The sequence below is a fragment of the Mixophyes fleayi genome, chromosome 3 (assembly GCF_038048845.1).
Source record: "Mixophyes fleayi isolate aMixFle1 chromosome 3, aMixFle1.hap1, whole genome shotgun sequence".
In the NCBI taxonomy this organism is placed as follows: domain Eukaryota; kingdom Metazoa; phylum Chordata; class Amphibia; order Anura; family Limnodynastidae; genus Mixophyes; species Mixophyes fleayi.
This window is the reverse complement of record NC_134404.1, coordinates 121,536,208-121,824,565: the sequence shown is the minus strand read 5'-3', so window position 1 is coordinate 121,824,565 and position 288,358 is coordinate 121,536,208. Positions and strand designations below refer to the sequence as shown.

General features: G+C 39.1%; 1 protein-coding gene across 1 annotated transcript; it reads right to left on the bottom strand.

The window, feature by feature from the left end:
- Positions 1-85,765: 85,765 nt before the first annotated feature.
- Positions 85,766-234,895, bottom strand: LOC142143180 (putative cation-transporting ATPase 13A4). Its single transcript, XM_075200889.1, has 31 exons — positions 234,877-234,895; positions 234,750-234,760; positions 228,277-228,450; positions 224,588-224,722; positions 223,507-223,577; positions 223,338-223,418; positions 222,864-222,933; positions 217,467-217,601; positions 217,136-217,208; positions 211,117-211,248; positions 209,399-209,569; positions 208,423-208,580; positions 206,254-206,442; positions 205,443-205,504; positions 204,270-204,420; positions 191,662-191,748; positions 184,462-184,618; positions 167,456-167,573; positions 166,383-166,507; positions 165,466-165,635; positions 164,913-165,038; positions 162,250-162,329; positions 161,934-161,976; positions 129,903-130,012; positions 128,050-128,146; positions 127,641-127,713; positions 127,311-127,485; positions 113,731-113,897; positions 97,554-97,642; positions 94,751-94,831; positions 85,766-86,006 (listed from the first exon to the last, which is right to left on the bottom strand). The coding sequence occupies exons 1-31, from the start codon at positions 234,893-234,895 to the stop codon at positions 85,782-85,784; spliced, it is 3,555 nt and encodes a 1,184-aa protein (XP_075056990.1). The 3' UTR covers positions 85,766-85,781.
- Positions 234,896-288,358: the final 53,463 nt, after the last annotated feature.

Here is a 288,358-nt window from a genome sequence, read left to right as displayed (position 1 = left end):
GTCAGAGACGCCAACTGTTTCTACAACAGACACAACGTCAGGGAAAATGACTGGTTCTACATTTGAAACAGCAACTGCTCCTACTTCAATGAAAACAGTGACCACAGTGACCACAACTGTCATCACCCCAGAACATACAACTAGTTTGACATCTGGCTCTACATCTGCTACTACTTCCAGAAAATCAACTGAAACTACATCAGGTTCTACAATTGATTCCACATCTGAAACCACAAGAGCTGCTACTTCAGGGGCAACTGCTGCTACAGCTTCAGAAACTTCATTTGTTTCTACTTCTAGTATCACTTCAAGGAAAACAACTGGTTCTACATCAGAAATCACAAATACTCTTACTTCAGGTGAAACAGATACTACAAGAACCACAACAGTCATCCCTTCAACTAATTTTACACCTGGCACTACACCTACAACTAGTTCAAGACCATCAACTATTACCACTTCCGGTTCAACAACTAGTTCAACATCTGGAACAACATCTACAGCTACTACATCAGAAGCGTCATCTGTTTCTACAGCCCACACAACTACAGGGAAAACTATTGGATCTACATCTGAAACAGCTACTACTCCTACTGCAATGAAAACAGAGACTGCACCCACAACTGTTATCACCCCAGAACACACAACTAGTTTGACATCTGGCTCTACATCTGCTACTACATCCAGAAAATCAACTGAAACTACACCAGGGTCTACAATTGATTCCACAACTGAAACCACAAGAACTATTACTTCAGGGGCAACTGCTGCCACTACTTCTGTTGTGTCAGAGGCTTTAACATATTCTACAAGCCACACCACATCAAGATTTACAATTGGTTCCACTTCTGGAACCCTAGCAACCCCTATTTCAGGGTTAACTACTTCTACTACATCAGAAGCTTCAACTGTTTCTACAACCCACACAACTTCAGGTCAAACAGCTGCTTCTATATCTGAAACAGCAACTACTCCTACTTCAGTGAATACAGGGACTACTGTGACCACAACTGCCATCACTTCAAGACCTACAACTGTTTCAACATCTAGTTCCACATCTTCTACTACTTCAGGAAAAACAACTGATACTACTTCAGGATCTACAGTTGGTTCCACTTCTGAAACACCAATAACTATTTTAGGGACAACTACTTCTACTTCTGCTACTGTGTCAGAAGATTCAACAGTTTCTACAACCCAAGCCATATCAGGATCTACATTTTTATCCTCTTCCAAAACCCCTACAACTATTATTTCAGGGACCAATACCACTACCATTTCAGAGACATTTTCAGGGTCTACAACTGATTCTACAACATCAACCAAAAGGACAACCATCTCGCAGACCACAAGTATCCCTACAGCTGGAGAAACAACCGACTCTACATCTGAGCCAACAACTATCACTTCTTCAAGACATACAAGTGAAGACTCACTAATCACAACTGGCATCACTTTCAGATCTACAGCTTTTCCTACTACTCTGCCTACGACTACAGGTATGATTGTACATCCAGAGGTACAATGCTAGGTTAATAAAGATGCTTTTTTGTGTTGGTTAATTGTCAATATAGATATAGATTAGCATTGAACAGTTTGAGAGCAATTATATGACTACAACTGCGGTAAGTCTTATTCTACAACTACATGCACAACTTCAGGTAAATAAATCTACATTTGTATTTCTAATAAACTGTCAATATATAGAAGCATTAGAGTTACCATTTATATTTTACTACAAAACATTTGTAATTCCGAGTGGGTTTTTATTCTAAACATATACAATACCGCATGAGTTGGTTTATATGTTTTGTGTAATACTGAGTATTGGTTCTCTTCCAATACATATTTATAGATGCATAGTACCCTGTGCTCTGTATCTTGAGTGCAATGTATGCTGAATGTATTTTATGTTGAGTGTAAGTTTTGGCCCATATTCTGTGTATATTGATAGTTGCCCAATATCACTACTCTATCTGTGTATCTATCTAAAGATATATCTTTATATATACTTTTTACAGATTTTCCCTTATGCACTTCTTGCTTTCCTCACAATAAAATATAAAACACCTCATGGTATTAAGGGGACATAATGCTCTCTTTGCCTTGTGTGTCATATATACTGAAAGAAATGGAACTGTTTTGTGTAAGAAGGATCCTTTTTAAATGCGCAATGGGGGTGTAGGAAAAGCCACCACCATAGTGAGCAGGAGTTTTAAGTATACAGCAGAAGGTATTTGTTCTTTACTGAGGTTGCAGCACTGTGTGACTATTAGAAACACTGTTTAAGTTCTAGGTTAGTACTGATTCCCAAGGACCTTAATGAAGCAGTTTCTGGATTAGTGCTGGGTTTTCATGTATATGTTTGCACAGGAGATTCTAATTTCACAACTGTTTTACAAAAAATGCCATAATATTCTCTTAATGTAGCACAATAAAGTGTTTAAATGAGGTGCCCAAACTGTTGGTTATGACTCCAAATGGAGTCATTGAATATGATTTTGGGTCCTACCAATTGTCACATATGCAATACATGCTATTTAGAACTGCCTTTTTTGAGATACTGTAAAATAGCATACTGACATCTGGGGGTAAATGTATGAAGCAGAGAGTTTTCCGGCGGGTTTGAAAAACCAATCAGATTCTAGCTGTCATTTATATAGTACATTCTACAAAATTATATCTAGAATCTGATTGGTTGCTATAGGCAACATCTCCACTTTTCAAACCCGCCGGGAAACTTTTAGCTTGATACATTTCCCCCTGGTGTATCAGTTAAAAAACAGCATATATCATATATATATATATATATATATATATATATATATATATATATACATACAGAGAGAGAGAGAGAGAGAGATAGATAGATATATAGATATATCCATAGATATAAACATATATAGATATATATATATATATAGATAGATAGATAGATAGATATGTCTATATATATATATATATATATATATATATATATATATATATATATATATATATATTAGCAGCACTGGTATATGTAATGTAAGGAAAAAACACTGGATGAAAATATATGTCTAAAATTCTGGAAATTGAATCTACAATTTCCACAGTTGATATTTTTTTTCAAAGGAATTACAACCTTTTACAGCTCTATAATAATATAATTTTATGCTTTAAATAAATTCCACCTTTGCTCTGGAATTTCACAATTTCCTCACATCTACTTGCTTAAAAGACAACTGAATCCAACATTGAAATCTGTAAAACTATTGTGTTTTATCCTTAACATAAAGGATATTGTCTACTGTAATATCATATATTAAATATTTTTTTATCTCTGCTGCCATTTTACCAATATTTCTTTTCCAGTTACTTTTTTTTTTATAAAGTGGAGACTTACATATTTCTTATCTTTTAAAAGGTTCCACGCTTACATCAACTTCAATAAAACCACCACCTTTTGTTCCGCCTGATTCAGGTATGTTTCCAGGGAACCTTTTCACATTTCCTGTTTTTAGTTTTACTACATATATGGCCTAATGTCTAATTAAAGCTAAGCTGGTACATAAACAGTAAGCAGAAAGCTACATTTATTCTGGAGTTTACTCAAAGGAGGGCCAGTGATACAAAAATTTTCACTATAAAGCTTATCACAAATATACCTCATTTGTAAAAAATTGCAAGTGTGTGACTCTTGTGTTTTACTCATTGTTATACTCAGAAAATTTTGCCAGCTGGGTGGCATTAAGAAGTAGCCAGATGGGGCAGTGTAATACTTTGCAATAAGATGGAAAAATGTTGGAGGTTATTGCCCACAGCTGCCAGGACTGGTCAACACACACTGCTCGTTATAGTGCTCACATAGTTGGTCTTAAAATAGAAGAAACAATGGCTTATTATATTATAATAGGACTCTTTAGGGCTCCAAGAGGTGGGTAGCAAGTAAAAATAGCCGGGTGGAGCACCTGGGAAATAAGTGCTGGGTAGAACACTATTACTGTTTCCCATAATCCCATAAGTAGACTGTTAACTGTTTGGGCTGGAAACACTTCTTTTTGTGTCTTAATGGCTGTCAATAAACTTTTATTTATTTCCATGTATTGTATATTTCTCACTGTACTGTAGTCTTTTATATATTTAAACACTAAAGAAACACTTTAGTGTTATATAAATAAACTTATACATACATAAATACATACATACTGTACATATGTGCGGGCACCAAATTGCTCACCTTAAACCATCAAAATCCAATCAGAAAATTCAGGAAATTTCTGTTGTCTATCTAAATTAATTTGCCTATCTAGTAGACAAGTCAAGTTTTGTAGCAGTATAACCAGAATAAAGTACTAGATTTTACATGGTCTAATGTTATCTAGCATCCAATACAATTCATTATCACAACCTAGAGCACCTTGAAGTTGATACTTTCAGTATTGCACACTTTGTGTGGGTGGATGTAAGTTCAATTAACTAAAATAACATTATACTACATCGTCTGTGGTTATAGTCTTTGAAGACTGTTGCCATAGTGAAGCCAATGACACACCTATTGTGCAGCCCTTATGTTATTTGTTTTAAACATAGAAAACAGAATAACATTCCATGACAATGAAACAATGTTACCACAGGCAATTGTAATTGAAGCAGGACATTGATGAAACTTGCACTGGGCAGTAGCCAGATTAACACAAATATTATAATTGCAGGCATATTTTGCTACAAGTGTTTGCAAACTTAGGGCTCTATGTACTAAGCTCCAATGCTCCATTTTTGATGTTACATATAATGCTGTTTTGCTCAGAAATGAGGCACACCTGACATCCGCTATTTCAGAGAGAGTGGCCCTCCAAGGGCATATAAAAAGGAAAGAGTTCTTTCTTCCTAATTCTCCTTAATACATAGACCCCTTAGGACTTGTTTTATTATTTGTCATAAATCAATATATGAACAGAAACCTTGCCTCCTTTGAAACTTTACTGCTGGTGGTGGAGGTTCAGCTTCTTGGGTAATTTTGCCAGGGATTATTTGTGAGAACTATTGGAGGACTAATATTCCATTGCTTGTTTTTAATTTAAGCCAGGTCTGTCAACTATGTTTCTGTATTTTTCCCTTTACATTAAGGTATTTGTGAAGTACAAGGAGACCCCCATTACTACACCTTTGATAAGCAAGTTCATCACTTTATGGGCACCTGCACCTACACTTTATCTAAACTCTGTGAAGATGACGGAAATCTGACAGATTTCAATGTAGAAGCAGCCAATGAGCACAGGGGAAGCAACACCAAGGTGTCCTATGTAAAGTATGTCAACGTGGATGTGTACGGACACAGAATCACACTGGAGAAGAACAAAGTTGTCAAGGTCAGTCCTTAGGAAGAATTTTTGTCATGGCACAGTATATTAGGTATATTAGGTGGAAGAAGTAAAATGTGTAGTAAAAAAATATTTTTTGTTAGAGTGTGTGTTTCTCTTTTAGGAGAATTGTGCCTGGGTATGAGTCTCTAATATATATATATATATATATATATATATATATATATATATATATATATATATATATATATATAAAATGTGTGTGTATATATATATGTATATATAAATATATACAAATATAAGTATAAACATACATATACATATGTATATATATATATATATATTTATACACACACACACACTGGTCAAAACCACCTGCAATACACCTAAACGACCTAAATGCCACCACACCTGCAACACCAATTATAATACACAACTGTGCATATCCCCTTACTGCCTCCAAAAAAGCTCTGACCCAATGAGGCATGGCCTCTGCAAGTCCTCTGGAGGTGTCCTATGTTATCTGACACCAAGATGTTAGCAGCAGATCCTTTCAGTTCTGTAAGATGTGAGGTGGGGCCTTCATGGCTTAGACTTGTTTCTCCAGCACATCCCACAGATGCTCGATCGATTTGAGATCTGAGGAATTTGGAGGCCATGTCAGCACCTTTGAATGCTTTGTCATGTTCCTCAAATGATTTCCGGACTATTTTTGCAGTATGGCATGGTGCATTATCCTGCTGAAATAAGCCACTGCCATCAGGGAAAAACCATGAAGGGGTGCACTTGGTCTGCAACAATGTTTAGGTAGGTGGTAGTTGTCAAAATAACATCCACATGAATGCCAGGATTCAAGGTTTCCCAGCAGAACATTGCCGAATGCATAATACTGCCTTCGTTGGCTTGCCATAGTGCATTCTGGTGCAATCTCTTCCCCAAGTAAATGACTTACACACACCCGGTCATCCACATGATGATAAAGAAATCGTGATTCATCAGACCAGGGAACCTTCTTTCTTTGCTCCATTATCCAGTTCTGTCACTCACGTGCCCATTGAAGGAGCTTTTGGCGGTGGACAAGGTTCAGCATGGGCGCTATTAAAGGTAAATAAGTGATTGTCTGACTCGATCACTGTGGTCTCAAAGCACAAAAGCTATAAATTAAGATGCAAGGTGATCACACATTCAAAACAAAAAGATTTTACAAGACTGACCAGGAGAAATGAACAGAACAAAATATCACCAAGACTAGCATGCATGGCTAATCTAGCACAGGAGTTTCTCTGAGATTCTCTGCCATCTAAAGGGTCAGAGTAGTACAATATATTCACAGGGATAAATTACATTATTGCCAACATAAGGTTTCAGGTACACAAGTCATACAAGAACAATGGTCATTGCTACAATGTTGAATATAGGAAAATAAATTGTGAATTTAGCACAGACATGGACATTGAGAATTGTTTGCTAGCCAGAGCAATGTTGAATTTAGAATAGTGAGAGGCAATAAACATTCTAAGTTACTGCTGAATCTGGACAAAAACTCTGTAAATGAATATTGGTACAGCTAAATTATATCTAATATATAAAGTTAGTACTACATTGGTATTGATTGCTATTGAGTAAAACCCCCTTTAATAGAAGAGCAACTCTCATCCATCACTTTGATGAATGAAAGTCCCACCATTCATCACAATGGCAACGCATATCCTATTGCACATTGAGGGCCTGATTCATTAAGGAATGTAAGGCAAAAAAATGAGTACGTGTTCTCCTGGACAAAACTTTGTTACAATGCAAGGGGTGCAAATGAGTTTATTATTTTGCACACAAGATAAATACTGGCTGTTTTTTCATTTAGCACACAAATACATGATAGCTTTATTTGTACACTGAAATGTAAAGTTGATCTAGGACGTGCCTTACCCCAACTATAAATCTGCCATCACATTTTAAATGTACCTCCCCCTCCAATGCAACATGATTTTGCCAAGGGACAAAGTTACAATTTTTTTATTTTATTTACCTTCTTTGATGAATCAGGCCCTGAGTCTCTATGAGAAGATGATGGAACAGTGATATTAATACAATATTAATACAACAAGCGATGGGGTTACATCTCGCCGCTATGATGCAACTACACGTGGGCACTGTTGCGGTGACATGCAATCGCTAGTGTCGTTGAATTGCAATCGCATCATACAAAGGGAAAAAAACTTATAAGTAATTCAGATTACTTGATTTGAATGATATTTTAATTTATGTTTAACAGCAAACCACAAGACCTGCTGTTTTGGAGATGCTGTGACCCACTCATCTAGCAATCACAATTTGGCCCTTGTCAAAGTTGCTCAGATCCTTACACTTGCCCATTCACTTCACCTGTCAGTCATTTTAAGGTTGTGGCTGATCTGTGTATAGATTAACAATGACCATGTTTACACATGTTTAACTTTGAAGTGGGAAGGCTGAACTAACCTGTAAACAATCACAATACATTCACAGGTTTACCAAAACACGTAGCCGATCAGATTATTATCACATTCATAGGGCTAGACCAATCTGAAGGTAATCAGATGATTACATTATTTATAGGGCTAGACCAGCCTTTAACCAATGAAAGCATCAAAATGTTCAGAAAACTAAACCAACATGTAGCCAGTCAGCATCATTACATTTTCAGTTGCTTGCTTAGCTTTTGAATAATGTAATACTGAAAATAGATAATTAAGTAAATGTTACCAGGTCTTTCTAAATCTAAACAATAGCGTTTTATAGAGGACATTAAATTTGTCATCCATAACTCATAAAAGTTTACTATTTCCTATAAGGGATAACATTTGTAAATCTTTTTAATATGTTATTTTATTTGGGGAAGTTCAATCACTGAAACCACGCCTGTCATTCAGATTCCACTCACATTAAATGCAAGCTGCAGTTAATACAGTAATGGGGTGCCCTCTATTGGAAGATTGGCAAGATCCAGACAATAAAAAGCAGCTGTCAATAGAAAGCTCCTCTCATGTAACATTAAAAACACATGTAGATTACCAGGGATTTTGGTTAGAGTCCTACAGACTATTTATAATACTAGAGCAAATATCATATTGGTCAGCTTCCACATTATTTTGCAAGATACAAGTGTATATCATATGTCTTGAGAGAGCATTGCATCACTAAAATATACTATTTGCATTGAACTGGTTAAAAATGTGCTTTAAAGTGGTTTCTTACAACTGCACACTTTGTATTACACTTGGGAATATATCATAAGTTGCATGTTCCAAGGGCCGTAGACCAGTATCAAACTTTTCCTTAAACTGACACCCATTTTTTCCTTAAACAGACACCCATTGAAATGGATGAGGCAGTAGGAGGAGGCTATTCCTTTGCGTTAGCCTTTTATAGCAAACTACAGTATTATCATCTAATTAAATACCCAAATAACTACAGTGGGCTACTGTACAAACAAATATGCATAAATAGTTGTGTATGACAATTTAGTCAAATTCAGATTTTTGTTTAGTTGGAAAGATACTGACTCACTCATCTCTAGGCATAATAAAAACAATAACATTATACTGAACATGGCCAACACTTTTCCTCATAGTTTTTCTAACTTGTTACATTCAGTAATTCTATAGATATTTATATATTGTATCTGATATTTATAATTTACAGGTCGATGGACAGTTAGTGACTCTGCCATATAATCTAATCCCTGATGTTGACATTTTCATAAGCGGATCCAATGTCTTGGTGACAACAGGATTTGGCCTCAAAGTGAAGTTTGATGGAAACCATAAAGTGCAGGTGACACTTCCAGGCAATTACTCTGGTAAAGTTTGTGGCCTTTGTGGAAATTTCAATGGAAATGCTGCTGATGATTTCTTAAATCCAGATGGTAAATTAGAACCCAATTCAAACAGTCTGGGTAACAGCTGGCAAGTTGACAATGACACAAGGTGAGACATTTTTATGTCAATTCCATTTTTATTATGTTTATAAATCAATAAATTGCTTTATTATGCATTGTGAATGAAGTCTTGTATATGTCAAAGGCCCTCAGGGTAAAGCATAACCAGTCATCAATTTATATTAAAGATGCACTCCGGGAGTTGATCATCCTCCAGTTTGCACAGATGATGAGAAAGACACCATTGTCAGCAACAGCTTCTGTGGAATGATCACTGACAAGAACGGTCCTTTTAAAGATTGCCACAATGTCATTGATCCACTGGTATACTTCAATAACTGTGTGTATGACCTCTGTGAGCTGAACCTGGACACAGAAATTCTGTGTGATAGTCTCTTAGCATATGCTGAGTCCTGTCAGTCTAATGGAGTTACAATTGATCCATGGAGAAATACCAGTTTCTGTGGTAAGTAGGCCAAATCTCTTCTCAATATTTAAAAATATGCTTGTTGTAAACCATTACATATAAATTCTATAAATGATTTTGTACTTATCATTAGTCTGTACATTGTTCAAAATTTAGAAGAGTAGATTAAGAAAAATGTTTATAGTATTTGTGTACAGTTAAAAAGAAGGTATTATAATAAGTTTGCCATCATAAATTTTAAGAAAATTACGTTTTCCAGTGATTAGAACCAAGAACACCACTCACCTACACACAGTGGAGGCAGTTGTTAAATGCTTGGAAACAATATTCATGAGAATGAACAAGGAACCAGAGACATCAGTGACCAGTGCTCTTGTGGAACTGATTATTTTTAGTATTATTAATCCAGAAAATGGCTGCCTCCACCATATATGGTAAAGATGCACGTTAAACACTTAGGACAACCAAGTCACATCAAGTGTGCAGAAAGTTGCTTGGTGTTTTCAATTAGGGTCATCTACACAAGTGCCCAGGCAACAAACATGTCATTTTGTGATGGCATAATTGTGCCCGTTTATTTGGCAGGTGCATGAATCCACATGTTAAGATCACAGAATTTGTGGAGAGAACTGGGCAATAAAGGACTCCCCTAGCTAAAGTCTTGCTCCTACATGCAAAAACAAGATTTACTTTTGAGAGCTAAAATAATTAAATGAGGTTCAAGGAGCGGAGAGTATGAATTAACAAGGTGTTTGCAGGTGAACAGGGTGGCCTCTGAACCTCTTTCTAGTTCCAAGAGGACTATTTATAATATAAAAATATTCAGTGACACAAATAGTAAAGCCATAATTTTTAGGATGTAGTTATAATATAAATTAAGTAGTGAGATTTCATTTTGATAAGATATTGAAGGGACATATACTGCCAAGCAATATTTGTATTTCTCTATAAATGATAACATTCTCTTTAGTGTGCCAATTATAGAGTCCAAACACTCATAGTTTTTTAGTCAAACAAATATTTTCTAGATGAAAGGATGAGCCATAGAAAAGTTTATATCATCAGGTTTAGACCAGCTTTCACTATCAATGAAATGTGCCATTATAAGTAACTGCGAAATGTATGCTATATTATATGCTCACATATAAAAATAGTGCAAAATAAAAAAAAATATAGGCATTGCTACTCCTTATAGGCATACAAACTATCATATAAAGGTACACAACATGGGAGGCATACTTAGCATAGGTAATATTGAAACATGTTAACCTACATTCTCCAAAATTCTTTAAAAAAAACATCAAAAGCACACTATGGGCTAGATTTACTAAACTGCTGGTTTGAAGAAGTGGAGATGTTGCCTATAGCAACCAATCAGGTTCTAGCTTTCATTTTGTAGAATGCACTAAATAAATGATAGCTAGAATATGATTGGTTGCTATATGCAACATCTCCACTTTTTCAAACCCGCCGTTTAGTAAATATACCCCCAGGTTTCTTGATTACAGATGTAGCAATCTTTATTGAAGCATGTTGCTTCCACCAAATACATCTAGATATCATAGCTATCTGTTTAATTAAATATTTAAATGTATAAAACAATAAATATATTATGTATTTTTTTGCAGAACCGAAGTGTCCTCCGAATAGTCACTATGAGCATTGTGGAACAGCCTGTCCGGCTACTTGTGTCAATCCAGGATTTCCAAACACCTGCAATCTCAACTGTACAGAATCCTGTATCTGTGACCAAGGATACATCCTCTATGACACGAAGTGTGTTCCAGATGACAAGTGTGGTTGTTGGGATGATGATAAACATTATCCTGTAGGCTCTGAGTTCTGGACAGATGATACTTGCTCTAAAAAATGTAGATGCCCCTCACCAGGAAGCGGTTTAGTCTGTAGCAGTGAATCATGTCCCAGTAACCAGTACTGTGGAATATCAAATGGAGTTCCTGGCTGTCAATACTTCACATATGGTATTTGTAGAGTACATAATGATCCTCATTATGACACTTTTGACAGAGTAAACCATGATTTCATGGGTCTATGTACATACACCCTTGCCAAGCTCTGCAACAGTTCTTCTTCTCCATATTATTTCAACATTGAAGCAAAGAATGAACATCGTGGAGATCCCAGAGTGTCTTACGTGAAGTACGTTCTTGTTGAAGTTTATGGCCATAAAATCCAAATTATGAAAAATGAGAAGGATCGTGTTTTGGTGAGTAGAAGCATGTTTTGCTTTTCTACAAGATACCTTAAAAAACATTAATATTGATTTTAAATTTCATTTCTTGCTATTTATCACAGGCCAATGAGAAATGGACCACACTCCCAGTAACCTTAGCTGAAGGAGCAGTGACGGTGAGCTGGACTGGAAAATATGTTAGACTGGAGACGGATTTCAAACTGACTGTGTCTTATGATGTAGATACCTCTGTAGAGGTGAAACTTCCCAGTAATTTCTCCAAACTGACCTGTGGAATGTGTGGTAACTTTAATGGCCGCAAACCAGATGATTACATGATGCCAAATGGAGAGCAAGCAAAGACCTCTGAAGAACTGGGACAGAGCTGGATGGTGGAAGATGATGATCCATATTGTAGTCCAGGGGATACTCCATCACCTCCTCTATCTTGCCCACCAGAGATAGAGGATCTTTATAAAAGCAATGCATTCTGTGGTCTGCTGATAAGTAAGGATGGTCCTTTCCATACATGCAACTCTGTCATTAGTCCTGGAGGATTCTTTGACAGCTGTATCTTTGACATGTGCGCACTTAATGGAGATCCAGGAGCTTTGTGCAGCTTGTTATCAGCTTATGCCGATGCATGTCAGAAAGAAGGTATATCTATCAGCTGGAGAAACAACACCTTTTGCAGTGAGTATCTCTATTGGAGTTTTTTTTCTATTAGTAACATATAGGTTTCTAATATAAAATATTTTGGATCATTTGTTTTATGTTGTTGCGTTACTTTTGAATTATATCACATTTTTATTTACAACCTGAGTATCTTGTTTTACTATCACAAGTATCAACTTACCCAAATATGAAATGTTTTACTAATTGTAGGTAAGTGGGATACAGTCTGTGTGTATGATTAATCAAATTCTCTGCTCTTAGCTCCTAACTGCCCGATCAACAGTCACTTTAACACATGTGCGTCTGCCTGTCCTGCGACATGTGTAGAGCCACAATCCCCAGAGAACTGCAGTATACCCTGTTCAGAAGGCTGCGACTGTGATGAAGGTTATGTCATCAGTGGAGGATCTTGTGTTGCCAAGTCACACTGTGGTTGTTTGTCCAATGACATTTATTATAAAGTAAGTGGGAAAGAAATAATTTTCTTATTAACAATCTAAAACCGGAACCAGTATTTATTTTAATGAATGTTGTCTATTTACAGGAAGGAGAGGAATTCATGCAAGATAACTGTGAGAGTAAATGTATATGTCTGGATAACTCGGTGTCCTGTACTCCAGTGTCTTGTGCAGCGGATGAAATATGCAAAGTTCAAGACGGGTTACTTGGCTGCTATCCACCAAGCACAGCAATCTGCCACATTTATGGAGACCCCCATTACACAACATTTGATGGCACAGTCCATCACTTCCAGGGTGCTTGTACCTACACTGTGACTGAGACATGTGCTAACACATCACACAGCTTTAGTGTCATCACACGTAATGAACACAGAGGTAACCCCAGCTGGACCGCCATTAATTCTGTCAACGTCACTGTGGATGGAATAGAGATCTTCATTGAAAAGAACAACATTGTACATGTACGTTATGGGTAAAAACAAATAGTGGGGAAAATCTTTTTTCTATCTGTGCAGTGTCATTTATAGCATATTTGATTGTTATGTTCATGTACATTAATAGGAGATATCATTTCATGACCTGTTTTTGAGACTAGGAAATGTATATATAGTATCTGTTGATTGATAAAGCAAGTATTTAGTAGATTTTTTAAGACCATTGAATGCTATTTTAACAATATTCAAATTCATGTTTATATACACACACATAATAGCAGTTATAATCCAGCATATTATTATGCCCTTGACATGTAAGTTGGAATCATTGTAAGAGTGTATTTTTTATGCAGATTGCCTCTTTCATATTTTCTGTTGTGTTATTTTGTATGAAGCACTAATATAATGTTCTTATTTTTTATTTTTTAGGTTAACAATGGTCTTGTTACTCTTCCTGTTAATGTGTCTGGAATAATTATTACTCATAGTGGCCAGTATGTTATCATTAGTACAAGCTTTGGCCTTGAGATTCAATTTAATGGTGATCATGAGCTGTTTGTTAGAGTGAAGGAGACTTACAAAGATGCATTATGTGGTTTGTGTGGCACCTACAATGATAACCGCCATGATGACTTCATGACACCTGATGGCAGTATTGTAAATAATGTGAATGACTTTGGAAACAGTTGGAGAGTCCCAGATGATGGATGGCAGTGAGTATTAGGATAATTATGTTAAGAAATTAATATCTCAATATGTCTGCCTAATATTAAGAGAAATTCACTTTTATTTGTAGCTACTTCATCTTCTTTTTAACTTGAAATACCAGTAACCAAAACTAAATATTCAATGTGCTATAATTTGTCAACTGAAGGAATGTCTTCATTGAGTGTACTTAAGCTGTATGTTCTGTGCACATACCAGGACATATAGTCGATATGTTCTGTGATTACCATCACAGAAACACATTTGTAAGGAATGGATGTGCTTAAGATTAAGTCGATATACTACCTACTTTAGGAACAAAAGCAGTATGTTTAATTTCTCTATTGAAAGGGTGCACACATATGTCCAACTGGTATAGCAAAAACTAAATTATTCCAGCATGTGCCACTTGCTTTATTATCATTTCTTTTTTGCTAATAATTATTTCTATTTGTTCTTTAGGTGTAATTCTACTCCACCTCCTCCACCAATTTGCTCTCCTTCTATACAACAAGAGGCTGAACAGAAATGCTGGATTATTAAACAACAAGAAGGACCGTTTAGACCTTGCCATGCTTTTATCCGTCCTCACCAGTATTTTGAGAGTTGTGTGTTTGACCAATGTGTCACAGGTGGAAATGATGATCTGATCTGCAATGTCCTGGAGTCCTATGCTGCAGCTTGTGAAGCTTTAGGTGTTTCTTTGGGAGACTGGATAAATAATACCATTTGTGGTAAGAAATAGGTGTTTTCAGATGTTTTTTTTTTGGGGGGAGGGGGGTGAGGTTAGTATTGTCAGTATTAGATTTGATAAATGCTTTTCACATTCTTTAGATCCAAATAGACCATCAACAACTCCAGCTAAGACATCTACTTCTTCATCTTTTACAACTCCTCCTACACTTCCACCAATAACTTCTACCAGAGTTCCTACAGCTCCAGTTGTTACAGGTAAGTGAGCTGTGGTTGTTAGATATGGAGTAATTATTACTGTATTCATGATAAGTAGAAAATATGTGTGACCTTCATAATTTGATATTGTATTTCATAAAACAAAGCATGAGTAGGCTTAAATTAAAATTCCCACTGATTTGATTTTGGGATACAGCATGTACAAAGCTTTTCTTAGAATATAACTAGAGATGTTCAGGCTTGGTTTTCTGAAAACCGGGCCTACCCGAACTTAGGTGATCTGAGTAGGCTCGCGAGCTGGATTAGTAACTCCGTGCGTCCTCGGATCTGAATCGAGGCTACACGTCATAGTTGCATTGTCGGATCTTGCAGGTTTTTGGATTTCATAAGTACCTGACTCCCCAGGAGATCCAGCGCCATTGCTCACTAAGAAACATGGGTAGCAGTGTTCTTGTCACTCTCCATTCTCCAGTGCCATTGCACAGTGCCATTGCTCACACAGAAACAGGAGGGGTAGCAGTGTTCTTGTCACTTGACAAAAATTGACTGGAAATGATTGGAAATGAATGTTATTGCGGTTAATTATAATGTAGGGATAAAAAAGAGCCAAATTATGTTATTTTAGCAGAAAAAAAATCTGGATCTTAGTAAAAAAAAAAATCGGGGTCCAAAGCCAAAACCAAAACACGCGAGGGCAGTTTTGCCAAAACCAAAACACGAAGTTAATCCAGATCGAAAACCAAAACACGGGATTCGGTGAACATCTCTAAATATAACTGGCAGTTTAAGTGCTCTAAGAAAACAAGTTGTTTTCACAAGGAGAAAATGCTTAAAGGGTCAGACTGGGATGGTTCTCATAAATTGTGTAAAACCCACATGTGTCAGCACAAACATAGTATTTTGCTATCAAAAGTAAATTTAGATGTATGTACTTCCATTTATCCAGTACTTATACTAACTTAATATTGCGTAGTACTAGTCATTTTAGGCTCAGATTGCCTTCCTCTTTGTGCCTGGAAGCCTGCTAGAATGTATCTAATGAATGATTAGACATATAGATGTAGCACATTTATTTGAGACAATCGGATTGTTTATTTTAGCTCTACCAAGCTTTGTGTTGTGGCATTTGTTTCAGATAAAAATCTCAATATTTAGGACGGTGAGTATATTTGTAAAATAAACCGTGAAGTTTATGTTGGAAATGTAATTGGAAAAAAAGTTACTTGGGTATGCAAAACAAAAAGTTATTATACTTTTAAAGGTTTATGCATTACTGTTGCACTGGATGCATAAAAATGTAGGAAAATGGTTATTGGGGAATAAAACATACAGTTCTAACATGATAATGTAATCCGTAGCCCTTAGCAGTAATATGCTCAAAGTTTCCATTTGTTTGTTTCATGTTTATGTTTTCAATATAAATGCAGTATTCACCCACGTGATAGTAGATGCATTACATACATTATATTAAACATGTGCTGAAGTAGCAAAAACACACCAGCGATTTAAAACATAAAAGCTGAGAATATAATTTGTACAAAATATGTGCAGGCAGCCTGCGTTGTAGCTATTGATTTTTATTGTTATATAAAAATAGATCTCAATTCTGTTGCACTTTATTGACTCTGTCTTTGGAATTTGTATCGCTTAACGTTTTTCAGTTAAGTTTAGTTTTGAGCTCCTACTAACTGTTCACTTTAAGAAATGTCATAATTTCTTTATTCACGATTTTAGGCACTACAACTTCAACTATATCAGGGGGCACAGCAGGTCCTCCATCAGAACCTACAACTTCTTCTGCAACCACTACTAGAAGTATAGGAACAACAACTACCGGTACTACTACATCAGGGGGCACAACAGTTTCTCCACCAGAACCTACTTCATCTTTGGCAACCACTACTACTTTTGGATCCACAACTATCACCAATACCGGTTCCACATCATCTAAAACCACTTCACGTTCAACTTTAGGTAAGTAAAAGGTCTTCTTTATTTTGTTGTTTAATATATCAATCTATTCTGACATGATATTTGTTGGCAATTTTCTTCAGCATCATATAAAATTTGCTTGGTAATGTTAAAAGACATACGTAAAATAGATCATAAATATGCATCAGTAAAATCAACAAGTTAGTCATAGCTTGTTTATACTTAATTATTTAAAGCAGCAATCCCACATAGAAGATGTTGTTCCTTTCTCTAAATAGCAAGTTAAAAACCCTTTAACCATGCTTATGATAGTCATGCATCTTAGCTATCCTCCTACAAATTATTATCTCTTTTTTAAAGCTCTCTTATTGTCAAACAAAAATGATTGCCAGACACAGACACAGGCAGTCTGCTGCACAGACACAGGGTCAGAGCTCTGTAATTTTATGGCAGGCGAGGGAGAAGGTCGATGTTACCATGCAGACAGAGCTCAGAGGTTTGTTCCAAAGTCTCTCTGCTCGGTATGTCATGTGCTCATAGCTCATTAATAGCCTGAAGGAATACAAACAAAGGAAAATGGTAAATCCAACAGTCTTCTCATAAAGTATCACAGTGGTTTATGTTAAAAAAAAACACGCCTGTTTTCTACATGGAATTGCTGCATTAAATGAGAAAGCCTTAGATGAAGGTGAAAAATATTGGTGGTATTAACTACAAGATACCTTATATTACATAATGCTTTATTTTCCCATCACCATATTTCTGATAAATTGGTGTTTTTGTGTACATTCCACTGATATACAAACAATTACAACCATGGCAAGATTGATGAATGAGTTGGTTTGTTTGAAATATTAAATTACTTTTCAATCCTTAAAAATAGTACACAGATCAGTAATATATAACAAAACTATATAAGCAAATATGTTCAAAACTCTAATGTTTCTTTGGAGATCATAAATGGGCTCAAGTGTCTCTTAACAAAACATACAACCCGTAAGCATTTATAGAAGAATTCTATATATTATTTGGCATGCTTTACACATTAGAATCAAACTATTTCTCAATACATTTTTGAGTTACGATACTCCAATTCCTAAAATAGGAGACAATGCAGCTAAAATAATGTTTTACTAAAAGAGGGTTCAATTTCTGTTAAGCAATTTATATTCCATGTACCTTGCAAAGAGCACCAGATAGACAAAGCATATCTAAAGAAATGTTGGATTGCTTTATTTGGGAAGGTAGGAGAAAAACCTCTTGGTGCATTGTTGTGGATCCACTTCACATCTGAAGGCACCATTGACCATACTGCGTTGGACGGGGATGTTATTGTGCTTCAGCTGTGACGTGTATAGCCTACTGCACAAAACACGGACTGTCCTTTATTCCAGCAGAATAAATCTTAATATGTAAAGACAGGGTTACTTAAAACTGGCAGAGACAACTTTGGTTTTTGTTAGTTGTGCTAAGACACAGAAATATTGTATGGGTGATGGGCACTACACTGTGATGTGTGGCATTAGCTATTCAACTCTTGACACTTCACAGCTATATGAATTGTCAGCACTACCTGATATGGTCATTTCCACCTGGGTTCGAGGAGGAATTCTTCTGATGCACCTTCAAATATACCCAAACACCTGATTGCATATTTGCATTATATTTTTGACAAACATACAAAAAGTATAGTCTGATAACAAAGTGCAGAAAAATAAAAAAAAGTATCCTTAAGTAAATTACTATGTAAACTTGTATGTAAGCAGAAATCTGAGACAGACTAATAGCTGGGTTATAAGTAATATAAAACTTGGGGATCACACAAGAAGTAACAACTCTCAGGTTCTGAGTTCTGCTGTATTTCTTTAATTCTAATGTTATCTCTTCTACAGCAATTGTCAGGATTCATCAGACCCTCTTGTAGCATTATTATCTGCTTTTTAATGGCTTCCATACTTTGAAGTTTCCAATGTCCTTCTCTAAGTCCACCACGTTTCCCCAACATTACCACCTGACTTTGACTCTTTGTGGGCTAATTGCACAAGTTGGTTTATACTCTGGCAGAGGCAATCAATACCTATCTTGCTTGCAAAATTTTCTCTGTTGTCCGAACAGCATGAGGAGGAGAAGAGCCACCACCTTGAGCACTAGCCACTCCTTCCTTTCTTTTTAAGAAGTCAGTTATATTGGCCTTAACACTGTTTTTTTATTATTTATCCCTAACAGGAAAGATAAGCAGGTGTCAGCTAATGCTATGAGGATGGATGAACTCTTTAAATCTTTGTTAAGTAATTTGGGCAGAGCTCTAGCTAGAGCTAAGCAAAAATATGTGACTCACCACCTGGGCCACAACACGAATAATAATAATAATTATAATACAAATTTTGAATTATACCCCCAGCATTCCCACTTCAGAACTTCACATGATCTAGTAGTAGAGGTGTTAATATCTAAAGGGAGTGAAGAGACCTATTGTCAGTAAAAAGTCTATGTTATTTTTATCTGGGTCTTTGTCAAATACAGGAAACATGAATCTAGTGGAAGCAAAAGATATATATATTTTTTTTTAATCTTACTGCTCCATTAGAAGTATTTCTGCATATTGAAAGTATGATACAAACCAACCATTCACTATCCCAAAAGAGTTCAGCTTTCTTGATAGATCGTAATATAATTAACACCTAGTGCCACAGTTTAGCAAATTTTACAAAATATGACTACATATAGAGTGGGATATTATTTGGGGAAAATTAGTTCTCTATCTCTATATATGATATATATGAAAATGTGAGATCATTTTGGTTATCAATCATTCCATTTATTATTTGCAATTTAACCAAAACAACTCTAACACTTTCAATGTTTCCTCCATATTGTTATACTGTATGATATTAAAGATTGTCAGATGATTATTGTTTTTATGATCAAATTAAGACATATCCACAGACTGCTACATAAATGTCATATTTTTCCATAGGTACATCAACTTTAATTACAACCACACCTTTCTTGCCACCAGATTCCGGTATGTTGTACCATTTCCTATTCAATTTCAGTGTGGTCTTGTTGATTTGCCATAATATCCAGCTGTGAGCTCTAAAAAATACAATAATTATTACATTTATATAAACCAATTTATGGTTCATTACGGGAGACAATAATTTTATTAATATATACTGTATATATACACTGTTCTGCTCCATCTGTAAATTGTATTATTATTTGCTTCACTCTCTACAATTAATCTGTGTATCAACATAAACCATTTGAAACTAAACTACTAAGAACATAATATAACTATTTCACTTTAGACAGGTCCATCAATTATATGTCTATATATTTCCCTTTACATTCAGGTATATGTGAAGTACAAGGAGACCCCCATTATTACACCTTTGATAAGCAAGTCCATCACTTTATGGGCACCTGCACATACACTCTATCTAAACTCTGTGAAGTTGATGGACACCTGACATACTTCAATGTGGAAGCAGCCAATGAGCACAGGGGAAGCAACACCAGGGTGTCCTATGTAAAGTATGTCGATGTGGATGTACACGGATACAGGATCACACTGGAGAAGAACAAAGTAGTTAAGGTCAGTCCTTAGCAGGAGTTTATGGTATGATATATGATAATGAATATATTTTTTGTTTTTGTACAGTCATGGCCAAAAATTTTTAAAATGGTACAAGTATTGGTTTTCACAAAGTTTGCTGCTTCAGTGTTTTTAGACCTTTTTATCAGGTGTTGCTATGGTATACTGAAGTAAAATTACAAGCATTTTATAAGTGTCAATCGCTTTTATTGACAATTACCTTAAATTTATGCAAAGAGTCAATATTTGTAGTTTTGACCCTTCTTTTTAAAGACTTCTGTGATTTGCCCTGGCATGGTGTCAATCAACTTCTGGGCCACATACTGACTGATGGTCGCCTATTCTTGCCTAATCGATGCTTGGAGTTTGTTAGAATTTGTGGGTTTTTGTTTGTCCAACCCTCTCTTGAGAATTGACCACAAGTTCTCCATGGGATTAAGGTGTGAGGATTTTCCTGGCCATGGACCCATATTTTCTATGTTTTGATCCCCAAGCCACGTAAATATCAATTTTGTCTTATGGCAAGGTGCTTCATCATGCTGGAAAAGGCAGTGTTCATCACCAAACTGTTCTTGGATGGTTGGAAGAAGTTCTCTTGGAGGATGTTTTGGTACCATTCTTTATGCATGGCTGTGTTCTTAGGCAAAATTGTAATCTGAAAGAGGATTCATCAGATAAAATTACTTTACCCCAGTCCTCAGCAGTCCAATCCCTGTACCCTTTGCAGAATAGTAGTCTGTCCCTGATGTAATTCCTGGAGAGAAGTGGCTTCTTTGCTGGCCTTCTTGACACCAGGCCATCCTCCAAAAGTCTTTGCCTCACTGTTCACTCACACCTGCCTGCTGCCATTGCTGAGTAAGCTCTGCACTATTGGTGCCCCAATCCTGCAGCTGAATCAACTTTAGGAGATGGTCCTGGTGCTTGCTGGAGGTTTTTGGGCACCCTGGAGCTTTCTTCACAACTATTGAACCTCTCTCCTTAAAGTTCTTGATGATCCAATAAATGGTTGAGTTAGTTGCAATCTTACTAGCATTAATATGCTTGCCTGTGAAGCACTTTTCTGAAAGCAATGATTACTGCACGTGTTTCCTTGTAGGTACCCATGGCTAACAGAGGAAGAACAATGATTTCAAGCACTACCCTCCTTTTAAAGCTTCCAGTCTGTTATTTTAACTCATTCAGCATGACAAATTGATCTCCAGCCTTGTCGTCGTCAACACTCTCACCTGTGTTAGCGAGAGACTCACTGACCTGATGTCAGCTGGTCCTTTTGTGGCAGGGCTGAAATGCACTGAAAATGTTGTTTTTGGGATAGAGCTCATTTTCATGGCAAAGAGGGACTTTAAAATTAAGTGCAATTCATCTGATCACTCTTAATGACATTCTGGAGTATATGCAAATTGCCATCATAATAACTGAGGCAGCAGACTTTGTGAAAAATAATATTTGTGTCATTCTCAAAACTTTTGTATTTCATGCCTATGATTTACTTTTATGTTTGTATACAACAAGTTATTTTTGGTATGTATATATGTATATCTATAATAGCTCAGATTTATTGAATTAATTCTATTTTTCAATTAGATAGCATGTAAATAAGTTAGCAGCCCTCGCACAGTACAATTAAGAAGCATAATACTCAAAAGTGTTAACATTCAGTTAAGCTTTCCTAAACCATAACTTCAAGGGCATTTGTACATTTTTGTACCTTGGTTTTAACAGGTGGATGGACTGGTAGTGACTCTGCCATATCATCTAGTCCCTGATGTTGACATTTTCATAAGTGGAACCAATGTCCTGGTGACCACAGGATTTGGCCTCAAAGTGAAGTTTGATGGAAACCATAAAGTGCAGGTGACACTTCCAGGCAATTACTCCGGTAAAGTTTGTGGCCTTTGTGGAAATTTCAATGGAAATGCAGCTGATGATTTCTTAAATCCAGATGGTGAATTAGAACCGGATTCAAACAGTCTTGGTAACAGCTGGCAAATTGACAATGACACAAGGTGAAACATTTTTATCTTGATTTCATATCTATAATGTTCATATATGTATTATAAGCGTTGTTGTACAATGTCAAAGATATACATCAAAACATAACCAGTCATCAATTTATCTTAAAGATGCACTCCAGGAGTTGATCATCCTCCAGTTTGCACAGATGATGAGAAAGACACCATTGTCAGCAACAGCTTCTGTGGAATGATCACTGACAAGAACGGTCCATTTAAAGATTGCCACAATGTAATTGATCCACTAGTATACTTCAGTAACTGTGTGTATGACCTCTGTGAGCTGAACTTGGATACGGAAATACTGTGTGATAGTCTTCAAGCATATGCTGAGTCCTGTCAGTCTAATGGAGTTACAATCAATCCATGGAGGAATGACACTTTCTGCCGTAAGTGGGTCACATCAATCCTTACTGTTAAAGCTTTTCAGAATAAAGCATTATATGAAACATAAATAATGTAAATAAATAATTTGTTTAAATTTTAGCAAGTTTACAAGTTAAGATTATGGAATAAAGGTACAAATTAGAATTAAAGATGAATAGCTGTTGTTAAGAACTGACACATTAATTATTATTTACATCTAAACTCTAGTAAATTGCATTGTGAGTTGCATAATCGACTATGTAGACTAAGAGCAACTTTCAATGTCAAGGAATTTTACAAAGTAATATATTTTTGTAAGCGTTATAAAAGTGGTATAATATTCTATTACTTACAACTAGAAACATTGTAGTTTAGCATAACAGAAATTTACAGATGTAAAACATTGGAGTCATTCTTAAGTAAATACCACACTGCAGTTTCTTAAACTGTATTCCTGACAATTCTTAAAATAAACATTTATAATCTAGTCATAGGTATCAATTATTTGCATCAATCAGTAAAAGCAAAGTTAAAGAGATAAAGTGATTCATGTATGCAAGGCTAAAAAAAAATGTTTTCATTTTTTGCAGAATTGAAGTGTCCTCTGAACAGTCACTATGAGCATTGTGGAACAGCCTGTCCGGCTACTTGTGTCAATCCAGGATCTCCATCCACTTGCGATCTTAACTGTACTGAATCCTGTATCTGTGACCAAGGATACATCCTCTATGACAAAAAGTGTGTTCCAGATGACAAATGTGGATGTTGGGATGATGATAAACATTATTCTGTAGGCTCTGAGTTCTGGACAGATGATACTTGCTCTAAAAAATGTAGATGCCCCTCACCAGGAAGCGGTTTAGTCTGTAGCAGTGAATCATGTCCCAGTAACCAGTACTGTGGAATATCAAACGGAGTTCCTGGCTGTCAATACTTCACATATGGTATTTGTAGAGTTCATAATGATCCTCATTATGACACTTTTGACAGAGTAAACCATGATTTCATGGGTCTATGTACATACACCCTTGCCAAGCTCTGTAACAGTTCTTCTTCTCCATATTATTTCAACATTGAAGCAAAGAATGAACATCGTGGAGATCCCACAGTGTCTTACGTGAAGTACGTTCTTGTTGAAGTTTATGGCCATAAAATCCAAATTATGAAAAATGAGAAGGATCGTGTTTTGGTGAGTAGAAGCATGTTTTGCTTTTCTACAAGATACCTGAAAAAACATTTATATTGATTTTCATTTACATTTCTTGTTATTTATTACAGGTCAATGAGATATGGACCACACTCCCAGTAACCTTAGCTGAAGGAGCAGTGAAGGTGAGCTGGACTGGAAAATATGTCAGACTGGAGACTGATTTCAAACTGACTGTGTCTTATGACGTAGATACGTCTGTCGAGGTGAAACTTCCCAGTAACTTCTCCAAACTGACCTGTGGAATGTGTGGCAACTTTAATGGCCGCAAACCAGATGATTACATGAAGCCAAATGGAGAGCAAGCAAAGACCGCTGAAGAATTGGGACAGAGCTGGATGGTGGAAGATGATGATCCACTTTGTAATCCAACGGATCCTGAGCCATCACCCCCTCCATCTTGCTCACCAGAGATACAGGATCTTTATAAAAGCAATGCATTCTGTGGTCTGCTGACAAGTAAAGATGGTCCTTTCCACACATGCAACTCTGTCATTAGTCCTGGAGGATTCTTTGACAGCTGTATCTTTGACATGTGCGCACTTAATGGAGATCCAGGAGCTTTGTGCAGCTTGTTATCAGCTTATGCCGATGCATGTCAGAAAGAAGGTATATCTATCAGCTGGAGAAACAACACCTTTTGCAGTGAGTATCACTATTGGAGTTTTATTTCTATTAGTAACATATGGGTTTCTAATATAAGATATTTTGAATCGTTTGTTTTAAGTTGTTGTGTTACTTTTGAATTATATCAAATTTTTGTTTACAATCTGAACATCTTATTTTACTATCACAAGTATCAAATTACCCAAATATGAAATGTTTTACTAATTGTAGGTAAGTGGGATACAGTCTGTGTCTATGATTAATTAAATTCTCTGCTCTTAGCTCCTAACTGTCCGATCAACAGTCACTTTAACACATGTGCATCTGCCTGTCCTGCGACATGTGTAGAGCCACAATCCCCAGAGAACTGCAGCATACCCTGTTCAGAAGGCTGCGACTGTGATGAAGGTTATGTCATCAGTGGAGGATCTTGTGTCGCCAAGTCACACTGTGGTTGTTTGTCCAATGATATTTACTATAAAGTAAGTGGGAAAGAAATACATTTCTTATTAATCTAAAACCATAAACAGTATTTATTTTAATGAATGTTGTCTATTTACAGGAAGGAGAGGAATTCATGCAAGGTAACTGTGAGAGCAAATGTATATGTCTGGATAACTCGGTGTCCTGTACTCCAGTGTCTTGTGCAGCGGATGAAATATGCAAAGTTCAAGACGGGTTACTTGGCTGCTATCCACCAAGCACAGCAATCTGCCACATTTATGGAGACCCCCATTACACAACATTTGATGGCACAGTCCATCACTTCCAGGGTGCTTGTACCTACACTGTGACTGAGACATGTGCTAACACATCACACAGCTTTAGTGTCATCACACGTAATGAACACAGAGGTAACCCCAGCTGGACCGCCATTAATTCTGTCAACGTCACTGTGGATGGAATAGAGATCTTCATTGAAAAGAACAACATTGTACACGTACGTTATGGGCAAAAGCAAATAGTGGGAAAAATATTGCTTCTATCTGTGCAGTATCATTTATAGTATATATGATTGTTATGTTCATGTATATTAATATTAATCATTTCATGACCTGTCTTTGAGACTAGGAAAATTAAAATATAGTATATATTGGTAATAAACCAAGTATTTAGTAGATTTTTTACGACTGTTGAACCCTATAATAACAGTATTCAAGTTCATATTTATACACACACCTAATAGCAGTATTGTTGTTATCCAGAATATTATTATGCCAATGACATGTAAGTTGTAAATCATTGCAAGAGTGTACGTTTTATGCAGATTGCCTCTTTGATTGTTCTTCTGATTGTTATTGTGTATAAAGCACTAATTTTATGTTCTCATATTTTATTTTTTAGGTTAACAATGGTCTTGTTACTCTTCCTGTTAATGTGTCTGGAATAATTATTACTCATAGTGGCCAGTATGTTATCATTAGTACAAGCTTTGGCCTTGAGATTCAATTTAACGGTGATCATGAGCTGTTTGTTAGAGTGAAGGAGACTTACAAAGATGCATTATGTGGTTTGTGTGGCACCTACAATGATAACCGCCATGATGACTTCATGACACCTGATGGCAGTATTGTAAATAATGTGAATGACTTTGGAAACAGTTGGAGAGTTCCAGATGATGGATGGCCGTGAGTATTAGGATATTTATCTTAAGAAGTTAAGGCCTCAAAATTTCTGCCTAATATTAAGAAAAATTCACTTTTATTTGTAGCTACTTCATCCTCCTTTAGCTTGAAATACCAGTGTAACCCAAACCAATTAACCAATGTGCTATAATTTGTCAACTGAAGGAATGTCATTGCTGAGTGTACTTGTGCTGTATGTTGTGTGCGCATACCAGGACATAGGGTCGCTAACGCTTATAGTTGTTTCAATGCAGAGATGAACTAGGTGATCACACTTAGAACCAGTATTAAGAACTTAAAGTTACCAAGCAAATGTTTTTACTTGCACAAACAGACTGGAGTATAGTGTCTTCCTACAATACAATTATTGGACCAGATATAAGCTAAACTATTTAACAATTGCAAATATGACAATTCCTTTCAATCAAGCAACTTCAGGGATCTTTACATTTTTCTAAAGGCAAATACAATGGTAATTATTGTTTTGGACATGCAGATTAATCAGGCCATAATTCAGCGGCAACCACTCTCAATTTTCTGCAGACCTAGAACCTAAGTTTTTAGAATCCTTAGTATATGATAAGTAGTTAATATGTGCTTCAAGTACCATCACAGAAACACAATTTGTAAGAAATAGATGGGCTTCGGTTTATTTCGATATACTACCTACTTTATCAACAGAAACAAGATGTGGAAATTCTTTATGGAAAGAGTGCATACATATGCCCAACTGGTATAGTAACAACCAAACTATTTCAGCAGGTGCCACTTGCTTTATTAATATTTCATTTTTGTTAATCGTTCTTTGTATTTGTTCTTTAGGTGTAATTCTACTCCACCTCCTCCACCAATCTGCCCTCCTTCTGTACAACAAGAGGCTGAACAGAAATGCTGGATTATTAAACAACAAGAAGGACCATTTAGACCTTGTCATGCTTACATCCGTCCCCACCAGTATTTTGAGAGTTGTGTGTTTGACCAATGTGTCACTGGTGGAAATGATGATCTCATCTGCAATGTCCTGGAGTCCTATGCTGCAGCTTGTGAAGCTTTGGGTGTTTCTTTGGGAGACTGGATAAATAATACCATTTGTGGTAAGAAACAAGTGTTTTTGGATTTTATTTTAAGTGGGGTGGCAGGGGTTTAGTATTGTCAGTATTATATTGTCAGTATTATATTTGATAATTGCTCTTCACATTCTTCAGATCCAAATAGACCATCAACAACTCCAGCTAAGACATTTACTTCTCCATCTCTTACAACTCATACTACACTTCCACCAATAACTTCTACCAGAGTTCCTACAACACCAGTTATTACAGGTATGTGAGCTGTGGCAGTTAGATAAGGAGTAATCATTATTACTCTATTCGCGATAAATAGATTATGTGAGTGGACATCATAATTTGATATCGTAATGCATAAAACATAGCGTAAGTAAGCTTATACTAATATTCCCACTGATTTCATTTGGGGATACAACATGTACTATGCTTTTTAAGAATATAACTAGCAGTTAAACTTCTGGATGAAAATCACAATAACAATTAAAGGGTCAGATTGGAATGGTTCTCATAAATTGTATAAAACTTACACGTGTCAGTAGAAATACAGTTTTTTGCTATGAAAAGTAAATTTACATTTATGTACTTACTATTGTGTAATATCAGTCATTTTAAGCTCTGAAAGCCTTTCTTCTTATGCCTGGAAACCTACTAGAATATATCTAATGAATGATTAGATGTACAGATGTAGCAGATTTTATTGAGACAATCGAATTACTTATTATAGCTTCACCCACTCAATTTAGTGTGTTTGTGGTGTCCCTCAGTGGGTTTGGCCTGACATGTGCATGATGCAACAAGCATTGTGTTGTGGCATTTGTTACAAATAAAAATATATTTGCAAAATAAAACCTGAGGTCTATTTTTGAAATGTTGTCAGAAAAAAAGTTAATTGGGTATGCAAAAAAGGTTATTATATCTTCAAAGCTTTTTATATTACTGTTGTATTAGATGCATAAAAATGTAAGAAAATGGTTATTGAGGAGTAAAACATGACAATGTCATTCATAGCCCTTAGCAGTAATATGCTTGAAGTTTCCATTTTTTTGTTTCATGTTTATGTTTTCAATTTAAGAGGAGTATTCTCCCAGTTGACGGTGGGTGCATTACACACATATTATTAAACATGTGTTGAAGTAGCAAAAAGACACTCGCTACTTAAAGAATAAATGCTGAGAATATTAGCTTACATAATTTTTACAAAATATGCGCAAGGGTGTCCATCCATAGCAAGGCCGACTGCACAGTAGATATTGATTTCATTGTTATGCAAAACTAGACCTCACTTCTGTAGCACTCTATTGACCCTGTCTTTTCAATGTGTCTTGCTTAATGTTTTGAGTCAAGTTTAGTTTTGAGCTACTACTAAGTGTTCACTTTAATTGAGAACAGTCATAATTTCTTTATTCGCAATTTTAGGGTCAGCAGTTCCTCCATCAGACCCTACAACTTCATCTGCAATCACTACTAACAGTATAGGGACCACAATTACTACTACATCAGAGGGCTCAGGGTTTTCTCCATCAGAACCTGCAACTTTATCTGCAATCACTACTAGCAGTATAGGAACCACAATTACTACTACATCAGAGGGCTCAGGGTTTTCTCCATCAGAACCTGCAACTTTATCTGCAATCACTACTAGCAGTATAGGGACCACAATTACTACTACATCAGAGGGCTCAGGATTTCCTCCATCAGAACCTACAACTTTATCTGCAATTACTACTAGCAGTATAGGGACCACAACTACAACTACATCAGGGGGCACAACAGTTTCTCCACCAGAACCAACATCATCTTCGGCAACCACTACTACTTTTGGATCAACAAGTACCACCAATACCGGGTCCACATCATCTAAAATCACTTCACGGTCAACTTTAGGTAAGTAAAAGGACTTCTTTGTTTTGTTGCTTAATATATCACTCTATTTTGTCATGCTCTTTGTTTGCATTTTTTTCAGCAACATATAACATTTATTTTGCAATGTTAAATGCTATACATCAAATAGATCATAACTATGCACCAATAAATTCAACAGGTTAGTCATAGTTTGTTTTACTTAATTTTTTAAAGCAACAGTCCCACATAGATTTTTTTCCCTTCTTTTAATATCAAGTTACGAACCATTTTACCATGCTTCTGATAGTCATTTATCTAAGCTATCCTCCTATAAATTATTATCTTCATTTTAAAAGTTCTCTTTATCAGAAAACAAAAATGATTGCCAGACACAGACACAGACTCAGTCAATCTGCTACACAAACACAGGGTCAGAGCTCTCAACATGTCTTTTTATGGCAGACAGTGAAGGAGGTGAATGTTACAGTGCAGAAAAAGCTCAAAGGTTTGTTCCAAACTGTCTCTTGCTTGTGTCACATGACTGTGGTTGCCATGGTAGTCCAGACTCATAACTTATTAATAGTCTGAGGGACAAAAAAACAAGGTAAAATGGTAAAATCCATCCTTTTTCTCATAACGTGTCACAGTGATTGATGTTAAAAAAAAACACCTGTTTTTTACATAGACTACAAGATATATTATTTAGTGCTTCATTTTCAATCCATCACCATATTTCTGAGAGATTGGTATTTTTGTGTACATTGCACTGATATACAAATAAATCACAACCATAGCAAGACTGATGAATGAGTTTGAAATATGAATTTACTTTTCAACTCTTAAAAATAGTACACAGGGTAGTAATATATAACAAAACTATATAAACAAATAAGTTCAAGACTCCAACGTTTCTTTGGAGATCATAAATGTGCTCAGTTGTCTCTAAACAAAACATGCATCCTGTAAGTATCTTTATATAAATTCTATATATGATTTGGCATGCTTTACACATTAGAACCAAACTTTTTCTCAATACATTTTTGAGCCAACTATCCCAATCTCCACTCTGAGACACATTTACTCCTCTTGTTTCAGCTGTGCCCTCTTCCACTTAGAATGTAAGCTCTCTAATGCGCAGGGTTCTTCACACCCTTTGTTTTCATATCTGCATTTGTTTTGTCTGCCTTTTATGTCCCGGTTTGATGTATGTACTTTTTTTCCTATTGTACGACCCTGCAGAGCACTGTGACGCCTTACAAATCTACGATAATAATAATAATAATAACATGGACTGTCCTTTTTTACAGCAGAATAAATCCTAATAAGAAAATACAATGTTCCCTAAAACTGGCAGAGGGATATTTGTTTTTTTGTTAGCTATGCTAAGACACAGGATTCTTCTATGGGTGATGGGCACTACACTGTGATATGTGGCATTAGTTATTCAACACCTCATATGAATTTTCAGCACTACCTGATATGGTCCTTTCCACCTCGGTTCCAAGAAGGAAATCTTCTGGTGCACCTTTAAAAATATCCAAACACCTGACTGCATATTTGCATTATATTCTTGACTAACTAAACAAATTTTTTATAATCAGAGTACAAAGTACAGAAGGATCGAAAAAAGTGTCCTCAAGTAAATTCCTATGTAAACTTGCATATCAGCAGGAATCTGAGGAAAACTAACAGCTGGGTTATGAGTAATATAAAACTTAGGGATCACACAAGAATTAGCAACTCTCAGGTTCTGAGTTCTGCTGTATTTCCCCAATTATAATGTTATCTCTTCTACAGCAATTGCCGGTTTTCATCAGACCCTCTTGTAGCATAATTATCTGGTTTTTATTCACTTCCATAATTTGAGGTTTCCAATGTCCTTCTCCAGGTAAACCACGTTTCCCCAGCATTGCCACCTGACTTTGACACTTTATGGGCTAATTGCACAAGTTTGTTTAAACTCTGGCAGAGGCGATAAATATCTGTTTTTCTTGCTGATTGTTCTCTCCTGTCTCAAGAGCATGGGGAGGACAGAAGCCACCACCTTAGGCACTAGCCACTCCTTCCTTTCTTTTTAAGGAGTCAGTTATATTAGTCTTAACACTGTTTTTTTACTTGTAGCCCTGCGGGGAGATAAGCAGGTGCTGTCACTGATGCTTTGAGGATGGATGACCTCTTTAAGCCTTATTAAGTAATTTGGGCCAGAGGTCTAAGCTAGAGCTAAGCAAACATATGTCACTCACCTCATGGACCAAAATACGGAAATAATAATAATAATAATAGTAATAATAATAATTTTGTATTATACCCCAGCATTCCCAGTTCTGAATTTCATATGTTCTATTTGTAGAGAAGTTAAATATCTAAAGGGAGTGAATAGATCTATTGTCAGTAAAAAGTCTCTGTTATTTTTATCTGTGTCTTTGTCATCTGCAGGAAACCCCAGATGAATGTAGGGAAAGCTAACTACAATTTTTTATTTTAATCTCACTAATCCATTAGGAGTACTACTGCATATTGAAAGTATGTTACAGACCAAGAATTCACTATCCCAAAAGATTTCAGCTTGTCTTTAGACATCTTAATATAGTTAACACCTAGTGCCATAGTTTAGCAAATGTTACTAAAAATAACTACATAGGATAAAGTGGGACATCATTTTGGGATAACTAGTGCTTTATCTCTATATAAGATGTACATGAAAATGTGAGATCGTTTTAGTTATAAATCATTTCATTTATAACTTGGAATTCAACCAAAACCATTCCAATACTCTTAATGTTACTTCCATATTGTTTTAATGAATGTTAATGATACGATTGTGAGATGATTATTATTTTTATGATCAAATTAAGACTTATATTCACAGGCTGCTTCATAAATGTCATATCTTTCCATAGGTACATCAACTTTAATTACAACCACACCTTTCTTGCCACCAGATTCCGGTATGTTCTACTATATCCTATTCAATTTCAGTGTGGTCTTGTTGATTTGCCATAATATCCAGCTGTGAGCTCTAAAAAATACAATAATTATTACATTTATATAAACCAATTTATGGTTCATTGTGGTAGACAATAATTTTAGTAATATATACTGTATATATACACTGTTCTGCTCCATCTTTAAATTGTATATTGTGTGTTAGCCCAAATATTATTTGCTTCACTCTCTACAATTAATCTGTGTTTCAACAGAAACCATTTGAAACTAAACTACTAAGAACATAATATAACTATTTCATTTTAGACAGGTCCATCAATTACATGTCTATATATTTCCCTTTGTATTCAGGTATTTGTGAAGTACAAGGAGACCCCCATTACTACACCTTTGATAAGCAAATCCATCACTTTATGGGCACCTGCACATACACTCTATCTAAACTCTGCGAAGCTGATGGACACCTGACAGACTTCAATGTGGAAGCAGCCAATGAGCACAGGGGAAGCAACACCAGGGTGTCCTATGTAAAGTATGTCAACGTAGATGTGCACGGATACAGGATCACACTGGAGAAAAACAGAGTAGTTAAGGTCAGTCCTTAGCAGGAGTTATAGTATGATATGATGATAATAAATATATTTTTTGTTTTTGTACTCACTATATATGCTTCCACAAAAAGAACAATTATTGAATGTAACTAACTTGTGTCGTCTTTTCACATTTTTTTCTTTTAGTTAATAAAAGGTAGTTTAATGTTCCAATTCATATACTCCTTAGAAAATAAGAAGTTGAGGGCTTTTAAAGGGCATAAGTAAGCATTGTTAACTATTCTATTGGTCAGGTAACAAGATGCAGCAAATACAAAGCTGCTGGCAATGTCATCTGATCATGGGTGAGCTACAGTAAGAGCGAATGACTATGGCACTAGGTTTTTTGATTAGTAGTTCATAAGTAAAAAAAAATAGGAAACCTGGGGCAATTGAATATTAATTAAATTTAAAATAGATATTTTACAGGGAGAGACATTTTATGTAAACTTTTAAGCTTATAAAATATTTAAACAGTGATTTACTCCAGATCTGACCTTGTTCACACATCAAACAGCATCAAGTTGGGTGAATTTTTTGGGTTTAAAATTCTTCAATTCATTAAATATTGTCCAAAAGATGCTTAAAACGAAATGTTGAAGTTAAGCTGCTTTACCACTTAAAACAGTGTATAATTAGCAGGTCAGGAGATTCATTTCCATTTTTCTTACCTTCCCCCTTGTCCTGTTCCTTTTCCGTCTGCCCTCTCCTTTTATCAACACCTTGGACAAATGGCTAGGGTGTTTCATTTTATGTAAGAGGTTTTCCACTTTTGGATATACACCTCTCTTTAACATTCCAACTCCCATAGCAGGTTCCCCATCATGAGTCTCCCATCATTATTTTTGCTGAACTGATCCCGCCATTATCCGTACTGAACTGATCCAACTATTATCTGTACTGAACTGATCCCGCCATTGTCTGTATTGAACTGATCCCATCATAATCTGTACTAAACGGATCCCGCCATTATCCATACTGAACTGATCCCACCATTATCTGTACTGAACTGCTGGTGTGACAACATGAAATGAGATCACTGTTAGCTTTTCTAGGGTGTGTGTAATGATTTGGAAACCTGAATGGACAGGAGTCACAGCCAATCCTTTCAGGTCCAACATGCACTCTGTGTTATAGCTGATTTAATAGTTTGGAAGGGTTCAGTCTGCTAGCATTGACATTTCTCCATGCTGCCAGGCTGAGTGAGTCAGTGATTCAGTAAAGGTAATGGTAGGGTAATGATTGAGAATGAAGGGTTACATGGTGGGAGACTTAACTAAAGAGAGTTGATCAAATGTTAACAGTCTTCTAAATGGCCAAAGGCTTCCCTGGTACTATTGTACCCTAGGATGGTGAATAGTGCTTTGAGGTTTTATATACTGAGATACTGTAATTTGAGCCCATGTGATGATTCGATAGTGATATTTTGGAATTAGAGGCTGAAATTGGTGGCATGTTGTGGCATATTATTGGTATGGGGATATTAAACTGAACACCTTACTTTTATGCTGACTATTATGGATATATATTTGGCGAAAGGAATGTAATGTATGTATTGAGAAATTAGGCCTTTTATGATGGACATGTGTTTTGACTATGCACTCTATTTACATTTTGCTATACAGTGCAATCTAATTATTTACTTTTTTGATGTACCTTGTGTTATGCCAAGTACCATGCTATGCAGACTAAGGGCTAGATTTACTAAGCTGCGGGTTTGAAAAAGTGGGGATGTTGCCTATAGCAACCAATCAGATTCTAGCTTTCATTTATTCAGTACCTTCTGCAAAATGACAGCTAGAATCTGATTGGTTGCTATAGGCAACATCGCCACTTTTTCAAACCCGCAGCTTAGTAAATCTAGCCCTAAGAATATATTTCTTATCGCAATATGCATGTCTATGATTTACTTTTATGGTAGAATACAAAAAGTTATACTTGGTATGTATATATGTATAGCTGTAGTTCGTATATATGTATATCTATAATAGTTTCGACTTAATCTACTTATTTACTTTTCATTTAGTTAGCATGTAATGAAGTAAGCAGCCCTTGTACAATATAGAAGCATAATACTCAACAGTGTCAACATTCAGCTAAGCTTTTTCTAGACCATAACTTTAAGCGAATTTGTACATTTGTGTATCTTGTAACAGGTGGATGGACTGGTAGTGACTCTACCATATCATCTAGTCCCTGATGTTGACATATTCATAAGTGGATCCAATGTCCTGGTAACCACAGGATTTGGTCTAAAGGTGAAGTTTGACGGAAACCATAAAGTGCAGGTGACACTTCCAGGCAATTACTCCGGTAAAGTTTGTGGTCTTTGTGGAAATTTCAATGGAAATGCAGCTGATGATTTCTTAAATCCAGATGGTAAATTAGAACCGGATTCAAACAGTCTTGGTAACAGCTGGCAAGTTGACAATGACACAAGGTGAGACATTTTTATCTTGATTCCAATTCTATTATGTTCAGATAGTATTTTACTTGTTGCTATAAATAAACAAAGATATACATCAAAGTAAGCATAATCATTCACCTATTTATTTTAAAGATGCACTCCAGGAGTTGATCATCCTCCAGTTTGCACAGATGATGAGAAAGACACCATTGTCAGCAACAGCTTCTGTGGAATGATCACTGACAAGAACGGTCCATTTAAAGATTGCCACAATGTAATTGATCCACTAGTATACTTCAGTAACTGTGTGTATGACCTCTGTGAGCTGAACTTGGATACGGAAATACTGTGTGATAGTCTTCAAGCATATGCTGAGTCCTGTCAGTCTAATGGAGTTACAATCAATCCATGGAGGAATGACACTTTCTGCCGTAAGTGGGCCACATCAATCCTTACTGTTAAAGCTTTTCAGAATAAAGCATTATATGAAACATAAATAATGTAAATAAATAATTTGTTTAAATTTTAGCAAGTTTACAAGTTAAGATTATGGAATAAAGGTACAAATTAGAATTAAAGATGAATAGCTGTTGTTAAGAACTGACACATTAATTATTATTTACATCTAAACTCTAGTAAATTGCATTGTGAGTTGCATAATCGACTATGTAGACTAAGAGCAACTTTCAATGTCAAGGAATTTTACAAAGTAATATATTTTTGTAAGCGTTATAAAAGTGGTATAATATTCTATTACTTACAACTAGAAACATTGTAGTTTAGCATAACAGAAATTTACAGATGTAAAACATTGGAGTCATTCTTAAGTAAATACCACACTGCAGTTTCTTAAACTGTATTCCTGACAATTCTTAAAATAAACATTTATAATCTAGTCATAGGTATCAATTATTTGCATCAATCAGTAAAAGCAAAGTTAAAGAGATAAAGTGATTCATGTATGCAAGGCTAAAAAAAAATGTTTTCATTTTTTGCAGAATTGAAGTGTCCTCTGAACAGTCACTATGAGCATTGTGGAACAGCCTGTCCGGCTACTTGTGTCAATCCAGGATCTCCATCCACTTGCGATCTTAACTGTACTGAATCCTGTATCTGTGACCAAGGATACATCCTCTATGACAAAAAGTGTGTTCCAGATGACAAATGTGGATGTTGGGATGATGATAAACATTATTCTGTAGGCTCTGAGTTCTGGACAGATGATACTTGCTCTAAAAAATGTAGATGCCCCTCACCAGGAAGCGGTTTAGTCTGTAGCAGTGAATCATGTCCCAGTAACCAGTACTGTGGAATATCAAATGGAGTTCCTGGCTGTCAATACTTCACATATGGTATTTGTAGAGTACATAATGATCCTCATTATGACACTTTTGACAGAGTAAACCATGATTTCATGGGTCTATGTACATACACCCTTGCCAAGCTCTGTAACAGTTCTTCTTCTCCATATTATTTCAACATTGAAGCAAAAAATGAACATCGTGGAGATCCCACAGTGTCTTACGTGAAGTACGTTCTTGTTGAAGTTTATGGCCATAAAATCCAAATAATGAAAAATGAGAAGGATCGTGTTTTGGTGAGTAGAAGCATGTTTTGCTTTTCTACAAGATACCTGAAAAAACATTTATATTGATTTTCATTTACATTTCTTGTTATTTATTACAGGTCAATGAGATATGGACCACACTCCCAGTAACCTTAGCTGAAGGAGCAGTGAAGGTGAGCTGGACTGGAAAATATGTCAGACTGGAGACTGATTTCAAACTGACTGTGTCTTATGACGTAGATACGTCTGTCGAGGTGAAACTTCCCAGTAACTTCTCCAAACTGACCTGTGGAATGTGTGGCAACTTTAATGGCCGCAAACCAGATGATTACATGAAGCCAAATGGAGAGCAAGCAAAGACCGCTGAAGAATTGGGACAGAGCTGGATGGTGGAAGATGATGATCCACTTTGTAATCCAACGGATCCTGAGCCATCACCCCCTCCATCTTGCTCACCAGAGATACAGGATCTTTATAAAAGCAATGCATTCTGTGGTCTGCTGACAAGTAAAGATGGTCCTTTCCACACATGCAACTCTGTCATTAGTCCTGGAGGATTCTTTGACAGCTGTATCTTTGACATGTGCGCACTTAATGGAGATCCAGGAGCTTTGTGCAGCTTGTTATCAGCTTATGCCGATGCATGTCAGAAAGAAGGTATATCTATCAGCTGGAGAAACAACACCTTTTGCAGTGAGTATCTCTATTGGAGTAATATTTCTATCAGTAACATATGGGTTTCTCATACAAGCTATTTTGGATCGTTTGATGTTGTTGCATTACTTTTGAATTATATCACATTTTTATTTACAATCTGAACATCTTGTTTTACTATCACAGGTATCAAAATACCCAAATATGAAATGTTTTACTAATTGTAGGTAAGTGGGATACAGTCTGTGTCTATGATTAATCAAATTCTCTGCTCTTAGCTCCTAACTGCCCGATCAACAGTCACTTTAACACATGTGCATCTGCCTGTCCTGCGACATGTGTAGAGCCACAATCCCCAGAGAACTGCAGCATACCATGTTCAGAAGGCTGCGACTGTGATGAGGGCTATGTCATCAGTGGAGGATCTTGTGTCGCCAAGTCACACTGTGGTTGTTTGTCCAATGACATTTATTATAAAGTAAGTAGGAAAGAAATACATTTCTTATTAATCTAAAACCGTAAACAGTATTTATTTTAATGAATGTTGTCTATTTACAGGAAGGAGAGGAATTCATGCAAGGTAACTGTGAGAGTAAATGTATATGTCTGGATAACTCGGTGTCCTGTACTCCAGTGTCTTGTGCAGCGGATGAAATATGCAAAGTTCAAGATGGGTTACTTGGCTGCTATCCACCAAGCACAGCAATTTGCCACATTTATGGAGACCCCCATTACACAACATTTGATGGCACAGTCCATCACTTCCAGGGGGCTTGTACCTACACTGTGACTGAGACATGTGCTAACACATCACACAGCTTTAGTGTCATCACACGTAATGAACACAGAGGTAACCCCAGCTGGACCGCCATTAATTCTGTCAACATTACTGTGGATGGAATAGAGATCTTCATTGAAAAGAACCACATTGTACATGTACGTTATGGGTAAAATCTTGTTGCTATCTGTGCAGTGTAATTTATAGCTTGTTTGACTGCTAGGTATATATACATTAATAGGACATATGTACCATTTCATAACCTGTCTTTGAAAGTAGGATAGTAATAAATAGTATTTGTTGCTTAATAAACCAAGTATTTAGTAGATTTTTTAAGACCTTTGAACTCTATATTAACGATTTTCAAATTCACAGTTCTACACTCACATACTAGCAATATTGTTATTACCCAGCATAATATTATGCCAATGATATCTAAGTTGGAAATGATTGACACCATTGTAAGAGTATATTTTTTATGCAGATTGCCTCTTTGAACATTCTTATTATTAGTTATTCTGTATTAAGTATTAATATTATGTTCTCATATTCTATTTTTTAGGTTAACAATGGTCTTGTTACTCTTCCGGTTAATGTGTCTGGAATAATTATTACTCGTAGTGGCCAGTATGTTATCGTTAGTACAAACTTTGGCCTTGAGATTCAATTTAATGGAGATCATGAGCTGTTTGTTAGAGTGAAGGAGACTTACAAAGATGCATTATGTGGTTTGTGTGGCACCTACAATGATAACCGCCATGATGACCTAATGAAACCTGATGGCAATGTTGTAAATAATGTGAATGACTTTGGAAACAGTTGGAGAGTCCCAGATGATGGATGGCCGTGAGTATTCAAATAGTTATCTTTGGAAGCTATAGCTAATCATTGCTGTATAAAATGAACCCAAAATCACTATAATTATTAAATACATTCACCTGGATATTTGATCCAGAGAATATGTCCATGTGGCACTATAATGTCAGTAATATTTTTTTATATTAGGAAGATAAATTGGCAACTAGCCCACTTGGGTTTCTTTTTTGCCTTGCTCTGGCTCAACACAACTAGAAATTAGAATACATTGAACTTTTGCCTTCTGGTAACATTACTAAATATGTACTATAATTATGGTATAAAAATAATTGTCCCAATGAACTGGGCCCTACTAATTTACTTCATTATGAAGAACTATTTTCTTACCATTCTTTGTATTTGTTCTTTAGGTGTGATTCTACTCCTCCAACTCCACCAGTCTGTACTCCCTCTATACAACAAGAGGCTGAACAAAAGTGTTGGATCATTAGACAAAATAATGGACCATTCAGCCCTTGCCATGCTTATATCCGTCCCCACCAGTATTTTGAGAGTTGCGTGTTTGACCAATGTGTCACTGGTGGAAATGATGATCTGATCTGCAATGTCCTGGAGTCCTATGCTGCAGCTTGTGAAGCTTTAGGTGTTTCTTTGGGAGACTGGATCAATAATACCATTTGTGGTAAGAAACAAATGTTTTCAGATGTTTTATTTTTGGTGGGGGGGGAAGGTTAGTAGTGTCAGTATTAGATTTTTTAAATTCTTTTCACATTCTTCAGATCCAAATAAACCACCAACAACTCCAGCTAGGACATCTACTTCTCCATCTTTTACAACTCCTGCTACTAGTTCACCCACTTCTACCAGAGATCATACAGTTCCAGTTATTACAGGTAAATGAACAGAAGTTGTTGAATAAGTGTTGTGTTACTAAGGATTAATTATTATTAGTATAATTAAGATGAACAGAACATGCATGTGATCATCATAATGTGAGAGAGTAATCCATAGAACATAGTGTAAATGTTTATTGCTAAGCTTTGGGTATTAATTTAGGCAGCTGTAAGCATAATACTATTTGTTGTAAGATCCAAATGTTTTCTGCTATTTTTGTAATGTTGGTTCTATTTTTTGTATTGTCAGATAAAAATGATCAGTTTTAATTTTGGCAATTGGCCTTTACATTTCTCACAAGAACAAACAGACCATTACAACTCCATCTATAACATAAATTTCTCCCCTACGCAGACACAACAAGTAATGCTTACTCTCAGAGCAAATGACAATACAGTAAATACAGTATGTTGTTCTTTTGAAATGTAACCATGACGTATAATTGTAGAGTGAAAGCTGGTTGTATTTATCCAAGGAGGTAAAAATAATTAACTAATCTAGTTACTTTAGCTTTGAAAAAATACAAATAATTATTCTTGGAACCATACATGTTATTTATATCATGATCTGAGAAGGGAGGAACAGCCTTACATTACTTGAATAAATTATGCAATTTTGACAAGGTACTGTAACTTGTGGTGGTGATTAAATCTAGCCATCTATGTGTGGCTTTCGAAGCAATGGTCATAAATGGTCAATATCTACTTATATAATAGAAAAGGAAACTCTTCCTAATGTCGGGTGACTACTGTGTATTTTCATTTCACTACAGGAAACATGGGAAAGTTGTAAGTTCTTTTTACGGGTACACCAAATAACTAGGTCTGTCCCATTTAGCGATCCACATGTGCAGAGAAATTTGCCACTTATCTAGTCATTCACTGATCGAGATTACATTGTGCTGCTCTATGTGTGACAAGCTTCTTCAAAACGAGACATTAAGCAATCTGATTTTATTTATTCTTTCATTTAGATACAACTTTTACAACTATAACCACAACTTCAACTAGAACCACTCCATCTACCATAAAAACGACAACTTCTCCTACAAGCACTGCCGGAAGTACTACCAAAACAACACCAGAGGTCCTAAGTAAGTAAAAGCATCTACAAAATAATGTACTTGTTCAATTGCACATTATGTCTTAGGCAATTTTAATTAAGCTCTGAGGGCCTAATTCATTAAGGAAACTAGGGCAAAAAAGAGTAAGTTTTCTGCTGAACAAACCATATTAGAATGCAAGGGGTGCAAATAAGTATATTATTTTGCACATAAATACTGACTGTCTTTTCATGTAGCACACAAATATTAGATAGCTTTATTTTTACACTGAACTTTAAAGTTGATCTAGAACATACTCTACCCCAATTATAAATCTGCCATCATATTTAAAATTTGCATACCCCTCCAATGCAACATGGTTTGGCAAGGTCCAAAGTTACCCCTTTTTTTTTTGCTTTACTTTGCTTCATGAATCAGGCCCTGAATGTGTGTGATACAATCATCTTGTATAGTCAGTGATATACATGTGATCAATACAGAAGATAATTTAAAGAAAGTGTTTGATATTTTCAGGAAACAATATAGACCACACTGACATTAGTAGTTCACAATGTAGTGGTCAAACAAAGGTGAAAGTTTTTTCAGCCTCAGCATTAATTTAACTGTGTGTGTGTGTGTGTGTATGTGTTTTCATACATATATATATATATATATATATATATATATATATATATATATATATATATATATTGATATATAATATATATACACACGCACACATACTATATGGACAAAAGTATTTGGGCGCTTGACCATTTCACCTACAGGGACCGTGATGACATTGTGTTCAGATTCATATACTTTAATATAGTTGGTGCCCTTTTGGAAGCGATAACAGCCTCCACTCTTTTTGGAAGGCTTTCCACAAGATGTTGGAGTGTTTCTGTGGGAATTTGTGCCCATTCATTCTGTAAAGCATTTATGAGGTCAGGCACTGATGTTGGACGAGAAGGCCTGGCTTGCAATCTCAGTTAAAGTTCATCCCAAAGGTATTCGATTGGGGTTGAGGTTAGGACTCTGTGCGAGCCAGTTAAGTTCATCTACACTGAACTCATCAAACTATGTCTTTGTAGTCCTTTCTTTGTGGACTGGGGCATAGTCATGTTGGAATAGAAAAGAGCCTTCCCCAAACTGCTGCCACAAAGTTGGAAGCATAGCATTGTCCAAAATGAATTGGTATGCTGAAGTATTAAGATTGCCCTTCATTGGAGATCAGGGGCCTAGCCCAAACCCTGAAAAACAGCCACATACCATAATCCCTCCTCCATCAATCTTCCCAGTTGGCATAATGCAGTCAGACAGGTAATGTTCTCCTGGCATCAGCCAAACCCAGACTAACCCATCTAACTGCCAAACAGAGAAGCGTGATTTGTCATACCACAGAACACATTTCCACTGCTTCATAGTCTAGTGTTGGTGTGCTGTACACCACTCCATCAGACGCTTGGCATTGATCTTGGTGATGTGAAGCTTGCATGCAGCTTCTCGGCCATGGAAACCCATTCCATTAAGCTCCCGCCACACAGTTTTTGTGCTTACATTAATGCCAGTGCAAGTTCAGCTATTGAATCAGCAGAGCGTTGCCAACTTTTATGCACCATGCGTCTTAGCAGTCGTTGATCCCGCTCTGTGATTTTATGTGGTTCTTCCACTTCAGGACTAATTTTCTGTTGTTCCTAAACACTTCTACTTTCTCATAATATCATTTACAGTTAACCATTGAATATCCAGCAGGGATGTAATTTCACAAACCGTCTTATTGCGAAGGTGGCGTCCTATTACAATACCATGCTTGAAGTCACTGAGTTCTTCAGAATGACCCATTATGTATCGCAAATGTTTGCAAATAGAGACTGCATGGCTAGGTGCTTGATTTTATACACTTCTGGCAATGGGTCAGAAACACCTTAATTCAATAATGAATTAACAGGTATGGCCAAATACTTTTGTCCATATAGTGTAAGCCCTTTCTTCTCACACAAACAATACAGATTATAGCATTTAGAGATTTACAGTTGATATTACAAAGGTGTAAGATATACAGTAGAGATGTATGCTGACTCCCACCTTTCAGTTTTGGATGTGGCTTTGGCTCAAAAACTTGTTTGCATTTTGGTTTTTTGACATGTATTGCCCAAAAATTGCGAAAGGTTTTGGTTTTGGTTTTGGGTGTGGATTTAATTAAAAATTGTTAAAAACAGGTAAAATAATGTAATTTTGAGCTGTTTTTTTCCTTACGTTACTATTTATAGTATTAACATTATTTTCCAATCATTTCCAGTCTATTTTCTAATCATTCTTTCACAACGGTCACAATTTTCACCAATTTTGGTGAAAGTCTGCAGCGAGCTGTAATAATGAAGGATTTTGTAACTTTGCCATCAGTACATTTGCTTTCTCCGATAAATAATTAAACTGCATAGTGTTGATATTTCCCCTTCATTGCACCCAAACCTCCTTTGCATGTTCAAACTTAATATTACTGTAATTGGATAAATAAATAATCATATGGACCAATGTAAATTTGGCAACAAAGTCACTGTTTTTATTTAAATAAAAATGTTGGCGGAGAGAGCAATGCAAGTCAGCTAACAGCTAATAGCAAAACAAAACAGTGGAGGTCAAATTGACATTTCACCACTGGTCCCAGGATATAATCTTTTACACTTGGCAACTGCTACATCTGGCGTCAGAGTGACTACACTCCTTCTGGACTCACAATGATGTCAATTGCATTGTCAAGACATGTCTTTGGCAACCAAATCTGCATCAATTTGATTATTAAACATACTTACTTGTATGGGAAGAGCAACCATTGGTCTATATGACTGTCTGTTTTACATATTTCCTAGATTTCACTAATAGAACATATATATATTATTTATTTTCCTTCCATAGTTATATAAAGGGATCTTGGGAACCACCTCTGCTACTGTCCCCTTTACCCCGGTTTGGACAAATCTTCCCCCCCAGAACTATTCTTCAGCCCCCCCCCCCATAAATATATATAAGTCCCTTGGTTTGATTCAGAAGAGCAACATTACGGCACAGAGCATATAAGTAAAACAAGGTATGAAGCTCTTCTCTTGGAAACCAATGAATGCTCTCTCTGCCCACAGAGGAGTGCATAGTACTAGTCTTTGAAGTTTTGAAATATGAAGGCCACCTGAAGTTTTGAAGGATACAGTCCACCATTGTCTTTTCACTTTTATAAATGTCTAACTCTATTCATTCATTCCACTGTCCATCCAATAATCTGTGTCTGTTACTATAGCTTCATTGTGTATGATGCATGCTCTGTCACATTTAAAATATAGTGTGTGTGTGTGTGTGTGTGTGTGTGTGTGTGTATGTGTAATCTTTGAAGTTTTGTAGTATGGGTGCAGGCCATCTTCATCTACCAGCATTATTTATTTATGTACAGCAAATTATGTAGCAGTTTATAATTGGGTATCTATTTGTCTAAATATCTACTGATGCCTCGGTCCATCTAATGTCATCTGATTGTTACAGACTATTCACTCTACATGATGCATGCTGTCTAACATTCCAAATTTAATGTGTATAGCATTTTTATTTTTGCACCTTACATTAATTTGTTTGTTGTTGTTTAATTTATTTAATGGGCTTGCTTCAGTTGGTGGCATGGTAGATTACATTTTTTGAAGCTGCTGCAATGTTCTACATGTGAGTGCTGAATATCGAAAATGCCCTCAAAAAAACCTCAAATGCAAAAACACAATTTTAAATATAGATGCCCCTGATTGACCCTTTAAAAATTTGCAAGTATTGAAAAATGGAAAAAAGTTTAGAATATATTGCTTTTTTAGGGGTGTGCTGCTGCATTGACACACACACACAAACACCCTTTTTTCTAGTCCATCTAAACTATCTGAAAGATTGAAATGAAAAGTAATTGATCAGCAAACTATTCTAGCTAACCGATCTCTACAAAACCGCTTTACAATAATCATACAATTCTATTACTTTCTATGTCCCTTGTTCACCCTGTATTCTATTTTCAGAGTAGAGTAGAGCAGTTAACCTCCTACCTACATGCTGTCTGTTCTAAAATGGCAGGGCATTATAAATATATACTGCGTACTTTTCATGTAAATTTTCCCGGAAACAACTATTTGCATCACTTTGAGATCCAAAATTGACGCGCGAAACCGAGTCATGACTCAGTAAAACTCGGATCCCCAACATCGAACCACTCATCTCTAATATACAGGATTCCTTCTAAAAAAACGTTTGACAAGGAAATGCATTAGGCAAGATTTCATAAAATGCTCTATAATTTCCTAAGGTGAGTGGCATTGCTAGAAATATAAACTAAATTGAATTAAACAAGTTTATTTGTGAACTTTGCTTCATATAGAGGTGACAGTAGCCTCACTTTACCACTCTGTGCTGTTGGAGATTATGCTCCTTCCATTATCTAACCATGAGCCTGTGGGTTCCTGTTTGTCTCCAATACCCTTTACCCTTTGTTACAATTATAAATAAACCTGTGTCAATCCCAATTGGCACTAGCAGACCAGAGGCGTGGAGTCTAACGAGTTCCTCGGTATTCACCAAGAACCGCCGTAAGGCAGGATGGGCTTTGCTGCCGAGAACTCACAGGCTGCGGCCCCTTGGACTGCCTGAGAATGTAACAACAGAGTAAAAATAAGAGAGAGCTACCCTGGAGATACTGCGCACACAGGAACACCATAGTCATAGTAAAAGGTGAACGAGCTAGGATTTGGTACACATAGGATCAGGCGGAGGATCATCAGACAGGGTTTGGTACACAGGGGATTAGGCAGCACTTGGTCAGACAGGCAACGTTCAGCACACAGGAGATCAAACACTCAGGGAGCACTTCAGGAGTCAGTAGCATGGCAAACAAGTTGCACTGACACTTGCACAGTGTCAGTGCAAGCCTTAAATAGAGGAGCAAGTTTGAAAAACCTGCCTCTAGAAACGAGTCATGTGACCCACCACCCAGAAGTGCCACGCGCGGCATAGAAAGACAGAGCTGGAGTGAGGAGAGGTAAGTTTCGTTACACCCTTGTCCATTCATTACACTGCCCCAGCATGAAACTCTTTCCTTCATTACACAATCACATAAATGGCCATTGTTTCATTTATTCAGCACACTTTTCTCCTGAATTAATCTACATTGATGTGAACATTCCAGTGAGCTGGTTGGCTACAGTTTCTCTATTTAAATGTAATTCAAAACTGAGAGCCTCCCAGATGAGTAGGAGATGATGATTAAATATAATTAGATGTTCTGACCCCAGTAAGTAAGTTAAAAGTATCAATTATTCCTAAAGAGGAGCTATAAAAGCTTGTGTACCTTGATCCACAAGAAATATTTATGCATATTGGGCCTCATACAGAAACAGACGTGAGCCGTCTTTTCAAACTTCACATGCATAGCAGTCAAACAAATGTCTGTCTGCTCTCAGACTGCCTTAACACAACAAGGACCTTGTTGTGTTAAGTAAAAGGAGAGATTAAGACATTAGCCAGCCCTAGAGCTACTAGCTAGTGGTACTAGCAAAATCAGGGGGAACAAAAGCATGGGGCCCCCTGAATTTGTTAGTAGCAAAGCCAAGGCTGTTGGCACTATAGCAGGGAAGACTGCAGCGTGGGGTCCCCTGCCATAATACCAAGCCAGCACAGGGTCATGAGTTTTGTAGAAAGAGGATAGGTACAGTAGAAGGGAATGTAATTTATTTAAACATAGTTGTGAGTCAACAAGGAAGAGAGAGCTTGCAAACTTTTTTTTGTAAGATATAACAACCTTACAATATTTATTGTATTTATGTCATATAAATAATATTGGTGCTGATACCCACTTTAAGTGACCAGGTTTGACAGTTGCTACTTTGTGTTGTAACATTGGAACCATGTTTCTCATCTTTACAAAAGCAATACAGATTTCATAATGAAATATTCGCTCAAAATGACTAAACAAGATACCAAAAGGTCTATCCTCCAATGAAAAATGCCCCAAAAAATGTACGCCTGTAATATTAATTAAGATATTACAAAATCACCCATTATATAACTCTTTTCCAGGTAATGCAATCTGCAGTGCTTCAGGAGATCCTCACTACAACACATTTGATGGTAGAGTACATCATTATATGGGAAATTGCAGCTATACTCTAACAACAACACTCTGCAATGATCTGTCCAGCGGATTTCCAGATTTCCATGTCTATGCCACCAATGAGCACAGAGGATCAAACACCAAAGTGTCATATATCCAGTCAGTTCATGTAGAAGTGTACAGCACTAATTTCACACTGCTAAAGAATAAAAAGCTGAATGTAAGTAACTGATTCAGGTAATTTCTGATATTCTGTAATTTGTTAGACTATACGCATAGTTTGTTTTAGGTATATATATATATATATATATATATATATATATATACCATATATACACACTATGTATGTTGCTGAATGCCCTATTCCAAGTGTTCCATGTGGTAATTGTAATGCATTTATTGTCCTTGTCCCTCTTCTCACTTTCTCCACCTTTGTGTGCACTTTATATAGTTTAAGTAAATAACTAGACAGGGGAATTAATTCTTCGAATCCACTTAGCATATTGTGATATAAAGTCTGCAAATGGTGAGCTTATACCTAATGTAATCCTGGAATTCTTGATTACTGATGTGGGACTTCCCAGGGTCTTGGTAACTGCTATGAAAGGGATGGATATCACATACCAATATTCAAAGTCTATATCTTTATGTCTTAGTATATCTAGGATTATCTCTTGGGGCTATATTTTTTCTCTCAATCAAATTTTGTCTCACAAGGAAAATAGGATTAAAGCTAGAGGGGGAAATCTGCTTCCTTAGCTTGAATTTTTCTAAAGCTGAGCACAAAGCCCTTCTTCAGTAGTAAGAGCTACTCAATCTATTCCACTGAGGTGGTCCATCTTCCTGTATATCTAAACTGTGCCTTCTAGCTTATGTCCACAGAATATCTCATCTTTTAGTCTCTTGTATCAAAAAGTTTTCACAACTTGTAATTTCAGGTTAATGGCAGGAGAACAAATGTACCAACTGCTCCTAATAGCGGATTCAGAGTCCACATCAGCGGCAATTACCTAATTTTGCAAACAGACTTTGGATTACAAGTGAAATTTGATGGTAACCACTATGTTGACATCACATTGCCGTCAACCTTCAAGAACACCGTGTGTGGGTTGTGTGGTAAGACCTTCATTTTTATCCCTGTATACTTAATTTTGTTCTTACAATTATAAAACCCTGAGATCCCGAACAATAACTCCATCATTGGATCATCTTTCAGGCAATTATAATGGCTTACCGGGAGATGACATTATGAAGCCAGATGGAAGCTCGGCATCAGATTCTAGAGAATTTGGGGACAGCTGGGTAGTGTTGAAAGATAGTACAATGTAAGTTTCAGAAATTATAGGCCATGCAGTGAGTTAAATGTTTTTGCTTGTACTACTGAACTTTATTTCATGAAAAAAAAGTTTCCATTACATGTATTATGCAATTTCTTATTACATATCTTATTTAAACACATTAATATATACTATTTCTATTGCTGTGTGTGCAGCGGTGTTGAATTTATGAAATTAAATAATGCACATAAAAGACAAGTCATATAGCACCATCATATGGTTAGTATATTGCATATGCATCATTAAAATTTGCAATACGTTCTGAAAGGGCTTTAGACAATCCAGATACTTGTATGAATGTTCAGAACTCTTTGCATCCTGTATTCTCATCCCAACTTCACAATTAACACAAAAATTATTAAAAAAAAAATGTCGTTTTAGGGATACAATAATATTGGCAATCAAATTTACATTATGTAAAAAGGCATGACAATTTTAAATGGGCCTTTGGTTTTGTAATTGGTATATTGCTTTTTTAGATGTGGAAGTCAAGACCTGGATGTTTGCGATCCAATTCACCAACAAGAGTACAGCCAGAATACAGTTTGTGGCATTATAACTGACCAGTCAGGTAACACATATGGTTTGGCTGTTAATTGTACAAATATGCTTATTTGTATCACAAAGTCATAGCTACCTTTTGTTAATGACATTAGACAAAGATGCCATTAAAATGTGGTGTTACTACTGTATGGACTGTATAGGTATTAAAACCATCCAAGATGCTTCAGATTTGGCTAAAAAACACTATATACTAAGCACAACATAACAAAACAAAGGTAGTGTAATATGAATAAACTACTAACTATATGACATGAAGGAAAAGATTCTTTAGTAAAGCTTAATAGCTAAAATTTTAAGTTTTAAAAATCCGATGTTTTTCATCCTAAATTTGAATCATATTTAAATGAAATACATGTATTAATTTCTAAGTCTAGCATGACCTTGCAGTGCAACTGTACTACAAGTAAACAATTTACTCCAAAATCACTAACTTCACAGATCTCCGCCTGTTTACCTGCTTATAAAGTATGTATAGAGTACATACATGAAACATTGTTCTTGTTAATCTAAGTAACAGATATTTATATCTTTGCTTTAATTAGGAATATTCAAGGACTGCCATGCTCTTGTAAACCCTATTAATTTCTTTGACAACTGCATACTGGACATGTGTTTTACTAAGGGCGAGTCAATCTCCTTGTGCTATGCTGTGCAGGCATATGCTCAGCAATGCTCAGATGCTGGAGTCTGTATAGAATGGAGATCAGACACCTTCTGTCGTAAGTATTCCCCCAACTCTTCTTATTTGTTTTATTGCATAACATACAGAACTTATATGCAGTAATTTATGTTCATGCAGCGTGATGAGTATATGTTAATTAAGCTGTATATTTTACTTGTCACTTGGGGTAAATATTTCTTCTATTATCTTTCATGTCATCCAGCAATGTCATGTCCTGCAACAAGCTCTTATAAGAGCTGTGGTACGACATGTTCTGCCGCTTGCTCCAACTCAGCTTCGCTAGCACCATGCAAATCAGTAGAAGGCTGCTTCTGTAATGACCCCTATGTTCTGAGTGGAGACAAATGTGTTCTACAAAGTGACTGTGGTTGCACTGATGAGCACAACAACTCTTATCAGGTAAGAAATTCTTGAGCAGTTGATAACTTTAGGATAGTTTCCATATTGCCTTTTCAAAAGATGAGTGCGGATAGTAAAATAGATGTTCCAAAAATGTATTACAAAAGGCATGATGCTTGTTACTAATTTTGAGAATTAAGTTTGAGCTATGCAACACCATGTGAAAAATTACAAAAAAATATGACTCCATCACAGAGAGTTTTCCCATATGGTGAGGAAGATCTCAAGTTTACCATGATTCTTGTATACTCCATTCAAATTGCTGCTTATTTGTTGAACTACCATAGGCTTAAATGACACTACGAATAAATAAATTGAACTGAAAATAATTCCAGTGCAACTAGGTAAAAATTCTCTTAAAATGTAAAATTCTTTTTCAGCTCGGAGAGAGTTGGTTCACCTATGAAAACTGCACACAGCGTTGTACATGCAATAGCAATAACGGCATAACGTGTGAAAATTGGCAGTGTGGAGTTCTAGAGAAATGTCAGCTGGTCAGCGGAGTACTAGGGTGTCATTCCTCTGGTTTGTAATCCATTATCCTTTTTTACTATATCCATGTTATTGCTGTAAGTTATTTTAAAGCAAATCATCATTTATGCAAGCTAATCATATGGTGTACTGTAATATAATTAGAACAGGATTAAGACCCCATGGGACACTAGACAACATACTGTTTTGGGCCTTTTTTCCACCCCCCACTCCCACCCCCATTTGTCAAGAAAAGCAAAACATAAAAATGGGCTAGGGTAATCCAGGCCCCTCCGAGACCACAGAATACGTTGACAAATGAATTATTTGAATATGAGAACAAGTAATCTCCATAGATGATACAGATCTCATTTTGGAGCTTTCAGAATATTATCATCACAATATGATAAATAACTATAATCTCATAAAATGTATTAGTTATTAACTAAACCAGTGGTCAAAGTGGGGGTGTATATGGTGATATGCCTTACCGCCACTTCTCCTACTGCCTTCATTGTAAAACTATCAAATTCACTTACATTCCCATTACATTTTTCATAGTGCCACTTCTAAATTTCCACTTCGACCACTGAACTAAACGAAACTTAGCTATCTACTTCTATGTCTGTTCAAATCACTGATGTTCATAAGTTGGTAGTCCAGTTCTATAATAGGTGGCTTGGTCCAGCCTGGAATTACCACCGGATGTAACTCTTGTCCAAAGTTTGCACTGGAAATTGATTTAATTTAAACTGATTGCTTATAAGGATTCCCCTCAAAATCACTATATTGTGCATTCATGTTTACTTTGGATACAAAAGGTGTAAACTAATATAGTTAATGAAAGTTGACACAGTTTTTATACTTGCATCCGACACTGGCTTCTTATGTTTTGAATATATTCCTTTTAGAGGACCAGTGTGCTTCAGTGTTATAATATTATTTACACTCGACATTGCATTTAATAAAGAATTAGATGTACCATGTAAGGCAGGAATAGCATATAAATATAAGGCATATAAATATGATGTGTCTGTGTCTTTAAAGGAATTGTAGCTTGCCATGTGTCTGGAGATCCTCATTTCTACACCTTTGATAAAGTGATGCACAGTTTCATGGGTACATGCACTTATATTCTGGTGGATGTTTGTGACAAGAGAAGTATCATCCCAGTGACCATCAAAGGGAAAACAGAAGACCGGGGGCAAAAAGCAGCTACATACCTCAAAGAAGTGTATATAGATGTTTATGGCATACGCATTACACTGCAGAAAGACAGAAAAACTCTGGTAAGGATCTCCATTTATAAATGGAAAATTTGCTGAAAGTTCAAGTTGATCCTCTATGCTTTGTGACATGTGCAAGTTTATATGTAAACTTTTCCATACATTGATATAATTTACATTTATTTTTTATCTTTTTCTGTCAGTTGTGAGTTCCTACCTGAAGTGTTTTGTTTATTCTGCTTTTTAACAACAGGTGGGTGATACACGCATCCAAACTCCATGGGCTGGGCATATGGCAGGGGTTTCCATCGCTACTGCAGGTCTTTACACTGTTGTGAGCACTGACTTCGGAGTGATTGTGAAATTTGATGGAAATCATCACCTGGAGGTCATCCTCCCTGATTCGTATTATGAAAAGGTCAGTTTTTTATACATTTTCTTTTAGGGTCAGGAAAGACAGAGAATCGATAGATAAAAGCAAATATTATATAGTTCCTACAGGTTTCCATGCTTGCTAAAACCAATTCTAGAGCAAATGACAAAAAAATTATTTTATAAAGTGATGTAGTACAAGGTCCCCTACAATCACATACAAAAGCACTTTTACATTGCCTTAATAAGGTAGTAATTTGTGAAGCCTTATTATCTACTGTTGTAAATGTGATATACTGTGGTAGTTTTATATGTCAATATTCTGCTGATCACAACAAACAATATTATGTTCACAGTGTGTAATCTATTCTTGCTCATTTATACAGGTGTGTGGATTGTGTGGTAATTTCAACGGTGAGCAGAATGACGAATACCTCATGCCAAATCTACTTCAAGCATCTAATGTAACACAATTTGGAAACAGCTGGAAGTCAGAAGCAGACAGTGACAAAAAGTAATTTCCAAAACTGAATAATTTGTTGTCATGTTTATACAAATGTAGCCACAATTATTCCACAGTAATAACTTATTCCAGTTAGGTATCGACCTAATACCATTGGTGTCAAATTTATGTGTGTTTACTAGCACTTTAAACAACAGTACAATGCATTAAAACAGGTCGGAAAGTGGAACACATTAGAATCAACAACCCATGCTCACTCTTAATATTACTTGCTTTTCACCAAACTCTGCTTGCTCTTGTTATGCTCAAGTGACCTCCATCAACATTGCAGATTGTAGTAAAAACACAAGTTAACAACTACATATCAAATGCGTTCACATTTGACATATGGATTCACTCAGTAGTTGAATTGGTGGTATGGAAATGTAGAAGTGGATGTATGAAAAATGTAATGGGAAAGAAAGAGATTATAATTAAATAGCTTTAAAATAAGGGCAGCAAGCAAGGTGGCGGTATGGCATACCACCGTATACACCCCCACTTCGACCACAGGTTTTACTGATGTTTGAACTTGCGCCTTTTAAACGCCAGTGGGAACCCAGCTGCAGTTTAATTAGGGTAAGATGATTTAAGACAGTCTGATTTCCTTTGGGATAACAAAGGTTGCATTAGGAATTGAGAAGTAGATATGACTGCATTTTATCGTAAAATTAATTTGCTACATGTATTAATAATTGTTTCCAAAAGTTAATGATTCACTAGGGTTTACTATAAGCAAGCTGCTTACTATGTACTAATACTATTTTATTTTCAAAATAAAAAAAAAATCTCTGTTATCCCTATGAGAATGTTAAATTTACAAAGTGCTGAGAAACCATGGGTCATAATAAATTTTTACTAATTGGCTATATACCATTTCCAAGGATGTAGGGGGCACAGTGGGCTAACAAATTGCTATGACTAGCTCTGCCCCTTTTGTAAACATGAACTCTTCTCCAATGTATTGTAGTGAGCCTATCACCACTACTAGCAGAAAGTATTCATAGAGGCATTCCATGTCACAAATGAAATCATGTGTGCATGTCTTGGAGGAATTCCACTCATTTCTTTGGCAATACATTATAATGTAATCTTTCTTAATGTTTTCATCATTATTATTATTATTTATTTATAAAGCGCCAAACATATTTCCAATAACTGTTACATTGTGGGGATTACAAATAGTGACAAACAAATATATAGTAGCTTAGATCTGCAAACTGGCACAAAGGGTAAAAGGGTCTTTCTGCTAGAAAAGGTTACGCAAAACATGTGACGAAGTACTTTGGGAAGCTGGTTTAGAAGTGGAGCGAACAGGTAGATAAGGAACCAGGACCTGAGGGAATAGATCTCCCTAAAGAGTTGGGCCTTGATGAAGTGCTCAAAGGATGCAGAGTTGGGAAATTGGCATGGTGCAAGGCATGGAATTCCACAGAAGATGTGCAGCTCCGTGCCAATTTTGGAGGTATTAACGAAAGATGTTTTGAGTGAGCATGAAATCACTAGTGTAAACAAATCATTAGCAAACAGCCAATCACAAGTCACCCACCCGCAAATAATATAGTCTATCAGCTCTAGTTCCGGTCTGCATGTGTCCACAGTTGTGCTAACAAGTCTTTGCTTACTGTTATAATGCCCCCATCCCGCTTATCCAGGCACATGCAGACATGAGTGGCAGAATCAGTCAAATCTACATGGGCGCATATGTGTGCACCCACTTTTCTGGGCATACACAGAGTGTTATCACACAAGATACACTATGTAAACTGGTGTAGTATTCACTTCAGCCTCTAACTTAACAGCAAATGTGTTTATTTCTTTTTTTCACAATTTATTTAGTAATTTAACAAAATGTCTTTATTTTGCACAGTTTACTAATTTTCACATGTTCATAATAATTTATTTTTAAATTGTAATACTGTATATAATGCTTATATCTGTAATAACAATTTGGAACAATTTATTTTTCTTTTCAGCTGCGTGGATGATACAAGGGTGGACCTAGGCCCACAATGCAGTGTTGCCCAACGGCCAGGCATAGAAAATCAGTGCAATGTACTTCTCTCAGACACATTCAGACCTTGCCATCATTTAGTTGATCCAGAGCAGTTTGTCCAGTCCTGTCTATATGATATGTGCAAATACAATGGCATGCTGTCAACTCTGTGTGCTGTATTCCAAGCCTATGTTGACGCGTGTAGAACACAAGGAGTAAAGATTACATGGAGAAATAAAAATTTCTGTCGTAAGTACCCAACTGCATTTGGTGACAAGACAGAATACAATAATTATCTCAAATAAAACTATAAGCACAGTGAGGAGCAGATTATTTGTCTTTGTAAGTAGTTGAGTGCATTCAACCTGTAAAAAAGTATACGAGTTTAGTGCCAATATTATTCAAAAGCTGTAGGTTCTTGTACCCATTAGTCAAATGCTTTAAAATCTGCAACAGATGATACATTACATTATTACTGTATTGATTTTGTTCACTTGCCTATGTCACTGGTCTTTTAACATTAAATGGAAATACATTTTAGGATGCAATGCTTTAACAAACACATTTTAATTTTAGAATACTATATGTTACAGAAGTATGTACATATCGAAATATGTTCCTTATAAAATCATAGAGGGGTGTATTATAACATTAACAAAGGTTGAAATCTGCACGAATTCCACAGCAACCAATTTGTTTTAATTACCTAAAATGCACTAGACAAAAAAAAGCTAACTGCTGATTGACTGCCAGGGTTTTAGCCTAAATTTCCACTTTTCAGCAACATTAGTAACTACCTCTAACTGATGTCAGTTCTTATTCTTGTGTCTTCCGTTTCGGGGATTTTTGTCTATTTAGTTTTTTATTTCTACAATGTTTTTTGTTGCAGCCTTGACCTGTCCAAAACACAGCCACTACACAGACTGTACGTCTCTCTGTCCATCTACCTGCACTAACATCTATGCCCCAGATGTATGTGACAAACCAACTGCCTGTATGGAAGGCTGTGCCTGTAATGATGGGTATGTGCTTAGTGGGGACGAATGTGTGCCACTCAAATCATGTGGCTGCAGGGATTCCAATGATAACTACTACAGTGTAAGTAAAGACATAAATACTAATATCAATGGATTGTTGCAGAAAGGCAGACTTTATTATTAGATTATTTAGGTATATGACAGTAATGTAGTTCAGTTAATAAAATAAACTACTAAATATAAAAAGTTTGCATCTTTAAGAGTATGGTGAAGAAATAACTTGTCTGTTCGCTGTGCCAAATGTTTATAATGCATCTACATAAGGACACTTAAAAATAAATTGACAGATATATCTAGATACTTATTAAATATATATATATATATATATATATATATATATATATATATATATATATATATATATGACTAGTCAAATATTATTATGCACAAAAGGGCCAATTAATATGTAAATATCTGAAAGCTGCTGGACTTCAGTTATGCAGGTCAACTCCAACACTAGATTTAAATATTATAGATAATTAAGTGTTCCTGCTGCTCCATCTATTTTGTTCATAGCTATCCATAATCCAATTTCAAGTTTTTTTATATTATATTAACATGGTTATTTAGAGTTTAGTCAGAACAACTTATTAAAGTAATTTAATCGTTTTCCAATAATTATTGTCTATGCGATTTGTGTGGTTCCAAAGCACAAGTAATTTATTTAGCAAAAGTATAACAGTTCAATAAATAATTGTACAATTCTGGGTCCAGCATACAGTCATTCAGTCCTGAAGTCTGTGGTCAATGTGACTACCTACTGGTCCCAGGGCCTCTGTTTATATACACTCAGTGATACAGTGAGAACAATACAGATGATTTGGCAAGTTTCCATAGGTTCAGGCTACAGGAAGGTCCAGTGTGCAGTAGTCCATAGGTCAGTTCAAACGGGGATAATTTTCCAAGGGTGGGGTTCAGCTCTCCAGAGGATGAATACTAGTTTTCCCGCCAAGAACTAGTTCAAACTGGTCTATGAATCAATGAATGAACTGAATGTCTGCGGGGATTAGAATGATACCAAACATGACATGCTTCCTGTGACCTGAACTTTAGATATCACTAAAGTGCATATAACATTATAATATTCGACTATAAACTAAATAACATCTGCTCATAAACAACTGTGGATTGGAACTAAAATATGAACTATATACAAGTGAATGTGTAAGTGCAAATGTATGTGTGCGTTATTTATTGTGCGATTGCACCATGACACGTGGTGTAGTGATTGTAATCAAACAGTAAAACAATACTAATCAATATACCTTCTTTCATCCAATTATTCGACTTTGACAAACTAATAATAGCTTACCTACACTTACATAAAGTGTACACAAACGGTAAAATATTTAATAAATTCCGGCAATCATATAGTGAACAGTGATGCTTGAAAAGATTTTTCATATCTAGGTGACATTAATGAAGAACTTCATTGAGCAATAAACTTTCAGTGTAACGCTCTCTTCCACCAAATAACAGAACTGGAAAGGTCTGTTGTCCTGAACCTATAGTATTTATAAATACAAACCCTGCTGATCAGTCAATTTTTTGGCCTCTTCCATTAGGGAAATTGACAAAGTCACCCCCCCCCCTCAACCCCCTGACTACCTTCTGCAATTTTTTCCAAGTCAATTTTATCTACCAGGCATTTCCATTGCTTTTGTATATGGCTTTGCTCTCTGAATTGGATAAAGTTGTATTCAGATATCAGTCTTGTATTGTATCCAAGAGTGAGAAAAAGAAAGCACCCTGGTGCAGAGTTTCCTGTAAATATGCAATCTGAACATATAGTCAAAAATATGTGTTTGGGATGGTGCTTTTTTTACACGCGGATTGTCAGTTACACAGATCTTGAGATACGTAGAATCATGTAAATATGGCATAAAGAGCATAGAGATCCACACTGGCGTATTGATGCAGCAGTAATAAAGATACATCATCAGCTTGATATTAATGTCCACCGTAGCTCCTCCCCCTGCCAAATGATTAACCTGCACCTGTGCTATAGTCTGGGCTAATTACCACTAAAGCAGGTAGAGGGGGATGGCAATCATGGGAAAGATAAAGTAATGTTTTTAGAACAAGTTGCGGGAGCATCACTAAATCAAAGTAATCTGAACGTATTAGGCTTGTTTCCTGCATTCATATTTCAATGAACTTAAGCATCTGTCTGTTATATTTTACTGATGACAGCAGGGGGTATATTTACTAAACTGCAGGTTTGAAAAGAGGGAGATGTTGTCTATAGCAACCAATCAGATTCTAGATTTCATTTATTTAGTACATCCTACAAAATGACAGCTAGAATCTGATTGGTTGCTATAGCCAACATCTCCACTTTTTCAAACCCGCAGTTTACGAAATATACCCCTAGATCTTGTTGGAAAAATACTTTACAATAAATGCAAACTACTTGTTTTGAAGAAAATATCATAAAAACATCCTTCTATATGAAACAGATAGATTAATTAGATCAGTAAAATAATGTGTACTATATGTTCTCACAGATTGAAGAAAGCTGGATTACTCCACATTGCACTCAGAAATGTCAGTGCAAGGCGGGCAACCAAATAAGTTGCAAGCAATTTAGCTGCGCTCATGGGATCTGTAGTGTGAACAATAATGGCAATTACAACTGTAAACCTACAGGTGAGTAGGTAGTGGTAGCGTTATTAAAGGTACACCATCAAAATTTTGTATAAGTAACATTTATGTTTAAACTTAATGTTAAGGAGGATGTAGCTGTTATGTTCTATATAGACTCTGGATAAATTATGCACAAATTCTTTACAAAAGTTTCAAGTTGACCGGTTTTATTGTGTGCAGCTTCATCTAGTATCAATGTAATATTTCTCTCTCAGTTCCAGGGGCTTGTCACTTTTAACTTTGTTGCATAAGGAGCTATAACATACAGTGCTACTCACGGGTTTACTATGTTCTCAGGTGTGATTCTCTAAAACATAAGGATCTAGATGGTTTCACAACTAAATGCATATGTAACCAGAATTTAAATAAGGATACAGAGTTTTTCTGCACAAAGGTGCAGATTGGCATCCCAGTGATCCTTGCCAGCCCTTTCCCCTCTGATAACCAATTCTATATATATATATATATATATATATATATACTGCTTAGTTCAATGATCCAGTGTCTGAGGGGTAACCTAGAGCAAATTCTGCACTAGGTACCCGTAGCTCATACATACACCACTGCTGCACTGGCTTGTATGTTCTCCCCGTGTTTTGCATGGGTCGCACAGTTCAAAAGCATACTAGTGTGTCTTTGGAAGGGAATTAGATTGTAAGATCATGAGGCAGGGACTGATGTGAATGATTCCATAGAATAGCAGCTAAGTGTGCCCATGATGGCTGCCTCAGTCTCTGCAACAATGTAAAGTACTTTAAGTTTTATTGGGAGAAAGACATTATATAAATAGCAAATTATTATTATTATTATTATTATTATTATTATTATTATTATTATTATTATTATTATATGCTGCCCAATGATGGCCAGTATATATACTATTACATTTTGCCATAGTTTTATTTTTCTAGTCTTAACATGTGTCTAACATTCTACCTAGTTCTGACAAGCGATTTAGAAACTATTTGGTTATCATAGTATTATCACTTGCAGCTTTTTTTTTATTTTTAATTAAATAGTTTTTATCAAACCTTTTCATTTTTTACATGAACAAAAAGAAGAAAATAGAAGCAAATTTACAACATGTCACAATGTCGCTGGCATTCTGCTCCAAATTAACCAATAGGACATCTAAAACCCTCTTATATCATGGCTTCAGCTGTAAAGATTCACATTGGCATAATAACCAGACATAGTAGACATTTTATGGGATGAAGGCAAATAACAATCTGTTAAAATAATAAGGGTTAGTAAGTTTCTTCTCTGGGACAAGTGATATGTTGGTAATTTGTCACAGTGGATAGATTGTTAGTAATGTAAATTGTTGTTTTTACTACATTCTCTAACTATGTGCGTCTTTTGCAGGTTATTCCAAGTGTACTATAGCAGGTGACCCTCACTATCACACTTTTGATGGCCTTGCCCATCATTTCCAGGGAAAGCAAACCTATATGGTAACACGGACATCCTCTTCTTTACCGGATTATATGGAACCATTTAAAATTGAGGGCACAAATGAACCCATGTTCTTCTTTAGTAAATTCACCTTGCTGAAGGAGCTGCACATCGAGGTTTACAACCACATTATATCATTCAGACAAAACAAGATACTAGTGGTAAGTCTAGCAAAGAAATAATATATATATATATTGTAACAAAGAGAGGCATTTAGTTGGCAATATGCAGAGAAAGCATGGAAGTAGAGTAAAACATTTGTGCAGTTATGCACCTAGATTGATGACTTATTTGTAACAAACAATAGTTTAAGTTTGGTTAACTTACATGATAGAGAAATCCTTCCTTTCAGCAAACAGACAGGGCATGTCTGTTAGTACAAACAGAGCCAGTGATGGCGTGTTTCCTTTTAAAGAGAAGGTGGGTGTGTCACCTGTCCATCAAGCTAAGGCTGGGGGAGGAGTATCAGGTTTAAAAGCTTGTTTGTATCATTTATGCACTGAGACCAACGCTAGGTAAGCTGGCTGGTCCTGAGAGAGAGCTGGTCTATGTATAGCTAGCGTATAGGGTCTCCATAATTGCTGTGAAAGTATACAGTGTCCAAAAATTTACCATCCTGACAATAAAGCTACATAAAAAGGAAGAAGTTGTTCGCGTGTGCTTCTGCAGTAGCGGGCTCTTGCCACAAGAGGTGTCAGGAGTGGGATGCTCCGGGAAGCAAGTTTCCGCTACCCAACCCGCGCAGAATTCAACATGGAGGAAGTACTGAGAACCCTCGTGAATGTGGCCGCTGCGCAGCAACAGCAGCAAGCTCAGATGCTACGAGTTGCCGAGGCACAGGTGGAAAACACAAGGCTCTTAAGAGAAGAGTTAAACCAGGTGAGACATGACAGAAATGAACCACTTGGTCCTGTTGTCCAGAAAATGTCGCCAGGTGATGACATAGAAGCATATCTGGTGTCCTTTGAGAGACTTGCGAAAAGGGCAAAATGGCCTCCTAAAGATTGGGCTGAGAGGCTGGTGCCATATATGACTAGTGAAGCTCAGCGAGCGTATATGGATCTAGATGAGGAACGGGCCTCTGTTTATTTGTGCCTAAAGTCGGAGATATTGGCTCGCATTGGAGTTTCCGGGCCAGGCCGAGGCCAGCGCTATCACCAATGGCGCTATGATAAAGAAAAACCGGTCAGAGCGCAAGTGGCTGAGCTTTCTAAAATTTTAAAGAAATGGCTGCAGCCTGAGAAGAATTCGCCTTCTCGGATTATTGAAGTTCTGACAATAGATCACTGCATCCGGGGGCTGAACCGCAATTTGCAAAGGTGGGTTCTGCAATCAGACCCACAAATTTATGACGAGCTTGCCACTGTGGTAGAAAGGTTTTGTGCGCTACAGCAAATGACTAAAGAACCTGCATTTGTGCCAAAGCAGCTGCCACGCCAAAAGCCAGGTTTGACAATCCTTGCTACAGGGCCCAATGGCAAAACTGCTTCGCACAGAGGGCCAGGTGCAAAGCCGTCTAATCTGAAGTGTTTTGAATGTGGTGAGCCAGGTCACTTTAAGGCAGAGTGTCCTAAACTACCGGAACCCATGGACTGTTCCATGGCACATATTGGGCCTGCTTTTCCAAGCTGTTTTACCATGAGTCCCACATCAGGAAGTCCTTGTTTGTTCCGGGTGACTGTGCTAATCAACCAAAACCTTGTTCTGGCCTTGGTTGACTCGGGGAGTGAACTCTCATTGGTTTCCAGCTCTGCCTTACCCGAAACCATAACTTCTCGGTTGCCCAAGGTGAAGGTTCTTTGCGTACATGGCACGACAGAGGAGTATGAAAGAACAATACTACCAGTCACACTCAAAGACAAAACTGTTATGGTGGTAGCTGCCATAGCACCTAAACTCCCATATCCACTCATTTTGGGGGCGAGACTTCCCACTGTTTAATGATGTCCTCGGTGAGCAGATCCGGCAGGACATGCCGGCAACTGATGCAACGGTCGGAACCCCGTGCTAAAAGGAACCGCCTAAGAGTCCACCACATCTAGACATCGATCTTTGGGAACCGCCAAACCGGAATGCCATCCTGGGAGTCATAGCAGGAGTTCCACAAAAGCATTCACCTGCGGGGAAACATGGACAGTCCAAACTAGCATTGGTCGGTGATGTCGCAGATGAGCCCACCCCGCCTGTCAGTGAGGATACGGACTGGTCTGCAATACCACTTTTGTTTCCTCTGCAGGACTTTGCTCGAGACCAACTTAATGATGCTACTTTGGAACATGCCTTTAAAAGTGTTACTGAGGTAAATGGGGTAGCGAAAGCCGCCCAGCCTGCAGAAGGTATACCATATTTTATTGTTAAAAATAATTTCCTGTATAGAGTTGCTAATGTACAGGGGGAAAAAGTAGAACAATTAATGGTTCCTCAGGTCCATGTAACCCTAGTGTTAAAAGCAGCACATAGACATGTCTGTGGGGGACACCTAGGGGAGGATAAAACACGGGAGCGAGTTCTGCTTAGGTTTTACTATCCCGGGGTACACATGGCAGTGAAATAGTATTGCCGGTTCTGTCCCAATTGTCAGAGAACCTGTCCCAAACCCATGTACAGGGCACCTCTCATTCCAATACCATTAGTACAAGTTCCCTTTGAACAGATAGCTATGGACCTTGTGGGGCCACTGGAAAAATCTGCACGTGGGCACCAATATATACTAGTGGTGCTTGACTATGCAACCAGGTATCCAGAGGCAATTCCCCTACGAAACATAAAGTCCAGCACCATAGCTAGAGAACTTGTATTGATGTTTACACGTTTGGGAATACCCAAACAAATTCTCACAGATCAGGGTACTCCATTCATGTCTAAACTGATGAAGGACATGTGCCGGTTGCTAGGGGTTACGGCGCTTCACACCTCTGTATACCATCCACAAACAGATGGCTTGGTGGAACGCTTTAACTGCACATTAAAGCACATGCTCAGGAAAGCAGTGGCTCAAGAAAAAAAAGATTGGGACACTCTTATTCCCTATTTGATGTTTGCCATCCGTGAGGTACATCAAGCTTCAACAGGGTTTAGTCCCTTTGAGTTATTGTTTGGGAGACAGCCCAGGGGTATCTTGGATATGTTAAAAGAAGGGTGGGAGCAGCATGGTCCCAGGGAGCCAAATCTGGTCCAATTTGTGTCCCAAATGTATGAGAGGCTAGGAAAGATAGGGCCCATTGTGCAGCAACATGTAAAAGAGGCTCAGGAACGACAGAGAAAAAGTTATGATAAAAGTGCTGTTGTTCGATCTTTCAAGCCTGGGGACAAGGTCCTAGTCCTGGTTCCCACCCAGGAAAGCAAACTTTTCGCCCATTGGCAGGGTCCATATGAAGTTCTAGAGGCTATCAGTCCTGTCAATTACAGACTCCGCCAGTTAGGTAGGAGAAGGGAGGAGCAAATATATCATGATAACCTCCTTAAACCTTGGCATGATGAGGAAACCTCTCCTCAGGTAGTGAGTACTGCCATTGAAAAGTCCGAAGTGCCCATAGAGCCAGCTTTGTCCATTCAGCAGAGACAACAGACTGAAGAAATGATTCGCCGGAACAGGGATGTCTTCTCTTCCATTCCTGGGCGCACTGCCTTAATCGAACACGACATTGTCACTGCACCAGGAGTCATTGTAAAGCAGAAGCCATATCGTATTCCAGAAGCCAGACGGGTGGACGTGAGAAAAGATGTCGAGAAGATGCTCCAGTTAGATGTGATTGAAGAGTCCACTAGTGAGTGGAATAGTCTGATTGTGCTTGTCCCGAAACCCAATGGGACAATTAGGTTCTGCAATGACTTTAGGCGCCTAAACAGTATGTCGCAGTTTGATGCCTATCCGATGCCACGTGTGGATGAACTAGTGGAAAATCTTGCTGGTAGCAATTATTTAACAACCCTTGATCTAACAAAGGGTTATTGGCAAGTTTCCCTGACTTCCACGGCCAAGCCAAAGACTGCATTTTCCACCCCTGATGGTCTCTATCAATATAAAGTCCTACCCTTTGGGTTCCATGGGGCACCTGCCACCTTCCAAAGGGCCATGAATAAATTGCTACGACCTCACACAGCTTATGCAGCCGCTTACCTGGACGATATAGTGATTTATACCCCAGACTGGGGATCACATTTAGCCAAAGTTGAGGCGGTCTTAGCTTCATTAAGGTCAGCAGGGTTAACAGCTAACCCAGAGAAATGTGCCATAGCCATGAGAGAAGCCAAATATTTGGGGTACGTTGTTGGTCGAGGGCATGTAAAACCCCAGCTAGATAAAGTGGAGGCAGTCAAAAATTGGGCAAGACCAGAAAAAAAGTCGCAGTTAAGAACCTTTTAAGGCTTAGTAGGTTACTACAGGCGGTTTGTATGCCACTTCGCCACTAGAGCTGCTCCACTAACGGACATGTTAAAAATAAGTTGTCCAAATAGATTAACCTGGTCTGATTCTGCAGAAACCGCCTGGTCTGATCTTCGGTTAGCTCTTTATTCCTCCCCAGTTCTACAAGCACCGGATTTTACCCGAAGGTTCTTCCTCCAAACTGATGCTTCTGGTGTTGGCCTAGGTGCAGTCGTGTCACAGGAGAAGAATGGAGTAGAAAATCCTGTCCTGTACTTAAGTCAGAAGTTGCTTCCAAGGGAACAAAAATATGCCACTGTGGAGAAAGAATGTCTTGCCATAAAATGGGCTACAGAAGCTCTGCGCTATTATCTCCTAGGCAGAGAGTTCATCCTAATTACAGACCATGCACCATTGAGATGGATGCAGAACAACCGGGAGGTAAATGCCAAGGTAACCCGCTGGTTCTTGGCACTAGAACCTTTCAAAATCTCAGTAGAACATAGACCTGGGATTCTACACAAAAATGCAAATGCGTTGTCACGGTAATATGCGCTCCTCGCGAAGTTCCCGTCCCCCTACTTGGAGACACTAGGGGGAGGGATATGTAACAAAGGGAGGCATTTAGTTGGCAATATGCAGAGAAAGCATGGAAGTAGAGTAAAACATTTGTGCAGTAATGCACCTAGATTGATGACTTATGTGTAACAAACAATAGTTTAAGTTTGGTTAACTTACACGATAGAGAAATCCTTCCTCTCAGCAAACAGACAGGGCGTGTCGGTTAGTACAAACAGAGCCAGTGATGGGGCGTTTCCTTTTAAAGAGAAGGTGGGTGTGTCACCTGTCCTTGAAGCTAAGGCTGGGGGAGGAGTATCAGGTATAAAAGCTTGTTTGTATCATTTATGCACTGAGACCAACGCTGGGTAAGCTGGCTGGTCCTGAGAGAGAGCTGATCTATGTAAAGCTAGCGTTTAGGGTCTCCATAATTGCTGTGAAAGTATACGGTGTCAAAACATTTACCATCCTGACAATAAAGCTACATAAAAAGGAAGAAGTTGTTCGCGTGTGCTTCTGCAGTAGCGGGCTCTTGCCACAATATATATATATATATATATATATACAAGACAACCCATGCATGATACTCATGCATTCTTGTCAAATCAAGCTACTTAAGGTGATAAAAAGGTTCTTGTCATGCATTTGGGCCTAGCCCAGGCCTCCTCGGGGGAAGAGCGTTACTTCCCGACGCAAGCGCCCTTTTTTAACGTGGTTTTGTCCACATGTCACCACCTCATAATTTTTCTCCATCACCTCATCCTTCATCTTCATCGCCACATCCTTCATCAAGCTACTTAAGGTGTTAAAAACTCCCCACTGTCACCCCCGGCAACCACCAACCACCCCCAACTGTCAGTTCTCCTTCAAGAAATATATAGGTCAGTGTATAACTCTGCCTAGCAGGTGGCGCTGCAGCTTGGGTTTTTTTTTCCCACGCACGCCACTAGGCATTTATATAGTAGATATATATATATATATATATATATATATATATATATTACAATGAGGAATGTCACATATCAGTCTTTCAGTTACCAATGGAACCTTTTTCCACGGCAAAACACTATTTAGCGCGTGACTGGGAATCTCTCACAGGGGGAAACACATTATTTTATGTGTTGATCAAACTGTTGCTGGTTGCTACTTTAGCTTTCTTTCTATGTAACACTTGTCATCTCTCTGTTAAAGTATAAACCACTCATCATAGCTGTTTAGCACTGGGGTTGATTGAGGATTTTTTCTTGAGGGGGGGTGCACACTGCTGTTTTTTATTTGTTTTGCTTTTTAAATAGTGCTGGGAAAAAGTTTTTAATTACTTATTTTAATTACTGTTCTTCAAACTGTGCCATTCCAGTAGAGCCAGGACCCCAGTCCTGGGGCCCACAATATTGTTGCTGGACCTCTCCCTTTGGACATAATAGTTAAGCAGCAATGTTTCAGTGATAGATTATATATGAATCTATTGTCCTCTCTCTCTCTAATTGTGGGTAGATTAAAAAGCATAATACTGCCAAAATTTCAACTTTCATAGGAATATATATTTGGACATGAAGGCACAATAAGGAAGGTCTTGGAAGAAATTTGCCTTAATTTCTTCTATGTACAGTAGAATGTACAGGTTGTTTTGACAATGTTTAGGTCACAATGTTTTTTTTCCCAATTGTTTGCTAGCTGAATAGAGTAAGAACAGTACCCCCTGCACTTCCACATGAAGGAATCCATATTTACCAGAGGTCAACAAGGATCATCTTGGAAACTGATTTTGGTCTTTCTATCAGCTTTGATGGCAATGAAAACGCAGGTAGGCTGTAAACTGAAATAAAATACTAAATAAAGTATACTGGGACCATCTGCTTTAAAAATGCAGAATCTCTCACACTACCATGATTTGGTAGGGTTATAGTTTAAATTATCTGCAATCTTTAGGGTCCTAGCTGTACTTTTGACATGAACATTTTTCAATGATATGCAACATGATTCATTTTGGGATGCCTCAATACATTTTCTCATAAAAATAAAGAGGGGTAATTGTCGGTGGACAACATGCTGCCTTTCTTAAAAAGACTGGATCAGCAGGAGCAAGGTGAGAGAGGCAGACATTGCTGCATTCTCCTTTCTTCTGCCAAATGTTTTTTTTGAGACATGAAGCCTACTCGAAGTGTGCTGGAGCTGGGGAGCAAGCAGGATGCTGGGGGAACTGCAATAGAACCTGATTGCTAGACCCCCTCTAACTTTGCTGCCAACAAACGGTGTTTTAAAATAAAGCAAAATGTAACTAAAAATAAAAATACTAGATCGACTAATATGCAATTTTTTTTGCAATTAGCATTTCATCTAGAGTTTAGAGCGACGGTTCCTAAACTGTGCGCCGCGGCTCCCAGGGGTGCCGCGGCGCTGTCACTGGGGTGCCGCAGGCTAGCCATAAAAAAAAAGAAAGAGCACATAAACTTACCAATCCGCCGGGAGCCGGGACCCAGCAGCCTCCTCTCTCCCACAGCTGTCACTGAATATCGACGTCAGTAACAGCTGCGGGAGAGAGGAGGCTGCAGGGTCCCGGCGCCCGGCGGATTGGTAAGTTTATGTGCTCTTTCTTTTTTTTATGGCTGGGAGAAGCGGAGGAGGACAGCGGGAAGTGGAGGAGGACAGCGGGCAGCGGAGTAGGACAGCAGGCAGCGGAGGAGGACAGCTGGAAGCGGAGGAGGACAGAGGGCAGCGGAGGAGGACAGAGCGCAGCAGAGTGACAGAGGGCAACAGAGAGACAGAGTGCTGCAGAGGGGGGCAGCGTGACAGAGGGCTGCAGAGGGGGCAGAGTGCCTGGATGCAGAGGGGGCAGTGTGACAGAGGGCAGAGGAGGGGGGCAGAGGAGGGGTACAGCGTGACAGAGGGCAGAGGAGGGTGACAGAGGGCAGAGGAGGGGGACAGCGTGACAGAGGGCAGTGAGAGGTGACAGAGGGCAGAGGGGGCAGTGTGACTGGATGCAGAGGGGGAAGTGTGACAGAGGGCAGAGGAGGGGGACAGTGTGACAGAGGGCAGAGGAGGGGGACAGAGGGCAGATGAGGGGTACAGCGTGACAGAGGGCAGAGGAGGAGGACAGAGGGCAGCGGAGGAGGACAGAGGGCAGCGGAGGAGGACAGAGGGCAGCAGAGTGACAGAGGGCAACAGAGTGACAGAGTGCTGCAGAGGGGGGCAGCGTGACAGAGGGCTGCAGAGGGGGCAGAGTGCCTGGATGCAGAGGGGGCAGTGTGACAGAGGGCAGAGGAGGGGGGCAGAGGAGGGGTACAGCGTGACAGAGGGCAGAGGAGGGTGACAGAGGGCAGAGGAGGGGGACAGCGTGACAGAGGGCAGTGAGAGGTGACAGAGGGCAGAGGGGGCAGCGTGACTGGATGCAGAGGGGGAAGTGTGACAGAGGGCAGAGGAGGGGGACAGTGTGACAGAGGGCAGAGGAGGGGGACAGAGGGCAGATGAGGGGTACAGCGTGACAGAGGGCAGAGGAGGAGGACAGAGGGCAGAGGAGGAGGACAGCGTAACAGAGGAGGGGGACAGCGTGACAGAGGGCAGTGAGAGAGGACAGTGTGAGAGATGGCAGAGGGGGCAGCATCAGAGGGGGCAGCGTGAGAGGGGGCAGAGTGACTGGATGCAGAGGGGGCAGTGTGTCTGGATGTAGAGGGGGCATTTTTGCATACAACTAAATAAGTATTTCTGTCCTGACCTAAATACTTATTACATTTTTTTGACCCAACTACTTCTAAAACAGGACTGCTCAGTAATTATTTTGGAGGGGTGCCTTGAAAAAATTTGGAGACTCTAAGGGTGCCGTGAACTGCAAAAGTTTGGGAACCACTGGTTTAGAGCAAACCATTGGTTGTGTCTGAAATCCCCCACATCCACCCTTAGGACAAGCTTTAAAATTCTGCATTTCAAAAGTAGAACCCACTGTGTGTGTCAACCTAAAACTACATTTATATCACATTAAGTTTGCTATAAGTTTTGTTTTGTACAATGTATTTTTCAGCAAACATAGCTAAGTTTGGAAACTGTTCGCTAAACACTTTATTTGCACGTATAGTGGATGTATGCGCAGATTTCTATTGAAAATGGGAGTTTAGGCAACCTCTGAGCAGTTGTAGAACCCCAGTCTGTTTGTTTTCTGGAAAAACTGTGTACCAATTCACAAATAAGGGCCACATCTCCAAACTTAGACAGTTGGCTCCACTTTTGCACAATGCCATATCTGTGCATATTTGCAATTCACTTAGTTATGCCTATGGCCCTCCTCAGTTCTCTGATCATACATCTAGCCCTGCACACCTCTGCAAACAACTCTATTTTTATGCTGAAACTATACTCTACATTCAAGCACCTTGGTGCATAAGTGCACAGGAAAAAGTCATTGTTGCAATACTATATGGTTCCCAATTATAAGTTCATCTCATAATTAATGTGGGAAAAAATGGGATTATCCTGGCAAAATCAGGAAACTAAGTACTTGCTTGATTGATTTTTCAGCTGTGCTAAACTGTGTTAACCTTGTTCTATCTTTTACTTCATACCAGAAATCACAATGCCAAACACATACAAAGAGGTGCTTCAAGGGCTTTGCGGAAATTTTGATGGAAGGAGCTCAAATGATTTTACCAGTCCTGATGGGAGGTTAATCAGGGATGTTGAAACATTTGGTGAAAGCTGGAACATCAAGTCATTAACACCCAGTTCAAGATTTAGGTCAGTCCTGTGTGGTATCATCATTGTGTATAATGTTCTATGAAATTATCCTCATATGTTCTTTATTTGCCAGTAAGTAATATGCAGTAAAGTTGGTCGGTTATAATTGTTTAAAAAATAAAAAAAGTCTGTAACATCTTTCTAAGTAGTTTCAAATGTGTAACATTAACCTTATTTTTAATGTGTTTATATTAAACAATGTACAGTAATGTATACATTTTAAACCTAAAATATAAAGGAACATTGTATATTTTTGACGGGATGACAGTTACAGCAGGGGGTTATTTTAAATTGATTTTTAGCACAATCTATATTAAAAAAAAGTCAACTGTACGTTGTGTCTAATGTAAAATAATTATAACATCCTGGGGGTTTTTTCGCAGACGTGATGCCGTGGCAGCATTGCAAGAAGAGGATGTGGAATTAGACACAGGAGACAACCTAGTCTGTTCATCATCTGGCCTGGACTTTGTCAACAGCACTTCATTCTGTGGAGTTATGAGGGACCCCAATGGGCCATTTAGTAATTGTCATTCTTACGTGTCTCCAGAAACTTTTATTGTGTAAGTATTCCAATAAATAATTGACAAACCAACTATGAAGGCTAAGAATATCCAATATAGATATTTTATTATCACAATCACTTAAATATACACTGCTCGCCATAAATGCACAAAATATGTTATCTGTATGGGACCAATCATTAAATGTCCTTTATCTTCTTAATGTTTTTATCTTTGTATTTACAAGCACAATAAATATCTTTGCAATGGTACTGTGCTTATCTTGCTGTTTCTTCTGTCACTATATTTATAGGGACTGTCTCTTTGACACATGTGCTGAGTTCCAAAGCAAAGAATTACTCTGTATCAACGTTGAACAGTACGCACTTGCCTGCCAGGAAAATGGGACTACAGTTAGCGGCTGGAGGGAATACACTGGCTGTGGTGAGCATAACAAAGTTTGCTTTAAAACACCCTAATATTCCTAAACACTTCCCCCCAATTAGTTTCCTTTCTGCCTTTCTGATGAATTCTGTAGAATAATATATAAACAATCCAGACATTGACAAAGTTCATTTCGAATTTTTCAAACAGCAATGACCTGTCCTGCTAACAGCACTTACCAGGAATGCATGAGTGCCTGCCCTGCATCCTGCAGCAACATGGCATCAGAGTCTGAGTGTGAGGCACCATGCTATGAAGGATGCCAGTGTGAACCCGGGTTCGTTCTTAGTGGTTTTGATTGTGTGCCATATAAGGAGTGTGGATGCACCTACCTCAGGACATACTACAAGGTAACATCCCTGATTATTACATCTAGTAAAGTAAGTTATATGAATTCATGGCTGTGATCTTCAGTTTTTTCTCAGGACATGACAATGAGTGTAACATTATTCTGTAAGGTATCCAATAAATATTCCCACTAATTGCAGTTTAATGACAAAATGCTATCTTCTGATTTCAGAGTAACTGGCTTGTAAAACCTTGTTTTATAATTAAATAGTAATAGTTTATAATTAGAGCCTGTCCTAGATTTGTTGACAGAACAATATTGTTTATCGTATCCCCACAATAGTTTTTTTTTGCATCCTCGCTTTATGTTGGGACAATATATATGTTGGCAACATAATTATATTTTGTGAATAAACATAGTAACAAGCTTATGTCCTGGAGCCAGGACATTTTGACACTGATGCCTGAAGTTTTGGAATGTTTTATATTTTTGAACCATTTTTCATTGGCTTTTGATTTTTGATTAGCACAACTTCATTTAGAAAGATGGGATGTGGCCTGGTTTGGTCCTGGAGGGTTGCTGTGAGGAAATGTTAATATAGCAATAGTGGTGTGGGTCATGTATTGTAATATATAGCTTTTCGGTTTGATTCTAAATATGGCACCGTTGTTCTGCTTCCAGATTGGGGAAAACTTTGTAACTGATGATTGCTCACAGAACTGTAGTTGCACAGAGGGCTCTGTAGTTTGTGACGACTTGCAGTGTGCAGCGGATGAAGAATGTTTAACAGCAAATCAGATTCTTGGATGCTATATCCGTAAGTGTCCTTCTGGAATAATTATATTGCAAGAAAACTATATATAGGTCTTTTTGCCTTTTATGTCATTTGGGAAAACAGGTACAAAGGAGCAAAGCTTCAACTAAAAAGTGATTGTAAACAGAAAAAAAGAATCTACTATTTCATCCGCCTTACCTCCTCGGACACACTTACATAGGAAGTATTCTGTATACCTCTCGGAGATCTAATAGAAAAATATGTTAGCAAATTTTTCCATAAACTGCATTTCTCCTAATTTTGTTGTGTTGGTTTATTATGCACCTTGCAGCTAGCCCTTGTCTGGAGAACCCTTGTCAGAATGGTGGTACCTGTGTGGAAGTGCCAGGAACAACAAATACCACCAGCGGTATGCGCTGTCAGTGCCCCAGCACCTACACTGGCTTGTACTGTGAAGATGAAAATGAAGGTAAGTGACAATTTAATTTTTACCATAAATCTATAGGTAACTGTAAAGAGCTATTAAGCTATTTAAAATTATGCATTATTAGAATTATGTCTCATAGCTTAAACAACCATTTCTGGAGTACATGCTCAGCCTATTATTATTAATATTATTGTTATTATCTTTGACTTATAAGGCGCCACAAAGGGTCCGCAGCACTGTACATTACATATACAGAAAACAGAACCAAGACACAACATGATACAAAAATATATACAAACACAGGTGACAGGGTAAAGCAAATCAGATTATATCTGGGACAGATAGTGAAAAGGATGGTAGAAATCATCGAGAAGAAGGCCAAAGCTTAAGAAAACAGGGAAAACAGGGTTAGCGAAGCAGGCCACAGGTACAGAGGGTGAAGGAACAGTAGAAGAAGCGCACAAGGAAAGAGGTCCCTGCTCATGAGAGCTTACATCCTAAAGGGAAGGGGGAGACACAAATAGGGTGGTACTGACTGGGGGAGAGAGCCAGGACAAGGAAGTTAGAAGTAGGACTGATAGACTTGAATAAAGAAATGAGTCTTAAGGGCACGCTTGAAGCCTTTTAGAGTAGATGCTAACCTGATGGAATGTGGAAGATCGTTCCACAGCAGGGGAGCAGCCCTGGCAAAATCCTGAAGACGAGAGTGAGAGGAGGTGATCAGTGAAGTAGTGAGGCGGCGGTCACAGGCAGAGCGGAGGGGGCGGGTCGGAGTGTAGGTAGAGATGAGATTGGAGATGTAGGGAGGGGGAGATTGACTAAGAGCTTTAAAGGTGAAGGTGAGGAGTTTAATAGCTATGTATTATCAATTTAATGATGGGTGCTATATAAGGGAAATGGCAGTCCTGAATACACTGCTGCAGAAGGTGCATTCTTACTATGTGATAACCTCTAAACTCCATCTGACTTCCATGTTGCTGGCACTCTCTCTCTTGTCCTGACTACTATTTTCTTTTTGTTTACCTGCTTGCCTGCCAACATAGAACTTAATGGAACGTTACACACACAAAATTGAGTGTCTGGCATTTAAATCATGGACTTTCTTTGCACAGTGTTGCAAAAGTCCATATGCATCATGCTTAATATACAGGCACATGAGTGGACCTGAAAGTAGGGGGCATCCTGTCATGGGCGTGCAAGTGGCGTCAAGTCACATAAGTGTGAGCATTGCCTCTTATCTTCACTGTTGTGTGTACATGCACAGGGATGTCAGAAAATTGGATGTCAGTAAACTTTTGGCCTTGGAACAAAAGAGTTTTAAATTCATTACTAAGACAGAGGTTTCCATTCTTTGTCAGCATGATGATTGCACTATTGAAATTACACAGGGAAGAGATTGACTCTCTTAAGTATATATATATATATATTTATATATATATATATATATATACATATACATATTGTGATAAAGCACGGCATGTACTCGAGTCTCACACAGCTTGGCTGAACCATTTCACTGTTTTTTGGCTGTTGTCAGGATGACTTAAACAGTTTCCGCAATGGTTACAGCAGACATCTCCAGTAAAGCATCAACATTCTCCCACAACTCTACGTCTGGCTAAACAGTAGATTAATCACTACTAGCCGGCCACTAAGTTGCATTGATGGCCCTGTCCACAAATACAAACAGTGTTTTTTATCATCCACCCCAGCACTACAAACCAACCACAGCAAACAAAAAAATTAATTACACCCGTGTGAAACACCTGTGTGTATATGCGCTGCAAGAGGAGCCTAGGGACAAATTGTAGCCTGTACCTGAAGACTAGATGGGTATTTACCTATTTCCCTATAGCAGAGGTGTGACAAATAAGCCTCTTTTCCACTCTATATATATATATATATATATATATATATATATAAAATATTTGAGTAGAGTTTTTTTTATAGGCGTTACCATTTCTTCTTGTAGACAAACACCCAGTTTATAACAGTTACCATGTGTAATAACAGTATAAAATATGTAGTCATTTTTGTAAATGTATAATAATATTGTGTTAATAAATGCATCTCTTCTCTGTTCCAGTAAACAATAGGGTCATCTACATTGTGATTGGTGTTGTGGTTGGAATCTTTGTAATCAGTTTGGTGTTTATCGCTGTTGCATATTTCTACTTCAAATCCAGGTATGTGTATTTATATGACATGAAAACATATTTAAAGGCAAATACAATAAGTGTCAGCCTAAAACAAGAGATGTGTATTGTAGAAATAATATTTAGCTTTGATTAAGTTTTCATTATAATTTGCAATTCGGAGGACCAGGATTTTGATGAACAAATTTGAGGGGAAACCAGAGATGCACAATATGATTTTTTGCATAAAAAAAAAAAATGTTTTTGCCTCAGGTGGACATGGCTAAACATTCTTTTGACCTATATTTTAAAATGCTTGATATTATATTGAGATAGTCTACCACATTCAGCCCCACAAAAAATAGTCCCCAAGTAATGTGTGTCCCCGATTATAAAAAATTCATCTAAAATTTAACAAAGGCAGTTTAAAAACAGTATGCAATAAGATATTGAAGTATGTGCCTTCCTCTTTTCCTTACTAATGTGCTGATTTATCACATGGTCCTGTACATCAAAGGGTTGCCACTGCTATTGGCGGTGATAAACACTGCCGGCGATATGAACTGGCAGCTTTTACAGACAATTGCTTCCTCATGCATTTGTCTATTTAAATTGTACCACTGCAATACATATTTTGTTATCGACATCTCAGGATGGCAATAACAGATTAAAATAATTTAAAAAATGTTTTATTCAGTGAATAGACCAGTTTTAATGAATTACGTTTTTTAAATCCTTTTTTATTTTTATAAGTAACTTTAATCTATTTTTTTAAGCTTTCCCCCTTCCACTCCACATTAATGGAGATAGAAACCCAAATTTTGGCTTTCAGTGTCACTGCGCATTTGGTTACTGTCAGACACTGACATCTGCAGTGCCCGGCCTGGCAAAATATCGTCGGAGCAGCTGAGTACTCAGCTGCCCCATGGATATATTTTTGTTAAATTGTGGCAATAAGGGACTTTTTATATCCGTGATAAGTAGCATGATAAGCAGCGTATAAAATCCTACTTATGGCCAGAGTATAAAAACTAGGCAGCTATCAATTTAAATGTGGAATGGTGCGACTCGCTGCCACTGCACTATAGTTCATATAAATCAGGGAGCCTGGGTTACAGTTGTAGTCTGTAACATGCTTTAAAATGAGCTTTGATACCACTAGCAAACAATCAACATGTTAGTCTCCGAAATTGGAAACTGATGTATAGTGAAAATGTAAAAATGAAAAAATTACTCTGTCCAAAAGGAATGAAACAGACTAGCTGTAAAATAATTAAAACAACATTTAAATTAGGGATTCATAAAACCAGACATGAATTAATAATATTAAAATATGGTTAATAAGCTATTTGTTGGTAGTAGTCGGTGATGCAACTACTGTTCTCTGCAGTCAATAGCACAAACACTGCTGTTAATTACATACAGCAGTGTTGCCTTAAAGACTTTGGGCCAGGCTTGGCAACCTTTTTCTGTCAGTGTGCCAGAAATTTTGTTTTCAAGCCCAGGAATGCCAGTTGTATACATGTGTATACGTGTGTGTATGTGTATATATGTGTGCGTATATGTGTATGTATGTATGTATGTATGTATGTATGTATGTATGTATGTATGCATGTGTATATATATATATATATATATATATATATATATATATATTTCTTATTTTATCATGCTAATATCATGGTAATGCTAATAGTAAAGAGACCAACAAATAAACCTTCATGTTATGCGGCATAGATGTGCCCCCAGTTTATATTGTGCCACAAAGTTGTGCCTCAAGTTTATATTATGCCTCATACTTACTCTCTGGAAACAGCACAGGAATCCACACATCATTCGTTCCACAAGGGAACCATGGAGCTGCTTTATTAAAACAGCCGAAAATAATCAAATTGGAACTGTTGCGATTCGGCTATCTTTGGCTGCTTTAGTAAGGCAGCTGCAGAGCTCCGGAGTGGCAGAAAGAAGTGGTCCAAGTGCCACGTCTGGCACGCATGCCGGGGATTGCCTACCCCTGCCCTAGGGTCTGATGCTGAGTTAGGAGGAAAGCAAAAAAAAAGGAGAAAATTTACTCCATCTTTGCTTTGCTCCTAACTCCACATCAGGCCCTTAAAGATCTACTGATAACATAATTTATATATAAAAGGGTATTATACTGTAGGATTAGGATTAGTCAAATCTACTATGTATAGGAGAACATTTTCCCTCACTATCGCATCTTAAGAACATATGTCGGTAACACCTTTACATATATATTTTTCTTAATGCTTTCAGTAGCTCTTTAAATAAGGCAACTTGTATTATGACTTTAGCTGATCTTTAATGGTGTACAAGTCTTTGAAAATGAATGAGTTAGAAAGTAACCATTTTTGTTTACGCCTTATCTTTCCAGAAAAAACAAACACAGCTTCATTATATCTAGTGATTCCTCTGGAAATGACAATTCATCAAGTAGATCTATGCGTGTTGCTTATTCAGAACCAGGGTATGAAATTAATTATGCATCTAATGACAATTTGATGAACAATGGAGTTTATACCCCTAAAATAAGCCCCAAACAAGAAGTCAATGTGGCGGTAGAGAGTGAAGAACCCGGCGCTCATTTTAATCTTGGATTTGAAGACCTCTATATGAATAAATCAGATGAAATTACTAAATTTTAATTATGTGTGTAGCTAAAAATGATTAACATATCTCGTTTATTTTTTCATATTGATTGATATTGACATATGTTATAACATATGTTAATAAATCCACCTAAATTACATTACCTTGTCCCTCGATACTTGGATCATTTTACAAGGTTTTCTGGTTTCCTACTGTATATGCACATGTTACATGGATGTATTTTTGCCCATTTTCCATCTATAAATTATATACTGCTTTTATAGTTGTAATGTAATATTTGTAAAAAAAAATGTAACATGGTGGTTTATGGACTTGCGCAAATAAAATTATGCTTATCTATATAATTATTTTGTGTGAGGGATTAATATCGTTATATGTTTAAGGTAACATTTATCTGACTCTATTTACTAATGATGCTCAAAGGTGCAAATATGCACTTAAGCCGCACAGGAGTTTGCCTGTAATGTGACAACCATAAGCATCTGTCGCGGGAGGCAAACTAAAGGGAATTAATTTATAAAACTGTGCTTTTTATCTGTTTATTGCAACTTAGGCATCATAAGCTAATTATTGATTTGTTGCAATAATTTTAGACCAGATTTCCACCTCAGAGCAATGCTAGTAAATAACCATTAATCAACAAACTATTATAGACAGCGCAACATTCAAGACTGTAAATTATTAATCACATGAAGGCAGCTATAAGCAGAGTTCTCCACACTCTTACATACAATATATACACAAGCCCAAAGCGCTCAATTCACAGATCTTTGTGATCCAGAAAATAACAAAACTAACAATACAGGTTACCCTAGCCCGGATCAATCAAAATGATGTCTTTGTCCTGTGACACATATGTTCCAACTGGGAAAATGGTTATAAATAGTGTGATGTGAAAGTCTCCAGAATCTCATCAACCTTTTATCTTATCCTTTTCCTCGAAAGGTATTTGCATCCATGTAAGCCAAGAAATAAAAAGAGAAGAATGCCATAATTTAATATTGTTACCAAGTGTAACAAAAAACTGTAACTTGTAACACTTACACTTAGATGTTCTTATATGCTCTTGTTACGGACTGTTATCAATTGGTCCAGCTGTTTACTTGTTGTCTTGCCTCTTGTCTCCAACATTCTCACTCACAGTTTAGCCATAATTGGGTATTGGATTATATGCGTAAAGAAATAGTCTACTGTGCTGAATGCCTCCCAACAATCCCAAATTTGATGTGAGTGTCCTGATTCTCAGACTCAGAAAGGGAGTAACTTTATAAGTATGTGGGTGCTGTTGGATTGATCTGAGCATAGATCTGGGAGCTGTGGTTCTGTACACCTCTCTCTGTTCATTGCTTAGCACACGATATGTATTACATAAGTATCACAAGTGAAAACCAGACATCTACACATTAGAGTATTGGAGGCCATTTCTGATTGTTAAGAACAGAAAAATTGCGTGTCTTTGTGTAACTGCTTTTACACTCAGCAGTTACATATGTGCATATTATCAACATCTATTCATTTTCAGTTTATTGCTCTCCTATTGCATTGAATAGCACATTTGAACTGTGCAGCTTCTATCCACTAGATCAAAGTCAAATTTAAGTCATGGTTACTTGTACACATTTGGCGCCCCTGTCTTAATATTGAAATCACATTCCGTGCTTGACTGGTATTTCAACTAAACTCAGGTATGGTAGAATAGCTAAAAGTACTTTGGCCCTGCTGCAAACTGTATGCCAGGTCCTACATCTGCCTAAATCCCCCACTATATTTTTTAATTTTTTTCAAATAAACAATACACACACCCTTTCCTCCATTGCACACTTAACTTGTTATCTAATGCATGTTAATGCTGTCTACTTTATGCTGCTGTCCTCCAAAGATCACACTTATCTTGTGCTGAAATGGACAGAAAACTACAAAAAGTGTTCTTGGACTAGCAGTAGTGACCAGAACTTCCATCACTGATGACATGTGGATGCTTTGATGCTAAATCCAGAAGAATTATGAGCAAAGTTGTGCATCAGAGCATGTCATTACCAGCTCTCACCATTGAAAATCAGACATCTGGCACAAGCTTAGGTCCCATTACATAGTTACATTGTTAGTAAGGTTTTTTAAAAAAAAAAACTACACAGCTCCATCAAGTCCAGCCTTTCATAAATTCTAATTGTGCTGATCCAGAAGAAGGTGAATCACAAACCCCAATTTCTTTCTGACCCTCACAATGGAAATAAATTCCATAGATAAATCACCCCCATTATGTTCATTCTTAATTATAACTGCATACAGATGCCTTGTCAGGAAAGAGTCTGGAACTGTACCTCATTTTAAAAATGATGATGACTTGTACAATGAGATTACTATATTTGCATCAGGTCAATTTATTCCCTTTATATGCATCCCAGAATTGTATTCACATTGGCAACCACTGCTTGGCACTATGTGCTACAACTGAGCTAAACACAAAACCATAGAATAGGAATATATAGTAACCAAAAAGATAGGCATCGTCATATTTACCAGAAAAGGTACTTGTGAACATGTGTCGACAGTGACAACACTGATAATGGGCCGATATGATTTTCTTATTTTCCCATATTTATTTTGTAACACTAAAGGTGCATGTGGCATAAGGATGAGAGTGGAGATGGAATAGACAGGCATCGTGCCACCTACAGTGCCACTAAGTTTGCATTTCAAATGGGTTCATGACACAGTTTCACTGTACAGCTCTTTCTCCTTCTTTTATATAAACAGTATGATCTATTTCTTGAACATAGAGAGCCTGATTCATCAAGGAAAGCTTTTTTTAAAAAAGGACGAAAATTGTATGCACGTACGCCCGTACAAGCGGATCTGAAGAAATGTTTCCATTTAAATATAGTTAGTACGCTCTGCCTACACGGTACTAGGCCATATGCAGCAGACAGAACACACTGCTGGATACACACAATGCATATGTGCCACATAAAAGTCCTAGCAGAACGTAAAGAATTTTTTTTAAATGCATTAACACCTGGTAATCATATAATAATTTATAGAAATACAGTTAAAAAAATGAAATACATACAGTATATCAGGATATTTTAAAAGCCTACTGTGCAGAAAATTTCAAACGAATGTTCTGGTATATATTTGCGTCTGTCATCACTATCATTTGGCACTTATCTGCCTTGTAGCTGATGCAAGTGATATAGCTAAGAATCATGTACCTGAAATACGTCGAAAGTGTGTACACTGGACCTATACACTACCTTACTGTAAATTGCCTACATGCATACACCACTTCCCAACTCTTTGCCGCACTACAAATGATAGGGTTTTGAAAGTGTCATTTGCATTCAAACTTGAATTGCATGCACTTGCTCTCACTGCTGTAAAATTTGTTTCTAAGCTTGCGCAGTGCAGTTTCACCCAAAATACTGCACGTAACGGGGCTTGCTTTCCTTAATGAATCAGGCCCAGAAGCTTTTTAGATGAGTCAGGAAGTGTATAGTGATGTCATCATACAATACTTCCATGAGGTTTCACAGTCTGAAAACTTCTATTGAACGAGCCATGCTGCAAATAGAAAGGAATAAGTGTTTTACAATAGAGACTGCTGTTGTGGTGACAAACAAGTATTGTCTAGCAGATGAACAGGTATGAAGGACTCTGCAGGAATGTAGAAGCATAAAGAAGTAATGAGAGCTAAATTAAAGTAAAATAGAGGAGTACACATGGGGGGAGCAGACATAGGAAAATGGAGGAGTAAATTCATGAACAGACATGGGGTACAAATATGTGAGCAAACAAAGGGGCAGATATAGAGAGGTACACGTAGGAAACACACATGGGGAACAAACAAGTAAAATATGAAAGCAAACATGTTAAATAAACAAGGACCAAATAATGAGGATCATGTGGAGTAGTGTAGAGTTGCAGACAATGAAGATGTGATCAATAGATAAAATAGGAGGCTGATGAGACTCACTGGTTTATTTAAGACAAAACGGCTGAAGTGTGGTGAAAAATATTCTTTGGTGGTGTTGGAAACAATAATAACTAGATGTAGTTCTACTGCAATCTCCTGTCTCAGTCCTAACATGATTAAAGGAGGTTTATTTCACATATAAGGAACCTCTAGTATAGCCGTAGTACATCCAGTAACCAAGTAGACATCATATGACTTGCTTGGCATAAGAATAATATCTTACTACCAAATTGGTACACAACATTTGTTTATTTCGGGAGCTAGTTATAATCTCCTTGTAAACTTCAGCAATTAATCCCCCTTTATAGAATTACGCCAATAATGAAGTTGTGTGGCTTGATTTGTGCAGATGCCACTAACATGCCAATGGGTTTGTAAAGCAATATGGCACAATTTTAGGAGGAGCAGAGTAATTAAACCACTGCTCTCAGTTTGGTGAAACAATGCAAAAACAAGATTTAATTTCAGGGGGTATTGTAAGATAAGAGAGTGAAGACAGATCATTTTTAGGGGTGTAACTTGGTTTGTGGAAGAGCACACAGCTTTTTTTACTTTACAATATCACTTACATTTTTCCCCAACTTGAAGCTTGTGGAGATTGGGTCTCATGCTATATGTTTAATAATACACATTTTGTCACTTCTTTATAAGTTCTGTTAGGGTTATATAGTGAATTAATCCTTTTCATGGCTTAAACCTATTTTTAGTATAATGAATATAAATGTCAGGCATATTCTGTACAACTGTATACACACATATTGACACAAATGGTTTAAAGGATCTTACTAGTGAGAGTTTATACAGCAAAGTTGTTATATTTTGCAGAGTTGTGAAGTTCCAGCTATATTTTCGAGTTCCAGTTTTCCTTTGCCATTCTGCGGAATGTCATTTATTTGGAAACTACCAAATGTATTGCCTATAAATAGAGCTGAGATAATGATGCTCAATTCCTTTTCTGGTGTGGCTAGGGTGGAACCATGCAAAATAACACGATCAAATGTGGGATAAAGTGAATATTTAGACATTTTATTTCTCTACTTATCACATTCAATTATTGGCTAGGGTGTTTTGTACATAAAATTAGATCCAAAAAATCATATAAGCTTGGTGGCTACAGAAAGTAAAGGAGGTGCTAGGGACAGAGAAATAGACATCTTGAAACAGGTTGGTGTTAAATGAATATATGAAGAATGCAAAAGTTAAGGAAAGTCTGGTTTGGTGAGATAGAGAGTTCTATAAATGAGGTGAAGCAAAAAAAAATATTTTTAGCCATTAGTAAGAAGTAGTTAAAAGAAAAGGAGAGAGTAGTAGATAATTATTGCCCACAGAGGTTACATATGAGTGTATTTAGAGCTAAGGTAAGAGAAACAATGAAAAATTGTTTGAACAGGACTTTTAACCCTTTCAGACTGAATCGAGTTTCATAGGTTACACTTCAACAGTTTTGCCAGGAAAAACTTTTTAAATCTATAAATTACCTAAGTGAATCTTATATTAATAAATATGAATATATTATATATTATATAATATATTCATGACATGGTTTCTTTTGGTAGCATATGGAAATAGATGTTTTATTTTACAAACAATAGCAAGGGAAAAAACAGGCATAAAACATCAAAAATATTCTCTAAAATTCATCCTTTACATCATTCACAGAAATAACCCTGAAATGTATTCATCTAATCACCCTGAGGTTAGGGATGCTATATATGTGTACTTGACTCGAGGTCTTGAATTACAGAGGCAGAAACAGACTGATATTTTGATAGCACAATGTTCCCAGTTGACAAGAACGGAACAACATGGTTCCAGGCACTTTTGCTGGACCTCTTGGAGATACTAAGGACAGTAGGGAAAAAGAGCTGTAACTAAAAGAAAATGTATGATTATAGTATTCCATAAGGCATTGGGGAATAATCTAATGAAGGGAGAGTAGTGATAACTATGTATTATAATGTGGCAGTGGAAGTGCAAACAAAAGTCAATAGAATAGAATCACACTAATATTTAAGCCAGCAGAAGTAAGAAGAGGAGTCATCTCATCTTCAGCTACATAATTGAAAAAGCTGGGACTTGCTGAGAAAAAGGTGGGGGAAGATCACTACAGATGACATTTTAAAAAAAGAAAAAGTAAGTCTACTAATATGTGATAACAAACTGATTGTTTCTAACGAAAGTTATTATACTGTGTATTAAATATTACAGGAATAGTCCCTTACACTTTAAACAGGATTTTGTCTGCATCTAGCAATGGCACATTCAGGTGGTGGTGGAGCACTCACCTTCAAAAGAGAGGTTCATGTTAGTAACACTCCCCCTTGGGGAGTTATGGGGTAGAGCTTTGGACGGATTGGTCCACGCAATTGAGCTAAATGAGGGAAAGTGGGGGTCCGCTGCCTAGAAACATAGAATTTGTTGGCAGATAAGAACTGCTTAGCCCATCTAGTCTGCACAATTTGTAACCTATGGTGACTTTAAACGGTATTTGATCCTTCTTTGTAAAGATATCCTTACATCTAACGCAAGCATGTTTAAATTGATCTGCTGTATTAGCCTCAACCAACTCTAATGAGAGACTATTCCAATTATCCTATACCCTTTCTGTGAAATAGTTTTTCTTCAAATTTCATCTGAACCTACTTCCCTTCACTTTCAGTGCATTTCCTTATGTTCTAGTATTTCCCTTCCTGTACCTTGTTAAAACCCTTGATATATTTGAAAGTTTCTATCATGTCTCCCTGTTCCCTTCTCTGCTCCAATTTATACATATTAAAATCTTTTAGACTTTCTGGGTAAGTTTTGTGCTGTAGGCAATGCATCATTTTAGTTGCCCTTCTTTGTACAGTCTCTAATGTATTTATATCCTTCTGGAGATAGGGCCTCCAGAATTGAACAAGGTATTCTAGATGTGGCCATACCAATGATCTATACAGTGGCATTATTACTTCTTTCTTCTACTGATTCCTCTCCCTATGCAACTAAACATCTGACTTGCCTTTCTCATTGCTTTGTTACATTGCTTACCTGGCTTAAAGTCACCTAAAATAGTGACTCCTAGATACCTTTACTCCTCAGTAGTTTCCATTATAGTTGCATTAATACTATTTGTAGCCTTTTTACGCCAAGTGCATGATTTTGCATTTTTGGGCATTAAATTGTACTTGCCACTCTCTTTTCTCTAGTCTAACTAGATCATCGACCATTTCTTTTACCCCTCCTGGTGTGTCTACCCTGTTGCATATCTTTGTGTCATCTGCAAAAAGGCATACTTTCCTTTCAATACCATTTACAATTTCACCAATAAAAATATTAAAAGCTAAGTCTAAGCACAGATCCTTGAGGTATTCCACTGGTAAACTTTCCCTCCTGTGAATGCACTCCATTTACTATAACTCTCTGTTTTCTATCCTGCAACCAATCTATCCATTCATCATCATCTACGGCCTCCCCTTGATCTAATACTTTAGTCATCCAGTCAAAAAAGTCAATAAGATTTGTTTCACATAATCTCCCCCCAATAAATCCATGCTGTTTGGGATCCTGTAAGTTACTGAATTTGAGATATTCAACAACTCTTTTTTTTAAGAGTGTTTCCTTCAATTTCGTTACTACTGATGTAAGGCTTACTGGTCCGTAGTTGCCTACCTTTTTCTTGCTTCCCCTTTTGTGCAGTGTGCCTTGGAGTGTGAGGGTATGTTTTTGTTTGGTTGCCATAACTTGGTGGAGTGATAGCCGGTAGCTTTTATTTGACATTACTTTAGCTGAAAGATTTGTTTTAATACATTTTGTGACATTTTTCTTCACCAAACAAGTCTTATGTGTGTTTATTTATTAAGTAAGAGAACACTTGCTAAGGGCATTGGGATACCAGTAATATGGAATCAACTGCTCTGTGAATTTTTAATTCAAAAGTTATTTTATTGTGTTATTTAATGTTTTTTGTTATGTTAGATGACTGATACCAGTGGTTAATGGTGCAGCAGAGTAGAGGAATCAGTGGCACCTAGGATCTTTTTCCTGCATTGGCTGAGAAAACAAATGTTCTCACCCATGCATCTAAAACTGTACTGACCAACTGGTCCAGGCCTACTGGCATGCCCCATGATTCAATACCATTGCCACCAGGTATTGTGAAAATTTTCAGAGTAATCCCAGAGGAGGCCAGTTGCAATCGAACTCTCATATCTCACCTATACAGGGGTTCCATTTCAGGGGGTACAGTTTAATTTTTTACAGCTTTCTAAAGAAAGAATGCAACAATAATATGTGTTAGTTTGCATAGATTTCTTTTCAGGATGGGTTGAGGCAATGCCTACAGCCTCTAGTACAGATGATATAACAACCAAGAATATAGTACAGAAGCTAGTGATCTCCTCTGACCAGGGTATCCAATTTGCAGATCAAGTGTGAAGATAATGTGTGACATGATGGGAAACAAACAACACTTACATACTATTTATCACCCCAACTTTAGTGAAAAAGTTAATACATAGCCAAACTGTTTAGACTGAGCTGCAGAAGTATATGAGATAAACAGGATTGCAATGGCCTGAGGTATTGCAACTAGAGCTGCACTCCATCAGGACTACTCCGCAGGGCCCTCTGAAAATTTCCCTATATGGAATCCTCTCTGGACAACTAAACTTATGCTAACTCCTGCACCAGAGTAAACTACTGCCCAGGATGTGCTTAGTCTGTCCCTCGCGTTCTTGGGGGTTTTAGCAACGGACTATGAAGGCACTGCAAACTGTTAGAAGCAAAATATGCTGCCAAGAAATTATCAAACCAAAGCTACATTTATTATTTTTTTCTCAACTCCTTCAGTCTGTGACTAGTGAGAGTTTCTGTAGTAGTGTATTTGTGTACATGTGGGAGTCCCTCTGTGCCACTTTGTTTTGCATAAAATAATGACCTTAAATTTGGCAGTACTAGTAATTTGTAGAATATATAAATATTATACCTGGAGACAGGTAGATTGAATGGGCTGCAGTAAATAAATGTATTTCTGATATTATTAAAATGAATAAAAGTATGAAATAATCTTACAGAACAGTTGAATTAATTATAATCTCATCAACAGTTACAGCATCAATTCACTTCAAACCCAAGAAGTAATTTTCTTGTCGAATTTGCTGCAATCAAATTATTGTCTATTCTGATAGAGATTATTTTACATTATTTGGTGAAGTACAGTAAACTGGGTTACTGTACATAACAATATCACAGTCCTTTCCAGATACAGGCTGGATTGCATAGTCTGTTCTGTTCTTTGGAGGCCACTCTGGTTCTTTTTGCAATCTCCTTTGCAATTTTCTGTACTGACTTTTTGATTTGTAGTTAAATATTCTCTTTATCCAGAGCCAGAGATTTCTGTTTTCAATGAATCCCTCCTGGAACAAAAAATGCAGGGATAATTAGTCAAGAAACTTTGCAGTATAGCATTAATATTTTATTAAATCATTTAGGGCAGCACGGTGGCTAAGTGGCTAGCACTTCTGCCTTACAGCACTGGGGTCATGAGATAAATTCCCGACCATAGCCTTATCTGTGAGGAGTTTCTATGTTCTCCCAGTGTTTGCATGGTTTTCCTCCCACTTTCAAAAACATATTGGTAGGTTAATTGGCTGCTAACAAAAATTTACCCTCGTCTTTCTCTCTGTCTGTCTGTCTGTGTGTGTGTTTGTGTTAGGGAATTTAGACTGTAAGCCTCAATAGGACAGGGACTGATGTGAGTGAGTTTTCTGTACAGCGCTGTGGAATTAGTGGCGCTATATAAATAAATGATAATAATAATTGTTAACTTTTACTGTGTGTTTTCTGTCGGTGGTAATCGTTTTCATGATATTGAAAAACCCAACAACCTTGAGTCCTATAAAAGAAAACCGATTTGTGAAAAATACGACTGCAATCTAAACAGACTTACCTGAACACCGAATGTGCAGCTTTCTGAAGGAACAGCCATGCTGACAGCCAGGGATTCCGAACACACAGGACTCCTGCACTTCAGTTTAACAACGTTGCGACTGACATCAATGTTCATTTAAGGTGAAACTGAAGTGCCGGAGTCCTGTGTGTTCGGAATCCCTGGCTGTCAGCATGGCTGTTCCTTCGGAAAGCTGCACATTCGGTGTTCAGGTAAATCTGTTTAGATTGCAGTCGTATTTTTCACAAATCGGTTTTCTTTTGTAGGACTCAAGGCTGTCGGATTTGTCAGCATCGTGAAAACGTACCCAACCTGTTTTCTGTGTATTCAGCATGACTGAAAAAACTGCGTTAACCCAAAAAAGTTCTTACAGAGCAAAAACAGAAAGTATTTGTTATGGGTTAGCTATATATCACCCTAACTTCACATTCATTCCCGCCTCAACTTTTTATTCTTTGTAAAAAAAATAATGACGTTACACAGCAAAAGGCTCAAAGACAAATTAAGTTGATCATTTTATTTTTATTTTCTCTCTCTCTATGCCCTTAGGATATTTGCTATGGCTGCCAGGGCAAGCTGGCACTTTGGGAACCACAAGTTCCAGCATGCCTTGGCACCCAGTGTTTGCTGGATCCTGTAGTACACCAGGGAAAAATGTAAATAAAACACAGAAATCAGTGTAAAAATGATTTTAATTGAAAGAGAAATATCAATATACTACCCTCATTCACCCTCTTTATTTCTTCATCTGTAATCTGTAACAAGGATCATTGGAAAAATAAAAAACTCTGATTTAAGGCTAATTCTAAGCCAAGGATCTATTACAGATGAAAACCCTGGTTGTAGGTGAGAAATAAAGAGGGTGAATGAGGTTAGTGTATGGGTATTTCTGTTTCAATTAAAATAATTTGTACACTGGAGTGTGAGTATTATTATTTAAATTTGTCCCTGGTGCACTATAGATCCCAGCGAGCCCTGCGTGCCATGGCATGCTGGCACTTGTGGTTCCCAAGTATGGGTATGCTGATGCTTATAGTACTACAACCACCAGCATGCCCAAATACTTAATGGCAGCCTGGGCATTCTGAGACCTCTAATGTACCAGGGACAAATAATACAATCAAATATTTATTATTAATCCCACACCATCCGCCCAAGGGGTATGGAAAGAGCCCTAGTGCTATGAGCACAGGGCTGGTTAAACCAAAGTGGGGTGTTGCGGACCCGATCTCCCTATGGTATCCATCACCATGCTGACTATCCTTCGGCTGGTTTGGCATTATTGCAGGGAGAACGCACTATGTGGGTTTCCCTGCTAATGTGCCATTGGCCCAAGCTGGTAAAGCCTACTACTGGTAATAGTAAAGTAGGGGGCTTCCCATAAACTTTTCTTCCCCCCCCTCTTTTTCTTCCCCAAATCCCTCTTCCCTCATTGTTTGTCTTCCCCCATGAAACAAAAATAAGTAAAACAACACTCGTTTCTTTACAGTAACATGCCAATTTTCTTTGTGGCGTTCAAGTTTTCTTGAATGTGCATTTCTGTTATTCAAAGTGAAGTGTTTCACATATATGTCATATGATGTCTCACTTTCACACCTATGTTGATTTGAAAAACTTCAATAAAAATTTACTTTTCAAAAAAAAAAAAAATAGGGGGCTTCCCATGCTTTTTGTCCCTCTGAATTTGCTAATACCAACACTAGGGTTGGTTGAACTTGGGGGGGTTGTTTTGTTTTTTTCAACATTACTTTCCTTTCTTTTTCATGTATTTCAATTTTTAAATCTAGTGATATATGTCGACATTTTAACTGTACACATTTTACATGTCAACATTTTAATTTTGTCGACCTTCTGAACATGTAGACATTATGGCCCTGAGTCATTATGGCACACAAACTGGGCGCAGCATGCATTTGTTTGAAACTCCACGTAACTCAACTTTGCATACTCCCAAAGTCAACAAGGAATGGATCTCAAGATACGTGTGCTGATGACTATGGTTGTAGATTTACTGTGCTCTACGAGATCAGACACTGCAGGATATGTACAATAACTATGTGGAACATATAATCTCCAAAGAACGCATAGAAAAAAATATATTTATTTAGTTAATGTTACAAGTCAATATAATATTCATACATGGAATTTATTTTTATTTTTTTAAATGGTTTTTTTTTCTTGAAAAACATTTATTAGGGTGTGCTTAATGTTTACTGTACATAAGACATTTTTACGGCTGCTCCTGGTTGCAAAAACAAGTTATATCATGCGTACGCGACTGACATAACTAGAACTCCAGAACTAGATTAGATCTTTAGCTGATGCTAGAGAGATGGCAGAAAACCAGCATTCTTCTATGTTCAACTGAGTTTGACTTGGACGTGGCTGCTTACTGTTTATTGCCTATGTAAATCCACCCATTCCCCATCCCATTCACACCCTTAAATCGTAGGCTGCAGTAAGTGTCATTGGCGCTCGAAGCTGACTTTGACGTGGACTGTTCTGTTGTGCATTGTCCGGATCTAAGCATGCGTAGAGTGATTTTTGCGAACGGTACACACAAAAACGGCAGAAAGGTTCCTTAGAGACTCAGGCCATATGACTGTCAACCTTATAACTGTGTCGACCTTTTGACTATAGACAATTTGGTGTAGATTTTTTAATTGTAGACTTTTCATAGCCAAGTCACCCCCCTCCCCTTAATTTCTAAAAGCTTGTGACAAAGTGGCTCCTGCTACTCTTTCCATGTCAACCACAATGTCAAACATAGTATAATTAACAAACAAAATGACTTTCAAAATCCTTGTCACAAACTACAAGAACATTGGCAAAAGTCTCATACTTCCTTATAATTATTGCTATCTATCACTAATATCAAATGATTTGGATACTGCCAAACATTCCTCTAATCTCTCATATCTGCTCAGGCTTCTAAACCTAAATGCCTTTTTAATACATTTAAAACTCTTTCTCAACACTGCCCCACCAACCCCTCTGACTACCATAATACCCAAGAACTTGCTTCCTACCTCAAGGACAAGATTGATCAGATCATATATGAAATTATATCTTCTTCCTTGACCAACATATCACTCAATTCCCTCCCTGCACCCTCTGTCACCTTTTCTTCATTTGATCCCACAAATAAATAAGAAATATATAATCTTTTCTAATTTTTCGATTTCAATACCTGTCCACTTGACCATCTACCATCACAAATCAGTCGATCCCTGTCTCTTGTGGTCATTCCAGTCTTGACTAAAATATGTAAACTCTCTCCACTGGTATATTTCCATCATTATGCAAGCATGCAGTTATTACTACTATTGTCAAAAAAGTAAATTGTGACCCAACCTCTTTTAAATTACATTGCACCTGTAGCTATCATTCCCAATACTCCATAGAGACTTCTCCATTTAAGATGGTCAATTATTTTTTTAATGCTAATTCTAAAGGGAATTACTCATTTCTAATTCTCCTGGACCTCTGCTGCATTCACAATGTTGACCACTCTCTTCTCATGCAAACAGTAAATTTCCTAGGACATAATATTATCCTGGTTCTCATCCTACTTATCAAATCACTCTTTTGGTGTTTTTTTTCTCTGGATTCAACTAATCTCTACTTCCTCTGTAAGTTGGAGTATCACAAAGCTCCATCTAGGTCCTCTGCCTTTTTCCACCTATATAACTTATTTGGATTTCAGTATTGTCTCTATGAGAATGACACCAAATTTAGCTATGCTCTATGGATCTCTCACCATCGGTGTTGGCCTGTGTTAGTGCATTCTTTTTCTGTTATTTCATCATGGATATCAACTTGTCAACTCAAATTTGATCTTTCAAAAAACGAGCTAAAAGCATTCCTTACCAGAAAACAAAAGCTAGTTACATAACATCTCTATTTCTGTTGACTAACTTGACAATAAACTCAACTTAGAAAGCTTGCTGTCTATGCGTCAATCTTGACTCAAAATTGGTCTTTGTTCCACATATCCAATATGTACTTGTACTGAAAACAAGCTGAAAACATCTTCAGCTACTGCAGCCTAACAATGCATTTCTTGTCTCAAGACTTTGCCACTAGCTGTAAAAACAAAGTATTTCGTTCACTATAGAATCTCCTCTTGACAGATACACCTTCCCCCACTCATCCTCTCTCCCTCTCATACTGAAATTCTCAGCTCCTTCCCTCCTGCAAATGAGTCTGAAATACTCACTATCTTCTCTCCCTCAACCAGAACCATCAACCATCAATCAAGTTCTCTCCAAGCTCCTTCATGGGCTCAAAACTTGCCAGTAACTTGCTCACCTGTTTACACATGACCTCTCCACAGGTGACTTTTGCCTTCAAAAATTCTCGTATCTCCCCTGTTCTTAAGAAATTCTCATTTCACCATTCCTCTCATTTCAACTTGCACATCATTTCTCTGTTTCTCTTTGCTTCTAAAATTCTTGAACAACTGGTCTTCAACTATCTGACCCACTTTAACTCCTCCACTGAAACTGCCATTAATAAAGTGATGAGTGATCTTCTTTTAGCTAAGTCAAACGGACACTTCTCCATTCTCATTCTTCTTGACCTGTCTGCTATTTTTGACACTGTTGATCCTTCTCTATCGCTTAATACCTTTTATTCCCTTTGGCTTTGTGACACTGTCCTTTACTGGTTTGTCTCCTCCTCTTATGTCACTCTTTCATTGTCTCTTATTCTGACTCCTGCTTCCTTCTTTTTTCTCTCTCTATTGCTGTTCTACAGGGCTCTGTTCTTGGCCCTCTACTATTCTCTATCTACACCTTCTCTTTTGGCAAACTCATATGTTCCTTCAGTCTCAGCTACCACCTGCAAGCAGATGACACCCAAATCTACCTTTCCTCCCCAAATCTCTAATCCCCTTTCCTATACGGTGTGTCTAACTGCCACACTGACATCTTCACTTGGATGACCCAATGCTTCCTCAAACTTAATGGGCCTGATTCATCAAAGCATGCATACTGAGCTCAATGTGCATTTGTTTAAACATAAGTGAATAGACTCTGCGCACTACCAAATTCAACTAACGGATATGTAGATATGTGTGCTGATGAATTTAGTTGTAGGTCTGCTGTGCTCTACTACACAAGACACTGCAGGATACATCCAATTCTTAAGTGGATTATAAATATGCACAGAAAATATGCGTTTACTGCCGTATGGTCCGGTTCTGGGAATGTGCAGTGATTTTGCATACTATACACTCAAAATCAGCAGATACATGCCTGATGAATCAGGCCCAACATGTCCCTCTCAGTTGACAACATTACCCTTTCCCCTCTACCTCAAATTTGCTGCCTTGGTGTCAACCTTGACTCCTCCCTCTGCTTCACTCCACACATCCAGTCCCTCTTGCAGTCTTGTTGGTTTCTCTTCTGCAACATTGCCAAAATACACCCCTTCCTCACTCAGGAGGTAATGAAAACTCTGGTACACTTCCCCATTTTTTACCACCTTAACTACTGTAACCTCCTTCTCTCTGAACTTTCCTCTCTACAACCCACCTTGACTGGTGGATCTAGATTAATCTTCTTTTCCAACTACTTCTCATCCACTGCCATACTCTGTAAATCCCTTCACTGGCTCCCCATTCCATTCAGAGTTCAGTTCAATTTGCTAACACTCACCTCCAAGGCCCACACTAATGGTTCCCCTCAATATATCTCAGACCTTGTCACAAATAAATCCCCAGCTCAACAACTCTGCTCCACCTCTGACCTTCAAATCTCTTCCCCTCTTATAATCTCCTCCAAATCTGGTCTTCAAGATTTCTCCCTTGCTGCTCCCTGTCTTTGAAGGATTTTAGGTTGGGAGAGGGTATGTTAGGGAGAGGCAAAGAATTCCAAACTCTATCCTAAAACAACCATCTTCATACTTGCCCTTTCTACAGCTTCTAAACCCTCATGTCCTCTCCCTCTACTTCCTCTATCTGCCACATCCACTTGTGTCCTTTTGCATCTACTGTCTCTAATTATCACTTTGTTTTAAAATGTAAGCTCTCATGACATGGTCCTCTTAACCCTTTGTCTCACATTCATCTACCTATGTCTTATGTTGACATTTTTATTGGTTGTGTACTGGAACATTTGGGATTTGTACCCCTATTTGTGCTAGCTGCAATTGCTAGCTCATGACTTCTTGTATTATGATGCTTAATTGTATTCATGTATCACTTACTATCTTTATTGCATTCATATATGCCATATCTGTATGATGACTGTCTGGTGCTACAATATCTGTGTCGCCGTTTAAATAAATGCTGATGATAATTATTGTAATATCCTCATTACTGGTCTTCCCCTAACCAGACTCACTACTATAATGTATTTTGAATGCAATAGTTAGATTAATTTTCCTTGTAAAATGTTCTTCTTCTGCTGCTCTGCTCTATCATTCCTACATTGCTTGCCTGTACTTTACTGAATCAAATATAAATTACTACTAACATACTATGCCATAAACAACACTGCATACATCTCTTCACTTGTTACAAAATAGTTCCTAAATTGACCCCTCCGCTCTGCACAAAATCTGCATCTCCACCTGCTCTTTCACTCAGTTAACAGGACTTTTGTGGGCTGCACGTATTCTGTGGAATGGCCTCCCTCGCACAAGACTTTCCTCTAACCACCAAACCTTCATACATTCCAGGAAAACTCACCTCTTCCGACAAGCATGTTAAATTCCCAAACTACCCTACTAGAGTCCCTAGGCTACTCTACCTGATGGCCAATCCTTTACACAGTTTTACACAAAAGGTACATGTGTTCTCTTTCTATGTTCAAACAACCCTCTGAGCCCCAAATCAACATTGCTATGTGACTTAGCCCACAAAGCACTTTTACCCTTGCATTTTTGCTGGGCCAAAATGCAATATATCACCCTTAGCCTCATGTATTAAACCTTTATTTTGATGCAGATTGTAAGCTTGTGGACAGAGCCCTCTTTGTCAATTAACATCCAGTGTAGTTTTATTACTATGTTTGTATTATTTAGGAATTAACCAGAATTCTAATTAAATCACTAGATATATGCCTCCATTTTTAAATGAGTTGCTCAATTTAATGCTAAATTGAAATTGTCATATATAAGCATGAAGGTAAAATATATTGTCCAGTGTTACCTAGACTTTGCAGCTAAGTCTATATCTCCTTTCCTCAATCACAGACTAATTTAATCACCTCCTCAATCCTAAGAGAGTACACAAAGAGGAACCTCAGAGCTCTCTTCAACTCTTTTGGGACTGAAATCTCTCTGTAAATATCTCCTTCCAAATCGTCCCTCTTTTTGGTATGAAAGAATGAAATCCTCATGCAAATTTTGTTTGTGAAAGTGTGTTATGTGTCTACACAAACAAACACATGATGCATGGGTTTGATAAAGGATAGTAAGCACTGCATATTAAGCATTTCTATGAAATCACTGGTAATGCCCTTATATATATATGTTCAATCTGTACAAAGTTGACAGCAGAAAAATATGTGAACAGCAATACTGGTCAACACATGCAATAGAAGTTGTAGTTCAGTAGGGAAAAGTGGGGACCCTTTTGCAATGATTTTACAAATTCCAGTGTGCCGCTCTGTATTCCGGTAGCCAAAAACTAAATTGTAATCTCCCTTGGGCAAGAAAACTGTGCCTATATAGTGCGGTGTAAAATTATATCTGCTATACAAAAGAAAGTAGTAGGAAAATCGAAGCAATATATAGCTTCAAGATAAATACATCAATTATTTTGGGTATATTATTTAGCTTAGTAATAAACATGCTTTGGCATATATTAATGCCTAAAAGTGGTTCTGCCAGCTCTTTAGATACACAGTTAATTTTCATATTTTTGTCTTATATTATAGGTATCATATAGAGGGTAATGCTATTGTTAGCAGTTTGTAAGCATTGATGTGTTACTGTATTTTTGTGGTTTAACCTATTTTATGTATCATTATCCATTTTGACTTAATAATACAGTTTGTGATGCAATCTTTTATTTTGCTTAATTTTGTTTGCTCCATTTAATATTTATTTGTTAACATGTATTTATATAGCACAATCGTCCTCTGTAGTGCTTTACAATTGAGGACAAACACAGTATTAAAACAAGACTGGGTATTAACAGACCGTTAAAGCGCTAAGAAAAGTACACCAGTATAAGAAAAATATTGATTAAAAAATAGTTACCTCAGCAACGTATGACACAATAAACAGAACAAGGACCATGATGAAGATGTTCACTCTCCAGTAATATGGGGTGCACACAAGCTACATGATTAAAACAAACAGAACCATAAATGAGGATTGTTTATTAATGAAAATAGGCTAAATTAAGAAAAAATAGAGTAAAGTATATAACTGTATCATAATTTTAAAATGGTGATAGATCACAACTTATTTTAAACTTGACAATAGGGCAAATTTTGAAGGCAGGCAAAATATAGAAGATCATTGGAACAATAAAGTAAAACATTGTGGAAATAATATTATTATCTCTTTGATGGAAATCTTCATTGTTTTCCATGGGAGCTGGTACTGGTGTGATAGCTGAACCAGTTAAATATGAAAGATTAATATACAATTCACATAGAGGTTTATACTTTATTTAAAATATTAAAAGGGCTGTTCACTTTGGAGAACCCTCCCTTAATACAATCTGAACCCTCAACACCTGTAGTCCCTCAATTGAAAACACAAGCTGGATCATGTTTCAGATAGCTTCATTTGGATGCAGCTCACAGTAGAGCATAAACCTCTCTTCAAGAGACCACTATGAAGCTTATTTTCTACATGGGGAAGTGTTTGGCAGTTTTTGTTGAAGGGGAAATTTCCCCAAATGGATAAACAATTTAAATGGTTATAACATTGATCTTGCAGATTTAACTAATATTCTAGCTCAGGGGTGGCCAACCTATGGCTTTCGAGCCGCATGCAGCTCTTTTAACTTGAACATGCGGCTCCGATGCTGGCAGTGGCAGATCAGTCCCAAGCCATCACTCCAATCCTTTAGGCGCCGGCAGGAGCAGTTCGGTATCCAGCCAGAGCATCTCCCCAGTCGCGTGACCTCTTTTACAGAACGCAGGGAGGTCACAGTGTGCAATCAATCCAATCAGGGAAGGAGGAGGAAACAGTGGAGAGCGCTCTCCCTCCTTCTTTTTTTCGCGGGTTCCAGTGAGTTTGTGTCTTCCGTCTATCTTTAGTAAGTAGGTAAGTAAATGAGTAATGAGTAAGGGACATATTGTGATAAAAAAATATATTCCACGGCACAATATAATGTGGTACAGGGCTAAAAACTGAACAGCATATCTATGAGATGTGGTCCTAGAAATAGGGGAATCAGAGAGTAAGAATTAGATTTGATGAAATTTGGGGGAGGCTGATGGGCATGTGGGGTGGTCTTATAGCATCTGGCAAGGTCTGATGGCATATGTAGGGTGATCTGATGGGTATCTGGTAAGTTCTGATGGTATATAAGGAGCATATGGGGAGGTCTGATGTTGCATGTGGAGTAATCTTGTGGCATCTAAGGGGCATCTGGCAAGTTCTGATGGCATGTGGCAAGGTTTGATGGCATATAAGGGGCATCTGGTGAGGTCTGTTGGCATATAGGGGGCATCTGGTGATGTTTGATTGCATATAAGAGGCATCTGGTAAGGTTTGATGGCATATAAGTGGCATGTGGTGAGGTCTGATGGCATTTGTGGGGTGGTTTGATGGTGATCTGGTGACTACTGATGGTATATAAGGGGCATGTGAGGTGGTATGATGGGCATCTGGTGAGGTCTGATGGTATATAAGGGGCATGTGAGGAAGCTGATTGCCATGTAGGGGGCATGTGTGGAGACTGACTGCCATGTACAGGGCATGTGGAGAGGCGGCATGTGTAGAGGCTGATTGTCATGTACGGGGCATGTGGAGAGGCTGATTGGCATGTATGGGGAATGTGGGTAGATCTAATGGCATGTGAAGAGGCTAATGTGTATGTAAGGGGCAAGTAGTGAGGTCTGGTGGGAATGTGAAGACATCTGAGGGGCATGTTGGCTATTTATGACTTTGTATCCCCACTTCAACAGTTTCCTCCACAGTGATTGTGGATACAGAAGCACCATGAGCTACTGTGGAAAGACTGTAAGTACCCTTTGAACCCTCCTCCACTGGACACAACAGCAAGGTAAGAGCTGAGTTGATTATTATTCTGAACATTTTGGCAATGTTGGATATCTTCCTTTTCACTTAGCAAGATATTGTAAATTCTATTATAATTTCAAAGTATGTTTGTGTGGTATGTATGCGCATGTTTATACCGTGTATATGTATATACACACATATATAAAAGGTAAAGTCGGCTCTTAGCCGCATCTATGACTATATTTTGGCTCTTAGGCTTCAACTGGTTGGCCACTCCTGCTCTAGCTAATATATAGCTTATGTACCTGAAGCATGACTCCACGCCACCAAATAATTACTGGTTTGTTTCTTAGTAATGCATGTCTTCTCATTTCAGTACAATTCAATACATAGTCAAATTCACTATCAACAGAAATCTTTTTTTTATATATAAATCCTACATCCATATTTAGTAAACTGGTATTTGTAGAGAGTGGTGATGTGTGATAACAATGTATACCACAAGTTTGTATGAGGGTAATAACAGGGGCTGTTGGGGCTGGAGAGCAGGTCCCATAGTGGGCTACCTTGGGCTGGGTCACTTGACTACCTGTATTTTTTTTCCATTAAATGTTTTCCTAATAGGCTGTTGAGCCGAGTCTCGACCCCTGGGCTACCTTTTGCCAGCCAGACCCTGGGCACTAAAGTATTAATCTGAAATGTTCAACTAGATTTTTCTTCTATATTTATTGACAATATGGTGCACAGTGCAAATTCACTAAGGGAAGAGTAAGACAATTCTTCAGATTTGTTAAAAATGAAAGCTAATTATGAATTATGTAATTATGAATTATTAATATCTTATTCACATAAAATACTATACCTCCATAACAGTGTACAGAGATTCAATATCAGCAAAAAGGACAAACACATAGGCTACCACTTGCACAATGATCAAAAAGGAAAGCAGATCTGAAAAAAAGCAAAATGTATAATTATTTATTATAATACATGAGTAATGTGACTATTTCTGTAATCAAGTTTGAAAGTTAAGATATTTGTCATTCGGTGACATCACTTGTCATCAAAAATAACAATATATTTCATTGTAATGTCCATTTTAGGAAACACCTTATTCGTGTGAGAACATGAAAAACATAACATTTGTTCATAAACTGTACAGCTTCATTTCTTCAGTCCTGCATTTCTTTCTTCCTCCGTGCATACTATGCTTTGTGAATCAAACTACTATGTTCACATACCAGCCTAAACGAATGAATTGGCAGCATCTGTGGTCAGTGTCGAGGTAATGGAAAATCACAGAATAAACAGACACAACTAAATAGGGGAGAAATGGTAGTGATTGACTATTACCTCTGCTTCCACCTCACATACTGCACTGTGTAGTAAAAAGCAATTGCAACATGGGCAGTTTGCCCCCACCTTTAATCCTCAGCCAGCCCCAGTGCTAGATAGCCTTGACTGGTTTCCACTAAAACTGGGAGACCAAACTCATGGGCTCTTCTTGCTATAGTGAAAACAAGCCCTAGGCTGGTCAGTATGGGGCTTGTCATTTTATGGGGAAAAAGACCAAACAAAAAACAACATGTCCCTGTTGAAATCACAGCACATTTAGTTATAATAATAGATTTGATGAAAACTAGAGTTAAATAGAGTTGAGTTAAATACTGACTGTTTTTTCATGTAGCACACAAATATCAACTTTAAATTTCAATGTACAAATAAGCTATAAAGTATTTATGTGCTACATGAAAAAACAGTCAGTATTTAAGTTATGTGCAAAACAGAATACTAATTTGCACCTCTTGCTTTGTAACATGGTTTTATCCAGGAGATTTAAATAAGAAGTTTCTTAAGTTAAGATCCTTTATGAATCAGGCCCTAAAAGACTAAAGAATGTTAACTGGACCTGTTAATAGCTGTAACTGGCACTATTTTTTAAATATGTTTATTGAAGCATATAACAATGAATGTATGCAAACATATAACGCAAAATACAGCAGAATGCTCAGTTCAGCATTGAATGAACATGAATGAACATTTCAATAACAATGATTACAATGGTCTCCAACGTAGACAACCATCTATACATAGTGATACATATAAATTTGCATCAAAACAAAATTAATAATATTTGCTTTTCTTACACCAATGAAGGTATTAACAGATAGGCTTTCCCCCAAAAAAATGATTTCATCTAGCTCATTGCCACTGACATTGGTGAATCAAGGACACACATATGGGTTTTGTACCATGTTGTGTTACAGAAGCATTTCCAGATCTATGTTTTCACTGACTCTGAAAGAATTCCAATAAAACCTTCATAGGAATTAAATAACTTTGGTACCTGTTATGGCTAACAGCTATATCATAAACTGGCAGAACTAAGAGTAGAGGTCTTCACCTATAGCAGACGCCTTTCCCATAGAGCTAGTTGCACTCACAGGTAATAAGATGCTCCAAGGTCTTAAACTCTAGTGTAGTGAAAGTTTATGAACTACCGCAGCACGAAATGGAAGGCAGAGGAAGAAGAAAGTGATGGTCAGAAACAGGCCGGGGGCTAAGTTCTGAAGCAGTAAGCGTGGTCAGGTTCAAGCAGGAGGTCAGGGCAGGCAGCAAGTAGAATATCCAAGTAACAAGGCAGAGGTCAGGGCAATCAACATACAATCAAAGTGTAATAAACAAGCCAAGGGTCATGCACAGAAATCCAATCCAAAGTTTCAGCAGAACGAGCAGGAGCAGGTCAGCTATCTGGAACAGAAACGCTATAACTGGCAGGGAGGTTAAACCTTAAATACCCAAAGTAGCTAATCAGAGAAAGAGGAAAGGCAGCATAATAATAGGCCTCATGAGCTGCTTAAATAATGGTTACAGCTAATACATTAGCCCACAGATTGACTAAATAAAAGCATAGTTTTTAATATAAATGATAGAGTAAGAATTAAAGGCATCCAAAACAGAGATTCGTGACTGACCCTAATGAAAAAGAAATACACCTTGGTCAGTCACAAATCTCTGGTTTGTGACTGACCCTGAAGAAAAGCCGTGGATCTTAAAACAGAAGTGGTATTATTGAGTGGGTGGCCACCTTCATGTATCAAGTCTGCTGGGTCAGGTGATTCATTGTATTACTGCATTTCCCAGGAATTGGGTAAGAACCTTCAAGTGATTATTTGCTGGACTTAGATACTACTTAACACAGATATCAAATGTCTGTACCTATTATTATTCTTTGAATGGAGATTTCATTTGCTGATGCCTGATACAGGCTGGATAATTTAATAGGCAAATGTTTGTTCTACTTTTTCTGGTGTTACATTTGTAGGGGTCATTTATTGCACATATGTTTATGCTTATTGAACCTGATGCAAATTTAGTTACAGAAAGTATCTTGTCTCCTATAGAAGTTATGTTGATTTTATACTGTGCCATTATTTATGTATGTGTTTTTATTAGTGTACTTTGCGTAAGAAATGAAAAAAGTTTTTTTTATGTATGTATGCTTGTAGTTCTTTATTCTGCCATTTGAATCTTCAGATTTTTACTATTGACATTAAAGCTTTCAGAGAGCAGATTCTTCTGCTTTCTTTTTTAATTTAGTTTTCCTAGGGATATGCAGGCAATCTCTGAATATAGCAGCCTGAGCCTATATGTGTAGGATAACTTATATATTCCATGAATGCAAAATAAATAATATCCTTTAAAAAAATGTTTTTTTTACAATATTACATTTTTTTTTATTACATTTTGTTTTCTATTATTCCATTCTGCGCCTGAATTTTCTCCAATCTTTGGAGTAAAATTTAGTTTTTTTATTGTGGCCAGATGACCGTGGTAGATCCACAATGAAATCCATCGAGAGATGTGTCCATAGTTTAACTGGAGTAGGCAAGGGTAACAACTGACTCCGAAGGACGGCTTCTAGATGACTTGCTTCTGGTGCATTCTTTACAAGAAAGGTCATAAGTCTTAACATCGGAAGACAAGGTGGGCCACCAGACCCAACATTAGAGGATTTTGATGGTCTTAGATATTCCTGGATGTCCAGCAAGTTTGTTCTCATGACATTCAGCGACTAATGTTTTCTAAGATGAACTGGAACAAACAACCTGTCTGTAGGGGTTTTCAATGGTGCAATTCTTTGGACTTGATGAAGCATAACACCAAAGTCTTGGGTCAAACCAGCTTGAATTGAGGAGGACAGAATGATGGGCTGAGAATCAGGAGGCTGAGCATGATAGGACATGAAGCTCCTAGAGAGTGCATCGGCCTTGAAGTTTTTGCCGGTGATAATCGTTTTAAGGATGCTGAGAATTCCGACAGCCTTTAATCCTACAAAAAAAAATCAGGTTTCTGAAAAAAACCGAATACAGTATTAGCAGAATAACCTGAAAACCGAAGCTCCAGATTTTCGATGGCCCTGGCATGCTGACAGGAGCTCATTCCGAAGACACAGCTCTCCGGCAGTTCATTTTGACGTCACTGCGACTTATATCAATGTTAATTTAAAGCGACAATATCTGGACTCCACAGGCTAAGTGTTTAAACACCTAACCTAGTGGGAGTTTAAGAAGTACCTCAAGTACATGCTGGTGGTGCTGAAACAAGGACTGTGAATAGATTAAAATTTCGTCCAGGTAGACCACAACAAATTTACTTAAGAATTCCCATAGGGCATCATTAATTAAATCCTGGAACACTGCCGGAGCGTTGAAGAGGCCGAATGGCATAACCAAATATTCATAATGCCCTGAGTGGGTATTAAAGGCTGTTTTCCACTCATCTCCTTCTCTTATCCGAATCAGGTTGTAGGCACCCCGGAAGTCAATTGTAGAGAAGATAGTACCTGATTTCAATTGATCAAAGAGTGCAGAGATGAGAGGAAGCTGATAAGTGTTTTTGGCTGTAATCAATGCAAAGCCTCAAGTTGCCATCTTTTCTGGCTACAAAGAAACACCAACACCCGGCTCCTACCAGAGACTTAGAAGGTCGAATGAACCGTTTCCAAAGACTCCTTTACATACTGCTCCATTGCTTGAGTCTCAGGAATAGATAGGGCATATAAACGTCCTTTAGGCAATTTAGACCTGGGGATGAGTTTGATTACACAGTCATATTCTCGATGAGGAGGAAGAGAATCCGCCTTTCTCTTAGAAAATACATCACAGAATAAAGGGTACCCACAGACAACCATACAGGTGGAGTCCTAGCAAGAATTCTGCCCCCAATTAAAGAGTTACCATCCAATCAGCAGACGGTGATGCTTGAGTCCAAGTTAATTTAGGTAATGCCAAGAGTATGGCCCAAATTGAAATCAAGGAAATTACCGGCTGTACCACTATCGAAAAAAGCTGAAACATCAGTGGACTGGACACCATAGACAAGGTGTGCAGGAATCAAAACAGAATTTTCTGAAGAGATTATTTGAAGACCTAGGCGCACCTATTCTTCAGCGCCTAGGCCTGATTTTTTCCTGGCTTGTTAGGGCAATCATGGAGCAGATGGCTCTTGTTGCCACAATACATGCAAAGACCCAGGTAGCGTCCCTGGAACGTTCTTCTAAAGAGAGGCCTTAGGCACCTAACTACATAGGCTCAGGAATATCCAATGATGCAGCATAAGTGGTAGGCGGAGAGCCGGAAGAAGCAGATGTATCCCTTTCAGCTATTCTTTCCCAGAACCTACGCATCATATTCTCAAAGGTAGTTGGTATTGAATATTGCAACAAGGAGTCTATGTTTCTGAGAACCTGAGATGGAATTGATATCGGAGCGCTGGGTCATTTAACTCGCTATCATTGGACCATCGCCTAACTCCGCACAATACTCTACACTGGTGCTTCAGCCTTGCTTCAGGGCTCTGAGATGAGATTCGGCCAAGATCATGCAGTCAGGGTCATCATAGAGTAGAGCCAGTGCATTAAAAAAGGCCTCAACAGGCTGCAAGGAAGGACTCGTGGGAGCAAAACTGAATGCCCAGGACTGAGGGTAACCTTGGAGAAGTGAGATTATGATGCCAATCTTTTGTTGCTCTGAGTCTGAGGAACGAAAAAAAAACTTACAGCTCTCTTTAAAGTTGCGGAAAAAAACTAATCCGGCAAATTCAATTGGGGTTCCGCAGTGAATAAAAAAGAGACCTGTTTAACTTGCAACGTTCTGGAGGCGTCTTCCTGAGCAGACAACCGATGCGATTGGCCTTGGTCCATCTGAGACCTTGGGCTTGATTTACTTAGCTGCGGGTTTTAAAAAGTGGGGATGTTGCCTATAGCAACCAATCAGATTCTAGCTGTCATTTTGTAGAAGGTACTAAATAAATGAAAGCTAGAATCTGATTGGTTGCTATAGACAGCATCCCCACTTTTTCAAACCCACAGCTTAGTAAATATAGCCCAAGGTCTCAATCTGATCAGCCAGAAACCGAGCTGGGGAAGGATTTGTTGCGCTGTCCTCCATGAAGTGACTCCCTCCAAATATCTTCACAGGTCGGTTATAATGTTATGGCTAACGGCTATATCATGAACTTGCAGAACTAGGAGTAGAGGTCTTCACTTATAGCAGCCGCCTTTCCTGTAGAGTTAGTTGCGCTCACAGGTAATCAGATGCCCCCAGGTCTTAAACTCTAGCATAGTGTAAATTTAGGAATTACTGCAACACAGAATAGGAGCCTGGGGTAGAAGATATCGATGGTCAGAATAGGCCGGGGGTAATGTCTGAAGCAGTAAGCATGGTCAGGTTCAAGCAAGAGGTCACGGTTGGCAGCAAGTAGCATATCCAAGTAACAAGACAGGGCAATCAGCATACAATCATGCACAGAAATCCAATCCAAAGTTTCAGCAGAACGGGCAGGAGCAGGTCATCTATCTGGAACAGAAACACTGTAAAAAGCAGTGAGGTAAAGCCCTCCCTACCTTAAGTACCCAAAGTAGCCAATCAAAGAAGGAGGAAAGGCAGCATAATAATAGACCTCAGGAGCTGCCTAATTAATGGTTACAGCTAATAAATTAGCCCACAGATTGACTAAATAAAAGCATAGTTTTTAATACAAATGATAGAGTAAGAATTAAAGGCATCTTGATTTATGTAATTAATGTAATAACATTATATACAGTATATTTTTTAAAATGCATTTTTTATTAATAATTATACTGTTAAAAAAATTCATTATAAGATAAATTAAAAATTCTTCTACATACGGTAAATAAAGTCTAGACAGTGTAATTCCACCCAGATTGAAATGGAAACATATCATGAGAACCGCTTGGATTTGGATACATTCAGAACTATACTCAAGTTCCATGCTCTTTTTTAGCTGCATCTTAACATGAATCAGGCCCTCTGTGTTTATGGGACAATAGTGAACTAATTAATCTTTACTAAATCTCCAAATGCGGGTCTAAAATTGTTTAATAAGTGGAGACTCCCAAAGGCAATGGGCCAGATCCGCACTGGGTGATCCACATTTCAGGCAAGAGTGGTTGTTTGTTAGACCTATTTTATAACGGTGGAGGGGTGACAAATAAGCCCTGTGGTATATATTTTATAAGTTTTCCACATAATTCATCATGGGTAGACTGACTGATTCTGTCAAGGAGTAAGGTGTCCAATGTGAGAGTATAAAACAATTAATAGTTATTAAAGGAACAAATATATGTGTGAAATACTTTAAAAATTATACTACAGATACTACAGGACTACGCCTTGATGAAAAACAAGTGTTTCCTATGGAACAGACAATAGCAGGATGCCAGACTGAAAGAAACAGCCTGGGGGAAATTACGTAGAATTGGACAAAGGATGTTGCTTTATATGTATTTATTGTTGCAAAGAAATATTTGCTGAACTAAAGAGATTTCCTTATATGTACTTACAATTGCAAAAAAAGAGATTTCCTTATATGTGCTTGTTGTTAACCAGTTAATGCTGGACCTTAGTTATAAATAAATAAAGGGTCAGACTGAAAAGACCCTCAGAGCTGATTTTGAAACTGCAACATCTTGTCTGTGTTTCACTTCCTCTCCTGTCGACAGAATTATGATAATAGGAAATCAGGTTATCAGAGATCAATAATGGGGGCACCAAGCCTCGATACCCCGACATCAATGAACACCACCTCCAGTAATCAGGAGAAACTTAAACATATGTATCATCACCTGGGTATAATAAACTTGTATTACTGTGGAGATCCTCACTGCCAAGTGTCTACATAGTGATTCTTTCTTCCTAGAAAAATTGTCCTACAGAATTTGGTGCTGTGAATTGAATATATTCTTCCAAAAATCAGTTTAACTGCAATGACAGAAGAGGTGGACCACTTATAGCCCCTTACAAACAAGAGGATAGTTTCAGCTACTTTGGAAGTGATCTCGTTAGTTACATTCCCGGTCATTGACCAAAACTCTAGAGGACTAAAGACTAAATGGAGACAGATAGTTAGATACTACAACCGTTGTGTTATTGATGTAAAGGCTCTCTTCAACACAATAATGAAACCTTAATACCTTAGTAGTAAATCAAATTAAAACACAATTAATCTGGTTTTCCAAGACTAATAACATAAACGAGGCTGTATATGAGACCATCATGATGGCTTTCCAGCGACAGATAAATGAGCTAAAATTTCAAACACAGGGTAGTGAAAAGAGGAAATGGAAAATGGGAAAAAAAGAAGAAAAGGAAAAGGATGGAGAAAAGATTATTTGTTGTCCAACATTGCTTTCTTGATGTATTTAAGTCAACTTCTGAGTACAGTACTGCGATAACATTATATATAATATAAAAAAATAGATGTTGCGCACGCATGACTCCCATGTGAAATATAAATGATATATTTATAATTCAAACAAGATTAAGGGTGCACCAGAGAAATAAAAAAATGATTACATTTTATTCTTACAATGGGTGCCTTTTCTATACAACATACTACATTTCGCCCTGACACTGGAGCTTAGGTCTTTAACGATTAGTATATTTGTGGCTGTCGTATTGCATTTAATTTTTCCTTTCTCAGTCTGTTACTGTATAAATGGGGGAGAGGGAGCATATATTCACCAATATAAATAGATGATGATGATGATGATGATGATGATGATGATGATGATGAAAAGACAAACCTTTCCACACTTGCTGGGTTCATTTTGCTGGGACCAGTAGTCAAAGTGGGCTGATATACTCTAGTATTCTATACCACCCCTTCTCCTCCTGCCTCATTGGCACTTACATTTTCAATACTGCCATTTCTAAATTTCCACTTCCCCTACTGGCTGCGACAATGCAAAATCATAGCTGCCTACTCTCCCAGAATGTCGGGGAGACTCCCGAATTTTTGGAGTTCTCCCAGACTCCCAAGTGAGCAGGTAAAAATCCTGGATCCAGCTGTCGCCGTTGTTGAAGATGGTGGGGGCGGGGCTAAAAGCGGCATCGTGGCCCCGTCCTCTGCTGCAATTGGCCAAAATTGCCTAAGATTGACAGGGGGTGGAGCCTATTGGCGCACCACGCGTTGTCACCCTCCCGGACAGCTGGCTTTAAAAGTAGGTAAGTATGTGCAAAATTTGTAATTGAAACAAAAAAAAAAATGGATGTCCTTGCTAAAATTGAAAGCTATAGGTTTCTTAGTCTCTCTAATGCTGACTTGTGGTTTCCTTATCACATGAGGTTCTGCAGCATATTTTGCATGTTCCAGTTTGTCTATAGGCCGCATCCAACGGCATGTAGAACTGATCAGGTCTGTCACCTATTTCTATTACTGTACATGTCCTCTGCTCCTATAATCATTCCCACCAACAGCTCTTTTAGCATGTGTACCCATCTCTTTTGGGTTGGCGAGATTGGGGAGAGATGCAGAGCTGTTAACTAATGTGTGATACCCAAGCTTCTTACTATTAGTAACCCAGGTAATATCCTGCCACATATGCCTTCTAATACACAATTGTATTAGTCTCAAAGGATGTTTTATTTTCTATCACTTTGCACACTGAATCTGTTCTAATGTTAAACTTGAATTGTTTGTCTAAATTGTATATTTATTAGTTATCTAAATAGCGTCAGCCAGGGGCGGATTGGGAACTTAAAGTGGCCCTGGAAAAAATTCTTGAAGTGGCCAGGACCAAATCTAATGTGGGTGGGGCTAACACAAAAGTATGCAGGATTTATATCTACTGGAATTTGGTTGTAGTAAAATTTAGGAAAACTTTGATGTGATGACTTGATACACAGTGGTCATTTCAGTTCTGTGTTATAAAATAGATGAATCCTTTTGCATGATCTACAACTGGTTTATGCCTCTGTGCTCAAACTTGTTTAGTTGCCTACTAACACATCCTTCCAATATTTCCTTCATAGAAACATATCTGATTTTGGTTAATATGTTTAACTACTACAAAACATGTTGGCACAATCGTAATTGATCAGTCTGCCAGAGCAGCATATGAGCACCTCACTGTACTGTTGCATCTTTCCCTGACATTATGAGATGCAAACTACCAGTCAAATCTCTCTCTTTAATATATAACAATGTGTACTGTGTGTTTTTCAAAAAATGCATTAAAAATAATCCTTATAATATATGGCTATACAGGTGGGATCACCACAAAGGTGAAATAGCATTTGCAAGAAAATACTTCTTTTGTAACAATTGTATATGAGCCCTAAATGTGCCCTGTGATTAGTAGTGGTGGTGGTTTGAATTAATAACAGTGCAGAGAGGGTTGGCAGACAATGGCATAAGTGAAGGGGAGAGCTATTCCAAGGGTTTGCTGGTGATATAGAAAATGCAAGGGAGGCAGGATTAATGATATTGTCAGTGCAACTGGTGGCTGGCCATATTTTCAACAAAGTGATCTGAGAATGGGGCCAGTGCAAGGTAGAATGCAGGCAATGTAATCAATGCAAACCACTAAAGAATCATCAGAGCTGGAATAAGTCTATGGGAGGCCTGACGCACTTCAGACAGAGAGATTATCATATTAGATACTATTTAGACCAATACACAGGCAAAACTGTGCGCACTACTGTTAGGTGCACACAGTTCTGTCTTCAAAAGCAGTATAGTGTGAAGCTGGACATATCTCCCAAATGTCCTTGCAGTCGGACCAAATCATGATGAAACGAGACAGCCACCCAAATTCTAGGCTGTCCCATCAGATTCAGAACAGTTGGCAGATTGTTCTGCTCTCTCCTACCTGTTCTTGTCACTTTCACCACTTGTGGCTGCTTGTGTCTTTAGATCAGTTGCTGCTTATCTGGATCCTGGAATGCTGGAGGACCTATTTGAAAAAAAAATGGGTACATGAAATTTAGAAAACTCCAACCAGCCACAGTATTAAATCAATAGCATCCATGTTTAACAATTAGGCTGTCAGGCCGTAGGCCTACTGAGGACTACAATGAGCAGAACACTAACCGGTATGAGCTAGCAGGTGCGGAGTTTAAAGTACCCCTGGTATTTGCCAGGGACCCCCGCAAGGTGGTTTGGACTTCGCTGCACAGGGCACACAGGTCGCGGTCTTACTAGCCAGTTGCCGGTGTAGTGTAGAAGGGTCAGACGGTCCGGGTCAAGCCAATCGGGAATGCAAGGTACCAGGGAGAATCCAGAGGAATAGTCAACAAGCCGAAGTCGCAGGAACAATATGGGTCACACAGAAAAGAAGATGGTCAAAAGTCGGGTCACAACTGGTGAGCAATATGCAGAGAATGGTCTAGGGAGATGGGTCACAACAGGGAAACAATCACTTGGGATCTAAAGGCAGAAACCTGTTACTCTGGCATTCTAATGGCGCCAGAGGCAGGTTTAAATAGGGGCAGGAAGTGGCAGTGATTGGAGGGCTGAATCAGGCACTCTGTGTGCCGATAATAGCGTCCCGTTGTCTAGCAACGGGACTGACATGGGTGCATGCACCCGACGGAGCTGGGGGCGCGGCCTCCCTGTTGCTAGGCAACAGGGCGCCCCGAGCAGCTCTCACAAGCATCTGTCCCCGCCGAGTGGAGGAACAGCGGGGACGGCCTCCCTCGAGCCCCAACATTAAAATAACAGTACTCACATTTGATAAATAGATCTATTTCCCTTCAAACAGCCCTGACATTAAATTAATAGAATATAAATTTAATACATAGACCTATTTCACTCCAACCAACCCCAAATTTAAATTAATAGCATTCCCATTTAATAAATACACCTATTTCCCTCCCTCCAAACAGCCCCGGAAATAAATTAATAGCATTTAAGTTTAATATAACCATTTCCCACAAACATCACAGCATTAAATAATTAATATTCACATTTAATAAATAGCTTTCATCCCCAAACTCAGCCCCATATCCAAGTAATTGCCCCAAGCCACGCTAGCAGTAAATCAAAGTTCCGTTACCCCAACTAAATTTAATAGGCCCCAGGATTAAATTAAATAGCCCAACCAATAAATTAAATTGCCCCATCATCACCCCACAAATAAAATAGCACTCATGAAATAATTAGCCCCCAACTAAACTTCACCATTAAATTAATAGCCTACCTCCAATCAATGTACTATTAAGACACCCCATTCCCTTCCCTCATATCACACATTATATTAAGAACCCCCAATTAACTCACATATTATAGCAACATACCCCCCTGTCCTTCACACATTATAGCAGCCCCCCAATAGTTTAGTATATGCAGCCTCCCCCCTCTCTATAATTTTGTATGTGCAGTCTTCCCCTCCATATAGCTTAGCATGTGCAGTCCTCCACTCCCTATTGCTTTGTACTGCAGCCCGCCCTCTCCCTATAGCTTTGTACTGCAGCCCGCCCTCTCCCTACAGCTTTGTACTGCAGCCCGCCCTCTCCCCACAGCTTTATATTGCAGACCCCTCACTTACCTTTAACTGCTCTTCTGCAGCAATCTCCTCGCTGCTCAATCAGGAAGTGAAGTGAGCACAGACAGCCTCACGATTGGCTGCCTGTTGCTGCCACTGACCACCAATGCTTTGATTGTCGCCCACACTCATGCCCCACCCCCCATGAAGCAGTACCGGATGGATAAAAAATAAAAATAAAATAATAATAATAATAATAAAAAAGAAAAAAAAGTGACACAGGAGTTGGCCTCGTTAGGCCGCCGGCCTACCAGGAGACTTCCAAGTAAGGCTTATGGCCAATCCACCCCTGCAGTTAGCAGACTCTGAAGTGCTATGTAAACATAGTATTATAGGTTTGGGGAACTGAAGTTTGTAATGAGAAACAGAATAAATGTAATTTTAGAGGTGTGGCAATCTGGTACAATATTTTAGGAAGGTTAACAGGTTAGTTTGGGAATGTGATAAACCTACCTGAAGAATCCAGCATCCATAAATACAGTCTTGAGTCAGGAATCATGAAGGAGCTTGGGGAGGTACTGATTAAGACAAACTTACATTGCTTATGCAATCCCCATTCCTCAGGCCTTGCTGAAAGGATGAACCAAAACATTAAGACAAATTTACCAAAACTTTGTGAGAAAACAAGCTTGGATTCAATCCATCAAATCCAACCTGATGACTGGATCCTAGTCAAAATGTAAGAGCTTTAACTCTCCAAACTGTTCTGGAAGGTTCCTTTCAAGTACTGGGGATAGCCACCAGTAATGAACGTAAAAAAAAACTCCTTCATCTTGAATTTAGATTTCTTCTCTAACAACTGTCCAACAGTCCACAGATTTTATGGTAAAAGAGGGAATGGAGAGTACCTGAACTATCTAAATCACATGAAATATGATGTATCACATCACCTCACTAACATGTTAAAGGGATGTCAAAAGGAGGGAGAAGGTAGAGTTTGGCACATATGTATAGGGAACGTGTGTGTCACGGTCACTAGGAGTTTTGACCCAGAATTTACCAGATGTAGCTTTACTCACCAGAGGTGCGGAGTCTAACACAGTGGCTGGTCTTCTTCAGGAACTCCTGCAAGGAAGTATGGGTTTTAGCGGCTTCCACTGTGCAGGTCGCGGCCCTCTGGAGAGTATGGTAAATAGGCGGATACAGCTTTACACAATGAGAACAAGGGTCTCCTTGAGATGGATAGGAGGAGGAATGCCAGAAGATATATAATCTCTGAGTAGTAGGAATAGTAATGACACAGCGAGGATGATGACCAGTAGTAACTGGGAATGAGAGGTTCCGAAGTGCCTTGTATGCAAGTAAACTTGAAACAGACGGATGCTTCATTACTGAAGGAAAGTCTATAGGAGCAGCCAATAATACAGAGTAGTAGAGAAGTCAGCGACTAGCAGATATCACTGCAGATGCAAAGTAGAAACTTAGTCACGGTAACAGATAACATACAAGGTAGCGTGAAGCGATCTGCGGCTGACAGGTATTACCACCGGCATGGAGTAGAGACTTGTCCAGGAGCAGGTAAGAAACAAGGTAGCGAGGAGTGGTCTGCGGCTGACAGGTATTACCACTGACGTGGAGTAGAAACTTGTCCAGGTGCAGGTAAGTTACAAGGTAGCATGGAGCGGTCTGCGGCTGACAGGTAATACCACTGACGTGGAGTAGAAACTTGTCCAGGTGCAGGCAAGATGCGAGGTAGCTTGGAGCGGTCTGCGGCTGACAGGTATTACCACTGGCGTGGAGTAGAGACTTGTCCAGGAGCAGGTAAGATACGAGGTAGCGTGGAGCGGTCTGCGGCTGACAGGTATTACCACTGGCGTGGAGAAAAGACTTGTCCAAGTGTAGATAAGCTATGAGGTAGCGTCCACAGCAAACAGGTACCACAAACAGGAACAGGGAACTCCTTAGTTACCTCAGCAGAATGAGGACCAAGAAGAGGCAAAGGTAGTAGAGCAGCAGGTGTCTTAAATAGTAAGAAGTAATTAATCATCCAATGAGGAGAGGAACAAGGTTTTAACAGTCTGTAGGTCTGCACAAGCGCAGACCCCTGGTCAAGATGGCGGGCGGGCGGCCGCGGCGCAAGACAGGCACCGGCAAGACGGAGAGAGAGACCTAGGTCTTGAGCCAGAGGAACTAACAGTCCGGTGAGTGACAGTGTGTGTGTGTGTGTGTGTGTGTGTGTATGTGTGTATATATACACACATTATACAATTTTTGAAAAATGCAACAAACGGCGCTGAATTCCAGCTCATATATAGTCCTATACAAATGGTTATAGAAAATGTCCAAAATATATAAAGTTCGTTTCTTCCTGAATACAGTCAATATATATATATATATGTAGATGTTTCCTCAAACAGTTCTTTTCTTCTTTTTGATGCAATAGATATATGTCGGTATCTCCAAAGAATCAAAAACCATCAATAAGAATAATCCTCAAATAGAAAGAAATTAGTATCAATGTGTATATACACAATAAATTGCGTGTCCTACGCACCCAGTGTAAATCACATCACCACATCCTAATCACCAAGACAGGTGTGATTGAAACCCCATAATTAGCATCATGCAAACTACAAAGATAGGGGAATATGTAGATATGGTGAAATATTACCAAAAATCACACTTACACGATGCGGGACACAATAACGATGGTATGTCACGGATATTGTCAGCACTCCACACAGGAGCCCCTCTCCGAAATCCCCTTGCTGTAATTATATCCCGGGGTACAAGAGAGCAGAACTCCGGAAAACAAACAGTGTGTAGCATGCCGATATTTCCTGCCTGCTCTCCGTAAAGTTGTTAATCAGCTCTGTGACAGCAGTACCAGCTCCCACAGCAACCAACGCGTTTCGACCCTGTGCCTATCGGGTCTTTGTCAAGGACCCGATAGGCACATGGTCGAAACGCGTTGGATGCTGTGGAGACAGGAAATATCGGCATGCTACATGCTGTTTGTTTTCCGGAGTTCTGCTCTCTTGTACCCCAGGATATAATTACACCAAGGGGATTTCGGAGAGGGGCTCCTGTGTGGAGTGCTGACAATATCCGTGACATACCATCGTTATTGTGTCCTGCATCGTGTAAGTGTGATTTTTGATAATATTTCCAATATAACCATTTGTATAGGACTATATATGAGGTGGAATTCAGCGCCGTTTGTTGCATTTTTCTAAAATTGTATATTGCGTGATAGGGTAAGGTGGACCCCATTTGTGCAAACAGCGGCAGCTGTTCCTTTGTGCGCGGATAGTTTGTTTATATGCACACATATTTATTTATATATATATATATAAAGAATCAGCCAGTTGGAAAGAGTAGTAACCTGTATATTATATTGGAACCATTGGAATAAAATGTTGCCCCTCCAGGGGTCTTAATCTTAATAATTACTATAGTCCTTACCAGGGGTTTCAGGAAGAGCCAAAGTGCTTTTTACAGTAAGACTGGAAATGTCTTGTGGGAATGCTGTTTTTTTACCCTCCCAATAAAAGCATCAGCCCTGCAATGACTCACCTGGAACTGATTTTGTCTATAGCAGGGGATCCTGCATATGTTGCCTCCCTGATATAGTGGAAAACGTCCAAGCTGTCTAGCACTGGGGTAGGTTGAGGGTTTGGAGAGGTGGCATGCTGTCCATTTTTATTGAATTATTTATTATAAAGACACAGTGAATTGTGTGTTTGTAACACCCTGGGAATCGTGTCTATATAAACATATAGCAGACTATTATTTCTTTTTCTGTATATGACAGTGCCTCCACCTGAGACTTGACACAAGGGTTATTAGGGAATGTTCCGGGCAACAAACACCAGGGGGCGACTCAGGAAACTCCTGCCTACCATTAGTATATGCACAGAGTCACGTAATGGTGGAAAAGCCAAGTAACATTGCTTTGTTGCTGTTGGCATGCATAGGGTGAAATCCAAGTTTGTCTGCCTTCACTGACAGTTTTGCATACCCATAAATGCATTTATTATACAGGTGTCACAGCATTAGCTTCTAAATCTAAGCGATGACATAAATACTTACCAGTTATAAGGTTAAACTTTACAGGATATTTTACATATTTTCATGTCATTTGTGTAATGTAGATACAATATACCTTAATTTTCAAAATGGTAATTATTAGCGAGGCATTTAGGCAATGAATGATAAATAAATTTTTCTCATTTTAAATGCTACTTACAGTTGGTATACAGGCGCTGCCTGAATGGTCTTCCTTTGGAGAAAACAAATTCTATAATAATTAGGTTGAATCCTGTGATAGGAAACATTGTAGTGGTAAAATGGTTCTCCGCAAATCCAGGTGCTCTCATTGTAATATTTCCTGTGTGGTTTAATGGAAGGCATGCACTGTGGATCAAGAATATCAGTTATAAAACGACACTAGTGGGTAAATATATCAAGCTGCGATTTTGAAAATCCAGCGATTTTCTCGGGAGATTTGAATCTTGCTGATGTATGAACCTGAGAGTTCATGTAAAATCGCCAGAGATTTTATAAATCGCTAGATATCAAACTCCCAACTGTTTGCCACTCTAGCTATACAAGTCTCAAATGTATGAAGCTGTGATTAAGCAAACTCTCCTTTAAAAATCGCTAGATACAACAAGCTGCTTCCTAGCTGCGTGATTAGTAAACACATCACTGTTATACTGTCTGTCTATAGAGCCGTAGGTCCCGGCAGCTAGCAAAAGTTTAAAAATAGATAAATGTTAAAAGAAAAAAGTGTGGGCCCCCCACCCTCTGAGCACTATTAACCCTAGAATTGCCAGCCTACTGCTGGCTACATGAAAATTGGGAAAAAATTTGCGTGGGGTCCCCCCGATTTTCACATAACCAGCACTAGGCAAACCAGCCAGGGTGGTTGGCACCATAGCAGGGGGACACGTAGCAGGGTTCCCCTTTCAAAATGACATACCAACCCCACGCTGTTCAGCATTGGGCTGGATTCCCTAGGGAGTGGGGTCTGCAAAAAGGTGCGGGCACCCCCTTTAGGAATAACCAGTTCAGTGTTGAAAGCACTATGCCTCTTTCTACACCCTGGGCGGTGGGTGTAGGGTATATCGGCGATTATAATGTACAAAAAACAAACAGATGCCATTTTGGTTTGTGGAACTAAAAGTCCCAGCCATGCCAGGGTGCCATAAACAGTGTGGGCATACTGATGCTTCTATACAAGCACCAGCATACCCATGGCAGCCAAATCATGCTGGCACTTGGAGAACCACAACATGGCTTGCACCCATGGCTGGCTGAGACCTGTAGTCCCACAAATCAAAATATTTAAAAAACCACAACACCCTCATTAAAATCACACACTTTTAATAAAAATAGCAAAACCCCAAATAAAAACATAACACAGCCTCTATTTAGCCACATAAATTTAATAAAAATAATAAAACCCAGTATACTCACCAATCTGAATTCTTCTTCTTTTGTCAGCAGCTTTTAATTCAAATGTGTTTAAAACCCTTGTCCATAAATATTTATAGATCCAAATGTCCATGCTTGTAACCATGTCCATAAATAATTGTAGATCCAAATGTCCATGCTTGAAAATTTTGCTTTAATGTCGGCAAATTGGGGGAATAATGCATTGCAGGTGATGTCATTTAAGAACTGTATCGCTCGAGTGTGCCAGAGAGAGAACGAGGCATGGAGCAGGCCTGGAGGGAAATCTGTAGAGTTGAAAAGGGGGACTAATGGTGAGGGGTGTGAGGAAATACCATGCAGCCTGGAAGATGAGTCCCAAATAGCCAGGGAGAGGGAAACTGTGGGATGAGTCAGGGCTTTTTTAGGACGACGCGGCCTTGAGATCCACAGAAGAAAAGCAGGTGTAAGCATTCCCAGACCCTCGTCCTCTAGAGTTACCCAGACCATAGCAGATGTGGGATCATTCCATAGGACACATTGAGCGAGTTGGACTGAAAGGTAGGATCTTTTGATGTTTGGAAAATCGAGACCTTCACCTCTAGAGGTCCTCTGGAGAACGCTAAGAGGTATATTTACTAAACTGCGGGTTTGAAAAAGTGGAGAAGAGAGAAGACAGGGTGGGATATGCTAATGAGGACATCATCTGCATATAAAGCATATAAACATTAATTTCTGGATTGAATGGATTGGTTAGAGCGGATTCTAGCTGCTAATGGCTCGATAATAAGAGCAACAATTAAAGGGGAGAGGGGGCATCCCTAATGAGTGCCATTAGAAATTGTGAAGGGCTTAGAAGTAAGACCATTAGCAGAGACAATGGCAGAAAGAGTCCAGTAAAGAGTTGAAATACCTGTTAGAAACCTACCAGAGAAGCCCATCGACCCAAGCACACCATGTATGAACGGACAAGAGATGTGGTCAAACGTCGTCACTGCGTCTAAGGCCATTATTAAAGATGGCAGCTTGCCATTGTGGATAGAGTGGATCAGATCGATGGTCCTCCTGGTATTGTTGGGGGCCTGTCTCCCTGGAATGAAGCCAACCTGGTCCGGATGGATGAGGACTGGAAGTAGAGGATTGAGCCTAGTGGCCAGGATTCTAGCGTAGAGTTTTGGCCTACATTGAGAAGGGAGATCGGCCTATAGCCTGCACAGTGTAGGAGGTCCTTTCCAGGTTTAGGAATGACCGCAATGTTGGCAAGAGTAGTGGCGGGATCAAAGGATGCTCCCTCAAGAATTTGGTTATAAAAGGTTGTTAGGTGTGGAATAAGGTCTGAGGCAAACTTTTTATGATATTGTGCCGAGAAGTCATCCGGGCCTGGAGCGGAGGAGGGCTTGAGAGATTTTATCGCAACTTTTACTTCATCCACAGTGATGTCCACTTCCAGGCAAGTAAAGTGTTCTCCTTGTCTGTCTTATTAGAAAAGTGTTGTTGAAGATTTTGTAAAAGGGAGGGCTCTCTTCGGGACAAGAGGGAATTAAGCTGGTCCTTCAGAGAGTCAATTTTGAGATATTAAGGAGGGGTCAGGAACTAGCTTGTGTTGTGTCAGAAGAGTGGAGATATGTTGCTCTAAGGAGGAGACCTCTAGAGCAGCCTTTCGTTTTGTTTCAGAGGCGGCACAAATGAGTCGACCACGGATGGTGGCTTTGTGAGCTTCCCATATAACACCCGGAGCTACCTCCTGTGAAGTGTTCTCTTGGAAATATTCAGAGATAACTGTTTTGATGTCAGTGAAGGTAGAAGTATTTAACAATAGAGAATCGTCCAGGCACCACCTAAAGTAGCGTGGCTATTGGCGTAGAAGATCGAGAAGGATGTATACTCTCGCATTGTCATGAGAACGCTTGAGTGGTTAAGGGTATCAGGGACTGAGATACACGAAGCATGTCTGTCAGGCGCCGTCCCACCTGGAAGTTCCGGTCGGGGGTGTCCTATTGCCAGGCAACAGGCAGGCAGCGCCCCCGGCCATTCTCATGCCATCGCATGGGCATTGACACGTCCCGTTGCCAGGCAACGGGACGCTTCCCTGTTTGGCGGTCAGCGTGTCTAACCGCTCCTCTCCTTTCCTCCTCCTATCCCTGGTGCTGGCACCATTAGGTACCAGAAGCCAGAGTATCAGGTCTTCTGTTCTCCAGCATTATTGGTGTTCCTGTTCCTGTGTTTTGGTTCTGACCCGACTTTCCTGACTTCTCTTCTAGATTGTGATTCTGCTCCTGTTGTGACCCCGGCTAGTTTGAATATTCTCCTGGATTCCACTACTTATCCTTTCAGTGTGACATCGACCTGTCTGACTTCTCTGTGGATCTCTCTTTAGCACTGCCTGTCTCGGTTTGGCTTATGACCTAGACCGTTCGGACCATTCTCTACCATTACACTGGTAACTGTCCAGGAGGACCGGGACCTGCATAACTTGCACTGAAAGGGCCCAAACCTCCTCGCGGGGGTCCCTGGTGAACATAAGGGTAACGTTAGACTCCGCACCTCCTGGTTCAATGGCGCTAATACCGGTTAGTGGTTTCTCTACTATCAAGTTTACGCTCCTCGAACCCTGACAATGTCAATGCAGGAGTATATCTGATGGGAAGCTGAGTAATGGGTACAGTCTCATGTGGTGGAATTTTTGAGGCACCAGGTGTCATGTAGGGAGTGCTGTTGCAACAAGGCAGAAGAGGCAGAGGAGTCTTTGGAAAGAGGAGTGGGAGCCTCACAAGGGGAGAGGAAGGATTTATCAAAGCGGGGGGAGGGGGTGATATATGTAGAGATATAATACAAAAACGTTTTGTTAAAGATATACAAGACAATTAAACGGCATAATAACAGTCAACCAGAATTTATAATCAGGAATGTGATGATACCAGGATGTTAGGGTAGGAACCCAGAAGAAAGTCCTGGTATCAAGGGGTTCAGGATCACACAGGCAAAGAAAAGGTGTGGATACAACGGTATCTTTATTACAGCTAACTGCAAACAATAGCTTATATATATATCAAACCATAATTCAAACAACACCCAGTGTTCACCAAACTTCAACCCTCACCCAGTAACACCCCAGTGTTCAATAACCCCAAATTGTTTATAACGAAAATAGGTTTTCTTTACCAGTCCAAGTTATAGGGGAAGGATGATGTCCGTGATTAATAGAATAAGCCAGGCAGAGCAGACAAGTCTGCAAGTCCAGGAAAAGCTTGTAATCCAATAGCCACAATACTTCCAGGTAAATTCCTCCTCAGCACACGGGCAGCAGTCAAAACTCCAACGCCAGTAGCTTCTAGAAGCAAAAATCCCACACACAGAAATCTCTCCTGCAGGCCTTCTTAAAGGGACAACATTTCCCATGTGTGGAATCCCTCCCTGCAGGGTTATCCACAGGTCACAGATACTGGGATTGGCTGGCAGGTATTAGGGGGGTGGAGATGGGAGTGGAGAGCTGTCCTTCCCTCATGGCTTTCCCCCCTGCTGTTTTGGAGACTAGGAGTCTGAAACAGATCCAGGGGAAACAATAGCTGCTCCAACCAGTTGCTGATTGACTTATTCCTGGTTAAGTAAGAGAGCCTCCCTGTTTTAACCCCTTCCAGTCATTTGTGATGTCAGAGGGGCTCCAGCTAATCTCAGCTTCCTGTCTGTAAGAGGGGGGGGATGCCTTAGTCAGGAAACAGTACATCCACCATGTTGTAATCCGATATAATGTTCAGATGAATACATGTAACCCACCTGGCTTTATTTAAGAATAATATGGTCAACTTAAGTCCATCTCATAGGTTTTTATACACACTTAGATTATGTAACAAATGAGGGTAATAAATTAATGCAACCCAATGTTCACCTAAGCACAAGCAACTTTCATTCTAAGTGTTTAAAATGACAGATGGGGAAAATGATGGCTGTCAGACCCATCGCGTCACATATACCTCCCCCTTCTTAAATCGGGGCAGAGGGACTGGTCTCTTTAGCGGGACCAGGAGGGATGCCTCGGCCAGGTGGGTTTTGGGGTGCCTCTGTCCATTGTCCATTTTGACCAATCTCCTGGGGTGGACATATCCCTGGATCTGGTGGGCGTTTATTTAACAATCCACAATCTCTCAAAGTTCTCGCACTCTCCCATAATTTTAGTTCAGTCTTCCTCCCTGGGTGATGCAATCTCCCACCCACATAGAATAGGCAGAATATTAAAGCATCCAAATAAGTTTGATAATACCACTTGGAGTTTACCGCTTTATTCCCATCCAGCTGCATGTATCCATCTTTTTGCAAAGTTCCCCCCTCCCCCACATCAATCTCCACAGTGGGCACTAACACCTTCCCCTCTGGCGCATCAGGGTAGTGAGTATCTCCCTCCTCCCCCACTTCCATAAGTGAAAGCTGCAAAAGAGTAGGTTCAGTTTGAGGATCCACGATATCCAATGAAGATGTTGGATCTGTAACTGCATCCTTGTTATCCCAGGTACTTCCAGCAAACTCCTGTATTGGGTCACTGGAGTCATTTTCCATGATTGGGTTGCACAGGGGTAATAACCTGGAGTGTCCAGCTAAATTGACTTGTAACAGCTGGGATCCCCACTTCTTTTTCCTGCTTCCTTTCTGTTTACTGGACAAAGGACAGGATAAGCAGGTTTTAACAGAACTTTTCCTGGGTGGCTTTTTGCCACTTTTATTTTTAGCCTGTGACATTCTGATCTCCTGCGAGTCTGTAGTTTGGAGATTAATAGGGCTCAATTGATGTTTCAGAAGTACTAAGCCAAGCATATTACTGTTTTCTCCATTTACCTCTTCAGCCTTCCCTTGTATGTCAGCAGTGTTAATTATCTTTGAAGAAGTACTTACAGTTCTGTTAATGTGCTTTCCTGGAGAAGGAAAATCTCCTGGGTGGTAATCCAGGAGTCCAGTTCCCTGATCATGTTCAGACACCTTTTGCACAGTTCCTGTAAGGACACCCCATTCTGTTCCACTCAGGGTAATTTTCAGAACTGTGAGGTCTTCTAAAGGAGAGGAATGTGACTCTCCAGAATCCTTAACAGGGCCACTTCCAATTATCACTTCTATTTCCTTCCCATTGTCCTTTGTTGTAGGGACTAACTGATTGTCACTCTTTGTGTTCTCCCTTTTGACCCCTGGCATAACAATTCCTTTTTCCTCTCCTTTTAATTCTGTCATATAATCTGTAATAATGATTTCTGCTGAGATCATATGTTGAGCAGGCTTATCTTTCTTTTCTGTCAGACACGGGTACAGCTGCACATCATTTGCATTGGAGAGCACACATGTGCTATCCTGCATTACTTCAATGGGTAACACGTTTTCAGACACAACAGGGGTGAATAACTGGCCTTTTCTGCAATTCTGGGCTGACTCATACACAGTCTCAGGTGCCAGTAGCTCTGGCAGATTATCACAAGATGCTACATGGTACTGGTACTTACATGGTAGTTCTTTTCCATCCAAGTCACCAAATAGGAGGATCTCTCCTAGTCCTTTCTGATTACTCAGAGGTACAACATCCTCACCAAACAGTTCTTCTCCAGCCTCCCCCAAGATGGTAGCTTGGGCAGCTGTGTATAATCCGGTGGGATTGACCTCCCCCTGTTGGTTACGGTGGTCAGCGGGAGCAGAAGAGCAGTTGTAGGTTATGATACTCTTCCTTAAACTGGAGGGCAAAAACATTTCTCGATAAGTGCTTGTCCCAAGGGTGCTGTCTTGGGAGTACCATTGATCATGCAGCATGAAATCACTGTCCTCTAAATCAGCAAAAGGAAACAGGTAGCACAAATTCTCGTGTGGCTTTGGACTAATACCCCTCAATGTTTCTGTTCTTTGGTTGGCCTCCCCCTGATTACCAGACTGAGAAACACCTTTTTTAGTATGTGACAAAAGAGATTGTAATTGGCGTTTCTCAGTATTTATTTGATAACACTGATCCTGCCACATTTCAGTGTCAGTGAGTCCTTGTAGCAATACCTGGTCCTCTGCTTCTTCAAAACTCTGTTGCAGACATTGCATTTGTTCCCAAAGGGGTATGTGGGGACCTAAAGTCAGTATCCATTTCCTATAGACACTAAAGGCATTGCTGGGATTCTCCTGATCCTTTAAAAGACGTTGGAGGATATCCTTATGCGTGCAGTACAGGTACGGTACACCTCTAATCTGACATTCTACAATCAATTCCTCCATGCTCATTGTTTCCAGTGGGTCTGTGTAATCCTCTAATGGGGATGATTCAAGGATTAAATTTGTGGGGGGCTCCTCAAACATCTCTCTAGGTTCCAGCAGCCTATTTTGGTCCTTGCTTCCATCTATCTTGGTTGCCAAGCACATATCATACAGGTACTGCTGATTATGGTTGTAACTAGGTTTTCCCCTGGCCAGATCCTGCATAGTACAAATAACTTCATTTGTAAAATCATCCCATCCTGGTTCATCCCAAAATTTCCAAGCACTTGCTTCCTCTTTCAACATTAGGAACAAATCCAACAGGTTCTCCAATTTCTCCTGTAGACTGGCTCCTTTCCATGTAATAATCTTTGGGCACTCCTCATCCCAATAATCAAAAATGTGCTGCATTGTGGTGGGGTGGTGCAACACATCCATATCCCCATCCTGCAGACACTCCCACAGTCCTTCATCCCAGTACACCTTTCTCCTGGTTGTACTGGACTGTATCATCCCTTCCTTTGGGAACTTTTGCAACAATGGGCTGTGATCTGCTCTCCTCTTTCCAGAGCTCACATCCATTTTACTTCCAGGGGTCACCTCACTGTGATTTCCCCTCCTTGAGACACGGTTCCATCTTCCGTTCTCCACTGGCGGGGTTTGCCTCCCCTTATCAAATTGGCACTTAGGCAGCATCTTCCCTTGCCTCTTGCTTTTGGCACTTGCAACTGTCTTTGGCAATCTGGACATTATAGCAACTGGTTAACTACTGAGTTATAAATTGAAGGTGGTGTTGGTAAGCTATTGCACCTTTACTTTGCAGAGCCTTGGGTGTATCACGATACAACCCCCTGCACTCTACCTGAACATCAGGACTGTGTGATCCCACTGCTTGCCACCATTTGTGATGATACCAGGATGTTAGGGTAGGAACCCAGAAGAAAGTCCTGGTATCAAGGGGTTCAGGATCACACAGGCAAAGAAAAGGTGTGGATACAACGGTATCTTTATTACAGCTAACTGCAAACAATAGCTTATATATATATCAAACCATAATTCAAACAACACCCAGTGTTCACCAAACTTCAACCATCACCCAGTAACACCCCAGTGTTCAATAACCCCAAATTGTTTATAACGAAAATAGGTTTTCTTTACCAGTCCAAGTTATAGGGGAAGGATGATGTCCGTGATTAATAGAATAAGCCAGGCAGAGCAGACAAGTCTGCAAGTCCAGGAAAAGCTTGTAATCCAATAGCCACAATACTTCCAGGTAAATTCCTCCTCAGCACACGGGCAGCAGTCAAAACTCCAACGCCAGTAGCTTCTAGAAGCAAAAATCCCACACACAGAAATCTCTCCTGCAGGCCTTCTTAAAGGGACAACATTTCCCATGTGTGGAATCCCTCCCTGCAGGGTTATCCACAGGTCACAGATACTGGGATTGGCTGGCAGGTATTAGGGGGGTGGAGATGGGAGTGGAGAGCTGTCCTTCCCTCATGGCTTTCCCTCCTGCTGTTTTGGAGACTAGGAGTCTGAAACAGATCCAGGGGAAACAATAGCTGCTCCAACCAGTTGCTGATTGACTTATTCCTGGTTAAGTAAGAGAGCCTCCCTGTTTTAACCCCTTCCAGTCATTTGTGATGTCAGAGGGGCTCCAGCTAATCTCAGCTTCCTGTCTGTAAGAGGGGGGGGGATGCCTTAGTCAGGAAACAGTACATCCACCATGTTGTAATCCGATATAATGTTCAGATGAATACATGTAACCCACCTGGCTTTATTTAAGAATAATATGGTCAACTTAAGTCCATCTCATAGGTTTTTATACACACTTAGATTATGTAACAAATGAGGTTAATAAATTAATGCAACCCAATGTTCACCTAAGCACAAGCAACTTTCATTCTAAGTGTTTAAAATGACAGATGGGGAAAATGATGGCTGTCAGACCCATCGCGTCACAAGGAACTAGAGGTTCTGATCTCATGGTTTCAGGATGATTGAAAAAGGAACATCTAGTTGACAGGTTGAAGAGCTCTTCTTTTCTAAATAGTGCAGGGGCCAAGGTTTTCAAATAGCGGTATGTTCATGTCGCTAAAGGAAATTAAGGAAGAATTCCTTGTAGATGCTAGGATACGCTCTTTGGTGTGGTAGTAATGGAAGCGAACAATAATATCACGTGGAGGTTGGTCTGCTGCAGGTCTGGCCCTGAAGGCACGGTGTGTGCGCGATCCATCATGCAGTTGGAGTCAGACAGGTTTGGGAGTATTTGCGTGAAAAGGCCTAGAACGAAAGGTTGAATCTCAGATTGTGAAATATCTTCTAATACATTACAGACACTAATATTGTTGACCCGAGAGCGATTCTCAGCATCCTCCTGCTTTTAATTTAGAGCCTCAATTTCTTCATGCAGACAGCATAGCTCTCTGTCTAAAGTCGCTTGCGAGGTACAATGGTCGTCCATTTTTGTTTCTAGAGTATCAGTCCGGGGACCTAGATAGGTGTTTTCCAGTTTGAAATTGTTAACTGCTTTTGAGAGTTCCTTTTAAAGGCTTCTTTCACTCCTTCCAATAGATTCATCATAACAGCTTGAATCTGGGGGCTCCAGATCAGAAGCTGGAGATGAAGAAGCTGGTGAAGAGTCTGAATGATCAGAGGAAGGTTGGGAGCCTTTATTTTTTGTCCCAATGAAGTTGGAAGTAGAGCTGTCGGGATTTTTCTTGTTCTTTTGAGACATGGTGATGACAGCGGAGGAACGGAAGGATATGGAAGGCAAAGAGGGAGCAACGAGATTGCAGAAAGGAAAGAAGTGGAGCTGCACAATAGCATTTGGAAAGTCAGTCAGGGCACATCGGGTCCCGGGTAGAGGGTGAAGGATTACTGTATCGTGTACTCTGAGTGTTCAGGGGAAATTGTGAGGGTGCTGTTTTAACTTGCCCAATTATCACAGGGGGAAGTTTGAGGATACAACAGCAGATCTCATCCACTGACCTGTGTGCCTTGACTGATAAGGCTGTAGACAGGAATTCTATGCAATCCAGCTGCGGGTGTCAGAGCGCTCTTACTAGAAATGTACCACTTGAAGTGGCGCTATCTGTACAGGGAGCAGGGTCCAATCAGCAAGATGAGTGCCATGCTTTTGCAGTATTCAGAGCATCCGTGAGTGGGGGAGACCTAAGGGGACCACAGAATCGGCTGCCTTCTGGTGAGTCGGAGAGGGGTTTACTGGCACTGTGGGGGTGACTGCAGTAAGTAAGCCGAAATGGGCAACTAGGCGGTTTCACCACAGAAACACTTTCAAATATATCGAGGAGTGATGAGCCCTGGCATTTTCACATCCTAGTTGCCCACATTTAGATGTCTAAATCAACTGCAGGTTTCAGAGTGAAGACTAGGGGCTAGATTTAATAAGCTGCGGGTTTGAAAAAGTGGAGATGTTGCCTATAGCAACCAATCAGATTCTAGCTTTCATTTATTTACTTCCTTCTACAAAATGACAGCTAGAATCTGATTGGTTGCTATAGACAACATCCCCACTTTTTCAAACCCGCAGCTTAGTAAATCTAGCCCTAGGTGTCAGCAGTGTGTTGCACAAAAGAGATCAGCCAGCAAAAAATTATGTGTGACAGGATTGTGCAGTTTAGAGAAAATACACATCCAGCCACGAGCAGTGTCAAGTATGAAACCTGAGCAGGCTTAGATAGGGCAAAGGCAGTTCTGATCCTCCATGCTAGTGAATACTGGAGGACGTGCTCAGGGCACTGGCAGTCAAAATCAGCTATACGGAGGAAAAGGCAGTCAAGCAAGTGGATTTATGCCTCATGGCTGGTTAGAGAAGAGTGTCTATTCTTAATGTACAATCCGGACTGCTGTGAAGATGTGGCTATCAAAGCTGCTGTGTATTATAACAGCATAGGTCCATTAGTCCGGGAGAAAGCCAGTCTGCTGGGAGTACGAGCGGACTGTGACTTCTATATCTGTGTGGCGTTCACGCCAAAAAAGCATTCCTGAAAATTAGTTAGGTTCTATGGCTTCTCGGTCGTTTATGATACCCTCAAATGAAAGCTCTGTTGCTCCTGTAGGACAATCTGCAGGTTACAGTGAGAATAGAAGCCATCTGTAGCAGATATCATCAGATTACGACATCAACTGCTCGGAAACATTAGACAGTTAATGTGGCCATCTTGGTTTTTTATTTTTATTAAAAGTATGTGGTTTTAATGAAGGTGTTGTGGTTTTTTAAACATTTTGTTTTGTGGGACTACAGGTCTCAGCCAGCCACGGGTGTCAGGCCATTTTGGCACTTGTGGTTCTCCAAGTGCCAGCATGACCTGGCTGCCATGCATATGCTGGTGCTTGTAGTTATAGAAGCATCAGCATGCTCACACTGTTTATGGCACCCTAGCATGGCTAGAACTTGTAGTTCCACAAACCAAAATGGTGTCTGTTTTTTATTTTTTTTTACATTATAATCGCCGATATTACCCTACACCCACCGCCCAGGGGTGTAGGAAGAGCCGTAGTGCTTTCAGCACTGAGCTGGTTATTTCTAGAGGCTTTTTTCTTTTTGCGGACCTCACTCCCTAGTGAATCCAGCCCAGTGCTGAACAGCTTGGGGTTGGAATGTCATTATGGCAGGGGGACCCCTGCAGCGTTTCTCCCTGCTATAGTGCCAACCACCCCACTGGTTTGCTTAGTGCTGGTTATGTGAAAATTGACCCCACACAAATTTGTTCTTGATTTTCAAGTAACTAGCAGTACGCTGGCAGCACTAGGGTTAATTGTGCTCAGAAGGGGGAACCCCACACTTTTTTTCAACATTTATCTATTTTTAAACTTTTGACAGCCACGGGACCTCCGGCTCTATAGACAAACAGTGTAAAAGTGATGTGTTTACTAATTATGCAGCTAGGACACACAGGGAGAGCAGGGGCGAACGCAGGATTTAGAAGGGAGGGTTTCCACCCCCCCGGAAACAAAAAAATATTGCGAGAGGGAGCTGCTCCATTTCGGCGCGTTTGTATTCTACAGCAGCCGCGGCGCTGTCAAGCAGCATCTGTGGCAGTGCTGTATTATACTACAATACAGCACTGCCGCGGACGCTTCTTTGACAGCGCCTCGGCTGCTGTACAGTACCGTTGTTGGTTCGCGGAGGGGAGGGGTTTCTGGAGAACCAGAAACCCCCCCTGCGTGCGCCACTGGAGGGTTAGCTAAACACTGGAGTGTTTGAAAATCCAGCAAATCGCTATAGATAACCAGCGATTTTGAAGATCAGAGTAAAAATCGCAGCTTAATACATCTGCAGACTTGGGGACTAAAACTTTTTTTTGGATCTCTAGTGACAATAACTTTTAGTTACTATGAAAAATTGCAAAAGTGATTTACTAAATACTATTTGCAGCACTTTTTGTTTTGTGCAAATTAACCTATTTGTTAGCCTAGCGTATAAGCCCACTACCCAAAATGGAAATAGTTCCCAAACAAATAATCTGTGTCACCATGCATGCCAGATCACATCCCTCATTAATTGGAGCATTTTTCAACAAAACTACTATTTGTTTGAGCCACATTCATGTCTTCCATAAGTCATTGGAGCAATATGACGTTGGACTGTATTCATTTCATGTGTTTCATTGGTAAATGTTAATGTTTTTTTAAGACCTTTGGTAAAAACTGCAAGTCTAAATGCACTATTGACCATAAAATGCTCTTGGATAGTGCAAAAAATGCGTTGTTTAAAGTGCAAAAGCCCAATTACTGACACCGCTAAGGAAGTGTAAACATGTCTTGTTTGGGGAGAAGAGAAGAACACCTCCAAAATGTGCAATATCCACCCTCTGAAGCTTGCAAAATATGTAAAAAAAATCTTATACTGATCTGCCCAGCTCCTCCTATTAGAAGGAACAAATTGTTGTAGCCGCACTGTCACAGCAATATTGATGCAATAAACCAAATGCTCTCAAATAAGTGCATGCCATCACATAAATGTATTGGCACTGCAACTCCACAGGTTTGCTTCATAAATAGCCAACAATCATGTCAACAGAAATTTCATAAACCAATGAATTATTGCAGAATGTAGTTGTGCAGTATATTATGTAAATAAGCTTTAACTGCAGCCCTGAGACTAGACACACTCCCGTAAATGCCAAAGATGCTCATCACATTATAAATAAGTGAATTTACCTGAAGACATCAGTTTCACTGAACCATGGCTGCTGCTGTAGCAAAATGAAAGCAGTAGTCTGAACGACCAAGGTGAAAATAAAGTGCACAAAAATGGACAGTAACAAAGGAGGAGAGAGAAGTTGTCCTGATGGTCTGTATGGAGCAAGCTTCGGTGCTGGGCCATTCAAACTCACTAGAGAAAGAACAGAGCAGAAACATTGCTGCAGCGCACACAGCGTGTTATTGGTCTGTCCCCTGCAGGGCAGACACAGTCTATAGTTCTCTCTTCTCAAAGATCTGGAGATAAACAGCAGCACACTAATATAAAAGAAAAAAAAGGATACTCACAAGTTAAAGTAACTGTAAAGTTTATTGCCAAATCTTGCATAAGGTACTGATAGTTTCCAAGGAGAGTTTGTTTCTGTGAGAAGGAAATTGCAATTGATATTATACAGATATGAATTGTTGTACAGACCAAAATAATAATTGTCTTTTTGCAGCTCATATAGAAACATATATCCATACAATATCTGAAAAAAGTATATGCTAATTCAATGATGGTTAAAACATTTTAAAATAGACAAGGTGGTAAAATAAGTAAAACTTGGAGAATACTATTGCAAAAATATTTTAATAAGAAGATGAAACAATTATAGATATATCAAAATTAGCATCATTGTAAGAAATACTGCTGTTGAATTGCTGTGCTTGACATGATTTGAAAGTACTTCTATGTAGGGGAAAGTGAAAGTCATACCCAAAAAAGAAGCAAAATGCAAGTTAATCCAATGAGGGTGAACATCGTCAAGAATTTAAAGATGGAGAACGATGTAACAAGGGTATTACGGCCTTCCCTGCCCAAGAAAACAACATTTTGGTTAATAGTAATAGACACAAAAGCTTAATTCAAAATGGAATGATTTGATTCACATTAAGTGGACCTGTGATAATCTATCAATTAAAAATTAAACATAAATTGTTTTGGGCAGTGGTGCTGGGCAGAATGGAAGGATTTGGGGTATAACTTGTACTCCAAGGGCTCAACAGCAGTGTGTTGCCCCAATATGACTGCTCACTTTCTGGTTGGTGTACATTAAAAACCAGGGAGATTATTTTTGTGAGTGGGAAAAGCTTCCCAAAGTGTGTTTCCAATATGTAGGAAAATATGGTAAGGGTCACTGGTGTTATGAATGGAGAGAGAGGGCAGTCTCCATTCATCTGGTCATTCCAGGTATTCTGGGTCTCCAACCTAAGTGTAGGCTCATTTGCACTGCACATGTGTAGGGGTGTTTAAAAAGCATTTAGGCTGGACATGCAGTCTCTCACTGCCTGGGGACTGAGGCTGCAAAATCTCTGTAAGGGCAATTCCTTGTATCTGGATGTGATTAAACTATGCTGATACTTCTCAAGTTTTGTTTAGATGCGTTGGTCAGGAATGACATATGTTTAGTGAGTGCCAGACAGAGAAGGTGTTTAATTTTGAAATGTTATTTCTTTGCTTACTAAAACTGGCTGAGGCCAGTTGCAAAAGTTTGGTCTTGTGTGACTTATCTGTTGCTATACATTACCATAGACACCCTAAGAGATGGCATATGTTCCCAGGGCCGTCATCAGGGGGGTACAGGGAGTACAGCAGTATGGGTCCTATAAGTAGTATGGGGCCCCAAACTCCTGGGCCCAAACAGATTTATTAGTGGAAGGGCCTCCGCAGTGAATTAAGGGATGTCGGGGACTATATCTCTAGGAAGCAGTTGCTTTTGAGATATGATTGGAAGGGCGGTGAGCAGGCCACTGAACTGAATTCATGGATGCAGCAGGTAAGTAAACTACTGCAGGGGTTAGATAGAACCAGGGATGGAGGGTGACTGGAGAGAATGGAAAGGAGGCAATGTTCGGTAAAGGATAACTTAAGCCTGGGGATGGGATGAGAGATGGAAGGAAGGGGTCCTGCCCGTTACATTTGTACTGGGCCACAAAATTTCTGATGGCAGCCCTGCCTGTTCCCCTTACTTGCTTAATATATATATATATATATATATATATATATATATTACAAAGCATGGGATGTAAATGTAATTATTCATTTTCTTTTAGCATATATCACACAAATAATATGCAGCCTAAGTTTTACAATGAGATTTAGGGGTAAATGTATCATACTGTGCTTTTTACAAGTCGGCGGAGATCGGCGAGATGACAGCTTAAATTTAAAGCGGCGCTGCCTTGTAAAGGGAAACTTCCCTTTACAAGGCAGCGCCACCTTAAATTTAAGCTGTCATCTCGCCGATTTCCGCCGACTTGTAAAAAGAGCAGTATGATACATTTACCCCTTAGAGTTGAGCTAGGACACAACCCCTCCCAAATCTAAATATGTCCACACACTATAAATTTGCACCCCCTGCAATGCAAAATAGTTTTGCCAAAGTACAAATTTGCATCACTTTTACCATATATTAATTTTGAATGAAGTGTCTTTCAGACATGGTAGTACCTTTGTTTAATCAAAAACACTGATACAACATTTTGTACTGTTCTTAAAATCAATAATGTTTATGTACATGTCTGTTTAAGGTAAACCTTTCTAATAACAAGGAATGAATGACAACTTACTTGATGAGCATTGGAACACATTCGATATTTGGATTTTTTGAAGTGAAAGGAGATGCAACAGATGCTTCTAACTCTGACAATGAAATTCCAGCATGAGCCATTTTAAGTGCCTTTAAATGATAGACAAATGGATAATGTGTCATGAGTTTGAATAACCAAAATGGTTAATTCTGTATTTACATAATGATTCACACATGCATATGTAAAGAATATGTGTGAGAGTTTACTTTTAAAATAATCTAAGGCCTTTTGAAAACAAGGATGTTAATGGATTTATATAAGTACAGATGTTCACTGACCCCCGTGTTCTGATTTTGGTTTTGGTATTGGATCTGGATTAACTTTGTATTTTGGTTTTGGTTTTGGCAAAACCACCCTTGCGTGTTTTGGTTTTGGTTCCCTATTTTTTCTAAAATCCCTATTTTGTTTTGCTAAAATCACATAATTTTGCTTTTTTCCCCCTACATTATTATTAACCTCAATAGCACCAATTTCAAGTAATTTGCAGTCAATTTTGACCACCGCACAGGTCACAATATTATTTTCAAACAAAGACTGCAGTGACCTGGCTGGATACTAGGCAAAAGAGCAATAACACAAACACACGGCAGTTAGTAGCACATCTAGGAAACATTGCCACACTGCAGTGGCAGAAAAGAAAAGATGGAATTGTCCTTAGGAAGTCCCGGCGAACCTTATGTAAGATATTGAAAAGGACATGTACAGTTTAACAAAGCAAGCACTCCAGCGACAAGCAGTGCCACATTTGTGGCTGAAGTGCTTGGTTTGATTGGCCCCCCACAAAACAAGCCAACAGTGGCAAGTCATTCACCAGTTGGAGCAGATCTTGCCAGTGATAAGAAGAAGGCCATTGTCATGCCTGGGCATAAGACCAAAAAATCCACCTTATGTGTGAAATTATTTTGACCCAAATCCTGACATCAGTTGTCTAGCCATCTAAAGCGAGGTGACCCCTTCCCTATCCAGGACCCCTCAGATGAATCTTTGAGCGTTAGACCCACTGCTGCTGTTCCTGCTGCTGGGGGTGGATCTTCAAACTAGAAGCAGACTAAGAAGAAAACTACTAGTAGTTTACAACAATTGACTGTTAAACAATCCTTTGCAAGAGGAAGAAAGTATGAAAGCTGTCACTCGCAAATTGGATCACATACGCCATGGCGACTATGCTAGTATTAGATCTGCGTTCAATATCCACTAATAATGCAGCTGGTTTTAGACCGTTACTTGAAGTCTTCTGTGCCCGTTACCAAATTCCATCACAACACCATTTTACTAGAAAAGTTATTCCTCACCTCTACCAGAAAGTTCGTAAAAATTTAATTATTGGGCTACAAAATGCAATTTTACCCATTGTACACTTAACCACAGATATGTGAACAAGCGCAACTGGACAAACTAAAGACTATATGATTGTAACAGCCCACTGGTTTGGTGATTCGCCTTCACCGCAGGAACAGCAGCAGCATGTACCCAAGAACATCACATTTTTCAGAGACAGGCTACTCTGTGTATCATCCGCTTCACTAAGAGGTTTATTATTATTATTATCGTAGATTTGTATGGCACCACAGTGCTCCACAGCACCATACAGTAGGGAAGACAAGGGCTAACATAAAACAAGACATACGTAAAACAAGAACAGACAAGGCAGATAAAATGAATGGAGATATGAAAACAAAGGGTATGGAGGACCCTGCTCATTAGAAAGCTTACATTCTAAAGGGAAGAGGGCCAAGCTGATAGTTGTGAGGGTGCATTAGTGTGATAGTGTTATCGAGGATAAGGTCACCTCTAAAAAAGAGATGGGTTTTCAAAGAGCATCTAAAGATTTGAAGGCTGTGGGAAACTCTGATTCAGCGTGGTAGGGAATTCCATAAGTGAGGAGCAGCACGAGAGAAGTCTTGAAGGTGGGAGTGAGAGGTGGTTATCAGAGATGAGATAAGGTTCAGGTCAGAGTCAATACCACTGACAACCTGTTTGAAAAACTAAGGGATGTCATTGCAACATGGCTTATCCTGCTTTGACTATTCTGAGGATATGTGATTTCTGAAAACGCCACCAATATTGTTGGAGCATTACATTGAGGGGGAATTCCATCACATTCCCTGTTTTGCTAAAACAATCAACTTGGTTGTACAGAACTTTTTAAAAAATGACAATGACATACAGGATATGCTGTCTGTGTCCCGAAATATTTAGGGTCATTTTCGGGATTTTGCAACAGCATGTAGGAGAATGCAGCAGCTGCAAGAATAATAGAATTTAGGGGGAATGTACTTTAGTCCAGAGCAGTGGAGAATACTTTCCGTGTTGTGCAAGGTGCTGAAACCACTCAAAGTAGTCACCTGTGAAGACAGTGCAGACACTGTTAGCTTAAGTCAAGTGATTCCCCTAATTAGACTTTTAGAAAAGCAGCAAGAGAAATTGGAGGAAATGAAACAACGCAATTCCGCTAATTATGTTGAACTTGTATATTAAGTACTTTATTCGATTTGCCAGAATCCAAGACTTATCAACATCTTGGCAAGTGTGCTTGATCCTAGGTTTCAGAGCTATGTCTTTTCTTTCTTTCCAACTGACCCAGATCTCAAGAGATGCAATGAGCTCCTGGTCAGCAAGCTGACAGCTCAAGTGGTACATGACACAATGACGTCTCCTCCTTCAGTTTCTCTGGAAATTTCTGCTAGGAAAAAAACTTAGCTTTCCCAAGATACCCAGTGCTGATGCAGATGAGTCTGCACAACATTTTGACATTCGGTCCGGTCTAAAAAAAATGCTCAAAAATCGTGACAGCTCTTTCGTAAAATGAACTGCAAATTTCATGAGGAAGTCCATTATTGGCAATTACATCAAAGTACACAGACTTCTGTGATCCCAGTGGGGATGAATTAGTTTTGTTTGAGGATGATGTACACACTGATGAGGGTGAGTATGATGACACTGTAAATTACAGGTGCTGAGATCTAGCTCAGAGAAGGGAGCTAGCTGATGCTGGTATGCTTGGTAATATTTTGGGTAGAATGGCATGTTTGTTTTTCTACAGTAAACATTCACCTTTATTAGAGAGGTGTTTTTTTCTTTAAAAAGGTACAAGCATTTTATTTACATTTTGGTTTCCCTGACTTAAACCACTATGCACTTGAACATAGGCTTTAGCACATGAGGTAGAGGGATTAGTATAATCATGACTGAAGACTGGAGATTGACAAGGACACTGCCACCCCTCCTGTTTCTGTATGAGCTATGGCACCGTAAAATGTGACAGGAGACTTTTAATAACACTGTCAGACCTATTATTTGAATTTCTGTTTCAGCACTGAACACTGCCACCTCTCCAATTTCTGGGTGAGCTATGGCACAGTACAATGTTACTGCAGATTTTGAAAAACACTGCCAACCCTATTTCTATTTCAGCAATGACAATTAGCAATGGAGCAAATGGTGCTCTTCTCTTTGTGTGTTACCTATATGAAACAGTACAATGTGACTGCAGATTTAGAAGACCAAGCCTGCCGGACCTATTATTTCTATTTCAGCAATCACAATTAGCAAGGGAGCAATGAAGCTCTCCTGAATGTCACTGGAGACTTTAAAGAACACTGCTACCCCTTCTGTGTCTCTTTGTGAAATGGCACTGGATCGCTGTTTAGGGCGGTACTTATAGAATCAAAAACTCTCGAGATACAATGACGCAACATTGATGTTTTGCCATGTTTTCTATTCCGCGGGAACGCAAAAGTACCTAGCCGGCTCAGCTCGGTACTCGGATCTGCTAAGTTCGGTTGTGCTCAGTTGTCGGGGAACCAAGCCTAAGCATCTCTATATATAAGCTACAAATGAGTGCCTGACGGCTGGATTCCATATGGCCTAATTATTACCTTTGGATAAGGAAAGATCACCCTCAGATTGTTATTAATTGTAAAATATGCATCTACACAGAGCTTTCATTTTGCACCAGTGTGCATATTTGCCTTCCACATGCATACATAGGTACACACACACATTCTGGAAGCCTATGTTTGAGGGATTGCAGAGGTCCCATTACAATGCATGTGGTGGTAATAGTGAAATTGTCACTTCATCCTGCTACCAATTTAGAACCACCTCTTCATTAATTTAAACTTTTCCAACATACTGGTCAGTTTGGCATCATTTATGTCTTAAATTGATCATGGGAGTAAGGGGATATTGTGACTATCTTTATTACATTTGCCACTTTAAAATTGCTCTTGAGAGCACACAATACATCCTATTAAAAGCATCTCTGAGGAAATGATAAAATCAAGTGCTTCTTTTTTTAAAACAATTTTTTCTTTTTGCTGTAGATGCACCAAGCTATCCCTACAGCTACCACCATGTCCACACACACAATCACTGTGCGTCGAAAATCCTATTGCGCAATTGTGAAAAACTGGAACAATTGGTATTTAAACTTCAGAATGGACATTTCTGAACTAATAAATACAGTGGGCCTGATTATTCTTGGGATGTAAGTCCCATTGCAGCAGTATTTTGCACATGCTCAGAAACTGGCTTTATGCCAGTGAGCGTAAGTACATGCAATTCAAGTTCAAAAGCAAAAATCCTATTTCCAACTAGCTATGATTTGAAGGGTGGTCCGTGGGAGGGAAGGGATGTATGCACATAAGCAATGAGCAGTATGGGCACGCCGCGGTCACACGCACATTCCTCAGATTCAAGCTCTGGACAACTTTGAGGTATGTGTTTTTTAGTCGTATCACTTGCACCAGCTACAGGGCAGATGTGAGTGCAATTCACAAAGGTGACGGACGCATATATATGCCAGAACAGGTGCTTGCAATTAATACAAACTGTAAAAATGCTTTTTTATGTACAGTAGTTAATAAGAACATTCTGATATATGTATTTCAAGTAAAAAAATAAATAATAAATGATTTTTTTATTCATGATTAGGAAGTGTTAATGTATTTAATATTTTTTATTTTTTGCATGCGTTCTGGTGGGACTTTATATTGCACATATGCATGTGTGTATCCTGCAATGTGTTCTGTCTGTGTGCATACGGCACGTATCGTATAACCAGAGTGCACTTATACCGATATTCAAATGGAGACTTTTCTTGAGAATCTCTTATACTTGAATACGAGCATACGTGCATGATTTTCCGATCTTAAAAAACACAAACTGCGTTCACTTTGCATTCCTTGATGAGTCAGACCCAATATGTCTATAGGTGGATATTTTGTGTCGGCAGAAGCCTTAGCTTGTAAAACCCACAAGATGGGGTGGTGACTCAGGACTCAGAAGTTACTTGAATATGTTTCACAGGAAATATTGCCTAAAAGTATCCTTGTTACAGGTCATTGATCTAGTGAGGCTGTGTCTACTGCTCTTCGCATTGCTAGTCAAAACAACCTAAACTGTACTGATAAGGCCAAAGCAGTCTGAAATAAATCACTTTAAAAACAATTGGATGGGGCACTGACACAGGGAACCCCTGTAAATGGCATAATATGCTTTTACTTGATTGGTTGAAATTAAAATCTTCTTTAAACTTTGGAGTGTGCGTATTTACCTTCCTAAAATAGTATAATTTTTAGTTTTTATAGTAGTGTTTCTCAAACAGTAGGTTTTGTTAGTTAAGGTGCAGGAAGTCACAAGCATCCAATTATGGACTAACTTGCTATATAGACTATGTGCATACGCTGTGCTCATACTGTGACATAAGAGTAGCTAGGAAAAGCAATAAAGGCAGAAAATAATGAGAGGGCAAATACGAACCTCATGTGTTTCACGGATTACCAGTACCTCACCTCTTCTCTAGTCCTGTGTAAGCTATACATGCATTATTTTCACATACGCAATGTATTGGCGACGAGGAAGATTGAGACAGACACGTCAAGTGATTGAATTGTAACAAGGCAGTTATATAACACAGGAGAGAAGGAAATCTTGGTATAGTGGGTGAATTAGAGATTGATTAAGAAATTAACTTGTAGCTAATTTTAAGCATGAGGGGATGAACCTGCACATAAGACACATGTATGTATGCATGCAAATACACCAATCACATAAAATGATGCAGAAGCACAATTCATGTGAACTCAATTTACAATAACAAAGTTTTAAAACGGTGTTATTTTATTTGTTCTGTAAGAGGCAACTTACAGAAGTGGATATTGATGTTTTGTTTATTTAAAATGAATCTAGGTTGTAGTTTGTTAGAGGATTAAACAATTTTTATTCATACAGACGTAACAAGCGTTAAATTAACAGACATACCATGCTGCCATTCATGTAATGCACAGTGGTGCTTTAAGAAAATACATCATATCAAATTGCCAAGGTTTCCCAAAGCTTAAATATCAATCACCAACATTTATACATGCAGCACTGTTTTCTACCACCAAATATTGTTGTGCTGGATGTCTCATTAATACTTATGATTTAGTGCTTATGATAAAATAAATAGATAAAATGGGCAGGGCAGTTTTCCACGCCCAAAATGAATAACCTGCACCAGTGCCTCAAGATGGGCTATTTACTGGTGAAGCAGGGGAACAAACGTGGATTCCCCCTGCAAAAAGCACTAGGCTATGGCAAGCTTAGCTGTACAGAGTGTAACAAGAATCCCCACAGCATGAGGTCCCCCTGTCATACTGTGAAACCAGTCCGAGCACAGTCAGCACAGGGTGGCTCAATAAGGTATAAGGTACACACACATTATGCATCCCACAGCACCATGCTAATTAACATTATTACTCTTCACTCACTTCCTTGGGCAGTGAGTGATAGTAGTGTATAGTCTAAATAATATTGAGTACTACTTTGAAACTAAAAGTCCCAGCAAACCCTGGAAGCCACTGAAAAAGAACCATTAAATATGAACACAACTAGCCCTTAGGCTACGTTTTCCAGTCAATTATCGGCCCAATCACAGCTCGACCCCATATCTCGTTAGTGTGTATACTTACACGATGAACGACAGTCGTTTCAAAGTGTGGATTGTCATTTTATTTGTTTGGTTGTACTGTTTAATAATCTCATTCCATCACCTTCCTATAATGTAGTGTGTATGCACACACGATCACAATCTCCATACTATTTACAGAGTTATGGTCTTTTCAGCTGATGCCGGCAATAAACATGTCCTTCTGACCAAATGTAGAGAGTGCTGTAGATGGAATAATTTGTGTGTTCGTTCTGAGACTGAATATTTTATTTCAGTGTCAGAGAAGTTAACGAAATTCGTTATGACATATGACATGTGGATAGCTGTAACAAGATGGTTAATAAGTGTGAATGAATGCATATTGTGCTGTCATTCTCTAAACAACTACAGTACCAGATGAAGAGAACAGATCTGAAGGTAAATCGTGTGTTGTGTGTATGCATGAAATGCCGACCTTCAGTCGTAGGGACAATCATTGTAGATAACAGATTGGTCGGAAAATTCTCCAGTGTGTACCTAGCCTTACAACGACCCACTTCTAAATAACATTGTACCGACAGGAGCAAAACAAGTTTTATGTCATATTTGAGTGCAGTGTTATGTTATGCATATGATACATCTTTGCTCAGGATGCATCCATATGTCATCATTTACCGTATAGTGTAGGACAATATTACAATATGTTTTCTACCTGAGGACACTGATACATTTTCAATACCATAATTTTTTCTGAAAGCTAAAAATATTGAATTAAATAGTCAGACAATCTTTCCACACTCAACCAATCACAAACCATTTTCCACTAGTAAATGGCTTGGTGGCGAAGGTTAGTTCAGCTCCATTCAGATCACACTCATTTTCAAACTGCTTGGGGAAAAAGGTAACGGTGAAGACTGTCACATTTCTGTCCAAATGCACTCATACTCCAGCATCGTGATGCTAAATGCCAGATTCCCAGAACAAACCTTCAGCACCTGGCTAGCCGTGGTCTATGCCTTTTTCAGATCTTTTTCCTTAAAGCTGGAACTGCTCAACAATAGAGAAAAGAGGGAATGCTGTCGCACTAATCATAGAAGCTTAAACCCATTATGACCTCATAATTAGATTTTATAATCATTCTATATATACGGGGTGCTACCTAAACTGATAATATATATCAAGCAAGAAAGAAAGAAAGTTTGTGTTAGGTGCACTGGCTTCTTTAATATTAAAATATAACTTTTATTCAAGGTTGGTTAAAATAAGCGAAATATAAAATCAATTAAAATCAATTGCTGTATGCACAAATTATCTTCTTTGTTAAATCTCGGACTTATGCTTTTGCAGATATAATAGTCAAAACACCTATCTATATTATTGAGCTCCGTTCCTTAGGTAGCTCTATATTGATGTAGGTAATAAAGTGCTCTCTATACCGTGCTATATTAGTAATCTCATATGGTCTTATAAATAAACTCCATGTCAAGGAGATATAATAGCACTAACTATTAAGTACCAGGTGGTAGATGATTAGAATTGTATCTAGTATATTACTGCCTGCCTCAATGGTACCTCTACATGGATTCTGTATTTTACAGAGTCTTATACATAGTCATTGGATACCTATATCGTTAATATTGTTTATCCAGATATATATTGTATGTATGGTTTTATTCTAATCTGGATACTCTATAGTAATCTTTATAGCCTCCTGTTAGTTCAGTCTCTTATTGATCCGCTATTTTACATAGATCTATTTATGAACAGGTCGGCTATATATTCTTATAGCAGGATAACTATCTAAGGGATCCATAAACTATGTCAGGTGTATTGCTATCTGCCTAAGTGATATCTCCGACTAATTCTGGGTATATCGAAGTATCACGATGGTAATAGAGCTGCCAGTTTATATAAGATGATGGTGCAGACAGCGAGGACGCCCTACATTATATTTCGCTTATTTTAACCAACCTTGAATAAAAGTTATATTTTAATATTAAAGAAGCCAGTGCACCTAACACAAACTTTCTTTCTTTCTTGCTTGATACTGCTCAACAATACTCAGTTGTCCCCAGGTTTTGTGCACGCAGTAATAGAGGCGTATACTGAAAGGGGCATCAGCACCTGAGGTATTGGAGACACCGATGTGAGAAACAAAGGTACTCGCACTGCCAGGGAATAGGCAGGACAAGGTCAACAGTCCAGTCAGAGATCTGGCTGGTAATTTGTGTCCAAGTATGGGTCAGGGTAATTAATATTATCTTTTATTTATAAGGCTCCACAAACAGTCAGCAGCACCGTTCATGACATATACAGAAAGCAGTGATCCATAGCACATAACAGGACACATTAAGAACAAAATTCAAAACCCAGACATACTGAATGAATAAAAATACAGGTAACATGGTAATGCAGGTCAAATTATTTTAAGGACAGTGAGTGGGAGTGATGGTAGTAACCAGCAAAAAATAGTCCTAAGCTTAAGAAAACAGAGCTAGGAAGCAGTCCAAGAGGTACATTGGGTGATAGAATAGTAGAAAGAAAACACAAGGAAAGAAGGCCCTGCTCGTGAGAGCTTATAGCTATCCAGACAGTGGTTGTTATCAAGGCAAAAGATGAGGGCAAGTGGTAATCCAAAGAATATTTAGTGTCAAAGCAAAAGGTCATGGCATGTCGCATTCCACAGGGTCAGAACCAGAACCCTGCAAGATACAGTATAAATAGGAGACTGGAAAAACTGGTAGCAAACAGACCCAAGTGTTAAGTGTACTGCCCCTATAATGGGCTAAGTATACTGCACCTTTAATGGGCATTAAGAAATTGAGGTGTCTGTACTATAAAGGTTCAGGCAGCCAATCAAATCTCTTTAGAGGCCAAGCACCTGCTGCTTATGATTGCATAGTAACTCACTGCTAGGAGGCATTCTTAGCAACCAAGCAGCCGGTAGAAGGGAAGGAATCTTGTGGTGGAACGTGTCTGTACCCATTGCCTTTGACAATGAGGCTTAGGCTCTGCAAGCTTTTCAATTTCTTAAAGAAGCTTTTTCTACAGCACCCATTCTTCGGCAACCCAACATAGCCCTTCCTTTCTTCCTAGAGGTTGATGCCTCCAACATTGGATTTGGAGCAGTGCTTGCCCAAAAGTCTGAACAGAAGAAACTCCATCCATGTGCCTTCTATTTTCTAAGTTTATTACCGGCAGAAAAGAATTATACTATTGGAGATAAAGAATTGTTAGCTATTAAAGTAGCCTTGGAGGAGTGGGGATATCTTTTAGAGGGAGCTCATCATCCAATCACTATATTTACAGATCATAAAAACTTGCTCTTTTTACAATATGCTCATTGTATGAACCCACGACAAGCCAGATGGTCGTTGTTCTTCTCCCATATTAACCTTATTATCACTTACAAACCTGCTATTAAGAACAAGAAAGCTGATGCACTCTCTCGAGCCTTCACTTCTGCTTTGGGTTTGGAAGATTTACAGGAACATTCTATATTGGACCCTAAATGTGTGGTGGCTTCCTCCTCTACCACCCCGCCTCCAGGGAAGACGTTTGTACCTTCATTGCTTCGGAAGAAAATTCTTGCCTGGCATCACTCCTCTCGCTTCTCTGGTCATGTTGGAGTTCGGAAGACGTTGAAGATTATTTTTCGAAATTATTGGTGACCTACCATCAGGAGGGACGTTAAAGAGTACATCTCTGCGTGTGACATCTGTACGCAATGTAAATCCTCCCATCAAGCGCCAGCCGGTCTCCTGAAACCTCTTCCCATTCCTTTCAAACCATGGCCCAATATAAGCATGGATTTTATCACCGATCTCCCACCTAGCAGAAAGTTTAACACCATTTGGGTAGTGGTAGATAGGTTCTCTAAAATGGCTCATTTTGTACCCTTGGTAGGACTACCCTCCTCTTCCACATTGGCAAATCACTTTATTAAACAGATCTTTTGTATTCAAGGATGTCCTTCTGAGATCATATCGGACAGGGGTGTTCAGTTTATATCCAGGTTTTGGAGGGCTCTCTGCAAGATTCTAGGGATTCGTCTTTGTTTCTCCTCTTCATACCATCCTCAGTCAAATGGCAAGACCGAGAGAGTTAACCAGGATCTTGAAGCTTTCTTAAGAATATTTTCCTCTGCCAGTGAGGAGGATTGGGCAGATCTCCTCCCTTGGGCCGAGTTCGCTCATAACAACTCCTATCATGAATCATCAGCTAATACTCCATTTTTTCTGGTATACGGTCACCATCCTTCTCTCCCTGAATTCCCTGCTCTTCCACCTATGCAGGTTCCTGCAGTTAATACTCTACGTCAGAGTTTCTCATCTATTTGGGCTCAAGCCTGATCAGCTCTCAAGAAGGCATCTTCCAGATACAATTTTTTTGCTGACAGAAAAAGGCGAGCCATTCCTGCCTTGAAAGTAGCAGATCATGTGTGGTTATCTACCAAAAATAAACGGCTAAAAGTTCCCTGCATGAAATTGGCCCCATGATTTATTGGTCCATACAAGATTTTGCAAGTAATAAATCTGGTATGTTTCAAGCTGCAACTTCCTTAAAATCTTCGTATCTCCAATTCATTTCATATTTCATTGCTGAAACCCCTCATTATCAATCATTTCTCTACACTTTCTGCAAAATCTCCTCCTATCCAACTTCAACAAGAGGAGGAATTTGAGATCAGGCATATTCTTGATTCTAAGAGGACTAGAGGAAGTGTTCGATATCTTGTCCACTGGAAAGGATTTGGTCCAGAGAAACGTTCCTGGATCCGTGCTGAGGACATCAATGCTCCTACACTTTTGAAGAAATTTTACATCAAGTTTCCCGGTAAACCCGGATCTAAGTGTTCTGTGTCCACCTTTAAAGGCGGGGGGTTACTGTCACTCACCAGACTTCTGGACCTGGAGTTGGGCCAGTTGTCACTCTGCCGGCGCCTGTGCTGCGCCGAGGCCGTCCGCCATCTTAACTGTGCTTCTGCGCATGTGCAGATTAGAAGGACTCTTTATAACCTTTTCTTTATTGGTATTGGCTATTCATTAGCCCTTTACCTATTTAAGGCATCCCTGACCCCTCCTTAATTGTCTGATCTTGATTCTCACCTCCTCGTCTCAGCTGTGCTCTCTGTTCCTGTGGCTGCTGTTACTCTGCGTTCCAGCTTCATTTCACTGGTCTCTGATTGCTTCTTACCTGTTGGCCAGATATATCTTAGCCACATCTGTGGTAAACCTGCCGCCTGTTGTATGCTGTAGTGACTGCTGCTTCTCACCTGTTGGCCAGATACATTTTAGCCACATCCGTGGTAAACCTGCCTCCTGCTGTATGCTGTAGTGACTGCTGCTTCTCACCGTTGGCCATATACTTCTTAGCCACATCCGTGGTAAACCTGTTTCCTGCTGTGGGTTGTAGTGACTGTTATCTCGTATCTGTTGGCCATCTTACATTATTATATTTCCTACATTGGATCCTTTCAGTTTAGCCTCATTGGGATAACATTACCTGGGTTTGCTTATCCTATAGATTTTGTCTCATTATTTTCCCTGGCCGGACAAGTGTTGTTACCATCATTATATACATATATATATATATATATATATATATATATATATATATATATATATATATATATATATATATATATCTCTATCTATGCTCTCCCAAGTATCTTCATTCTGCTACTTTTTTCCACTATATATTTAGCTGTATACCATTGCTCTGCTGCACTCTCTTGAGGACCGCGACCTGCACAGTGATGCTTTGAAACCCAAACCCTCTTGCGGGGGTCCATGGAGAAGACCAGTCACTGTGTTAAACTCTGCACCTCGAGAGTAGTGACAACAACTAGCAGAGCACTGGGTCAAGAACGCTAGTGACCGTTACATTTTCCTTCTGCTGGTATTTACATCTCTACAGACATATAACAGTTACATATGGGTGTGTGAAGGCTACTAGCCTAGCCCACTGTAACTTGTTTTACATTTTATTTATCCATGTACACCTTATTGCAAATGTATTTATGTAATCAGTGATACTTTGTGTTTGCAAGGTTGCAACCTATACTGCAATTTGTTTTTATTGTCATATCAAATGTTTGAATTTTGAGCAATAAAAGACATTTATTTAGTAATAAGTGTATACACTGTGCGCTAAGGGGACATTGCTTTGATCTGTTGCTTGCAAGGAGCTGTGCCGACGTCTTTGAATTTAGCTGACAGGGGGCAAACTACCAACGCCCCCTGGAAGAATGTAACAAGGTCTGTGCAAAGGAAACATGCACAATATGGGGTTAAGACAAGGTAGAAGATAAGACATTTTGGGGCATGTATGCTGAAGTACACAATTCTGTATAACCAGAGTGCTAAAAAAATGTAAACTTGTAAACAATAAAGCAGAGAATATTTTGGAAACTCAGTACTTGCAGTGTGTTTCATTCTCTCCAGCTGTATTGAGCTCCAACATATATAAACTAATACTTACAGGTGAACTGATTGATTGGTGAAGGCTCAAGGGTCTTGGATGCAACAACATTGGAGGTTACCATGAGATCTGCTGACCTGAGCTTTGAACGGACAACAGGGGGTTACCCTGGACACAGGATTCTGACCTTAAACCGCGGTGAGTAGTTTTCTACTAGTTAGACTCCTCTCTTTAGAGCAGCCTCATGTCCGTCTAAGGTATCAGGCACGCAGATCTGTAAGTCTCAGATTTATTCAGTGATTACTAACCCATCTGTCTTGTTTTAGATGAATTATGTTTGTGCCCTTGACTGTTTCTGTATCATTCATATGATGCATAAAGGAAAAATGATTGAATAAGAAACCTGATCAAAGACTGCACTTCTCGCTTGCAACCAGAGGCTTGTCCTCGTCTCTCGAGAACTACGACCACTGCTTCGGGTAATCTTAGAATCTCCTAGCTCATATGAGGATTGAAAAAACTGATGGTTAATAAACACTGTAAAAGTGTAATAAAACTGCCCACGGAGTCTAGACAGGGTCCTCTGTGGTTTCTCTTTGCTATCCATGTGAGGTGCCAGAGGCCAGGGATATGTCAGCGTCTTTCTTGTGATTCAGCTATATTTTCCTTTTTAACATCATAACCTCATGGACATTGAAAATTAAATTTTCATGACATTATTAATCATAGTCCTAGTTGTGGTTGGACTTATATACATAGGCAGCACAGTGGCCTAGTGGTTAGCACGTCTGCCTCACAGCACTGGGGTCATGAGTTCGATTCCCGACCATGGCCTTATCTGTGTGGAGTTTGTATGTTCTCCCTGTGTTTGCGTGGGTTTCCTCCGGGTGCTCCGGTTTCCTCCCACACTCCAAAAACATACTGGTAGGTTAATTGGCTGCAATCAAAAATTGACCCTAGTCTCTGTCTGTCTCCCTCTCTGTCTGTCTTTGTGTGAGTGTGTGTATATATTAGGGAATTTAGACTGTAAGCTCCAATGGGGCAGGGACTGATGTGAATGAGTTCTCTGTACAGCGCTGCGGAATTAGTGGCGCTATATAAATAAATGATGATGATGATGATGATGATATTTTGGAAAACTTGAACGGGTGTGCCAGGCATAAGGGACTTACTCTTTTAAAAACCCATATGTCCCTCTTTTTTGTGTAAATGGTCTAAATGCCTGCTGGTTTTTCAGAAAGGAAGTACCTTTTTAAGACCCGATTTGATAGCAGTCACAGATAGTAGTCTCAGAGGAGATATATATTACAAAGACCACACCTTATCTGAGTCTTCAGAGCACAGTGTCAGAGAATTTGCAGGCATAATAGGTTGTCACATTGAAAGAAAATGTATTGAAACACATGTAGGAGAACATTGGATGAACAATTTAGAAATCATCCCCAGGAATATATCTAAGAAGGGAGTTTCAAAGACCTTCATCCCAAATACTGTCAAGGAAACAATTTTACACAGACATCCACTACAAGGATACAGAGCCGTAACTTAGAATTCTAGTGCCCTGGGCGAGAAAGACAAATGCCGCCCCCCTAGCCCTCAATTTTAACCAAATTAACCTAAAATATTCGTAAATTGCGCCCCCCTTCAGCGTTGCGCCCTGGGCGGTCGCCCCTGTCGCACAGCCCTAGTTACGGCCCTGCAGGGATAGTCCACAGAAAACTAGATAGGAGTTCCTGTTTGGATTCAGGATAAAACTATTGATATGGGAAATATAGACCGCAAACAGATAAATGACTGCAGCTCATCCATGGACATGATGCGCAAGATTTTAGGAAATGGGGAAGTAGAAGGTATGTTGGAATTATTCAAGAAAGCAGGGATAGGCAAGGAAGGAACATTAGATTCTATAAAAATACAGTAGATACATAAATCATACTGCCCATACATTCTGAAGCACAAACTCTAAGGTAAACTCCTAAATTGGTTGAAGGTCTCTGAACGGATCCTATTGGAACAAGAGACACAAGAGATAAGGTAAATGCACTGATACTTTCCTCTAAGTCAGCACTGTAACACTGAGGCATATCCCAGCACATCTTGTTCTGGAAATCAGGCGAGTGAGAGAAGATGGAGATGTCCCAATTACGATTGTCAGTACTGTAATTCAGCAGAAGACCAAGTGTATAATATGTAAGTCTCCCTGGACAGTGTCTTGCAGACCTTGTTACACAAGCCAACTGCCTACAGGACCTAGAACAGATTTAAGGGGATATAAAGATAATGCTGGAAAGGTAATATAAATGAAAAAGAAAAATACTTGGAGGTGCAATTGTTCACAGATACATCTGTGGAAGGACCCAACCTGCACAATGTGTAGGGCAACAAAATGGGATATGACACTGACCCCAACAGCACCCCACCCTCATATGAGGGTACAGTTGCAGAAGGATCCCAGGCATCCCCAGCTGCAATATTATACCCTGTGTATAGTCTAACCACCCCAGGTAGACCGGCAGAGGATGGTAATCTTGCAATCCCTGTTCAAGTGGTCAATTGGTTTAAACCATGGTAACCCACAGATCAAATTTCACTGCAAAGAGATGTCCAAATAACTGATACAAACCTCATGCAATTTGCCAGGTATATGGCACACTTGCAAACCTTTTATAATGCTACCTGGCTAGATTTGGACCAGATGAAAAAAGTCACAGTGGGGAATTATGCAGCAGCACAAATAGCAGCATATACCAACACCTAGAGAGGCACAGAAAAAAGAAAAGTGTTGGCGGCGAGTGGTGGATGGTAAAATGTACAGTATATTGTGAAGAGAAGATAAGGGACATGCCCTCACAAGACATACCCCAAGGGAAAAACCAGCCTGTAACAGAATATTTCACACAGTGTCAGCAGAGACATGAGGATTATGAGTCTGGTTATGCCACCGCTAGGGGCATACGCATATTCAAAAATGCCTTTTTGGGAGGTTTGAATCCTGACCTTCTTAAGACCCTTCAGGTCAGTTGGCCTGAATATGCAACACTAGCCCATGAGGTCTTACTGACTGTGCTGAGATCCATAGAAGAAGAAAGTAAAGAGAAACAAGACAAAAAGAAGGCAGTACAACCCATTTTTGTCATGCAATCAAGTACAACGTTCTTGACACAGTGCTCTGCTAGTTGTTGTCACTACTCTCGAGGCGCGAAGTCTAACACAGTAACTGGTCTTCTCCAGGGACTCCCACAAGAGGATTTTGGTTTCACAGCATCACTGTGCAGATCACGGTCCTCAAGAGAGTGCAGCAGAGCAACGGTATACAGCTAAATATATAGTGGACAAAAGTAGCAGAATGAAGATACTTGGGAGAGCGTAGATATCTATATATAATGATAGTAAGAACACTTGTCCGGACAGGGAAAATAATGAGACATAAACTATAGGATAAGCAAACCAATGTAATCTTATCCCAATGAGGCTAAAGTGAAAGAATCCAATGTAAGAAATATAATAATGTAAGATGACCAACAGATATGAGATAGCAGTCACTACAGCCCACAGCAGGAAATAGATTTACCACGGATGTGTTACGAGCTGCGGCGATGCCCAGCCGCCGTGACTCGCTCACCTGCGTCCCGGCCGTCGTTATGACGACCGGGACAATACTTCCGGCCATGACCCGGCCCATGCCAAGGCAACGGTCGGACGCCTTCTATTCAGCACCGCTACTGGAAATGAAACTAAGCCGGGCGCGTGCGCACATCAGCCCCACTAGCCTGTGGGCTAATTAATGTATTAAAGCAATTATGCAGAGGGCTGTGTATTGTCAGAGCCAGGCTCTGATTGGCTGCTGACTGTATTTAAGGCAATGAGGTCTGCTGCCTCATTGCCGGTTATAGCTTCTGTATCCAGTCTGCTGACCTGCTCTGTGCCTTGTTCCTGCCTGTTGAACTTTCTGCTGATTAACCGTGTATGACCCTTTGCCTGGATTTGGACTTTGCTTGTGTATCTCGTGACCCTGACCTCTGGCCTGTTTACCAATCTTCCTGTCTGCTTGTGACCCTTGACCTCGGCTTGTTAACTGGAATTGCTATCTGCTGCCAGCCCTTGACCTTTGCTTGGACTTCACTCCATTTGCCTGGGTTCTCCCCAGCCGGTACACACTTCACGACCCTCTGTCAGTCTGCAGCCCAGCCTGTCCCCACCATCAGGGGCTCCAGTGAACACCTGACTGACAGAGTAGACTCCGGGTTGTGTTGTGCCGGCTGGAGGGGTTCCTAACAGGATGTGGCTAAGAAGTATCCGGCCAACGGTGAGAAGCAGCAGTCACTACAGCATACAACGGGAGGCAGTTTTACCACTGATGTGGCTAAGATGTATCCGGCCCACAGGTGACAAGCAGCAGTCACTACAGTATACAGCGGGAGGCAGGTTTACTACAAATCTGGCTGAGAAGTATCCGGCCAACAGGTGAGAAGCAGCGATCACACAGCATACAACAAGAGGCAGGTTTACCACATATGTGGCTAAGAAGTATCCAGCGAACAGGTGAGAAGCAGCGGTCACTACAGCATATAACAGGAGGCAGGTTTACCACATATGTGGCTAAGAAGTATCCGGCCAACAGGTGAGAAGCAGCAGTCACTACAGCATACAACAGGAGGCAGGTTTACCGCGGATGTGGCTAAGATGTATCCGGCCAGCAGGTAAGAAGCAATCAGAGACCAGTGCAATGAAGCTGGAACACAGAGTAACAGCAACCACAGGAACAGAGAGCACAGCTGAGACGAGAAGGTGAGAATTAAGATCAGGCAATTAAGGAGGGGTCAATGATGCCTTAAATAGGGAAAGGGTTAAAGAATAGCCAATACCAATAAAGGAAAGGTTATAAAGAGTCCTTCTATTCTGGACATGCTCAGAAGCACAGTCAAGATGGCGGATGGCCATGGCGCAGCACAGGCACCGGCAGAGTGACAACTGGCCCAACTCCAGGTCCAGAAGTCCGGTGAGTGACAACAACACAACCTTATCACCCACCATTAACCTAGACAGGGCAGACACACACCCGAGGCTGCTAATGTAAAATTTAGCCTCCAGTCTCAGGTGTGCATGAAGAAAGGATAGTGCTTTCACTGCATACAGAAGGGCCATTTGAAAAATAATTGCCCAAACATTGCTGAACCGAGAGCTGAGTACAAGGAAAAGGCAGCATAGTAACACGTTCCCAGAGTCACATACTCCCCAGTTTATCAGTCACCTCTGGTCCACAATGTACAGTTTCACTAAAAATAAGGGGACTAGAGGAAACCACAGCACTAGTAGATTCTGGTGCCGCCACTTCAGTTTTACAATCTAAACAAGTACCACAAAATTTAATTTCTTCTATAGTGGTGCCAGCAACAGGGTTAGATGGACAGATACAATTGCTACAAAAGACAACACCCCTACATGTACAAGTAAATGATACCCTAGTAATAGACACACAAATTTTAACTAGGAGCTGATTTATTGTCAGCCCTTAATGCTACAATACAATATAAAAATGGGGAGGTAACTCTTATACCCACACCAGGTAGCTTAGGCCTTAATGCCTTGACACTGCACAACTCCTTATGACAGTTAACTTACTTCATGCAAAACAAGAGGTGGATTTAAAGTATATCTGTCAGCAGGTCAATCCTGACCTTTGGGACAAGCGCAAAATGGAAGTAGGCCTTATGCCAGTACAAGCAGAAAAAATTAAACTGAAACAAGACATACAGCCAGTAAAAGTTAAACAATACCCCCTAAGGCCAGGTCAAATGGCAGATATAAGCAAACATATAGGGAACTACTTAAAAACAGGTGTACTTAAGGAATACATATCCAATTGGAACTCGCCCCTTTTCCCAGTTAAGAAAAAGTCCCCTAAAATAGACAGAACACCATCTTTTAGAATGGTACATGATCTAAGGGAAATTAATAAGTGTATAATCATTAGAGATGGTCACTGACACCCGTGTTTTTGTTTTGTATTCGGTTTTGGATCTGGATTACCGTCGTGTTTTGGTTTTGGTTTTGCAAAACCGCCATTGCGTGTTTTGGTTTTGGTTTTGTTTTGCTATTTTGTTGGAAAATCAATGTTTTTGGGCCTAAAATATCCCACTTTAGTGCTCCACCTGTTTCATGGATATGTAATCTAATTGTAAAGCTAATAAATTATCAAAAAAACAGTTTAATTCCTAGTAGGTATGCCTTCATTTATTCTACACACAAAACAGATTGTCTTCCTCTCCATCTATGCATATTGGCAATGCAGCCATCGTCTTTGGATGTATATTACACCCTACACTTATAGTTAAATATGTAAAGAAATGGAAAAAGGCAGTTTGCTTTCTGTCTCTATAGGCCCCCCTCCACTTGTTGAAAAAAAACAAAAAAATCAGCCGTTATAGACTGTACTATATTAATTGAAATGGACAAAGCCCGTTTGGTTTCTGGCTATCTAGGCCCCCCTCCACATGTCGAAAATACAAAAAAATTCAGCCGTTATAGACTGTACAATATTAATTGAAATTGACAAAGCCAGTTTGGTTTCTGGCTCTCTAGGCCCCCCTCCACTTGTCGAAAATACAAAAAAATTCAGCCGTTATAGAATGTACAATATTAAGAGAAATGGACAAAGCCAATTTGGGGTCACTCTGTCTATGACACCCTACCCTTAAGGAGAAATTGCCCAAACAGCAGCCTTTCAAGATGGTACGTGATATGGAAATGCAACCAGTCCCTTTCCTCTTTGGGGGTAGATTGCACCCTACACTTACATAGAAAGTTTTTAAAAGATGTTATCATCATCATCTTCAGCTTCATCCTCACCCTCATCAGTGTGTACGTCATCATCACAGACTATCAATTCATTGTCGCTTGAATCCGCCATTAGAGAACAGTCAGTGCTTGGATGTCTTGGATGGTGAAGGCCTTCCTCGTGGAAGATGTAGTTCATTTTTATAAACAATATTTTCTCCACATTTTTGAGAGGTAACCTTCTATGGCGATCACTGACTAAGTTCCCTGCTGTGCTGAACACTCGTTCAAAGTACACACTGGAGGGTGGGCAGCTTAAGTATTGCAAAGCAAGTTTGTACATGGGTTTCCAAATGGCCTGCTTTTCTTCCCAGTAAGGAAAGGGACTGTCTGACATTTCCATATGAACTACCTCTTGAAAGTAATCCTCCACCATTCTTTGCATGTTTATACTCGTATTGGATGGAGTTATGGGCAAAGTGACACATTTTTTTGAGAAATCCTTCAAATCAGCCAAGATGTTAAATTGTTCTGGTCTGCCCCCTGCGTCTTCCCTGCTTCTTTTTGGGAAATTAAATTTTTTACGAGCAGCAGCAGCTTGAGAGAGTGAAGAAGGACACGTCGTCAAGCCGAAGCCCAGTTCAGCGGCCAACTTGCTGAGCAATAGGTCCTTGCAAAAATTCACATCTCGCTCATTTACAAGTAAAGACTCAATGTAGGTTGAAAACCTTGGATCAAGCACAGTGGCCAAAACGTACTGATCCGAGTTCTAGATCTTAATAACTCAAGGATCATTGTGAAGCGAATGAAGTACTTGATCGACAAGGCCAACATACTTTGCTGAATTGCTTGCTTTCAGCTCCTCTTCCATTTTCTCAAGCTGCTTTTCCAATAGTCTAATTAAATGAATGACTTGGCTCAAACTAGCAGAGTCTGCACTCACCTCACACGTCACCACTTCAAATGGTTTCAGCACCTTGCACAGCACTGAAAGGATTCCCCACTGTGTAAGAATGAAATACACCCCCCCTCCTTTCCCAATGTCATGGCTTGTGCAATATGCTTGGATGGCTTTGCGCTGTTCCTCCATCCTCTGAAGCATGTATAGGGTGGAATTCCACCTAGTTACCACCTCTTGCTTAAGTTGGTGGCAGGGCAAGTTAAACTGCTCTTGGAGCTGCTGTAATCTCCTACATGCTGTGGCTGAATGCCTGAAATTTTACGGGCCACCGAAAGCATCTCCTGCACCTCACAGTTTTTTTGTAGGAAGCTCTGCACCACCAAGTTGATGGTGCTAGCAAAACAGGGAATGTGTTGGAAATCACCTAGCTGTAATGCTCGCACTATATTGTTGGCGTTATAAGCCATGTATCAATCACATCTCTCAATTTTGCGTAACAAATTGTCAGCTGTATGCCTGTTAGTGAAGCCGGTGATAGAAAGAGTGGCCTGCCTGTGACAAATGTTACGTAGTGGTGTAAATGCTGCTGCTTTTCCTGCTGGTGAAGGTGAATGACCAACCCAGTGGGCTGTCACAGTCATATAGTCTTTGGTTTGGCCACTTCCACTTGTCCACATATCTGTGGTAATGTGGACAGTGGGCAGAATGGCATTTTTCAGCGCAATCTCTACATTTTTACACACTTTTTGGTATATTTGTGGAATTGCTTTACGGGAGAAATGGTGTCGCGATGGAATTCTGGAACGCGGACACAAAACCTCAATTAACTGTGAAAGACCAGCTGTGTTTATTGTGGAGATTGGACGCAGATCTAACACTAACATTGCAGCCATGGCGTCTGTGATTCGCTTGGCGACTGGGTGACTGCTGTCATATTTGCTTCCCCTAGCAAATGATTGTTTTACAGTTAATTGCTGAAATGTAGGACTGCTCATTTTCTTGACCTGCCTCTGGGCTGACGATTCACCCCCAGCAGCAGCAACAGCAGCAGCAGCAGCAGTGGGACTAACGCTTTCTTCAGAGGAATCAATAATAGTGCAGGAGTCATCCAACTTTAATAAGTGGGATGCCGGGCTAACTCCGAGCGCTACTGAGGATATTGATGAGGATGGTGTGGTGGGTGTATTTTGTAGCCGTCGGGATGTCGGTAGCTGATGATGGAGTGCTTGTAATTTTTTGGGAAGAACTTTCAGCTTTTCCCAACACTTTGCCATAAACTCTCGTTAAATGGCGTAACATAGACGAGGTTCCAAGATGGTTAAGGTCCCTCCCTCGACTGACTGTGGCTTGACATACACTAAAAATGGCTATACAATTGTTGTCTGGATTTGGGTAGAAATAATCCCACACATAAGAAGTGGATTTTTTAGTTTTATGTCCAGGCATGACAATGGCCTTTTTCTTGTCACGTGCCAGAACTGCTGCCACTGGTGCTGGATTTATACAAACAACCTCATCCTCATCAACATCCTCATTAGCGCCCTCGTCGCCAACACAAATCTCCCCCTCATCCTCTTCTAATTCCAAAGTGGCATCCTCAATTTGTGTATCACCGGCTACACTCGGGCTATTAAGGCACACATCAGCAGAATGCTCACGATTAGACATCCCACTGTTGGATGGACTCTCCACAGGGATTGGTGTCATTTCTGAATCAGAGCAAACATTATCCTCTAATGCCTTACTGTTATCTTGCAGCTCGGCTTTGACGTGTAACAGTAGTTGTGCACCAATTGTAGCCTGGGTAACTTTTTTGGGATCTGCCACTAATAGCCAAAGGCGAAGGCCTCATTCTCTCTTTGCCACTGCATGTGTAGAATGGCATGTTGGCAATTTTTTTTTTATCACTTAACTTTTGCTCAGTAACACTTCTTTTTCGCTTCAACACAGTAATTTATTTATTTTTTTGTTTTTTGGACTGATTTCGAAACACTGTGTAGTTTGACATCGCCTTGCCCAGATGACGTACTGGGAACACTAACATCAGGACTGGTGACAGAACCTGGTTGCTCATTCTGATCATATGTGGACTGCTTTGAATCCATTCTGAGCCCAAAGCACTGGGGAGTGCTAAAAATTATTTGGTAGATACTGCTGACAGATAGTAATTTTGACAGCCAGAAATATTTAGGCAAAAATAGTGTGGGACACCCAAAAAGCACTTTGAGTGCCAAATATTGAAAAAAAAAAAAATCCTCTATCCTCCTCTCTTCTATATCGCTTTTTGTTAGCACAATTGGATTTAGAATATTGTATTCTCTGTCCCTGCTCTAATCAGCCTGTGACTACACCCTGCTCTCTCCCTTTGTCAAATGGCGATGGATTGCAGTCGTGTATTTATAATCTTCAAATATCGCGAGAACCGAGCCCCGAGATCCGACGACGTCACAATGATGTTCGGCTTCGATTTGGATTCCGAACGGGCGGGAGAGTTCCGAGCCTACTCGGTTCGGTACTCGGATACCTAAAGTTCGGGTGGGTTCGGTTCTCGGGGAACCGAGCCGGCCATCTCTAATAATCAAACACTCCCCTATCGTACCTAATACACACACACTCTTGAACCAGAATCCCCCAACCTCACAGTGGTTCACAGTTATAGATCTTGCAGATGCTTTTTTCTCTGTTCCTATCACAGAAGATAGTCAACTGTTGCTTGCATTTAAACACAAAGACAAACAATATACTTGTACAATATTTCCACAAGGTGCCGCAAGCAGCCCAAGCGAATATTCAGAAGCCATGGCCCTGGTATTAAAAGACTGGTTGCCATGTCTTGCTTCTATTATAGTCACACTATACGTAGATGACCTTTTATTATGTGCAGATACACATGACACTTGCATGTAAGACATAATTTCACTTTTGCAGTTCCAACATGACAAAAATTGTAAGATCTCAAAAGACAAATTACAACCAGTACAACAACGTGTAGAGTTCCTAGGACACTGCATCACACATCAGGCTAAACAGCTGACAGAACAAAGGAAAGAGGTGATACAAAGAGTAAAAACACCTAAAACCTTTTAAGGAACTAAGGGCATTCCTAGGCCTATTAATATACTGTAGAGAATTGATTCTAGCAGAATCCAATAAACTGCAATTATTATATGAGGTGTTGAAAGGACCGATGCAACAGGACCCATCACACTCACGGAAACAAGTGTTTCAACTTAATGCCCCAGCACTTGCCCTGCCAGATTATGACAAGCCCTTCACATTATTTTGTCACGAGGTTAGTGCACATTCACAAGGGGTACTGACACACACGCATGGCTGCAAGCAAAAGCCACTCGTATATTACTCCATACAGTTGGACACCCACCTGTATAAAAACAGTAGCTGCAGCTGCCCTAGTGCTCGAAAAAAGTACAGATTTTGTACTAGGACAAGCACAAGAAAAACATCTGTCAGCGGCCAGATTCACTAAATATGAAGTTGTATTCCTCACCCCAAGCAATGTCATCTTAAAATGTTGTAAAGTATTGAATTCTACTATATTACTTCCACAGGATTTAAAAGATGGGAGGATAGATCAAGATTCCTGTATGGATCTAGAGGAATCTCAGTTTGGACAAGAAACTATACACACATAAATTGTTTCTGAACATGACTGTGTAGAAATAATTAGGGAGGAAACTTTGGGTTTATCTGACATTTAATATACACCACTGCCAGATGCAAACATCATCCCTTTTGTAGATGGCTCACACTACTAGGGATGTGCTGTAACCACACGCACAGAAATAGTAATTCTGCAGACTCTCTCGAATCACATGTCAGCACAAGAAGCTGAACTAAAAGCCCTGACACTTGCATGCATATATGCTGAAGCCCAGAAAGCAAACATCAAGCAACATGATGCTTCCCCTTTTTGAGGCTTGTGAAACAGACAATGAAGTACAAAACTGTCTGTGCTCCTGTAAGGTGCAGAAACAGGAGGGGTGTGGAAACATATGCAATAACAAACAGGGAAAGTCTGATAATGATTTTCTGCATATGCATGACCTTATTCTTTAGATTATCAGCAAAGCTCATGCTGGATATGCACTCAGAGCCCACCAATGAGTCGACTATACTCTTGGGTAGCTGTTCCCTTATCCTTCCAAGAGATGCTACAACTTCCACATAAATGGATATACAATGCCTCACTGATAAGTCATTACCTTAATGAGCCACATTATATTCCAATAAGCCAATTATAACACCCCCCAGATGTGTGTTTTCGAGTAATAGCCACTTTAAAGGTTAACACATGAACTTTTGGTTTTCCAATGCAAATCCCACCGTTAATTTGACACTAGTTGTGACTAACACATCAGCAGGTATCACTGATTGCAGAAAATCAAAATTAATATACACAAGAGTGGGAAAGGATAGCAATCGCCTTACAGCTGTAAAGCTTAGAAAATCAGGTAATAAAACACGAATGTGCCTAGAACACTGGCAGAAACTGGGCATAAATAGAAAATACAATAATGAGGAAGGAATTAAAACCTGTCTCCCAAAAAGCAACCATAGGCTTTCTGCTATAATGTTCACACTCACTGGTACCTGGCCCTGTCAGCCACCAGAAGACTTTTACATCATATTTGGGAAGAAAGCTTATAAATGGTTGCCTTTTGGATACACATGAACATGTACTTTGCTAGACTCACTGCAGAGACTATATTAATACCACATAGAGAACTGAAGGCCCTAGTCTCGGGATAATCAAGTCCTGTGCACCATTACTGAGACAGAAGAGAGATCAGAGGTGCCTTTAAAAATAAGGGAAAGTACAAAGACCTATTTCACATGCTTTTGGAAGAATGTAGGATTGTCGGTGGGAAACATTTTCACACTGGGCACGGCAGGGACAGCTCACACTCTTAAGCAAATTAGGAATCTGGCACAGCTATTAGACAACATTACTGAAATTTGTGATGAAACGTTCAGATATGTGGGTACAGAGTTGAAAATTATACATAAGGAGCTTGCACAGCATCGATTGATTTTGGATTACCGTATATACTCGAGTATAAGTCGACCCGAATATAAGCCGAGGCACTTAATTTTACCACAAAAAACTGGGAAAACTTATTGACTCGAGTATAAGCCTAGGGTGGGAAATGCAGCAGCTACTGGTAAATTTCAAAAATAAAAACAGTGCTGGATATCGTTAACACTGGGCTCCCAATAATACAAACGTGAGGTTGTAAATAAATATATCAAAATTTATTGTTCTTTAAAAATCAATAAAATTATATAAATACATAATATATACCCATATCCTAATAAATTGTACACAGATGGTTAAACTAAATCCTTTGCACTTGGTATCAAGCCTAATAGGTGAACACAGATATAAATAACATTCACTAAAGACAACTCCGATCATTAATATAGAAATCAATGAGACAGTCTGTGGATACTAAATACATGTGCCAGTTCCGTTTATTCTCCTTTAGAAGGTGATGAGCAGTTACTCCTAAGTGTTCAGAACAGTACGTAATTTAGGCTTTAGTAATGCAAAAGATGCTGCTGATATAATAGCTCAGATAAAGATAAGTTTGATTTTGTTTGCTGAAAGAAACATTTTAACAGAACAATACAATTTGCTTTGTGTGATTTAACCCTTATTATACTTGAAGTTTGGGATGTTTTTAGACTTTTCAATGGTTTCACTGTTATGCAAAGGAATCTTCAGACACTTATTAATAGGTGACACAAAATGAAAATATTGGACTTTAGAAAACTGATGCAAATAATTGCAGTGGACAAGTCAGGGTACTCACATGTGTCTCTGATCAGCGGGGCTAGATGGAAATGTCCCGGTCTTTAGCTTTGACTGACAGGCTCCTTTTCATTTAACTTTATTGTTCCTTGTGCAATGAACACACAAAAACGGGCTACAATAAAATGAAGGCTGACAGTGATCCACAGAGGCTGCAGATGCCTGCAGATGAGCGGGGGAGACTGGAGAACGGAGACCAGGTAAGTGGGACTCGAGTATAAGCCGAGGGGGGCTTTTTTCAGCACAAAAAATGTGCTGAAAAACTCGGCTTATACACGAGTATATACGCTATCTTACAGCACAGACAGGTGTATATTGTCTGACCTTTCTCACACACAGGATCTGCTGCACGTATTTTACTAATAATAGCAACGCAGGTCCAGATGTTATCATACAACATATGGATGAGATTAGGGAACTTAAGAAAAATTTTCTGACGAACATACGAAGCCAGGGTGGGGATTTGATGTCAAGGGCACATCTTGGCTCAATCCCACCAATTGGTTTGGAGGGATAGGTGAATGGATATCTAGTATATTATCGCTAACTGTAAAAGGCTTGGTTATCTTATTATTGTTCTATGTAGAAGTAAAGCTTGTAATATGGTTGATAAAGAAGTTACTGACACTTCAATTTTGTTCTTTTAAGAAACAAATGATGACACCAGAACTTCCAGAGGCTCTTATGATCGCAGATATAAGTGAAGATCTGACATCAGAACAAAGTAGTGAATTCCAGATGCTGCAGCTATCAGAAGGACCCCCTAGGTGTATCATTTGTGAGAAACTATTGAAATCAACAGAAAAAAGTACATGCATCGGGTGCAAGACAATTGCCAACTCATTGATCATTTATTAATACCAGCAAAACACACTCTTTGCCCGCTCAACAAAAAAATCATGACCCCTCTGCCCCTCTGGTTCCTATACCCCTGAATACATTCTATTTGCCAGGAGAAACAGAACTTTTTGCATATTATAATTAACTTCTTTTTTTAATTTTTGTACAACATGGTATTAGTTTACTTATATGTGTGAACTGATCCCATTGTTCAAATAGTATAAAAATTCCACTCTTGCTGCTATGGTCAGAGATTTCAGTATTGATATTTTAAGCTAACATGTTGGCTGCGCTGCCCAATTCAATCTTAAACTAATGTTTTATTAAATAAATGCATTTATTTTCACCTTAAGCAAGTAGATCGGACAATCAATTTTCATTTTAATAAAGGACAAGGTCAATGCCAAAGAATGTCAATTTGGATGGTTCAACATTATGTAGTTCAGCAAAATGCTGATATAGTACATGGGTAGTACTTTTAATTTTCATGTGCCTTTGGTGTTCATACATTTGCTTATGATGTGTTCTAATAGTCCTGCAAGTTCTACATAAACATTGTAATAAATACACATTACAATATTGGCAGTCTAAGCTTCCCTTTACACATATGGAGTGCACATATTAATTTAACTGAATTTAATTTAATTTCACATATGTGGTGTCAGATTTCGATGTTGACAGTAGAGAGCCTCTATCAACATTGCCTACCTTAGATCACAGTGAGACATCATATAACTTTTCTCTTAAGCACTTCATAAGAAAAAGGGATTCCCTATCACAGTCCCTGTGAAGGGTACAATTCTTTTGAATCCTCAAAAGCTTCCTTTTGGAAATTGATCTAAGTCAACATCCTTATGACTACTGCATGCATTTGCATTTACATCTTTATTCCTCATGTACTATACATGACATTTATTATTATACTAAATAATTGTTGTTTTCTCCAAATTTCTCCATACACAACGCAATGAAAATGCCCACAGTCAAGGGAAGCACGGAGCCAAGGATGAGAAAAGGAAAATTATAAGAATGTATTTCAAAAACTTGCAGGTGTAGTTTTCAATCATGAGATACATTTTTTCTAATATGGAAAGAACGGTCAAACACCTGACCTCCTTTTTAAAATGTATTTTATAAATTAAATTATTGATTATTCTTTGTTGCTTTTAAGTTTCAGGTTTCAGTTTCAGTTTTTTTGGTATTAAATCTTATAGTTTCTAATACAATAATATTTCATATATTTCATCAAAGCACAGTCTAATTGAGGCCATTAATCTATAAAAGTGTTTTCATGAGATATCCAGGTTGAAATTTTGCCCCATATCATTTACGTATCGTACACAATAGCCACATTTGTATTTGTTTCCCAAGTGATCAATTTAATGAATTTACAGTTGTGAGAAAATTTAAGTAATGAAGTATTGCAAGAGAAAGGATATTGGAGAAGGGTTTAAAGAGTAATTCTAATTTTCTCAATATAGTGGTTTGGTAGACCAAAATCTAAATGAGAATGTGTATTTTACACTTGTCGTGCATCATGACTTCTAAAGTCATGCATAAAGTATTTGAAGTCCCAAGTGTAAATGCCATCATATTTTTTTAGTTTTTTTTTTTCTAAAACTTTTAGTACACAAAATTATGGGAACGTCACAACCATAGACACATTACAACCCTAAATTAACAATCATTCAATTGTTTTTCATTTGACATTAAAATATTAATATGTATTTGTTTAGCTAGATAACACAATGAACATGTATCATACGTATAACAACCATACACTCTAGTAGACAACATACTGTAATAATGTGCTACATTGTAATATAGATGCTGGGGAGAGGGATGCATCAGAGCAAGATGTGAGATACACATAACATTACACAACATAGGTAGAAGATATTATACGGTACTGTATTTTATTATAGATGCTGGTGTCAAGAACAAAGATGTGACAGTCTTCATTCTTTAATTTTTTCATTTCTGGCACCTCCTCCCCTCCACATCCAATACATTTTAGGGTCACACAAGGCTTTGTTCTTGGCTCTTTATTTTTTTCATGATACACCTTTTCTATTCGGGAACTTAATGACTCATTTGGCATGCAGTAACTGCTCTACAATGACAACACCCTAATCTATACCTCTTCCCTGACCTCTCTCCTTTTGTACTATCTCATGTAACCAACTGTCTTTCTAATAGCTCCACATAGATGTCCAAACACTACCTAAAGCTAGGTACACACTACAGAATTTTCCACCAACTTTTTATGCCGATCTATTTTACATGCGATCGATGTTCCGATCGCTCGGTCCATGGACTGCATACACACTAGCCTTGTTTAGGACGATAAAGGGAAGAGCGGACGTCCCTTTAGCGAATATTTACAGCCATGTTGTCGTGAGCAATGACTGTAATTTTGTACTCACTGTTGTGGATCGGTCGGAAGTTTATATACACTACACAACGGAAACGAGATTGGAACGAAAATATTAAACGGTACAACCAACCAAATGAGGCGACAATCGTCCATTTGGGCAGACTTTCGACCATCGTGTCACTGCACACACTGACCCGACTTTTAAACGAGCGGTTGTATGTCGGCTGATTTAGCCGATTATTGGATGAAAACTGTGTAGTGTGTACCTAGCTTAAGCGCAACATGTCCACAACAGAGCTTATCATCTTCCTTCCTCCCAGAGTCATCCTCTCTCTTCAAATCTTCCTCACTGTTAGTAATACCACAGTTTCCTCACACTTGACTCCAGCCTCTGCTTTTTTCCTCACATCCAGACTCTCTCCCAGTCCTGTTGACTCCACCTTTGAAACATTGCCAGAATACACCCTTTTCTTACCCAACATGCTACCAAAACTGTAATCCATTCTCTTAGCATATCCTGTCTTGGCTACTCTAACCTCCTGCTGTCTGGCATTCCCGACACCCATGTATACCCACTTCAACCCATTCTAAATGCCACTGCTAGACTAATCTTTCTTCCTTATAGCTCCAAATTTGCTGCACCACTTTGCAAATCCTTACACTGGCTCCCTGTGTCCCTCAGAACCCAATTAAAATTGCTCACCTTTTCCTACAAAGCCCTCTACAAAACCACCACTTTATACATCTCAAATCTCATATCAAAATACTTTTCCTTCTGCCCTCTTAGATCACCTCTGACCTGAGCCGTGTCTTGTCTCTGGTAGCCATCTCTTACTCCAGCCTACAAGAATTCTACTGTGCTGATACCTACTTATGGAATTCCCTACCATCAGGTTTTCCTATAGCCTTCAAATCTTTAGACGCTCTTTGAAAACCCATCTTCTTTTTTTTTTGAGCTTACATTGTCCCTGATGACACTTTTCACACTAATGCATCCTCACAACTGTCTCATTCTCCACTCTGTGCTACACTTGCCGCTCTTGTTTCAGTTATGCCCTTTTCCATTTAGAATGTAAGCTCTCTAATGAGACCCTTTGGTTTCATGTATGCATTTATTTTGTCTACCTGGTGTGTCCTTGCTTTATGTAAATCCCTACTGGACAGCAATGTGGGGCTCTGTGGTGCCTTACAAATCTGCAATATTATTATAAATATTATTAATAATAATAATAGTAGTAATAATAATAATAATGATGGCATGTGGATGCATCCAATGCAAATATGCATCAAATGTGTAACATAACATTAAACTCAGGTAGACAACATATTACTCCTTATTTCAAATAAATACCTATAACATCAAATGTACAGTCTATTTTATAGCATAAATCCCAGTACCATTTACCCTGTAGATGGCACAATACCCAATTCACAAGCAAAGTGGCAACTGCAAAGATGATGTGCTTCAAATACAGTTGGCATATTACCATGCCATGCGACCCTACCTTCCACTACCATTTTATGGAATTACTTTGTTTTAAAATAAGTCAACAGATATTATCTTTCTCTAATGAAACAGAGATCTATATTCATTGACTGGACAGGTAGTTTAGATTTTCAAAAATGAAATACTTTTTACTTTGGGCAATTATATCCATTTGAAAAAAAGGATTATTTTTTATAAGTATCTTTAATTTGATTGCATTGAAACAACAACAATTTCAACAGTTAATGTTATGGTTCATGGTCTAAATGGAAATTTAGTGTTGGTGGTATGGAAAATGTAAGTGAATGGAATTTAATAGTTTTGCTATCAAAGCAGTAGGGGAACTGACGGAATTGCATATCACTGTATACAGGCCCACTTCGACAACTGGTTATAATAATATATCATAATAAACTGAAGTGTGTTATCTTATCTATCTTATCTTATAATATTCACTTACCCCACAGTCATTGGCTCCATCTCCACACATCCCAACAAAGTATCTAAAACAATGAATTTAGCTTAATTAGAAGCTTGTGTAAATCATATTTTATATACTTTTTACTACTAGTTTGAACACTTGTCTTTAATCGTTGTTTTGTCTTTTAATAATAGAAATGCTACTGTACTAAGGGTTATGTATACAGAAGATATTTAATATAGGTCTATAATTCTCTGTTGAAGAATAGGAAAGTGACTCTATTAGTTAGTACCATCATGTAAGTTAAAAGCAAAGAAATGAAAAACTTAGTTGTGAGATTCTTTTTTAAACTTACTCTAATTTTTGGAGTTCTTCAATTAGATTAGATTTTTGCTTTGGAGTCATTCTGGCAAAAATGGTCCCATTTAACAGTATCTTCAAAAAGTATCAAAAGGAAAATCAAACACAATCTTACAATACAGTATTTTCAACATATTACTTGCAAAAAATGTTCTGGTAATTATGAATCATGGCCCTACGTTATGTGCTACTGAAGCAATAACCTGACATTGCTATATTCATGCTTGTGAATTGCAGATTTCTAAGATAACAGTAATGTACCAGCCCAGACTTACTTAAATTTGAAAGAAAATGTTGGGCAATAGATATTGTAGTGGACCATTATTATCTAATTTTGCTGGTGAACACTGCAACAGTGTAGAAGACATCAAGTCACAACTTGATTTAGCTTGTCGATATGTATCATGTCCTCAGCAGTTCATCCAGCATATGCAATATGCCAGGGTTTCCCAAACCCAGTCCTCAGGGCTCCCTAATATGTGCAGGTTTTCCATATCTCCTTGCTGGAGCACAGGTGTATTCATTACTGACTGACACATTGTAACAGATCCACAGGTGGTCCTAATTATGTCACATGTGATCTGCAAAACCTGCACTGTTGGGGAGCCCTAAGGACTGGGTTTGGGAAATCCTGCAATATGCCATTACTACCCTGTGACCTAACTCTAAAGTGTCATTATTTACATATTTGTATTTAGATGTCAGTATAGTTTGTTACCTTTCCATTGCTTTTGTTTCTATAAATCCATAAATATCAACCCTCTCCTTTGACAAATGTAAAGTCCTCAGCAACTGTATGCTAGTTAGCGATACCCAGGAGTTTTTTAAGAGGAGCATTTGCCCTAACCCAAACAGAGGTCCCAATATATAACTACCTAGTAATGGTGCCTGAATAGGAGAGACCATATAGGAGCTAGAGTTGCTTGACCACGGTGTACCAATGAAAATGTAAGTAAAAAAAGTTTTAATTTTGTACTGCTTTAAAAAAAATACAGTAAGTGAAACACTTGGGATATAATCACAAGTTATTAGTATTTATTATACAGATCATATAACTATTGAGATCTTTGCTGAGGGCTGACTTATGATGAAACCCTAATATATCCTGTGCCACTAAAGAGTGTGATACCACATGTCCTATATATTTAGGTCTTGTTTTCCCTACGGTACAGCGCAAATAATATTTGTATTGTTTAGAGGCACATATCAGTCCATTCTTTTTTATTTTCTATTGGAACTGATCTAATATAATATTAACTTAACAATGTATAAAATGTTCTTAATATAGGTTATAGAATATTACTTAGTTTCTATGGTGGTGCAGAGATCATCTATTAGTACGGTTCTTTCTCTTTTCCATAATCGCCGTATCTTCTAACAGAGCTCTCCTGTTATCTAATTATGGTGTGATAATGTCTGACAATTCAATAGCTAATGGCAAGGGACGTGCATTTGTGAACTCATGGGGGCAGCGCATGACATCACTGGCAGGTGTATCAGATCTAGGAAGGTCCAAAAGTATGACAGAGATCAGGCAAAGAGGTTGCAGACTCAACTCCCTAAATTTACACATAGCCTTCAATTAGCACTGCAATTAAGCATTTTCTGAGGTTAGTGTTCTTTTCATTAATGGAAAATTCAGTGGATGATACAAATTTTAAAATTTTGAAAGTGTTTACTTATGCTGGGGTTCTATGACTTCTCCAGATATGTATAGCCAACTGAATCTACAAACTACAGGGCATTTAATATGAATTTCAACTGATTTACTAAGGATTACAAGTGTTTAAAGGCCTGATTCATTAAAGGACATAAACGGTGATTTTGTGCAATCCGCACAATCACTCTGCACATGTACAGAATCGGACCGTACACCACAGAACAAAGGCACATCTATTTATTTTTGAGCGCAAAGGACACTTACGACAGCCTATAATTTCAGGAAGGAAACAGGGAAGGGGCATTTGCTCATAGTCAGTGTACAGTAAGGGTGTGCAAATCTCGAGCACACGAAACAGCATTCGATTCTAGCTCTGGGCATCTCTTGCTCCAGCTACAGGTCTAGTCTAAGTGCCGATTACTAGTGATGAATGCTGTGTATGCGTGTTATTACATGTGTTTGTTATCAGGAGCAACTGTAAAAATTATTTTATGCACAGTAGACATTCATAACATACTAATAAATGTATTTCATGGCAAAAAAATATATTTTGAAAACATTTTAATGTTTAATTATTAAAGCCTATTAGTTTTCTTTGTTTGTGTGATTTTATATTCCACATATGGACGTATCTTACAGAGTCTTGTCTAGTAGAGCAGAGCAGACCTACACCCGTATTCACCACCACATGTTGCTTCACATCTGTCACATCTGCTCCTTGCTGAATACGGGTATACATATACCCGATTTACGTGCGTCTTGAAACAAACACAGATTGCGCTCAGTATCATGCCGTAATGAATCAGGCACTATGACTTTAATTTATTTTGCTGCCAACTCTAAGGAATTTTCTGTGCCTAAGCTGCCTGAGGAGACATTTTTTCAATGCCACTTGAATAAAAGAAGACATACCTTTAAATAAAAATATGGAGACTTTACTGAGCCATGTAGCACCATGAAGCATATACATTCAGGCAAAGCTATAATTTTATACTTACATTAGGTAACAAGTTGTAAAAATGCTGATTAATAATCTGGTAGGTCTTTCCATCCAGCACAAAATGAAAGTCCCCCAAAACAGTGGAATTTTTAATCCATCCATCAGTAACATTAATTTGTGAATCCTGAAAAAAATATATTATTAAGACAAGTCAAGGCAACAAGCATTCACAGCAAGATACTCAGTAGCAATCATGCTACTAAATATAAAAACGCACATGCACAGATTCTGGCTTGAAAAACCCTGTTGCTCTACAGTGCCCATGTGCCAAGGTCTTTAGGACTATAAAGCCACAGAATCATCCTACCAGACACAACCGTTTCACAAAATTATTTACCTGGGATTGGTTTTTTTCAGGGAAGTCATCCTCCTAACTGCTCTCACCATGCATACTACACTACGGTATCCAATGCCAGAGTAATGCAACTATGCAGAAAATTGTATTTTGGCATTTGAAATTGTTAAGCATAACTTTGAGTAATCATTTCCATTTCATTATACTGACTGTACTGCTGTAAATAATATTATCTTACGAAAAGTACAAAACATACTTTTGGTTTTGAAAGGTTTCCTTTGGTTTGGTCTTCAGTCATGGATTTCCAAGTAAGTGATGCAGGTAGATCTCTAACTGGTTCACAGGCCTCCAACATAATAATGTCACTATTATCAGAAATCATCCCTGAATTTTTCCCAACTGTCACAGCGGTTTGAAGATTATCGCCTATAACAAATAAAGATTAGTGATAGCTTGTGCAAGTAGTAGTATTTATATGAACAAAGAGATAATGAGAGTATATATTTAAGCACCCTTTTAGTACACTTTTAGTAAAAGCACTTTGGAGCTGGTAACAACAGCATGCAAATGTATATATGGAGACTCGATACTTCATGAATTAGGATTGTTGATAGACACCTTCCGATGTTTCCACAGAAACTTTACTCTATACACATAAAAATGTATTATTCCAAACCCACTTCCATTCAATAGAGATGGAATAAATGATGACAGCATTCAACCCTTCTGTTCATATAACCTTCCAACTACAGGGTGATGAGGGAAAAAAAATAAAACTTATCAATATGACCTGTACTGACTGCATAAACAAGTAGTAATATGTGTATTAATATAAGCCTGGGTTGAAAATGCAACTGTCCATTAAAATTGTGCAATATACTAGACCAAGGTTAAACATTTCTACCAAAGTGTGACTGTTATTTACTAAACTACATTTATAAAGAAATCTAAAAGAAAAATAATAACACTCTCCTATTTTTAATATAAAACGGAGATGCCTAAAATTAAGCAGATTTACATAGTCCAAAGACCTGAATATTAGTAAACTAATTTTTGATTGTCGAAGTGATGTAAATAACATGTATGGTTATTAATCTAACCTAACTCTGACCCATTCAAAACCAAAGTTGTTACTCTCCATTACAAGAAAAATAAATAACCAAGATTTGCTACCTGTGACCATCACAGTTCTAATGTTGGCTGTGTTGAGCTCCTGCAATACCAAATTTGTCTCTGGCTTAAGTCGATTTTCCAGGATCAGTAAGCCTAGAAATGTGAGATGAGACTCCACTATTTCCCTGTAATATAAAAATAAATAAATGCAGTTTTAAATATAAACATAATACAAGCTACAATAAACAATCATACACATTGGCCATTTAAATCATATACATGATCCAAAGCATGCAAGGATATTATTTAGCCAATTGTCACATAAAGCACCATAGGCCTAGGTTACGCAAGTGATAGTGCCCTGAGATGAAGTTGGGAGTGATCTCACAACTTCCCTATGGATATTTTATACAAGTTTCAGACAAAGTTGTAACATGCAAAAACCTCACTTTGCTGATATTGTATTGGGGTTATACAGCTATATGATGCTTCCTTACTAGTGTATATTAATACACTTGGAGGAGCCAACTATTGCAATCTAACAGTTCTTTGTGTCCTTTGTGTTTGTATAATGGTCTAGTGGTTATCAAAATTTTGACCAATATTTGAGGTTTGAAGAGTTGAATCAAGAGACTTTCAATCAATTTGAGGTGAGTGAGGGGTTCTCTCATCATGGACCAATTAGCAAATGAGGAAAACAAAACTTTCTTCCTGTGATTCCAATTACCGGAAAGGCTCAAACATGTATCTGGTTATTGATGGAAAATATATTGTCACTCAAGGGAGCAATTATGTTGTCCCTTAGCTACACTGGACAAGGTGGATGATATTAAGGCCCCTAACACTTGTCTGGGAGCTAATATATGGTGCTACACTTCACTATAACAATGGTTGCAGCTAGGTTAACACCACCACACACAGGGATTGAGAAGACCACCTAGCATGTAGACTTTACAGTTTTCAGCTAATACAGCTGGGCCAGAGCATAACAACACTCTGAGCTACATAACAGGTAAGCTTTTACTTAGCAATCCACTCAACTCCCTAAACAGCCCTGATAGGTTGCATAGAAAAACAATGTAATATGATAAATTTAATTGACACCAGTACATAAAAAATGGACCTAATTTTACCTGTCTACGTCAAATGAATTTGGAAGTTCCTCTTTTTGTAGTGATCGATATGCCAGTCCAATAACTCGAAAACCTTGCATTGTGTAGAAATCAAGTTTCTTGGAAAAAACATGTGGAACTGTTTAAGAAATAAGACAGGTTTATGTCTTAATTAAAATTAATTAATTCAAAATAACGTAGAATAGCTATGCTATTCAGCTAGTTGCCATTGTTAAAGTGTCACAAGACAAATATGATATTAGATACAGGGAGGTAAAAAATAGTACCAGGAAATGGGAGTTCATGTGTTACCTGTGAATATGAGCTTTCATCTTTATATTCCTATTTTATGCTACTTGTTGTTGCCATATTTTGATGTATTGCAGAAAAGTCATGCTGTTTTGTTTATCTGGTGTGCAATGAATACAGTACTTTTTCCCATGTGTCCACCTGTCTTATTTACAAAGAACCTAAACTTACAGATCGGTATTATAACAGCCATAAGAGCAATGCCCAATGCAACTCCCTCAGCACGTGGTCCTTGAAAAACTTTAAAGCCATTAATTCATAGTTGCCAATTGTTCAAAATTTTCAAGGAAAATCCTGTATCACAAACATATTTTTTTTCCCTGGAAATGCTCCGTTTTCAATGTTGACCAACTGCACTATACAAATATTCTGCATGTTAGATGTGATTATTAACAGATAGTCTAATCTTCTAGACTTTAGAAGTTAACATTTTTTGAAAATGAGTATTTGTAATGCAAAATATTCTCTCTTATCATATTCTGAAAACATGGCAGGATTGGTATTGTTGTCCTCCAGAGGTCCGTATTGTACGTGTGTAGATGCACAGGCTCAGCAGGAAAGTGTACCTTGAAAATATTTTAAGATGTTGGATAGTATGTTACCATGTGATAACTTTTTAAATATGATTTGGCCCATAAATATGTTCTCATAATATGTACAATGGTCAGTTCAACAGATATTCTGAAACCTAGCAGTTCAGACATATTATACATAGTGTAAATTGAAAATTTTGTACTTAGAGATGAGTGAATTTGCAAAACTGTTCCATGAAATATTCATCTCATTCCACATTTAGCTGCAAAAATTATCATATTTTTGCTGGCACAATTTGCCCTTAAGCATTCACAGTCTTACCCCAAACACAACACATAGCAGAATAAATTTACCATTGTTGTCCCAGCTCTATTTATTCTATGAATTATGAATTTATAAATACAGTCCAAATTGGCAAAAAAAAGCAGAAAACGTATATATCCCATGACTGGAACTTTTGCATGGAATCTCTCTGGATCTTTCCTTGTACTTCATGCTTCCTTTTAACAGGAGGGTGTTATTAAATGCCTTTCTGCAGAAAATTATGATCTTTATTTGTGAAGCACCAACATAGCATTCAGCAATGTACACTGTGTGGCATGATGCAAACATATAACAGTTAACAATTTGAAACGGAAGGTAAAGATGGCCCTCAAAAGAACTTACAATCTAAGAAGTGGTGAAAACACTTAGTACATAAGGTAGCGGAATAACAATTGTGGCTGCTGGTGGGGATACATCTTCATGGATACAGCCACTGTATGATAACACCTACATGACAACTATGATTATGTTTGACATTTCGTGTTAATGACTTTTAAAAATTAGTGATTAAGTTTAAACTGTTTTGCAGAAAGTTCCAACATTGTTTCAACAAAGTAAAAAGCTAACAGTAATTTTCACTGTCTGCAGAGTTATATTCTAGTAAATAGGAAAGAGGGATACGTGATATAGGAGTTCATACTACAATCTTGCACTTGACAGTGGAAACTTGAACTACACAAATAGATAAGTTAGAAACAGCTTTAATGTACTATGGGTTTCATTTACAGTTGGACCCATCTGCACACTGAATGCAGGTAGGAAAAGATGCACGCATGAAAAAGTGTACTTGTGTATATGTTGAACCAGACGCATGATACGTCCAACAGCTGACAAACAGTAACATTTGTGCCAGACATAAGAGTTTGTATACTTATACCCCAGGATAGTATGGATATGTTGCTTAATGGTGTTAGTAGTAAATGCTAAAGTCTCATTTTCCTATTTGTACACAATATAATAATGTAATAAAGTGTCATAAACACAAGATAGAATATTATTTTAATAAATGTGAATTATAATATGTAAATAAATACAAACATATCAACCTCTGTTGTTTACCCATTCAAAAAACAATTGAGAATTTTCTTCCCTATTGTAGTGAAAATGTAAATGTCAGTTACGTAATGTGAATAGATGGCTGCAACATCATGTCATAATGATGCCATGCTAATTAATTAAATACTATCAGTAGAAGGGTTTATTCACAGTCAGCCAGAAGTGACTGTATAGTGCTGCTGATCATCATCATTGGATGTTGTTTCACCAGACCTGCAGTACCAACAAGAGATACACCTTTTAAAAAGCGTACATGCAGAGTAGTCTAGGTTTAATTGTGTTCCAATTATGTGAATGACTTTACTCTACGCAGCTTGGCTCACCAGCTTCTCTAGGTGTAAGGTGACTTAATATGCAAAACAGACTACATGGGGGTTGACTCCATTAGATCCAACGCTTTCCTCAGAAATCTTTGGTCCCGCCTACTAATTAACAAACAAGCTCCCCTCCTCCCTCTCCCCTGACTCCAGTGACTACAATACAGAGTTGTTTCTACTGCATAATGTACAAATATACAATGCAGTGTCCATATTGGTGAAGAATATACAAAACTTAATTATGTTGGCTAGTATACAAAACAGAGACCATTCTGGTCACTAACATACAAATTTCAAATGATTATATAGGTAATAGTAAAATACAAAGCTCATTTTGATGACTAGTGTACAAAAAGATCCTAATTGTTAGATGTTTAATACATAGTAAGTCATGTCTAAAGAGGCGCAGCAATGCCACATGTTGACCACGCCCCCGACGCTAAGTGGCCACTTCCCATCGGCGGCACACACCCCTTTTCCTACTCATCACTGTATAGAGGCCCAAAAAATTGCTTTACCGGGACCCAAATTCCTATTGGCAGCTCTGTTTTCGACATATGTGTGTAAATATGCTATTTTTAAGTGCGGCTACTTAGAGTTTAGCTTTTACGCATATGTGTCCCACTAAGCATCAGCCCCTTGGTGTGTACAAACATAACATATAAATCATACCTCTAAGTTGTCTGGAAGGGAATTTCCTGCTGTCCCAATAGTTAGGACCTTTGTTCCAACTGCAAGGAATATTGCGAGGTGGCCAATGCATGCACCAGTGGCAGGTAATGTATGAGATTTTTTAGGGGAGATGAGGGGATTTCGGGATGGCCTAGCATTTCTGAAGCACTATAAGCACACACCAGTGTGCTTATAGTGAGCTGCACTGGGACAATGTTGGGAAGTATGTGTAAATGATCAAGATTAACACAGCAAAACAATGATGTAATAATACCACATCACACATATTAAATCAAATGTGCTAACAAATCGTGGTAATTCTGTGCACAAGAAAACAAAACAAATACAATAAATACAATATAATAAATATAAATAATAGTTATAATGTTGGATGTCACATACTTATTGACTTGTTGGTCTCTCACTATTGTTCTTGCTGATACATTAAATTATTGGACTAATGCATAATCCACAACTGTCCCGAATTCGGCAGCACAATCCCGCTGTCCCGCCCGGAAACATATTTGTTCCTCAGGTTGGAATGTTGGGAGGTATCTTCCATTCAGGCACTGCAGTGTTTGGAGGGGAAGGAAGATTTATAATGGACAGCCTAGTGCTTTACAGCACTAGACAGCCATCTGGGGGCTGTAGCCACACCACAATCACAATGTGGCCATGCCCTCCTGTCCCACTGATGGGACTGAAATGTTTGGAGATATGCTAATGGAAATGTATATAAAAAAAATTTGACACTTTTATATCGGGGCAGTCACTAAGGGGTATTTTTACTAAAGTGTGCTTTTGCAAAACCGCATGTTATATGGTGATATTGGAAAACATAAGATTTATAAAAGGCCAAACCACACATAAAATAGCATTTATTTTTAAACCACATGGTTTGAAATCGCCATCTAGACTTTTTTACTATGGTGGCTATACAAACTGCATGGTTTATGAAATGTCAGATTTTTTAGAGATAGTTCTTACAGGCAAGATACCTGAAATTGCATGTTGTTTGAGCTATCTTGCCTGTCAAAACGTAAAAATAAATAGCTAAATACAGAAGGGGCGGGGAGATGATTGGGTCCCTACGCCTGAATAGCACTGAGCCCTCCTGGTATCTCTGGCCGGCGGGCACCAGGGTAATATTAATAGAATAGCAATACTCACATTCATATTAATAAAACTAGTAGTGTCCCCTTGCACATTCATGAAAATAGCAGTCCCCCCATTCATATTAATGAAACAAAACATCCGCCCATAATAAATACTTACTTGACATCTTCAACCTATCTTGGTCTGACATAATTCAATGGGGGAAAAACCCCCAAAACAGATTTAATAGAAACAATGCTCCTGAGGAATTAAGTAAGGTCCAGCTAGTACGGCTAGTTAATAGCCTGGAATCCAATCAGGAGCAGTCTCTTACCTTGACATGGCACTGACACTAATGTTCAGGGCCGGAATTTGTCATCTGGCACTTCTGGCAAATGTCAGAAGGGCTAATGGCTAGTTGGTCCGATCCAGCCATTCGCATGCCTGCTCGAGCAGCAGCACCTCCCTGCGCGCTGCTCGGCTGGCGGAGACTCACTGACGTGCAGCCTCTGAAAGTAATCACATGGGACAGCACCTGTCACATGGTGCGCTTCCCATGTGATTACTTGCATTGGCCGCACATCACTGAATCTCTGTCCGCCAAGCAGTGTGCAGGGAGGAGCTGCTGCTCGGATGGCTAGATTGTGAAGTGAAACGGATGTAACAAGGTAAGTGTAAGTGTGTGCAGTATGTTAATATGAGGTGTGTGTTGCCACATTATTTCAATATGGGGTGTGTGTGGCCGCAGTATTCAATATGGGATGTGTGTGGCCGCAGTATTTCAATATGAGGTGTCTGTGGTGGCAGTATTTCAATATGGGATGTGTGTGTGGCCGCAGTATTTTAATATGGGGTGTGTGTGGCCGCAGTATTTCAATATGGGGTCTGTGTGGCCGCAGTATTTCAATATGGGGGGTGAGTTTGTGTGGGCGCGATATGTCAATATAATATTTGAGGGAAGGGAGGATCCTAATATAGTGTGGGAGGTAGGTTATTTAAGTTGAGGTGTCGGAACCTTTAATTTAATGCTGGAGTGGTTTGGGGCTATTAATTGAACATGGGACTGATTTTGGGTAGGAGGGCTATTTATTAAATGTGCATATGAATTATTTAATGCTGTGGTGTGGAAAATGGATATATTTATTAAACGTAAATGCTATTTAATTAATTGCTGGGACTGTTTGGAGGAAGGGAAATGGGTTTTGATTAAATGGGTATACAGTTAATTTAATGTTGGGGCTGGTTGGAGGGAAATAGGTCTACTTATTAAATGTAAATATTATTATTGTTGGGAATGGAGGGAGGCCTAATTATAAAACATGGGTGCTATTGACTTAACACTGGGGCTGGTTGGAGTTTTCTAAATCTCATGTACCCATTGTTTTTCCAAATAGGGTATACAACATTCCAGGATCAAGACAATCCTGGAATGTTGGAGTTAAAGCCACCAGCAGCCACAGGTGGTGAAAGTGGCAAGACAGGTTGGAGAGAGCAGGACAGTCTGCCATCTGTCCTGAATCTGGTGGGTCAGTCCTGAATTTGGGTGACTGTCTCACTTAATCAGGATTTGGCCCAACTACAAGCACAGTTGGGAGGTATGTCCTGCTTCACAATGTACTGCTTCTGAAGGTAGAGCTGTGTGCATCAAACAGTAGTGCACACAGTATTGCCTGTGTATTTGTCTAAAATGTATCTAAAATGATAACCATGTTATATAATAGGGGCCCTGCTGTCTTAAATACCCTGGGCCCACCGAGCCCGAATCCACCTCTGGTTGGGGGAAGGGAGCTCATAGCTGCTCCCAGTCCCCAGACAGGACACAGCCTGCAGAGCAAGCCGAGGAGCTCTAAGTAACACAAGATTTGGTACAAAAAGCTTCCCTGCTCACTCTACAGGAAGTTCCCACCCTGATAGATGTCAGCAGCACCAGAAGCATAGATAAATACAGTGGGCTGGGAGTGTCATAATGTGGCTGGGAGGGCCTGATAAATATAATGTTTTAATACAATATATGTATCAATGCCCCATGTTGACCTCTCCCCCAGCACAATATGGCCTTGCCCTTTTTCGGCACGGCAACACACAGTTTGTGTGCTACTTTGTGTGGACAATTTTTGGAAGGTTGGTGGCTTATCCTGGATACTCTCATCGGGTGCAGAGGAATCGCTTGGGGATAATTTGGACTTAATATCCTATTTCTACATGCGTTTTTTACTGCTATCTGGTACAAGCAACTGGAATCCTTTATGTATGTGACACATTCATGAGTTTTAACCTATTTTTATTAAATACAAGTGTTTTTAAGAAAACATATTGCACTAGATCCTTTTTTTCTTTTTTCATGTCATTGGTGATTACAAGCGGTGCCGACTCCCCTGGGTGGATCGAATTGTTTGAACGTCCATTACAAGTACCCATTACGTGAACATAGGGAGGATTCACTATGTAGGTTCTATTTCTTTTGGGGAAAGAACCCGTTATAAGAAAAGGGATTGGACGGCTGTATACAGGGCCGCCATCAGGAGGGTATGGGGGGTACTCTTGTACTGGGCCCGGGGTCACCAGGGGGCCCGGCAGCTCTCTTATACTTAAATTTTCATTCATTCGTTTTTGTTTTTTTTTTATGCATGTTGTTTTTACTCCGACCACAAAGGGGCGCCCCGACGGCCGACAGTGAAGCAGTCCTGAAGTAAATCACCAGGCTGCTTTTCACTGAGGGTGAGCTGCAGCACAAGCAGGAGGGAGAGAGATCCCATGTAGCTCAACGTCCTAGAGCTCAGATAGGCTGCTCACAGCTCTTCTATTATCAATGAGGAACGGACAACATCAGTGTGAGAGGTGAGTTGACTCACATATAGGATTACAGAGCAGTTTTTAGTGTTTGTAGTGTGTCACAATTTGAATTGGGGCACTACTGTGTGGCATAATATTATCTGGGGACACTACTATGTGGCATATTATCATCTGGGGTGCACTACTTGGCATAATATTATCTGGGGACACTACTGTGTGGCATATTATCTGTGGGCACTACTGTGTGGCATATTATCATCTGGGGACACTACTGTGTGGCATATTATCATCTGGGGTGCACTACTTGGCATAATATTATCTGGGGACACTACTGTGTGGCATATTATCATCTGGGGGCAGTATTGTTTGGCATAATATGTTCTGGGGGCACTTGTTTGGTGTAATATGATTGATTTGGGGGCAGTATTGTTTGGTGTTTGGTGTTATATGAACTGAAGGCACAATTGTTTGGCGTTATATGAACTGGGGGCACTATTAGGCACCCTCCCCCTAGACGTTGCTGTACACGCCCTTCCGACAGTGAGCTGCGGTATAGAGTATCCCTCGCTCGGTGTCCACACCCTAATGAAGTGTTCAGCGCACTCCTATAGGTAAGTGACCTGAACTGAACACTCTGAGAGAGTACTGAGCTAATATCAGATCATCATTGGCAACAGAATTTCCTTGTGGAGTAAATCTGCTTGCCAGCCTACTGCGTCATCTTTCTATGTCTTATAACATCCAAAATTGTATTTCATCCTCATTATTTGGTAGTATTTAAGGATTTTATTCTTGTTATGAGACCATGTTACATGTTTATGATCTGATTCTACTGCAGAACAGTGGTACTTTCACATCTGACAGTGCTGCTGTCCTTGCAATATTCCAACACTGGCATCTTTCTTTTATTTCTCTACCTGATCACTTTTAAGCAGGTACTGTAAGTAAATTCATTAGGTATTGAATGGATTATCCTGCAAATTTGGAAACTCACAGTTCCTTTCTGCAGAGCATTTACTTATTATTTTAACTCTTTATCATCATCATCATTTATTTATATTGCGCCAACATATTCCATAGCGCTTTACAATTGGGGGCAAACACAGTAATAAACAAACTGGGTAAAACAGACAAAGAGGTGAGAAGGCCCTGCTCGCAAGCTTACAATATATGGAAGCCCCTGCTTGCTAGCTTACAATATATGGAAGGCCCTGCTCGCAAGCTTACAATATATGGAAGGCCCTGCTCGCAAGCTTACAATATATGGAAGGCCCTGCTCGCAAGCTTACAATATATGGTTTAAATATTATAAACATGTTGTACATCTGTATGGAACACCAGCATTTTATTCATGCATATTAGTCCCTGTGTAAATTACAATATATATTAGCTACCACATACTCGCACACGTGAGGAGCAATTTAGTCAGAATTCAATGCTTGATGGTATAGGAAGGGGAGAGGGACGTCTGAATGAATGACTTTCGTATAGATAGGAGGCTGGCATGGCCTGTCTGTGCGGTGTGTCAAATGTCTTTTTGTTTACACAATATAGTCACACTCCTCTTACATGGCAGTTTTCAGTTCTACATTAATAAATACTTGGGGTGTAGCACAATACTTTATAACCTTTCTTTGTGTCTGCTTACTGTGACTCCGCCTACCACTGCATGTTCCGTTTGCCTCACCTGCAACTGATAACTGATGTGGTTATGGATAATCAAGTTAATCCCGCCTACTTTTGTGTTGGACCAGCCCACTATTTGGTCCCGCCCATGTGAGGCCACTTCCAGAATTTTTTCCAGGGCAACTCTAAGTTCCCAATCCGCCCCTGAGTGATGGTGTGGTGTGACCTGACGTCACACTGATGTTCCCGCCGCCGCTGTAAGAATAAGGAGCAAGGAGCAGCAGCTGCAACATCTGGGTAAGTATATTTTAAAGATATTTTATTATCACATTTTTTTTTACTCTGAATTTTGTAGGAGACTAGGCTTTCAAGTATGATAATGGGTTAAGCTGTATTTATTGAGGGATAATAGTTATTTTCTCCCTTAATGTCATAATTGAAAGTTGTTGTTTTTTTGGGTTTTATTTGGGGGGGGGCATTCACCAAGAGGGGTGGGGGCGTTCCTCAGGGGGGGGGGCTGCCTGTTTCATTTGTACTGGGCCACACGATTTCTGATGGCAGCCCTGGCTGTATATCTCCAGATATTTATGCTAATTATGTGGAGGAGACGTTATGTGTTTTATTGGTTGATTTAACATTTATCAATGCTGGTATTCAGCATAATTCTATTCCCTGAAAGATTGCGATTAACTATTGTATCTACTGGTGAGGGACCAATGGCGCTGAATTGAATCTCAATTTTTGTTTTTCTGTTTTCCATTTCTTTGACAATTTGTGTACTTTTGTCATTTGGGATTTTATTCTGCAGCAATAGCATATGAAGCACTGAATATTGATAAATTTATTTTTATTTATGGAGGACGGCCCCAAAAGTTCACTGTACCTGGGCCCCAAATTTCTCTTGCCAGTCCTATATATAGCATTTTCTGATACTGGTAAGCCCTATGCTGCAAATACAGATTCAAGCTGTGCGTAATACATTTGTATCTCACGGGACGCCGTATAACAATGAGCTTTGCAAAAAGTACTGTTACATTATTATTTTTATCTGGATCAGAGGTAGGTTTGTGTGCTTTAAATGCCAGGGCTGATTTTTAGTCCCAGTCCGACCCTGCTTATGTCCCATTTGTACCCATGGTTTTATTTATTTGCTTTATGTGCAACAAACGCATTCGTGATTAGACAAAACAGCAGGTCATTTAGGGGTTTTCAAGCCGCTATGCAATGGAAGATTTGTGTATGTTTATGGTGTATGCATAGCTCATATTATAATTAGAGATGGGCGGGTCCGGTTCTCCGAGAACCGAACCCACCCGAACTTTGGGTATCCGAGTACCGAGCTGAGCAGCTCGGTACTCTCCCGCCCATTCCGAATCCAAATCGAGGCCGAACGTCATTGTGACGTTGTCGGATCTCGGGACTCGGTTCTCGCGATACTTCAACTTTATAAATACACGCCTCCACAGCAATCCATCGCCATATGACAGAGGGAGAGAGCAGGGTGTAGTCATAGGCTAATTAGAGCAGGGACAGAGAATACAATATTGTTCTTGCAATTGCTCTAACCAAAATCGCTAGTGCAGAGAGGAGGATAGAGGTTTATTATTTTTTCTTCATATTTGGCACTCCCCAGCGCTTTTGGGGTGTCCCCCATAATTGTGCATTAATATTTCTGGCTGTCAAAAGTCATATCTGTCAGCAGTATCTACTAAATAATTTGTAGCACACCTCAGTGCTTTTGGGGTGTCCTCCCTAATTGTGCATTAATATTTCTGGCTGTCAAAAGTCATATCTGTCAGCAGTATCTACTAAATAATTTGTAGCACTCCTCAGTGCTTTTGGGGTGTCCTCCCTAATTGTGCATTAATATTTCTGGCTGTCAAAAGTCATATCTGTCAGCAGTATCTACTAAATAATTTGTAGCACACCTCAGTGCTTTTGGGGTGTCCTCCCTAATTGTGCATTAATATTTCTGGCTGTCAAAAGTCATATCTGTCAGCAGTATCTACTAAATAATTTTTAGCACTCCTCAGTGTTTTTGGGGTGTCCTCCCTAATTGTGCATTAATATTTCTGGCTGTCAAAAGTCATATCTGTCAGCAGTATCTACTAAATAATTTTTAGCACTCCTCAGTGTTTTTGGGGTGTCCTCCCTAATTGTTCATTAATATTTCTGGCTGTCAAAAGTCATATCTGTCAGCAGTATCTACTAAATAATTTTTAGCACTCCTCAGTGTTTTTGGGGTGTCCTCCCTAATTGTGCATTAATATTTCTGGCTGTCAAAAGTCATATCTGTCAGCAGTATCTACTAAATAATTTTTAGCACTCCTCAGTGTTTTTGGGGTGTCCTCCCTAATTGTGCATTAATATTTCTGGCTGTCAAAAGTTATATCTGTCAGCAGTATCTACTAAATAATTTTTAGCACTCCTCAGTGTTTTTGGGGTGTCCTCCCTAATTGTGCATTAATATTTCTGGCTGTCAAAAGTCATATCTATTAGCAGTATCTACTAAATAATTTTTAGCACTCCTCAGTGTTTTTGGGGTGTCCTCCCTAATTGTGCATTAATATTTCTGGCTGTCAAAAGTCATATCTGTCAGCAGTATCTACTAAATAATTTTTAGCACTCCTTAGTGTTTTTGGGGTGTCCTCCCTAATTGTGCATTAATATTTCTGGCTGTCAAAAGTCATATCTGTTAGCAGTATCTACTAAATAATTTTTAGCACTCCTCAGTGTTTTTGGGGTGTCCTCCCTAATTGTGCATTAATATTTCTGGCTGTCAAAAGTCATATCTGTCAGCAGTATCTACTAAATAATTTTTAGCACTCCTCAGTGTTTTTGGGGTGTCCTCCCTAATTGTGCATTAATATTTCTGGCTGTCAAAAGTCATATCTGTCAGCAGTATCTACTAAATAATTTTTAGCACTCCTCAGTGTTTTTGGGGTGTCCTCCCTAATTGTGCATTAATATTTCTGGCTGTCAAAAGTCATATCTGTCAGCAGTATCTACTAAATAATTTTTAGCACTCCTCAGTGTTTTTGGGGTGTCCTCCCTAATTGTGCATTAATATTTCTGGCTGTCAAAAGTCATATCTGTCAGCAGTATCTACTAAATATTTTTTAGCACTCCTCAGTGTTTTTGGGGTGTCCTCCCTAATTGTGCATTAATATTTCTGGCTGTCAAAAGTCATATCTGTCAGCAGTATCTACTAAATAATTTTTAGCACTCCTCAGTGTTTTTGGGGTGTCCTCCCTAATTGTGCATTAATATTTCTGGCTGTCAAAAGTCATATCTGTCAGCAGTATCTACTAAATAATTTTTAGCACTCCTCGGTGCTTTTGGGGTGTCCTCCCTAATTGTGCATTAATATTTCTGGCTGTCAAAAGTCATAACTGTCAGCAGAATCTACTAAATAATTTTTAGCACTCCTCAGTGCTTTTGGGGTGTCCTCCCTAATTGTGCATTAATATTTCTGGCTGTCAAAAGTCATAACTGTCAGCAGTATCTACTAAATAATTTTTAGCACTCCTCAGTGCTTTTGGGGTGTCCTCCCTAATTGTGCATTAATATTTCTGGCTGTCAAAAGTCATATCTGTCAGCAGTATCTACTAAATAATTTTTAGCACTCCTCAGTGTTTTTGGGGTGTCCTCCCTAATTGTGCATTAATATTTCTGGCTGTCAAAAGTCATATCTGTCAGCAGTATCTACTAAATAATTTTTAGCACTCCTCAGTGTTTTTGAGGTGTCCTCCCTAATTGTGCATTAATATTTCTGGCTGTCAAAAGTCATATCTGTCAGCAGTATCTACTAAATAATTTTTAGCACTCCTCAGTGCTTTTGGGGTGTCCTCCCTAATTGTGCATTAATATTTCTGGCTGTCAAAAGTCATAACTGTCAGCAGAATCTACTAAATAATTTTTAGCACTCCTCAGTGCTTTTGGGGTGTCCTCCCTAATTGTGCATTAATATTTCTGGCTGTCAAAAGTCATAACTGTCCCAGTACGTCATCTGGCCAAGGCGATGTCAAACAACAGAGTGTTTTCAAATTAGTGCAAAAAACAAAAACCAAAAAAAAATTTACTGTATTGAAGCGAAAAAGAAGTGTAACTGAGCAAAAGTTAAGTGACGATAAAAAAAAAATTGCAAGCATGCCATTCTACACACGCAGTGGCAAAGAGAGAATGAGGCCTTCACCTTTGGCTATTAGTTGCAGATCCCAAAAAGTTACCCAGCCTACAATTGGTGCACATCTACTGTTACGCGTCAAAGCCGAGCTGCAAGATAACAGTGAGGCATTACAGGAGAATATTTGCTCTGATTCACAAATGACAACAATCCCTGTGGAGAGTCCATCCAACAGTGGGATGTCTAATCATGAGCATTCTGCTGATGTGTGCCTTAATAGCCCGAGTGTAGCCGGTGATACCCAAATTGAGGATGCCACTTTGGAATTAGAAGAGGATGAGGGGGAGATTTGTGTAGGCGACGAGGGCGCTAATGAGGATGTTGATGAGGATGAGGTTGTTTGTGTAAGTCCTGCACCAGTGGCAGCAGTTCTGGCACGTGACAAGAAAAAGGCCATTGTCATGCCTGGGCATAAAACAAAAAAATCCACTTCTTATGTGTGGAATTATTTCTACCCAAATCCAGACAACAATTGTATAGCCATTTGTAGTGTATGTCAAGCCACAGTCAGTCGAGGGAGGGACCTTAACCATCTTGGAACCTCGTCTATGTTACGCCATTTAACGAGAGTTCATGGCAAAGTGTTGGGAAAAGCTGAAAGTTCTTCCCAAAAGAATACAAGCACTCCCTCATCAGCTAAGACCCTCCGCTCACCGACATACCGACGGCTACAAAATACACCCACCACACCATCCTCATCAATATCCTCAGTAGCGCTCGGAGTTAGCCCGGCATCCCACTTAAGGCTGGATGACTCCGGCACTATTATTGATTCCTCTGAAGAAAGCGTTAGTCCTGCTGCTGCTGTTGCTGCTGCTGGGGGTGAATAGTCATCCCAGAGGCAGGTGAATAAAATGAGCAGTCCTACATTTCAGCAATTAACTGTGAAACAATCATTTGCGAGGGGAAGCAAATATGACAGCAGTCACCCAGTCGCCAAGCGAATCACAGACGCCATGGCTGCAATGTTAGTGTTAGATCTGCGTCCAATCTCCACAATAAACGCAGCTGGTTTTTCACAGTTAATTGAGGTTTTGTGTCCGCGTTACAGAATTCCATCGCGACACCATTTCTCCCGTAAAGCTATTCCACAACTATACCAAAAAGTGTGTAAAAATGTAGAGATTGCGCTGAAAAATGCCATTCTGCCCACTGTTCACTTAACCACAGATATGTGGACAAGTGGAAGTGGCCAAACCAAAGACTATATGACTGTGACAGCCCACTGGGTTGGTCATTCACCTTCACCAGCAGGAACAGCAGCAGCATGTACACCACTACGTAACATTTGTCACAGGCAGGCCACTCTTTGTATCACCGGTTTCACTAACAGGCATACGGCTGACAATTTGTTACGCAAACTGAGAGATGTGATTGATGCATGGCTTATACCACTCGGACTCTCCCCAGGGTATGTCATTTCAGATAACGCCAACAATATAGTGCGAGCATTACAGCTGGGTGATTTCCAACATATTCCCTGTTTTGCTCACACCATCAACTTGGTGGTGCAGAGCTTCCTACGAAATAACCGTGAGGTGCAGGAGATGCTTTCGGTGGCCCGTAAAATTTCAGGCCATTTCAGGCATTCAGCCACAGCATGTAGGAGATTACAGCAGCTCCAAGAGCAGTTTAACTTGCCCTGCCACCAACTTAAGCAAGAGGTGGTAACTCGGTGGAATTCCACCCTGTACATGCTTCAGAGGATGGAGGAACAGCGCAAAGCCATCCAAGCATATTGCACAAGTCATGACATTGGGAAAGGAGGGGGGATGTATTTCACTCTTGCACAGTGGGGAATCCTTTCAGTGCTGTGCAAGGTGCTGAAACCATTTGAAGTTGTGACATGTGAGGTCAGTGCTGACTCTGCTAGTTTGAGCCAAGTCATTCCTTTAATTAGACTATTGGAAAAGCAGCTTGAGAAAATGAAGGAGGAGCTGAAAGCAAGCAATTCAGCAAAGTATGTTGGCCTTGTCGAACAAGTACTTAATTCGCTTCACAATGATCCTCGAGTTATTAAGATCTTGAACTCGGATCAGTACGTTTTGGCCACTGTGCTTGATCCAAGGTTTAAAACCTACATTGAGTCTTTACTTGTAAATGAGCGAGATGTGAACTTTTGCAAGGAGCTATTGCTCAGCAAGTTGGCCGCTGAACTGGGCCTCGGCTTGACGACGTGTCCTCCTTCACTTTCTCAAGCTGTTGCTCGTAAAAAATTAAATTTCCAAAAAAGAAGCAGGGAAGACACAGGGGGCAGACGAGAACAATTTAACATCTGGGCTGGTTTGAAGGATTTTTCAAAAAAATGTGTCACTTTGCCCATAACTCCATCCAATATGAGTATAAACATGCAAAGGATGGTGGAGGATTACTTTCAAGAGGTAGTTGATATGGAAATGTCAGACAGTCCCTTTCCTTACTGGGAAGAAAAGCAGGCCATTTGGAAACCCATGTACAAACTTGCTTTGCAATACCTAAGCTGCCCACCCTCCAGTGTGTACTCTGAACGAGTGTTCAGCACAGCAGGGAACTTAGTCAGTGATCGCCGTAGAAGGTTACTTCCCAAAAATGTGGAGAAAATGATGTTTATAAAAATGAACTACATCTTCCACGAGGAAGGCCTTCACCATCCAAGACATCCAAGCACTGACTGTTCTCTAATGGCGGATTCAAGCGGCGATGAATTGATAGTCTGTGATGATGACGTACACACTGATGAGGGTGAGGATTAAGCTGAAGATGATGCCGATAACATCTTTTTAAAACTTTCTATGTAAGTGTAGGGTGCAATCTACCCCCAAAGAGGAAAGGGACTTGTGGCATTTCCATATCACATACCATCTTGAAAGGCTGCTGTTAGGGCAATTTATCCTTAAGGGTAGGGTGTCATAGACAGAGTGACCCTAAACTGGCTTTGTCCATTTTTCATAATATTGTACAGTCTATAATGGCTGAATTTTTGGGTATTTTATACAAGTGGAGGGGGGCCTAGAGAGACAGAAACCAAACTGGCTTTTTCCATGTCAATTAATATTGTACAATCTATAATGGCTGAATTTTTTGGTATTTTATACAAGTGGAGGGGGGCCTAGAGAGACAGAGTGACCCCAAACTGTCTTTCTCCATGTCAATTAATATTGTACAGTCTATAATGGCTGAATTTTTTAGTATTTTATACAAGTGGAGGGGGGCCTAGAGAGACAGAAACCAAACTGGCTTTCTCCATGTCAATTAATATTGTACAGTCTATAATGGCTGAATTTTTTAGTATTTTATACAAGTGGAGGGGGGCCTAGAGAGACAGAAACCAAACTGGCTTTCTCCATGTCAATTAATATTGTACAGTCTATAATGGCTGAATTTTTTGGTATTTTATACAAGTGGAGGGGGGCCTTGAGAGACAGAAACCAAACTGGCTTTTTCCATTTCTTTACATATTTAACTATAAGTGTAGGGTGTAATATACATTCAAAGACGATGGCTGCATTGCCAATATGCATAGATGGAGAGGAAGACAATCTGTTTTGTGTGTAGAATAGGCCTACCAACGAAGAATTAAACTGTTTTTTTGGATGATTTATTACCTCAACAATTAGATTACTTGTCTCTAAAACAGTTGGAGCACTAAATTGGGTTAATTTAGGCCCAAAAACATGGATTTTCCCAAAAAATAGCAAAACAAAACCAAACAAAACCAAAACACGCAATGGCGGTTTTGCAAAACCAAAACCAAAACCAAAACACGACGGTAATCCAGATCCAAAACCGAATCCAAAACCAAAACACGGGGGTCAGTGACCATCTCTAATTATAATAAAGAAAATTGAAACCGGTCCTAAATTGCCGATAGAGCGTTTTGCAAATCTGTTGCTTTATAACATCTTAACAACATATTCAAAATATACACTTTGAATTAATTTTCTTTATATCTGGGCTCTGCTACTGTAACAGAGCTTTAGTTGACATTACATGCAGTAAAACTCTGTACATAAGTGTCATTTTACACATCATCCTGAAGAGGTCACTGTTATTTAGTGAAAAGAATCATGTTTCATTATTATATTTCTGCATTACCTGTTTTTACAGTTATATCATCTTTTGTCTATGTTATTTACCTGTTTCGGGCTTGCAGAAGCGGACAACCATTTCTGGCGCTCCTTTCATGAACAATGTCAGATTACTGTCGCCTATAATCTGAGTGATCACAGACATACGCTGCATATTGGAGGAGAAGGGGAACTGATGCAAAATGAGGATTCCTTCCACTGGCACCTAAATGATAAACAAATAGTGTTCTCTGAATTTATTAAGCAGTGACTAAAGTGCAATAACACAGAAATGGCCAGTGAAAATGAACAGCAGGAAAACCTCCTCTGCCCAAACCCCCAAAACATGTATTTATAGTATACATGAAGACTTTCCCACAAAACTTGTACAACATTTTATAAAATGTAATATTATGGTATGCAAGTTATATTAACAAGTCATTTATAGCCTATAAAGATTACTTTATAGAGCGGAATTATTTTGTGTGTTGCACTGTGTCTGTACTTATTGCAAAGGCTGTTATGATATTATAAGGGTTAATTTATTGAGAAGATAATTTACTTGAGTATTTAATATTGTTACACTCTTTAGGGATCATTTAGTAACACTGCACTAACAGCCATGTGAAAAAGAAAGTACATCCTCTTTCAAATCTGTGAAAACTAGTTGATTGTTAATTATGTCTTGATATGTAAAACATATTTAAAAGAGAGTGTGTTTTCAATTTCACATAACTGTAGGAGCAACACTTGTATTGATGCAGCAGCTTTATCTGTCTAGCGCAAGTTAGACGGTGAAAAGAAGTGTTTGGTTTGTTGCTATGGTTTTAGTGAAATATTTGCTTGTAAATGCAATGTTAGTAAATGAGTTCCTGTTTCACCTCGCTTAATCCTAAACAGAGCACATACGTGAATCATCGGTGAATAACAGAACAGCTCTAGCTAATCAGAAAATGCCCCTTAAGTAGCTTTTTGCACAACATAATATTTCTATGAAAGTCTGCTTCACAACCCAAATATTGCATTTAATTAAAAAAGTCAAATTTATTATAGCTGCAATTTCCACTTTCTATTTGTCCTTCAGCTTTTTTACACAGCAAACAGGAGCAGAACAATATCATATTATGTTTTATTCTTTCGATACTGCTTCTTTCATTGAGTAAATTTGTGCTTACAAAAGGTGAATTATAAAGGATTTAGGATAGTAATGACATTACATGTATGTTTCCTTACACATAACATTTGGAGACAATAGTTGTTTTTTTTACTTTTAGTTCACTTTAATTCCTTTAAAGTAATTTCATGTAAAGTATTTTCTGTAAGGTATGCTAGTTTTATACATAAAATATACAAAGTCAAGGATAAATTTTTATCATTTGCAAAGATGTGCATGGACTAAAGGCATTGGGATGTTTTGCATACATTTGTGTGCATCTACATGAATGCTTCAAAAAACAGTATTCAGGATCTTCAAACTTGTTCTGTATTTCTATTTACTTACTCACTGGTTCTCCACTCAGCCTCCATAGTGACCCTATGGAGGGGATTTTTCAAGGAGTGATTTGAGTAACTCGATGGTGTTCGGTGAGTTTCCAGTCATGTTGCAAACTGTTGGATTTATTAAAGGCTAAACCACCAAAAGATTGGTGGAAAGCCACATTTGACAAATGCAACTCACTGCAGATCGAAATCCGGATGTTTTACATTTTCTTAATACAAAGCGCCAAATGTATTAAGGTGGAGTTATGCAAATTGTTGGGAAACCTCCTGAAAACCCGCCAAACAAAAGAGGTGCCTCTGGCAGGTGAGGTGGCTAAAATCACATACCTATGAACTATTACCATTCAAGAAGCTTATAAAAACCTATACAATATCCCTTGCAAATTTGCTGGGGAAAGATTGTCGATGCTTTTAGGAGTTTCAATTTCAAAGAACAGCAAAAAACAGCTTAAAATCTATCTACAGTTCCTGTTGCTAAATGCATAGTTGGCGACTGTTTCCATGGACAGTCTCAGGTTTTCAAGAATTGATGCTGGAATTATGCAACCTTTTAACATAAACGCTTCATTGGCAAATTAAATACTTAAAGTCACAATATTTGTGTAACCCCCTGTTTGACTGGTGGGTGGTTTTTGTGTAGTCCCTTACTGACACTGACACCTAAATGGCATTTTTTTTAAAAATATCCATTACTGAGGTTCTCTGCTAAGGAGAAGAGATACAGGACCAGGGGCTAGCTGGCAAATTTTAGCCCGGGGCAAGACTCGGTTTAGCAGCCTATTAGGAACAATTTAAAGGACAAAGGTTGTCCAGTGACCCAGTCTAAGGTAGTCCACTGTGGGACCATCCTGGAGGGTAGATGGCCCCCAGCCCAGCCAGCCTCTGCACAGGAGGGTGGAGGAATCTCAGAACCAGATTCAAGGTCCCACCCTGCCTGTTTGTTTACAGCTCTATTGGACCTGGACTCGCTTGCAGAGCAGGTGGTGCTCCTGTTTTACCTGAATAGCACAAACCTCCTGCAGCTCAAGGTCATCAAGGACCTATGCAGTGTCTAGGCTGCAATAATTATTGTGTGCCCTTCACATTATGGCCACAGGCTCCTTCTAGTCTGGGAGCTCAAAAATGTCAGAGACTACACAGCCAACATTTGCCAGACAGTCAAGTCAAGTGTTAAGTGCCCTTAAAAAATGGTGGCACACATACATCTGCTCCTCCCACCCCCCTGCCCACTAGCAGTCATGACCTTACCTTGGCCCTTTATAGAGCATCAGGAACACCTAATGTCCTGGGAACCTCACTTGAGGGCAGAGGTTTATGTCAAAAATCATTATTACCACTTCCTGCCTACTCTCTCTCCGCCCTCTAATTTCTGAAACCCTATTAAATAAGCATAGACAATAGGCAGGTTTATATATTGCAGGTGGTAGAAATTGCACAGTTTTGTGTTTTCAAATCAGTCAATGAGAATTCAGAATTTTTTAAAAAATCACTGTTGCTGGTGATTTGGATTGTTTGTCCCGGTTTAAACTCATCACATATCGCCACCGGCTGACGGCAATTTCAGTTTTAAGACTCCAAATTGCTGCATCCAGCGATTTCATTGAGATACAGTGAACAAAACCCGAAGAAAAGAAAGTCCTTTGATAAATTCCCCCCAAATGCCTTGTTACCACTCCAAATATTGGGGAAGTTGCAGTGATTGAAATGGAAATTTAGAAGTGGCGATATGGAAAATGTAAGTGAATGGAATTTGATAGTTTTACAATGAAGGCAGTAGAGAAGTGGTGGTAAGGCATACCACTGTATACCAGCACACTTCAACCACTGGGAAGTTGCACAAGAAGTTGTTGCTCATCATTTTAACTAGTGGCATGTTGGAACTCTGGGACTGATGTTGAGTTGGACATAAGTCTGTTTGTGTAGCACAAAATCTGTAAATGTTTACCGTGCATGTCCACAATAGAGCTGCACACATATTCACTTATAAGATTTACTCACTTCTCACACTTGCTCCTGCATGTGACTGAAGAGGAGTTACGGCGGGCCGTAAAGAGGGCACTATTTGCCCCAGGTCTATCTAAATGTGGTGCTGGCAAAACTTTTCAGCATGTATCTGACTCCTGGCAGCGATGTGACATCAGTGCAGAGGAGTCGAGCAGAGCCATGAAGCCAGGAAGAAGACAAAGAACAAGGAAGCAGAAGTGAAGAATTGGACAAGAAGAGAAAAGAAGAAGAAAAGGTAATTAGAATACTTCATAGAAAACTGGGGCTGCAGAGAACAGGAAGGGAGATGTGTCAGCATAGAACAGAGGAGGAGAAGTAGCTGCAGAGAACAGAGGGAGGGGGAGAGGTGGCTGCAGAGAATGGGGGGAGGGAATCTGGAGAGATCAGGAAGGGGAGAGGGGGCTCTAGTGAACAGAGAGGGGGCTCTAGTGAACAGAGAGGGGGTTGGAGAGAACAAGGGTTAGAGAAGTGGCTGAAAAGAACAATGGCGGTATGGACTGTTAATTTAATTTTGGGGCTGGTGGGTTAAATAAGCATTTTTATTATTAATTGAATGCCAGGGGTAGGGTGAGGGATAGATCTACATAATAGATGGGAGTTTAATGTTGAGACTGGTTGGGAGGAAGGAGGCTTAGTTATTAAATGTAAACACTATCAATATAATGTTAGGCTGGTTAGCGGGACGGGGACCTAATTATTAAATGTGGGTGCTATTAATTGAATGTCGGGGCTGTATAGGGGGAAACAGGTATATTTAGTAAATGTGAATAGTATTAAATTCTGGCGCTGCTTGGGTGGAAGGAGGCCTGTTTATCAATAAAAAAATCTACTGATTTAATGTTCAGCTGGTTTAAGGAGAGGAAGGCCTAGATCGTTCACTTATTGCTCAGCTTTCCAGGAGGTGAATAATAACTATATCTTTTCCAAAGAGGACCCCAACATTCCAGGATCCAACCAAGCAACAAGTGGGTTATAGCAGTAGCACCAGGTAGTCTAGCTACAAGTACAGGTAGGATGGCTACACCTCCATGGCAGCACCTACTTCCACCAAGATTCACGGCTCAGGAGGCGTGGCACCAGTCTTTTCTCTTGCCCAGGGCTCTAAAATATCTACAGCTCTGATGGGGACAAAAGGGGAAGTCTAATGTAGGCTGAGTACAGAAAGGGCATGTTCGCAGAATTGTGAACAGTTGCATATAGGCCTGTCATTAGCCATATCAATTGTGTGTCCTTGAGAACTGGTGCAAATACAAGCTGATAATGAATTATCTTCTGAAGCTGAAGGTTCTTCCTTCATTAATATGCATAGATTATCTAAAAATAATTGGTCTGTTTGTTTGTTTATCTCTACCTCTGCACCGATTAGGATGAAACCAACCCGAGGTGGTCCACTTGGATCCTGGCCAAGTTTTAGGGGGGTTAGGGTCCATTCCGTCCTCCCATCGCTGTATATTGGGATGATATATACAGAACTCTGACCCGGGGTGCCTGTTCTGGGCTTTCCACTGGATGGATTTGGATGACATCTTAGCGGCTAAGTATTTTTAAAATGTTGACAGTTACATCCAACTCATTGATAACTTAATAACTTGAAGACTTAAATCTGGGCAACGTCGGTTACTTCAGCTAGTATTATTATATATTATTTAATTTTGTGGGCATATTTTTATTTAAGAAAATGCTCTACTTTCATTCATAGACAAGAAGGAATCATAAAGCTGCTGCATTATAGAGGATTCAAAATAAATGTAAAAAAACTTTTCTTGTGCTCATGACCTGTTCAGTGTAAGTGTATCTGGATGTGTGCAGTCTGACCTAAACTTGGTGCACATGCTATTTCTGCAGCCGGATGCATCTATGCTATATTTACACTTCAGCATATGGGCGTAAATACTGTACACTATTTTTTATGCTCAGCATTTAAGAGCTTAATTTTTGGATTTATAGGAGGTCAACTCATCTGTGAGCCGGCATATTGAAAACAATGCTTATAATCTTAATATGCCTGCAAATTGCAGGGAGCGTGAATGTCAAGTTTCTGTATCATTTACGCTAATAATCTGTATGAGTGATGTAGGCAACATGCCTAGACATTATCAGTGCTTATGATGCAGGAACTCAGCACTTACACTGCCTGCTATGCAGGGATGGATTAGGATTTGTGGGGGCCTCAGGGCAAGCTCAGGTGTTCAGCCACATACTCATTAAGCAGGAATAGTATAGCACCGTCTGAGTCTGGTATCCGTGTCACCATCCAACCTGTGATTGAGCAGGTCAGGAAAACACTGCATTCCTATCTGGGATTGTCAGAGTTTTGGGCAGCGGGGACACACAGTTCTCTGTGAACAGTGAATACCACTGTGCCGCACCATAAATAAGGCAGTAGGTGCCATCTGGCAAGGGGGTTGATTAATATGTGGGGCCCCTGTTGTAGGAGAACCCTGGGGTGTTATAATCCAGCCACATGTACAGGGTAATGTAGTGTATAATTGCTGTGCACATGCCTCTGGGCAACTAGCCTAAGAATTAAACCACGAACACAGGTATAATTCAGGACCAATGTTTAATTTAATTTACCACAAAGAAGAAATAGAAAGTTAATTTAGAAGTTGCTGCAAAGTAAAATTTTATTTTTAATTGAAGTATATTATTTTTCATGGTTGTTTCACTTGCACTTTTGTGTACATCATTAGGCAATCTAACATTATTAATTTCAGTACAAAAGATTTTATGTGTCTAAAATATTAATTTAATGTATCTGTAGATAGGCTTTTCTTAATTCCTACCTTTTTTAATGAATGTGTGTCACTAGAATAGAACATGGTTTGTCTTCTTTCAAGATCAAAAGCCAAAACTCACATTAACATATGCAAAAGCCTATGTATTACAGAGCTAAATAATGTCATGCCATCTGTCCTACACTTCAGAGGAATGCTTCCCTATCTTACATAATTCTATAACCAGATGTAGCCAGAGATTTTTGGAGTCTCTGGCTAGTTTGTTTAGTTGAAAAACAAAAATATAACAGCACTGAAATAGAATATTAATCAAAAGTCCTGTTCTTTATTATTCTTTATTAAATGTGTCAAACACAAGCAATCTCATGAGTCTCCCTTAAATATACTGACAAAATATTAGAAAACGTTATTTATTATTTAAGGAATAATAATAAAGTATAGGACCTTTGATTTTGTGATTGCTGTCTAATTTCAAAGATGATAGAAATGCACTTCATAGACTACAGATTTGTGGATTCATACATGTAGCAAAGGAAGTGATTCCACAGGAAGCATAACTAACATACTATATTTTGCATTATAACTTTTTTGGGGCAGTGTGCTAAAACTGGAATTTCTCAGTCCAAGTTTTTGCAGTTTATTCCCCAAAAAATTAACAATTTATTTTGTCTTCTGTGCAAAAAACTATTAAGCCTAAAATATAATTTGCCTGCTATATAGGCAGTAAATGTTTCAGGAGTTTATCAAAACTAAAGATATTGAACACTAAAGATACAGTTCCTACAGAGAAGCTGACACCATGATATATCACAGTTCTCTATGGGTTAAACAAGAATACAATCATGTGGGATTAAGTATTTATTCATTTTAATTCACATGTGCTTACCAGGCATTTCTTAACAAAAGCACAATAAAAAGATTATGTTCAAAATGCCAAATAAAAATCTGCCCAAAAATGCATGCAGTGTTTGGAAAATAATCCAAGAAAATATGTACAATAATAATAAGAAAAACACATTTGACTTGCCTTTTTAGCTCTAGGTCCGGGGTTTACCATTGTGCAAGTAATCAAATGACCATCTTCATTTACTTTAGCTTCATAGTCTTCAAGTTCCTGTTGCAAATTAAAAGCAATATTATCCAAAATGATTTGTGTTTTTACAACCATCCTTAAATGTGTAAGATATAGACATATTTCTTTACAGCCCTTCCATTGGTCGTATTGTGTCAAACATCCAGGAAGTGGTGCCCCCCTCTCCACCAGCACCACCACCACTTGGAAGTGGCACCCTGACCCCCAGTGATCTTTATCTTGACAGACAGGAGGTGGAGGAAGCATTCTCAGCTCATCAGACTTGGAGAATGCACTTGGCTGTGACATCCTATGACACAGACATGGAGGAAAAGCAGCCACAAGCTTTACATTTAAGAAGCTGCAGGCTGCTTCTCCTTTATGTAGCGCCAGCCCTGGAAATATCTATCCATTGGTGAAAAATTCATAGGGGGTAACTAATAACCTCTGATTTGCCACGTAGTGTGTTCCCTATAAAGCAGTGCAGGAAAATCAGCTATGTTCGGGTACCATAGAAATCACGGTGTTGTCCGACGACTCATTGCAGGAAATTGATTTCCCCCCATAAAGACGTGAAACCTCAAATGAATATCTATGTTCTAGGTTTTCTAAATTAAAAAACATTTGACTTTTTTCTTGTAGATTTAGGTGTGCAATACTGCTACATATGCTGGTGCTTTTTAAATGCAAAATACATTATTAGTTCAATGTGCTATCTGTCAAAATGTATTTTGCTAATTGTGCTTAGTATAAAAGCAAAGTTTTATGGTGTCTCTTTGTAGAGGCAATGGATATTCTTAGGGAGTTCTGTTGGTCTTCTCTCTGCCTGCTCTGTTATTTTCATGTCTTCCAACACAGGTATAGCAATAACAACATGAAACCCCGATGATAACTGTCATTGCCCCCACTAGATCACTTTCCTGAGTTGTAATAGTTGTTGTATTATGAGGGGATTATCACAAATGGTGGCTTTTGGAAGAAATAAAGGGATTATACGGCAGAAATAAGAACAAAGGAGAACATTTATAAGCCACAGAAATGTGCCCTTGCATCGCATTTTATCTAACGCAAATATGACTTCATCTGCTTCACACATTAATATGTGTACACTAACATTCTGTTTTAAGAACTTCCGCTTGAGAAGCACTGTGCACCTTCTTTTGAACTAAAAACAACACTTTGAAGTCCTGCGTACTATTGATTTTGATCAGGGCAGACTGGGACTCAAAAGCAACTGTTGTATAAAAATCAAACCAGATAACATTTACTCTGTACATTAATTCCCTCTTTCTCATGTCGTAGACATATTGTACTCTTATTATTAGGGAAAGGCTGGCAAGCGGGAATGTAAGAATTGCCCCTAGGGCAACTGTGGCTTTTACAGATTAGGGTCACCACTGGGGTGTATGGGGATCTGTCAGTGCCAAAAATGATGCCCAGTAATTGGCTTCTCAATCCCAATCTCACTCTCTCCAGCACAGGAAATTGTCATACGATTAATATGCAGGTACATGCAAAAACTTAGAGTGACTATCTCTAGATTCCTTGCTGTTATAGAATATATTTGTAAATATGTAAATGGTGCTTAAGCACCTGTAAAATCTGCCACAAGAAGAGATTAAAAATAAATATAAAAGCCGATGATGGATGGGACTACATATCCCAGAGTCCCCAGCGACAAGAAAGATATTGTTAGTTACAGTGGAGAGAGGAGGAATAACGGTTTTACTGGACACCAGGGTGAGGAAGAGAGGAGACAGACCTATGTGAGGAGGAGAAAACTAATTGAGACATATCTGTGGGAAGACCGATATATATTAATGAGATTGATCTAATAACAGATGTGCATGTAAAAGGCTGTATTTGTGGAGATCAGCATTTATGAGAAAAAGCATCTGATGATAAAAATATATGTAAAGAGAATTATTTAAGAAGCCAAAGCGTCTGTGAGGAGAAACATCATTTTATAAAAAAACAACTTTCTGGGAAAAGAACAATGTGGTATTTGAATAATCAGACCCTGGTTCTTGTGAGTAAACCTGAGAAACTATCATATCCTTATATTACATCAACCTGAAGTGAAAGGGAGATATAGATTTAACACCTTCATCAGTATAAATATTTATTTCAAAGACTGTGGTATAGATACATTCAAGATATCATCTGCATCAGTACAAATATTTATTTCAGAGACTGTGCTAAAGATCCCTTCAAGATATCATCTGTATGAGTATAATGTTTATTTCAGAGACTGTGCTAAAGATCCCTTCAAGATATCATCTGTATGAGTATAATGTTTATTTCAGAGACTGTGCTAAAGATCCCTTCAAGATATCATCTGTATGAGTATAATGTTTATTTCAGAGACTGTGATATAGAGCCATTCAAGATATCATTTGCCTCAATATAAATGTTTATATCAGAGATTGTGAAAATAGGTCAATTCAATATAATATCAGAATCATTAAAAATACTTATTCAGAGACTGAATTATATATAATTTTATTAAATTACCTGCATCGTTAGTGATATGGAATTCAAATACATGTCTGGAGAAAATTAAATGTACATACAACTGAGAAATAGCTAGCAATGGTATTGTAAGTGCACTAACGACAGCTGGCCTGACAGTGAGGAATATTGCAAGAATCAATACTGTGAATGGTGAAGTTTAAAGGGTTTTATAATACTAACTAGCTAATATTTATTCTAAGTAATGAGTGTAATTTAGTGACACGTTCAGGCTATTATAAAGTAATTTAGTGTGATAGATCTACATATATGTGTTAGACATAGTGATATTTTATAGTGAGTTAGGATTAGTTTAAAAGGGAATGTTGTAGTCTATTAGAAATAGATAGCATAATATCAAAATTACATAGATACTATAACATCCAAATTTATTAATATATTCATATCCATAGTGAGTCTTATACTCAACCTCATAAAAGTGTTTGTGATTTTAATTATTATTTGTTCCCTAATTGTACATCTTTTGAAATTATATATTTTCAAAGCAAATATGCTTATATAAAATAAGCACCTTATTGTGTGTCAGAGTTGCGCAAAGCGTGTGTGGTTACAAGAGGTCCCCGTTGCCCATGGGGGTCATTATACCCATGTCCATACACACCCACACTAAAAAGACTTGGTGGAGGCACTGCGCATGAAGAAGTTAGTGATACACACAACACTTGTATATGTACACCCCTTAGCAAGAGTAAGGGGGTGTTACATACCACTTATCAATTATTTGTGCTGTCCCGCCTACCTGGCCAAAAGTAGGCAGTTGTCAACTACTTATTGTAAATTTAGACTTTCAATGAAATATATGTTTGTCTACTTCTTTGTCATCGACTCAAAGGGCAAGTAAAGTTACTGTACAGGTTAACAGCTAAGGTACATACTATAAAGTATATATTTTACATCCTGCTACTGCTTAAACTCCTAGCATGGAGTGTTGGAGCAATGTATGTGTGTGTGTGTGTGTGTGTGTGTGATATATATATATATATATATATATATATATATATCACACACACACACACACACTGTGTAACTTCTTGTGGGATTGCAGGTCCAAGTGGAAGAGTACAATTTACTCTTCAAGGTCCAGCCTACTATGCTTCTTTTAGTAGAGACCACAATTGCTGACTTTCCCAGAATGTCTCCTGAAATTGTGAACGATTCACCGGTCTCCTGAGAGAGTCTGGTGCGATCTCCCTGAAGCTGAGCCGGAGAAGCAGTGTTTTACCACAGAGTAAACACTGGGAAATGTGCTGGAGAGAGTGAGATTGGGATTGAGAAGCCAATTACTGGGCATATGTGAGATTAAGCAAGACAGCGAAACGCGCGTCGGCGTTACAGCTGGATGCACATGATATAACTTAAATATAAGGAGGAATTGGCAAATGCAGTTTATACCCCTATATACCCAGAGTTAGAAGGGGACTACTAGGCAGGCAGCAATTCACACCCCATAAACCATTATATCAAAGATAGCAGGGTGCCTGTCACTCACCGGACTGTGAGTGCTTCTTCCCGTGTGTTTAGGAACCTTGGCCGTCCACCATCCTGAGGGTCTGCGCATGTGCAGCCCTTTCAAACCTTCAGTACATGTTCCTTTTAGTTAATTGGCTGATCAGGCAACACTCCCTATTTAAAGCACCTGTGGTCAATACCTCGTTGCCTGATCTTGGAGTCTCATTCCCCATGAGCCTCTGAAGGTGTTCCTGTGTTTTCCTCGTGTATTCAGCTCCTGCTGATTCCTGTTGTTTGTTTGTGGTTTCCAGACCACTTCAACTCTCCTGTGTTTCATCGTGACTGCACCAGCTGATTCCTATCCGCTGCCTCCGTGCTCTACAGTTTCCAGCTCACTTCAACCCTCCCGTGTTTCATCGTGACTGCACCAGCTGATTCCTATCCGCTGCCTCCGTGCTCTACAGTTTCCAGCTCACTTCAACTCTCCCGGGTTTCATCGAGACTGCACCAGCTGATTCCTATCCGCTGCCTCCGTGTATCTGCAGTGCCCTGCTCATCGCAACCCTCCAGTACTCCTCGTGTCTGCAGCCAGCTGATCCACTCTCCGTGCTTCTACAGTGTTCCTGCCTGTGTCAACTCGCCTGTCTGCATTGGATCAACGCTCCGCTGCTTTCATCGCTGCTATACCACTTCTACTCTCCAGTGATCTCCAGGTGTCCAGTTCTATATACTACTGCTTCCTGAGTATTGTTTCCATCCTTGCTGGTCTACCTACCTGTGCGCTGCACCTACTTGGTTACCGCTTCCATCCTCCTGGGACTTCGTATCCTGCCGGCCTCCAGCCGTTCAGGTATCCCTGCACCTCTTTCTGACAGCCTGCTCTCCTGAACCACGGTATGCATACTTATCATTGACTGCGCTGGTGTATTGCATACCTTGCTGGACTGAGTTGTTCTCCTCTGGAGTTGCCTATCCACCGAGACTGTTGCCATCATTTGACTGTGTTACCTTTTAGCCTGGATAGTTCTTGTAACTTTGTATATTTGTGCAGTGCTGCTCAGTTATTACTATTTGATGCATATCATCGTGGGATCAAGTTCAGTGTGCCCGTGTATACTCTGCATTACATTTATCTCCCCGTGCTCCTCCTCACTTATATATTTCAGTGGTACAACTTGCTAGAGGCAGACCATTGTTCCCTGTTTCCTGAGTCACCTGTTTCCAGTATCCTCTCACATAGCAGTGGTACAACTTGCTAACGCAGACCACTGACTTCCCGGATACCTCCACCTGGATTCCATTCCCTCACCTAGACAGTGGTATAACTTGCTATACGCAGACCACTGACTCTCATCACCTCCTCGTTACTTCTGGACATTCCTCCTCACTATAGCAGTGGTACAACTTGCTATCCGCAGACCACTGACTACCCTCACGTTTCCTTTGTCCATTCAGTTCCTCGTGTACAATTATCTATATATTACCAGTGCTGCTAGTGATAGACTTTCCATGAGCATTCTCTTACCATCTGCTGTCTCCTGTTCCGTGATCACCCCGCTACCAGAGTACCATATTACCAGGGCCGGTGCTAGGGTCCTTGGCACCCTAGGCACATTTTCAAAATCGGCGCCCCCCGCCCCATTTTCAAAATTAGCGCCCCCCCCCCCCGTCTTTTCTTACCTTAACTTGCCTCCTCTCTGCTCCGTCTGCTCCCCTCCACTCACTGACACTGTCGGGCCGTGATGATGATGTCACGGCCTGACAGTCAGTGAGTGGAGGGGAGGAGGCGGAGCAGAGAGGCGGCGGTGGTGATGATCAATAGACCCTCCCTCCCTCCCTGTGGATGTATGTGAAGCTGTGCGGCGGTTGTGAAAGGTATGGTCAGCGGTCGCCGCACAGTTTTAAAGAAATTTTTAATCTGTGGCGCCCTCCAGGCGCCCTCCAGAGACCGGCGCCCTAGGCAAGTGCCTAACCTTGCCTAATGGGAGCGCCGGGCCTGCATATTACCACCTATACTGCTCTGGTAAGTCCATCATCTGGTGATACCTGGGTAAAGACTCCTAGTACCCGTGACAGTGCCGTTATTTCAGGCTGGATATATAAGATACAAATAGTGTGAGTGACAATAGAACTCTTAACTATATAGAAGAATGCAAGTGGTGTAAATTTTCTGCAGTATGCCAGTATTATCCAGGAGTGTTATGGCTATTAGACCATTTCAAGTTTAATTCAATAGATACCATAGACTCGCTATAATAGCTCTATGGGGCTGTAGGGCATCTATACAACTACTCCTCGATTATATATGCAGGTTTGCCAGATTTCAACCTCCATACCATATGGTCTATATTATAAACCCATATAGGTATAATATTTATGTGCATCCAGATCATTTTAATCACAATTTTTATCTATGAACACAATTTTACCTTATATTTCGCTTTTTAAAAATTTATGACAGTAAAAGTTATGTTTTAAAGCGGGTATTTATACTTGTTCAAATCAAAGGTTAATTTCAGAGGATTGAGTGCACCTAATTAAAAGAAACTCCTGTTTTTTTGCTGCTGAATATGACACTATTATGTTTCTAGGTAGCACCCCAGAGAAATATGACTATTTACTTATCATAATCATATTATATATATATAGATATATATATTAACACTGGGATCAAATCCTCCAGTTGGTGCGGTAGAATAACCCATTTTTTCTGTACATATGTGAGAACCTGCAATCAAAATTTCTCTGATGTGAGATTTTTTCATAAGATCTGGTAGGCAGACTTTATTATTTGCACGTATATGGGTGTTCCAATATTTGACACTGGGATCTTGGTCCCATACACCGTATAGAGCCCTGGTGGTTTATGGTGTACTATCCTCATTATATTATTATTATTATTATCATTTATTTGTTAGGCGCCACAAGGTTTCCGCAGCGCCGCACATAGTACAGTTCAGAACAATAAACAAAAGTACCAATACTTCAGAAACTCCAGGCAGGCAGATGCAATAGATACGGAGCAGAAGTACGGGTAAGGAGACAGGAGGGAAGAGGAGCCTGCTCAAGCGAGCTTACATCCTAAGGGAGGGTTAAACAGACCAGGCACAAGAGGAGCCAGTTGAGGGAATGGGAGAGAAGGGAGAATGAGTGGAGGAGATGGGGGTTAAGTGGATGGTTGGTAGGCTTTGAGAAAGAGGTGAGTTTTGAGTGCACGTTTGAAGGAGCACAGAGTAGGAGAGAGGCGGATGGAGCGAGGGAGGTCATTCCAGTGAAGGGGGGCTGCACGGGAAAAGTCCTGGATTCTGGAATGGGAAGAGGTGATCAGAGTGGAGGAGAGGCGGCGGTCATTGGCCGAGCGCAGGGAGCGGGTGGGAGTGTGAATGGAGAGTAGGTTAGAGATATAAGGGGCAGTAGAGTGGGAGAGAGCCTTGTAAGTGGTGGTGAGGAGTTTGAAAAGAATTCTGTAGGGGAAGGGGAGCCAGTGTAGGGCAAGGCAGAGAGGGGAGGCAGAGGAGGAGCGGCATGAGAGGTAGATGAGTCTTGCGGCCGCATTGAGTATAGAGCGGAGGGGGGAGAGACGGGAGTGGGGGAGGCCGGTGAGGAGGAGGTTGCAGTAATCCAGGCGGGAGATGATGAGTGTGTGTATGATGGTTTTGGTGGCCTCCTGAGAGAGAAAGGGACGAATGCAGGTGATGTTGCGTAGTTGGAAGCGACAGGCTTTGGCAAGAGAATGAATGTGGGGGGCAAAAGAGAGAGAGGAGTCAAGGGTGACACCCAAGCAGTGGAGTTGGGTGACACATCAACATAAAGGTGATACTGAAGGCCAAAGGAGGAGATGAGAGCACCAAGGGAGGAAGTATAGAGCGAAAAGAGTAGAGGGCCGAGAACGGAGCCCTGTGGGACTCCTACAGCGAGAGGGTAGGGGGAGGAGGAAGAACCAGACATGGATACAGAGAAGGAGCGGTTAGCGAGGTATGAGGTGAACCAGGCATGGACAGAACCAGAGAGGCCGAGAGAGAGAAGAGTTTGCAGCAGGAGGGGGTGATCCACGGTGTCAAAGGCTGCGGAAAGTTCAAGAAGGATGAGTAGGGAGAAATGACCCTTGGATTTGGCCGATAGGAGATCATTAGTAACCTTGGCCAGGGCAGTTTCGGTAGAGTGGAGGAGGCGGTAGTCAGATTGGAGAGGGTCAAGGAGGGAATTGTCCGAGAGGTGCCTTGTTAGGCGGCTGCAGACAATTCTCTCAAGTAATTTAGAGGCATAGGGGAGAAGAGAGATAGGGCGATAGTTGGCAAGAGATGTGGGGTCGAGATTGGGTTTCTTGAGGATAGGAGAGATGAGAGCATGTTTAAATGAGAGGGGTACTACACCAGAGGAGAGTGATAGGTTGAAAAGGTGTGCGAGGTAAGAGCAGGCAGTGGGAGAAAGAGAGCAAAGGAGGTGAGAGGGGATGGAATCGAGAGGGCAGGTAGAGGGTGGAGAGGAAAGAATGAGAGAGCGAACTTCTTCACCTGTTGTAGGGCCGAAGGAGCACCAGAGTTGGGTGTTGGTGGGAGGTGAAGCGAAGAGGGAGGCGGGAGAAGGGGAGGAGGAGATGTTCAGTCTGATGGCCTCAATTTTGGAAGAGAAAAAGGTGGCAAAGTCAGAAGCGGACAGGGAAATACGGTGTTACACTATGTTTGCTCTTTCTATATTGATTAGCTGATTGATAAGGACTTGGAGGATTATGAACACAGCAGAAGCTACTCCACTTTCTCTGTGAAAACTACGGCTGCTTACCTCACGGTACGCATGTTATTACTTATTCCTATCTTTTTAATCGATACTACACTATGAGGCGCCCTGCCTGTTTTGTGTTTCAGTCATTTCCATTGTCCGGACCAACCATCTGTCTTTAGGCTTTCAAGGCTGCCACTCTTACATGAGTCGGGTGATGTTTGATGTGGACTTTTTGATTTGGGACTGATTATATGTACATAATTTGTTGAGACGTTCGTTTTAACACGCACGCTGTGGTGATTAGCGCCATATATATCTTTGTGTTTAATATATATATATATATATATATATATATATATATATATATATATTTATTTATTTTGTGGGGCAAGGAGCTGTGTTTAGCTTAGCATTAGGGAGTGTCATCCTGACTAAGAATTGCTCTTTATTGTGATGCAAACAATAAAGCACTGTTTGATTTGAATCTGTCTGTGTCTGATGTCTGCGGAGTGTCAGTGCCAGAAATACAACAAGTGGTGTCAGAAGGTGCCACAAGTGCTACAAGAAGGACACGTTTGTTACAATATATATATATATATATATATATATATATATATATACACACACTATTTGGACAAAAGTATTTGGACGCTTGACCATTACACCTACAGGGGCTGTAATGACATTGTATTGAAATACATATACTTTAATATGTAGGTAATCCCCCATTTGCAGCGATAACAGCTTCCAATCTTCTTGGAAAGGCTTTCCACAAGATGTTGGAGCGTTTCTGTGGGGATTTGTGCCCATTCATTCTGTAGAGCATTCATGAGGTGAGGCACTGATGTTAGCCCAGAAGGCCTGGCTCGCAATCTCCATTCTAGTTCATCCCAAAGGTGTTTGATGGGGTTTAGGTGAATGCTCTGTGTGGGCCAGTCATGTTCTTCCACACCAAACTTATCAAACCATGTCTTTGTAGTCCTTGCTTTGTGCAGTGGGGTACAGTCATGTTTCAATAGACAAGGACCTTCCCCAAACTATTGCTACAAAGTTGGAAGCATAGCATTGTCCAAAAAGACTTGGTATACTAAAGCATTAAGATTCACTGGAGATAAGGGGCCTAGCCCAAACCCTGAAAAACAGCCCCATGCCATTATCCCTCCTCCACCAAAATTCACAGTTGGCATAATGCAGCCAGGCAGGTAACGTTCTCCCGGGATCCGCCAAGCCCAAACTTGCCCATCTGACTGTCAGAGAAGCGTGATTCTTCACTCCACAGAACACATTTTCATTGCTCCACAGGCCAGTGTCGATGTGCTTTACACCACTCCATCCGCTTGGAACTGGCCTTGGTAATGTGAGGCTTGCATGCAGCTGCTCGGCCATGGAAACCCATTCCATTAAGCTCCCGCCGTACATTTTTTGTGCTTATATTAATGTCAGTGTAAGTTTGGAACTTTTCAGCTATGTAATCATCAGAGCGTTGGCGACTTTTACGCACCATGTGCTTTAGCAGTTGTTGACCCTGCTCTGTGATTTTATGTGGTCTTCCGCTTTGTGGCTGAGTTGCTGTTGTTCCTAAATGCTTCCACTTTCTAATAATATCACTTACAGTTGACCATGGAATATCCAGAAGGAAAGAAATTACACGAACTGTCTTATTGCAAAGGTTGCATCCTATCACAGTACCACGCTTGAAGTCACTGAGCTCTTCAGAATGACCCATTTTGTATCACAAATGTTTGCAAATGGATACTGCATGGCTAGGCGCTTGATTTAATACACCTTTGACAACAGGTGTGATTGAAACACCTCAATTCAATAATTACCAGGTGTGGCCAAATACTTTTGTCCATATAGTGTATATACACTTGTGGATGAATAATATAATAATATAAGCATATAAGCATTGGAAAATAGTGAAGTGAGGGGAACTAGTGAAAAGTGGCAGTGATGCATTTATCCAACAGTGCTTGGGTACGTCCTGTGACAGACTACTTCTGGGTGCCATCACATAGCAGTGCCAAGTCAAACAGCTGGCCTGTCCCCTGCAGCATTTCATTGTAACTGGACTGTACCTGCACAGGGCAGCAGGTGACCATACAAGTGATCTCTGTGGCCCCATGATTGAATAGGTCAGGCTGCTATCAGTGCAGCCCACTATCATCCTACCTTATGTAATTATGCAGTGACCAAGGTAACAAATGTCCACTAGGATATATAGCAAATAAAGCGCCAGACCAGTCCATAAGGGCACCAGCCAGCCCATCTAGCATTTTTTAAGAATTGCTTTTGGACCACCATTCCATTAATTTAAATATGTTTTTTTTTTATCAATAAATACTGATAAATTAAGACTCATTTATTGTTTTTAGTGTAAAGGAAATCAGGAATCTCTTCAATACATTTCTGTCTATTGTACATTTATTTACTGTGACGTTAATAGAAATGTAGCTATATATTTGCACTCCTGTAAAGTACACTTAGACGGTATAAATGGTGACCCATATGTACAGTACATATCTCCGCAACTTCCTTTAGTGAGGGAAAAATGGCTCTGTGGACACCTGCTACAAATTGAACACACATATAAATGCTCCCTATTTATCAAAAACAAAATCTTTAAATAATTTGTCAATGCCTCCAAGTCCCTGATCAGAACATGGAATAAGGGATGGATAGCAATAATTGTATTGAAATTCTCATTGAATTAGTGTTTAATTGAGTGTATAGCGTAGCTAGATTTTGGAGACTAACAAGTATTTTAATATGAGGAATTAACATTCCCTGTTTATAAGCAAGTGTGCAGAGTGCATTTTAAAGCGACTATATCATCAAAATGTCATAGGAGGTAATTTGCATAACACAGGTGGAATTCAGCTATAATCCTGCAATGCACCTCAATTTGCACAAGAACACCCAGAGTTCTGCCAAAGCTCATAGGTTTACAGAGCAATATGGTGGTGTTTGTGGAGCAGCAGAAGTTTGAACAGGCTAGGTGGAAGAGTTTGGCGGAGTGAGGGATTTCCTTGATAGCACAAAGTAGGTGCAGTTACTATTGTGAAACAGTGCAAAAATGAGACTTTATTTTGTAGACCGTGATTATTGAGATTAGCTAAATTTGTAGAGGGGGTATTTTTAAGAGCATTTCTTGCTGTGCGGAGGGGTGCAGGGCCTTTGTCACATTGCAAAAGACTTTTTACAAGCTCAGAGCTGTTGGTCTTTTTGCCTTGTCCTTTACTTTTAATGCAACACTTATTGTGCCTCTATGTTGCACTTCAGCAGAGGAGGGCATTTCTGAATCACATTGAACAATTTAAAAAAATCTTTGTATACAAAAAAGTGACACATAGCAGTCCAAATATCCCTTTTCTCTAATTAATTTAAGTCGTGAATGAGGCTAAACTGAGCAGTATTTTATGAGTAAAGCTGCACATTTTAATTTAATGATAGAAATGGTTCTAAAGTGCTAGGAAGTTGGACTTTGATGTGATGTTTACACTTTTGCCTGTAATATGTGGTCACTGCCTTATTACATCCATTTTGATTTGCTTGGTTGGGGTGAGCAGAATGTGGGTCTTTTTTGGCTAAATATAACAGTGTTGAAATTCTGATTGAATGCATGTTTAGTGAGCGTAGGGTCTGGGCACATGGGGATTGAGATGGACAAACATGTATGGAAGTATGTGAAAATAACATTCCTTGTTTTTCATTCAGAGTTTAAAGTAGCGTCATAGCATCACATGTAGTTAAAGTTGAGTCTAGAGATCCACTGTCTTTGGGTTTGTAATACATTGTTACACTCTTTGAAGAGCCAATGCAATATTACTACTTTATCTAAGTTATGAAAAGTCACTTACCCAACCAGTTCCTTCAAACATCTTCAAGTCCAATGGATCTCCTTGTAATTTTCCATCCAGCTTGATCAGTGAATGACAGGTGGCCATTCCCTCAAGTATGCGGCACCAGGACAAAGTATGAGAAAAAGTGAATGAAACCATATCCTGAAAACTGAAAATATATGAGGTAAATATGACATTGTAAGAATGAAGGGTGGGGTATGGTTTTTCGGCATTGAAAAACTCGCCACCTACTTGCCCTACAAAAAAAGACGAAAGTGTTAAAAAACTATGTGACTATTGATAGACTTACCTTTACTGCGACTCCGCAGCTAAGCGATGCACCACAATGCTGACCACAAGTCATTTCTAATGAAGAGGTGTCCAGTAGTACAGTTTCTTCTCATCGCGACTTGGATCCCTTTAAATTTAAAGTGGCAATGTCGGGTTAAGTGTTTAAACACTTAACCTGCGGTGGCTTGACATTGGCACTTTAAATTTAAAGGAATCAATATCAATAGTCACATAGTTTTTTAACACTTTTGTCTTTTTCTTGTAGGGCAAGTGGGTGTCGGAGCGGTGGTAATCGTTAATACAAATACCACCAAGAATGAAAGCCTTAACAATCTTGTCTGGATACATAACAATCTGATTCTGTATAAAACTGAAATGTGACATAACTGACTAGGGATTACATTCATTAAAGCTTCTAAAAAAGAAAAGTTGAAGTGTTGCCCATAGAAACCAATCAGATTCTACCTATCATTTTCTAGAACATACTAGATAAATTATAGCTTGAATCCGTTGCTATAGGCAGCACCTCCACTTTTCCTTTAGAAGCTTTAGTAAATCCACCTCTTGGAATCAAAGCATAGAGCCCTCAAATCAGAAATAATTTATGTGACCTTCCCACAATTGGCATCCATTTACTATTAGATTACTGAAAGATATGTTCTTTTTTGCCCATGCTTGATGAACATCACCCATAAATATATTGCAACTGTTCACATATAAAAATTATTTATAATATATTATAATTGCATATTATCTTATACATATACAAATGACACATTATAGGAATATTAAGCTTATGGCTTCAATTCATATTTAATGCCAGGTTGTGTGTCACAATGAAACAGATTTGTATGATCATCTGGTAAATGTTATTCACTTGGTTAATTGCCTGAAACTTACCAACTGTTATCACAAGGAAGAATGCCATATAAATCTAAGATGTCTTCTGTCAAAGTGCCTGTCTAGATAGAGATTAATAGATACATTTTATTTCAATACAGTTGCTGCGCCATTAGTGCAGTATTGTAACATAGACCTACTCTTACTTCGACATAGTTTAAATAGTTTAAATTAGCAATGCAGATATTTTGTTTACAATTTGCAGTGCTCTGAATCATGCAAAAGTTTGCTAACAGTTTTGGTTCTAAGATTAGATCTACTAAACAGTAAACAATATTTTTGTAATCTTATAATACACAGCAAAAGGTTATAACTAGCTGAAGAGGGCATCACAATGGAGATGTGTCATATGGCTGGTTCATGTCCATTCATGTGATGCCTCCTTAAGCCATTAATGTCCCACTACTGCTGAAATAATGCCTGAGGGTATCCATTAAACTATAATGTGGTTTTTCCGCCTCCAGACAACTTTAGCTTACTACATTCTTGTACCATTTACATGTGCAAAACTATCTTTCTGGCTTCCCTTGTTGTTGTTGAGTGAGGCATTTATCAACACCAGGCAGAATTGGTTCTTTTGATGCCCTTGTTTATGACACAGCTGTGCTAATATCTGTACAGTAGAAACAATTGTATAATTGAAGCCTTGTTCTGTGTTGTATCCTGAAGTCGCAATAAAAAACATTTCTGCCCAAAAGGCAAGAAGAAGTCCAAAAAATAACATGCTTAGTAAAAGACTCAGCAGGACACGTACAAGTTAATGGAAATTGTTTATGGAATGCAATAAATCACAGAACAAGATTAAACTTACTTTATCAAAACATATGAGATTTAGTTGTCCAGCTAAGTTAATCCTTTGAGGGCTGATGCAGAAAATGCCCAATTTTTTCAGTCTTGTTTGACCATACAGAAGAGCCAGTGTAATAGAAGCTGGAAGAGCTGCATTAACTGAAATGGTTAGCATCAGAAACGACATCAATACTATGTCATGTACAGTGGCCTAAGGATTAAAAAGAGGGCAAAACGTTATGTTAATCTATGGTTCCTTTTAATGTTGGTATACATTTAATTCATGCACTACTTTTTCAAAGCCTATTTTTTAAACCACAGAGGCAGGAAACAGTGAGAAAAGCTAATATTAAAATATCAGCACACAAAGTAGACATTTAAATTAAATTAAATGAATGTGCTTGCATTGAATTCATATTATAGAGTAAGTCAGAGGCATTAGCGGACCATGACAATATCTATTTCAATACTCCAGGTACTTTTTAACATGTATTTATTGTTTTTGTTGATGTTAGTATTTTATTTCTATCAATTGATTTCTTGATTGATATGTGTACACTACAGATTGACTCAAACAGCAGAATTGATCAAAGGAACATAAATCATTACAATGTCACTTGTAGTTTTATACAGCATGTGTGTATGGTAAGAGCAGGAACTGTACAAAAGTAGAGTAGTGTAGGACAGATTGCCTTTTTATACAGTCACATACAAGAAAACAACAAGAAGTATTCAAAATAAAATTGGTCTTCCTGTGACATTTTTGAAAAGTAACCCAAAAATATGCAGATGAGTATGTTGCAGTGGACTCATCATCAACACAGATATCTGGACAGATTCAAATATATGTTATATATACTGAGTGATACAGTAGAATTATTATTTTTATATGTCTGTATAAAGTTAGCCATCTTCTAAGCAGTTACAAAATATTTAGAAGTATTAATTAGACTGAACATCCTATGGACGGGAATGGGCATACCTGGGCTACTGAGAAACTGTGAGACATCATCCCACCATAGTAAATCAGCATTTACCTGTAGTTTCTATATATGAATGATCACATGACACACCAACGGTAAATATAAGAATTGCCTAAAAGCTGGGTATATATTATAGAAAATTTCTCACAATGAGATATCTATAACTATTTTACCAACGATTGAAAGTCCTGGTCAGCATGCTAATTACACACCTACATGATTTACCATCAGATCTATGCTCTTCATCTGCCATAACCATTTGCTGAAAAGATTGCGACTCTGTAAACTCTATGGAGATTTTCCTACACTGCTGGTCATGAGTGCATACACACTGCAGCATTTGCCCAACATTGTTCCATAGTTGATAGTGATTTTTAGTCAGTTTATAAAATCAAATAAAATAATTATATGTGCTTTGGAACAATAAAACATGTTCGTGGGGGCATACACGACCTAACAGACATCATTGCGTGATTGGCACGATACTTGGGTGTAAAAACCTGCAGTGTCTATCCAGCTTAAGGCAATACGGCAGGGAATACAATTCAGAGGTGAATGAGTTTCTCAAGATTTGTATCTGTTAATAACTATACATTGTAGGCTTTTACCCAAGAGCCTGAGTCACTAAGGAGAACAAAGCAAAAAACAGGAGTACATTTTCTCCTGGATAAACCATGTTACAATGCAAGGAGTATATTATTTTGCACGTAAAAAAAAATACTGACTTTTCCTATAGCACACAAATTTGTGATAGCTTTATTTTTACACTGAAATTTAAAGTTGATCTAGGACATACCCTAACCCAGCTATAACTCTGTCCCCATGTTTTAATTTACCTCCCCCTCCAATGCAACATGGTCTTGACAAGGTGCAAATTTGCTCCTTTTTTGTATTGCTCTCCTTAATGACTCAGGCCCTTAATGTACAAATGATTTAGGTACATTGTTGTTTTAATTTTATTTTTATTTATTTCCCTTATTGTGTGCTTACACCAATATTTAAAATATAGACTGATTTAATGTTCTGAATTACCAAGCATCCCAGACTTTGTCAACATTGTTATACACATTTACGTGTTGTCTTTTGTTTAGTTTTTGTGAACACAGAGTTCACTGGTTCAGTATTTTTGGAAAGATAAGCTTTGTCAGATAAACATTTTGATTGCACAATTTGCATGGATTCGAGTTTGTATGTGTAGAAACACTTACCCCATTCTTTGTGTAGACAATTGCTGTATAGATAACTCCAAATACAGCAAGCCACACAAGTCCCATGAGAAACCTCAGGGCATCCCTGTGGAGCTTTACATTTATTGGCTTGTTATATAGAATGGCTCGAACTAGGTCTCCCTTTGCTGTATTAAATCCTAAATAAAAAATGTTTTTATATTATTGCATATTTACATATTTGACATTAGTTATTCGACAGCTAACTTTGAGAAATATTGCAAAACAAACACTTAACAATATTTTGCAGTTTTTAAGCTTAATGACATAATTATATAAGGGGTCACCTATCAGAATCAGTTACTATGAGACACTAGTGTCGTTTAGATGAATTATATGTGTCACTGTAACAGCAGCAATGATACACTCGTTATTTATGGTATGTGCAATAATATGTCATGCGCGGTGGTTGTTATTTGTGACTTAAAAGTTTACTTTAATAATACAGTGTAACGTGTGGTACATGTAGTATTTTTAAATAGGCCTCTTAAAGGGGTTTCATCCTTTATGTCACATCAGTGTATTGATATTGACTTGTAAATTCACTCCGTCAGCTCTTACTAACTACATTATTTTGTCGTTTACTTCTGTGGTTTTTTAACCATGTATTTATGTCTTTTGACAGGGCTATCTATTTTCATCACCCATGGAAATGGTACAAAGATGTTCTTGTATCCAATACAGGGGACATGGTAGAACTATTCTGCATCCCAGGCCAACAGAAATTAAAATAAAAACCCTATATGCTAATATAAATACTCTACTGGAAAAGCCAAAAAATGAAAGCACCATATTTAGTAAAAGTTGCAGGAGTGTGTGAATATGAACAAGCATTATTATTCAGTTATTATTATTCAATTATAGTCAATGCAGATTCATCTCTCTGATAAAATCAAAATACATTTTCCTGTCCATTTTTTTTTAAACAGAATGAGGGCGTTAGAATATGATAACCCACCAGTTTGTAGGACAACGGCTTTCACAAGATCTTGACCACTGCCCTTGGTCTGGATGACCTCTGTTCCACAAAATAGAATATGTCTCTTGTAATCATCACCACTGTGTGTTATCCATGGAATGAAGTTGTCAATGTTAGGTAGTGGGGTCTTTGTTACCGGAATGCTTTCTCCTTAAAGTTGGAAAATGGTAACAGTAACTGAACAGTTCATTAGGATGACATACGATTCTATGGGCCTCATTCAGTTTGTACATGAGCAACGAGGCACCTGCTTGCTTCCTTGTGTGTATTTTTTCTTAAAAACATCTTCAGGTCTGTGTAGCCTTAGTTCTGTCAATTATATTCTTCAGCTCTTGGTGTTTTAATAATTTGCACAATTAAGTATAACATATATAGCATAGAAGCATTCAGGTAGGATGTAGCTCAGTGATCACATTAACCTGAAACCCTGTACACCGGGGTATTTAAATTGGATTTAAATACTGTCCAATCTAAAAAAAGGAAATTTAAGTACCGGTACCCATGTAATAATCTAAGCACGTTATCCAATTGGAACATAAAACACAAAATCACTATTCAATCTGCATATTATATTCACAGTCTAATCAGGAACCATGACATCCAAAGTGGCCCCACTTTGAAAAACATTTGCCTCAGGTATAATTTATCACAAGAATATACTGAAATCCAAAGAATCTTGGTTTGTATAAGTAATTACAAATAGAGGTATGAATGACATACAAAAGACTGCTTCCTGTGCTGTATCACCCACAGAGTGGATATTATACTCATTATATTCTGATGTTAGTTTTCTGGGATAGGAGGTACTTATATCACATATGATCAATGTCCAAATATTTCCTTGAAATGCTATAGAAAGGCAGATGATATTCACATCTGCCACCACAAGTTCTTTTTAGCCAGAATGTTAAATGCGTTTCACTGACTTTACCAATGTCCGATCTCCAGCAACAATGCAGTCCGCGTGTCCAAACTAAAGATATATTGGCAACTTCTGAGAAAATCCTTCACCTGATGCGTTTCTCTAACAGCAATGGTCACTTCATAGGAGGGTTTGTTCCAAGATTTGCAATAATTTGCACAATTAAGTATAATACATATTATATATCATAGAAGCATTCAGATAGGATGTAGGTCAGTGGTCAAATTAACTCACTTAAGACCTTATACACAGGGGCATTTGATTTACATTTAAAACTATCCTATCAACTTGCATTTCGGAGGTCATTGGAGGTCACTTCATTGACCTTCATGTATATAACTTATGTTAAACGCAGTGATTGGAGCAAGAAGCATTCAGAAAACTGCAGCAATGTGAATGCAAGACACCCAATTGCAAGTAAATAATGTGAGTAGGTGTGCTGACATTGGAAACACTGGGTTCCAATGTCAGATCAGTTTACATGTTTTGCATTAGGATTAAAAATCTTGCAAACACATAACCATACAAGAGAGTATGAGGCCTAAAACAACTGACACAATTCAAAGTCCAGTGTTATCATCTTATGAGGCAACTAGACTGTAGGCTTGAATGGTCAAGGAAGCTGTCACAGAAAAATTATTTACAAGGAAGCAAAAACTGTATATCTTGAATAATAATTAATAAACACATATTCAAGAGGAAGATAGCATACTTACTAACTATAACATAATATTTGTGTACATGAGCTGCTTTCAAAACTAGGAAATTACATTACCTGTTAACATTGCTTCAGTCACAGTGCATCCTCCACTAATTAAAATGGCATCACAGGGTAAGAAAAGTTTGGTTCCACCAACCACAATCACATCTCCAGGAACTAAGGACTGAGACTGTACTTCTTCAATTTCTGTAAAAAATGGGAATAAAAAAAAAAGTAATTACACATTGATTAATCGATTGGAACAACTTGGGAAAAATCATCTTTGGTAATGAAGATGTATGTTTCCGAGGAGGGTGTAATAATTTAATTCTCAGGAATGTAGCTAGAACCAAAGGCAAATACGAGACTGTGTCTCTTTATTTTCCAAGAGAACAAATATTGCACAGAGAGAATAAAAAACAAAAAACATTAGGAGAAAAGGTGCTGCATAAGAGAAATAAAGGGGGTCATTTTCAAAGAGCAGAACTTATGCGATGCAATGTATCTATACATCTGTAACGTACATATTTTACAGGTACATGCATACACGTTTGTCCTTGTAGTTCATCCTTGTCTTAGCTATGCTGTACTAAGTTAAAGTGCAGACAAGTATCTTCAGATGAAATAAGTCAGTTTGATGTCTGCATGTTGATGTAGACAGATGCATTTGGCAAGTGCAAAAGTTGCTTTTGTCTTTAGCCAAACGCACATAGCAATATAGTCATATCTTCTAAACACCTTAGATCATTTAACTAATAAATAAGTTACAAAAATATCTAAATTGGAGGTTTTTAGATGCAATAGTATTTTATAGCAGAGATATGTAAACACCTTCTGTTTTAAGGGTATTGCTGTCATTTATTTACAATGGAGGACTTTTCAGTTACTTTCAGCCCACCTCATCCTCATCCCATAACATTGCTTATGAACAAAGACAGTTTATACAAAAAAAAGAATCTGACTAGTGATCTTGCCCGGGGAGTTTGGTAGTATAGTGTGGTACTAGGAGTGATATGGGGGCATTGAAGTTAGTGGTATCCAATACATTTTGTCCATTTAGGGACTTCTTCTAGAAATCAATTGGCAAGCAGGATCGGAACATGCGTTCAAAGGCACCCGATCTGATTTCCAGTAGCCCTCTTGAATATCAAAAACAAAGCCTGCACACAGTGCTGCTTGCTGCAAATAGCAAACTAACTGATCTTCAAAGAGCAATAGAAACTATAACATTGTACAAGCACAGGGCTCTGAGCAATAAACACATTGGGTATAGGTTTTTGGGTGCATGGGATATACATAGGTGTGGACGTGACAATCAACATAAAATATTATGTTTAATTCAGATGATATAAAACATACATAAGTTTCCATCCAGAACAAACAACAAATGTATAAATCACAATATAGTAGCAATAATGTCTTAAAGTAGTATTGGGAGACTGTGTTTCCAAATAGGATTGCAGACTCTCTCTGGTCCCGGTCCATAGATATAACACATCATCTATTTACCGGAACCAGCCCAGGATGAATGATGTGTATGGATTGTTGTGCCATATGGTAATATTCTCCCAATGGGCCATGAACAGGTTTGTGTAACTGGGTGCGAATTTCGTGCCCATCGCAGTCCCACGAACCTGCTCATAGTATTCTCCATTGAACCAAAAGTAGTTGTGATGTAGTATAAAAGCAATCCCTTCCATGATGAATTGAATCTGTTCAGTGGGGTTATCTGTCTCTGTAGTAAGGATATGTTGTATATGATTGCAACCTGCCTGATGGTCGATAATAGTATAGAGTGAATAGACATCACATGTCATCAGTGTATATCTTGCACGCCACTCAATATTTTCTAATATCTGTAATACATGCCCAGTGTCTCTGTGGTAACTTTTTTTTATTGTGTGACCACAGGTTGAAGAAAGGTATCGATGTAACTGGAAAGGTGAGTAGTGAGAGACTGAATACCTGATACAATTGGTCGGCCTGGTGGATTAGTAAGTGACTTGTGGATCTTGGGTATGCAATAAATGACTGGGAGCCGTGGATTCTGAATGTGTAGACATTGGTATTTCGGAGACTTTATCATGTTTTAAGCTTTATATCAACTTTTCACTTGTATCTCACATTTGCAACTATGTTTGGTACCAGCTGCCTCACTTTACCATTTACTTGGCTAAGTATCCACTAATTACCAACACCTGCAAACAGTGGCTGTGTCCTACAAATTCTGGCAAGGATGACCAGTATGCATTTACAAATCCCTGAGAAAGCCCACTTTCTCTTATAAAGGGCGAAACGCGTTGGGTATTGATTGACTCCACTCCACTAATCCTAACAGCTTATTGTATACCTATAGCTTCTCAACATTTGCCGGGCAATTTGCCCGTTCACCGACGCAGCACCAGTATTGGTTTAGCCAGTGTTCATTTGAATGGAGCGCCCATGCGCCACCTCAGAGCTGCATCATGACTACGGGGCCACAGATAAAATTATCTACCCGCAACTAGGGGAAAAAAGGAATACCCGGACTGCAGGAGGAGGACATCACTGCTTGGCTGAGCCACATCTTCACCTAAACGTGAGTCACCTAGTCATTAGCATTTACTTTGCGTGTACTTGGATTTCCATGGACTTTTTCTTGCTCAGACAGCTCTGTGAGTAATACAAACTTATCAGTCATCATCAAATGACATTTGACCACCAACACTTTATATCTCTGAACATCATCTTTATCTGTTACCATTCTCAAATTGGACTATTCAAAATAATTTCTGTGCTTTGCCAGATCTGCAATCCTATATGGAAACACAATCCCTGCTTGGAGTATATCTCCAATACTACTTTAAGACATTATTGATAGTTTATTGTGATTTAAACATTTGTTGTTTGTTCTGGCCCGAACTTATATATATTTTATAATATCTGAATTAAACATCATTTTTTATGTTGATTGTCACGTCCACACCTACATATATCCCATGTGCCCAACAACCTATACTTTTTGTTCTACAAGTATGTCTGGAGTCTGGGGACTCCCCTCTATCAACACATAGGTTCTATCACATGGCTACACAAACATCTGCAAGGAAGTGCAGCTTCACCCATCTGCTTTACTTGTCAATAAACATATTGGAGTTATACTACAGTGCACAGCAACCCTAGACCACCAGGGCTGCATTCTGAGCTATAATACTAGCCAGAGCCTTACGATTTCTCTCCCATCTTTTCTATACTTCAGCAATCTGTCACTATCTACCTCTATTATTCCCTCCTCTACCACTATCCACTTCAAAAGCTATAAACCATATATATCTATTTCAAATATCTTCTTTACTCTAATATCTGCATTCAGCTATAAACCTACACAGCTATATACATTACAGAGTTATACGAAACTTAACTTCCCCCAGGGCTAACCACCATTTTTCCCCTACCCCCTCTCCCTCTTTCATCTTCTCTTGTCTCATCTACAGGTTAACATGTACTCATTTGATCCCCCAGAGACTCACAAGAACTACAGTTATAAACTACAAGGAGAATCTGTACATGCCTATAAGGATACCTGATACACCCAACATTTACTTCCCTACTCTCATCCAAACCCTTTGCACATCAAGGAAAATTAACAGACATGACAACAGCACAAGTTTTCAAACCCATGTGGTTTGCTACATAGAGGTAATCCCTTTCATCCTTCCCCTTACCCACTTACACCCATTCTTCTCATTTACACAGATTTAGCACAATGCACCACAACCTATGCCAAGGAAATCCAAGTACCCCATCATCTGTGTAAGCTGTCACTAGGCTCGGGTATGGCTGTTGCTGGAGCAAACCATGTGGAAGAGGTGTCATTGGTGGGTGGTGTTGCCCAACATTCAGGTGCATGCACCATTTCCATCTCTGCCTGCCTCTCGCAACCCCTCCACTGTTGCTCACTGGTACTGGCTCCTTCAGTCTCTCAGGTGTGAAATGTTTGATGGACTTATCTGCCTGCCTGCCTCATACTTCACATCACTATCCCAGTGACAGCCAAGCAGCCATGACCCTTACTAAACTCTGGTTCCATGCAACACATACGCCCCCAATTAGAGAGTGAGTGAAACTTTATAAGAATCTCCACAGCGGCATGGGCTCTTTATAGGAATCTCCACAGCAGCATGGGCCCTTTATAAGAATCTCCACAACAGCATGGGCTTTTTATAAGTGTCTCCACAGCAGCAATGACTCTTTATAAGAATCTCCACAGCAGCATGGGCTTTATATAAGAATCTCCACAGCAGCATGGGCTCTTTATAGGAATCTCCACAGCAGCATGGGCTTTTTATAGGAATCTCCACAGCAGCATTGGCTCTTTATAAGAATATTAAGTAATGATTATGCCGTTCACGGCGAACCATGCGTCAGGTCGCTGTCTTAATGACGTCACAGTCCTGGACACTCTAGGTAGCTGACTGACAGCGTTTTTAGCCGCAAACAAGAAATTTAGCTATTATGTTAAATACTTCTATCTATACCTACACTTAGAAAGTGGAGGGGAATGATTATTAGATAGCCCACTCATTACCTATTTAGGAACTTTTAAGGCAGGGTACTCATGCTTTTGAACCCAATGGAATTACTTTTCCTCTAATTGCAACAACAGCTACAAGGGCATAGTGTGACACATTAAAAGCCAGGAGATTTTACCAGCAGATAGTGTGAGTTTATTTGTAAGATAAAAAAAACAACAATTATGTCACTATCTAAATCAAGTAGACATTGTGCAACTGATTTATAGATACATAATTAATGAGGGATACAGGAACTATTTCCTTATAAATTACCCAATACAGGGACATAATATTATCTACACTGTCATATGCACAAGATTCATGCTACCTGTCTTAATAAATACAAGGAATAATGTAAAATCTACAGATATAATTAAGTAGTATTTCTCCATGTGGTTTTAATTTTTTGATGATTTTCTGATGTATTTATTACATTGTTATTAAAGTAATAGAGGAAGGGGGCATACACCCATTCTTGAAATAGGTACTCATATTATCAGTAATATCCGTCTTTTAATTCTTCCAACTTATGTAGGGGATTTCCCTCCACAGCTCGAGAATAATGTGTGCATGATTAAGCAATGTAGGGAATTTGCATAACCAATGGAATCTTTAACTATAGTGACTAATTCCTCTAAAAATCAGACTCCTGATGACACTCAATTATCATCATTAGTGAGTATAACTATAACAATTTTACGGCATTTGGCACTAGCCGTAAAATTTTGAACTGATTCAGAATTTTAACAGATTTCACTAACTGAATGGCCAAGAGCCTGGTTACTAATTGACCCTGATGATTGCATTTGAGGTTGGATATTTCCATTAAAATTAGTGTTTCAAAATTAAAATAGGTATTTTTAAATATTTTTAAACACTGTTTAAATAAAAAAAAAGTTAAAATAATAAAAAAAAGTATTTTCACAGTACTTTAATTCAAACATTTAACACTGTTTGAAGTTCACTGTTCATGGTTGAGTTTCGCTTCGTAATTAAAAAAATATTAATATGTATCAATTTAAGCTCAAATATGTATTGAGTTCAACTTTCCTGAATTTCATTCCACTTTCTTTATATTGATAAAAAAAGAAGAAATTCTGGTGAATTTTCGTCTTTGAACCAACTTGACAAACCGTTTTGAAAAATTATATGCAGCCAGTGCAAGCATTGCTATTTAGCATCCCCAAAAATAAAATTGTGACATTTATGGACTGAATAAAGTTTTTAATATATATATAAATGTTTAAAAATTATGATATCACTGTGTTTGATCTGGGAAAATATTGCTTCTTGGTTTGTTATGTATTGTAAGTCTGTGACACATTTATTTATATAGGTATCAGAAACCTTGACTTTCCAAAATTGTTGAAAAGATAACAAACACATATATGTTTCACTTTGTGTGTGTATGCCCAAATGTTTGTTGTGTATGACAACCGAGAGCACTGTATACACGGATAATGTCATTCACTAGTATAAGCCTGCAAGTGTCTTAACCAGTTCTTATATATCTGTCATGTCTATTTCTCTGTCATATTTACCTCCATTTTTTCGAAGCGCAGTAACCATAATGCTGTTATAGGATGCTGACATTTTGTGCAGTTTAACAGATTGCTAGGGGAAAAATAGAAAAAAACCATTATCATTTCCATTTTTTGCAGCAATTACATAAAACATTTGAGCAAGGAGGTGCTAAGAAATAACAATGTGTAGTATGTTAGTTTGTTTTTACAATATTTAAAATAAATGAATTGCTGTTATTACTTTAGACCATCTTCTCTTGTTTTCTAATTGTTTTTGTGACTTAGTTTGATACCTCTCATTGTCTTTTTATATTAATTAAAACATTTGGCAGCTTTTATACATACATACCACTCTCAGATTGTATACGGTTGCAGCTATAGACATGACGGTCATGAGTATAATCGCTAAGCTATATTCAATGTATGATGTAGCTATCCATATAGATAAAGAGTAGACTTGAAAAACATAAAATGGGTTGAAAACCTGTAAACAGAAGAAAATGAATAATAACATAAATGTTATAGCCAATGTCTTTCTCAACATTTGCATAATAAAAAGTGTAAACAGTCTGTTCAAACATTTGCATTGTGAAAATATTTAAATATATAAGTATATAATATCTCAACATTTTGTGATCTACTATAATTGACTATTTTCCACTACATCAGTAGAATTAAAAAATATCTGATTCTGCATTAAGACATTCTACAGCAGTATATAGTCACAAATAGAGAAATTACAATGCAATGTGGCAACCTGAGCACCCTATTTTCTATTTTTTGGGACTCATTTAAAGGTACCCATACATGCTGTGATTGTGATGGTCAATTAATCCACTTTATGCTTGAGTACAAATAGCAGTGTATGTTACCACAAACTGAGTTGCCGATTGGGACTGATAAAAGATTTTGGCCAAAGTTCATTATTATGTTACTGTGTGTTGTGGCCCCTATTATCCAGGTTGAGCACCAAATTGCCAGATCTGTCTGATTAAGCTGCATGCATGTTTGGGCACTATAAGGCACGCTTCTAACAAAAACTGGGTACAGTTATTTGACATTCCATAATGAATAAGCAGCAATAGAATTATTGTGGTGTTTTAATTTAATTAAGAACTTTGAAAACAGACACATTTAATCAGACTTATGTCTGAAAAAGCAAATGCTTTTAAACAATGTGGCTCAAAATATGTTCTAACAAAGTGCTCTTGTGTACAATTCATTCTTTTTTTTTCTTTTTAAGAAGATTAAAATTCAACAGCTAAGAAAAGTGTAACATGATCCAAGTTTTGAAAAACCAATTCATCCTTTCAAACTTTACTTGTTACAATTTTTAAGTAAAACTAGCACATACAATTTTAATTTGTGGTTTTGGTAAAAACAAATATTTGAAGCAACATAAAGGAGGCTGCCAATTTTCTCACTTACCATTCAAATCTTGTTAAAGATATAAAGCCTGATTCATTAAAGAAAGTTCAGTAAAAAAAATTGAGTAAGTATTCTCCTGGACAAAACCATGTTACAATGCAAGGGGTGCAAATTAGTTTTCTATTTTGCACATAAGTTAAATACTGTCAGTTTTTTCATGTAGCACGCAAATACTTGATAGCTTATTTGTACACTGAAATTTAAAGTTGATATTTGTGTGCTACATGAAAAAAACAGACAGTATTTAACTTATGTGCAAAATAGAAAACTAATTTGCACCCCTTGCATTGTAACATGGTTTTGTCTAGGAGAATACGTACTCAATTTTACTTAACTTTCCTTAATGAATCAGGCCCTTACCCATCAGATATCATGTTATCCACAGTCGTGCAAGAAAAAATGTATTAAATAACCGTTGTAGTTGTAGTTAATGATGTCATTATTTTTTATTGTAATTCTTCTGACACACCGCAGTAAGGAAATATCTGGGGGAATGCCACTATATTAAAAAAATGATTATCCTTTATTCATACATGCCAACTCTCCTGGAATGGTCGGGACACTCACGAATTCTGGCAAGGTCTCCCGGCCTCCCCTTTTACCGCATCCTGCCCAGGGCCATCTTAACAACATTATGGGCCCCCGGGCAAAGCAGTGCACTGGGGCCCCTAGATATAGATATAGATATATAGATGTATACAGATACTGATACAGATATAGATATAGATATATAGAGATAGAGATAGATAGATGTACTTGCTCAGTGGCCCTTGAAGGTTTTTTTGCAGGTTTTTTTCTTTTGCAGGATTATTTATTCTCATTAAGAGCCATGCCTATGGGGCCCCCTTGCCTGTGGGGCCCGCGGGCAGCTGCCCATCGTGCCCAATGGAAAAGATGGCCCTGATCCTGCCCACTTCGTAGTGAAGTGGCCAGGATGAAAGTCCTTATGATGCAATTCGCATTGAATTGCATCTTTTGGCCCGGATGCATTTTGGTTATGATGCAAAGGCGCAAAACAACTATTATGCCGCAGGGGCGTAGCCAAAATGATACAATTAACCATACCGCCCCCTTCTATCTTCACATTTATTCTACCCTTCATGTTCTCCTGGCATGAAAGGGTAAAAAGTTGTTAAGTCTGCCTTTATTTCCAAAGCACCAACAAGTTGGAACACTTTATAAATAATGTAGAGGGAATACCAATGGTAGAATACAAGGTAAGGTGGAGAGGAAGGAAGTTGCAAAAGTAGTCAGGGACGGTCAGTTTATGAGAGATTGTCAAGGACAGGCATAGACTTTTTTAAAAAGTGAATATTTCGGGATCATTTAAAGCTTTATAGAAATTCTTCTCTCACTGCAATCTACTATTAAAACATCAGTACTCAGTTCACCAGTGATACGGGCTGTCAGTGATAAGGCTAAATTTACTGCTTCACCAGGCCCCGTTGGAGGCATATGCAACGCATTTTGCAAAGTGGAACTAGAGGCAAGGGCTTCAGCTTCCAGTTCCACTTTCATTAAAAAACTATTTTTTTTGTTATTATTTATTTTATTAAAGAAAAATGTACAACATTTTTTAAAAGAATCAGAAAAATATTTTCATATATTTAAAGTTTGAAGTAAATGCTTTCCTTTTATAATAAAGCATAATTTTCTTGTGCACAGCCTCTGGTAATGTCATCCTGAGAGGTGTAATAGATAAGTCCAAAGAGAAAAGCAGGAAGTGCTCCTATGTGACTTTGCAATCTGTAACCAAGATTGAAGCACATCGTGGGCATGCAAAATCATTTAAGTAAACTGTTAATTTCATTGTATGTTGGAATGTGATCCTTATTGTAATCTGAGCAGAAAAAGGAACAAACAACACAAAACAAGATGCAAAGTTGTGACGTGCCACTAGGTGGTAAATGATCTACAATGTCCATCACTTGGTTTACTGACAGGTTCTGATAGGCTAGTGGAGCTTTATATACTTCTATAAGTGTTACATCAGGTCTTTTGTATAAGGAAACCAATGTACCATCTCAGCTTTGATATGTGTGAGTGAAATTGAATATATTTCTTGGCCAAATATTTGCCATTGGATAAGTTGCATAAAATGTATAAGAAGGGCAACACACAAAGTGTCTTTTTGTCTATTTGTATGTTTTATACTAATAACCATTCAAAGCAGCATATTAACATACCACATCATATCAAACAAATTAGGAACACACTGGCAGTCAGGATCATGTGACTAGCTTAGTTTAGCAAACATGATGCCGGTGTTCAACAGGAAACCCCTGCAAGGGATTATGGACTTCAGAGCAGGTGTCATGCAGGTTGTGGTCCACAAATGAAGTCCTAAGCATAGTCTTATAGAGCAGAAACAGAATTCACACAATGATGCAAGTGGACACTGGAGTATATACCTGTAAAACGGGCCACTGAGGATAAAGCACACGGAATGAGGAGAGTACACAAGATGATATCCAATGTAGAATAATTCAGCAGGAGGTAGGGAACCAGAAAACTAAATTTGATTCTAAACATATGTATATATTGTAGCTGTTTTACCTAGTGGTTCACAGATTGAGTTGAAATATTAATGAGAACGACCTGGGGATGGAAACGAGTTATGAGCAGTCATGTAAACACATCTATGTAAATGTAACGTGTATTTACAAAATGGTGGAGTCGTTAAGCAATGGAAGCAGTTTGGGAAAAAGGCACCCGACGGCACCCTTAAAACCCCAGACAGGAGCACACCGGACACCGTGAACTAAAATGATAAGTGCAGCGTGTGACAGTACTCTCCCTTTAGAGGTGCACTCTGGACAATGAAACTCTTAAAGAAGACAAAGAGCATTAATAAACTCAGGTATTAACCAGCACAATTCTTTTGGACCATAACTTTTCCAGTAGAGATGCACAGGCTCGGTTCCCCGAGAACCGAACACACCCGAACTAAGCAGGTCCATGTACCGAGAAGAGCCGGCTTGGTACTTTTGCGCGCCCTCGGAATTAAAAATGAGGAAAAACGTCATTGTTACGTCGTCGGATCTCACAAGCTTTAGATTCTATAAGAACCGCCCTCCACGACAATCCAGCGCCATTTCACAGAAGGACACAGAAGGGGTAACAGGTTTTTGGCAGTCTCTAGTGCAGTTGGGCAGCATCATAGGTGGAAGAGAAAGAGGAGGGGTAACAGTGTGCTTCAAAGTCGAAAGTGACATTCAGGAGAGCTCCATTGCTAAAATACAATTAATAGGTCTGGCAGGCTTGGTCTTCTATATCTGCGGTCATATTGTACTGTGTTATATAGGTAACATACAAAGAGGAGAGCTACATTGCTCCATTGCTAATTGTCATTGCTGAAATAGAAACAATAGGTTTGGCAGGCTTGGTTTTCTAAATATGCAGTTACATTGTACTGTGTTATATAGATAAAACACAAAGAGGAGAGCTCCATTGCTCCATTGCTAACTGTCATTGCTGAAATAGAAATAATAGGGCTGGCAGGCTTGGTCTAAATCTGCAGTTACATTTTTCTGTACCATAGCTCACTCAGAAACAGGAGAGGTGGCAGGGTTTAGTGTTGAAACAGAAATTGTAAAAATAGGGCTGTCAGTGTTCTTAAAAGTCTCCAGTGACATTCTACTGTGCCATAGTTCATACAGAAACAGGAGTTCTTGTCACTCTCCAGTCTCAGTCATGATAATACTAATCCCTCTACCTCTTGTGCTAAAGTATATGTTCAAGTGCATAGTGGTCAGGGAAACAAAAATGTAAATTAAAAGCTTGTACCTTTGTAAAGAAAAAACACCTCTCTAATAAAGTTGAAAGTTTACTGTAGAAAAGCATAAAATTGACAACATGCCATTCTACCCAAAATATTACCAAACATACGAGCATCAGCTAGCTCTCTTCTCTCAGCTAGATCTCAGCACCTGAATCTACACTGTCATCTTATTCACCCTCATCAGTGTGTACATCATCCTCAAACAATGCTAATTCATCCCCGCTGGAATCCACCATCACAGAAGTCTGTGATGGTGGATTTGATGTACTTTGATGTAATTGCCGGTAATGGCCTTCTTCATGGAATTTGTAGTTCATTTTATGGAAGAACCTTCATGATTTTTGGACAATTCTTTTAAACCAGACCAAATGTCAAAATGTTGTGGAAACTCATCTGCATCACCACTGGGTGTCTTGGGAAAGCTAAATTTTTTCCTAGCAGAAAAATCACACTGGTACACTGTGGCTAAATAAATTGATTATATGTACATTCAAGTATTTCTGTTGTACTGTACAAGGATTATTTTTATTATCCTACCTCTTTGAACAGTAGTTTCCAGATTGAAATGATCTTCACTGTAATTGTGTTTAGTCCACAGATTTGTCGTCTGCACAAACATGACATGAACAATAACTGTATAGTATTTACGGAAAGACACACGCATATATCATTAACACAACTCATAAGCAGACCATGTTCAATACCAGTATTCTTAAATTATATTTTGCCAATAAATAACACAGCATTTTACAATCAGAATTGCATTTATTTAATTTCCCTGCCACAGAGAGTGGGAACCAGAGAATCTAGAGGAAACCCACATGTATACTGGGATATATACGTTCTCTGTTTAAATATTTCACTGATTACAATGGAATACAAAGACCCAGCATTGATAGACAGCAACGACAACCTGTGTTGTATTTCCTTGTTAAAAATATCCATAAAATAAGATAAAGGGACTGGTAAGCAATGTAAGACTATGGAAGCATTATGTAGAATGTTTCATACCTAATTTCTTGTTCTTCTTTGGTTAGACCAAAACCATATTTTGAGTGTATGTCTGAGCAAGAGAGACTCTCATCTAGAACCCTGAGAGAAAAAACACATAGTAATCCATAGATTATGGATTTGATTCATGACATTCTATATTAAAACATTTTTATTCCACTCAACTCACCCAATTTTCTTAAACTTGCTCTCAGAAGGGACCCAAGCATAGCGTATCTTTTGTACTTGTATATAACGCACCTAAAATGTAATAACTTGTTCTCATTAATCAGTTCACTGTAACAAAGTGGCATCTATTGCATGGTAATGTTAAAATAACAAAAATGTACCTAGTGCCCTATCATTTGAAGTCACCAAATATGAATCATGCCAAATATGTTGTTTATATAATCATCATGCTGTGTAGACTGTTATATTGTTGGACATTTGTATGCTGTACAGAAAGGGAGTTCCACTGCTAGAGACATGCTTATTCAAAAGTTGCATATCTTTCTTTGAGAATTACTGTATGCCAATACAATATAAGAACTGCTATTCATTTAAAAGTGAAAACAAGGCATGTTCTTTGTGTAGAATAAACTATTGTCATATGGTTTATCATAATTTCATGGGAAGATAAATCCTTCAGGAAAGAACATAAATTTCCTTTAACAGTCAACTGGCAAGAACTGATACTAATTCAGCTTACAATCCAAGATTTATCTGCAAATTTAGAATGTTGAAAGGTTTGATAGACTATCGGTATATTTTATAATAGAGTAGTAAAAGTGGAGTAAAGTCAACATCATTTTAAATTAGTGTAAAAATAGTTACTTCTATAAATGTATGATTTTCTAAGACCATATCTATTTGTGTTTATAATATTTAGCATTTATACATTTTTCATGCATTGCACTTTTACCAATAGAATATACTGTACTTAAAATAGATTGTGTTGTGTTCTAAACTTTTAAACATGGTGTTCACATTTTAGAATGCAACGGTGGATATGAGCCTATAAGAAACCACTAATCTTATGTTTTATGCAGGTTTCAGGCTTAAGGCAGCAGCAGAAAAGAGCTTTACTATGGATGGAGAACGAGCCATAAAGATTCACAATTAAGTCAATTTGTGAAATATTACAAATGTTCTATCAAGCAACAATTGCTATAACAGACACATTATAGTTTACCGTCTATAAAATCGTGACTATACTAAGTGTACAAGCGTGTCATATTGGGTGGTATACAACATGTGATAAGGATATTTACCTTGCCTTCTGGCTTCATAATGGATTTGCTTATAATTGAATTTTCGTCATGAACAATCAGATGACCTGGTTTTGTGCTTGCTATATTAGTATGGATCTCAATTACCAGCTTTTTTATGTACTCTTTATGTTCACCCTATACAGAGATTGAAGCATTGTGTTATTATTTGTTTACAATATATTATTTTTAAACAACAATGGGATCAGAACAAACTTTGAACAACCAGCATTATGATGTTTAATAATGTACTTTATTAACAAGAAAGTGATAAAATGTAAATAATACATTTTTATTTTATGCAAACTTGCTTTCTGAATGTATTCACTTATGAGTAGACACTGGAAGAAATTTAGAAAAAGAGTAAAATGTCTGTTCCACAGCGCAAATACAGGTTTGGGTCCGCTGTACATCTCACGTTCTGCAAATGCTCTCATATTTACACAGGGGCACATAGTTTTGCGGACAAAATTGGCCATGTATGCAGAGTAGCCATGCACTTTATTTTGTAGTAGTGCAGATTTCATTTTGCAGAGTGAGATTATTGTTATAAGGAGGGTACATTTTCAGTGGTATTTCTTGTCATTCTTTCCCATTCCCCCTCTGAAAAAGAACTTCAATGAGGGCTTGTCTGATACTTTTATGAGACAACAATTTCCATATGGTGTACTTTGTGTAATCAATATAAATAATTGTAAAACGGAAAGTGCCCCGTCCCTAAATCCTCAACCAGCCCGAGTGCTAGACATCCTGGTTTCCACTACAGTAGGGAGACCATTAGTGTGGTTCCCAATGTTGTAGTGAAAACCAGTCCCAGGCTAGTCACCTCAGGCATGGTGCCTCTATGGGTAGAGAGAGAGCACCTCCCCAAGTAAAGCATACCCTGCCTCACAGTGGCTCTCAGCCCAGCACTGTAAAGCACAGTGGCTCTACCCAGTATCCTTAGGCTGTGGAGTCTAGAGTAAGTAACTAGACTGGTACCTGAATTGAGACCCCTGCTCATTATTTCAAAAGAGTAAAACAAAAATAAAGAACCCCTTCTCCATTTTACTGGGAACACTAGGGGGTAAATGTATCAAGCTGTGAGTTTCCAGCGGGTTTGAAAAGTGGAGATGTTGCCATTGGCTGCACGGTGGCTTTGTGGCTAGCACTTCTGCCTCACAGCACTGGGGTAATGAGTTTGATTCACGACCACGGCCTTATCTGTGATGTAGTTTGTATGTTCTCCCCGTGTTTGCGTGGGTTTCCTCCGGGTGATCCGATTTCCTCCCACATTACAAAAACATGCTAGTAGGTTAATTGACTGCTATCAAATTGACCCTATTCTCTGTCTGTGTGTGTGTATGTTAGGGAATTTAGATTGTAAGCTCCTATGGGGCAGGGACTGTTGTGAGTTCTCTGTAAAGCGTGGCAGAATTAGTAGCGCTATATAAATAGCTGCAGATGATGATGATGATATAGCAACCATTCAGATTCTAGCTTTCATTTTGTAGAATGCACTTAATAAATGATAATTAGATTAGATAATTAGATTCTGATTGGTTGCTATAGGCAACATCACCATTTCTCAAACCGTTGGAAACTCACAGCTTGATACATTTACCCCTAGGTTGGAAAGTTACCACTCCAGGGGGTAAGTGTATCAAGTTGTGATTTTTTTCAGCGATTTCAAATTGCTGCAAATTGCTCAAGATCACTGTTGTTTTTTTGTGTGAAGTCGCCATATGTATTAACCTTCAATTTTGACATTCCAAAATCCAATCTCCGCCATATGTATCAATTTTAAAACACCTATCCCGCAATGGTTCAGACAAACTCACTAGAGATGCAATAGAAACTCGCCAGAGATTCAACAGAAACAGAAACTCGCCGAAGTTGCATGCTGCCACATGTAGAGCCAGAAGTATGTAGCTTAAAATTATTATTGCCTCACTGGCAATGAAATTGTATGCCACTATAATATAATAAAAAAAAAATCCCTTACATATAATCATTAAATTATGATTTCCCTCATAATTAAATATATTGTGCCTCCTGTTGAATTAACGATGGAAAGCTGATGTGTTTGTTAATATCACCTATCCAAACCAGCATGTTGATTCTGGCGATTTTCACAGCAGTCTGAGGCGAATTTGCAAAACTGCAGCATCAAACATATGGCGACTTGTATTCTTAGAGTGGCCAATAGTAGGGACGGAGGTTTGTAGCCTGTCAATTGTGGTTACACTATACTGGCTATTTACTATCAACTCGCAGTTTCATACATTGGCAGGTTCAAACTCCACCGAGAAAATCGCTGAAAAAGGCAAATCGTAGGGAGTTGCAAATCGCAGGAAATTGCAATAGTCAATGTGGTAGATGATGAGTGCATGAATTAAAGTTTTTGCAGTGTCTTGTGTGAGATATGTGTGTACTCTGGAAATCTTTTTGCGATGTATGCAATACGATTTAAATATAGAGTGTCGAAGTTAGAAACAAAGGATAGTTCAGAGTCAAGGCATCTAGGCAGTGAGCTTGCGGATGGGATTTATGGTCATCTTTCCAAAAGAAGCAGAAATGTAATGTAGGTAAGTTCTGTTGGCGGGGTGATTATTATTAACTCTTTGTTTGAAAGATTAATTTGGAGTTTGAGAAAGGACCTCCAAGATGAAATGGCAGAAAGACAGTCAGTGACGCAGGACAACACAGATGGTGAGACTGTTAAATGCTGGCTAAATGCATTAGTCTTAGGGCTGTGACCTCTGGGTGTCCTACAGTGAAGTCCATTATCTCCTTACTAAGGTCCCTTGTGAAGGCCATAATCAATTAGACTGCTCACTGGTGAGCCTGTACCAACTGTCAGCATAACAGTGGTTCTACAACCATGATCAGCAATATCGCACACAGTCTGTGACATACTGCATACTTTATAGCACGTGAAAACATAATTTGACCCAATGTCCACGGAACTTTGGGCTTCACCAGAACTCTTTTACTCTTTCTAATATATGATTTTAATATCACATTTAAAAATAAAAATGTTTCCAAAACCTGCATTGAATCTACATGATCATTATAATATCTACATTAATTCCTAATGATTAACTTTACTTGTGATAGCTATCTAAGTAGAGTGCTCATAGAAGAAAATTTAGAAAATATACAATATAACATTTAATAATGCAGAAACAATTCCAGATGGATAAAATGGCAGTATAATGGGCTCTGTTTAATAGACAAGAACTTGCACTATTTTAACGTTCTTTACCTAGTCTATAAAAAAAAATTAATAAAGGAAACATGCTCAATACTTGCAATTATGTAAACCAAAAAAAAAAGCACACTTGGGGCCTGATTCATTAAGGAACTTAAATTTAGAAGTTTCTTATTTAAGCCTCCTGGACAAAACCATTTTACAATGCAAGGGGTGAAAATTAGTTTCCTGTTTTGCACATAAGTTAAATACTGACTGTTTTTTCATGTAGCACACAAATATCAACTTTAAATTTCAGTGAACAAATAAGCTATCAATTATTTGTGTGCTACATGAAAAAACAGTCAGTATTTAACTTATGTGCAAAACAGAAAACTAATTTTCCCTCCTTGCATTGTAACATGGTTTTGTCCAGGAGACTTAAATAAGAAACTTCTTAATTTAAGTTCTTTAATGAATCAGGCCTTTTGTCTGATAACTGAACAATATAGATACTCACAGTTGTTTTGAGCAAGACAACATTAGCTTCTGACAAATTGCTTGGAGCACAGTGACACCAAACATCCAGCTCTGGCTTCCAATAGAATAGAAGTCTAAGAAACCCCAGGGAGAAAATGTAACCAAGAATACACAGAACTTTCCGCAATCTCTGTGTTCTGTATCCGAACAGCTCCTTCAAAACAAGTACAGAAATCTAGTTGAACAAAATTATCTATCACTTAAAGGTCATCACTTTTATATAGCAAGGAGAGAAGTGCAACATATTTTGCTGTCTGAAAATTGAAAGCTATCAATAAAGCACCTTTGCATAATTATGCAGCCCAAACTGTTGTCAAATTTAATTCATGGGCTACAGTAAAATTATCCACTAGACTTCCCCCTCTCTCAGAACGAAGAAATGTCACGCTGCTTTTTCCTGCTGTAGTAGAAGCAGCATACCAAATACAAAAAGCTCTTATAACAGCAAAAAAAAATTCACAATCATAATAGAATTTTAATGGATTTACACACAATGCCCATAATACACCCCTTACTGTTTAATATAAGGATAAGATGTGCAATTGGAGTCCTGTGTCCTGCCTTATTTTTCACAGTTTATTATATCGATTATGCCATATATAGTACACAAGTTAATTTTATATATAAATCCATACAAATGATCTCTCCAGTGTCAAAGTCGTATAATTGGATAAAAGAAAGTATATTGATTAATATTGTTTTGGCGAGCGATTGCGATCAGTACGCCACGTGTTATGTGTCATGGCGCGATCGCACGATAAAACTCGCACGCATACACTCCCACTTTTACATTCATCTATTATATATTTCATATTTATAATGGTTCCATTCCACAGTGGTTTATGAGCAGATGGTATTTGATTTATAGTTTTATATATATATATATATATATATATATATATATATATATATATATATATATATATATATAAATATTATAAGGTTATATGTATACTTTAGTGATATTTAAGGTTCAGGTTACAGGAAATATGTCATGTTTAGCATCATTTTAATCCTCTATTTATCCGCAGTTGTCTGGTTCATTCGCCGAAGGGATCGCACATTGCATACTCTAGTTAGCGATGTTAGGTAATAAATGTTTAAACTGATACTGTTTGTGTAATGTAAATAGACTAGTTTAAACTGGATTCTGGGCGGGAAAATTGGAGTCATTATCTGGAGAGCAGACCTCCACCCTTGGAATGTTGACCCCCACCTTTGGAGAGGATTGTTTGAACTGGCCTATGACCTGCATTACACTGGACCCTCCTGAAGCCTAGACCTATAGAAGCAAGCCACATCATCTGTATTGTTTTCTCTGTATCACTGAGTGTATATATACAGCTCCCTGGGACCAGTTAAAACAGTCATCTCTGACCACAGTCTTCTGGACTGAAGGGCTGTCTGGCTGGATCCAACAGAGGGTGCAGCGGCCACAGCGTATCTATGTATTTGGTATCGGCTGTATTGTACTGTAGCTTATTTATGGAACTGCTAAAGCTTTGCTTTTGCTAAATAAATTGTTTGTGCTTTGGAACCACAAGAAATCGCTTAGACAATGCTTATTGGAAAATGATGAAATTACTTTAATACCAGCCTATGAGCAATGATGATCACTTAACTATTCAATACATTTATGTACTATAAGGTATAACACAACTGACTGCCTTTGCAAATTCATGAAGCTGCTCATGGCATCTAATATATACTAAATGTGCATATTTTATTCTTGGGCATTTGAGAGAGGGAAGTTGTGTACTCAAAAAGAAATATTGAGAATACATCACAAATCTTACTGTAAGATGGTATTTTCTTTTTATGAGATGGTACACAATTTAAAACATAATTAGAAAAATGTAAATATAAAGTTAATAACTCATATCACTTTTCCATTCCCTTTTTCCGTGATCTGTTGCATAACACCTTTTCAACCAACAGTTTATCATATCATTATAGTGCCCATTCAAGATGACTGTTAAGAAGAAATCCTGGAGGACAGTCACTTCAGTTGCAAAGGAAATCTTTCTCGGTTGATACATTTAAAAAGCTATCTAGCTAATTTCTCTTATCAATCTAAGGAATGTTAGTGATGTTCAACAGCAGCACTAGGGCCACATGCAGCCCTCTAAGCCTTCACCTGCGATCTCCTCACTCCTTCCAGCTTTAACGTTGATGCCCATTTTCCCTTTCACAAAAACCTTCAACTATTATAACTTAATAAAATATATATGAAATTAAGACTCGGACACATATTAAATTTGGCAAAATTTAGGTCACAGTTTATTTAAGAAATGTTTTTGGTGGTGGAGAAAGCAACTGCAGCACAGCTCCAAGGCGAGTGGATGGCTAAATGGCCCCTGAATCCACTAATTAAGGATGACCTCCCTTATTGTATGGCATCAGAGTTACTAAACCCCCTGTAGACTGACAATGACATGTTCACATGAAGCTTGTCAACGGGTCCTTCACACAAAAGGACCAAGAGTCACCTTACCTACGGCCAATCACCTATAGCGCCGCGTGTATCAGTCGCTGAATGCAGTGCTTTCCCACCTAACTATATCTGCTCTGCATCAAGGCAAAAAACAAAGTTAGTGACATATAACAAACACCTTTACAAGTACTCCCTAAACTAGGATGGGAAGGAGGTATTTTGTGAAGAAAAACCGAGACTGAGCAACTGACAGAGAGGATTTATATAACATCAACTTAACCACTCACCCACAAACTCCTATTGGCTAATTTGAAACTACCACAAAAACTTAACTCTTGCAGGTAAATGTTCAGTGTATGTGAGCCCAAATGTATTCATTTAAGTGCATTTGGCTCAAATGCCTCTCTTGTCATTCTGTCCGATTTGATTTGTTATCACTGCAACACTTGTTTAAAATGTCTGCTGATATGTTATTACACTTAGATATCTGTTTCTTTTTTTAAATGTACTGTTTGCAATTTATTGCTTAGATCAGGGTTTCCCAAACCCAGTCCTCAGGGCTCCCCAACAGTGCAGGTTTTCTGAATCACATCTGACATAATTAGGACCACCTGTGGATCTGTTACAATGTGTCAGTCAGTAATGAATACACCTGTGCTCCAGCAAAGAGATTTGGAAAACCTGCACTTTTGGGGAGCCCTGAGGACTGGGTTTGGAAAACCCTGCCTTCGATTAAGTTTAACATTTTTGAACCTTTTGAAGGTCAGAATGCCACCAATGCGACCCTTGAAGTGTATCAAGTTACCCATCACTGTGTTACAGCAACAATGTTATCAAGAAACGTTTTCAGAAAACTTGGAATTAGGGATGCTCAGCCCCCCCCGATCATAGGCAACTGGCTCGGCTTGGTACATTTGCGCGTCCTCGGAACAGAAATTGAAGCAAAACTTATTTTTCGCATCGTCGGATATCTCACGTTTTGGATACAATAAGGACCGTCCTCCATGGAGATCCAGTGCCATTTCACAGACAGACATAGAAGGGGTAGGAATGTTCTTAGCAGTCTCCAGTGTAACTGTTCATCGTCATTGCTCAGAAACAGGAGTGGTAGCAGTGCTATTGTAACTCTCTAGTGACATTGTTCTCTGCCATAGCTCACACAGAAATAGGAAGGGTGACAATGTTCTGGTCACTCTCCATTCTCCAGTGCCATTGCTCACACAGAAACAGTATTATTTGGTCACCAATTCACATGGTAGACAGTATGATTAGGTAAACTATTCAAATGTGGAAAGTATTATAGGGCTATGGATATTGTTAAGGGGCCTGATCCATTAAGGATCTTAAATGAAGAGGTATCTTATTTCAGTCTCCTGGACAAAACCATGTTACAATGCAAGGGGTGCAAACTAGTTTTCTGTTTTGCACATAAGTTAAATACTGACTGTTTTTTCATGTATCCTTAATGAATCAGGCCCAAGGACAGACCTAGGGACAGGGATAAGGACAAGTCTAGGGTTATGGATAGGGATATGGCCAGGGATAAGGACAGGGATATGGATATGGATAGGGACAAGGTTAGAGGCAAGTCTAGAGATAGGTAAAGGGTTTGAGTTAGGAATAATACTGTCTACATTTGAATTGTCAACCTCATAAATACTATCAACATTTTAATTGCTGTCCTAATAATACTATTGATGTAATTATATTGTCGACTTTATAACCTTGCTTAGTCTGCTGCCCATCAATCATATTATGGCAATCCAACAAGAGGGTGGGTGGGAGGGCCAAAGGACAATACCATCTTGTGCAACTTTTCTTTTCTGCCACTGCTGTGTGGCAATGTTTCACAGATGTGTGTGTGCCGTGTGTTTGTGTCGTTGCTCTGTCGCTTAGTAACCAGCCAGCTCGCTGCTGTCTTTGGCCTAAACTGGATGAAAATAATATTTTGACCTGTGAGGTGGTCAAAATTTACTGGAAGTGACTAAAAATTAATGTTATTGAGCTTAATAATAATATAAGAACTAAAAAAGAGCCAAATGATTTGCTTTTAGAATTTTGTTTGCAAAAAAATACAGATCCAAAAACCAAAAACAAGCCACATGAGGGCGGTTTTGGCAAAACCAAAACCAAAACACTTAGTTAAAACAGATCCAAAACTAAAATACGGAGGTCAGTGAGCATCTTTACTTGGAAGAGAGATATACTATGTCAAGGGTAAAAGAAGAACATTTATATTAGATATGTTACCCTTTTAATAACCAATGGAGTGACCTTTATACTGTATTGAAAAGACATTGTTATATTATTCTAAGCAAGTTGAAGAAAGTGAACCTAGAGAAGGTATCTATCAGATCCAAGAGGGCATTATACCTGAGGGATTTGCTCACACACAGCCAATTTACCATTCATAAAGGACATCCTACAATTTGACAATAAGGTGACATGTTCATACTCATGTGGGGAATGAAAAGCCTGGCAATACATGAAACCATAACAAAATGTTTATTTATAACCAAAGTATAAAAAAAATGTACTATTACAATATACATAGACAGTAGGTCATCTTGTGTCACATATGTGGCTTACAGTGGGACTGTGGTAAATTACACATATATATGACATCTAGAGAGCTAAGGAAAACAATGTTAAACATTCTAATATCAATAGAAATCCTGCGCATAGACTAGATGCATATAGACTCTTATATATTAATATACAGAATAAAATATGTATTAATGAAGTTAATTTATACCGCACTTATATATAAGTATACAATAAATTAAGGAAGCACTGCCAATGTCACTTCTTTAGTATATCATATATTTATTTGTTTCAGATTTGTATAAAATACAGGATATAAAATCTTATAACAGTATCAATCAACAGTCCTACTACCAGTTGATATCACAGTGTATCAACAATTTGCCCATGTTAAGAGCTTTTAATGTAGAATGGTTAGCAATTCATATAAATGTAATCCAGAACCCATTTTGTCCCAAATAGAGCACAAATTATGTCCCCTATATCTAGCTCAGTCTGGAAACATACTAGTAGGTTAATTGGCTTCTATCAAATTGACACTACTCTCTCTCTCTCTCTCCTCCTCTCTCTCTCTCTCTCTCTCTCTCTGTATGTTAGGGAATTTAGACTGTAAACTCCAATGGGGCAGGGACTGATGTGAGTGAGTTCTCTGTACAGCGCTGCAATATTAGTAGCGCTATATAAATAGCTGTTGCTGGTGATGATGATTGTATTCTTATAGTTAAGCAATCATTCCAACCTGCAAGTACAGCGATCTGGATAAAGTAAAACAGTCTCAAAAAACAATGGTATAGTAAAGCAATCTGACAAAACATTTGTGCACCTGATTGAATGTTTAAAAGACACTGATAATTGATAAGCCAGATTAATACAGTCTGTCAATATGCTTACAGATTTCTCCACCATACACAAAGAGTGGCTTCATCAGAGGAAATGATGTCTCTTTATACAGCTCTATTTAAAGAGATATCAACCAATTACCAAGTTATTTTTATGACACATTTAACTTCATTGATTAAGAACCACTTTTAAAACGGAAACAGATATCATATAATGTCACATTAATATAAACATGAACAATCCTATCATTAAGTCAAGTTATTTATCATTTGTGATAAGTATAAAATCAGCTCATTTAAGGTTTGTATTTAGAGGCAGATCTTACATAAACAATGTATCTAAACACTTGGCATACATACATACTTATATAAAATATATTTTATATATAAATATACATGTGGCTGGATCTCTTTTAAATAAAGTATGGCTTAAAAAATGTATTTAAATTAGGGGCGCCGATTTATATAATTGCCAATGTACTGATTTTTTTATACTGATATATTTCTAATATACTGATTCCTGGTGCAATAGGCATGTGTGTGAAGGAAATATGTTTTTGCAACTGTTAATTAGACCTTTTAAACTTAGCAGCCAACAGGTCTTTTTAGCCTGAAAGCACCGAAGGGGGTAGTTACCTGTATCCTGCCTTAAAAAGATAGACAAATTACATGAGAAATGCTAACAACAAGTTTTTGGAAACCACAAACTTAAATTGTGTTATCTCCACGTCTAGAGAAATATCATATCCTGATGTTAACTTACCTGATGTGATAATAGACATTTTGGAGCCTGGTTGGATCAGGGGGCTGGGCTACCCCCAGACAACATGTGTGTCAGATTTGGTATAAAAAGGAGCTCTGTTTTACCCTATAATGTATAATTCCATCTGTAACTTCTGGATGATCACCAGTACTTCAAACTTGTGTGGAAAAGTCTGTGTCAGGACTCTTGAGCAATAAACCATCACTGCTTGAAGATTCTGCCTGCGACTATTACCTGCTGTATCCTGTGACTAACAGATAAGAGCTTAAACACTAATCCAATCCCCGGCTGCCCTGTGTTGATACCAGCATCTGTGTCAATTCTCTGCCTGCTAAACAGCAGTCCTGATCAGTAGTAAATGGTCAGGCAGCCCACAGTAAAAAGGCGTTACAGCAGCTATCCCAGAAGTAAGAGGTTATGGCTGCCGCAAAGGAGCCCGGTGTTGGCAGCCGAATTCTCCTACAACTATTATGCAGTTAGCATGTGTCTGGTGGCAAGGTGACACCAGTAGGAATGGTCAACAGTCGGTTTCTTATGATGAAAAGGAAACCAAGGTAAACTGTACAGGAAGAACGTCCGTCTCAGTTCCTCCTTCCCCCCTATAGACCGGGTGGTAAAATAAACCCATCCGGTCACAATGCATATGATTTATGTGAATATTTATTTGTACAGATGCTACCCATTTATGTTAAACCATGTATATAGATCTCAAGATAAATTCCAAATTTATGGTAGACTAACTAGAAATAGCTGTACCATTCAAATGTTAATTAATTCCATCATATCATTACCTGCAAACACTGCTACATGAGGACAACATTCCACAATTAGCTGTGAGCCTTGATATCCTCCCCCACCTGCATTGTTAACTGCCTGGACACTCCTTGCTGATCTGTTTCTCACACTTATTTTTGGCTGGTGCAGTTTTAATATGACTTGTTGATTCCACTTATGCTCCATGTATTTCCATCTTTAAACTGTATTGTTGCCCCACTTAGCTTGAATTTTTAACTGGCTCCCTCTTGTCCTGTGGACTTACATAACCAGCTTAGTGCAGCTTGTATTATGCCTTATGTTATACAATTGCCTTCCAACCATGCCTAATGTCACTGTCTAATCAAACTGTTTTTCTAAACAAACCAGGGCCGTCTCTTCCATTGGGCACAATGGGCAGTTGCCCGGGGGCCCTGCAGGCAAGGGGGCCCATCCGAGGCAGCGCTGAAAAAAAAAAAACTGCAAAACAAAAAATACTTACCTTTCGGTCACGCGGTCACGTCAGCTGGCAATATGGCTCCCTCTCTGGTCCCCTCTTCTATGCTGTGCTCGCAGTGAATGTTGGGCATGATGTCACACCCAACATTCACTGAAAGCACAGCACGGAGGAGCGCAGAAGAGACTCACTGCGGAAAAAAGAAGAGAAGGGGATCTTACATAAGGTAAGTTAAGGGGGCCCCTATATATATATGTAAATAAAAGTGATTTTATATATATATATATATATATATATATATATATATATATTTATTACATACATATATATTTTTTTTACACATACTATATATATATTTATATTTATATATATACACATATATACCATCCTTGATTTCTGTATTACTTTCAACTGTCTGTTCCACACCTTCTCTAGCTTTATCATGATTTGCTGCTTCCCTTGTCCAATATTTCCATATTTTTTCTCCACCTCACTCACCCCTCTCCCTTCCCACCCCCTCTCTATTTCACTCCTCTCTTCTCTTCTGTGCCTCTGTGCCCCTGATCTAACTCGCTGCCCCCTCCACCATCTTTTCCTCTCTCCTCTTTTTCCCCACTCACACCCTTTCCCTCTTGTCCTCTTCGCTGCACTTCTCTCAGCGTTAGTCAGTTCCTACCTAACATTTCCCTCTTTTTCCCCCAGGAAATCTGTTCCCTCACATCACTCCTTCCTTCTGCCTCTCCCATTTATAAACCCCCTTATCTGCCCCATCTCCACTGCTCCCCACCTCTTGCTTCCCTCCAATTCCAACTCTCAACCCACCTCTTCTGCTCCCTCTCTCTTGAGGCCTGCTCCCACCTTGCCCACCTCCTCAACCTATCCCTCTCCTCTGGAATCTTCCCCTCCTCTTTTAAACATGCTCTTGTCTCCCCATACTCAAGAATCCATCCCTTGATCCTGCCTCTCTCTCTAATTACCGCCCTATTTTGCTTCTTCCTTTTGCCCCCAAACTCCTGGAACGGGTTGTCTACAACCGTCTCACCTCCTTTTTCTCTTCTTACTCACTCCTTGACCCTCTCCAATCTGGTTTCACCTCTCCACTTCACTGAAACTGCCCTCACTAAGGTCACTAATGACCTTCTCGTCACTAAATCCAAAAGACATTACTCCCTTCTTATCCTTCTTGACCTCTCTGCTGCCTTCGATACCATTGACCAATCACTCCTTTTGCAAACTCAAACCTATAGGGCTCTGTAACACCGTCCTCTCCTGGTTTTCCTCTTACCTCACCAACAGTCCCTTTTCAGTCTCTACACATGACTCTACATCCCCCCTCTTCCGTTCCTTACTGGCATTCTCCAAGGTTCCGTTCTTGGCCCCCTGCTTTTCTCCCTCTACACCTCCTATCTTGGTACTCCTTTGGCCTCCAGTACCACCTCTATGCTGATGATACCCAAATTTATCTTTTATCCCCTGACCTCTCCCCTTCACTTTTGTCTCGTATCTTCTGCTGTCTCTTGGCTATCAGGCGACCGCATCACATCACATGCGATGCGGCCGAGTCATATGATGCGGCCGCCTGTGCGCTGACGCGGCCACATTGCGTGTCCCTGGATGCAATATTGAGGTAATATTGCATCGACGGGGGGGGGGGGGGGGCGCCGGCCTGAACAGCGGTCACTCTGAGCGGCCCGGGGGACCGATGCCCCCCGGCCTAGCCCGCCCCTGCTGCTCTCCAGCTGTGGAACGATCTTCCACGTTCCATCAGGTAAGCATCTACTCTCAAAGGCTTCAAACATGTCTTTAAGACTCATTTCCTTATTCAAGTCTATCAGTCCTTCTCCTAACTCCCTTGTCCCGGGTCTCTCCCCCAGTTAGTACCACCCTATTTGTGTCTCCCCCTTTCCTTTAGGATGTAAACTCTCAGGAGCAGGGCCCTCTTTCCTTGTGTGCTCCTCTACTATTCCATCACCCTCTGTACCTCTTGGTCTGCTTCCCTAGCCCTGTTTTCTTAAGCTTCGGCCTGCTTCTTGCTGATTTCTACCATCACTTTCACTCATTGTCCCAGAAAAAGTTTGCACTACCACGTTACGAGTGTGTGTGTGTATATATTTATATATTTCTGTTCTTCATATTTTGTTCTTTATGTATCATGTTTTGTCATGGGTCACTGTTTTCTGTATATGTCATGTACGGCGCTGTGGATCCTTTGTGGTGCAAGTCCATATAGGGTAAATGTTCTTAATATAAACATATAAGATGCTTCCCTTTTGCACAAAGGTTTAAATGCTTCTTCCTGTTTCTGCTGCCTTTATTTGTTCTATGGATCTTACACTCAAACTTTATATATCACCATTTTGACAAATAAAGACATATATTGGCAAACTGCATTTTTATTCTGATTAGAACATTATGTAATGGTCCAGAGACTGAATAGGAGCCCACTGGTGGTAAGGAAGGCAAGATTGATTAATAAAGAATTATTCAACGTAACAGGGTTCAGTACACAGTAAGTGTATGAGTAAAGGGTTCAGGAAGAAGAGTAGTCGAGGACAAGGTTAGGACAAGCCGAGGTCAGCTCACGAGTGGTAATAGCTGACAACAGGATGCAGCAACATGATCAGCAGATCACTGGCAGTAGCACAATAATCTGGCAAGGGAAACAGGAAGAAGCCAGGCTTTTATAGGAAGTCAAGGCGAGGAGTCAGAATATGCTGGAACATCAGAAGCAGAGGCCCTGGGCTCGATTCCTGGCACATTATGTCAAAGGTCAATAAATCTTGTATGTAAAGATTGTGTTATCATCCACCATATTCTATCCAACATTTATATTGGATGAAACATATTGCAAATGTCAATTGACAATTCTGCATGGCAACAGATGGTACATTTATCCTTCACACATTTAAAAAAAAAGGCATTTGTTTTTTGCTGGTCACCATGCAAGAAGGGTCTGTTGAGATCCTTTATACATCCCTTTCTTTCTTAAACGACTGGGGGTCTAAATAATCTGATTTTCATAAAATAACTGTTATTTGTTCCGTAAAAATGAGTACTGTAATTCATCTAATTCTAACAAGGAATAGTGTTTTTCCGCAATCTTTCCTATGTTAGAAGAATATGAGTTATATTGGGTAGTAAAAGCTACAGAGCTGCCACTTTCATGCTTTTTAATCACTTAGAACTAAACCCAGATGTTAAATGGGATGTTGTTTCTAATATTGAATCTTCATTAACAGCTTTATTTAATAAAACTTCTGGATAACCTTGATATTTAAACGCATTGTACAAAAGTATGGCTTGTCTATAAAAGGCTTCATTGGCAGGATAATTTTCCCAATCTCTCAGGAATTGTCCTTTTGGTAAATTAATTTTCAAAATTTTCAAATGTCTTATTACATAATTAAGATTGCTAGAATATATCATTTTTTATATAGGTCTCAGTTCCGATCTTATTTCCCCCTCATTGATAGTGGGACATACAGATAATTCATAAGCAACTGTGTGCGCCAGCAAACTTAAGATCAAAAGAATTAGAATGTGTTCAACAAAAGATGATAGTTTTACACATACAAAATGCAGGAGATGTCATAAAAAGGGAGATGTTGAAGAGTATGCACTTTAGTAAAAATATACAATAAGGTAATTAATCATCAACTCCCCATGAACTAAATAAACCTTCACAGGTACACAAGGTGACAAGACAGACCAAACTGACAGTGAGGAAACAGGAAGCATTGCAATATTATTATTATTATTATTATTATTATTATTTTTTTTATTATATATAATCGGCTTGTGACCCCACCCCCCCTTCCCCATTACACTGCTTGAAGTTTGCTGACTCTCTTAAGTTATTTATGTACCCTCCCCTTATGCATGTCTGTCTATCAATGAAACCTTAGTCCTGTGATCGCCATTCTTCCCCCTTCACCTACCTATTCCTCACATCCATTGCTTGTTAAAGTGATGCATGGATAGTTCAGTACATGATGTATACTGTACAACGTTATCTATTGTGTCATATGTCTTGTATTGTACTATAAAGTATGTCAGATTTATGTTTTACTGTATATTGTACACATTTTTCCAAGTTAGGGATAGGGTGCAATGGGTAGGTATAGTGATAGTGAAGGATAGGGAATGTATAAATAATGCATTTAGTTTCCTAAGTGACTGACCACTGATCCAATGCTGATATTTAAATGTGCTCAAGATGCAATATCAATTGTATGACCACTGATTCAATGCTAGTATTTATATTTGCTCAAAGTGTAGTATCCAATTCTATCTGTTCCTGAAGTTGTACTGATAATACAATTCAAATACAACAATAAAGAAGATTTGCGCTCTACTCCAAATGCTGCAAGAGCTGCATGAACCAAGGGTATCCCTCCCTCAATAAAACAATTGATGATCAGGGTTATGTGCCCATTTATTTTGTGTCCAATTACTCTCATGAAGCCAACTTAATCAAAATAATTCTCTGCATACATTGGCAAATCCTCAAACAGGATGATACATTAGGACCTATAATACCCGAATATCCACAATTAGTATTTAGGAAAGCTCCTGATCTCAGGAGAACCCCGATATCTAATCACATCCCGACAAAACCTGTCATTGGTAAACATAATTGGATGGGAGACAGAACACCGAAAAGTGTTTTTTTTTTACTGTGGCCTATGCTCCAATTGAGTTGCATTAGGCTGCAGAAGCACAATACCGATTATGGAATATCATTCTATGTCGAGAGGCAAAACATTCAAGATTTGGGACTTTATTACATGCAGTAGTACAAACGTTATCTATTTATTGCAATGCCCGTGTGGGAAACAGTAAGGAAACTGAAGATGCAAATCAGAGAAAATTTGAGAAATATCAAAGTAGGTTTTGATAACCACCATCTGTCATGACACTTCAAAGAAGCCCATGATTGTACTCATACAGGTACTTCTTTTATTGGGATTAAACAAGTCACCAACAATTGGCGAGGATGGAATCTCATCCAAAAACTGAACAGGGAAGAAACAAAAGCCATATACATCTTGAAAACTATGGCACAGAGAGGACTTAATGTAGAATTTGATCTATCAATACAATAGACATGTCTGGAATATGGATCTATTAGGAGGGTATTTCTGATACCTAGGGGTTGGTCTGCTCACTCCCACTTTGTATTGGTCAACAATCCCTTAGAGAGACACATGTGGGACATAGGAACTATAGTCCTATCACCCTGGTTATGGCCAAAATCGTTCGATATTGGAAGCTAAGCAGGGTGGAGCCAGGTAAGTAACAGGATAGGAGACTACCTGAGAACACCTGGTACATTAGAGATAGTGTCTCCCCATGTGCACTAGGGAGACCATGTGTGGTGGTTAGTGTCCCTCATCCTATAGAACATTAGGATCTTCCAGGTCCAGCACACTTAGTGTCAATATGGGCTATGTCACTACATTTACATCAATCAATGGTTAGCTCAAAATAATAACCATTTTAATATACAGGACCTCAGTCTACTTACTTTAAAAGGTGTAAACATTGCATCATAAATTCTAATATTGTGTTAAGAGTGACATCAGTTAGAACTATGAGACATAACATGATATTAAATAGAATATTAATAAGGAAGGGAAAAAGGAATAAGTAGCTGCATTATTCACTTAATAGTTGATAGCTATTAACAGTAGAGTAGGCACACAGAAATTAAACATTGATTTTATTGGCTGATATAAACTAGACTGAAGGAATTATTACATGCTTGATTTCCTAATATTGTCGAATAGCAAAAAACTTTGGCATTGTACTATTGTTTATTAGTTACATATCTAATATAATGTAGGTTTAATGACATACTTATCTACCTTCTAATATATTATATATAGATTACTAGCCAAGTGTATAAATAGGGCTTTACAACAATATTCATCCAATCAGGTGGAAAAATGGCAAGTGGGAGTTGTATATATATTGGCACAGAATCCTATACCCTAGAGAAAGTCCTATTTGGACGAAACGCTTTATGTCACGCCCCCCCTACAATCTAACCTGCCCAGAACAAGAACCAGAAGTGGCGTCTGCGCTCCAGAATGGAACTCATGTGGATTTCCACTTCCTCAACACCGAAACCCCACTTGCCGCTGCTACACCGAAGCCTATCCTAAGAACCGCTGGGTATCCGGCCACCACCACCAAACAGCAAGTATCATTTACATTAATCTGACTCACAATCCTCATTGGAATACATTAACACCAATCCACTCGAGGACGGAAGTCAGAAACTGCCTTTGATATTAGTTTCATTAGGATTACAAGGACTTGAATTTATCCACCCATTGATGAGTGACAATCTATTTAACACCTCTGAGATTTGACATTACTGTACAGTGGATCACAATCGGTTTACATTTACATTGACTCCTGATATTCGACATTGGATATTACTTACATCATGATTACCATTGTTACCTTTACTTTACACTTGACTAGAATATATTAAACTCGATTTTATTTTTTTTATTGCCATGTTTAATGTATATTTGTAAATATTGTATGAGGAACTAAGAATGCACATTTATTTTATTGTTTTATGTTAATTTTGGTTATTGAGATGTTTTACAAGGATAGCTGTTACATATTTATCCCATTTATATCTTTGTATCTTAATTGGGTTATTATATGTCAGCTATCTCACGCTTTTAATCAATAAACAGAATTATACTATTAAGTTTTCATTATCATTAGGTGCGAGTATTATAATACTACTTGTTTGGTTATAAATATTAATTGCCAGGTTACGAACGTTTTCAACCCATATGTAATGATTATTTTGGTTAGGTAATATCAATATAATACATTTTAAAGATTCAAAAACATCAGTCATTGAGCGCATAACCCTGATCACCAAAAAGTGTATTGACACATGTCCAATTGTACATGAAATTTACTCACTCACAATTTAATAGTCCCCCAAAAACTCTGGGACTCCATATTTCAGAATTGCAATTCGTAGTTTCAATGTCCTTACAGTTCTCTTATAATCAGTTCCTGTTGTGACACCCCATCACAGGGTATTTTAAATGGCTTTTAGCCTGAATTTGTATTACAGTTCCTCCTTTCTCGATTCTCCTTCTCCCGCTCGTCATTGAGGTACATGCAGGAAATGGAGATAGGACCAATAGTTAAGTACTGCTTTAACAGTTTAATCATAGAGCTTTCTTAAAAGCACACTCATATTTAGAAGAAAGTTTAAAAGTCAGTTTGTATGAAAATTAATCCTGATGACTACAGCTCCAATAGCCTATGCAGTCTAGACCTGATGAGGCTGTCAGTGCACTCCGCCTCACTGTGCCGGCTGTCAGATGCTGTGAGGATTCCGTGACGTGAAGTCAAAGGTGAGTTACTGGTGAGCATACGCATTTTGTTATATATGACTTATGAAGTCCTATATAATGAAATGCGTAGGGTCGCCAGTAACTCAGATGCGACCAATTCAAATCCCGGTTGGCTTCTTTTCAGACGTCAGGGTTGCACTAGCTCCAGGCAGGTGTAACTGACGGATAATTGTGATGACCAAACGCGTCATTGCCTCTCACATGTGCACACCTGACACCACTCATCTCATAAATCAACACTATATAGGACCATTGGAGGAAGATACTTATTGTGCAATTGTGTTTCCAATGATTACATACTGTGTTAAAGTAGGTGACACTTTCACACGTGTCTCAATAGCAACAAACAAAAAAGTTATTTTATGATTACTCAGTAAATATCTACTTGAGAAATGTGTCCCCTGAATGCATTATATTACTTGAGGAATCCCATATGTGCATATTACTTCAGTTACCAATGTTTGTACAGGTTTTTAGGCAGTTTCAGTCACAACTAAGAATGCTTCAACCCATCCTGCAAACAAAATCTACGCAAATTAACACATTTACAATAAAAGTTTTAGTTTAGAGAGTTAGATTAAATCAATTTGTACCAGCTGAAATGGCCCCCCTGTAACAGGCAGATGTGAGAATTCTGTTATCAATGACTTCCTGGGATTACCCTGCAAACAGACCAAGCAATTTTCACAATACCTGGTTGCAATGCCTGAAGACATAGACCAGGTTGGTCATAGAAGTTTTAAAGAGTAGAGGATTGTTGCACAAAAATTAGAGTTTGTGCATTGGGTATCACAATAACACCTGAGATAAAATAACATATCAAAACAAATAATAAAATAACATTTATGTAAAATTTATCTTTCATCCTGCAGGCTACTCAGATCTGCTATGCACTTCAGCTGTGTCTTCTTGAGCTGAGCTGATTGGAAGACTTCACTATTTAAACCTCTCATGTACTCATTCCAGTGAATGGACACACTAGCTTCCTGGTTTCTGTACCTGTGTTCTATTTGTTCCTGACCTTGCATCTGGTGTTCCTAGCTCTTCATTCATTTGTATCCTGATTCCTGGATGCTATCATACAAGTCTGCTTCTTCCTGGCTCTGGTTAAATTCTATTTTGTTTTATATTGTTTATCTTTTGCTCTTTTGTTGTCTTCTCAATGATTACTGGACTCTGTAAATTATCATCAGTATTGCTTCAGACACATTGTTTATTATTTTGCATTGCCTCAGACTATATTAACCTGCACCAGTATTGTAGATATTGTTTATATCTGTGTTGCAACAAGAGAATGTTATACTACTGCATGATTCCTACCTTTCATTGTTTCTAAATACTCATCTCTTAGAGCTTGGGCTTTTCCTGTCTATTCTTGTAGCTACAATAAACTACATAACATTTTTAACTACAGCATAGGCTTATCATTCCCGTGATATTTTACATTTCACTGAGCTGTGTACTTGACATTTAATGATGACTAGGTTCCATTAATGCTCTCAAAAAGAGTTTGTACTGTTGTTGCATATGAATGTGTTTTTTCACATATTGTACTAACAACATAGTTATCTATAGTGTGTACTATAAAAAAAAATTAACTCTCTCAATTCCTCCGGTTTTCCATTTTAAGTTTACCATCAAATTTTTAAAAATCCAATAAATACACTCTACCATCAGCAACAAGCAGGTGTTAAAGCAAAGATTTACTTTTTCCTTTTACACTATTTTGAAAACAGATGAGACATACATATTTAATTTCAATATAATGTTTCCTCAAATTTAGATTGTGCATTTAAAATAAAATTAATACACCTTCATGTGACCCATAACATTATGCTTTCTATAACTCCGTCACTATCTCATAACACCCTAGTGGGGAATGTAGTACCAAGATGAAGCATCCATAAATCCTTATCACTTAAAGTGCTGTAACCATTAACTTTGTCATTGCCTTGTCATTGGATATCAGTTACAACTAATTAAAGTATTTAACTTGTAAAATTACATCAGTGGAACCTTGTCAATGTTATTTTTTACAACTAATGTAATATCTAAAAACCATAATGTAATTATTAGCATGTTCTTAAAAACTTTATTTTCTGATATTTTCCATATAATACAAACATTTATCACACAGGTTCTAAAACTTTTACATTTGAGTGAATCTCTCCAAGTGATACAGCAAAATTATGCTGGAATCACTGTTAAAAAATGAGTGAGTTCATCGATCAATCGAAGTCCACCATGACATCCAAATGTCCTAACATTTATACAAATGATTGCCATGAATAATCACATTTTAACCAAAAAACCTTCCAAGAAATAAATGTATAACGAAGTCCATTATTCCTCTGAATATATTGAATCTCAAAAATAATAAAATAACTCAATTTGTCTTCAAACTATAATTCCTTTCCCTACAATGCATGCTCATTATAACATATAATCTACATGCTTTACCTAAGCAACTGATAGCAAGAAGGAGGAGGAGGATTATACCATTATTCTATCTCATGTAAAGGACTTTCATCCAGACTTGAATACACTATGAAATATATATCTAACTTTATCCTGTTTGAATCAGTCTATTGGGGTTAAAATCTGCATAAGAATAACTTTATGCACAGAAAATTTTAAAATAAAATTAATATTTGAAAACAAAAAATATTATCATATTACTACTTTACTTTGAGTTGTAAATCACACTAGTTTTAGGAAAAAAACATGGCCATAAAAAGATAAATACTGTGAGGAAACAGCACAAACTAAGAATCTGTTCATAAAGAGACACACAAAAATCATTGACTGACTCAATTTTGTTACTAAAAGGAAAATGAATGATATCATTACTGCATTCCAACCTTTGTTTCTTATTGAGGCCCCACAAAAGATCTATTTAACCATTATTACTTTGGGTCATAAGTTTCTTTCCATGTACATAAAATTTTTGAAAATTTTTGAAAAAAAACTTACATAATTACTAATGTGATCATAACATTAAGCATATGAATAACCATGAAATATTTTCTGGGAATGAGCCTCAAATAAAACTAATCACATACTCTTTTCTAGTGAGCAAGTTACTGACTGTCCAAAAACAACAAAGGCCTGATTCATGATAGTGATAACTGACACAGCATAGTATGCTTTGAAATCATCTTAGTTTATGTATTTTATATTTAAAAAAAATCTTTTTGAAAATTAATATTTATATAAATGATTATACTGATAACATTTATTTTATGCTAAAAAAATGTTTATGCATTCTGAAGTGACCTTTCATTATACTTACAGATTTGTGTAGACAGCTGTATATTCTACGTATGGCAAGTACTCTTTAAGCAGAGCGTATTTCCACCCAGAATCGTACTTAGAGATATGTTTGGATTTGTATACAGCTGAAACTACGCTCAAGTTCTGTGCTATTGTCTAAAATGCAACTTACATGCACGTAGCATTCTAACATGAATCAGGCCCCAAGTGTGCATGCATAAAAGTATTTATATATACAAGCTCACATATCTATTTTTATGTTTCTCTTATCAACAAGATCAATCATTTTATACATGAATTTATTTTGTTAAAATAATTAAATACTGTAAAGCATACACAGAATTTTGCAGCTGGATGGGAGTTGGATAGGCGTATTATAAGAGGATGGTCGTTGAATGGGCGTATTATAAGAGCTAACAATTATGACTATTGTGGAGGCAGACTTAACTAGAGCTACCTCACATGGGTGTAGCCGGGTGCGTAGTAAACACACACCACTGTAATGTTTTTCAGTCTGTTACTTATTTTAATGAGATATGTGACCATGTCACCAGTTGCAAAAGGGAGGTCCATCTTCAGCCCTAACATGAGTTTAAACAAATTTCCAAAAAGAATCTCATAAGGAGACAGCCTAAGAGGAAGCCTTCGAGTGGTACTAATACTGTACAACACATTCCTGTGTCTTTCATTATTTTACCTTATTTTTAATGGTACCATTATATTTTTCAACTTTTCCACTAGATTGTGTGTGTAGCTTGATATTTCTTGTAGAAAGCCATATTATACCACCTTCTTTAAGTTTACAAGCATATCAGTAACAACCCTTAAATATCATTGATTCTTTTGAGAGAATGAGCTATCTTCCTAATTTCAGGATGAGTTGATAGGGTGATGTTGGAAAATTATGTAGACTTGGGGTGTCTACATAAACCGAGAAAAATGGAGACCGGTGGATGAATATGGTGAATTATTATATGCAAAGTCAGTCCACAAAAGTTATTCTACCCAATTATCATGCAGTATGGAGATGACACATTATAAGTATTGTTCAAAAGTCTGATTTACCCTTACTGCTAGTTCAATCATTTTCAGCAGATATAAAACTCAGCTGAATGTCTAACAAATAACATTAATATCTCCAGAACTGAGCCACAAATTTAGTGCATCTATCCAAGACAATATTACTGGGAATACTGTGTAGTCTAAAGATTTGCTGTATGAAAAGAGGAGGAAAAGCTTTAGCTGAAACTAACTTGGAAAGTGGAATGGAATGAGCCATTTTATTGAGATCTCGACCACCACCCAGACAGAGTCACAGCTCTTGAGTGAGACAAATTTGTAAGAAAATCCACATTTATGTATCTATGGAGCACTAGGTACAGGCAAAGGAACCATAAGTCCCTGGGTGACTCTCTAGGTATCTTAACCCTGGAAAATGTATCACAAGACTGCACAAACTCTTTGACATCTTTCTTTGATGAAGGCAACTAAACAGAATGGGAGAGCAACTTAATAGTTTTGGTAACTATGGATGCCTAGAAATTTTATTGTCCTTAATCTCAGACAAAACGGACTGTCTTAAACACATAGGAACAAACAATAAATGAGCAGGCATAGGTAGCTCCTCATACTGGACACACTATGGTGTTAGAAGGAATGGTGGAAATATTGTAGAAGTGTCCATGTGATTTTGTAAGAAACTTCTGGGCAGCGTGCCTGCCTTTACATTTTCAGAGCCTTCACAATGTGATCACAAAGTAGAAACAAGAAAACACTAAAGCATGGTTGTCCAACGCATGCGGCCCCGTATGCCTGTAAATGTGGCCCAGCAGGAGTTTTGGTTGTGGCAAGGAGGCAGCGCTGAAAAAAAAATCCTGCAAAAAAAAATAAAAAATACTTACCTTGCGGTCACGTCAGCTGGCGCTCCGGCTCCCTCCCTGGTCTCCTCCTCCGTGTGGCGCTCGCAGTGAATGTCGGGGGTGACGTCATCACATCCGACATCCATTGCGTAGCGCAGCACAGAGGAGTCACCCACGCGATCAGCAGCAGTGAAAGATTATCCAGTATCTTATTGTTGTTACTCTGAATTTGGACTTTCTGCACCATTCAGTTATGAACTAGCTGTGTTCTCTGTATGTATCTAATATAAATATGAAGAGATAATTGTATTTTTAATATTTTAAACCATTTTAAATGTGCAGTGCTGAGTAGGGTGAAAATATCACCCACTGTTACCCTCATCGGAGGCTGCTCCATGAGCCATTTTTCCCGCCACCCTATCTTTAAATCTCTGTAGATTTCTATTAGTCCTCCTGATGCTACCTATATCGGTGACCATTTCAAACTGGTCAATAAAAAAAATGATTCATGGGTGCAGAAAGAGAGGAAAAAAAAGTTTTTGGCATTTAATTCCCCGAACCCCACTAAGGGACAGATGCAGGTAAGTTAAATTGCAGCTGGTAATGGGACTACTGCTTTAATCATGGTTCTGCAACAGGTTTCCTAACTCTTACTAACTTCATTTCCAAGTAAGTTTAATATGTTAACTATGTTTTCTATGTTTTTTTCGATGATCAGCTATCGTTAGTGTTAGTGTATTTTATGTGCGGCCCAAACCAACTCGTCGTCTTCCAGTGTGGCCCAGGGAAGCTAAAAGGTTGGACACCCCTGCACTAAAGTATAGCGTGCCTATCTGGGATTAAGTCTTTTTGATGCTTTAGCATATTGGAGATTTTTGCAATCAGTGTAATGATGGTATGTTTGGCCTTTTCTATCCAGTTTGGCTTCTCAGGAACTTCCCATTACGCTTGACTCACTAATCTCCTTGTGTCATCGGGTCGATATTCGTTGTCGAGAGAGGCCACAGGGAAGGAGTCTCCTCGACGAAGTCCTAATAAGATGGCTCCTCGTTTCCTGTCCTCTAACACTATGGATGAACCTATGCAATTAGGGCGTCCTAGACTCTCTCCTGAAGAAAGGCGAAGAAGGGTGACTAATGGACTTTGTATTTATTTTTCTGAACCTGGGCATCTCCTAGACTCATGCCCTAAATGTAGGGAAATGCCAAACCCTAATATGTGCTTGAGAGGTAAGGTTATGGAGGATTAAATCCTCTCCAAAATGTAATTGTCCCTCTGTCTGTATTATCCCAGTCACTGCTCATGGTTCTAAGGGATATAAACATCTTTCTGCTCTTCTGAATTCTGGGACAGCTGAAAATTTTATTTTATCCACATTAGTAGAATCCTTAGCTCTGTCTACCACCTCTCTTTCTACTCCTAATATGCTCACAGCCATTGATGGGAGTCAGATTCCTAATGGGAGAGTACAGAAACATACAGAACTTCTATCACTTCAAACTGGGGCCCTGCACCTCGAGAAAATGTACTTCTAAGTGTTAAACCACACCTTTCGAACAATCATTTACTGTTACTTTCTGTTGCTTCCATTAAAGGAGCCATCAAAACTACCCTTCCTCCTCAGTATTCTTCATTTACTGATGTTTTCAATAAAGGAAGATCAGAAATATTGCCTCCGCACCGCACCTAGAACTGCCCAATTGATCTAAATGCCACCTAAAGGCTGTGTTTATTCTCTGTCAGTTTCCGAGACACAGGCTATGTCTGAGTACATCAAGGAAAACCTCCAACGAGGCTTTATTCATCCATCTTCCTCTCCAGCTGGTGCCGGCTTCTTCTTAAGTGAAAAAGAATGATGGCACCTTACGCCCCTGCATTGACTATAGGGGTCTCAATGCTATTTACCCTGAAGAATCGGTATCCTGTTCCTCTAATAACCAAATTGTTTAACCGCATAAAAGGAGCGCAAGTCTTTACCAGACTGGACTTGAGGGGTGCATATAATCTCATCAGAATAAGGAAGGGTGACGAGTGGAAAACCCCTTTCAACACCAGAGACGATAACTACTAATACCTGGTTATGCCCTTTGGGCTCAGTAATGCTCCTGCCATGTTTCAAGGGTTTGTGAATGATATCTTCAGAGACCTTCTCTATTCCTCAGTCGTGGTCTATTTAGATGACATATTAATTTTTTCCCAGAATCTGTTCTCCCACAGCCGTAATGTTGCTGAAATACTGTCCAGACTCAAGGCTAACCATCTCTTTTGCAAGCTTGAAAAATGCGTCTTTGAAGTCACTGAAAACTACCTCCTTAGGTTATATTGTTTCTGGACACAATCTACAAATGGACCCTGAGAAAGTACGAGCCATCATTGATTGGCCCATACCTTTGGTCTTCAAAGCAATACAACGCTTCTTAGGGTTTGCCAAGTATTACAGACAGTTTATTAGAGATTACTTCACCATTGTGGCTCTAACTAAGAAAGGTGCTGACACTAAGAATTGGACTCCGGCAGCTCTTTCGGCCTTCAGCATTCTCAAAAAGGCGTTTTCTACAGCTCCAGTTCTTTAAACAACCCGATACCTCACAACCATTCTTTGTGGAAGTAGACGCCTCAGTGGTAGGAGCTGGCGCAGTTCTTTCTCAAAATGCCACTTCTGAGAAACGGCTTCATCCCTGCGCATTTTTTTCACGCAAGTTCCTGACGGCTGAGAAGAGATATACTGGCATTATCTGAATGAAGATATCTTCTGGAGGGGGCATGACCATTTTTACAGATCATAAAAACTTATTGTATCTACAGTCTGCTCAATGCTTAAACCCTTGTCAAGCCCAGTGGTCTCTCTTCTTTTCTCGTTTTAATTTACATGTTACTCGATCAGGAACGAGGAATAAGAAGGCTGATGCTCTGTCAAGGGCATTTCCTTGTGAATCTAAACCTTCGGATTCTGTCAGTTGTCTCATTTTGGAACCCAGATTTCTACAAGTTACATCCCGATCCTCTACCACCACCAGGTAGAAGCTTTGTACCTCCAAACCTTTGTAAAAAGCTTCTACAATGGTTTCACTGTTCCTGTTTTACCAGTCACACTGGATCTTCGAAAATTAGCGAACTAATTTCCCATAATTACTGTTGGTAATTCAATGTCAGACAATTTGTCCTGTCCTACTTGTGCTCAGCACAAGACTCCTCGCCATTCACCTGCTGGGCCTCTCTTGCCGCTTCAGATACCATATAAATCATGGTCACACATATCCATGGTTTTTATGACTGACCTTCCTCCTTGTAAAAAATTCAACACTATCTGGGTGGTCGTGGACCGTTTTTAAACAATGGCACACTTTACTTGCCTCATTGGTCTTCCATCAGCCTCCTGATTAGCAAATTTGTTTGTCAAAGATATATTCCGCATACACGGATGTCCCCTTGAGATTGTTTCTGACCGGGGAGTTTAATTTACGTGCATATTTTGGAGTTCTCTATGTAAACTCTTGGATATTCAGTTGAATTTATCCTCTTCCTACCATACTCAATCCAATGGTCAAACCAAAAGAGTAAACCAAAATTTGGAGACCTTTATTCATTTGTACTCCTCTGATTCTCAGGACCATTTGGTGGATCTTTTACCTTGGGTAGAATTTAGCCACAACAATCTCTACCATGAATCTACATCTTGTACTCTGTTTTCTATTGTTTATGGTCTACATCCAAACTATCCGAAGTCCAAGGCCCTCCCTCCCACCCAAGTTCCAACTGCCAAGGATCTCCATCAGGACTTTGCTGGTATATGGAATCAAACGCTTAAATGTCTCAGGAAGACTTCTTCTCGTTATAAATATTTTGCCAATAAGAAACAAAGGGCTGTTCTCTTAAGGTTGGGGACAAAGTGTGGCTGTCAACAAGAAATATTCATCTGAGTTCCTACCATGAAGTTTGCACCCAGATTCATTGGACCTTTCAAAATCCTTCAAGTCATTAATCCAGTGTCGTTCAAACTCAAACTTTCTAAGTCTCTCCACATCTCAAAATATTTTCATGTTTCACTCCTCAAACCTTTATTCATCAATCGATTTTCATCCAATAGGAGTATATCTCCTCTTTCTGACAGATGGAAGTATTTGAAGTCTCTCAGATCCTGAATTCCAAAATTTCTCGGGGCAAGATCAAGTATTTAGTAGATTGGAAGGGATATGGAACAGAGGAGCAGTCTTGGGTGGATGCTTCCGATGTTCACGCTCCCTCCTTAGTTAAGAAATTTTATGCCAAGTATCCCAACAAAGTCAAAACTTAGGGGTTCGGTTCCCACCTTTAAAAGAGTGGGGTACTACCACAGATCTCACCTGCTATGCTGTCTTCTTAGTTATATTGTGGTTTCTCTTGACTACCTCTACCGTTTGGCATGCTCAGCGTTTCTTTTTGAGGACATTTGGCAGGTAGTTGCTGCGCATGTGCAAACCCGGTACTTTTAAACTTCTCCTGGATCCACATTGGCTGACCGTAGGTCAGTTCACTATTTAAGGCACCGCTTCCCACCTTCCATTGTCAAATCTTCAGATCTCACCTCCTGGGAAAACGCAGTTCTCTCAGACTCCTGTTATCTTCTATTGCTATCATTTGTACTCGAGTTACCTGTTCCACGATCAAGAACTGTGGCTCACCTGCAGAACATAGCGCATCATCATCGATCCTGCTTCCAGGCTATGCCGCTTCTCAGGACCTCAGCGCTTCAGTTACCTGCCGCTTCTACCTCTCTGTTGTATTCGTGTTACCTGTTCCACGATTAAGACCTGTGGCTAACCTGCAGAACATTGTGCATCATCATCAATCCTGCTTCCAGGCCATACTGTCCACGAGGATCTCAGCGCTCCTGTAATCTGCAGCTCATCACCTCATTTTATAGTTTGGGTCATCTCCCTTTCAACCCTGATTGTGGCCTGTTTCGCAAAGCACTGTACATCTCCACCTGTGCTCTTTTACCTACTAGAATCTACACGCTCCAGTGCTCTGTTGCAATTCCATTTTGTTCCCCACATCTATGTACTTACCTTCTGGTGCTCCAGCTCAGCCTCTCGTCTCCTCTGTGGTTAGAGAGCAGCCAAGCCCATATCCCTTTGCAGGAATCCCTGGTGAATACCTCTGTTTCCGTTAGACTCTGCGCTTAATGGAGGTTAGCCATCACTTGAGCATGGTTTAAGGTCTATTCTAACATCTGACACCATGGCAAGAATGTATACAAAGGCCTTCTTAAAGGATTCAAAAGTCTGTGCTGCCTCCGGTGACAGACAGCTGGATCAGCTCCCTTCTTGGTTAAATCTGTAATAGGAGCCACCATTATTGAGAAATTATGAAATTAATAAAGAATAAGAAAATTAATCTTCTCTAATAATTAGCAAAACCTTAAAAACGTTATATGGATTGCAGTCAGGTTAGTAGGAAGAGTTCATTCTGTAAATGCTTGAACCTTTGTCTCATAGATGGTAAGCTTGCAAGCAGAGCTTTCTTACCTCTCTGTCTGTCTATATTACCCAGTAATGTTTTATTACTCTGTTTGTTCCAAATTGTAAAGCACTACAGACTTTTCTGGAACTATATAAATAAATGTTGGTGATAATGCCTTGTCCATAGAAAAATGTTTGTCAGCAATGCTATAGGACACAAATGCCACAGTGGAGACTTCAAGTTCAAAGTTCTCCAACTTGACATATATATTGTATACTCTAAGTTTTTCCAAGACCAAACAGACTTGTTCATGATGCTGAGCCAGTGAGGTAGAGTAAATGAAGTTATTGTCAAGATAGACTATGGCAAACTTGCCCACGTAATCTCGTAACACATCGTTGATCAAATCTTGAAAATCAGCTGGGATATTACATAGCTCAAAAGGCATCATACAATACTATTCAGGTCAGGGGTGTTGATTCCTGGTGTAAACAGCTGCACTTCCTATGCATCAGTCAAACAATATTTCACTGGTCCACTTCAAATTGCCTCAGTTAGTTTCATTTAGGTGCCCCAAAAGTAAACAAACATAAACAAAAGTCCTAACTTACCGAGGGGGATGATAGGAGGTATGTGAGAGTTACTATTTAGGCAGCTGCAGAAGACTCTATGCAAGAGGGATGTCCCCCCTATTTCATTTAGATATTGATAATGGTATACTACAGATACTGGTTCTGGCACTACCTTAACTCTCTATGATCGTTTTCATTGGTGCTGGTTCATGTAATGACCCCTATGTATTGTAGACTTAAATGGAGGAAAGTTCATACACTGGTGATTGCTGCTCAGAACTTGTTATTCTTAGATTGAATATGTACAGTCTTTATACATATAAATGTCCATATGCACAAGTGTACTTATATTACAGTTCTGCTGTACAAAAATCCTGGTGGTGATTGAAAACATCCCTGTAGTCTCCTCATGTCTTGATTCCTCCTTTCTTCCACTTAGTTACTCAGTTTCTCAACCATGGGATGCATAGAGGAAAGGGTAGAAAATACCAGGCATAATGAAGTACCATTTTTGCGATTTAATTCAAAAGGTGTATATGCACTTACATCAAAGTTAACATGTTTTATCTAGGATGATTTCCGCAGGTGTTGGTATTTTCCAGTGTTCCAGGCTGATTTGTCGATCAGTTCTTCAAGTGTTAGAAGAAAAATTGCATAGAAAAAACATGCATAGTGAAGTGCTGGTAAATCGATTTCTTTCACATGGTGTATATCAACAACATCTAAGGTTTTATCCTCACATCTGGTTGATTCTTCCAGTGAACATCCGCTGAAGGGGGTAGGTTAGCCATGCTATCCACTGCTGACTCTGCTGATCCCCACTTAATGCAGCGGTTCCCAAAGTGTGCGCCACGGCTCCTAGGGGTGCTGCGACGCTGTCATAGGGGTGCCGCGGGAAAGCCAGAAAAAACAAAACATAAACTTACCAATCCACGCGGCGCCGGGACCCAGCATCCTCCTCTCTCACGCAGCTTGTCACTATAGTGACAAGCTGCGTGAGAGAGAGGGAGAATGCTGGGTCTTGGCGCCGCGCGGATTAGTAAGTTTATGTGTTTTGGTTTTTTTTCTGGCTGACCGCAGCAGAGGGAGTCAGAGGGAGCGTGACAGATGCCAGAGGAGGGGGACAGCATGACAGAGGGCAGAGGAGGGGGATTGAGGCCAGAGGAGGGGACAGCGTGACAGAGGCCAGAGGAGGGGGACAGCGTGACAGAGGGCAGAGGAAGGGGACAGAGGCCAGAGGAGGGGACAGCATGACAGAGGCCAGAGGAGGGGACAGCGTGACAGAGGGCAGAGGAGGGTAACAGAGGCCAGAGGAGGGGACAGCGTGACAGAGGCCAGAGGAGGGGGACAGCGTGACAGAGGGCAGAGGAAGGGGACAGAGGCCAGAGGAGGGGACAGCGTGACAGAGGCCAGAGGAGGGGACAGCGTGACAGAAGGCAGAGGAGAGGAACAGAAGCCAGAGGAGGGCACAGCGTGACAAAGGCCAGAGGAGGGGGACAGCGTGACATATAGCAGAGGAGGGTGACAGCGTGACAGAGGGCTGAGGAGGGGGACAGAGGCCAGAGGAGGGGACAGTGTGAGAGAGGCCAGAGGAGGGGACAGCATGATAGAGGGCAGAGGAGAGGGGACAACGTGACAGAAGCCAGAGGAGGGGGACAGAGGCCAGAGGAGGAGACAGCTTGACAGAGGGCAGAGGAGGGGCACAGAGGACAGAGGAGGGGGACAGCGTGACAGAGGGCAGAGGAAGGGCACAGAGGGCAGAGTAGGGGTACAGCGTGACAGAGGACAGAGGAGGGGGACAGAGGCCAGAGTTGGGGACAGCGTGACAGAGGGCAGAGGAGGGGCAGAGAGGACAGAAGAGGGGGACAGTGTGACAGAGGGCAGAGGAGGGGGACAGATGAGGGGGCAGTGTCACAGAGGGCAGAGGAGGGGGACAGAGGAGGGGACAGCATGACAGAGGCAAGAGGAGGGGGCAGCGTGACAGAGGAGAGGGGACAGCATGACAGAGGCAAAAGGAGGGGGAGAGAGGCCAGAGGAGGGGAGAGAGTGACAGAGGGCAGAGGAGGGGGACAGAGGGCAGAGGAAAGAACAGCATGACATAGGGCAGAGGAGGAGCACAGAGGGCAGAGGAGGGGGACAGCGTGACAGAGGGCAGAGGAGAGGGCAGCGTGACAGAGGGCAGAGGATGGGGACAGCATGAGAGGGGGCAGCGTGACAGTGGGCAGAAGAGGGGGACAGCATGAGAGGGGGCAGCGTGACAGGGCAGAGGGGGGGTATAGCATGAGAGGGGGGAGCATGAGGGGGCAAAAGGGGCAGCTTGAGAGGGGGCAGAGGGGGCAGCATGAGAAGGGGCAGAGGGGGCAGTGTGAGAGAGGCAGAGGGGGCAGAGGGACTTGATGCAGAGGGGGCAGTGTGTCTGGATGCAGAGGGGGCATTTTTGCATACAACTAAATAAGTATTTCTGTCCTGACTTAAATACTTATTACATTTTTTTGACCCAACTACTTCTAAAACAGGATGCTCAGTAATTATTTTGGAGGGTTGCCTTGAAAAAATTATGGAGACTCTATGGGTGCCGCGAACTGCAAACGTTTGGGAACCACTGACTTAATGAAAGAACTATTAAATGAGGCTAAGCTCTCAAAGCTCAGCATGGCCCAAAGGGATTTACTTGATTTGGATATAACAGTTCAAGAAATTACCTGCACTTTGTAAGCTCCTATTGCCCTGTTTCCATCTGAATTTAGATTTTAAATTATTGGCTAAAATCATGGCCAATTGGTTACAATCTATTCTTCCATTGCTTCTGATCAATCGCCAATTAGGTTTTGTGACCGGTTATCACTCGGTAAAGAGCATACGAACAGCAATGGCGGCTGTAGCTTCCTCATCATTGCAGTCTTCCACCACGAATGTCTTACTTAGCCTGGACATCAATAAGACAATTGATACTGTGTCCTGACCCAGCATGTATGAGGTGCTTAGGTGCAGGGCATTTGGGGAGGCCTTTACTGATTTGATAGGAGGTTTCTCTTCCTCCCCATCCAACTCTTTAGTGACCAATGGCCTGATCAGCAAGGCTGTGCCTATGAGCCAGGGTACCCATCATGGTTGCCCGATGTCACCCCTACTCTTCAAACTTGTACTTGAGCCTATGCTGCAAGTCCTGCAAACATGATCAGTGTTTCAGGGTATCCATGTTGTTGACTTGGTGATAAAACTGTATGCTATTGCGGCTGAAATATTACTCTAATAATCCAATCCTAAAGACTCTCTTCACCCCTTAATGACTTGTATCAATGTATTTTGTAGAGTCTCTGGATTTTCAGTAAACTTTGAGAAATCCGAGGCATTATACCTCCAGATTGGCTTTCTTCAACCCTACTGGGCCAGAGAAATATCAATTAAATAGGCATCCAAGGTCATTCATTATTTAGGAATACCTCTTATATCGCCTTAACATCTCAAAAGTAATTAGAGGTCTGACTAAAGAGGTTGAGGGTGGGGATCGCCTCCATCTCTCCTTTATGGGTAGGACTAATTTGCATAAAATGATACCCTGTCCAGTCCTTACCGGTATTAATAACTCGCAATGATATTTCTGATATCAATAAAGTTTTCTGTGACTTTATTTGGAATAAAACAAAATCTAGAATCAGGCTATTTAGACCCCAGGACCAATGTTGGCATTAATTTACCTAACATAGAACTTTATAATCAGGCTGCTCAACCTTGGTAATTGAGGGATTGAATACAGTGGTCTGACACATATCCTAATACCTTCTTGTAAAATAATTTCATTCCTGGACTCTAACTGACCGCCTTCTGCCTGTGAAAGTCTTTGATAATGCCCTTTTTGATCTCCACTAGAAAGTCATGCCACATATTGCGACCACTTAGACGCTTTGCTTCTTTGGCAACCTATCTCTCTCTCTCTTCATTCATAACAAATTTTTGCGAGCTACACTTGACTGTCATAATCATCATCATCATCAGCAGCTATTTATATATTACCACTAATTCCACAGCGCTGTACAGATAACTTACTCACATCAGTCCCTGCCCCACTGGAGCTTACAGTCTAAATTCCCTAATATAGACTGAGAGAAACTAAGGTCAATTTAATAGCAGCCAATTAACTATTATGTTTTTGGAGTGTGGGAGAAAACCGGAGCACCTGAAGGAAACCCATGCAAACATGAGGAGAATATGCAAACTCCACACAGATAAGGCCATGGGGCCTGATTCATTAAGGATCTTAATTAAAGAAACTTCTTATTTCAGTCTCCTGGACATAACCATTTTACAATGCAAGGGGTGCAAATTAGTATTCTGCTTTCCACATAAGTTAATTACTGACTGTTTTTTCATGTAGCACACAAATGTCAACTTTAAATTTCAGTGTACAAATAAGCTATCAAGTAATTGTGTGCTACATGAAAAAACAGTCAGTATTTAACTTATGTGCAAAACAGAATACTAATTTGCACCCCTTGCATTGTAACATGGTTTTGTCCAGGAGACTGAAATAAGAAGTTTCTTAAGTTAAGATCCTTTATGAATCAGGCCCAATATATGGTCAGGAATTGAACTCATGACCCCAATGCTGTGAGGCAGAAGGGAGCATTATAGGACTATCTCACATTAATGACTTTTTAAAAACTTTTATACGCTATGAAATAAATATCTAACTATACATTAACATTACAATCAGTCTTTGGGGTTAAAATCTTCATAAGAAAAATGTTTTTTTGCACAAAATATTCTAAAATAACAAAATTAATATTTTAAGACAAAACCTGCTATCCTGTTACTATTTTGAGGTGGTAAATTAGGAAAAACATGGTCATAAAAAGATAAACAATATGAGGAAATGGCATTTGTTTTCAAGAGACACACAAAAATCAATGACAGACTCCATTTTGTTTGGTACTAAAAGAAAATTAATGATATTATTACTGCATCCACCAGAGGCGAAAGTAGCGGGCTGTGGGCCCCGGTGCAGGGAAGCAAGGAGGAGGGAACCGGGGCCCACAGCTATATATTTCCCTGTGCAGCGGGCCCTATCATCTCCATGTACCTCAGTGCATCACACCTGCTGCACCAATGGTAGTTCCGCCACTGGCATCCACCCTTTATCCCATTATAACAGAGGCTAGACGGGTCAGTGCATCTCCAAAATGGAAGGTCTTGTGGGCTTTTCCCAGTATGCAGTGGTTAGTACCTACCAAAAGTGGACCAAAAGATTAATGATTTGTGGACTTTGCTGTCTCTGATAATGCCCTCATATGTTAATATTAACCAAATGTAGTGCAATTTATTTTATATTCTTTATTGGTTGCAATTATATAGAAGTAAACAAAAAAGTATTGTTTAAAATACAATAAAACTTATCAGAGTAAAAAAATGAAGGGAACAGATTTTATTCTAAAAGGATTGCAGGATCTATGTATATGAACTAATACCATGCTCTAACTTCCCCAAAGTCTAGCCAGAGTGGACTGCACAACATGTAAAGCATCAGCTCCCAGTTAAGTAGGTGAGTAGGGAAGGAGGACTTAAATAAATGTACTGTACATTTATCTGTGCCACCCTTCCCTAATGGAAGTGGGGAAGCCAAGCAGAAATACAGTATTGTCTGTCTATCTATCTAAGTTCATCATAACTTCTTATATCTAGTCCCATGGCAAATGTCACTATTTCAAGCTTACATAATAAAGCTAAGATGACGAGCTCTTTTAGCAACTAAACAAACAAACAATTTATTATGTAGCTATAATATTATTATTATTATTATTATTATTATTATTATTATTTTGCTTATGTAAGTGGTTCCAATCTTATTATGAGGCACTGTACATAGAATACGCACTAAGCATAAACTCTGTGCCTACACGAGTGCAGTTTTTGAGTTGATGATGCTGAATGCCATATTTTGCTCCAAGCACATCTGAATGCTAAAGTTAAGGTTGCACATATTTTAAAAATGCATTTAACTGAAAACACACGTGATGAAATGTAAATGTGCAAATGGACACCCTTTACATTAAACTCTAAATCGCCCCATATTGTTTATTTCTTACATTATAATGTATCTAAGAGCTAGCTATTGTTTAGAAATGCATGTTATAAAATGCATGCAATAGAACAAACAATAGGATTAAGTAAAATCAAATCATGTGCACAATAAGGTATTTACATCTTCTGTTACTGAACTTTCACAATCAGTTTATTTAATCTAAGTATATTAATATAAAACCAGGATGTTTATGTATGTATGTATGTATGTATGTATGTATGTATGTATGCATGTATGTATGTATGTATGTGTGTATGTATGTTTGTATGTATATGATATAAATAAAGATTTAAAAAAACATCTAAAGAGGAACAGAAAACTCACCATTTCATTGTCTTCCCCTTGGTTAAGTAGAGCATGGTGTTCTGCCATTTCTTCATCTACTAGTATTACAAAGTACAGCTGAGCATTGGAATGTGGCAGGACTTAATCCCAACTGACCTGAAGTGTTTCTCACTGTGATACTTTATTTACTGAAAGTACAGCCTACTCATTTGCCTAAAGACTCTGATTGGACTATGGTCTGTCTGTTTTTACATACACCTGGTGTGTGTGTGTGTGTGTGTGTGTGTGTGTGTGTGTGTGTGTGTGTGTGTGTGTGTGTGTGTGTGTGTGTGTGTGTGTGTGTGTGTGTGTGTGTGTGTGTGTGTGTGTGTGTGTGTGTGTGTGTGTGTATATATAGCTAGCTAATCAATATAAATAAAAATGTCCTAATAGTACTATGGTATCCCTATTTTTAACATAAGTGTCTCAGATTGAAATACTGCTTCTTTCAAATACAATTATGTCTTTATTCAGCGCCAGACGTACGTACATACATAGTTGGATATTGTCGGCTGACAACATTTGGCTCCCTAAGTTTCACCCCATCTATTAACAACCTCACAAAGATCATTATAAAGCAAGTATGTCGAGTAAGAGAATACCGTGAGATAAATTCCAGTCTTGTTTTTTTTTTTCCACATTTATAATTATATGACTGGCTCTTTAACCTTTTCTAGATTTCCTCCACTTTTTCTTATCACTGTGAGTAAAGAATGTCCTCAGTAAAGAACAACAAGGACAATACAATTATGGACAAAAGTTTTGAGAATGACACAAGTATTGGTTTTTCACAAAGTTTGCTGTTTCAGTGCTTTTAGACCTTTTTGGCAGATGTTGCTATGGTACACTGAAGTAAAATTACAAACATTTCAAAAGTGTTAAAGTCTCTTATTGGCATTTACATTAAGTTTATGCAAAATTCACTATTTGCAGTGCTGACTCTATTTGAAGACCTCTGCAATTCGCCATGGCATGCTGTCAATCAATTTCTGGGCCACATGCTGAGGATGCCCATTCTTGCCTAATCAATGCCTGGACTTTGTCAGAATTTGTGGGGGTGGGGTTTGTCCACCCGCCGCTTAAGGATTGACCACAAGTTCTAAATGGGATTAAGGTCTGGAGAGTTTCCTGGCCATGGACCCAAAATTTTGATATTTTGATCCCTGAGCCACTTAGTTATCAATTTTGCCTTATGGTAAGGTGCTCCATCATGCTGGAAAAGACATTGTTTGACCTTAAAACGGTTCTTGGTTGGTTGGGAAAAGTTGCTCTTGGAGAATGTTTTGGTACCATTCTTTAATCATGGCTGTGTTCTTAGGCAAAATTGTGAGTTAGCCTACTCCCTTGTCTAAGAAGCAACCCCACATATGAATGGCCTCATGATTCTTTACTGTTGGCATGACACAGGTCTGATGGTAGCGCTCACCTTTCCTTCTCCGGAAAAGTGTTTTTCCAGATGCCACAAATAATCTGAAAGGCGATTCATTAGAGAAAATGTCTTTACCCCAGTTTTCAGCAGTCCAATCCGTGTACCTTTTGCAGAATATCAGTCTGTCCCTGATGTTTTTCCTGCATAGAAGTGGCTTCTTTGCTGGTCTTCTTGTCACCAGGCCGTCCTCCAAAAGAGTTTGCCTCACTGTGCGTGCAGATGCACTCACACCTGCCTCCTGCCATTCCTGAGCAAGCTCTGCGCTGGTGGTGCCCCAATCCCTCAGCTGAATCAACTTTAGGAGATGGTCCTGGCACTTGCTGGATGTTCATGGGCACCCTGAAGCCTTCTTCAAAACTATTGAACTTCTCTCCTTGAACTTCTTGATGATCCGATAAATGGTTGATTTAGGTGCAATCATACTAGAAGCAATATCTGTGCCTATGAAGCCCTTTTTCTGCAAAGCAATGATAACTGCACTGGTTTCCTTGCAGCTAACCATGGTTAACAAGAACAATGATTTCAAGCACCATCCTCCTTTTAAAGCTTGCAGTCTGTTATTCTAACTTAATCAGCATGACAGAGTGATCTCTCTCCTTGTCTTCATCAACACTATCACCTGTGTTAACGAGAGAATCACTGACTTTATGTTATGTTAGCTGGTCCTTTAGTGACGACTGACACGCAGTGCAAATGTTGTTTTTGGGATAAAGTTCATTGTCATGGCAAAGAGGGACTTTGAAATTAATTGCAATTCATCTGATCACTCTTCATGACATTCTGCAGCATATGCAAATTGCCATCATAAAAACTAAAGCAGCAGGCTTTGTAAAAAATAATATTTGTGTCTTCCTCAAAACTTTTGCCCATGACTGTACATCTTAAGCTGGGTACACAGTACAGAATTTTCCACCAACACTTTATGCCGACCGATTTTACATCTGAACGATGGTCCTATCGCTCGGTCCATGGACTGTATACACACTAGCCTTGTTTTAGTCGATAAAGGGAAGAGCGGCCGTCCCGACTTTTTGCAGCCATGTTGTCGTGAGCAATGATTTTAATTTTGTACACACTGAAGCAACATTTGCGGGGCATGTAATGATATGCCAAAGACATTAGCATAAAGGGGCAGAGCTTTCACTATAGTTAACACCAAAATCCATATAAAAAGAGAAGACCACACTGTCTCTTCATTCATTCCTATAAAATAGAAGTTTATTACCATACATAAAATTTTGAAAAAACATTTAACTTGTAAAGTGCAATGCAGTAATTATTCCCTTATAATAAAATCCCTTCGTATGTAATGGTCCTGTATGGGTTATAGCCCAAAATCTCCATACACGAGGTTATTATACACAAATAGGCATCACCCACAATGATTCATTCTCTGCTGGCATCATTGCTGATTGGTCCACAGCAGAAACGAAGTGAGTGTATACAATTACAGAGGAGCCTGTCTGGCGCCAAGGAATGTGAGAAGATGGCGGGTGAGGAGAAGGTGTCTGTGGGGGTTGCAGCTATGGAGACAGAGACAGAGTCAGAGATGGTGCTGGAAGGGCCAAAAAATGTTAAAAAAGTTAAGGTTTATGTATTTCATTCTAGTTTCACACGAAACAATGCAAACGCCTGATTTGTAATATAATATAATTATTTTTTTTGTCAGAACGAAGGAATGACGGTGAGAAGGCCTGTTTAGATATCACGGATACCACTAATGCATCACCTGTTATCAAACAAGAAAATTGATCTTGAATACCAAGATATGAAAGAAGTTATACACAAAGGTATTTCAGTGAACATGTGTAGACAACTAAATGCTTTGGGTATACACCTGTATTGTTATAATAACCAAAATGGAGCCTGTTTTCCAGAATATATGGAGGTTAAGCCCGCTAATATTGCGATTTTGCCAGAGGGACTACAACATAAACTGATCTCGAGCAGTGTGCAAGGTGAGAAAATGAGACGATTTCTGGTGTGGGATATAGATTACAGATATAGAAGTTTAATGGTAAACGTTTTTTATTTCCTTGTTTCGTAGGTAAAGAAATCAAAGAGAATATAAACCCAAGAGACATCAAAAAAAAAATGTTAAAACCTTGAGATAACTTTTGCTGAAATGTGTATGTTGTTTGGAACTGTTCTGCCACAAACCACTAGCTCCTTTAAAGTATAATACTATTTTTTTTTCACTTGCTATATTCTGCAATAAAATTTTTTGTACTTTTTCATGCAATAAAACTGTTGCATTAACACTGTGTGGTTTATTCTGGGTATTTTACAAATATTAGTTAATAGATAACAAGACTTTATAAGTTTAATAGTTTATAAAGGTACAAGTTTATAAAGGGTAAATATGAATAGGTTCCCAATATAGATGCAAAGGGTTACATAACACACATGCCTTACACAAGTGTAATGGTCTGCAACCAGACAGGTGCAATACACATTTATATATCACAAATTTACATACACACGCCCCCAACGGAGCCCCAGGTCGAGGAAGTCCTGGAGGATGTCGTGGATCGGTCGGATCCACTACACAATGGGCAGACTTTCGACCATCGTGTCACTACACACACTGACCCGACTTTCAAACGAGCGGTCGTATGTCGGCTGGTTGAGCCGATTATTGGACGAAAACCCTGTAGTGTGTACCCAGCTTTAGGCACACTAAAATTCGTCATGTAATGTTTTACAAAAACACACTGCAGGGAAGCTCATGATAGCAAGGCTCATTTTCCAAACTGCAAAAGCTCAGTACAAGTAATGTTTTGTAATGCCATACACCTACTTTTGCTGAAAACACCTGTTTTATAGATAAGATCATGCATTTGGCCAGAAGATCTGGACTTGGCGCGTGATTGAGCATTCTTATGCAAAAATGAGATTTCATTTTGCAGGATAAGATTATTCAATGAGATAATGAGACTGAAAATGCCTTTTTAGAGGGCATTGCCTCTTTTCTGGAACAGTGCACAGCATTGTTTAATTAAAATGGATAAAAAAAGGACATTTAACTTTTTTCCAAATATATTGTGGCCAATTCACGCATATGCAATGGCATTAACCCCTTCATGGCCAGATGTCTTTTTTTAAATTATTACATTTATGCAATAAAATGATTACTTAGAAATATGTTTTTGGTACATTCTATTGCTTATTTTTTGTAGCTTACTAGAATAACATCAACAACAACCACAATAATAATAATAATAATAATAATTATAATAATAATAATATATTTTATTGTTTGGATTAGAGGGGAAAAGTTTCAGAAAAACGTTATTTAACTTTATTTAGATTATTTTTAAATCTCTACACTTTATAGCGGTGGTAGTCAGTTTTCCATCCTTGGAAAACCCAACAGTACTTACCCCGGCAGGAGGAAAGCGAAGAGTTGCTCGCCGACTCACTGAATTGACTGTCAGCTTCCATGGTAGACTTTTGTCAATTGCGCTACATGGTATAGTAATGAACCTTGTACAGGCGTTGCCTCCTTAAATTATTACCTGAACAAATCAGATCACATTGAGTCTCTTCAATGTGACATCAGCCACCGCTGCTGGCTTCTTCAGGGGTCGCAATTGACAAAAATGGTACCCAACCCCTTTACAGGAATATATACTTTTGTATAAGTTTGGTGTACTTATGTCTACCATAATAAAGTATGTGTATATATGTTTGTGTCAGGGTCGAAGTTACTTATTTGGAGGCACACAACACATCTGTAGGCCCACAAACTTTAGAACCTTTGGCTCAAGATCATTGTACATAATGCTAAATCCAAGGCTTGTATTTTTACTTTGTAATTAACAGTTCTTTTTCTCCAAATTAAACAATTTATTTTTTATTTAATTAATGATATACTCCATCGTGAACTTGTGTTTTTGCCACTTCGTAATAATGTTACTGGTTGTTAATACCCAGTGTTCTTGAAATACTGTGTTTGTCTCCAATTGTAAAATGCCGCTGAGCATGCTGGCGCTAAATTTATGAAGCTAACTAACAAGACATGCTCCAGATACTGGTTTGATTACCATGTGCTGTCATTAGCCCTGGAAAGCTGATGGGTATGGGCAAAAAAGAACCTGAGGGCCCATTCATAACGCAGATGTTTACCACACAGTCTTTGGAGGCGGGACAAAGATGATGTAAGGTGGTGCAGTGAAAAGTTATTAGAAAGTCAGGGCCAGACTATTTCATGATACAACTAAAACATTTTATTGACATGTCTATTTGTCCAGCCCAAAAACTTAAATGTTTACAATGGTGTACAAATACACAAACGGCAAACTCTTCCAGCACAGTTCTTTGGCAGATGTCAATGCTATATTTTAATTAGAGATGCTCAGGCTCGGTTCCCAGAGAACCGAACATAGCAGTTCCAAATACAGAGGCGAGTCGCCTCAGTACTTTCGCGTGCCCTCAGAATTGAAAACAAGGCAAAACGTCAATGTTACGTCGTCACATCTCGGATCCCGCAAGTTTTGGATTCTATAAGTACCGCCCTCCACTGCGATCCAGCGCCATTTCACATAGAGACACAGAAGGGGTAGCACAGTTCTTGACAGTCTCTAGTGCAGTTGGGCAGTGTCATAGGTAGAAAAGAAAGAGGAGGGGTAGCAGTGTTCTTCAAAGTCTCCAGTGACATTCAGGACAGCTCCAGTGCTCCATTGCTAAATGTCATTGCTGAAATACAAATAATAGGGCTGGCAGTCTTGGTCTAAATCTGCAGTCAAATTCTATCGTGTTATATAGCTAACATGCAAACAGGAGAGCTCCATTGCTAATTGTCGATGCTGAAATATAAATAATAGGGTTGACAATATTGGTCATCTACATCTGCAGTCACATTGTACTGTGTTATATAGGTAACACACAAAGAGGAGAGCTCCATTGCTCCTTTGATAATTGTCATTGCTGAAATACAAATAATAGGGCTGGCAGTGTTGTTCTTAATCTGCAGTCACATTGTACTGTGTTATCAAAATGGATTCACAGCAGTACAGAGAAGATCAGGAGGACTGAGCAGCTGCTGGCACCAGTCATGATGATAGTATTCCTTCTAGTCATCTGCTAAAGCTTATGTTAAAGTGCATTGTGTTTTTAAGTCAGGGAAACAGAAATGTAAAAAAAACATATTTTACCTTGGTCAAGAAAAAAGACCTGTAAAATCAGAAGCTTATGCTAAAAAAAAATAACAACAAGCAGTCCATCATCAGCTTGGTCCCTTTACTCAGCTAGATCTCGACACCTGAAATCTACACCCACAACACCGTATTAATCAATATCCTCAGTAGTGATCGGAGTTAGTCCTGCATCCAAGTTGGTAAAGCTAGAGGACTCCTCTCCTATCCTGGATTTCTAAGGAGAATTCTTGAGCATTAATCCCACTGCTGCTGCTGGGGGTGGATCGTCAACCCAGAAGTAGACAAAGAAGAAGACTACAATTGACTGGCTACTCTGTGTATCACCGGCTTCACTAAGAGGCATACAGTTGACAATCTGTTACAAAAACTAAGTGATGTCATTGCAACATAGCTTATCCCGCTTAGACTCTCCTTAGGATATGTCATTTCAGATAACGCCACCAATATTGTTAGAACATTACAGCTGGGTGAATTCCATCAAATTTCCTGTTTTGCTCACACAATAAACTTGGTGGTGTAGAGCTTTTTAAAAAATGACAGGAACATGCAGGAAATGCTGTCTGTGGCCTGTAAAATATCTGGACATTTCCGGCATTCTGCAACAACATGTAGGAGATTGCAGCAGCTAAAAGAGCAATTTAATTCGCCCTGCTACCAACTAAAGCAAGAGGTGGTGACAAGATGGAATTCCACCCTGTATATGCTTTTGCGGATGGAGGAACAGCGAAATGCCATCCACGCTTACTCCACAAGCCATGACATTGGGAAAGGAGGGGGGATGTATTTTACTCAAGCGCATTGGAGGATACTTTCCGTGTTGTGCAAGGTGCTGAAACCACTTGAAGCAGTCACCTGTGAAGTGAGTTCAGACACTGCTAGCTTGAGTCAAGTGATACCCTTAATTAGACTTTTGGAAAAACAGCTTGAGAAACTGAAGGAGGAGATTAAACAAAGCAATTATGCTAAGTCCGACTTGTAGATCAAGTAATTTATTCGCTTCGCCAGGATCCAAGAGTTATCAAAATCTTGAAATCGGATCACTACATTTTGGTGACTGTGCTTGATCCTCGGTTTAAGAGCTATGTCTATTCTTTGTTTAAAACTGACCTAGATCTGAAGAGATGCAAGGAGCTCCTGGTGAGCAAGATGACATCTCAAGGGTTACGTGACAAGACAGTGTCTCCTCCTTCAGTTTCTCAGTCAACGGCTGCTAGGAAAAATCTTAGCTTTCCCAAGAGACCCAGGGATGATGCAGATGACTCAGCACAACATTTTGACATCTGGTCTTGTCTACTGTAAAATAATTGACCAGAATTAGTGACACCTCTGCTGTAATTCCACCTGATCCTACTTTCAACTATCAACATCCAAAGAATGGTGGAGGAATATTTTTAATTTTTTTGGACTGTATAAAAATAACTGTTTTATTAACAAAGAACAACGTTGCTTGCAGAAGTAATGTAAGTATGGATGTCTAAATAGACATGTACATATATTACGTTCCACTTTGTTGCTGTTTCATCAGTATTGCACAAAGTGTTTGTAATCTGTACTTTATGTCAAAGGTACCTAACTATATTTAAATTTTTTGAGAATTGGAGCTGATTCGAAACTCAGTGATGAACTTGCTTTTTGCTGTGTATTACAATGGCTCTTTTAAGTGCATTGTCTGGCACCCTGGATTTGTCTGGGTCTGATAAAAGCTCGCATCCCGGGGAGGACAGTGCTCGTCGCCAAGTATTAGCTGTAGAATTACCATCGTTATCCAAGGAATGGGTAAAGCGTTCAAATGAACCATAACTGATTTTGTGATCCAAGGACAATTCCATCTTGCACCACTTTTCTTTTCTGCCACTGCTGTGTGGCAATGTTTCCTAGATGTGGTATGATCTGCCGTGTGTTTAAGTCATTGCTCTGTCGCTTAGCATCCAGCCAGGACGCTGCAGTCTTTGTTTGAAAGTGCATTAAAATAATATTGTGACCTGAGTGATGGTCAAAATTGACTGCAAATGACTTGAAATTAGTGTTATTTTGGTTAATAATAATGTAGGGAAAACAAAAGCAAAATTATGTGATTTTAGCAAAAACTATAGGGATTTTAGAAAAAAATTGGGATCCAAAACTAAAACACGCGAGGGAGGTTTTGCCAAAACCAAGACCAAAAACACGTAGGTAATCCAGATCCAAAACCAAAACTAGTCAGTGAAAATCTCTAATTTTAACAAAGTCTCCTCGCTTCACCTGCACAGTAGTGTTTTACAGCAAATCAGTCTAATCAAGTTACATTCAGTTGGTTTACTGGGACCAGTAGTTACATAACTGCTCTCATACCACAGCCTCTTGCATGCATCCCAAAATCTAGGGACTTTTGGTACCTTTGGGCATGTTCTCTCAAAGACACCCGCTCAAGACATTAACGCTTTTAATTATGCAATTATCAGGATCAGCGGGATTTACTACAAGTTACTTTTGTGTGTTTGTAGAGCTTTTTAACACTGGGCAAAGTATATCTAAAAACGCCTTCCACACAGCAAGGAGAGCCCCTAAAAATTCACCTCTTTATTGTATTTCAATTATCTTGCTCTGCAAAATGAAACTCTCATTTATGCTGCTCCATAAAATGATGTGCTCCTGTGTGCATACTCCATGCTTAGCAATTTCCTTACTCAGAGGCAGGCTGGGCTGGGGGGCAGGGGGGCATCTGCACCCGGGCTGGTCCCAAAATGGGCTACCTTGGGCCGGGTCACTGGGCTACCTTCAATTTTTCTTTTAAAATAGGCTGTTGAGTCGAGTATTGTCCCCTGGCCTGAAATTTGCCATTCCCCCCCTGTCCTCACTCAACCAAACATCGGCTGGTGCACATTTCTTCTACTCTGATCACACCATCTTTCTCCACATGCCCATGAATCTAGGTAATCCTGTGCAATTTGAGGCAAAACAGCATCAAAAGGAAATTTGCAATGAGTCTCATCTGTTTTTCACTTTGTAAATGTCTGCCAATCTTGAAATTAACCTGTACCTGTAGATTTCTGATTTAACATATGATAAATGTGGTTGGTTTATTATTCATATTATTATTATTCATATTATTACTGTTATTATTATTGCTCTTATTATTATTGTTATTATTATTATTACATATTGCAGTTGAACAAAGAGAATTGTCAAGACTGATGATCGTTGCTGAGGCTACAGGGTGAAGCTCACATTATGATCACATGATACGCATAAGACTAGTGCCAATTTTTCTTACACAAGTTAAACAGTAGATTACTGTTTCAGCAACTGTTTAAGTGGCTTGAAAAAATGTGCTTTATAGAGTTCATACAGTAGGTTATGACTATATATAAACAACACTGGACCTCATTTGCGAAGTGCAAAACAGTTAAGGCACAGAGAAAAGTGTATTTGAAGGTGCCATAAGCCTCAATTTATGTATTTCCACAGAAGGTAGCAGGTTTACGAGCAGGGTGTTTAGTGCACATGTTTAGATTCCTAGCTGTGCAGTGCATGGCTACAACCAGAAGTTTTTTTTATATTAGCTCTGTGGTGGTGGAGATCAGCCTAGACTTTTAAAGGGCCATATCTTGCACCTTCATTTTGCTCTTCAGTGGAGAATTACTATTCCAGTAATAAAGACAATGTCATCTCACTCTTATTTTTAAGCTTTATTTAATGAAAGGGGTAGTTCTAAATTTTTAATAGGATTGGATTTTAATGTAACTTTTAAACTTTTGCAGTGCTCCTCTCTACACACCTAGCTGTTACGGCTACTAGCTATTATCATAAGCTTGCAGAACTAGCAGCAGATGTCTTTACCTATAGCAGTCGCCTTTCCCGTAGAGCTGGATATGCTCACAGTTACTCAGATGCCCCCAGGTCTTAAACTCAACGTAGTACAAGCTTATGAGTAATGCTGCAGCGTGGAAATAGGAGGTGATGACACCGTGGTCAGGAACAAGCCAGGGTCCAAGGGCATGAAAAATCAGCAAAGTTGCGTTCAGGCAAAAGATCAGGGCCGGCAGAAAACAAGGGTATCCTTGTCACGAGCAAAGGTCTGGGTAACAAACAAATAATCAGAAGTCCAGGAATATGAACTAAAATTCATACATGGAAAACAGGAATAAGCACAGCAAGTGAGTAGCAGGAAAGCAGCCAAGAACTGATGCTATAACTGGCAGGAAGACTAAGACCTCCCTGCCTTAAATACACAAAAGGACCAATCACAAAACAGGAGGCACAGCAGGAGGGGAAAAAACTCAGGAGGCCAATACTTAATCAAAACAGATTGTGCCTGCGCCCGGCTCCCCCTTATTCCGGAATGCAGCGATTGACAGAAGAGCGCCTTAGCAACGGCCAGGGTGAACCCAAAAGTGACGTCCCTGTCGTCGTGGAGACAGCCAGTACGCAGGCAGACAGGGCAGCAAGTGGCAGCAACTAGAGGCACTGCCGCGGCTCATAACACTAGCCTCACATTTAGTACCTTGAATCGTGTCCCGTTAGAGAGTGGGCATGCATCTTAATGTGCAAATGATTGATTTTGTAGGTGCTGCATATAGAGTGCCTGATTCAGAGTTTGACACATTTTGCATGCCAAATGTAGGCATGATTTGTTTGTAAAAATTGTAGACTTACTTGTGTATTTTAACTTTGCCCCCTAGGGAAAGTACTGTTAGTACTTTAGTATTGTTAGTAGGATGCTACCATTTCATCATCATCATCATCATCATCATCATCATCATCCTCATTTATTTATATAGCGCCACTAATTTCGCAGCGCTGTACAGAGAACTCATGACCCTAGTGCTATGAGGCAGAAGTGCTAACCACTAGGCCACTGTGCTGCCCATTTACAAGTTAACTTTGAGTCCAACTCCTAGAGAGGGGATTGTGAGTCTGCTGCGGGATTGGAAGATTAAACTACAGCTCAGCCAAAACTACACATCCAGTGCTCCAGTGTAGAGAGAGGAATACAATGTAAAGTCATGGCCAAAAGTTTTGAGAATGGCAAAAATATTATTTTTCACAAAGTCTGCTGCTTCAGTTTTTATTATGGCAATTTGCAAATACTCCAGAATGTCATGAAGAGTGATAAGATGAATTGCAATTAATTCCAAAGTCCCTCTTTGACATGACAATGAACTTTATCCCAAAAACAACATTTCCACTGCATTTTAGCTCTGCCACAAAAGGACCAGCTGACATCAGGGGGTAAATGTATCAAGCTGAGAGTTTTCCGGCGGGTTTGAAAAGTGGAGAAGTTGCCTATAGCAACCAATCAGAGTCTAGCTATCATTTTGTAGAATGTACTAAATAAATGATAGCTAGAATCTGATTGGTTTTTCAAACCCGCTGGAAAGCTCTCAGCTTGATACATTTACCCCCTGGTCAGTGATTTACTCGTTAACACAAGTGAGAGTGCTGATGAGGACAAGGAGGGCGATCACTCTGTCATGCTGATTAAGTTAGAATAACAGACTGGAAGCTTTAAAAGGAGGGTGGTGCCTGAAATATATTGTTCTTGCTCTTTTAACCATGGTTAACTGCAAGGATAAGTGGTCCAGGGATCAAAACATTGACATTTTGGGTCCATGGCCAGGAAACTCCCCAGACCTTTATCCCATTGAGAACTTGTGGTCAATCCTCAAGAGGCGGTTGGACAAACAAAAACCCACAAATTCTGACTAACTCCAAGCATTGATTAGGCAAGAAGGGGCGGCCATCACTCAGTATGAGGCCCAGAATTTTATTGACAACATGCCAGTGCAAATTGCAGAGGTCTTCGAAAAGAAGGGTCAACACTGCAACACTGCAAATATTGACTCTTTGCATAAACTTAATGTATTTGTCAATAAAAACCTTTGACACTTATGAAATGCTTGTAATTTTACTTCAGTATATCATAGCAACAACTGACCAAAAGGTCTAAAATCATTGAAGCAGCAAACTTTGTGAAAACTAATAGTTGTGTCTGTTAGGGTTCTGTTCACAACCACTTCCTTAATTACAGCCATGGAGCCAGACACGTGATATAAACGTTTAAACTGTTTATTGCAGAAAATTATAGTCCAGGTAAGGCAAAAATAAACAGTAACCGTTCAGGCTGAATGGAACAATGGATTTCCAGATCTTTGCAAACAAGCAGTAAATAATAAAGAAATGCAGCAGATGACTTAACTGAAACCAGTTTGCAGCAGAAGTCAGAAACATGCAGGTAAATCATGAACAGAGAAACACATGAGCAGACTAGGAACATCAATGACCAGCAAAGGATTCTGGTAATGGCAGGCATACATAGGTCACACACAGGTGTGGATAATTAACTAGCAGTGTTAGTTAACCCCTGATAGTAGGAACGGCTGAACAGCAGCTCCTCTGGAGAATCACAGGTATTGCAGGGTAATATGCACACAGAGTAACAAGGCAACACAGGGTAAAAGAAACAAGGCAGATCATAACATTATCCCCCCCTTACAGGAGCGGATTTCAGAAGCTCCATAAAAAGTCTCTTTTCGCTTTTCTCTTCCTCTGCTTACCCCTCTTGCGGGATTTTCTAGACGACATAACTGAGTCCTTCTGCAATGGAGTGCAGGCCAAGCCCAATTCTTCGAAAGCACAGAAGGAATTGTCAAGTTCGTCCAGTAACTCTCTAGTATCCTCCAAAAATTCGCTTTCAGAGTCTGAGTCCCAGCCTAGAGTCGGAACAGGACTGTTAATTTTATGAGAAGATGGTGGAATACCCATAAAGCCGGTAACCAAGGTTTGTTGTTTGTGATTGTTCTTTTTATTTTTCGAAAATATAGGCTGACCAATGGAAGCAACGGACATCGATGATTTGTGAATAAGCAGAGGAGCTGAAACACAGCTCGGAATGGAAACAGTAGGACTATGACCAGGCAAATCAACTGTTGATGGAGAGTACGTCTTGCACACAGCGTTAATAAAGTCCATGGTATTATGGATAATGGAGTTATCGGAATTTTGAAGGGAGAAGGCCCAGGTCTGTGGCTCCCCTCATAATTATAGAACCCACTTGGTTAAATTGGTTGGCAAAGTAATCTGGAGAGTCTTGAAACTGTTTCATGGAAATCTGAGAACTGAAATAAACTGTTTGATGTCTCCATCAAAGAAGACTGGAGGAGGATCTAATGACTTGGAAGAGGCATCTGGGCATTCTGGCTCACTAGGAAACTCTGAGGAGTCCTCAACTTGAGCAGCAATCTCTAGAGAATCCCTCACTGGGATGGCAAAGCATAAGTCCTTGACTGGGACGGCAGAGCAGGAGTCCCCGACTGGGACGGCAGAGCAGGAGTCCCCGACTGGGACGGTAAGCTGGGCACATCTAATGGATAGCCCAGACTGAGCACACCACTCGGACTGTACAGCACTGTGAGGAGCCGCAGAGCAGACAGCACTGTAAGGAGCCGCAGAGCAGACAGCACTGTGTGGAGCCACAGAGCAGACAGCACTGTGAGAAGCCGCAGAGAAGACAGCACTGTGAGGAGCCGCAGAGCAGATAGCACTGTGAGGAGCCGCAGAGCAGACAGCTCCAAGTGGTAACTCGGGCTGAACCGCATAGAGTGGCAACTCGGGCTGAACCGCATGGACTGGCAACTCGGGCTGAACCGCATGGAATGGCAACTCAGGCTGAACCGCATGGAATGGCAACTCGGGCTGAACCGCATGGAATGGCAACTCGGGCTGAACCGCATTGACTGGCAACTCGGGCTGAACCGCATGGACTGGCAACTCGGGTTGAACCGCATGGGACAGGACCCTCTCTGGAGCAGACTCGAGGGACAGGGCCCTCTCTGGAGCAGACTTGAGGGACAGGGCCCTTTCTGGAGCAGACTCGAGGGACAGGGCCCCCTCTGGAGCAGACTGTAAGGGTAGCGCCCCCTCTGGAGCAGACTGTAAAGGCAGCGCTCCCTCTGGAGCAGACTGTAAAGGCAGCGCCCCCTCTGAAACAGGCTGTAAGGGCAGCACTCCCTCTGGAGCAGACTGTAAGGGCAGCACTCCCTCTGGAGCAGACTGTAAAGGCAGCGCCCCCTCTGGAGCAGATGTAAGGGCAGCGCCCCCTCTGGAGCAGACTGTAAGCGCAGCGCCCCCTCTGGAGCAGACTGTAAGGGAAGCGCCCCCTCGGGAGCAGACTGTAAGAGCAGCGCCCCCTCTGGAGCAAACTGTAAGGGCAGCGCCCCCTCTGGAGCAGACTTTAAGGGCAGCGCCCCTTCTGGAGCAGACTGTAAGGGCAGCGCCCCTTCTGGAGCAGACTGTAGCTCAGGAACAACGACAGCAGCTTGTGACTAGGCACTGGAGGCAGCGGCTGAAGACTCGGCACTGGAGGCAGCGGCTGAAGACTCTGAACCGGGTAGCACAGTGGCAGGAGACTCAGGAACGGGTAGCACAGTGGCAGGAGACTCAGGAACGGGTAGCACAGTGGCAGGAGACTCGGGAGCAATGGCTGCAGCAGAAGACTCGGGAATGGACACAGTGGCAGCAGGCTCAGGACCAGACACAGTGGCAGCAGGCTCAAAGCTGGTGGCAGATGATGGGACCTCAGAGCTGGAGGCAGATGATGGAACCTCAAAGTTGGAGGCAGATGATGGAACCTCAGAGCTGGAGGCAGATGATGGAATCTCAGAGCTGGAGGCAGATGATGAGACCTCAGAGCTGGAGGCAGATGATGTGACCTCGGGACAGGAGACAGATGATGTGACCTCGGGACAGCAGACAGAGGCTGGCACCTCGGGACAGGAGACAGAGGCTGGCACCTCGGGACAGCAGACAGAGGCTGGCACCTCGGGACAGGAGACAGAGGCTGGCACCTCGGGACAGGAGACAGAGGCTGGCACCCTGGGACAGGCAGCTGGAGCTGGCACCCCGGGACAGGGGGCTGGAGCTGGCGCCTCAGGACAGGCGGCTAGAGCTGGCGCCTCAGGACAGGTGGCTGGAGCTAGAGCCTCATGACTTGTAACTGGGGTTGGCAGATTGGGTCTCATCCCAGGGAGCGGAATAGGTGAAGTGTAAACAAATCCAGAATGCGGAGAAGTAACAACAGAAGATGGTTTGGTGGGCTGTCGTGGTCTGCGGAGAGGACAGGCTTGTAAGAAGTGTATATTACTTGCACAGTAGAGACACAGTTTGTCGGTTATTCTGCGCCGTCGCTCCGCTTCGGTCAGGTGGGGGCGTGGACCACCTGTGAACCGGGCATTTGTTACACTGTAGTTGTCAGTTAAATGCAAATTTATCATAGTACTATTAAGAGGTGCTGGCAGCACAGATTCAGCAGCAGACAGAGTTGGCTGAAGCAAATCAACGGAATTGGATTTCAGAGAAACAGATTCTGATAGTCTCCTGAGTGGGTCCAAAAGTATAGCAGAAAATTGAGCCAACTGAGAGCGTAACAGAATTATGTCCGTTTGTAGACACTGTAGCAGAGGTTGTTCAGCCATTTGTAGAGCAGACATGTTTGCAAGGAAAAACAAATGAAATCAATTGCAATGAGAGTTCCAGGAAAAATCTGAAGCAGGGTTCTTTCACATGACTCCAAGGCTTTCTTTATGGCTGGTCATTCTGTTAGGGTTCTGTTCACAACCACTTCCTTAATTACAGCCATGGAGCCAGACACGTGATATAAACATTTTAAACTGTTTATTGCAGAAAAGTATAGTCCAGGTAAGGCAAAAATAAACAGTAACAGTTTAGGCTGAATGGAACAATGGATTTCCAGATCTTGGCAAACAAGCAATAAATAATAAAGAAATGCAGCAGATGACTTAACTGAAACCAGTTTGCAGCAGCAGTCAGAAACATGCAGGTAAATCAGGAAGAGAGAAACACATGAGCAAGCTAGGAACATCAATGACCAGCAAAGGATTCTGGTAATGGCAGGCATACATAGGCCACAGACAGGTGTGGATAATTAACTAGCAGTGCTAGTTAACCCCTGATAGTAGGAACGGCTGAACAGCAGCTCCTCTGGAGAATCACAGGTATTGCAGGGTAATATGCACACAGAGTAACAAGGCAAATAATAACACAGGGTAAAATGCACACAAAGAAACAAGCAGGGTCGGTGCCAGGTTTCACAGCACCCTAGGCAAAACTTCAGCCTACCGCCCCTGCTTGCCCCAAAACCAACTTATCAGCCACTCCCACACACACACACACACACACACACACACACACACTTGACTTTTGAAAATAAATGAATATAAATTCTGCATTTATTGTTTAGGAACAAACACAGGATTTGTAGAGAGGAGTTTCCATTCCATGCCACCAGAGTAGGCATGACCATCACGTAAGGGGAGTTGCCAGGTTTCTCTACAACCCCTTCCTATGCCCATCAAATAGACAGGCAATGCTGCGTACACTACTATTAGGTGCATGCAGTTTACCCTTCACTAGCAGTGCAGTGTGAAGCAGGACATTCCTCCCAATTGTCCTTGCAACGGGGACAAAGTCCTGACTGACCAAACAAGCAAATCCAAAATCGGGACTGCCCCATCAGATTTAGGACTGTTGGCAGACTGTCCTGCTTTCTCCTACCTGTTCTTGAAGCTTTCCTTACCTGCAGCTGCTGGTGGCTTAAACTCAAATTCTGCTTGTCTGGGTCCTGGGATGTCGTTGCCCTGTTTGGAAAAAAGGATAGGTACATAAATTATGGAAAGTTTAGCAAAGAGAGAACCCTCTGGGCCTTCCTCTCCCAAATCAAGAGCACCCAAGTTTAATAATTAGGCCTCCCTCCCTGCAAGCAGCCCAGACCTTAAATTAATATAATTCCCATTTAATAAATAGACCTATTTCTCCAAACATCCCTGACATTAAATTAATATAATTCCCATTTAATAAATAGACCTATTTCTCCAAACATCCCTGACATTAAATTAATAGAATTTCCATTTAATAATAAACTTATTTCCATCCTATGAGCTCCAACATTTAATTAATAGTTTTCACATTTAATAAATTGACCTACTTCCATCCCAAAAGTCCCGACCTTTAATAAGTAGTATTCACATTTAATAAATAGCCCTTTTTCTCTACAAACTCTGCCTGCTCCCATTCAATTAATAGCCCCCAAATCATCCCAGTACTATACATTTATAGTCCCACATTAAATAGGCACCACCATGACAACACTTTTATATTAAATACCCCCAAATAAATAGCCCCTACACACAAATTAATAGTTCCCACCCACCATTAAATGATTAACCCCGTGCAATGTGGAAAAACATAATACCTAATTTATCATTGTTTTTATCATTAAATAGCAATGTAATGTATAATTACATACAGTAAGTACTTAAATAAAGTGTCAGAAACACTCACAAAGGCATTAAATATTGCAGAAATGCAAAACTTGTTTTATAACATACAACTATATTTTGTTTTGAGCAGCATCACCCTACTATTAAATTAATAGCCCAGACCTTTTTCCCAAAACATTAATAGCCCTCCCTCTCTCCTTCCTGACACTTACCTTCTTTCATGTGGATGTCAGCAGGTAAAAGTATCCACGCCTGTCTGATCCTGCAGCTCACCATAGTTTATCTTTGCCTCATCTGGGGGCGGAGCTTATCTGGTCGAAGAGGCGGAGCTTATCGGCTTGTGGGAGTGCTGCTGAGACTCTCGATAAATGTGAATGTCAGCCTGACATTGTAATTATGGCTGAAACTGACACAACTGTGCGGCAGCTTTAGATGTTACTTTAGAGCAGCGGCTGCTGCCTGCATGGAGTTCAATGCTCAATCAATGCCTGCTTAATGCCCGACCCGATGGCCGCCTCAGTGGCGCCCCCGCAAGCCTGGCGCCCTAGGCAGCTGCCTAACGCTGCCTAATGGTAGCGCCGGCCCTGGAAACAAGGCAGATCGTAACAGTGTCATTCTCAAAACTTTTGGCCACAACTGTACTGTTGTGAGGAGCATATATGCAGAACGAAATAATGAGGCTGAAGGTAGCTTCATATTCGGCCAGCTTCTTATTTACTCCTTATTCATGCTCCAGCTTCTTATTCACTTCTTATTCATGCTCCAGCTTCTTATTAATGCTTCCAGTTTCTTACTCATTTCTTATTTATGCTTTCAGCTTCTTACTCACTTATTTTCATGCTCCAGCTTCTTACTCACTTCTTATTATGCTCCAGCTTCTTATTCACTGCTTATTCATGCTCCAGTTTCCTTATTCAGAAAATGTTTTTTTGAAAGGATCAAATCAAGTTGGATCAATGCTTTCACATTAGAGTTACACTAAAGGGTGTCCCTTACACAATTTGCAATAGTATTTAGCCTGGCCGAACAACATTTTGGGCTTGAAATCTGATGGCAAATTGGATACAGATAGTGTTTTGATCATTTTTAATTAGTAGCTGTAGTTTTGCAAAGGTTTTTTTGAAAAAAAAAAATTGCAAACAAAAATAAATCCGATATCAATTTGTCCAAAATAAACTAAATAATATACAACATCCACGGGTAATCACACTGTGGACATTTCTAACCTGTCACCAGAATGGAAGTGTCGACATTTAACCTGCCGACATTTTCATTTTGACAGGATAACTACAGACATTTCCAGTGACTGAAATATGATCACATCCCATCACAACACCCAATTTTACTACAATCCCTTCACAAAAACTACTGCATCACTTCATAAATAACATAACTATATACACCAAAGAAGCATGACATCCTATAACACAATACTCTGCATTACAACAACCCCGCCAAGAATCTATAATACCAACCACACACTCTTTACTGTCTGGTAATTTATCTTTAAATGTATATAAACCTTACAAAAAAAGAAGGATTTTGACAAAATCTAATACTGAAAGAAAAGGATAGATAGCCAAGAAGTGAGAGACTGTCAGATCCTAGCTGCCACTTAAGGAGGTCTCAACCCTCGCCAGAGTCTTCATCAGTTCACAGCATCCTTTCGACGCTTCTCCATTTCCCTTATTTTCCAAACCTTGTGCTTGATGCTATTCACCACCTCACTACAGGGAAGGATTTTGCCTCTAATGGCCACTAAACACTGTGCACTCAATGTGCAAACTCTAGCAAAAAATAGTAGTAATAATCTAGTAAAAAATTCCCACACATTTGAGGGCTCTATACACCCAGTCAGGGTAACGAACCCAAAAGACACCTCTATATTAAAAGTACACTGAAGCACAAAGTGGTCCATTGTCTCCACCTCCCCATGACATTCCTCCTGTGGACAACAACGATCACTGAGACTCCTATGCATCAGGTTCCCTTTAAGATAGAGCCTCCCATAGAAATACAAGCCAAGTAAGATCTCTAAACTTTGGAGGAATCTGCTTGGAATTCACCAAAGACAGAACCTTCTAGCACATATCAACTGGGTAATCCTTTAGTAACAGGAGCACATCAAAGTGAGTACTCAAAAAGTCTGCCCTTCAACACCCTCCTAGAGGAATGTTTCACTCATTTACCCTGATCTGCCATTTCCTTGACACTTTCAAACCCTGAATCAATGTGATGTTGATTACTTTTGTGTCAAAAAAGACAAAAGTATTATAGGAGTGATACCTTTATTGGCTAACCAGAAGAAATTTTAATATTTGCTTGCTTTCAGAGCACAGACGCCCCTTCATCAAGCAAGTTTACAAATGAATGACTGAGAAAAGGGCACAACATTTAAGAAATGCTGCATCAAGCAATTTTTACAGGGGGGGATACATCATAAAGATAAGCTAAAGTAATAAAACAGAAGTTTTCGTTACAGATGGAAGAGTGAAAGTCCTAAGAGTTCAGAGATCTGGAGTCACTCTGCTGTGGGGTGTGAAGTGTGCCCATGTAGTGGGTAATAAATCCAGGTGTTAGGTTGAGTCCTTGAGTCAATGACTAGAATTTTCTTATAGGCTGGGAGATATCTATGCTTAACTCAAAGATTTCTTATGAAACCCCTACATAGCCATGCATTGAGAGAGGGGTGCACCCAATCTCGAAAGCCTGCTACCCACTAAGGGGGAAACTCCAATGAGAGACTGACCATATGTAACTGATGGACGAAAAACTGGCATCAAGTCAGTTTTGATCAAATCAATCCTCTCTGTAGGACAGCTTCCGCTTCTTCCAATTCTCCACCTTAGAGATGGCATCTGCCAGTTTCAATTCCCAGATTCGCTGGGCATAATAATTGGAACCAAACTGAATACCTAAGGTTTCAACCTCTCGACTGGCCAGAAGGAACACATCCGGAAGGAGAAACTGCTATCTTCCTCCCCTAACTAGAGAACTTCACTCTGTTCCTGGTTTAACTCTGACCCCGAAGCATCAGAATATTTGTAATCAGATCTTCAATGCCATGTGCCTCAGCTATGTCTTACAAGATGACTGTGACATTATCAGCAAAGGGCACTACCTTCAAGGGAAAATCCACAGACAGCTGCACTCCACTCAGTGTACCATTCTCAATCCTCCTGGTAAAAGGGTCAATCGCAAATACATAGAGGAGGGGTCTCAAGGGACAACCTTGTCTGACTCTAGAAGTCACCCCATAAGTAGGGCTCACCCAACCATTCCAAAAAGGGAATCTCACGGCCAGCCTATAAATGGTACGTAGCCAATCAACCAAACCTCACTGGCAGACCATACCTCTCATGAAGTGCCTATAGGTTTTCAAGATTGACATGATCAAACGCCTTAGACTGACCAAGCGCCAGAAGGTTCTTACCCTACTTCTCAACCTTGCACTGTTCAGCGGCCTTCCAGACGGCAAGGACAGCATTAAAGATGCTTCAAGCCTTCATCGTACAGTACTAAGAAGGGGAAAATAACAGGCCTGAAACTTCCATGATCCATCAGGTTTACATACATTTAAAGTTAGTTTTCATTTCCTAAAAGTAAAGGGTGGGAGTGTTGTGTTAGGGGATGTCTTTGGTGTATATAGGTATCTTATTTGTGAAGTGATATTTTATTTTTGTCGAAGATTGTAGTAGAATTGGGTGTTACGATAATGGGATGTTTAGTTTCTATTGATCCATTTTAAACAAATCCCTTTATGATGTATATAGTCTTTTTTTATTTTGGACAAAGAGATATGGTATTTTTTTTGGTGCAATTTTGTAATATAAACATTAACCCTTGCAAAACTACAGCTACTTATTCAAAATGATTAAAATGCTATTTGTGTCCACTTTGCCACCTGATTTCATGCACAAAACGTTGTTGGGCCAGACAAAAGACAAGTGTTTTGTATGTAACTGACCACACTGTGTTGATCCTCAATATCAAATGTGTGGCCCAATTCAATTTAACCCTTGCAAAACTACAGCTACTTATTCACAAGGGTAAAATGTGAAATCAATGATCCAACTTGATTTAATCCTTTAAAAAATAAAGTTTTTGTAATAAGAAGTGAATAAGAAGATGGCCAAATAGTAAGCTTGCTTCATCTTCATAGAGAAATAGAGGTTTGAACTGATAAGTCAAACTACCCAAACAGAATGCTTAGATTTTACATTTACATAGACAATGCAATCCACTATTATTGTGGTAGGGAAATTAGATTATAAGCTTGACTGGGCAGGGACTGATGTGCAAGAACAAATTATATGATTGTACAGCGCTGCAGAGCATATAGGTAGTATATAAAAAAGGATAGTTAATAGTAATAATATAAGTCAACACAACATAACAAGGTTCAATAAACCTCTTATATAACAATACATTTGGCACTGCAGTAATAGTACTGGAGAAAAATAGCACAAAACTGAAGTAACACATTTTTGTTTCCACAAAAACCATATTGCCACATGTCAGTTAATTACTACATTTAACAAAAAAAAACCTTTACAATATACATAATGTTTGTCTTTTAAATGTTTGCACGGGACAATTAATAGGATTATATGTGCAAACAGTGTATTTACATATACTGTTACAGAAGTTTCATAATCAAATGATCTGTGTTATACAACAGGTATAATATTGCAATGACAGACATATGTATTGTTAAGCTGATTAAATTGTACTGGGATTTTTAGCTGCATGGGCACAGAATGTCCTTTATTTGAAGATATTTGTAAGTTTGGCACACTTCTATCTGGAAGCAGCGTATTTGAAATGGTTTTCTAGCATATTGTGTAATACTGCTATATCATATTTATTTTACCACTGGATTAAAATGAAAAGCATACTCACCGTTTCATTTTATTCCAATGGGTTAATAATAGAGATGCTCACTGACCGCCATGAAGTTGTTTAGGTTTTGAATCTGGATTTGATTCGTGTTTTGCTTTTGGTTGTATTTTTTTTTTTTTAAGAAAAATTGCTAAAATATACTAAAATCACATAATTTTGCTCTTTTTTTGATCCTACATTATTATTAACCTCAATAACACTAGATTCAAGTCATTTGCAGTCAATTTTGACCACCTCACAGGTCACAATATTATTTTCATACACTTTCGGACAAATACTGCAGCGACCTGGCTGGATGGTAAGCAATAGAGCAATTACTCAAACACATGGCATTTCCTAGCAAATCTAGGACACATTGGCACACAGCAGTGGCAGAATAGAAAAGTAGTGCAAGATGGAATTGTCCTTGGATCATGAAACCAGTTATGGTTTATTTGATCGCTCCACCTGTTTCTTGGATAACTGCGGTAATTCTACAGCTAATACATGGCAACCAGAGCTGACCCCCGCAGGATGCGTGCTTTTATCAGATCCACACCAATCCAGGGTGCCAGACAATGCACTAAAAAGAGCCATTGTAATTCCCAGCAAAAACCAAATTCATCACTGAGCTTCGAATCAGCCCTTGATGTAAAGTTCAGATTACAAACACTTGATGAAACAGCATCAAACTGGAAGGTAATATGTATACACGTCTATTTAGACATCCATGCTTACATTACTGTTGCCTTACAAACGCTACAAATGGCTAGACAACTGTTGTCAAGATTTGGGTAAAAAGAATTCCACACATAAGAGGTGGATTTTTTGGTCTTATGCCCAGGCATGACAATGGCCTTCTTATCACGTGCCAGAACTGCTTCCACCGGTGCAGGACTTACACAAACAACATCATCCTCATCAACATCCTCATTAGTGCCCTCGTCGGTTACACAAATATCCCCCTCATCCTGTTGCAATTTCAAAGTGGCATCGTCAATTGGTGTATCACCGGCTACACTCGGACTGTTCAGGCACACATCTGCAGATATGCCGAAAGGGGCCTTCTTTATGGGTACACTATCAGAAAGGTCAGGATTACACATAGCACTCATGGGCAGACTCTCCTCAGGGATTTATGTCATTTCTGAAACTGAACATACATTTTCCTCTAATGCCTTACTGCTTACTTCCAGCTCGGCTTTTACACGTAAAAGTATTTGGACACCACTTTTGGAGTCCGAATGACAAGGTCTTGCTTGGTTACGACTGACATTACAAGAATATACCTCAGTGACAGTAGCAGAACAAGCACTTTCCTTGCCACCTGGATTACAGGTCTTTTTTTCTTGACCAAGGTAAAAGGTGTTTTTTTACATTTTTGTTTCCCTGACTTAAAAACACTATGCACTTTATCAAAGGCTTTAGCAGATTACCTAGAGAGATTATTATCATCATGACTGGTGCCAGTAGCTGCTTGGTGCTCCTGGTCTTCTCTGTACTGCTGTGAATCCATTTGGATAACACAGTACAATGTGACTGCAGATTAAGAACAACACTGCCAGCCCTATTATTTTTATTTCAGCAATAACAATTAGCAATGGAGCAATGTAGTGCTCCTCTTTGTGTGTTACCTATATAACACTGTACAATTTGACTGCAGATTTAGAAGACCAAGACTGCCAGCCCTATTATTTGTATTTCAGCTATTACAATTAGCAATGGAGCAATGGAGCGCTCCTGTTTGTGTGTTACCTATATAACACAGTACAATGTGACTGCAGATTTAGAAGACCAAGACTGCCAACTCTATTATTTTTATTTCAGCAATGACAATTAGCAATGGAGCTTTCCTGTTTGCATGTTAGCTATATAACACCGATCAATTTGACTGCAGATTTAGACCAAAACTGCCAGCCCTATTATTTGTATTTTAACAATGACAGTTAGCAATGGAGGATGCCTCAGTGACAGTTGCAGAACTTGCACTCATAGAGAAAGGCGAAGGCCTCATTCTTTCTTTTCCACTGAGTGTGTAGAATGGCATGTTGGCAAATTTTATTTTTTTCGGCACATAACTTTGCCTGGATTACAGGTCTTTTTTTCTTGACCAAGGTAAAAGGTGTTTTTTACATTTTTTTTTCCCTGACTTAAAAACACTATGCACTTTTACATAGGCTTTACCAGATGACGTACAGGGATTACTATCGTCATGACTGGTGGCAGCAGCTGCTTGGTGCTCCTGCTCTTCTGTGTACTGTTGTGAATCCATTTTGATAACACCGTATACTTTGACTGCAAATTCAGAAGAAAAGCGTGCAAGGCCTAGTATTTGTATTTCAGCAATGACAATTATCAATGGAGCAATGATGCTCTTCTCTTTGTGTGTTACCTATATAACACCGTACACTTTGACAGCAAATACAGAAGAAAAGCCTGCAAGGCCTAGTACTTGTATTTCAGCAATGACAATTAGCATAGGAGCAATGAAGCTCTTCTCTTTGTGTGTTACCTATATAACACAGTAGAATTTGACTGCAGAATTACACCAACCCTGCCAGCACTAGTATTTGTATTTTTCTGCAATGAGAATTATCAATGGAGCTCTCCTGAATGTCACTGTAGACTTTGTTGAACACTGCTACCCCCTCCTCTTTCAATTCTATCTATTTGACTGCCCAGCTGCTCTACACACTGTTCTACCCCTTCTGAGTCCTCTTTCAAATGGCGCTAGATCGCCATAAAGGGCGTTATTTATAGATTTCAAAACTCGCGAGATCCGAGATACGATGACGTAATGATGACATTTTGCCTCGTTTTCTTGGTACTCTGAACCCCTAAGTTCCAGTGTGTTCGGTTCTTAAGGAACCAAGCATGAGCATCTCTAGTTAATAACAGCATTATTTTGTACCATTTTCTTCACATCATAAAATGTGAATTTTTTTTTTCCTTATATGCACAGCTCCTTTACCTGCCAAATAATTTGGATTAAAAAATGTTCCACCTGTTTGATTTAATAGTATCTCATTTACAGATGTCATGTACGCCCAAGCAATGAGCCACAAATTATCCACAACCTTCTCTCCTGTTTGAAAGTAAGAATTTCAGCAACAGTAATATACAGGTTCGCAAACCTGTCATGGTACCTCCAGTAGAATTATATTCATACTGATTATCTCTAACAAAAATGTTATTAGAAATGTGGGGGCTTCATAGCTAAATTATGAAGGGGCCCCAAAGGTTTCCCTCTCTTCCCTTACCTATGTAACTATCCTCCTTTACTCTGCGTCACTTTGCACTTCCTGATTGCCAGTGGTCGAAAGTGAAAACTTGGAGGTGGCTATATAGAAACTTAGAAGTGGTGGTATGAGAAATGTAATGGGGATGTAAGTGAATGGAATTTGATAGTATTACAATTAAGGCAGTAGGAGAAGTGGCAGTATGGCATATCACCATATTCACCCCACTTTAACTACTGCTGATAGCAGAAGACGGGAACATAAGAGTTCCCTTCCCCTCTTAGCAGCATTTTATTTTTGAACCCAAAAATGCCAACTTGCGCATACAGCATTCTGGGGCTTCAAATGTCTTGCAGTCGCAGCGGTCAATACCAAGGTGCTTTTAACAGGGAACCAATGCTGTGTGCGGATACCACTCTATTCTCCTCTGAGTGCTGCAGTCACAGGAAATGGCAGAGCGCAACAGGACCTGGAGTAGTCCCCTCACCTGCTGAATCCCATAGAAGCTGCTTCTCTAGCTACCTCAGTAGTTATGTCTGTGTCTAGGAGAGAACTTCCAGCATTTCTCTCTGCAAAATATCCAACTTATTGCTAAAATTATATTTAAATATTGCAAGGAATATTTCTAGGTACTAACCTTCTTATTTGTTCTCCTCACATGATTAGACAGGCATGTTGGGGAGTAACTAGATTTTATTGGTACTATAGAAAAATTTTGAAGTGAGGTCCTGCACATTTAAACAGGGGGGAATATATATATATATATATATATATATATATATATATATATACTCTCTTATAAATACATGTCCTTTTGATAGCCATATGGTATACAAAGACAAGACAATCATAGACTGGAGAAAGCACTAAGCAAGGCAGACAATAGGGCTCTGTATTTCTTGGCTCCAGTTTCGGGTGGGGCATGTTATAATTAGACAGATTAAGTCTGCTGCCATGGACAATATACAACGCTTTGTAAAGTAGATTGTCCATGGCTGCATACTTACATTACCCCCTTATTAGCAGCATTGATAACAGCGTCGCAGATGTAAGTGACTTCATCAAGTTGCCGCGGATTCTTCGTTCATCGGGATTGGTTGCAGTCGCTTCCCATAGCAGTCGTCATCAATCCTCTTCGGAAAGGAGCCCTTTGGAGTCATCATGTCGGGGTAAGTGTTGTCATAGTAGTCAGCATCGATATGTTGACTATCCCCGCCAGTTTCATTAGGAGTCAGCTATTGCTCACTGTGGCATCTCTCTAGCAGTATTTACCAGGAAAAATCTCAGAGGCAGTAACTGCTCATCTAACTGCTCAATTATAAATAGTTCTAATCTGAGGCCT

Excerpts from the sequence above, each read along its gene's own strand:
- LOC142143180 (XM_075200889.1), bottom strand. Across the intron at positions 128,147-129,902 it reads TGTGTTCCAATGCTCATCAA|GGAAGGCCGTAATACCCTTG; the intron begins GTAAGTTGTCAT and ends TTTCTTGGGCAG. Across the intron at positions 86,007-94,750 it reads TTGTGTCATACGTTGCTGAG|GAGGGATTCATTGAAAACAG; the intron begins GTAACTATTTTT and ends TTTTTGTTCCAG.